The sequence below is a fragment of the Rhinoderma darwinii genome, chromosome 5 (genome assembly GCF_050947455.1).
Source record: "Rhinoderma darwinii isolate aRhiDar2 chromosome 5, aRhiDar2.hap1, whole genome shotgun sequence".
NCBI classification, from domain to species: Eukaryota; Metazoa; Chordata; class Amphibia; order Anura; family Rhinodermatidae; genus Rhinoderma; species Rhinoderma darwinii.
This window is the reverse complement of record NC_134691.1, coordinates 35,064,991-35,353,348: the sequence shown is the minus strand read 5'-3', so window position 1 is coordinate 35,353,348 and position 288,358 is coordinate 35,064,991. Positions and strand designations below refer to the sequence as shown.

The 288,358-nt window shown below is 42.9% G+C and overlaps 2 protein-coding genes across 2 annotated transcripts; both read left to right on the top strand.

The window, feature by feature from the left end:
* The first annotated feature begins 88,652 nt into the window (after nt 1–88,652).
* PKHD1L1 (PKHD1 like 1) lies at nt 88,653–223,156 on the top strand. Its single transcript, XM_075825819.1, has 68 exons — nt 88,653–88,835; nt 90,887–90,997; nt 100,298–100,387; nt 103,609–103,871; nt 106,724–106,812; nt 108,809–108,968; nt 109,094–109,226; nt 109,564–109,707; nt 110,197–110,354; nt 117,869–117,982; nt 118,561–118,710; nt 119,482–119,612; nt 120,720–120,874; nt 122,743–122,900; nt 123,491–123,635; nt 123,737–123,894; nt 126,223–126,345; nt 134,028–134,127; nt 134,548–134,667; nt 135,148–135,309; nt 136,680–136,801; nt 137,328–137,653; nt 138,737–138,879; nt 139,136–139,240; nt 140,669–140,854; nt 142,370–142,540; nt 143,577–143,791; nt 145,830–146,814; nt 148,895–149,140; nt 160,730–160,879; nt 162,715–162,895; nt 163,386–163,542; nt 164,000–164,156; nt 166,193–166,272; nt 166,405–166,534; nt 170,359–170,488; nt 172,598–172,839; nt 175,703–175,839; nt 176,897–177,926; nt 178,681–178,872; nt 182,101–182,252; nt 187,729–187,888; nt 190,695–190,854; nt 191,908–191,996; nt 194,506–194,651; nt 194,765–194,894; nt 194,984–195,102; nt 195,389–195,518; nt 197,160–197,333; nt 198,040–198,143; nt 198,542–198,668; nt 199,369–199,490; nt 200,051–200,141; nt 202,119–202,267; nt 202,476–202,598; nt 204,095–204,206; nt 204,448–204,564; nt 204,678–204,843; nt 206,000–206,232; nt 208,275–208,442; nt 208,526–208,683; nt 209,515–209,644; nt 210,906–211,256; nt 211,500–211,651; nt 212,992–213,141; nt 215,316–215,472; nt 216,858–217,095; nt 223,009–223,156. The coding sequence occupies exons 1-67, from the start codon at nt 88,817–88,819 to the stop codon at nt 217,079–217,081; spliced, it is 11,862 nt and encodes a 3,953-aa protein (XP_075681934.1). The 5' UTR covers nt 88,653–88,816; the 3' UTR covers nt 217,082–217,095; nt 223,009–223,156.
* Nucleotides 223,157–259,887: 36,731 nt separating this feature from the next.
* Nucleotides 259,888–276,435, top strand: EBAG9 (estrogen receptor binding site associated antigen 9). Its single transcript, XM_075825818.1, has 8 exons — nt 259,888–260,044; nt 262,352–262,420; nt 263,104–263,202; nt 263,780–263,855; nt 266,888–267,019; nt 267,374–267,478; nt 271,057–271,148; nt 276,005–276,435. The coding sequence occupies exons 3-8, from the start codon at nt 263,120–263,122 to the stop codon at nt 276,123–276,125; spliced, it is 609 nt and encodes a 202-aa protein (XP_075681933.1). The 5' UTR covers nt 259,888–260,044; nt 262,352–262,420; nt 263,104–263,119; the 3' UTR covers nt 276,126–276,435.
* Nucleotides 276,436–288,358: the final 11,923 nt, after the last annotated feature.

Here is a 288,358-nt window from a genome sequence, read left to right as displayed (position 1 = left end):
GGATGCAAGAATTATGAAGGTGATATCAAAGAAGGGGTCCTATGTTAACATGGAACTGGGTTGTTACGTTTTTTTTTATTGAAAGAGCTTTTGATTTCTGTAAATATGACCTCCTGATGCTGCAAATTCAACAAATGACCATTTTAGTTCTCTTTACAACCTTTAAAATGTTTTGATCTCTGTTGTGCATAATAATTTCAAACAGTGCATTTTGAGTTTTTTGCTTCTAAAAAAAAATCTGTTATCATTAGGAGATTTGTTCAATAAAATTTGCATTATACTCCAACGGTTGATGGCTTGAAGATTATACTGACTGTCATTTGCATCGACTATTTAGGAATATCAGCGAAAAATAACATTTGCATAATAATTTGGAACCCGGTGTAGAGTCTATGAAAAACTGCCCCAAAAACGGCTGAAGAAGTGACATGCACTCTTTTTTTGCGGCCGTATCAAAAAACAGCCGCGCAAAAAAACGCCCCGTTGGAACAGAATGCCGTTTTCCCAAGTAAGAATACTCAGTTAAAGGGGTTGTCCATGTGTTTTTTTTTATAGCGATGACCATAAGTGGCCATGTTATTTTAAATTAGTTCTGCTCCCTTTATCTTAGCTCCCCTCTGGCCGTGGCAAGTTGTGAAAAGTTTTACATACATACATGTATCTTCATTCCAATGGACTTTTACAAATTGAAGTGTAGTAGACCTGTGTTTGTCACCTGCTTTATAAGAATATCACAATGTGTAATCTGTGTTTTTTTTCATAGGACTGGAGGCAAATTATTGAGATGCATAAATGAAACAAATTGCCATATTTGGCTCCGCTACATATGTATTTCATCTTCCCTAAACTACAAACTACATACAACCATGCGTGCATTTGTCTACTTGCTAAAAATAAATGTTACTGTATACTGTACAACTCCAGCTTAAAAATGTATCTGCCTGCGGTGCAATGTATTGTAAGGACTGGTCTTAAAAGAAAGTCCACCTATGGGCAAATTATTTGTTACATTTATTTACAATAAAGTTCCTTTAATCCAGAATTTGATCAATCAGAAACTTTGATAGTCTAAAATATTACAAAACAAAGAGCAAAAGACTGAGAAGAGATGACGTCCATATACCCTAATAGGACATATGGACAGGGGTTGCTTCATGAGAGAAACCTTTAATTGATTGGAAATAACTGAGCTGATTGTGTCATAGGAAGCTGCGGCCAACCAGACATGTCCCCTGCAGTGGCCGCGGAAAGAGAAATGCAATATTGCATGGCGGCCATTCAGATGAATGTAAATTTCACTCTGGCTCGCGACTCTATGGCACCAATATGCCGTAACAACGTCTCCCCCACCACACCTTCCAAAAGACGTAACTTTTTTCATTGACATAGCCATAAGAGGGCTTGTTTATTTGCGGGACGAGTTCTAGTTTTTAATGCCACCATTTATTGTACAATATAATGTACTGGGAAACTGAAAAAAAAAAGGATCTCATTGTGGGGTGAAATGGGGAAAAAGCAATTCCTTCATTGTTTTTTGGATTTTGTTTTTACAAAGTTCACGGTGCGGTAAAAATAACATCTTAACTTTATTTTGATGGTCAATACGATTACGTTGATACCAAATTTGTATAGTTTTTTTTTACAATTTCTATATTATCCACACAGTTCCTTTATACGTTATGTATACGAATACAAGGGCAAGAGTAACAATGTGATGTACATAACATCTCGTGCTGGTACATGCTGGTAGTTGTTCAGGTAGTCCAAAATACAATTGAAACAGGATTGAAAAGTTTAGACATGTCAACACTAAACACAATGCGGCTGAAACATTGGTATAAACAACAGTGGCTCAGGGATATTGGTAACAATAGCTTCCAAGTCAAGGAATCCTGAAGATCCAGTTGCAAGATTTCAATACATATATGTAAAAGATGCGATGGGGCAGAAGGAAAGTTAATGGAGGCCAAGCAGAGTAGGGACAGAAGAATGGACAGAGAGGCAGTCGAGTGGCAGGCACATCCCTTAAAAAGACTCTACACAAATAATCCCTTTAATGCTGGTCCCTTGACTAGACAATCATTATGGGCATCCCATAGTGCGTATTAAATCTTATTGGGGTTTAAAAACAAAATCATAGAAAAAAGCCATACTCAAGGTTAGGTTAAAACACCAGTTCCCAGCAGGATGCAGACAAGCCTCAATGTTATATGGAGGGAGATTGCACAGGTGCAAAATACTGATGAACAGCCACTCTCACACCAACTATTCGTGGGAGGTGTGGTTACTTAGTATTATCATTGTACATAGATAAGGCTTATACAAGGGTGCCAGTCACACGGTTACGTATAGTGCACTATGCCGGCTTACAGCATATTTGTTACCCCCATAATATTAGATCAGGCGGCCTTCTAAGGCTGGGTTCACACAGAGTTTTTTTGCAGGCAGAAAATCTGACTCAAAATTCCGTTTGGAATTTTGAGGCAGATTTTTCTCCGCCTGCACGTCGTTTTTCGCTGTGTATTTCGCCTACGCTCATTGAGCGCCGATGGGCAAAAATGCAGCGAAATAAACTTTCTCTGCCTCCCATTGATGTCAATGGGAGGTCAGAGACGTAAACGCCCGAAGATAGGGCATGTCGCTTCTTTTTCCCGCGAGACGTTTTTTCCGCCTCCCATTGAGACCAATGGGAGGCATTTTCGGACGTTTTTTGGCACGTTTTCCGACATGGTTTCCGTGTCAAAAAACGTATAAAAAAACTCTGTGTGAACTGACCCTAAGTGTACCACACTAAGTATTGACACCCCATTCTCCCCCAACATCACAACACCTGGCTGCATCCTGTAATAATGCTAAGCATTAGTTGATATTTTGGCCAAAATACTCAAGTTCGCATTTCAGACAAATTAAGAGTCAAGGGATAGAGCTAGCTTGACTTGCTGCCACCCTCTATTATGGGCCCCATAGGACTGCCTATATGGTATGTAAGCCCTTGCCACCGCCTTGCACCACTGGGGGCCCACTACTTAAAGAAAAAGAGCTCATAATGTTAAAAGATTTTCCAGTGGGCTGACAAATGTCTATTTATGATATGATCCCTTCTGGTCATGAGTACACATTAATCGTAAGCAGTTTGCAGCACAAACGGCAGATAATATTTGACCCTTCGGCTACATTCACACGAGCCTCACAGATTTGCGCACATAAAAAACGCACGGAAATCTGGTCCATGTGCGTTATTGCATCTGTGCTTTGCGAGCGGCATGTGTTTTTCACGCACTCGCAAAGCACTATTTTTTTTAATGGAATTAATACGCAAATCACGCACAGCACACGGATGTGAATCTGTGTGCTGTGCGTGCTTTTCATGCACCCATTGACTTCAATGGGCACGTAGGTGCGTGAAAACACCCCAATATAAGACATGCAGTGAGTTTCACGCAGCAGACTCTCGTGAACGGCCCCATTGAAATCAATGGGTCCGTGTGCTGTGCGTGATTTCCATGCACAGCACATGGACGAGATTCAAGTTCATTTAAATGGGCCCTTATTGTGTTCGTAAACCAAGTGATGTCAAACCCAATGTAGTGACATCAATGAGAGCAACATATAGAAACCAGTTGTACACAGCAATTATATTCTAGACAAAGCCGCTAACCTACATAACTATTAATGTAAGTTATCATTGTGTGCACTCGAGCATTAATACATTGACAACAAATGCATCAAATAGACGGCATGTATTTAACCGCTTAAGAATCCAGCCTAGTTTTGGCCTTAAAGGTGTTATCCAAGGAAAAAAAAAATGTTAACCATTATTAATATTAGAGGAAAATATCTCACTCACTAATATAGTCTAATTTTAAATTCCATTCTGAATCACGGATTGGAAACCCAGTGATGTGGTGCTGGAATCCCTGTGGTTTTCTCTCCATTGATGACGCGCCGATATAGCCCCATGTGACAGAGTGTTTGCTCCCCCTTCCGTTTGGTGTTGGTGCGTCATCAATAATGTGACCCCTTCTGCTCCATTTCTAAAGCAGCCCTCTCTCTGGTCCCGTCGCTCTTGGTACTATTACGGTGTGGTGCAGGAACTACCCACTCCGTTCACCATACTAATATGTGCAGGAAAGGGTTAATACACAGCTAAGACGCACATTGTTCTAGACAGGAAGGAAAACGACAATCATAATTGTCAGATTACTGTATGCTTTGTCTCTTCAGATTAGCGATGTCAATCATGATGTTAAGATCAATGACTCTGCAGTTTAGGGTTTTGGAACACGTTTTTGTTTGTTGGGTTTTAGACAAAAAAACCAATGACAACCAATATTACAGCTTTCATAGTGGTTGTTGCCCAACTTTCCCAGACAGCCAAACAGCAAATCTGTCTTGTTATTATCTGATATGGGAGCTTGGTAATCAGAATATATCTGTAACGTAGGGTTAATGGAGTGGTTTCTCTTTAAGAAAAGACAATCGCAAACCTATTTAATTTTGAACAGTTCGACTTTACTGAAGACAACTGAGATTACAGTGGTACAGAAAGCGTAATGGTTATTTCTCTTCAAGAGGTACAATGTGTTTGATGGTTACAATACTCCAAAGAGGCAAACAACCTTAGGAGTTACAGTTCACATTAGGTGGCAAAATCTCTTAATGTTGCAGAATAACTAAACAATAGAAATAGTTAACAAACTAGGGATATCTCCTCTTTGGGTCTCTGTCTGCCTCACAGAGACCGCATCCAGACTTTTCACACAGTCTCACACCTCTACCACACTTTCCCGCCACTCTGTCCATCTCTCTCTCTCTAAGCCCCTGTACCTAGAGCGTTACACTCTCTCTGCATCTCAAGGGTTTCAGTCTACAAGTTACGGTTCCCTAAATTCTAAGGGTTCTGCCTTTTATTGTTGCTCAGTGTCCGTCTGCCACTGCTTCCTGACTTTCAAATGTTAAGTCCAACAAGGGCAGCGTTCTCCAACGTTCCTCTCCTAATCACGCCTTACAGGCACTTCCACCACAAGACATCTAGACCATGCTTCAGATCCACCTCCATGCACCCAGTCAACAATGGATCAAGGTAGTCTTCTTTCCAAGGCCCTGACTATAAGGGCTCCTACTTTGCTACTCCTCCTACTAACTATTCTACTCAGTCCAGTATAATCGACAGCTAAACTTCGTAGACCACATTTCAGGCCTACAGTACAAACAATATCTCAACAGCCCACCAGGACAGGGCTCCTCCAAAATCCCTAAAACGACCAAACTACAGCCTCCCCAGGCTTGAGGACAGTTCTGCTGACCCGCAGACTGGTTCCCATACTAGGCCGATTATTTCCACAACCCCAGTAGACTCCACAGAGCTAACTATGCAGATGATGATACAGTGCAGCCATCACCGCTTTAACAGTGGCTTGCACAGAACACCTGCAAACCATCCTCATCATGGCCTGACACTATCGGCTCCCAGAACACAATGGTCACTTTGTCAGTTCACGTCTGCTCTGTGACACACGATCCAGGGCCTGCTTGGCAAATCAGCCAGACTGCTTTCCTACTAAGGACTCGCTCACTCACTGCAGACGTCCTCCTTCTCAGCTCGGCATAGGACCATGTTACATCTCCCAACCTTCAGTTCACCACCCCTACAGCGTCAGCCTCCACTCCAGCCTCCTCTGCCTCACACAGAGGGACAAGCTTGCGGACGTTGGCAACTAGGTCTCGATCTCCTACAGAGACCAACTACACTCAGGTCCTTCAACCCACAGGGTTAACCCGCACTCTCCTTTTTGGCGACAAGTTTAATCCTTATATGGACCCTCCGATGCCCCCTCCTGTCAGTGGGGTGATGCAGCTCATCAGCTACACCTCGATCTGTTACTTGCCAGCATCGGACTCTTCCTGGGCCTAGCCATCCCTGGTACCTCCCCTGTAACTGTCACCCAGAATACTCTTATTCCATGTCCACTAACACCAACACCCACATGTAAAAGTGTAGGAAAGCACTGTGGCCTGTACTCATTACCCCATAATGACAAAGTGAAAACAGAATTTTAGCAATTTATGCAAATTTATTAAAAAAGAAAAACTCAAACTTCGCATGGACATAAGTATTCATACCCTTTGCTGTGACACTTGAAATTTAGCTCGGGGGCCTCCCATTTCTCTAGATCATCTTTGAAATTTTTCTACATCTTGATTGGAGTCCATCTGGGATAAATTAATTTGATTGGACATGATTTAGAAATACACACCCATGTCTTTATAAGGTCTCACAGCTGACAATGTATATCAGAGCACAAACCAAGCCATGAGGAGGAAAGAACTACCTGTAGAGCTAAGAGACAAGATTGTGTGGAGGCACAGATCTAGAGAAGGGTACAAAAAATATTCTGCTGCACTTAAAGTTCCCAAGAGCACAGTGGCCTCCATAATTCATAAATTTAAGAAGTTTGGAACAACCATGACTCTTCCTAGAGCCAGCCACCCCACCAAACTAAGTAATCAGGGGAGAAGGACCTTGGTAAGAGAGGTGACCAGGAACCCAATGGTCACTCTGGATGTGCTCCAGAGATCCTGTGTACAGACGGGAGAAACTTCCAGAAGGTCAACCATTACTGCTCATCACCTGCCCAATACCATCGTAGGGATGGTGTGAAGCATGGTAGTGGCAGCATCATGCTATGGGGGTGTTTTTCAGCGGCTGGGACAGGGAGACTGGTCATGGTTGAGGGAAAGATGAATGGAACAAAGTACAGAGATATTCTTAATGAAAAAATTATCCAAAGTGCTCTGGACCTCAGACTGGGCCGTAGGTTGACCTTCCAACAAGATAATGACCCTAAGTACACAGCCAACACAACACAGGAGTGGCTTAGGGACAACTCTCTAAATGTCCTTGAGTGGCCCAGCCAGAGCCCTGACTTGAACCCAATCGTACATCTCTGAAGAGACCTGAAGATGGCTGTCCACCGACATCACCATCCAACCTGACAGAGCATGAAAGATCTGCAGAGAAGAATGGCAGAAAATCCCAAATCCAGGTGTGCAAACCGTGTGACATCCTATCCAAGAAGACTGGAGGCTGTTATCAATGCCAACGGGGCTTCAACTAAGTCCTGAGTAAAGGGTCTGAATACTTATGTCAATGTAAGATTTTAGTTTTTCCTTTTTAATAAATTAGCAAAGAACTAACATTCTATTTTCACTTTGTCATTATGGGGTATTGAGTGGAGAATGATGGGGAAAAACTTGAATTTTTATTAATTTTAGCACAAGACCTCAGCATAACAAAATGTGAAAAAATTGAAAGGGACTGAAGACTTTCCGAATGCATTGTAACTTAGTAGTACAATATAGGAGTTGTCTTCAAATACCTTATTAGGGCATTCTGAATTAACGATGTGGGTCCCCATTCAGGGCCCTCATCTGTTGCCAGAGTGCAGAGCGTCTCTCTCTCTCTCTCATTCTGGAAGATCCAAAACTGATTGACAGTGCCTTAACGCCATTGGGCCTTAAAGGGACTTGGGCCTTAAGGACACAGTGTTTTTTTTTATCAATTTTATCAATTTCTGTTCTGCAGGATGTTTTTTTTAAATTTTTTTAATGGCAAGATTTTTGGGTCCATGTACTGTATTGAAATTTTTGTATTAATTTTTTGGGGGAATGGAAGAAAAAAAGATTCTGCCATTTTTTTTTTGGGGGGGGGGGTCTAGTTTTTACACATATTTAGACAGACAGCCTTAGGTCTTAGTGAGATCCAGGTAACTGACTGATAAAACACATTGATGTTAGATCTCTTGTTACTATACCTTAACTTTAGCTTAGATACATAGCAGCAGATTTATTATGGTGTTTGAGCATCGTTTCTTGGTGCATATATTGTTTGCCAAATTTATTAATGCTTGTGCCAGAAAGAACCTTGATTAGGACATGCTCACCAATATGGCCGTGGATTTGTCGAGTTGTGAAATGCGCCAGATTTAACACTTGCATGGGCCAGTTTTGTGGTGCAGAATACCGGTCTAAAGTATACCACGCCAAAGGTGGTGTAAAGAAGGGAAAGGCGTCTAACAAGTGCCAAGCTGTGGCAAATCTATCAAACAGCATCCACGTCTTTGAAAAATTTGGCGCATCCTTAGCCTAGCACTCTAGCTTTAGGATATGTATCTTTAAGCCATTATTAATAAATATTTCAAAATACCGTATTTTTCGGATTATAAGACGCAGTTTTTAGCAAGAATAAATCTTGTAAAAGTCCCTGCGTCTTATAGTTGGCAGTCAAGGGACTCAGCAGCGATGGTCCCACTGACCGCTTCCTACTTAACCCTTCCCGACCCGTGATGTGCCGGCACATCATGGAGCGGGGAGGGGATGATGTTTGGAGCGGAGCGGGCTCACACGCTGAGCCTGCTCCATATACTGCAGATGTCAGCTGTGTTTTACAGCTGACACGCTGCTCTAACGGCCAGGAACAGCGATGGCGCTGTTCCTGGCCCTTTAACTAGTTAAATGACGGGGTCAATAGCGAACGCGGCATTTATAGGAGTCTTCCCATGAAGGACATTTATGATCTATCCACAGGATAGGTAATAAATGTCAGATAGATGCGGGTCCCACCTCTGGGACCCGCACCTATCTCTAGAACGAGACCCCCTAATGAGTCCCCCTAAATCCCGTTCTATTTTACCCGGCTCCGCTGTCTCCCGGCCACTTCTCGGTTACATGGTCGAGTTACGAAAACAGCGTAACTCGCTGAGCTACATTGTTTTCGTAACTCCCACAGAACTGAATAGAAGTTACAGGAAACAGCGTAGCATGCTACGCTGCTTCTGTAACAGACATTCACTACTATTGGAGTTACAGAAACAGCGTTGCTCAGCGGGTTACGCTGTTTCCATAACTTATCCATGTATTGTAGTGTATTGTACCAGCGATCTAATGATCACTGGTTCAAGTCCCCTAGGGGAACTAATAAAATGTGTAAAAAATAAATAAAAGTTTGATACATTTTCAGGAGTGTAAATAATTTTGAAAAGTTAAAAAAAAAAACCCTTTACCCATTTCTCCCCAAGCACAATGCAAAAATAAAAAAATAATAAAAAAATTGGTATCGCTGCGTTTGTAAAAGTCCGAAACTATTACAATATAGCATTATTTGACTTACACAGTGAACGGCGTAAAAAAATAAATAAATAAGCCCCCACACCACTCAAACGATGAAAAAATATAAGTTATGGCTCTCAGAATGTGGTGAAACCAAACAAATTATTTTTTTTAAACAATAGTTTTTTCTTTATAAAAGAAGTACATTTTTTTTTCGTATTTTCTGTTGTCTAAAACCTGGGTGCATCTTATAGTCCGAAAAAGACGGTACCAATTACAAAAGTAGAAAACGATCAGCACCTCATTTTTTTTTGGGGGTTGGCCACTATATAATCACATACCGCCCCCTGCTCTGAAGAAGTTACTGCAAGATTTAAGCTGATGTGCAGTAGACTTCTTCTCCAGGCTGCAGAGGCTTATTTTCGTCTCTCCCGACTCAATATGTCCAAGAACAAAAAATATTTTCATCTCGATATCATATTTTACAGTTGATATTTTTGTTAGGCTCTAAACAAGCATACGCTGCACCACTTGACAATAGTAACAGCAGTTCAAAAGGCAAGAGCTTGAGTAGAAGATACAGAGGATTCTATTGTATCACTTTTCAAAGTCACTTTAAACAGTATTTAGCAAAAAACATTTCTCTGAAAGCATAATATGGAGTTAGCCAAACTCCCTCTCCACCATGACTCCCTCTCCACCATGACTCCCTCTCCACCATGACTCCCTCTCCACCTCTTCTCGACTGGGTAGGTTAACCTAAGTAGTGGAGGCCCCAAAAGTGGATGGGAGATGGTGGTTGCCATGCAAATCTTACAAACTGACTAGTGTATAATATGTCTAGCCAAATAAAGAAAAAATAAGCTATCAATACAAAATTAAAAATTCTCCTCTAACTCAGGTTTAAATGTGCTATTACTCAGCGCCAATTTAGAAAATATTAATATGGGTATGAACAACATTTAAATAAGACCAGACGTAGTATCAGTTGATATCATAAGTTGGAGGTGTTTTTTTTATAATGTACTGTCCAACTGGCTACTCTTGTCTAAAGATCTGTAGTCAGAAAGTCCAAGGTCCAAAATACCACCAGGAGGGTATTCCGTAGGTGCTTAGTGTCCTAGTCAGCTTTGCATTGGGAATGTTTCCCTTTGTAATACTTTGTAGTGGTACAGGTTAAAGGGGTTGTCTAGGATTAGAAAAACATACCTGTCCATATTGTGTGTGGTATTACAGCTCAACCTCTACTCACTTCAAAGGAGCCGAGCTGCAATACCAGATACAACCTGAGGACAGTTTTGAAGTAAGGCAGCATTGTTTGCCTAATCCTGGATAACCCCATTAAGCCCGTTTCGATGCCTCCCTCATAAATCTAGCTGAATTTTTTTTCCCCCTTAAGTTCCAGAAGAACCTGATCTTCTGAGACGCTCTCCTCTGAGGCAAAGCTGTGGTTGCTCTGGCAGAACATTTGTCATACCAACTTTAGAATAAAGGGATCTTTTCTAGCCTTGATGCAAAACGGGGCCAGAATAGACCATTATAGTTCTTGAGGCAGAGAAGTAAATGCTTCGTGAGAGCTTGAAAAATCCAACATCCTAAAGGCAGTTGAACCTAGAGGCATGGTCTATTTGGTGCTGGAGAAAGCATGACCTTTAACTTAACAATACAAAAAATACCGTACAAAAAAACACACGTCTCTGTTGATAAAATATTAGACAACAAAACATCTACTTAGACTGTCTTGTAAGAGGGTCAGTACCACAGGTTTGGAGGACAGCTGATGTTATACCAATATTTAAGAAGGGTAAAAAGGTGAAACCGGGTAACTGCTGCCTGGTAAGTCTGACATCTTTGGTATGTAAAATATTTGAGGGTATTCTAAGAGATGAACTGCAAAAGTATATAGCGGAGAATAATCTAATAACTAATAACTAGTGTAACGTCTGTGGTCGCTGACCACGAACGCCTTCCATCCGGTCGACGCCCTTCTTCCAGAGATGTCTGCACATGCGGCCGTAGACCGGATGGAAGGAGTTCATGGTCAGCGACCACAGACGTTACAACTAGCATGGATTCATGAAAAACAGGTTATGCCTAAATAATATGCTCGGTTTCTATGAGGAGGTAAGAGCAAATCTACATGTTGGTCACGTGGCTGATCTGATATTTCTAGATAAAATACTAAACCACACAACAGACTTGTACTGAAGCTACAGAGGCAGGGACTGGGGACAATGTATGCATGTGGAGAAAGAATTGGTTAGCGGAAAGAAAATAATGCGTAGTTGTAAAAAGTCAGTAGTGTGGTACCACAAGGATCAGTATGAGGCACAATTCTTTTAAATATTTTTATTACCTCTCGAAAGGGATTGAAAATAAAGTGTCAGTTTTTGCTGATGATACAAAAGTATGTCGTTTACTCAAAACTTAGCTTTATTGTAAAATTTTACAGAATGACCTTGATAAGCTGGCAGCACAGGCAAGAAGGTGGCAGATGAAATTTAATGTTGATAAATGTAAAGTAGAGCATCTAGGCCGCAGTAATAGTATTACTGTAACGTCTATGGCCACGGCCCGTTGTTCTGACTTAAACCTTGACGGCCGTGGCCACGGACATCCTACCTGTGTGCAGTGTCGTCCTCCTGTGAGGCGCCGGCACTCACTTCCGGACATCGAGACTGTCTCTGGAGGGCGCGCGCCCGCGCGTGCACGGCCTTAAAGGGCCAGTGCGCGCATATTGCAGGAAGTCTGCAATCTATCGCAGGATGCCTTGGGCTATAAAAAGGGCTCTGCCCTCTTGCTCTTTGCCAGAGCGTCGTTTGTTACCCACAGTTTGTCTTGCTAATGGTCTCCCAGTGTCTTCCAGTTTCCCAGTGTACCTTGTTCCTGTATCCGTATCCTGTTTCCGTGCTACCAATTTCTAGTGCCATGCTGTGCTGTTGCCGTGTTGTTGCTGCGGTCTACGCCTGTTCGCTATGCCTCACCTGACGTCTTCCCGCCGCCTGGTCCCAGACGTGCCTGCCTTGCTGCTGTCTACGTTGCCTCAGGTAGCCTCATTGAACTATTGAACTCTGTACTTTACCTGTTTGGCCAGCTGCCATCCCATTACGCAGTACGGCCCAGTGGGTCCACACCCCGCATCGTGACAGTACGCTCTGGCCATGGACTCCGCTGGTTAATTTAAAGGCATGTCACCCTCCCAAGCCATGCAGGCGGATCTGATGGATCTCCGAGCTAGACAGGATCAACTCCTTGTGGCAGTGGTCTCTATGGCGCAGCAGCTAGGGACGCTAGTTGCTTCTCTTCCCGCCTCTATGCAAGCTCCTCAAGTCGATCCTCCTGTTACACCTCCTGGCAGTTCCGTTCCGGATCCGCGGTTCTCGCTGCCATTGACCTCTCGGTTCGATGGAGACACCAGTGCATGTCGGGGGTTTCTGAACCAATGCCACATTCATTTTACTCTGCACTCCCGAGCATTTCCGTCGGACGGAGCCAAGATCGCATTCATCATATCCCTACTGGCCGGCAAGGCCCTGGCATGGGCTAATCCTATCTGGGAACGTCAGGGACCTGAGACACAAGATTTCCAGGGGTTCGTGCGATTATTCCGGACTGTTTTCGAGGAGCCAGGGCGAGTCTCGTCGGCAGCCACTACTATCTTCAACCTTCGCCAAGAGGACACCTCCGTGGGCGAATATACTATCCAGTTCCGGACTCTGGCAGGAGAGCTATCCTGGAACAATGAGGCCTTGGTGGCATCCTTTTGGCATGGTCTGTCGTCCAAGATCAAGGACGAACTGGCCGCTCGAGACCTGCCTCCTGCCTTGGACTATTTGATCCTGCTTGCCACTCGGGTTGACATAAGGCTGAGGGAGAGATCCCACGAGGTTTGTCAGGAGCGATGTCGTCCTAGACTGGCGCCCAACTTCCAGCAACCCCTCTTGCCTGCTTCTATTGCCTTGCCCGAGGTCCCGATGCAAGTAGACCGTCTAAAAATATCGGTCCATGAGAAACAGCGCAGGCGCACCTCTGGACTCTGTTTATATTGCGACCTCGCTGGCCATGTTGTGCGTCTGTGCCCTCAGAAGCCAAAAAACCACAGCGCCCAGGTTTGGTTGGAGACAACCCTGGGCGTCAATGCATTGAATCGAGAACTCTCTTCCAAACTATTCATTCACGTAACCATCATAGCTGGCGAGAGGTCAGAGGTCCCATCCGGTCTCTGCCTACCTGGACTCCGGCTCTGCAGCCAACTTCATCTGCCAGGACCTTGTGGATCTTCTTCAGTTGCCTACTATCCTGCTTGAAAGGCTGTTGATCATTGCCTCGGTGGATGGACTGCCATTGCCTCACCCAGTTGTGTCCATGACTAAACCGTTGAGACTCCAAGTGGGACCTCTTCATGCTGAGCTCATCTACCTGTTCGTCCTGTCCAAGGCCGTCAACCCTGTGCTGCTGGGTTTGCCTTGGCTCCGTCTGCACGCCCCCGTCCTAGAATGGAACTCTGGAGAGGTTCTCCAGTGTGCCCGGAGTGTCTTGACCGCTGTCTGGGTCATATCCAGTCGCTACAGCCTGCTCCTCTTCAGCCATTGGCAGGGTTGCCTTCTTGTTTCTCCATGTTCTCCAATGTCTTCAATAAAAAGGAGGCTGAGACCTTGCTGCCACACCAGGCATATGATTGTCTGATCGACCTGGTTCCTGAATCGTCTCCTCCTCGTGGTAGAGTGTACCCTCTCTCCTTGCCAGAGACCCAGTCCATGTCAGCCTACATTAAGGAGAACCTGGAGAGTGGTTTCATTCGTAAATCCTCATCCCGGCCAGAGCGGGGTTCGTCTTCGTTAAGAAAAAAGATGGATCACTACGACCTTTCATTGACTACCGATGTCTGAATCAGAACACGTTGAAGAACAGGTACCCTCTGCCTTTGATCTCTGAACTGTTTGATCGCATACGGGGGGGCTAAAAAAAATTCTAAACTGGACCTGCGGGGGGCCTACAATCTGATCCGGATTCGTCGAGGTGACGAGTGGAAGACTGCCTTTAATACTCGTGATAGGCACTACGAATACTTAGTTATGCCCTTCGGCCTGTGTAACGCCCCCGCAGTATTTCAAGAATTTGTCAATGACATTTTTCGTGATCTCCTTTATGTTTGAGTTGTGGTGTATCTTACATAGTTACATAGTTAGTACGGCTGAAAAAAGACACATGCCCATCAAGTTCAACCAAGGGAAGGGAAAAGGGAAGGAAAAATTTCTACACATAGGAGCTAATATTTTTTTGTTCTAGGAAATTATCTAACCCTTTTTTAAAGCCATCTACTGTCCCTGCTGTGACCAGCTCCTGCGGTAGGCTATTCCATAGATTCACAGTTCTCACTGTAAAGAAGGCTTGTCGTCTCTGCAGCTTGAACCTTTTTTTCTCCAGACGGAGGGAGTGCCCCCTTGTTTTTTGAGGGGGTTTTACAAGGAACAGGATTTCACCATATTTTTTGTATGTGCCATTAATATATTTATATAAGTTAATCATGTCCCCCCTTAGTCGTCTTTTTTCAAGGCTAAATAGGTTTAATTCTTTCAATCTCTCCTCATAACTTAAATTCTCCATGCCCCTAATTAGCTTCGTTGCTCTTCTTTGTATTTTTTCCAACTCCAGGGCATCCTTTCTATGAACTGGAGCCCAGAACTGAACTGCATATTCTAGATGAGGCCTCACTAATACTTTGTAAAGTGGTAATATTACATCCCTGTCCCGCGAGTCCATGCCTCTTTTAATACACGACAATATCCTGCTGGCCTTTGAAGCAGCTGATTGACACTGCATGCTGTTATTGAATTTATGATTTACAAGTACACCCAGATCCTTCTCAACAAGTGAATCCGCCAGTGTAGCTCCCCCTAGGACATATGATGCATGCAGGTTGTTGGTACCCAGATGCATAACTTTACATTTATCTACATTAAACTTCATCTGCCAAGTGGACGCCCAAACACTTAGTTTGTTTAAATCTGCCTGCAATTCATGAACATCTTCCATAGACTGAACTATATTACATAGCTTGGTGTCATCTGCAAAAATAGAAATAGTGCTATTAATCCCATCCTCTATATCATTAATAAATAAGTTGAATAATAGTGGTCCCAGCACTGAACCCTGGGGTACACCACTTATAACCGGTGACCATTCAGAGAAGGAATCATTGACCACAACTCTCTGGATATGGTCCTTGAGCCAATTCTCAATCCAATAACAAACTATATTTTCTAAACCTATAGTCCTTAATTTACCCATTAGGCGGCTATGGGGGACAGTGTCAAATGCCTTTGCAAAGTCCAAAAACACTAAATCCACAGCGGCCCCTCTGTCTAGACTTCTGCTCACCTCTTCATAAAAACAGATTAGGTTAGTTTGACAACTTCTGTCCTTAGTAAAACCGTGCTGGCTGTCACTTATAATGCTATTTAATGACATTTTGATTTTCTCCCCAGATCCAGTAACTCATCAAAATCATGTCCGCCAGGTGTTGCTCTGTCTAAGAGAGAATCGCCTTTATGCCAAGCTGCAGAAGTGTGTGTTTGAGAAGAAGTCTCTATCCTTCCTGGGCTATATCATATCCGATCAGGGCCTCAAGATGGACCCCCAGAAGGTTAAGGCTGTCCTGGAGTGGCCACGCCCCCAAGGCTTAAGGGCCATACAACGCTTCCTAGGATTCGCCAACTTCTACCGGCTGTTCATCCCCAACTTCTCATCTTTGACTGCTCCTATCTCCGCCCTCACTAAGAAGGGAATGAACGCCAAATTGTGGACTCCGGAGGCTGAAGCCGCATTTGAATCCTTAACCCCTTAGTGACCAGCCCATTTTAGGCCCTAATGACCAAGCTATTTTATTCGTTTTTCTATATTCGCATTCAAAGAGCTATAACTTTTTTATTTTTTCGTCTACATAGCTGTATGAGGACTTGTTTTTTGCGGGATTAGTTGTAATTTTTAATAGCACCATTTTAGGGTACATATAATTTTTTTTATTAACTTTTATTAACTTTTTTGGGGGGATTATAAAAAAAAACTGAAATTCCACCATTGTTCTATGCGTTTTTAAATTGACCCCGTTCACTGTGCGGCGTAAATAACATGTTACCTTTATTCTATGGGTCGGTTTGATTACGGCGATACCACATATGTAGAGGTTTTTTATGTTTTACGACTTTTGCACAATAAAAACACTTTTGAACTAAAATTATTTGTTTTTGCATCGTTGCTTTCCAAGAGCCGTAACTTTTTTATTTTTCATCAATGTAGTGATTTTTTTGGGCTTGTTTTCTGCGGGACGAGACGTAGTTTTGATTGGTACTGTTTTGGGGTGCATGGGACTTATTGATTCATTTTTATTATTACTTTTTTGGGGGGCAATGTAAAAAAATTGCAATTTTGCCATTGTTTTTTGCGTTTTTTTTTACAGTGTTCACCTTGCGGTTTAAATGACATATTAACTTTATTAATGGAGTCATTACGGTTGCGGCGATACCATATATGTGTACTTTTATTGATTTTTTTACACTTTTACTAAATAAAACCACTATTTATGGAAAAAAATGGTTTTATTTATTTTTTTACTGTAATTTGTATTAATAATCTTTATTTCACATTTATTATTTATTTCATTAGTCCCACTAGGGGACTTTACGGTGAGATCTTCAGATCGCTGATATAATGCTTTGGTATACTTCGTATACCAGAGCATTATGGCCTGTCAGTGTAAATCTGACAGGCAATCTATTAGGACGTGCCTCCGGCGCGTCTTAACAGGCATATGTCCAGGGCAGACCTGGGGGCTTTTATCAAGCCCCCGGCTGCCATGATAACCCATCGGAGACCCGCGATTGCATTTGCGAGCCACCGATGGGTGACAGAGGGAGCTCAGTCCCTCTGTAAACAAGTTAAATGCCGCCGTCGCTATTGACGGCGGCATTTAACGGGTTAAACGGCCGCGATCGAAGTAAACTTCGATCGCGGGTGTTGGAGCAGGAGCCCAGCTGTCATCAGGAGACCAGTGCAGGACTTAGACTAGGCTCACGTGAAAAGGCGTCAGCCTAGTCTAAGGCCCCTTAGTGACGAACGTGAAAAGGCGTATTGTTGGTCACTAAGGGGTTAAAGAAAGCCTTCACGTCTGCCTCCATTCTGCACCATCCTGATGTATCCCTACAGTTTTCGTTAGAGGTGGACGCTTCCTCTGTTGGTGCTGGTGCACTGTTGTTCCAGAGAGGACCAAAAAGCAAGGCTGTGGTATGTGGCTATTACTCCAAGCTGTTTTCTTCCGCAGAGCGCAACTACTCGATTGGGGACCGGTAGTTACTGGCCATCAAGCTGGCTCTGCAGGAGTGGAGAAATCTACTGGAGGGCGCAGTTCATCCTATCCTGGTCTTCACGGATCACAAGAATTTGACCTACCTACAGACGGCCCAGCGGTTGAATCCTCGTCAAGCCAGGTGGTCGTTGTTCTTTGCTCGGTTCCGGTTCGAACTCCATTACCGACCCGCTGACAAGAATGTGAGGGCCGACGCCTTGTCTAGGTCTTTTGAAACTGAGGACACTATGGAATCCCCACAGAATATTATTGATCCGTCCTGCATCTTCTCTGTGAATCCCCTGCAAGTTAGAGACATTCCTCCGGGAAGGACTTTTGTGCGTCTGGCAGACAAAAGGAAGAATTCTTCGCAGTTCTAAGCTGGCAGGTCACGCAGGTGCTTGTAAGACCCAAGATCTAATCACCCGTCAGTTCTGGTGGCCCACGCTACCCAAAGACGTTATGGACTTTATCTCCTCTTGCACGGTATGCGCAGCAAATAAAGTTGCTCACTCCAGACCTGCTGGCTTGCTCCAACCACTGCCTGTGCCCGTTGCCCCCCGGCAACATGTCGCTATGGACTTTGTCACGGACCTTCCTCCTTCTGTGGGTTGCAGTGTAATCTGGGTGGTGGTGGATCGATTTTCCAAGATGGCTCATTTCATCCCTTTGACCGGCCTGCCGTCTGCTACGCAATTGGCTGACCTCTTCATCCAACACATCTTCCATCTGCACGGCTTGCCTCTGCATATTGTCTCGGACCGTGGGGTCCATTTCACCTCGAAGTTTTGGAGAGCACTCTGCGGTCTCCTCGGTGTAAAATTGGACTTCTCTTCTGCCTATCATCCCCAGTGCAATGGGCAAGTCGAGAGAGTTAACCAGATTATTGAGAACTATCTACGTCACTTTGTTTCCTAGCGGCATGATGATTGGGTGCAGTTGCTCCCGTGGGCAGAGTTCTCTTATAATAACCACACCAATGAGTCGACCACTTCCAGTCCATTCTTCATCGTCTACGGCCAACACCCTCGTATACCTCTTCCTGTCTCTACTATGTCCCAGGTGCCTGCAGCCGACTCAACCTTCAGGGACTTTCTTCATATATGGCAACAGACCCAATCTTTTATCCTATTGGCGGTGGACCGCATGAAGAGAAAGGCAGATACAAGAAGACAGGCTCCTCCACAGTTCCTTCCAGGGACTAAAGTCTGGTTGTCTTCTAGGAATATCCGGTTGAGGGTGCCGTCATGCAAGTTTGCCCCTAGGTTCCTTGGACCCTTCGAAATCCTGCTACAGATCAACCCGGTATCCTTCAAGCTGCGGCTCCCCCCTACCCTCAAGATTTCTAACTCCTTCCATGTCTCCTTGCTGAAGCCCGTGGTCCTGAACCGCTACTCCAGGACTCCTAGTTCCGCAGCAGTCCCTGGCGGCTCATCTGGGACTTTCAAAGTAAAGGAGATTCTGGCCACCAAGAAGGTGGGAGGAAGGACATTTTATTTGGTGGATTGGAGGGGGTTCGGCCCAGAAGAGATGTCTTGGGAGCCAGAGGAGAACATCGATGCTCCTGTCCTCGTGAGGAAGTTTCTCTTCCGCTCTGGTCCCAAGAAGAAGGGGCGTAAGAGGGGGGATACTGTAAAGTCTATGGCCACGGCCCGTCGTTCTGACTTAAAACCTTGATGGCCGTGGCCACGGACATCCTACCTGTATGCAGCTTCGTCCTCCTGTGGATTGATAAGAAATAAAGCATCGAGACGTCAATAACCATCGTGAAAAATAAATATAGTCTACTGGAGGCGGGGACATATAGGGGGAGTGAGGATTTTGCATACATATCGTTGTATCATAATACCTTAGAGCAACTGGAGATACGTAGTGGCGATAGGAAGAAAGAAGGCAGCAACAGAGAATTACAAAAAGGGAAGGTAGGAAATTTGTTCATTAAGGCCCAGTGGTTTGATGGTTTGCATCCTGAAAATCTACTGGGCCTCCTTCTGCAAAATCCGCCTATCCCAATCACCCCCTCTTACTGGTGGTAGAACAAGTTCCATCCCTTGGAATTTAAGGACCATTGGGTCCCCTACATGGCAATCCCAAACATGCCTAGATACCGAAGTATCCCTCAAAATATTCATACACATGGTAATGTATTGGGTACGATCCATAATAACCACATTTCCCCCCCTTGTCGGAAGGTTTGATTATGATTCCAGAATCGTTCTCCAAAGTCATCCAGCCAGCATCTCTGCCCAGGATAAATTATAATCCACAAATTTGTCAACTTCCAATTTCCTAAATTGATCAGTGACCACTTTCAGAAATACATCCATCGATGTGTTGTCATTAAGGGGTGGATTCTTAGTTGAGGATGTCTTCAAATCAGTGATGTGTATGAATATTTTGAGGGATAAATTGTGTTACCAGGTTATGGCTGATAATCCTACACAGAAATATTTTAATGAGCTTAAGTGTATTCTGTCTGCGGCTAAACGTGACAGGATTATTGATTATTGACAGTCTCCCCAAATTCCACAAGGAACTCATTCCCCTGAAGAGCCGTCCAATTGTATCTGGAATTGATAGTGTCTCCCAGAATGCCAGCATTTATGTGGACAGGCTTCTTAGACCCTTTGTCACAGCACTTCCGTCGTATGTGAGGGATACGATGGAGGTGCTGAGAAAGCTGGAGGGTATTAGATGTGAACCTAACGTTCTCCTGGCTAGCCTTGATGTAGAGGCCCTCTACAGCTCCATTCCCCACTCCCTTGGGTGTGGAGCTGTGGAGAACTTCCTTCAGGACAGAGGGATCCATTTTCATGCACATAATCGATTTGTGCTAACACTCCTCCGATTTATATTGGAACACATCTTTTTTGTCTTTGATCACAAAATTTTCCACCAGCTCAGGGGGGTGGCGATGGGCAGTCCTTGTGCCCCCACGTATGCCAACCTTTTCCTGGGCTGGTGGGAGAAGGAATTTGTGTTCAGTGAGAAAATGGACAAATATACTTCGTCCATTGTAATGTGGCTCAGATTCATTGATGATGTGTTCATTCTGTGGTCAGGTACATCTTGTGAATTTAAGGAATTTGTAACGATCTTGAATATCAATGATCTGGGCCTTTATTTTACCTCAGAAATTACAGAAAGGGTCATGACCTTCCTCGATATCAAAATAGAGAAAACTGATTTGGGCTACATTCATACAGAAATGTTTAGAAAAAATACTGCAACAAACAGTTTGCTGAGGTGGGAGAGCTGGCATCCCAAACCCCTCAAAATGGGTATACCCAAGGGCCAGTACATCAGAGCAGGACAGAATTGCACTACAGTATCAGACTTCAAAAGGTCAGCAAGAGGTTTGACAGAGAGGTTTGAATGTAGGGGATATCCCAGAGGTGTGTTAAAAACAGCATACCAACATGCTCTGTTGGCAGATAGAGAATCCCTCCTGAATCCTAAGATACATCCTGAGAAGGAGGAAACCATCAGAGTGATAGGGACTTTCGATGCGGCAAACCAGGAAGTTAGGAAGATACTCACTTCCTACTGGGACATCCTCAAAGCAGACCCTGATGTAGGGAATCTTGTTGGTGACAGGCCTCAGATCACTTTCAAAAGAGGCAGAAATATTAAAGACAGACTTGTACATAGTCACCTGGAGGCTGGGGGCACTAAAACTTGGTTGTCATCCAACCTGAAGGGAACGCATCGATGTGGAGGATGTAAAGCATGTAGCTCCATCTGGAACAGTAAAACTTTTAAGAGCAAAACAACTGGAGAAGTTTACAATATGAGATCTTTCATAAACTGCCTCACCAAAGGGATAGTGTATCTCATTACGTGTGTATGTGAGTGACAATACGTTGGCAAAACCAAACGAGAGTTTAGGCGCAGAATCAGGGACCATGTATGTGATATCACCAGGAAGCGTGATACTTCGGTATCTAGGCATGTTTGGGATTGCCATGCAGGGGACCCAATGGTCCTTAAATTCCAAGGGATGGAACTTGTTCTACCACCAGTAAGAGGGGGTGATTGGGATAGGCGGATTTTGCAGAAGGAGGCCCAGTGGATTTTCAGGATGCAAACCATCAAACCACTGGGCCTTAATGAACAAATGTCCTACCTTCCCTTTTTGTAATTCTCTGTTGCTGCCTTCTTTCCTCCTATCGCCACTACGTATCTCCAGTTGCTCTAAGGTATTATGATACAACGATATGTATGTGAAATCCTCACTCCCCCTATATGTCCCCACCTCCTGTAGACTATATGTATTTTGCACAATGGAGAGAAAAACAAAGAGATGGATCCAGCGCTGTGTCCTTGAGGATTGTTTAAAAACGGAAACTATTTCCAAGTTTTAATGAAAATAGCCATGACTAAGGACGCTGCATGCGTCAGAAACGCGTAGGCACCGCTCACACTGCCATAAATCCTACTACTTATTTGAGAATATCCATTGTAACGCTACCTGTTTTTATACCAATTTTCATTAAAACTTGGAAATAGTTTCCGTTTTTAAACAATCCTCAAGGACACAGCGCTGGATCCATCTCTTTGTTTTTCTCTGTATTCCATACGTGTGCCGACACGAGGACCCGTGCGCAAGTCTACACATGCGATAAGGAGAGCTGGAGGAATCCTCCCAAACTTTTTTCCACGTATTCTGCACAATGGTTATTGACTTCTGGATGCTTTATTTCTTATCAATCAGCTGCCCGGGGGGGGGGGGGGGGAGTTACTCCTTCCAACTCTTATCCCGTTCTGTTGAGAATTGTTACATCCGGTTTTCCCATTATCATTATAACCTATTATCTGGGTTGTAATTATGTGAACTCTCCCATTTCAACTGTTGCTTCCTTACTCAACTCAGTTCCTTTAGAGTTGTCTAGCGATGTATACATGGCCGCCTGAAGCTCCCCTAGAGACCATTGATGCTGTATGCGTCTATTCTACTGGTCGCGCCGTTACCATGGGGCCGTCCCTTTCGGTGGGCGTCAGCCTTGACATCTCAGTCACCGATTGGTTCAGGGCCAGCTGACGCGATCAAGGTAGGTGGGGCTATAGCCGTATAAGGCTCTATGGTTTCCCCGGCGTGCGCTAGACCAGTCATCAGTGTCTAGTGCACGCCGGAAAACCAAAAAACTTCAGCATAATGTGTGCTGAGCGGCAGCTAGTTAGATTTTATGCCGGAAACCTAATTTCACAGCATAATATGTGCTGACCGGCAGTTAGATAGATCAAGGCAATTTATACCCCTGAGGACGCTCCTCTATGTGAATAGAGGCGCAGAAACCCGTTGGGAATCTTGCTTGTTTGTGGCAACCAGGCAAACTACTATTTATTCACTACGTTTATGGAGTGTTGTAGTGATAGGCTAATTATGACCATTCTGCTTCAGACACTTGCAACCTAGTGTTCCAGTATTTGGCTATCGTCACTCCATAAAGCATCTATGATCTGTGTTGCCAACGCCTGTATTCAGATCCTTGGCAATTAGTGCCCTATTTTTTATAATAATTCTTCAATAAAATTTAATTTTTAAACGTTTAGACAGGCAGTGTATTTTCATAATCTAATTCAAACGTGTACCTTTCACACTGACTATTTTGGAACATAAATTGTAGAATTGTTATCAAAATGACTGCATTATATACACTGAGTTATGTATGAGATATGTTTTAAGATTCTCTTAAAAGAAGACATTTCCCATCATTTGAATACATAGGATAAAGATAACGTCATCAGGCATTCCAAACTAATGAATACCAGATGTGTTTGAAGGGATTAAACTAGGAAGAATCTTGGTACCTTATATAGAAGTGGACGTACACATTGTATACTTGGCATCATCTGATTGGTTAACATGTGTCAAGTGAAGGCATGAACCTATAAATAAAGGCTCCGTTCACAGCCATTTTAGATTTCTGTACATCCAACCATTGTATGTGCAAACTCTCCCGATCAGTAATTTTTGTGAATTTGAATGAATCCTTGACAAATTCTGTTATAGAGAAAAGGAACTCAAGAGTGATGGAGATCCCCCTAACAATGACTTTCTGTCTCTTTTTAATCTTAGTAACTATGTAATTATAAAACCCAGCTCTTGTCCATGGGCTGTGTCTGGTATTGTAGGTTAGCCTTGTTCAAGTGAATGGGGCTGAGCTAACACAGTTTAAGGGCAGTGTAAATTATTGGAACTGAAGATATACAAGATAAGGCTATGATGGTATCATTGAGATATTTTGCAACATTCAACTGATTTTCTTTTCAGTAATCCTCTTGCAGCATATTGCAACCTCTTATTATCCTTACATTATGGCTATATAGAAAAAGCATCATAAGACTCCTGTGTGTCCTGTATTTTAAGCCCACTGGCCCTTTAATCATGGACTATGATTAACTTCTAAGCGACCAAACAAAAGATTTAGTTTCAACCAATTGAAATTTATCAGACAGGATAGAAAAAAAAATCTCTGCTAATGTTTATTAGCACCGACCTGTACATCGTTTGTATCTATGTGCATATGTAAAGTGTTCTATCATAGTTCATACCAGATATTATTATATAATACACATCAATAGAAATTTTCCATTACCATATCTGTAAATAATATTTATATAAACATCATATTCTTATGTCGGAAACTGGCCATCATGCAGAGATAGGCTACGGTACATAGACGATGCTTATCTCATCCTGCAGAAGCAGTCTTTGACAGATTACTTTTGTATGAAGTTCGTTCTCCTACATCAACCACTGATTGACTGACATGTAATGATTTCTGTCTTAAAAAAGAGGTTCTTCAGCAGCTGCAGTGTGTATCATACAGTTCTGTGTCCCAGCTGCTGCAGAACCTTATAATACACACCTCAGATACTGCAGATCTTTTTGATAGACTATGATAGAAAGGTGTCCGAACACACAGAGCTTGCTGGGTTTGGGGCTGCATCAGAGTGCGCCCTGTCCATTCTCAAACAACGGGGACATGAGCATGCAAAAATTGTTCAGGAATGGTTTGAGGAACATGACAAAGACAGCCTCCAAATTTCCCAGATCTCAATCCGATCGAACATTTGTAGGATGTGTTTGAAAAACAAGTCCAATCCATGGGGGCCGCACCTCGAAACTTACAGGATTTGAAAGGATCTGCTGCTAATGTCTTGGTGCCAGATAGCACAGGACATCTTCAGAGATCTTGTGGAGTCCATGTCTCGATGGGTCAAAGTTGTTTTGGCAGCATGAGGGGGACTTACACAATATTAGGGGGGTAGTTTATTGTTATGGCTGATAGGTATGTATATGTAGACTGTAAAATTGTATGCAAAGGTGAAAAGAGCCTTTAAGACCTTACCTGTTGTCAGTTCTGAAGTTTAGATTCCAGTAGGCAACTAGTTGTTCAGCTCCCGGCCATAAAGTGATTTGGGATTGACTGATAGACTTTGTTGCAGCAAGTAGTGAATCCTATCATGTCACACATTGACATTGATGGTATTTTTGGGAAAGATTACACTTATGTTGGACACATTTTGTTTTTTTCTTGGAGGTCCCATCTCTCAGTATAAGGCCTAGTTCACATGGTGTGTATTGGATGAATTTTTGATAAGTTTTAGACACAAAAAAACGCGTCAAAACACATGCTTTATGTTAGGGATCTGCCAGGTACTACATCTAGGTATACTCCTGGGATTAATCAATCCACACCTGAGGCCAGACCTGTTCGACTGACACCATCTCCCACTAATCAGGGTGGCAGGCTCAGGAGTGGGAGAGCCTATCGCGGCCTGGTCAGTCGGAGTTAGCTCCGCCCCCTGTCCTTAATTACCTGCTGTGTTCTCCTCCTCAGTGCTTGTAATTCTTTTGGATTCCTGGCCCCACTGCTGCTTGCTCCAGCCTGCTTCTGCCGTGCTTTTGCCTTGCTGCTGTTCTGCTTAACCCGCTTTGCTTTGCCTCCGGCTTGCTTCCTCCTCCGTGCTCTCTTGGGTATACTCCACTTCATCCTGGTCCTGACAACTCATTCACCGCTCCGTTTCCTCGCGGCGTTCCGTGGGCTACTGACCCTTCCCTTGCGTGTTCCCTGTTTGTTCTCCCGTGCACTTAGACAGCGTAGGGACCGCCGCCCAGTTGTACCCCGTCGCCTAGGGCGGGTCGTTGCAAGTAGGCAGGGACAGGGCAGTGGGTAGATTAGGGCTCACTTTTCCTTCACCTCCTTCCTGCCATTACATAATTACAAGCCCCTTACCTAGTCTACCATTTCCCCTACGCTGACGCTATCATGGACCCCCTTGAGACCCTGACCCAGCAGATGCAGGGCCTCTCCCTACAGGTCCAGGCCCTGGCCCAGAGGGTCAACCAGGGTGACGCTGCCGTAGTAGTTCCCCTCACCTCACCTCTAGAACCCGACCTCAAGTTACCTGACCGGTTCTCAGGGGACCGTAAGACGTTTCTCTCCTTCCGGGAGAGTTGCAGACTGTATTTCCGCCTTAAACCCCACTCCTCAGGTTCCGAGAACCAGCGGGTGGGTATCATCATATCCCGACTCCAGGAAGGGCCCCAAGAGTGGGCCTTCTCCTTGGCTCCTGACGCCCCTGAACTTTCCTCTGTTGATCGCTTTTTCTCTGCCCTCGGACTCATTTACGACGAGACTGACAGGACTGCTTTAGCCGAGAGTCAGCTGGTGACCTTACGTCAGGGTAGCAGACCGGTTGAGGAGTACTGCTCTGATTTTAGAAAGTGGTGCGTAGCTTCTCGGTGGAATGATCCGGCCCTAAGGTGCCAGTTTAGGTTAGGATTATCTGACGCCCTGAAGGATCTGCTGGTTAGTTACCCCTCTTCTGACTCCCTTGACCAGGTTATGGCCCTAGCAGTACGACTTGACCGACGTCTCAGGGAACGTCAGCTTGAACGCTTCAATGTGCTCCCCTCTGACTTTTCTGCGATTCCCCCCGAGGTCCCGTCTCCTCGCCCCTCCACGGAGGACTCGGAGGTACCTATGCAACTCGGGGCCTCCATGTCCCCTCGTCAACGTAGGGAGTTTCGCAGAATGAATGGTCTCTGCTTCTACTGTGGGGACGACAAGCATCTTCTGAACACCTGTCCCAGGCGCAAGAATAAAAAGCCGGAAAACTTCCGCGCCTAAGTGATCATCGGGGAGGTCACTTGGGCGCACAGGTATTTCCCATTAATGTGAAACGCAATAAAATTTTGCTTCCCTTTCAGGTCTCGTTTGCTGGCCGGTCTGCCACTGGCAGTGCCTTCGTGGATTCTGGCTCATCTGCTAATATCATGTCTGTGGAATTTGCTATGTCTCTAAAAATGCCTTTTATTGATTTACCTTATCCTATTCCTGTAGTAGGTATTGACTCAACTCCCCTTGCTAATGGTTATTTTACTCAGCATACTCCTGTTTTTGAACTCCTGGTTGGCTCCATGCATTTGGAGCAGTGCTCTGTACTGGTGATGCAGGGATTATCGTCTGATCTGGTATTAGGTCTTCCCTGGTTGCAGTTGCATAATCCCACGTTTGATTGGAATACTGGGGATCTCACCAAATGGGGTAGTGAATGTCTTATGTCATGTCTTTCTGTTAACTCTATTTCTCCCCGGGAGGAGGTAAACACGCTTCCTGAGTTTGTTCAGGACTTCGCCGATGTGTTTTCTAAGGAGGCCTACGAGGTGTTGCCCCCCCATAGAGATTACGATTGCGCCATCGATTTGGTGCCTGGTGCCAAGCTTCCTAAGGGTAGGATATTTAATCTTTCATGTCCTGAACGTGAAGCTATGAGGGTGTATATCCAAGAATGCCTGGCCAAGGGTTTCATTCGCCCCTCGACTTCTCCTGTAGGTGCTGGCTTCTTCTTTGTGGGGAAGAAGGATGGTGGTCTTAGGCCGTGCATTGATTATCGTAACCTGAATAAGGTCACCGTAAGGAACCAGTACCCACTTCCTTTGATTCCGGATCTTTTTAATCAGGTTCAGGGAGCCCAATGGTTTTCTAAGTTCGATCTACGGGGGGCATATAACCTTATCCGCATCAAAGAGGGGGATGAGTGGAAAACTGCGTTCAACACACCCGAGGGTCATTTCGAATACCTGGTCATGCCCTTTGGGTTGTGTAATGCCCCTGCTGTCTTCCAGAATTTTATTAATGAAATCCTGAGAGATTACCTGGGTAATTTTCTTGTTGTGTACCTTGATGACATACTGGTGTTTTCCAAGGACTGGTCCTCCCACGTGGAGCATGTCAGGAAGGTGCTCCAGGTCCTTCGGGAGAATAATCTGTTTGCTAAGACTGAAAAATGTGTCTTTGGGGTACAGGAGATACCATTTTTATGGCAAATCTTCACTCCTCATGAATTCCGCATGGACCCTGCCAAGGTTCAGGCTGTGGCGGAATGGGTCCAACCTGCCTCCCTTAAGGCGTTACAGTGTTTTTTAGGGTTCGCCAACTATTACAGGAGATTTATTGCCAACTTCTCGGTCGTCGCTAAGCCTCTTACGGACCTTACTCGCAAGGGTGCTGATGTCCTCCATTGGCCCCCTGAGGCCGTCCAGGCCTTTGAGACCCTCAAGAAGTGCTTTATCTCGGCCCCCGTGCTGATTCAGCCCAACCAAGAGGAGCCATTTATTGTGGAGGTTGACGCATCCGAGGTGGGAGTGGGGGCCGTCTTGTCCCAGGGTACCAGCTCCCTCACCCATCTCCGCCCCTGTGCTTACTTCTCTAGGAAGTTTTCGCCCACGGAGAGTAACTATGATATTGGCAACCGCGAACTTCTAGCCATTAAATGGGCTTTTGAAGAGTGGCGGCACTTCCTGGAGGGGGCTAGACACCAGGTAACGGTCCTTACGGATCACAAGAATCTGGTTTTCCTAGAATCGGCCCGGAGGCTTAATCCTAGACAAGCTCGGTGGGCACTATTCTTTACCAGATTTAATTTCTTGGTTACCTATAGGGCTGGGTCCATGAATATTAAGGCTGATGCCCTGTCACGTAGTTTCATGGCCAATCCTCCTTCCGAGAAGGATCCTGCTTGTATTTTACCCCCTGGTATAATCGTTTCTGCCACGGATTCTGATTTAGCTTCTGATATCGCGGCTGATCAGGGTGCAGCTCCCGGGAACGTCCCTGGGGACAAACTGTTTGTTCCCCTGCAATACCGGCTAAGGGTACTTAGGGAAAACCATGACTCCGCTCTATCTGGTCATCCTGGCATCTTGGGCACCAAACACCTCATTACCAGAAACTATTGGTGGCCTGGGTTGCCTAAAGACGTTAGGGCTTACGTCGCCGCTTGTGAGGTTTGCGCTAGGTCCAAAACCCCTAGGTCCCGACCTGCGGGCCTACTACGTTCCTTGCCCATTCCCCAGAGACCTTGGACCCATATCTCCATGGATTTTATCACCGATTTGCCTCCATCTCAGGGCAAGTCGGTGGTGTGGGTGGTAGTAGACCGCTTCAGCAAGATGTGCCACTTTGTGCCCCTTAAGAAGCTACCTAACGCCAAGACGTTAGCTTCTTTGTTTGTGAAACACATCCTGCGTCTCCATGGGGCCCCAGTCAATATCGTTTCTGACAGAGGGGTACAATTTGTTTCCTTATTTTGGAGAGCCTTTTGTAAAAAGTTGGAGATTGATCTCTCCTTCTCCTCCGCCTTCCATCCCGAAACTAATGGCCAAACGGAGAGGACTAACCAGTCCCTGGAACAATATTTAAGGTGTTTCATCTCTGACTGTCAATTCGATTGGGTCTCATTCCTTCCCCTTGCTGAATTTTCCCTGAATAACCGGGTCAGTAACTCGTCAGGGATCTCCCCGTTTTTCTGTAATTTCGGGTTTAACCCAAAGTTCTCCTCCGTTTCCCCTGGTTGTTCCAATAATCCTGAGGTAGAGGATGTTCATCGGGAACTGTGCACAGTCTGGGCCCAGGTTCAGAAGAACCTAGAGGCGTCCCAGAGCGCACAAAAGATTCAGGCGGATAGTAGACGTTCTGCTAACCCCCGGTTTGTCGTCGGGGATTTGGTCTGGTTGTCGTCCAGGAACTTACGCCTTAAGGTCCCGTCCAGGAAGTTTGCTCCCCGATTTATTGGGCCTTATAAGATCATTGAAGTCCTCAACCCTGTATCCTTCCGTCTGGAGCTGCCCCCATCCTTTCGCATACATGACGTCTTCCATGCCTCCCTCCTTAAACACTGCTCCCCGTCCTGGTCCCCCTCGAGGAAACCTCCTGTTCCCGTTCTCACCCCTGAGGGGGTGGAATTCGAGGTGGCCAAGATTATGGACAGTAGGATGGTCCAGGGCTCCCTCCAGTACCTGGTCCATTGGAGAGGGTACGGGCCGGAGGAGAGGACTTGGGTACCTGCCCGTGATGTTCACGCTGGGGTATTGATCAGGAGGTTCCACCTTCTCTTCCCTACTAAACCGGGTCCTCTTAGTAAGGGTCCGGTGGCCCCTCATAAAAGGGGGAGTACTGTTAGGGATCTGCCAGGTACTACATCTAGGTATACTCCTGGGATTAATCAATCCACACCTGAGGCCAGACCTGTTCGACTGACACCATCTCCCACCAACCAGGGTGGCAGGCTCAGGAGTGGGAGAGCCTATCGCGGCCTGGTCAGTCGGAGTTAGCTCCGCCCCCTGTCCTTAATTACCTGCTGTGTTCTCCTCCTCAGTGCTTGTAATTCTTTTGGATTCCTGGCCCCACTGCTGCTTGCTCCAGCCTGCTTCTGCCGTGCTTCTGCCTTGCTGCTGTTCTGCTTAACCCGCTTTGCTTTGCCTCCGGCTTGCTTCCTCCTCCGTGCTCTCTTGGGTATACTCCACTTCATCCTGGTCCTGACAACTCATTCACCGCTCTGTTTCCTCGCGGCGTTCCGTGGGCTACTGCCCCTTCCCTTGCGTGTTCCCTGTTTGTTCTCCCGTGCACTTAGACAGCGTAGGGACCGCCGCCCAGTTGTACCCCGTCGCCTAGGGCGGGTCGTTGCAAGTAGGCAGGGACAGGGCGGTGGGTAGATTAGGGCTCACTTTTCCTTCACCTCCTTCCTGCCATTACACTTTAAGCTTCCTATTAATATCAATGGGGAAGCGCATTGTAGTGCATAAGACGCGGTTTTTTAATCACGCGTCTTTAAAAATCGCGTTGTGTAAAAAAAGGAGTGTCAGCTCAATTCTTGGCGTGCAAAACGGACCGAAAATGCGCGTAATTCCCATAGTCAATGGAAATCTTAATTACGCACCAAAAACGCGCACAAAACGCATAAAAAAACCTGACAAAAACGCATAAAAAACGCCTGTATTTTAAAAAGCGCTATACACAAATGTTTTTTGCATTTTTTACACGTTTACATGTCGATTTTATGAACGCCGTGTGAACAAGGCGATCATCTTAAGTGATCATTGTCTACTGTTGCTTAAAAGTTAATTTTAAGTTTCTGATAAGAATTCCAGCAGGTAGACGTCAGTTGTACGATGACATATACAATGACAAATTCCTCGAGTGACATGAAGCGGTCATTGTGTCAGCCAGTTGCTACGGGGAGATGCAATATAAATACAGACAGGAGAGTGGCAAAGTAAAGCAGTCTGCCAGTAAGGCAAGACATACACATCTTCAATAACCTTAAAGTCTGGTTTCTGACATAGGCTCAAGACCAGGTAAGTGAATAAAAACATGGACAAAGAAATCTACATGTAATTTTATGTATTAAATAATATAAATGTTAAGTGTTAGAAATATACACTTAGATAGATAGATAGATAGATAGATAGATAGATAGATAGATAGATAGATACACTGGCGTAGCTATAGGGGTCGCAGCGGTCGCAATTGCGACCGGGCCCCGAAGCCAGGGGGGCCCACGGCCCCCCCGCACCACATCAATAAAAAGTTACTATAGTAACTCGGGCCGCGGGCCCCTGTTACTATAGTAACATACTTTACTTACCTTCCTGGTTCCGGATCGCAGCGGAGGTCCTGACGTCAAGCGCTGTGCGCAGCGCATGACGTCACAGCGCTATGCCGCCGCGCACAGCATCGAGACTACAGAACTCCCGCCGCGGCCGAAGAGGAAGGTAAGATAGCCCTGACTGGCGGGGTCCGTCTCCCGGGACCCGCCAATCAGCTGTTTTGAAGGGGCCGCAGCACTCGTACGAGAGCTGCTCCCCTTCATTCCTGTCACTTCATTCCGGTCACACTGTGAATCCGTGTCGGCGATTCACAGTGTGGGCGAGTAGTGAAATGAAGGGGAAGCAGCTCTCGTACGAGTGCTGCGGCCCCTTCAAAACAGCTGATTTGCGGGTCCCGAGAGACACATCAGCTATTGCTGGCCTATCCTGTGGATAGGCCATCAATGTTTAGGGACTGCACAACCCCTAAGCCTACGATGTAGCAGGCTTAGGGGGCCCATGAGACAGGATCACAGATTGTGTGATCCTGTCTGCTGGGCCCTGTATCTAAGCCAATCACATGGTAGGCTTAGATACATGGCCCATGCGTGATCCTGTCTGCTGGGCCCTGTATCTAAGCCTACCACACTGTAGGTTTAGATACAGGGCCCCAGCACACAGTAATCTTATACTGTATAAGATTACTGTCTGCTGGACCCTGTATCTAAGCCTACCTTGTGGTAGGCTTAGATACAGGGTCCCACAGACAGTATCACACATGGGCCCTGTATCTAAGCCTTCGGGTATGTGCACAGACACTAATTACGTCCGTAATTGACGGACGTATTTCGGCCGCAAGTACCGGACCGAACACAGTGCAGGGAGCCGGGCTCCTAGCATCATACTTATGTACGACGCTAGGAGTCCCTGCCTCGCTGCAGGACAACTGTCCCATACTGTAATCATGTTTTCAGTACGGGACAGTTGTCCTGCAGCGAGGCAGGGACTCCTAGCATCGTACATAAGTACGACGCTAGGAGCCCGGCTCCCTGCACTGTGTTCGGTCCGGTACTTGCGGCCGAAATACGTCCGTCAATTACGGACGTAATTAGTGTGTGTGCACATACCCTAACACGTGTTACTAATAATTTTTTGTGTGTTTTCGTACAGGTTCGGTCGTTGGACTACGGCGGATTCCAGGACTACTTCGATGACAGCTTTTTTTTAATTAATAAAATGGTTAATGAGGGTTGTGTGGGTTTTTTTTTTATTTCAATAAAATATTTTTTCTATGTCTTTGTGTTTTTTTTAAAACTATATTACTAACGCCTTAGTAATGGCCGCCGGCTGATTGACAGCATCCATTGCTAAGGCGGGGCTTAGTGTTAGTGGATGCAGAGGCTAACACTAACCCCCTTTATTACCCCGGTACCCACCGCCACCAGGGGTGCTGGGAAGAGCCGGGTACGATCCAGTACCTGACCATCTGTAGTGATGGTCGGCCACTGGGGTGGCCGCAGGCTGGTATTATCAGGAGGGGAAAGGCCAAAAACAGTGGCCCTTCCCATCCTGGTAATGCTGCCTGCTGCTGCTTTATTGTATCTGGCTGGTTATGAAAATGGGGGGGACCCCACGTCATTTAAAAAAAATAAAATAAAAAAATAATTGGAAAGAACGATGTCGGGTCCCCCCCAATTTTCATAACCAGCCAGATACAACACAGCAGCAGCAGGCAGCATTACAAGGGTGGGAAGGGCCACTGTTTTTGCCCTTCCCCAGCCTAATACTACCAGCCTGCGGCCACCCCGGTGCCTGCCCGTCACTACAGATGGTCGGGTACTGGTTCGTACTCGGCTCTTCCCAGTACTCCTGGTGGCGGTGGGTACCAGGGTAATAATGGGGGTTAGTGTAGCCTCTGCATCGGCTAACATTAAGCCTCACCTTAGTAATGGAGGTTGTCAATCAGCCAGCGGCCATTACTAAGGCGGTGATAATAAAGTTTAAAAAGATACAAGCACATAGAAAAAATATTTTATTGAAATAAAAAAACAACCCTCATTAACCATTTTATTGAGAATAAAAAAAACGCCGTCATTGAAGTCCTCGTATCCGAAGTCCAACAACCGAACCTGTAAAAAAAACACAAACACACAAAAATAATCAGTAACACATAACGAAGCAAAATTATTATTCTTACCTATCCTGGGTCCAGCGCTGGAGCCGCAATGTCAGCGAGCTGGGCCCTGTATCTAATCCTATCATGTGTGATACAGTCTGCTGAGCTGTGTATCTAATCCAATCATGTATGATACTGTCTGCTGGGCCCTATATCTAATCCGATCATGTGTGATACTGTCTGCTGAGCCACTGTATCTAATCCTATCATGTGTGATACTGTCTGCTGAGCCACTGTATCTAATCCTATCATGTGTGATACTGACTGCTGAGCCCTGTATCTAATCCTATCATGTGTGGTACTGTCTGCTGAGCCACTGTATCTAATCCTATCATGTGTGATACTGTCTGCTGAGCCACTGTATCTAATCCTATCATGTGTGGTACTGTCTGCTGGGCCACTGTATCTAATCCTATCATGTGTGATACTGTCTGCTGAGCTGTGTATCTAATCCTATCATGTGTGATACTGCCTTCTGAGCCACTGTATCTAATCCTATCATGTGTGATACTGTCTGCTCAGCCACTGTATCTAATCCTATCCATAGTTTATAGGGTCGTAGTGCTATAGATATGCTATGCTGTCTCATATACACACTTTTTTTTGGGGCGGACACATATGTATTGGGGCTATTTCCCTGACATTTTAAGCCCTGAGGGTATGTTCACACGGCAGCGTCTGTTACGGCTGAAATTACTGTGCTGTTTTCAGGAGAAAACAGCACCGTAATTTCAGCCGTAATGGCATGTGCAGGCGTCTTTTGCTGCGTCCATTACGGAAGTAATTGAAGCTGGTTTTCCATGGAGTCCATGGAAAACGGCTCCATTTACGTCTGAAGAAGTGACAGGCACTTTTTTACGCGCCGCCTTTTGACAGCGGCGCGTAAAAAAAAATGACCGTCGGCACAGAACATCGTAAGACCCATTCAAATGAATGGGCAGATGTTTGCCGACGCTTTTGAGCCGCATTTTCGGACGTAATTCAATGCTAAAACGCCCGATTTACGTCCGTAAATAGTGTGTGTGAACCCAGCCTTAGTGACGCCCCGGCTGCTAGTGCTGCATTGTTGGGTCACTTAGGAGACCCAGCGATGCAGCTGAAAGCGGACCGTCGGCCATGAGAAGTTTGCGGGGGGGGGGGGGGGGGCCCAGTAAGAATTTTTGCATCGGGGCCCATGAGCCTCTAGCTACGCCCCTGGATAGATAGATAGATAGATAGATAGATATGAGATAGATAGATAGATAGATAGATAGATAGATAGATAGATAGATAGATAGATAGATAGATAGATAGATAGATATGAGATAGATAGATAGATAGATAGATAGATAGATAGATAGATAGATAGATAGATAGATAGATTGCTATAAGAAGGAAAGATAGCTTGATAGATCAATAGAAAGATATATATATATATATATATATATATATATATATATAGTCCATAGTCCAGCAGCACCAGTATTAAGGAAACGCGGGTGCACGCGACTCGACCTTAGTCCCTTTTGGATACAGAATAGTCAAAAACAGGCAGCACTCCAATAGTAGATGAAAAGAAGAGTTGTTTTATTAGCCCTAGTGCGACGTTTCGGCTCCACACCAGGGTAAGATCACCGAAACTTCGCACCAGGGCTAATAAAACAACTCCTTTTTTCATCTACTATTGGAGTGCTGCCTGTTTTTGACTATTTTTTTAGATAGATAGAGAATTGGTTAATTTTTAGTGTAACTGTTACTTATTGAGTATTGATAATATACTAATACCAATTTCCTATCAGATCGAATAAAATATATATGAATAATAATGAATATTATCTTAGAATTACCAGTAGTATAATGTAATATCTGTTTCTATAGAATATAATAATGAGAGTTTGGAATTTTTTGAAATTTTAGATTCTTTTTGTTACAGTTCTGCATGAAATGACATCAATTGAAATGCGTTCATCAGAAATGTAAACCTTGTATTAGACCCGGATCACATTGAACATTTTTGGTCTCTCTAGTGTATTTCGAGTGTTTTTCCAGCTTTAGGCGGCCGGGCCGTATTTGTGCAGATTTGCTCCAGGTTATCTAGTGTCCTCCCCTAACATCATAAAACATATTGATAGGTTACTGATTGTCTTCCTATGAATTACAAATGAGTGATTACAATTTGTGTACTGTGCTGTGGAATATGTTGACGCTATATAATGAATAAGAAATAAATGTCATTGTTTTGCCCCAACTTTTCAGCATGGAATTTTTGGGTTTTGAGCATTCTCTAGGAGTGCAGTTTTCCCCATAGACTTCAATTGGTAAAAAAAACACATGCTGTCAATTTTACTTGTGGCACTGCATACATTAAAATCCCTTCAATCCAACACCTATGAGACCCGATAGGTGCCAGATTATCAGATATTCTGGATTTATAGGACAGTCATAAAAATGTAGTTAAAACTCATTTCTATGTGTAGAGAACATTCAGAAAAAATCAAAGAAGTCGTATTCTTTTTTCCTTGCTCAGTCTTCTGCTTCTGGTCTTGTGAGATTGATCATTATTCTACAGTTCAGGGCTAAAAATAAGTGCCAGATTTTCTGGATTATCAATTGCTGGATTAAAGGAATTTCCAGGAATTTGGTGCTTGTCCCTGGTCTATTATGTGGCTCCTTGTGTGGGATGGAGAATCTTAACAAGCTCCTTTGTTTATAGCGATGTGTGTTTGGTTACCAAGGATGAAAGTAATTACGTGACCTTTCCACTCAAGTGAATGTAACCTGTTATTAGTTTCTCTGAAACTTTGATTTGGTCTAAAAATGTTTGATAATTTTTTTTTATACATCCAGTTTATAAATTAAGAAAATTCACACAGTGAACTACAATTAGCATCTCTCAAAGGATGGGGCCCAAACCTTCGACCAGTACTTAAAGGGGTTGTCTGTTTTTAGCAAACTAATGTTATTTTTTGTAATAGGTGCACGGCTCTTTACATGGTCATGTGATGGACACACAGGTGTACGGCTCGTTACATGGTCATGTGATGGACAGATGCACGGCTCGTTACATGGTCATGTGATGGAAACACAGGTGTACGGCTCGTTACATGGTCATGTGATGGACACACAGGTGCACAGCTCGTTACATGGTTAAGTGATGGACACACAGGTGTACGGCTCATTACATGGTCATGTGATGGACACACAGGTTCACGGCTCGTTACATCGTCATGTGATGGACACACAGGTGCACAGCTCGTTACATGGTTAAAGAGGCTCTGTCACCAGATTTTGCAGCCCCTATCTGCTATTGCAACAGATAGGCGCTGCAATGTAGATTACAGTAACGTTTTTATTTTTAAAAAACGAGCATTTTTGGCCAAGTTATAACCATTTTTGTAGTTATGCAAATGAGGCTTGCAAAAGTCCAAGTGGGTGTGTTTAAAAGTAAAAGTCCAAGTGGGCGTGTATTATGTGCGTACATCGGGGCGTTTTTACTACTTTTATTAGCTGGGCGCTCTGAAGAGAAGTATCATCCACTTCTCTTCAGAACGCCCAGCTTCTGGCAGTGCAGACACAGCCGTGTTCTCCAGAGATCACGCTGTGTCGTCACTCACAGGTCCTGCATCGTGTCAGACGAGCGAGGACACCGGCACCAGAGGCTTCAGTTGATTCTGCAGCAGCATCGGCGTTTGCAGGTAAGTCGATGTAGCTACTTACCTGCAAACGCTGATGCTGCTGCAGAATCAACTGTAGCCTCTGGTGCCGGTGTCCTCGCTCGTCTGACACGATGCAGGACCTGTGAGTGACGTCACAGCGTGATCTCTCGAGAACACGCTGTGTGTCTGCACTGCCAGAAGCTGGGAGTTCTGAAGAGAAGTGGATGATACTTCTCTTCAGAGCGCCCAGCTAGTAAAAGTATTAAAAACGCCCCGATGTATGCACATAATACACGCCCAGTTGTACTTTTACTTTTAAACACGCCCACTTGGACTTTTGCAAGCCTTATTTGCATAACTACAAAAATGGTCATAACTTGGCCAAAAATGCTCGTTTTTTAAAAATAAAAACGTTACTGTAATCTACATTGCAGCGCCTATCTGCTGCAATAGCAGATAGGTGCTGCAAAATCTGGTGACAGAGCCTCTTTAAGTGATGGACACACAGGTGTACGGCTCATTACACGGTCATGTGATGGACACACAGGTTCACGGCTCGTTACATCGTCATGTGATGGACACACAGGTGTATGGCTCGTTACATGGTCATGTAATGGACACACAGGTGCACAGCTCGTTACATGGTCATGTGATGGACACACAGGTGCACAGCTCGTTACATGGTCATGTGATGGACACACAGGTACTGGGATCATTGGAAGACACAGCTCTGATACACATACTGTAACGAGCCGTGCACCTGTGTGTCCATCACATGATCATGAACAGAATTTTATCACACAGCTTATTTTCGGCAGTTTTTCGGGCCTTAAACAGCCGAAAAACGGCCGAAGAATCGGAAGCAGTACGCCTCCGAACATCTGCCCATTGATTTCAATAGGAAAAACGGCGTTCTGTTCCGACGGGGCGTTTTTTAAAATAAACGGCCACGTAAAAACACGCCCACGAAAAAAAGTGCATGTCACTTCTTGAGACTTTTTGGAGCCGTTTCTCATTGACTCTATAGAAAAACCAGCTCCAAAAACGGCCGTAAAAAACGCAGCGAAAAACACGGGTTGCTAAAAAAAAACTGCTGAAAAACAGCTCCGTATTTTCAGACTTTTTTTTAGTATGCGTGTGAACATACCCTTAATGTTCCTACTGAATAACAGCAAGCAGAGATCTTGAAAACGGTGAGGAATTAATACAGAAATTATATTGGAAAAATTGTATAACTTTTTATTATACAAAAAATAACACTAATTTTCTGAAAGTGGACAATCCCTTTAAAGAGAATGTGACGCTAGAAAAAAATGTATTTTTTTTTTAGTTAAACAACTAGTGTATAAATGATTAAACATTGTTCTAATTTTTTTTATTTTTTTCACGAGTCAGGAAATATTATAAATTAGATTCTAATTTATATTTCCCAGTGCTGGTCACTAGAGGGAGCAATTCCCAAAATTGCAGTATTGCATGTGGTAAAGCAACCACATTGTTTTATGTTGCAAAATTTGAGAAAACTCACTTGCTCTAGTGAGCTCTCAGAATCCCCCCCTCCTTTTTCCTGGCTAGTGCCGGGAGGAACGAGGGGATTGAACGGTCAAACCTCCTACACTGTGTGTCGCAGTTTTTTGCGCTAACACACAGTAAAACACTTACATACACAGAAATAACTTACCTGCTCCAGTCGCCGCCCCTCCCTCCGGTCCGTCCGCTACGTCTGCTACCGCCGCTCCAAGTGCACAAGTCCGGTAGCCGCGACCGGAAGTAGTAATCTTACTGTCCGGCCGCGACTTCCGGTCTACAGGAAAATGGCGCCGGGCGGCACACAGTTCAACTTGGACTGTGTGGGAGCGGCGCATGCGCCGTTCCCACACAGACGGCGTACACCATAGTGGATGGAACTGGCCCCGTTCGCATTCACTATGGGACTGTAGCTGCCGTATTCAATGTCTGTATGTGTCGTTAATCGACACATACAGAAATGGAAAAAAAAATGGCAGCCCCCATAGGGAAGAAAAAGTGAAAAAATCAAAAAAAGTTAAACACAAACACACAAATAAATATAAAAGTTTTTAATAAAACCCTAAAATCAAACTGATGTAAAAATTTTTTTTTTTCGTGACATTGTTCCTTTAACCCAACTTCTACATATAGGGCTATAAACTGAAATAATCACCACCCTGGAGACTCTTTGTTTTATGTTTCTAAGACCAATTCCCTATTGTTAGGGCAGATTCAGACGAACGTTGCGTTTTTGCGCGCGCAAACAACGCAGCGTTTTGCGCGCGCAAAAACCATTTGACAGCTGCGTGTGTCATCCGTGTATGATGCGCGGCTGCGTGATTTTCGCGCAGCCGCCATCATAGAGATGAGGCTAGTCGACGCCCGTCACCGTCCAAGGTGCTGAAAGAGCTAACTGATCGGCAGTAACTCTTTCAGCACCCTCGACAGTGAATGCCGAACACAATATCGAGAAACCTGTTAAAAAAAAAGAAAAAGTTCGTACTTACCGAGAACTTCCCTCCCGGCCGTTGCCTTGGTGACGCGTCCTTGGTGACGCGCCTCTCTTGACATCGGGACCCACCTCCCTGGATGACGCGGCAGTCCATGTGACCGCTGCAGCCTGTGCTTGGCCTGTGATTGGCTGGAGCTGTCACTTGGACTGAATTGTCATCCCGGGAGGTCAGACTGGAGGAAGAAACCGGGAGTTATCGGTAAGTCAGAACTTTTTTTTACAGGTTCATGTATATTGGGATCGGAAGTCACTGTCCAGGGTGCTGAAACCGTTTAACTCTTTCAGCACCCTGGACAGTGACTATCTCCTGACGTCGCGTACCGGAAATTTTTTTGCCGGGTTCGGCTAAAACGAGTTCGGCCGAACCCGGTGAAGTTCGGTTCGATTGTCCGGGTTCGCTCATCTCAAAGACACTCCATTTGGATGTTTGGAAACAGAAAAGCACGTGGTGCATTCATCCTTTTGACAGCTGGTGCGCTGTTTCAGTGCTTCCGTGCGACCTGCGTGGTTTTCACGCACCCATTGACTTCAATGGGTGCGTGATGCGCGAAATACACGGAGATATTGAACCTGTCGCGTTTTGTACGCAGCGAACAAATGCTGCGCACAAATCATGCACTGTTTGAACTGCCCCATTGACTTCTATAGGGCTGTGCGTGTCGCGCGAAAAATACGCGGCCTGCACGCACGAAAATCACGCTCGTGTGAATCCCCCTTATGCTATTATTGGATCACTGCGATGCTCACAGGACCGCCAGAACTTATCCCTCTGAAATAATGTGCCCCACTGTGTCTGTCACAAGCAGAACTCCCAGAGACTCAGGTCTGTCACTCTGCATATTCCTCCTTGAGACTGGATTCACACCCAGCATTTGGCTGCTTATTTTAATGCCGTTTTTTGTGGCATATTTTAATGCAATTTTTAGTGCGGTCAGATGTTACATTAAAATCTATAGTAAAATATAAAATGCACTACAAATAACTGTGTTTTGGTTTGTGGCGTTTTTGAGACAATTTTGTGGTCAGTAGCGTTTTTTTAGAAAGGCATTATGCTCTGGGTGTGGCGTTATTTCAGCCAGTTTTCCCATGGGCTTCTCTATAGAACTTCAAAAACACCCGGAAAAAACGCATGTACAAAATGACACTAAATGAAAAACGCCCCAAGAAATGCAAAAAAACAACGCATGCTAAATTAGAAAAACGCTTTTGATGCCGTTTATAACGCAAGGAATTTTCTATATGGACATATTTGGTATCGCCATAAAACGAACAACCCGTACCAGTACTGCGATAGTTAAGGTGATCCCTAAGCTGTGTAAAAAATGGTGGAATTGTTTTTTTAAAATTTCTCCAATGAAAAATGATGAATGAAAAATCACTAATCGACATAAAAATAAAAAAGTTTGGGTGTTGGAATGTGGGAAAAACATGAAAAAAATCCTCTTGCCATCTTAACAAATACAGCACCCAAATTTCCGTTAGTGAAATTGAGAAGTTACAACATTTACCTTTTTAGGGTATGTTCCCCCTCATTTTTGCTGCGTTTTTTGCCGATCTTTGATACAAATGATAAAAAAAATATTACAAAAAGACAAAATTTTAAAATGTGGGTGACAGAAGTTGACTGGTAAGGGTGCCCGCTGTGACTCTACACATAAACATGGAGCCGCCCCAAATCACATTACCTCCTTATCCCCTAAAATCTCCACCCGTCACCACTGTAGCTTTATATAATGTAAACTCAATCACTGGTTCACTTTACAAAGCCTCAGTGAGGTATTTATCCTAAGGCCGCCCTCATGCACACATCCTTGTCCTTTTTTTACGGTCGCAAAAAACGGATCCACAAAAAGCAGACCGAACATGGATGGCTTCTGTGTGCTGTCCGCTTTTTTAACGAACCATTGAATAGAATGGGCTGGACAAATCTGCAAAAACGGACAAAGATAGGATCTTCTCTGAGTTTCGCGGATAAGGCAAACTAATCCGCAACAAAAAAAAACGGATGTGTGCATGGCCCTATAGAAATAGATGGGTCAGTGTGCTATCTGTTAAAAAATGGATAGCACGCTGAGGATGTGTGCATGAGCCCTAAGACTCGTCCACCCCTCAGTACATATCCCAGGTATGACTCCATTTCACATTCTGTCTATACTCTGCAAAAGTAAACATCTGTCCGCAATAAGAGTATGTTCACAAGTAGCGTAAATACTGCGGATTTTACGCAATATATTTCATTGCAGAAAATCCACAGGGTATTACAGTAGCAGCAGAGTGGGTGAGATTTGAACAAATCTCATTCACAGGCTGTATGAAAAATCAGCCGTAAAATCGCTCATAAATTGACCTGCGGTGCGTATTTTTAATCTGCAGGATGTCAATTTATGCTGCGGAATCGCTGGTCTTCTGTTTGCGGGTTTTCCCCATTAAATTTAATGGGGAGGTAAAACCCGCAACAAATTGCAAATGTTGTGATTTTTGCGGCCGAAATGCTGCGATTCCGCTGAAAAATTCGCAACACGGAAAAAAAATAAAAAAATCTTATACTTACCGAGAATTCTGTGTTTCTTCGTCCAGGCCGGCCTCCTGAGATGACGTTTCATCCCATGTGAGACACAGGCTGCAGCGGTCACATGAGATGAAACGTCATCCCAGGGAGCTGGGCTGCAGGACGTCAGAGGGACGCGTCGCCATGGGTAAGTATAAGATTTTTTTTTTTTAACCTGCTGTTTTCCGCAGCGGACGTTCCGGCTGTGAAACTGCACCAATGCGGGGTCCAGGGCGAATACGCTGTGTAGCTTTTATGCAGCGCATCCGCCCCGTGTGAACACACGCTAACAGTGACTACATAACAGCACCATAAACACATAGTTATCTAATACCAGTGCTATAAAGTGTCTAAATATTACTCTCATACAAATAAAATTAAGATCCAGGATATATGAAGAGCCCCCTTCAGCAGGGGGAGTCGGTAAATACCAGCTCTGGGCGGCTAAATATCAACCCTGGGCCTCAGGTATCCAGACACTTCTGTGAGAAACCAAACCAGGATCCAACTTGTAAATCTGTAGTGATTATTTTCCACCACTAGGGGGTGTGCAGGGAATCTACACTTGACATCAGACAGAAGTACTAAAAAGATGTTCCATATAATTCTGGGAACAAACAGATAAACGTCTTACAGCGAAAGTTGTATAAAAGCAGCAGCACTTTCAGCTTTGTATCCGTCATGAGGTTGGGAATCTTTCATCTGCAAGAGAGAAGCAACAACTGGACCATGTGAATGGATTCTATACCCGCAGACTATATACTTTGGAGCTGGAGAAGGAATATTAATTGGATTTCAGACAACAAGTTTTTGCAAATATTTTTCTGTTGACTGTTCGACTGACTTTATAGTGTTTTTGGGAAAGACTTTTAATCACATTAAAATTCGGGAATTCTAATATAATTTATATTAGTGGAGAAGTATACAAGGAGTAAGTGAAGAATTGATTTCAACAAGGGTATAACTGGAAGGAGGTATGAAAAGGAAATGTACATTTATTATATGTGAATATATGACAGTTCAATGTCTGGGTATTAATAATATTATTCTTATTCTTATCATCATCATCATTATTATTATTATTATTATTATTAATAATAATAATAATAATAATAATAATAATAATAATAAATAGAGCATTTAATATGTCATTCTTGAGGTTAGTAAATGATAGCAGCGCACTATTACTGAAGATAACAGCTGGAAGTAATAGAGGTTTGTGAGGTGGAAATATTAAGATCTCTGCTCTCTGTCATTGAATAGGAACATTCATTGACTTCCATAGGCTGAAATACAGACCTACTGTAAGGGCACGTGTCGGAATTTTTCTGCTGCAAATGTTGCTGCAAATTCACGGCAATTACGCAAAGAATCTGCAGCAACATCTGCATATTTGACAGGTAACAAGACGTGGCAGATATCACAGCACACTTGCCGCAGATTTCAGCCTTTGCATTGGCTGAATTCTGCAGTGAAAATCCGCTGGTTCTCCGCAACAGACTGTGCATGCTGCAGTGTGAAAATTCTGCACCGCAGCCTAAGTTCTCACAGCTGAGGATTTGTTACAATTGTATCTAGTCTAGATAATCCTCTATGCATTAAATACATCAGCAGCACAAGTCTCTCTCCTGGATACAATAGAGCCATATGCAATGTGCGTCCTTCCTATCTGGCAGGACATTGGCCTTACGGTGAAACCTGAAGGGACAAACACCATTACTCCAGGCAGGACTGATGGCTTTTAAAAATGACAGATATTAATTCTGGACACTTTTTTGGTACAAAAAGGACACAATAAGCAATGGGGTTACTGATGCCATCAGTGGGAACTGTTAGTGGAGCCCTAAGCGTTCAGAGGGATCATCTTTGTGTTATTTTATGCATTGATTGTTTTCAATTGAAAAATGTATCAGCCGGGAGTAGAATGAGTTTTCGGTCAAATATTTTCATAATTGCAGGTTTAACAATTGGCTGAGCATCTCCCATGTGGATAAATGGCAAATACAATAATATAATTTTTGCTGCAATTTGGAGAATTGTTCATGCAGAATTCTGATTATAGTAAAGTATCTTTCCTTGTTCGCTGTGATGGACAAATGGTCTTATATTGAATAAATGTAGCAATTTTGTTTTATCTGTACTATTTTACTATATTACTATAATGTAAACCTTTTGCATAATTTCTGTCCTTGGAAATATTTTCTTGCTTCTTATGGTATGTACAGACGTCATGGATCTGTGGCGGATTTTCTGTGCGGATTCTGCACCGAAAATCTGCAATAATGCACAATATAATACATGTGGATGGGGCTTTTGAAAACCGCATGTACATGTAGCACAAAAAATTGAGGTGGAATTTGGGAAATGCTGAAGAATGACCATTCTGCAGCAGAAAAATAATATTGCATGTGATAAATGTGATTTTTCCTCTTTTTCCCTATTGAAAAATGGTATTGAAAGGACACACCTAAACCTTCCTGCAATAAAATAAAAATGTGCGCTTAGGCTCTGTTCACATCTTAGTTGGAGCCTCTATGGCAGATTCAATCAAATGTAATGGAAAAAAACAATGCTGCATGCAGCGCTATTATTCCCCTCAGAACGAAGGACACCTCGGCAGAATCTGGCAAAGCCCTTTGTAAGTCAATGGGGTCTATTGGGTGCTGCTGATATCTTTGGCGAGACGGATACATCTCTGTTTGATGCCCTCCGTTATAAACAAAAGAATTTCTGCTAATTTGCCCAAAAGCAAGGAACCTAAAATATTTGATTTAGAATTCAACACGTAGGGCGAATACACAGGGCAGCCCCCCCCCCCCCCGTGCATGGAGCCTGGAGGTGCACAGAGGGTGCCGTGCAATATGAGCTCTCGATGGAGCGTTCCACTATTTTTGTTATGATGTATTTGTACAGCATATGGCAGAAAAAAACGCTCTGCTTGGGTCAGTTCACACTGAGTTTTTTGGAAACCGTGTCGAAATCAGCGCCAAAATACGTCTGAAATCGCCCTTCATTGATTTCAACGGGAGGCTGACGCGTTTGGCTGCTGGTGGGAGAAAAAGGCAGCTTGTCCTTTCTTGCTGCGGTTTCCGCCTCTGACCTCCCATTAAATTAATGGGAGGCAGAAAAAGCCTGCGGCGCTCGTTTCCGAGCGTTTATTGCTGCATTTTTTGCTCGTGGTCCTTGCATTAGCTTTAATAGCCGCAAAAAAAGCAGCGAAAAACAAAGAAAAAAAGCACAGGCAGTTCAAAATGTGCCTCAAAATTCCTGCGGGACAACTGTCCTGTACTGTAATCATGTTTTCAGTACGGGACAGTAGTTCCACGGAGAGGCAGGGACTCCTAGCGTCGTACATAACTATGATGCTAGGAGCCCGGCTCCCTGCAGTGTGTTCGGTCTGGGATTTGCGGCCGAAATACGATCCGTCCATTACGGACCGAAAATGCTCGTGTGAATCCAGCCTTATCCTGGACGTAACACTTTAGCTCAGGTTTGGCTGCTCCCCTGTTCTGCTGACTGTACACAGATCTTGATTTTTTTCCATTATTCTGATGGTCGCTGTGTACACGCAGAGGCATAGCTAGGTTCTCCAGCACCTGGAGCAAAGATTCCCCAACATTTCCTTCCCCCTCGCCATGTTTCTTTTCTCTACCAATCAATGAGGTGTCATTTTTCCCCACATTGCTTTTTAGGTAACTCGTGAATAAAGCCATTTGTACATTTTACAAGCAATATAGTTCTATATACAACACCAGAACCAAGCTCAGTACATATATACAGCACCAGAACAAAGCTCGTTACATATATACAGCACCAGAACAAAGCTTGTTACATATATACAGCACCAGAACAAAGCTCATTACATATATACAGCACCAGAACAAAGCTCAGTACTTATATACAGCACCAGAACTATGTTCATTACATAAATACAGCACCAGAATCAAGCTCAGTACATATATACAGTATCAGAACCAAGCTCATTACATATATACATCACCAGAACAAATCTCAGTACATAAATACAGCACTAGAACAAAGACCAGGACATATATAAAGCATCAAAACCAAGATCAGTACATATATACAGCACAAGAACCAAGCTCAGTGCATATATACAGCATCAGAACTACGCTCAGTATATATATATATATATATATATATATATATATATATATATGTACAGTGCCAGAACCAAGCTCAGTACATATATACAGTGCCAGAACAAAGCAAAATACATATATACAGCACCAGAACAAAGCTCAATACTTAAATACAACACCAGCACAAATACAGCTCAATTTAGTGCAACCCCTGCCATGTAGGTTTGCACTAAATTGTATACAGCTCCCAGCATTGCCCAAACAATGGTAAGGATATGCTGGGAGATGCTGTTTCACCCCAAAAAATAATCATACCACCCATCAACTCTCTGCAGATCATACAGTGACTACAGTGCTGGATAGAGGCAGAATAAACATTTACATTAAGTGACTCACAGGTGATGTCAGATTCTAGTTGTTCTTTTTCTTCTTTTCTTCTCCATCTGGTCCAGACCTCTATGACGACTTCTCCTGGCCTCAGCCCATTTCTGCAGTTTGCAACTCAGATGTCTTCAGCGTCCCACTTTTCAAACATTTGTGCACCCATAAAGGAAGATAAAGTTCTCATGGTACCAGACACTGTGCTCCTAAATATAATAGCGCCACACACTGCACCTCTAACATAATAGCACCACACACTGTGTCCCACACACACACACACACACACACACACACACACCCACACCGTGCCGCATGTAGATAGTGCCACCCATAGAGCCCCCTGTAGATAGTGCCCTACATATAGCCTCCCTGTATATAGTGACCCACAGATAGCCCCCTCTGAAAATAGTGCCCCCCATGTAGCCGCATGTAGATAGTGCCCTACATATAGCCCACCTTTAAATAAGCTCCACATATAGCCCACCACTGTATATAGTGTCCAACATATAGCCCACCCCTGTAGATAGTGCCCTACATATATCTCCCCCTATAAATAGTGTTTCACATATAGCCCACCACTGTATATAGTGCCTCACATATAGCTCCCCCTATAGTGCTCCATATATAGCACACCTGTATATAACCCCCCTGTAGAAATAGCCCACCCCTGTATATATTGTTCATCATATAGCCCACCCCTGTAGATAGGGCCCAGCATATATATCCACCTATAAATAGTGCTCCACATATAGCCTACCCCTGTATATAGTGCCTCACATATAGCTCCCCATATGGTGCTCCATATATAGCCCATCCTTGTATATAGCCCCCTGTAGATATAGCCCACCCCTGTATATATTGTTCAACATATAGCCCACCCCTGTAGATAGGGCCCTGCATATATCTCCACCTATAAATAGTGTTCCACATATAGCCCACTCCTGTATATAGTGCCTCACATATAGCTCCCCCTATAGTGCACCATATATAGCCCACCCCTGTATATAGTGTACAACATATAGCCCACCCCTGTAGATAGGGCCCTGTATATATCGCCACCTATGAATAGTGCTCCACATTTAGCCCACTCCTGTATATAGTGCCTCACATATAGCTCCCCTATAGTGCTCCATATTTAGCTCATCCATGTATATTGCCCCCTGTAGATATAGCCCACTCCTGTATATAGTGTACAACATATAGCCCACCCCTGTATATAGTGCCCTGCATATATCTCCCCCTATAAATAGTGCTCCACATATAACCCATTATAGCGCCTCACATATAGCTCTCCCTTTAGTGCTCCACATATAGCCCACCCTGGTATATAGCCCCCCCTGTATATAGTGCCTCACATACAGCTCCCCTATAGTGCTCCACATATAGCACACCCCTGTATATAGCCACCCCTGTATATAGTGCCTCACATATAGCCCCCCTGTAGATAATGTCACTCACATTTTTATTACGATAAAAAAACCGTGAAGAACTTTACATACTCATCTTAAACCTGTTCCCGCGCTGTCCGGTGACAATGCAGACCTTCTCTCTTCTGTCTGCTGGGGTTGAATGACGCAAGCGGCGCGATTATGTCATCGTGCCGCTTGCGTCTATGAAAGGTGCTGATTGGTAGGGCACTATGACTTGCCCTGTCAATCATGCCTTTAAACGATGCAAAGAAGTAATCATACCGCTTGAGTCGTTGAAAGGCGCTGAATGGCCAGGCATGGAACGTACCATTCATCTCCTATAGTGCAGGAGGGTGTGGCGGTGGCTGCTTTCAGTGGCGCCACCGCCCCCTCAGAGAGGCAGAAGGCCGCCATCATAGACGGTGTGGCCCTGGTACCCCCCCACTTTCCCTTTTAGTTGCGCCCGGGTCAGATACTCTGCCTGGGACAGATGCTCCGCCTGCCCCCCCTAGCTTCGCCACTGGTACACGTATTGAGAGAGGTTTCATCTTTGAACATAAACGATACATAACTGCCCACTTCTTTCCATTCTTGACAGTGTTCCTAAGGGTAAGGCCACACAAAGCGACCCTGACACGGTCGCGATGCTGCCAACAACTGCGTCGGCACCATGTTCAACACGGCTGTCAAATACCCCGTTAATGGGCACGTGTTAATGCGAGTAAAACGTCCCTTTATCTGCAAAATATTGTGTCCATTAATAAATACACCCTTTATGGCCGCAAGATTTTGCAGGTAAAGGGACGTTTTACCCACAATAATGCAAGGCCATTAACAGGGTATTTGACAACCGCGCCGAACATGGTGTCGGTACGGTTGTTGAACACCTCACGACCATGTCAGGGCCGCTCCGTGTGGCCTTACCCTAATGGAGAGTATTGGCATTATGTTGAATATATATTTGGCCTTTTAATAGTGAATTGTAATTAACATTGTCATGTTTCCATTTGTTTTGTTTTTCTGCAGCCCCGGCTGGTGGCAGGCACCAACTGCTTGCACCATGTTTCTGGCGGTAATCCTCCTTCTCTATGTCTCTATTCATATCACATGTAAGTAACTATTATTTGCTTAGCATAAAATTATGCTACTCATATATTATAATATGATTTTTGGCACTATTTTTGCAAAGCTAAATACATTTCTCGGCTGAATCTTCACAGGATCCAATGAAAATTATATATGTATGGGAACAGTCTGTAGCTCACCGACGAGGGAAGGATAGGGCAGAATGGATTCGAATATTCCCTGAGGAGATAAGCATCGAAGTGATATGCCAGAGTGTCTTCCCCTTTATTTGAGAACTGGTTTTCCAACATGATGCTTTTAAATAATCTCTGGACATTTATAACAGAAAAAGGACAATGAGGCAGAACATTGTAAGGAAAACCCTATCTGTCTGTTATCTTCTCTCTAGCCAATCCGCTTTACGCCAAGTGATGTGCGTGATGCCGATTGGCCAAAAGCAGCCGACAGTCAGTAATAAATCTAGGCAGGGTTAGCCTTACATATGATGGTGCCCTGTGTTGTACTGTACCTTCTGTTGCTGCCTCCCTCCCCATGTGGTGTATGGTCATATAGTATACAAATAATCATGCCATACAGGGACTAATTATAAGCACCATATAGTATGGTGCTCAAATAACAGTGCCATATAGTATGGTGCTCAAATAATACCACCATCCAGTGTTCAAATAATACCACCATACAATACTCAAATAATACCAATATACAGTGCTCAAGTAATACCAACATACAGTGACCAAATAATAACAACATACAGTGCTCATATAATACCACCATACAGTGCTCAAATAATACCACTATACAGTGCTCAAATAATAGCAACATACAGTACTCACATAATAGCAATATACAGTGCTCAAATAATACCACCATACAGTGCTCAAAGAATACCACCATACAGTGTCCAATACGAACATACATTGCTCAAATAATACCAACTTACAGTGCTTAAATAATAGCAACATACAGTGCTCAAATAATACCAACATACTGTGCTCAATTAATACCAACATACAGTGACCAAATAGCAACATACAGTGCCCAAATAATACCACTATACAGTGCTCAAATAGCAACATACAGTGCTCAAATAATACCACCATACAGTGCTCAAATCATACCAACATACAGTGCTCAAATAATACCAACATACAGTGACCAAATAATACCACCATATAGTGCTCAAGTAATGCCAACATACAGTGACCAAATAATACCACCATACAGTTCTCAAATAATACCAACATACAATGACCAATAACAGCTCCATATATAAAGTAATTTAATAACAGTGCTCTACAATATAAATTAAGATTAAAACTATCTGTGGCGCCCCCTTTAGCATTGGCAGTTAATGTACCCCGTGTCAGCACGGGTTGTACACCCCTAAGACCGAACCTGAAACCAGGCAACATGCAGCCCACTGTAAAGTGGTTCCCCTTAGTGCCCACTAGTTTAACCCCATATTAGCTTGTTATAGATCCATGTTTGAAGGGTTTTTCCAGGAATATGTATCGAGGGCTTATGCTTTAAGAAGTAAAATGGGTACACATGAGCCGTCAATTCTCCACTAAAACTAAAGCTCTCACCCATAGGTTCTAGACATAAATGGGGGTCCACTCTTCCGGATCCCACCAAAGTTATCTTTATGACATGTCTGATTAAATTCTTCAAAGAGAAAGCTTTCTTAAAGGGGCTGTGTGGTTTTCAAAAACCATTTTGAAAGACTTATTAGGGTATTAAGAAATAATAGAGAGGTTCATTCAGGAAACTTATAAATTAGCCAAAATGGAAAATAGCCGCAAAGAGCATTTCTACATCTGGAGGACCCGGCATGTCAGTGCATTACATGGATAGACCATTGATTTCAACGGAAACTCTGTAATGCTTAATTTGTCCTGTTGTGGCGCTGTAGGAAAATTGACCACTCGCGGCAAGATTCCCCACAGCTTGAAGATAATTACCCATGGTCCAAACAGCAAGACTTATCATTGCTTGATTTATCTAACAAAAAAGATTATCCAAAGCGGAGAATCCCTTTTGAGAGTGGATAGTAAGACATTTTGTTTTAAATATACGTGCTGACTTTTGAGAAGGGACATTAGTGCAGCACAACATTTTGCTCCTTATACACGCCAATTTATAAAAGGCACACCCCCAAACAATAGCATTTAAATCACAAATAATGCATATGACCCCATTCATTACACCCCAAAATGAATATAGACCCTAGACATACTAAACTAATACAGACACCCTAAAAAAACATCAGACACCCTAAACTAATACAGACCCCACCGACCAGACCTCCTAAACAAATACAGACCCCGTAAATAAATACAGACACCAGATCTCTTAAACTAATACAGACCCCTAAATACAGACACCAGACCCCCTGAAAAAAATACAGAATCCAGACCACCGTAATCCAGACTCCAGACCAGACTCCCTAAATAAATACAGACCCAAGACCAGGCCCTATAAACTAATACAGCCCCCCAAAATACAGACTCCATGCCACCTAAATACAGACCCCAGAATAGACCCCCTAAATAAAGACCCCAGACCTGGCAGTATAAACTAGTACAGGCCCCCTAAATGCAGACACCAGACCGCCTTGATAAATACAGACCCTAGAGCAGACCACCTAAATACAGACCCTAGACAAAACCTTTTAACTTTTTGGGGTTCCAACCTTTTGGCATCTAAAGACCAATTATTTACCTTTAGAGTGTTTCTATATTATGCAGGTAGGTGTATATTTACCTGTGCAGCATTTATTCCAGGGAGAACATATTATTTACTATGGTTGTATGGAGAAATATGCCAAAAATGTAAAACCCCTATAATAGAAATACATTGTGCAAGCAGTAAATATATTAGCTACAAAATCCCATAAAACAAGTTTTGCAAAAGAGTAGACACAGTAGAAGACATGAATTATTAAGTAACGAGGATACTTGTCATGTTACGTTTTTTGGGTTCCCTAAAGGTCAAGTATATTAAACCACCTGTAAATGGATCGGAGGCAAACTGCAAATCGCCACAATGGGAGGAGGGCAGTCACTGCCTTTCCAACGCGTTTCTTCATAAAGATGCGAAAAATAGGACTACTTTAGGGTACCAAAAGTCCTAGGTTGTGACTGCCAGAGAGGGCTAGACAAGATGTCCTATTTACAAAAAACGTACACTTATTTCAGCCACCTGGGGACCATTAAATGGGTACAGAAGCAAAGAGATAAAAAATTTGCTCTTTTGGATTATCCTTTTTTGTTAGAAGGGTGCTCCACTAATAAGACAATAATAGGGTATCATGGGGATTGGCTACAGAGGCTTCTGAGTCCAAATGCAAAATCTGTGACAGGGCCCCCCACCTACCATGTGTCATTTATAATATTTGTATCTTGTTATGCGGCATGCAGGGCCCTAGTGCAACTGCTACCCCTGCACCCCCTATAGCTTCTCCTCTGATCAACAGCAAGATGGTGAGAACCCAGCAACAAGTGTTTAATTCTCCTACAGTGCCACCACAGGACAAATGAAGCATTACACTTTTCTCCTTGAAATTAATGGCCAGTCTTTGTAATGCATGACCATACTGGGTTCTTCAGAGCGAGAGATGCTCTTTAAAGCTACTCCTTCTTACAAGAAAAAATAACAATTTAAAATGTGTAAAACAAGTTAAGCCTGATTTTAACCCACTAAAACGCGTTTCCATGTCGTTGACTTCATTTACAGATGGACAAGTCATAGTCTCTCAGATTATGCCAGGTTATGGTAGTCTGAACGGAGCAACAAGAATTACAATCAAAGGAAACGGTAGGTGTTTCACGTTTTCTGTGTTACACGGTTGGGTTGGTGGATGCACCAATTATACTAAACCCATTGGGAAGTCTTAAGGCTCATTTTCACAGACCAGTGATTAGGGCAAATTATATAAATTGTATGGGGACTGAAAAATTGTATTAACAGGAGCGGACTGGCACTGTTGCCCATCGGGCACATTCCCCCTCTTTTAGATGACAGTGTGGGCCGCCCTTCTCAGTTCTTTAATGTTTTTTATCCTGATCCTGGGACTACTGGGCCGCTCGCCCGGCCGGGCACACTAGGTCCTGGCGCTAGTGGCGACCGCGGCACAAAAATTGTCCTGACCTAATGCTGTCTATCGGAGACTCGGCACTTACAGTATTGGCTCCCTCATTAGTCTGAGCATGCCTTCAGTGTGTGGATGTGTCTTGAAGTCTCACCTGAGAGGCAGAGGCAGGGTAAGAATGGAAGAAAGTCCTAAGAAGTCTTAATAAACAAATTAGCAGGCCGCTGTAATTTCAGACAATGAGGAGACAGAGTATGCCAATGACTGCAGGCAATGATCATGGCAGGGACTGTAGGTGCTGATTAAAGGAAGTCCCTTCTGTTGCTTCCCATCTTAGACATTTATGGCATATCCACAGAATATGCCATAAATGTCTGATAAATGCCGGTCTCAGCCCTGAGACCCACACCTATCTCAAGAACGTGTGTCCCCTAACCAGATCCCTGCCTGGTGAGGCAGCCGCTGCTCGCTTTGCTACACTGTTTACGTAACTCCTATTCACTTCTATGGGAGTTATGGAAACAGCATAGCACAGTGAGCTCAGCTGTTTCCATAATCCTGTCCACTGAGTCTTTGACGCTGTTAAACGGTGAGTCACCAGGTGAGGACGGGGACCCATTTTCTCGAAATAGGTGCAGATGCCAGACCTATGACCCGCATCTGCCAAACATTTGTCGCATTTTCACCCAGGCTTAATACATAAGCATCATCTCCACGGGCGGCTTGCCCTACTGTAAAGACTCTGCCTACCACTGTATTTTTGCATTTGCCCCACCTACCAACAATGTGGCTACGGCTCTGCGTACTTGTGTTGGCCCCATCCTCCAATTTGGACCCACCTTCAACATGAGGCCACGCATAGATTTCTTTCCAGGGCCACTTTAAGTTCCCAATCCGCCCGGCATATTAACGATCATTTGTCTCCATACAGTTTACATTGGACCGTGAAAAGGGCCATTAAATAAACACTGTTTGACCTGTAATTATTGGCGGTAGGAACTCTTTATGGGCACATATCTGCCTGTGTAAACCCACACTTAAAGGTATTTTCTCACTATCGTGTTTTAAAACAACAGGTATAGTCTGGCTGCTGAGACCCCACGATCCCCCCTGCTCTACATGGGCCTATTCTTAGGATTGATTTTTACTTTCTGTTCAAGTCACATCCATATTACATTATCTACCTAGTAACCAGGGGATCTACCTAGTAATGAGGTTCTTCCTAATTGCTCAGTGACAGTGGACTCTTAGCTCCCAAAGTACATGCATAAGCTGCTTACTCACAACGCCACTGCCCTGCAACCCTTAGGCATCATTCACATGACTGTTTCCATTTTGTGGACCACAAAACACGATCCTAGTGGCTTCCGCGTGCTGTCCGTCTTTTTTTGCGGACCAGTACTTTAAAATGGGTGAGACATACAAGAATAGGACCTGTTATATAATTTGCAGATCAGACACATGGATCCGCAAAAAAAACAAACAGATGTATGTATGGCTCCATATAAATGAATGGTTCAGTATGCTATTGTTACGCCGCTGCTGGTGCTCAAGACCGCAAAACAAGACAATCGTTATCACATAGTTCACCTATCATCAATACTGCCAGAAAGAAAAAGGCACTGGTAACTGACCAGTGGGTGGGTGGAACCGAATACTGAAGGTAGTAGAAGATGGAGACCATGCATAATAGGAGAGGATGGCAGATGAATAGCATGCTAGCAGTTAACAAATGAATCGACAGTGGACAAGAATTAACAGCACTCACTGACACTATCTAAATACTATCTCAGAGCAGGGTAAGACTACAGCTTGGCAGCAGAACAAACGCACAGGAAAGGCAAACAAACCAGTGAAACTACTTATCCCAGGATTCACATAAAACCACTATACAAAAACGAGATCTCTCAGAGGACCAACAGGTCACACAGTGAAAACAAACACATACACAAGAACAATGTCACCAACTAGAATCTGGAGAGAGTTTAAAGCTTGCCAAAACCCATATAACCAGCACTGGAGTAATCCAGGCCTGAAGAAAAGTACTCTGCCCTGATTAACCAGGCAAAGCTAAATGATGACCAAATCCAGACTCAGACCAAAGGCATTGCCTAGCAATGCCCAAACACATAGATAACAGAAATCATTGATTAGCAGCAGTCATGCTGCTAATCGTAACAGCTATCCGCAAAACGAAGGACAGGACATTGAAAAAAAAAACTATGGTCGTGTGCATGAGCCCTTACTGCATGAATTTCCTCAAATTATCCTGTACAAGCTGTAAAAGTGACCACCGTGCTACCCATACACTTTTAATGAAATCCAGAGACAAAAAGCAAAACGTAAAAAAAAAAGGACCAAACTTTCACTAATATAGTAATAGTTTTGACAGTTCTCCTGCGATAAGCCTTAGGATAGGAGAGGGTCCAAATTGGAAATGCACTTCTCTCAAGTTCTTGGATCATTAGAATTTTACTGACAGGCTCCTTCTTCGTTCTTTATAATCAACATACTCCATTTAGTGCTGGTGTATAGTAGCATGGCGATATTAATGGTCGGTGTTGACATCTTAGAGGGGAGGATGGTTGCAGGTGGACACCAAGAGAGGTTTGCTATGGTGCTCTTCATCAATGTATGCTCTTTCTCAAAATCTTACTTTTGTATTTATGCAAATTAGCATTTCATTAGCATATCTTTTAGCTAGTGCCAGAAATTCAAGTCTCCTCAACACAATTCTTTCCATGATATATATATATATATATATATATATATATACATATATATATATATATATATATATATATATATATATATATATATATATATATATATATATATATAAATATTCAGACATGCACATAGAGTAGGAAAGCTTTCCATTCACTTTCCAACAACCCATTCTTATCTCTCTTTCCATGTTGACCATGGAAAGAAGAGATTTATCAATCTACAGTGGAAAAGGATGCATATATTTCCCATGCTTCAAATAGAACATTCTACACGTGCGTTTGGATGTGTATTAATATAGACTACGGTTGTCACGATACCAAAATTTGGACTTCGGTACCGATACTTTGTGTAGTATTGCGATTCTCAATACCAAAATGATATTTTGCCCAACAATAATAATGAAAAAAAAAATAAGTTCTTACATTTTCTGATGTGAGGCACGTGGTGTGAAGAATTTTGAACCTCCACGTGCTGCACATTAATAGTAATTAACCCCATCATGTTTCTCAGTCATAATGGACAACATTGCGTTAATGCGTGGTGGGGTTAATTACTATTAATGTGAGGAACATGGAGGTTTAAAATTCATAACACCTCGTGTCTCACATTAATAAGTTAAACAGTTTATTTCTTTTAGTTTTTTTTACCGCGTACAGCTCATAAATGATGCTATAAATTTGTTGTGCAGGTTATTACGGTCGCGACAATACCGAATGTGTTTATATTTTATGTATTGAAACTTTTATTTTAATGTTTATTGTAAAAAATGTGTGTGTATGTTTTATTTTATTTTTATTTAACATTACTTTATTTTTTTTTACTTTTTTAATTTTAAACTTTATATATCTATATGCCAGTACATTAGCCTGTGTTCTGATACTACACTGGCAGTTATTAGGACATACCTAAGTATGCCCTAACAACAGGAAATATGGTCAGACAACCCTGTGGTCCTTCAATAGACCCATATATGGTATGTACCTCGATCGTGTCACAGGGATTCCCTGTGATGTGATCCAAGGGGCATCATCCTTTCTCATTTCCCCCTTAACCTCTTCCCGCTTTTGGGTACGCCCTGTAGGGGGACTATATCTACAGGGCTGGGCTATATACAGGGGGTGCTATATCTACAGGGGTGGGCTATACACAGGGGGGCTATATCTACAGAGGGGGGCTATATACAGGGGTGGGCTATACACAGGGGGCTATATCTACAGTGGTGGGCTATATACAGGGGTGGGCTATATACAGGGGGAATATATCTACAGGGCTGGGCTATATACAGGGCGACTATATCTACAGGGGGGGCTATATACTGGGGTGGGCTATCTATGGAGCACCATATACAGGGGTGGGCTATATCTACAGGGGGCTATATACTATATAGCCCACCCCTGTATATGGTGCTCTATAGACAGCCCACTCCAGTATATAGTCCCCCTGTATATATCCCCCCTGTAGATATAGTCCCCCTGTATATCGCCCCCCTGTAGATATAGTCCCCCTGTATATAGCCCAGCAGATATAGTCCCCCTGTATATAGCCCAGCCCTGTAGATATAGTCCCCCTGTATATAGCCCCCCTGTAGATATAGTCCCCCTGTATATCGCCCCCCTGTAGATATAGTCCCCCTGTATATAGCCCAGCAGATATAGTCCCCCTGTATATAGCCCAGCCCTGTAGATATAGTCCCCCTGTATATAGCCCCCTGTAGATATAGTCTCCCTGTATATAGCCCCCCTGTAGATATAGTCCCCTGTATATAGCCCAGCTGATATAGTCCCCCTGTATATAGCCCAGTCCTGTAGATATAGTCCCCCTGTATATAGCCCCCCTGTAGATATAGTCCCCCTGTATATAGCCCAGCAGATATAGTCCCCCTGTATATAGCCCAGCCCTGTAGATATAGTCCCCCTGTATATAGCCCCCTGTAGATATAGTCCCCCTGTATATAGCCCCCCTGTAGATATAGTCCCCCTGTAGATATAGTCCCCCTGTATATAGCCCAGCAGATATAGTCCCCCTGTATATAGCCCAGCCCCGTAGATAAAGTCCCCCGTGTAGATAAAGTCCCCCCCCCCCCGCAGATACAGCCACACTTCTATTACAATTTAAAAAAAAATAAAAAAAAATAAATACATTTCAAACTCACCTTTTTCCCGCTCCCACGCCGTCTGGCAGCCATGGAGACCTGCTCTCTTCTGCGCAGGTCTCCAGGGGGTTGAACACAGCGTCTATGAAAGGCGCTGATTGGCTGGGCAGGGTGACTTTCCCTGTCAGTCAGTCAGCGCCTTTCATCGACGGAAGCGTCACTGGTACAAAAGGTACCAGTTGCTTAATTCGTGGAAAGGCGCTGAATGGCCGGGCACGGAACGTGCCCGGTCATTCATTGCTTCTAATTGTACCTGTGTCCTTGCGACACAGGTACAATTATAGTGCAGGAGGAGGGGGCGCTGGCGCCCCCCTCTGAACTGCGCCCGGGGCACATGCCCCGCTTGCCCCCCCCCTAGCAACGCCCCTGGTTTCCCAACCACAGACACTCGTACACTGCCTGAGGAAGAGATCTATTCGATCTTGAAACTTTTTGTTGTATTTGTACCTAAAGTAAAGCCTATTTATACTCACCTTCTCTCTGATTGAGTAAACCAACTACCTAAGGTTGCTCCAGAGGGAAAATCCATTTTTTTACCCATCCTTTTCCTATTGTTACGTCGAGACTGACCCCAGTCTTCGAATTGGATCCCCGGCTGCACCTCATCTAAGCTGTCACCATTGCTGAAAGACCTTCGATTTATACATCAGTGGAAGTTATGCTCCGAGCATAACTCCGCAAGGTGAGCATAACCCTGTCATCCTTCACCTGACAAGTTCCTCCACTGATTCATGCACTATTCTACGCTTTGTGTTTTACTTTTGTTTTCCATATATGATTTATAAAAATATCACATTATTTTTACCACACGGTGAACAGCATAAAATTTTTTGATGAAAAACAATGACTGCATTTTATTTTTTGGTCATTTTGTCTAAAAAAATTTTTTAATAAAAAGTGATCAAAAAGTTGCAAGTAATGCAAAATTGTACCAATGGAAACTACTGTTCGTCACGCATAAAACAAGCCCTCCCGCAGCGATATCGAGTAAAAAAATAAAAAAGTTATGGCTGTCGGAAAATGGCGACGCTAAAAGATGATTTTTTTTAGAAAAGAGTATTTTTGTTGTGGGAACGTAGTGAAACGTAAAAAAACGATATAAATTTGGTGTCGCTGTAATCGTATCAACCCGCAGAATAAAGTTAACATGTTGTTTATACTGCACGGTGAACACTCTAAAAAATAAAATAAAAAAACGTGCTAGAATGGCTGTTTTTTTGGTTTCCTCATCTCCCAAAAAATGGAATAAATAGTGATAAAAAAAATCACATGTACCCCAAAATGGAACCAATAAAAATTACAGCTCGTTCCACAAAAAACGCGCCCTCACACAGCTCCGTCACCGGAAAAATAACACGTTATGACTCTCAAAACGCAATTATGCAAAATGATTCTAAATGACGGCCCAGACTCATTTTTTACGTCCAGTAGTTTTTCACTAAATCACCCACATCATCATTTGCTGGACCCCACAGGTGGACCCTGTAAATGCAGCGGAGATGAGGAAACTTTAGGGCCTTGTGTTGCTTATAGGGCTAGTGTAGAAGTCAAAGAATAGGCAATACTGGAGCGCAGATATTTTGTATAATACCCCAAAAACCCGGCCTGTGTATAAAGGATTGGTTCAAAGAATACCACACAAATCCATGGATTATTCATTCTCCCCATTATTATATCATCCTATTATGCCCTGATGGACTCCGCCCATCTTACATATACCCTGATGTACTCCGCCCAACTTACATGTACCCTGATGTACTCCGCCCAGCTTACATATACCCTGATGTACTCCGCCCAGTTTACATATGTCCTCACATTATAAGATAAAATACCACTAAAACACCAAGCAAAATCTGCGCTTCAAAAGCCAAATGGGGGTCCAACTGAGCCTGGCAGTGTGCCCAAACGGCAATTTATGACCACATATGGGGTATTACTGTATTCCGGAGAACCCGCTTAACAATTTATGGGATGTGTGTCTACGGTGATACAAGCTGGGCACAACACATTGGGCACTGAAATGGCATATCTGTGGAAAACGGCAATTTTCAATCTGCAACATCTATTGTTTACTCATTTTTGCAAAACACTTGTGCGGTCAAAATGCTCACTACACCCCTAGATAAATTCTTTGAGGGATCTAGTTTCCAAAATGGGGTAATTTTTCGGAGGTACCACTGTACTGGTACTATAGCTCAATGCAACATGGTGTCAAAAAACGAATCTTGTAAAATCTTCACTCCAAATACTAAATGGCGCTCCTTCCCTTTAGAGCCTTGCTGTGTGTCCAAATAGCAGTTTCTGACCACATGTGGGGTATTTCCTTACTCTGAAGAAGTTGCTTTAGAAATGTTATGGTGCTTTTTCTCCTTTATTTGTTGAGAAAATGAAAAATTTTGAACTAATGCTACGTCTTATTGGAAAATAATGTAATTTTTCATTTTCACTGCCCATTTCTAATAAAATCTATGAGACACCTGTGGGGTCAAATTGCTCACTACACCCCTAGATGAATTCCTCAATGGGTGTAGTTTGTCAAATGGAGTCACTTTTGGGGAGTTTCCACTGTGCTGGTACCTAAGAGGCTTTGCAAATGTGACATGGTGCAGAAAAACCAATCCAGCAAAATCTGCTCTCCAAAAGCCAAATGGCGCTCCTTCCCTTCTGAGCATTGATGTGTATTCATACAGTGGTTTATTACCACATATGGGGTATTTCCGTACTCTGGAGAAGTTGCTTTACAAATGTTCCAGTGCTTTTTCTCCTTTATTTGATGAGAAAATGAAACATTTTGACCTAAAGCTACGTTTTAGTGGGAATTTTTTTTTTCATGTTTACTGCCCAATTCTAATGAAATCTATGAAACACCTGGGGGGTCAAAATGCTCACTATACCCCTAGATGAATTCCCCTAGGGGTGTAGTCTCACAAATGGAGTCACTTTTTGGGGGTTTCTACTGTATTGATACCTTAGGAGCTTTAGAAATGCGATATGGTGCAGAGAAATCAAACCAGCAAAATCTGTACTCCAAAAGCTAAATGGTGTGCCTTCCCTTCTGAGCCCTTCTTGTGTGCCCAAACAGCAGTTTATGACCACATGTTGTGTATTTCTGTACCCTGGAGAATTTGCTTTACAAATGTTGGGGTGCTTTTCCTTATTTATTTGTTAAAAAAATTAAAAATTCTGAGGTAAAGCTACATCTTATTGGAAAATAATGTAATTTTTCATTTTCACTGCCCAATTTTAATGAAATCTATGAAATACCAGTGGGGTCAAAATGCCCACTACACCCCTAGATGAATTCCTCAAGCGGTGTAGTTTCCAAAATGGGGTCTTTTTTGGGGTGTTTCCTTTGTTTTTGCACCACAAGACCTTTTCTAACCTGACATGGTGCCTGAAATATAATTTAAGAAAAGGAAGGCCGAAAAATCCACTAGGTGCTCCTTTGCTACTGGGGCCTTTGTTTCAGGCCCGTAGCACACTAGGGCCACATGTGGGATATTTCTAAAAACTGCAGAATCAGGGCAATAAATATTCACTTGTGTTTCTCTGCTAAAAAAAAAAAACCTTCAGTATTACAGGAAAAATTGATTACAATTGAATTTCTGCAAAAAAAATTAAATTTGCAAATTTCCCTTCCAGTTTGCTTTAATTCCTGTGAAACGCATAAAGGGTTAAGAAACTTTCTAAATGCTGTTTTGAATACTTTAACCCCTTCCTTCTTTAGCCACTTTTGACCTTCCTGACCGAGCCTCATTTTTCAAATCTGACATGTGTCAGTTTATGTGGTAATAACTCCAGAATGCTTTCACCTATCCAAGCGATTCTGAGATTGTTTTCTCGTGACACATTAGACTTTAAGTTACTGGCAAAATTTGCTCGATATGTTCAGTATTTAATTGTGAAAAACACCAAAATTTAGCGAAAAATTGCATTTTTCTCAATTTAAATGTATCTGCTTGTAAGACAGGCAGTTATACCACACAAAATTGTTGCTAATTAACATCCCCCATATGTCTACTTTAGATTGGCATCGCTTTTTGAACATCCTTTTATTTTTCTATGACGTCACAAGGCTTAGAACTTTAGCAGCAATTTCTCACATTTTCAAGAAAATTTCAAAAGGCCATTTTTACAGGGGCCTGTTCAGTTGTGAAGTGGCTTTGAGGGCCTTATATATTAGAAACCCCCAAAAAGTCACCCCATTTTAAAAACGTCACCCCTCAAAGTATTCAAAACAGCATTTAGAAAATGTCTTAACCCTTTACACATGTCACAGGAATTAAAGCAAAGTAGAGGTGAAATGTACAAATTTCATATTTTTTTGCAGAAATAAATTTTTAGTACAATTTTTTTTATAACACAGAAGGTTTTACCAGAGAAATGCAACTCAATATTTATTGCCCAGATTCTGCAGTTTTAGGAAATATCCCACATGTGGCCGTAGCGTGCTACTGGACTGAAGCATCGGCCTCAGAAGCAAAGGAACATCTAGTGGATTTTGGGGCCATATTTTTGTTAGAATAAATTTTAGGCACCATGTCAGGTTTGAAGGGCTCTTGCGGTGCCAAAACAGTCAAAATCCCCCAAAAGTGACCCCATCTGGGAAACTACACACCTCAAGAAAATTATCTAGGGGTACAGTGAGCATTTTGACCGCACAGGTTTTTTACAGAAATTATTGGAATTAGGCCGTGAAAATTAAAATCAACATTTCTTCAAAGAAAATGTAGGTTTAGCGATTTTTTTTCTCATTTCCACAAGGACTAAAGGAGAAAAAGCACCGTAAAATTTGTAAAGCAATTTCTCCCGAGTAAAACAATACCCCACATGTGGTAATAAACGGTTGTTTGGAGACACGGCAGGGCTGAGAAGGGAAAGAGCGCTATTTGGCTTTTGGAGCTCAAGTTTAGCAGGAATGGTTTGCGGAGGCCATGTCACATTTACGAAGTCCCTGAGGAGACAATACAGTGGAAACCCCCCACAAGTGACCCCATTTTGGAGACTACACCCATTGAGGAAATTATCTAGGGGTATAGTGAGCGATTTGACCCCACAGGTTTTTTGCAGAAATTATTGGAAGTAGGCCCTGAAAATAAAAATCAACATTTTTTCAAAGAAAATGTAGGTTTAGCTTATTTTTACTCATTTCCACAAGGACTGAAGGAGAAAAAGCAGCACAAAATTAGTAAAGCAATTTCTCCCGAGTAAAACAATACCCCACATGTGGTAATAAACGGCTGTTTGGAGACACGGCTTGGCTTAGAAGGGAAAGAGCGCTATTTGGCTTTTGGAGATCACATTGAGCAGGAATGGTTTGCGGCGGCCATGTCACATTTGCAAAGCCCCTGAGGGGAAAAAACAATGAAAACGCCCAAAAAGTGACACCATTTAGGAAACTACACCTCTTGAGGAATTCATCTAGGGGCGTAGTGAGCATTTTGACCCCACAGATGTTTCATAGAATTTATTAGAATTGGGCAGTGAAAATAAAAACAATCCTTTTTCTTCAATAAGACGTAGCTTTAGCGCAAATTTTTTTCATTTTCGCAACAAATAAAGGAAAAAAAAGAACCCAACATTTGTAAAGCAATTTCTACCGAGTACGGCAATACCCCATATGTGGTCATAAACTGCTGTTTGGGCACACGGCAGGGCTCAGAAGGGAAGGACCGCCATTTGGAGTGCAGATGTTGCTGGATTGGTTTCTGGGCGCCTGTGGGCCCAAAACAGTGGAAACCCCCCAGAAGTGACCCAATTTTGGAAACTACACCCCTCAATGCATTTACCTAGGGGTGTAGTGAGCATGTTAACCCTGCAGGTGTTTTGTAGAAATTAGTGTGAACTCGATGTTGCAGAGTGAAAATGGGATTTTTTCCACAGATATGTGGACAATATGTGGTGCCCGGCTTGTGCCACCATAACAAGACAGCTCTCTAATTATTATGCTGGGTTTCCTGGTTTTAGAAACACCCTACATGTGGCCCTAATCTCTTGCCTGGACAGTCGACCAGGCTCAGGAGTGAAAGCGTACCATGTAAAATTGAGGCCTAATTTGGCGATTTACAAAGTATTGGTTCACAACTGCAGAGGCTCAGATGTGAAATAATAAAAATAAACCCCTGGGAAGTGACCCCATTATGGAAACTGCACCCCTCAAGGCATTTATTAAGGGGTGTAGTGAGCATTTTCACCCCACAGGTCTTTTCCATAAATGAATGCGCTGTGGATGGTGCAAATTAAAAATTTATATTTTTCCCTAGATATGCCATTCAGGGGCAAATATGTCGTGCCCAGCTTGTGCCACTGGAGACACACACCCCAAAAATTGCTAAATGGGTTCTCCCGGGTATGACGGTGCCATATATGTGGAAGGAAACTGCTGTTTGGGCACGCTGTAGGGTTCAGATGGGAGGAAATGCCATTTGGCTTTTGGAGTGTGGATTTTGCTTGGTAGTAGTTTTGTTTGGAGTCTTACTGGTGTTTCCGTTTATAATGTAGGGCATATGTAAGCCGGGCAGAGTATATAAGGGGCATAGTCAGGTGGTATAATAATGGGGTAAAAAAAACAATAAAATAATCCATAGATGTGTGTTACGCTGTGAAGCAATCCTTTCTGCACAGGCCGGTGTCGCACTGATATATGGCGTCCTTTATTATCCCCCTTTTGATCCACACTCCGCGCCTTTGTAGTTTGGGGAATTTTGCTAGGAAGTGTTGTCCTGGTATAATACGGGCACCGTCGCTTACAGCGGATATGTTTGGGCCCTCCCTTTCCTTGTTCCCTAATTTTAGGTCCTTGATAAACAGAAGAAATGTTCCCCTCGGGCACAACTGCATATTTTTTTATTTCCTGACTTATTGGAGCCATAACTAATTTTATTTTTCATAGACGTAGCGGTATGAGGGCTGGTTTGTTGCGGGACGAGCTGTAGTTATTATTGGTACCATTTTGGGGTACGTGCAACTTTTTGATCACCTTTTATCCTATTTTTTGGGATGCCAGGTAAACAAAAAAACGCAATTCTGGCACAGCTTTTTTCTTTTTTTTTTATACAGCGTTCACCATGCGTTATAAACTACATGTTAACTTTATTCTGCGGGTCAGTACGATTCCGGCGATACCTAATTTATAGCACTTTTTTATGTTTTACAACTTTTTGCACAATAAAACAACTTTTGTAAAAAGAATGTATTTTTTCTGTCGCCAAGTTGTGAGAACCATAACTTTTTAATTTTTTTGTCGACGGAGTTGTATGAGGGCTTGTTTTTTGCGTGACTTGCTATAGTTTTTATAGGTACCATTTTTGGATACGTGCGACTTTTTGATCACTTTTTATTCTAATATTTGTAGGGCAAAGTGACCAAAAAGCAGAAACTCTGGTAAAGTTTTTTACGATTTTTTTTTACGCTGTTCACCGCGTGCAATAAATAATATAATATTTTGATACCTCCGGTCGTTACGGTCGTGGCGATACCAACTACATATGGTTTATTATTATTTTTCAATAATAAAGGACTTGATAAGAGTAAAAGGGGGATTGTGTTTTATTTGATTACTTGAAACTTTTACTGTTTTCAAACTTTTATTTTTTGCACTTTTTTTTACACTTTTTTATACTTTTTTTACACTTTTTCTCAAGTCCCACTAGGGGACTTGAAGGTCCAACGGTCAGATTTTTTTTTTTTCTAATACATTGCACTACCTATGTAGTGCAATGTATTAGATCTGTCAGTCATTCACTGACAGCAAGCCGATTAGGCTTCGCCTCCCGACGGGGCCTAAATCGGCTTCCGTAATGGCAGAGCAGGAGACCATTGTGTCTCCTGTTGCCATAACAGCAGTCGCCAGTCCCGATTGCCTGTCAGGGCTGGCGATCTGCTAGTAACCGCTACGATGCAGCAATCGCTTTCGATTGCTGCATCGAAGGGGTTAATGGCAGGGATCGGAGCTAGCTCCGGTTCCTGCCGTTACAGGTGGATGTCAGCTGTACAGTACAGCTGACTTCCACCGCTGATGACGCCGGATCAGCTCCTGACCCGGCGCCATCTTGCCGGCAGCTACGGAAGCCGATCAGGCTCCGCCGCCGGGCGGATCTTGACCAGCTTCGGTGCTAGGCAGACCGGGAGGCCAGTATTAGGCCTCCGGTTGCCATTGCAGCCACCGGAACCCCGGCAATTTCATTACTGGGGTTCCGATGAGCTGCAAACACCTTAAGTGCAGCGATCGCGTTTGAGCGCTGCACTTAAGGGGTTAATGGCGGGGATCGAAGCTAATTTCGGTCCCCGCCGTTACAGCCGGATGTCAGCTGTAAGATACAGCTGAGATCCGGTGATGATGGCACCGGCTCAGCTTCTGAGCCGGTCCCAAACATTCGGCGTACATGTACGGCAAGATGCGGGAAGTCAATGCTTTCCATGACGTACATGTACGGCAAATGTCGGGAAGGGGTTAAGGGGTGCAGTTTTTAAAATGGGGTGATTTGTGTGGGTTCCTAATATATAAGGCCCTCAAAGCTACTTCAGATCTGAGCTGTTCCCTAAAAAAATAGGCTTTTAAAATTTTCTTGAAAATGTGAGAAATTGCTGCTAAACTTATAAGCCTTGTAACGTCCTAGAAAAATAAAAGGATGTTAAAAAAATGATGCAAACATAAAGTAGACATATGGGAAATGTTAACTAGTAAGTATTTTGTGTGGTATTACTGTCTGTCTTGCAAGCAGATACATTTGAATTTAGAAAAATGTTAATTTTTGCAAATTTTTGCTAAATTTTGGTGTTTTGCACAAAAAATATTGAATTTATTGACCACATTGTTTCACTAACATAAAGTACAATATGTCACGAGAAAACAATCTCAGAATCGCTTGGATAGGTAAAAGCATTCCCAAGTTATTACCACATATAGTAACACATGTCAGATTTAAAAAATGAGGCTGTGTCATTTGGTCCAAAAGTGGCTGCGTCCTTAAGGGGTTAAATGCTGCAGTCAGTTTTGATCGCAGCATTAAAGGGAATAGCGGTGGAGATGAGAGATTTCTCTGATCTCCGCCATTAGAGCGTGTAATACAGCCATTGCCCCGCATGAGGTGATGTGGCCGGCGCTGCACTTATGAGCGCTGGCACTGAAGACAGAACATGGGGGTGTTTTGCAGTGCGGCTGCCATGTTTTCTGTCTTCAGTGCCGTTGCTAGTTAGTGCAGCGCCGGTCGCATCACATCATGCTGACCGCGGGCGCACAATTGTCAGGAGCGGGTCAATGTCTGTATTACACAGCTGCAGCCTCGCTCTGACTAAATTCATGTGTTACAATACTAAGTCATGCGGCCGCACATCTTAGTATCATAATACATGAATCAATGGTATTAAATTGCTTGAGGGTGCACGGTATCGAATTAGTATCAATATTTCGATGCATCGTGCAACCATAATATAGACTGTCATACCTTCCCTAGATGCAAGCAAATACACTTATATGGGGCCTGGGATGGTGGGGTAGTGGATGGTGTGGGAAGACCACCACTCAGGCTGGCCATACCCATTAGATGTATGACAGCAAAATCTGCTGATTTTGGCAGGACCGGTAGAACATCTTATGTGTATGGTGGCGTTCCGACTATCCCCCGATGGCAGATGTAATGGGGTGAGAAGTGTCGGGCATGTTGAATTTCAAAATGCCTGATCCGTTTGTTTATTAGTAGATGAACTGGTGCCAGAAAAGCCTGGCAGCGGCTTTCTCCCTTCTTCCTATTGAAAACACATACACTCTCGGTCAAACTATCGTTCAGCCGACAGCTATCTAAAGTGTATAGCCAGCTTAACGCAAGTGGAGAAATCATCCCTTGGGCAATTACATTTTGACCCCAGACACATTCTCTAATATTGTGGTCTCAGTTTGAGGGCAGAGTAGGTATTTGCATGCAGGGGAGTGGGGAAGGGGTCACCAGTTAAGGCTGGGCCGGAGATGTACGTAACTTGGAGCTCCTAATCCCCAATGCAAAATCTGCCTACCTACCATGTGCCAATTTTTATGTAACAGAGGGTCTTTTGTGCCCCCTCAAGCACCTGGGCCCAGGTATGCCTGTCACCTTGGTCCAGGTATGACTGCCACCTCTTCATCTACGCCACTTGACTGGGGGGCTGGAGTGGGCATAAAGTTTGCTGAGTGTACGGATGAAGAGAAGAGAGAATTGAGTGGTGGTGGGCAACTCAAGCTGGAAGGATATGGCAGACTAAGTAGGGTGGGCATGTTCACTTTGCAGGGCAGCCCTCATTCTATATTGTACACCCCTGCAAGTATAGTTCTATTATAAATTGAATATCACAGAGCAGAGTGTCCTGTTCAGTTCATGGGAAAATATATGTACGTATGTATTTCTCTGTATATTGATAGATCTCTTCTTTCCAGGCTCAATATGGAAGCGGAGATAAGCCTTAGCTGGTAGATAGTGAAAGTACATAGCATTTTCGATAACACAGAAAGCCCTCCCATTGCAGCCCTTTAAAGAATCCTCACCGCTGATAAGAATGAATATTTACCATCAAACAAGCTATGATCAGAGAGATGCAGAGACGCCTCAGTTTTCCGTGGAATATTCCATCTTGTTCCTATCATTCTATTTGAACACATGTAACATTCTTGTTGCTGACATATCTACAAGGTCTAGTTGACTGGAGATTAGTATTTTTAATGTTGCCATATTCAGCTTTAGCTCTGCTATAGGAAATTACATGAGCCTTAAAATTCTGTGCTGATTAATTTCTCAATATGTCTTTATAGCGATAGAAACAAATTTTTTCTGAAACACAGCTCTAAATTCCCTACGTAGACAGATTTAAAAGATTAACATTCTGGCTACCTGCAGCCACCACTAGAGGGAGCATGGGCTGTTACTGTATACTGTTTATACACTGAACGAAGTAATAACTCAGTATGCAGGAAGCTCCCTCTGGTGGTGACTGCAGGTAGCAAACATGTTATTTTTAAACTCTGCTGGGAATTTGAAGCTCTGTATCAGGAAAAAAGATTACTGACCATTTTAACAATACTTTATATTGTCCCTTTAAAATAAAGACAGGTTCACCGTTTTAACTTCACTTTTTTATAGAAGTATCGTCAGATCCTTTTAATTTCTATGAGACTCATGCCTCAGTCTTCATCACTTCTGTCATGATCTGTTTTTTTCTATCATTGAGGTAAATGGGAGATGGAATAAAAAAATGGATGTAAAGTGATGCAATCTGAGCTGAGAGGTTACTAGACGTCTCTGTTCATACTGGCATTATTTGCTTTCCATCAGGGGTTCTGGTATTTTTGACAGCAAGAATAGTGTAGTCTGCTGCTCTATTCCTGCCGTTATAAATACTGGAACCCTGGTGGAAATCTGACAGAACCCCATTAAATATGTCATCATAAGACGAGACTCCACAATGTTCAGTGTAAGGTTGAGATTTCATAGAGGAGGTTTATAATTATAAATCACACACACGAAAAAACAAGACGACCTGACCTCTCATTTCATAGCCGTGATTTCAATGTCGAATGTCGTGCGACTGCTTTGCATGGTACATACACTTACTTACATTTATTGACTTCTTGACACAGGATACGTCATCAGTATATGATCGGTGGGGATCCAACACCCAGACCCCGCACCGATCAGCTGCACCGGCTGCCTCCAGGCGCCGAATGTTTTGAAGGGTATGCAGTAGTTTTGAACCAGAATCGGGTGCATCTGACCACTGCATAGCGGCCGTTCTGCAGAACTGCTGCTCTGCTCCTATTCACTTGAATAGGACCAGAGCTGCAGTACTGCAGCTCGGCCGCTATTCTGTGACCAGAGCCAACTGCTTCTGGCATGGACGTCCGATTCCCAGAGGCAGCCGAAGCAGCTGATCAGTGCAGGGTCCAGGTGTCGGGACCCCACCGATCATATACCGATGACCTATCCTGTGGATAGGTCATTAGTTGTCTGGTCATGGACAACCCCTTTAACCAAAATTATTTTTTAGCATTAGTACACCGCATCCTACTTTGAAAACCATCTCCAAATCCCAGAGGAGAAGGGTCCAATACTTATTCATCGCCTCCTGCTGTCTCCTAAAGGAAAAAAGGTTGACATGACCCTCAGACCACTTCTCCTTTCCCATGTTTGCTAGCATGCTTGTGGGGAAGGGGAGCTATGTACAGTTTGGAACTGCCTGTAAGGACCCAATCTCAGCAGGATCCCTTCTATCTTCATTAGGGTCTACCTTTAGGGTACCCATAACAGTATCTTCAGATGTGGTGAAAATTTCACTGCATATGCAATGCAAAGGGTTAAATCTTCGACACGGATGCGCAAAAGATCTGTGATACATAGGGCATGAAAAAAGAAGAGGCTGGACGCAGCCTGCAGGGATTAAGGGAAGCCGACATGACCGTCCTAGTAGGGAAAGGGTTAATTAGGTGAGGGAGAGTTGGAGGGAGTTGGAGGGGGGACGGGGAGGAGTTAAGGGGGACGGGGGGCAGTTACTGAGCTTCCCGCTGTTTCTCGGCATTGAGCCGGAAGCAGCGGGAGGAGTAACACAGAAATAGTAAGCTCCCCGTTGCCCGTGCTTCTCAGGATGGCAGAGGCTTTAATGTTAGAGCGGCTGCGTGCCGCTGATGTGCACCACGGTCCCGGATGGCGAGAGGAGACCGTGGCTGCAATAACTAAGATCCCGGACGTTTCGCCACGTCGGGCCCGGCGTTCGGGGTCTGTTGCACAGGACAGGCTCCCCTCCCCCGGCCCCCTTACAAGCATGGTTATGGCGGCGGGGGGGGAGTCGGCAACAACCGCTCCTGCGCAGAGCAGGCAGAGAGCGTTGCCGGGGGTGACGGCGACGCAGGCCGGGTCGACCCGTCCCTCTCGGCGGTCCCGACCTCCAGAGCGCCTCAGTCCGGAGGCAGTCCCGCGGACACGGCGTCGCAGAGGGAGCCCGATCCCGGACGCTGCAGGCCAGGCATCTGGGAGGACCGCCCCTTCTCAGGCCCTGCGTCCTGGCAGGAATCCCAGGCCGCGACGGGGTCCGGCGGTAAGCAGGGAGTCGCAGGCTGGGCTCCCTGTCACCCCTCCCCCATCAGATGGAAGATTTGGAGGACAAGGTACGGCCGCCCCGCCTGGTGATGTTCCGGCCAGGGGGCAGGCTTCGTCAGGATCGTCTAGACGGACGCCTAGATCTGCAGCGACGTCGAAGCAACAGGTCCGGTCGGAAGTCTGGGTCCCGGCGGTCGGGCGGCAGGTTGCCGGCCCATCGGTCAGCGCGTCCTCATCCCCGTTCCACAGATGTCGTTGGGATGGACAGTCGTCGGCGAGAGAAGAGCTGGAGGAAGGTGAACTGGACGTGTATCGTCGAGGTCAGGATGGTCCGGCTGACGGGAACACAGCGCCTGTGCAGCCCGGTGAGTGTATAACTCCATCTCTGTCTTATCCAGCGAATTTTATGTCGGGTGTCGGCGGGGGGGCTGCTAGTATTGCATCGGGGGCCGGTAGTGGCGCGGGCGGACGCGACGGAGCGGGTTTGGCGGACTTAGTGGGTTGCTTACGGGAGCTGGTGGGGCGCCTAGATAGGGCCGCGGCGCCGGTAGTAACGGAAGTGTCCCCTGCGGTAGTTTGGGAAGGCCCCAGGGACGTGGGATCGGTACAGGCGCGTCCCGTGATGGCGGTTAGAGAGGCGGTCGCGGTGTCGGTACAGACCGAGGCACAAAAGGATGGCGATCGAGTGCGTATTGATGATCGTGCTCGGGGGGAGGTGTACGTTTGTTTTGAAGGTTCGGTGGGGGCGCATTTAAAGCAGGAGGTGCGCGAGCGGATCTGGAAGGACGAGTAGGTTGAAATTTTTTCTCTCTTGCCGCTCGCTAAATTTAATTTGGATAAGAGCAAGCGGGATGAGAGTAAAAAGGACGAGGAGGAACGGCGGCGGTATAGGCTTATCCCGCAGACGTTCGTTAATTGGTCGCAGGCGTTCGCCATATTGGCTAGTGTGATAGGGGAAAAGGCGCCGGAAAATTGTTCGGCGTTGTTTTGTTATTTTGATGCCATTGGGGAGGCTCACAGGGCGTATGGGGGTCAAGCATGGCTGCGATACGATGAGCAATTCCGTCAGCGGAAGGCGGTTCGGCCGGCGATTCGGTGGGACCAGAAGGATATTGCTCTCTGGTTACGGGTTACGGCTCCGGTTAGGCAGTCCTTTCCCGGGAGCGCCGGCCAGGGAGGCCAGTCTAGTTAGGTTGGACAAAGCGGCGGGGGAAAGGCGGAGTTTTGCTGGCAATTTAATGAAGGTCAGTGCAAGTTCGGGGCCACGTGCAAGTTCAAGCACGTGTGTTCCGAGTGTAATGGTGCGCACACGGGGCGGCAAAATGTCTGCGAAAAAAGAGGTCAGGTAGCCAGCACGCGGCTGGTCAAGGGGGTGTCGCCGGTGAGGGTGGAAAAGATGGCCCCTTATCTAATTGAGTATCCGGATAGGGCGGCGGCTAAGTTGCTTCATGAAGGGTTTCGTGTTGGTTTTGTTATTCCTCCGCCTCCTTATGAGGTTCCGGTTACGCGGAGGAATTTAAAATCGGCTTACTTGCATGCAAAAGTCGTGTCGGAAAAGTTGTTAAAAAGAAGTTTCGTTGGGCCGCATGTCGGGGCCGTTTGTTGAGTCGCCGGTAAAAGATTTAGTTGTGTCCCCGTTGGGTATTGTCCCTAAACGCGAGCCCGGAAAATTTCGTTTGATTCAACATTTATCGTATCCCAAGGGTTCGTCGGTAAATGACGGGATTGATCACGAGTTGTGCTCCGTAGTTTATACCTCATTCGATAAGGCGGTGGGGTTAGTGCGGGCTGCGGGTCCTGGGGCGCTGCTAGCAAAAACTGACATCGAGGCGGCGTTCAGGTTGTTGCCGGTCCATCCAGAAAGCCAACGGCTGTTGGGTTGTTTTTGGAATGGGGCCTTTTAGGTGGATCAGTGCCTTCCGATGGGGTGTTCCCTTTCTTGTGCATACTTCGAGGCGTTTAGTAGCTTCGTGGAGTGGGTAACGAGGGGAGTATCCGGGGTCGACTCGTTGATCCATTACTTAGATGATTTGTTATGCGTTGGCCCGGGGGGTTCGCCGGTTTGCGGTAATTTGCTTCATGCTCTACAGAAGGTGGCGAGGGATTTTGGGATTCCTTTGGCGCCGGAAAAAACGGAGGGCCCGGTAGCGACGATTTGTTATTTGGGGAATCGAAATAGACTCGGTGGCAATGGAGTGTCGTCTCCCGGCGGATAAGTTGGGTGCTTTGAGGCTGGAGGTTCAACGGGCTTGTAGAATGAAGAAAATGACGCTGAGGGAGCTTCAGTCGCTGCTGGGGAAGTTGAATTTTGCCTGCCGGATTATGCCGATGGGGAGGGTGTTTGGTAGGAGGTTGGCGGCGGCAACGGCGGGAGTGCGTGCGCCGCATCATTTTGTGCGGCTCAAGGAGGAGCACCGTGCTGATCTTCAGGTTTGGAATGACTTCTTGGGCCAGTACAATGGTCGCTCGCTATGGATGGCCCCAGCGCAGGATACGAGTGTTTTGAATATTTTCACGGATGCGGCTGGGGCGGGTGGTTTTGGAGCTTACGGGGGAGGTCCGTGGTGCGCAGGTCAATGGCCGGCTAGCTGGGTGTCCAGTGGACTCACGCGGAATCTGGCCCTGCTCGAGCTGTTTCCCATCGTGGTGGCGGCTACCATTTGGGGGGACAGGCTCAGGGATAAGAAGGTCCGTTTTTACTGCGACAACATGGGGGTGGTGCTTGCCATTAATAATATCACGGCGTCCTTTCCTCCGGTAGTTCAATTGTTGCGACATTTAGTGTTGGTATGTTTGTCGTTGAACGCGTGGGTGGTGGCGGTGCATGTCCCGGGTGTACGGAATTGTATCGCTGATGCTCTTTCTCGCTCGCAGTGGGACCGGTTTCGGCAATTGGCACCGGGAGCGGAACGTCTCGGTTTGGCTTGTCCGGAGCATCTTTGGGATCTGGTCTCGGTCCCGTAGAACAATTGGTACAAAGGTCTTTGGCGCGCACGACGTGGAGTGCTTATGCTGCTTGTTGGAGGCAGTGGGAGGAGTGGGTAAGAGAGTTGGGTGACGTCAATACGGATAGAGACAGGTTGGTGGCACTTTTGTACTGGTTAGGGGACGCCTGGGAGGCGGGGTTTTCAGTGGCGAAGGTGAACCGGTTCATATCTGCGGTGGCGTTTGGGTTTAAGTTGCGGGGCTTTCAGGATGTATCGAAGGAATTTCTGGTATCGGAGGCTTTGAAGGGGTTGCGCCCCGGGGTCGGTTATGTGCCCAGTAGAGTGCATGCGGGGTTTTACGCCAAACAGGGGGTCTCCAGATTTGCCTTTGTTACGTCATGTGGACGGGTCGTTTTTGTCCAGGTTTCAGTTTGGAGCTGTATTTAAAAAAGGTTTGACGGCGGTTGGTGTCGCGGCAGGCTCATATTCATCTCATTCCTTCAGGATTGGCGCAGCAACAGAAGCGGGGCGCTGGGGGTTGGATGATGAGGGGGTGAGGCGTATTGGTCGTTGGGAGTCCAACAGGTTTAAGTCCTATGTCCGCCCCCATATGTTATGAATTTTGCTGTTAACGCTTTACAAATGTTATATGGTGGTGCCTAATTGTTTTTTCCGTTTCAGATTCGCCTCCGTGTTTGGTGTGGTTGATGGGTAATTCTTACGTGCACTGGGGGGCTTTGAGGGCGGACGTCCGCCCGAATGGTCGCCAGTTGCGCATTCCGCGACAGGATGCGGTTGTGCATTGGCTGGGTTTTAGAGGTATGTCGTGGAGCAGGGTGTTGGCGGAATTCCAGACATAGGCTCGGCTTGATAGGGTTCCGGAGGTCTTAGTGTTGCACGTGGGTGGGAATGACTTAGGAGTCCGCCCTTTTCGTGAGTTGGTGCGGGATATCAAACATGATATGTTGTGTTTGTGGGTATCTTATCCCAAGTTGGTGATAGTGTGGTCGGACATAGTCCCAAGAAAGCATTGGCGGTTAGCTAGATCTGTGGAGAGAGTCAATAAGGCTCGCATTAAAGTTAATCGGGCGGTGTCCCGTTTTGTGGCAAAAAACGGGGGCATTTGCGTGAGGCATAGGGATTTGGAGTCAGGAGTGGGGAATTTCTGGAGGAGTGACGGGGTTCATCTGACCGAGGTTGGCATTGATCTTTGGAGCTTGGCGATAGCAGAAGGAATAGAAAGGGCAGTGGTGGTGTGGAGGAACTCACAGGCTTAAGGTGGTCAAGGCCTGTTTCGCTGTGGCGGGGGGAGTCCTTGAGGCCAGTCAGTACAAAATGGTGGGGGGGTCGCATCGGGGGTATGCGTCCCCCAAAAAAGGTACATGGTTGAAGACTTCATCGGGTGGTATCCCTTTGAAGTGGTCTTCTGGTAGAAGGTATATCACTTGAAGGCTTCATCGGGTGTTATCCCTTTGAAGTGGACTTCTAGTGGTCGGTATATCACTTGAGGGCTTCATCGGGTGTTATCCCCTTGAAGTGGACTTCTAGTGGTCGGTATATCACTTGAGGGCTTCATCGGGTGTTATCCCCTTGAAGTGGACTTCTAGTGGTTGGAGCCATCTGCAGAGGTGAACGGTGCTTCCGAGCTGGTTTACGGCTGGAGGTAATTGGTGGTTTGCAGATGGCTAATTCGGTGTGTTCTTTAAAAAGGACTATCTGAGGGGGCTTCAAGGACTTCCTCTGCTCGGGTTAATGTTATGACCCATGTTGGGTCATGTGAATTATTAGGAGGAATTCTCTGGTGGATTCCTAACTAGTTATCCGAATGTTTCGGATTTAAATTGTTTTTATAAAACTGTGAAATTAATAAACGGCTGCTGTGGCCATTTCACATCCAACCTCGGTGTCATGTGTCTTTACTAAAGTGGGGGTGGGGGGATAGTATGGTATAAGGTTAACACACGACTCTACTTAGGCAGGTCAAGAAGAGGCTGGACGCAGCCTGCAGGGATTAAGGGAAGCCGACATGACCGTCCTAGTAGGGAAAGGGTTAATTAGGTGAGGGAGAGTTGGAGGGAGTTGGAGGGGGGACGGGGAGGAGTTAAGGGGGACGGGGGGCAGTTACTGAGCTTCCCGCTGTTTCTCGGCATTGAGCCGGAAGCAGCGGGAGGAGTAACACAGAAATAGTAAGCTCCCACCCTCCCGCCCTTGGTTTGTTACTCTTTAGGTCTTATGTACGTCCGTCTATGAGCGTTGGTTTTTTATTTGTGTGCTTATTTAACATGTTTTTCTTTTTCCGGAGTAGGTTCTGTTGTCATGGCAGCTGGCGGGGGGAGTCCTTGAGGCCAGTCAGTACAAAATGGTGGGGGGGTCGCATCGGGGGTATGCGTCCCCCAAAAAAGGTACATGGTTGAAGACTTCATCGGGTGGTATCCCTTTGAAGTGGTCTTCTGGTAGAAGGTATATCACTTGAAGGCTTCATCGGGTGTTATCCCTTTGAAGTGGACTTCTAGTGGTCGGTATATCACTTGAGGGCTTCATCGGGTGTTATCCCCTTGAAGTGGACTTCTAGTGGTCGGTATATCACTTGAGGGCTTCATCGGGTGTTATCCCCTTGAAGTGGACTTCTAGTGGTTGGAGCCATCTGCAGAGGTGAACGGTGCTTCCGAGCTGGTTTACGGCTGGAGGTAATTGGTGGTTTGCAGATGGCTAATTCGGTGTGTTCTTTAAAAAGGACTATCTGAGGGGGCTTCAAGGACTTCCTCTGCTCGGGTTAATGTTATGACCCATGTTGGGTCATGTGAATTATTAGGAGGAATTCTCTGGTGGATTCCTAACTAGTTATCCGAATGTTTCGGATTTAAATTGTTTTTATAAAACTGTGAAATTAATAAACGGCTGCTGTGGCCATTTCACATCCAACCTCGGTGTCATGTGTCTTTACTAAAGTGGGGGTGGGGGGATAGTATGGTATAAGGTTAACACACGACTCTACTTAGGCAGGTCATGTACGTGCACCGCAGGTTGGGGAGCACTGGATTAAGGGACAATTTCTCTTTACACAAGCCAGAGACATCTACTGACATTACATGTCTATGGACACAGCTGACCGTTCGCCTGGACTCTGCCAGTAGGGGTAAATGAGGATTGAACAGAGTTAGGCCTTATTCAGAAGAACGTGGGGAAACTCACGTGAAAAACTGCAGTCTTGAGTCTATGGAGGGATCCGTGAAAACGGAAGAAAATAGGACATGTTCTATTTTTGAACGGACGTTTCACACGGTCCATTGAAACAACGGCCGTGTGAACGGCCTCATTGAAATAAATGCGTCTGTGTGACGGCCGCTGTGTTGGGTGCTCTTTAAATCCCCGTGTCATGCCCTCTTAGCCCCTGCACTAGACATAACACAGTGTATCCACTTTACCCGGAGTGTTCCTTTAGCTTGATTTTATATTTTTGTGCTTAAAGTGCCATATATTTTTTTTTATGTCAAATTGCTATTTCTACAATTGCCTTTCTGGTTATCTTGTTATTTTTTCTCCATTCTTTAGGCTTTGCGGATGCCAATCAATTCAATTATGGAGATGGAAATGACAATCTGGGAAACAGCGTCCAGCTTGTTTCGTCGACCCTTTCAATCCCATGTGATGTAGAGAAAGACGCCAGTCACTCCACACAGATCACCTGCTACACCAGGTACTTACCCTCCGACCAGCTCCTAGAACCAGCGTTTGCAACCAGCACCCAATATTGTTTGGGCCAGTGCCTAGCAATAGGTACAGTTAGAAAGCGGGTTACACCTGGATCTCTTAAAGGGACCTGTCACTATGTCATATAAGTTGAACTGGTTAACTGACCGTATTAGCGCTGTCTCCCTGCTTCCAGTGCTATTTTCCTTTTTTTCCTGGACTCCCTCGTTCCAGAGATATGGGCCACTGTGGTGTTGGTTCCCTATATGCTAATTTGCTGTAGTTAGCCAATGGGGTGGAGCTAGCTTTTCTTCCTCTTGATGCTGACCAATCAGGGTGAGGCAACTTGAGGGTAGTAAACGCCCTGTTGGCTAACAAAAGCAAATTAGCACATACGCAGCTAACACAACAGTGGGACATATCTCTGGAATGGTGGGGTTCAGGAAAAAAAACCTGAAAAACAGCGTTGGAATCAGGGAGACAGCATTATTCAGGTCAGTAAACCCATTCAACTTATATGACCTAGTGACAGCAGGTCCTCTTTAAGTTGTATGTTAGCAGCATTGTCACCCATCAGTAATTCTGATATTGAATAATAATAAAGTACATTTCATCGTGGCATAACGTGGGGAAGGGGTTTTACTGGCAGAGCATATGCCCTCTATACTCAAAAGCTGGGGGTAGTGCGGTGTTAACAAGACATTTTGTATTGACCTGGTTATTTAGATACAAGGCTATGGCAAGGAACTTAATCTTTGCTACAGGCCCAGGTCTACGACTCTGCTTACTCGGTTTGAATAGATTTGTACCATAACTAAATATATTGTCCTATCACTGTAAAAGACATGTAGTCAGTTCCACTTTTCAATAAACATTTTCTGTGGGGTTCCCCTTCTAAAAGGTTTCCCTGCCAAAAAGATGTCCCAAGAAATGTTCCGTTCTGCACACGCAAAGTAGTGGGGCTTTACAAAAGGGATGACGTAATAGTAACTGCATCGATCAGGGCAGGATTTTAGTACATTAGGGATATAGGTATTATATTTTTTTTTTGCTAGTGTAGATTTTTATTTATATGGAGTTTGCATGATCCAGAACAGTTGTTTTTATTGCAGTTGCAAAAGAGTCCAAACGTATTTAGTGGCACTCAAATTAGCCAAAAAATTTCACTTACAACACATTGTGTCATGTTATGACATGTAATGAAGTGTGCTAACCTGTAGTTGTTTTTTTCTTGAAGGATAAAACCAGAAGAAAAAAAAGGAAAAAACTTGAATGCACATAAAAAAATATGAAAAGTCTTTTTTAATATAATATCTCTCTATGATATAATATCACTTGAAGTTACAGGCCCAAAGCCTGAGGCTGCACTACAACTAGGTTCTGATGATAACATGTCCTTCTAAATTTTGTCAGGTGAAGTGTTGTCATGCAGATATTAGGGCATTTTTGTAATTATTGTGTAGTGTGTTCAATATATTCCCTAAGACAGCATACATCGATTGTGGAATGTCGCAGTCACTGACCTATGCCAGGTTTAACCACTTCTTTTAGACAGCAGTCGAATGCAGTGAGACTTGAAAGCCATTCCCCTTTTTTTCCCGACAAAGGGGAGTGCACATGTTGTCCTTAGAACCTGGTAGTAGTGCAGCCTCAGGCTTTGGGCCTGTAATTTCCAGCAATTATATCTTAGTGTGATAGCAAGATACTAAAAAAAACGGCTTTCACATATTAAACGTATACTAATGGAACTTTAATATCATATTTTCTGGCAATATAAACTTCAAAAAATACAATATTTCTGTGTTGCAGACCTATGCCGGCAGATAGTTACATGGTAAAAGTGAGTGTTGATGGCATCCCTGTGGAAAGCAGCAACATCTGTTCTGGAAACTATCAGAACTGGTGTATGTTTCAGGTATGTATTCCTCCAAGATGGAATTAAGTTCAGCGTTAAACCCCTTAAAGGGGTCTTCCAATTTGGGCAACAAAGCACACAACAGGTCCCATGAAGAATAGCTGATCGTGGTGTGTTCTGTTGTCGGACTTATTCTGGTCAGCTGGCATTGCTGTGGGATGCCGCCAGTGATTCGTCTATTCTCCTGCAGGACCAGAGAACAGGGAGGGAACAAGGGGTACATGCCTCAGGCCTTCACCAACTTGGGGACATAGGAGGCCTTTATCATCCACCCTACATTCCCAGACTGGTTCTTCCCACCCGGATGGGGCATAGAGTCTTTGGCTCTATGCCCCACCATTCACCTTGTAGGCCGCAATTTAATTTTTAACCAGTTGCCAAACTGTGTATTGTGATGATGCTGAGATCAAGAACAAGTAAGAAGTTATGCCCCTGGCAGTCGCTGTTTATATGAGTACAGAGGTGTGACTTGAGGCTTCAGGGATCCGATGCAAAATCTACAACAGGGCCCCATACCTACCATATATCATTTATAATACTGGCATCTCCTTATGTAGCTGAGGGCTTTTGGGCCCCCTCAGGCTCCAGGGCCTGGGTGCGACTGCTCCCTCTGCACCCCATATAGCTACGCTACTGTATGAGTAGTATATGCACTGCTCCCCTCTGGGACCCCTAACCTATCAGAAAAACAGTGTGGCCATTTGATCGTATCCAAACCAGAAGAAGTGGAGAGAGTGTCTCACTCTCCCCATTAAAGTCTAAGGGTACGATCACACGGCTTATTTTCAGCAGTTTTTCGGGCCGTAAACGCCCTGAAAAATGGCTAAAAGTTTGGAGGCTGAATGCCTCCAAGCATCTGCCCATTGATTTCAATGGGAAAATCGTTGTTTCGTTCCCACAGGGCGTTTTTTTAACGCGGCTATTTGCAAAAACGGGGCATAAAAAAAGCCGCATAAAAAAGAAGTGCATCTCACATTTTGAGACGTAAAAAACGCATCAAAAAACGCTTAATGCATAAAAAACGCTTCGTAATTTCAGACGTATTTTGCGTTTGCGTGCTTTTCTGTTTACAAACATCCAAACAGTGTCATAATGATGGCGGCTGTGCGAAAATCACGCAGCCGCACATCCTATGTGATGACTCACGGAGCTGTTAACTGCCTTTTGCGCAAGCAAAAACACACACGCTCGTGTAAATCCGCCCTCAGTGATAGTATTTTGAGTGAACACAAATCCTTTGGTTATGCTATAATGATGTATTCCCAGAAAAATGTTTGACCTATACAGAGCGCCAAAACCCCTGCTCCACCTGTACAGTTTGCATGCGAGAATACTGCCGGCCTGTGGCTAACACTAGAGTGAGATCACTACATATGGATTCATAAAGTCACATTTAGTTTAAAACTTTTATTAAATAAAAAAACCTAGATGATAGGAACACCGTAAATGATAAAATATTGGTATATTCTGAATACAGTACTTAACCCTTTCAAGTCACAGATCTATAGATCTACATTGGGAAAGATGGCGCCCGCTCTGAGGTAGAAAAATGTAACCCCTCAGATGCTGGTGTCAGATGTGATCACCGGCATCTGAGGGGTTTTTCTGCCCCTTTTGCTTCAGGGCCTGTCACCGGCTCCTGCGCGGCAAGATCACGGGAGTCGGCGTAATCCTCTAGCATCCGGGAGCCTTGTGAACGCCCCCAGCTCTGCTATAGGACGATTGCTATTGAGACTTGCCTGTGGCAGGTCTCAATAGCAATGCACTTATTATGCCATATTGTGATATGGCAGTCTGTGGCATAAGCGATCTAATGATCGCAGGTTCAAGCCCCCTAGGGTGGCTAAATAAAAGTAAAAAAAAGTTTTTTTAAAAATATAAAAATTCAAATCACTCCCCTTTCCCTAGATCAGTTATAAGAATAAATAAACAATAATAAACATAAACACATTAGGTATCCTCGCGTCCGAAAATGCCCGAACTATAAAAATATTTATCCAATACGGTGAACATCGCAGTGGGAAAAAAGGTCAAAATCGCAGTTTTCCCAAAAAATTTTCAATAAAAAGTGATCTAAATACCCGACATTCCCCAAAATGGTATTAATAAAACTAGATCTTTCCATGTAGAAAACGACTTACACATCTCTGTACACAGAAATATAAAAAAGTTATGGGGGTCACAATATGGCGATACAATAAAATTTTCGTTTCTTTCAAACATTTACATTTTTTTTAAAGATACTAAAACATAACAAAAGGAAAATAAATTTGTTATCACCGTGATCGTACTGACCCGCAGAATAAAGATAATGTGTCATTTTCACCGTATCGTGAACACGGTAAAAAAGAAGCCCATAAGAATACGGCAGAACTGCTGTTTTTCTCCAATTGCGCCCCATTCTGAATTTTTTTCCAGCTTCCCAGTGCATCGCACATAATATTAAATAGTACCATCAGAAAGTACAACTTGTACCGTAAAAATTAAGCCCTCATATGGCTGTGTCAACGAAAAAAATAAAAGAGTTATGACTTCTTGAGCGCGGGGAGGAAAAAACAAAAGCATAAAAAAGAAAATTTCTCTGGCCCTGAAAGGGTTTGTAAGGCAAATCTGTATAGAGATATTTTTCATAACTGATTTATTTTGACATATCATCTCTTTTCAGACATATATATACTACACCCCAGTGATTAACTCTATAGCACCATTTTCTGGAACTCCAGGTATTTATGGCACATTATTCTGTGTGTTTTCATGTGTATATCTTTTAGGATCCACTTCTGGTTTTGGTGTGAACAAGGCCTAAATTTCAGAAATAGGGGACCTATTTGTCTCACTTTTGCAAATATCTAGCCGTGCCACTTTGAAAATATTGGTGGAGAAAATGGAGCCATGTGTTGGTGAATAGGCTGCACATCTTCATGCCAACGACATCGATACCTGACCCGCTCATTGTGCTACCCCTTCCAGACTTTAGAGCCACTTTTACTGCAATCCTGGTTCCAGTCTGTCCACACCACTTACATCTGTTTGTCTTCTTGAAAACAAAAAAAAAAAATCCATCCTCTTTAGATTTGCTATGACTTCTGCCTACCGGATACTACATCAATAATATTATCTTGGGGTCCGACTGTTGGAATTTTGTCGAGATTGTATAATGTAACTTGCAGTAACCTTGTCCTATTATGGTTGGTTTAGCGGATTTACTATGTCTACAAATGACATCTTCTCGGTCTCATTTTCCAGGTTCTATGATCACAATCACAGGCAAAATCTTCACTGATGTCTATGGCAGTAATACTGCTTTAAGTTCTAATGGAAGAGATGTCAGAGTCCTCAGGTAAGCCGTATACTCAATCTTCTGATTTCGCAAATTTCGCAGAAAAAATGTGCATTGAGCATTGTTCTATCTGAGGAACCTGGATTTTATAGAGTTAAAATGTAGTATAATCCTGCAAATTGTGAAAAAACACTCTATACCTATGGCTGTTATGAAACTACAACTTCCAGCATACCCTGAGAACGTCTGACTGTCACGACATGCTGGGAGTTGTAGTTTCAAAAAACAGCTGGAGAACTACCGATTGAGAATCACAAAAATTGTATAGTTTCAAAGTGAATAAATATCTCTTCAAGCTGCTATACATTCATTACACTTACAAAATAATGGAATGCCACAGTGGTGACAAAAACAACTCTTTGATAAGGTTATTAAAAAAGTACCAGTCAGGAGATGGATTTAAAGGGGTATTCCAGGACTTAAATATTGATGGCCTATACTTAGAATATCTGATCAATGGGGTTCCAACCCCCAGGACCCCTGCCAATCAGCACTTCAATGCCCCTGCGAGCGCGACTTTCCCTTTAGGGTATGTTCACACGACAGCGTCCGTAACGGCTGAAATTACGGGGATGTTTTCAGGAGGAAACATCCCCGTAATTTCAGCCGTAACGGCATGTGCAGGCGCTTGAACGCCGCGTCCATTACGGACATAATTGGCGCTGCTTTTCATTGGAGTCAATGAATAACGGCTCCAATTACGCCCCAAGAAGTGACAGGTCACTTCTTTGACGCGGGCGTCTATTTACACGCCGTCATTTGACAGCGGCGCGTAAATATACGCCTCGTGTGAACAGACAAACGTCAGCCCATTGCTTTCAATGGGCAGATGTTTGTCAACGCTTTCAAGCCGCAATTTTCGGACATAATTCGGGGCAAAAACGCCCGAATTACGTCCGTAATTAGTGTGTGTGAACATACCCCAATCATAAAAGTCCCACATATAGTTACATCGACGCAAAAATACAAAAGTTATGTCTCTACAATTGCGGGGATGTAAAACAAAATAATTTTTGTTTGAAAGTGTTTTTATTGTGCAAAAGTAGTAAAACATATAAAAACCGATGCATATTTAGCATTGTCATAATCGTAAATGTTACTTACGCCGCATAGTGAACGGCCTAAATTTAAAACTCTAAAAACGACGCTAGAAAAGCTGTTTTTTTCTATTCCCTCCCAAAAAATAATTAATAGTTCATCAATATATTACGTGTACCAAAAAATGCTGCCATTGAAAAATACAACTTGTCCCGCAAAAAAACCCTTATACGGCTATGTTGACAGAAAAATAAAAAAACTTAAGACTCTTGCAATGCAAAGATGAAAAAACAAAAAAGAATGCCTGGTCATTAATGCCAAAACAGACCTGGTCGTTAAAGGGTTAATACCACTTTAAGAAAATGTCAAAGTCATTTTTGGCTAAGCACTGTAGCTGACAGCGAGACTTTAAGGGCATGTTCAGACGTGGCAGAATTGCTGATGAATTCCGCTGCGGACAGTCCGCAGTGGAATTCTGCAGCAGCCGTTTTTTTACATTTGTTTCTATACATTTTTAGGAAACTTAGTTCAGACGTTGCGGAAAATGACTGCAGAATTTAGGCTGCAGTTCAGACTTTCCCCTCCACAGCATGCACTGTCTGTTGCGGAGAAGAAGCAGAATTTCACTGCGGATCTCAGCCTTTGCAATGCAAAAACTGAAATCTGCAGCAAGTCCGCTGTGATATCCGCAACGTCTGAATTACCTGTCAAATATGCAAATATTGCTGCAGATTCGTTGCTTAATTGCCGCGAACCTATGGTTTCCGTTTGTTTCAGTCAGGGATCCGTTCATGGGTTCCCCAGACGGAAAGTTCAGACGGAACCCATGAACGGAGTCCCAACGCAGATGTGAACGAAGCCTAATACTGATGTATTTTATATTTCACAGGGTTTATGCTGGAGGAATGCCATGTGAACTGCTTATACCCAACTCTGATACATTGTAAGTCACGGGTAACAAGTCTTGTAAGACACAATTGCTTTAAAAATTAGTTATTTCCAGGTTTTACACTTCTACTATTTTATTGCATTTTATCTTGTTAATTGCAATGTAGACACTAGGGGGCACTAGCTGCACATATAAAATCATTTTGCATTACTCTTGCACGGAGGCGTGACAGATTGGGTCATGCAATAATGTCATCTCCATTCATAGGCACGGCTTGCAGCTGGACAGTATATACAGTGAGACCGGCTCTATCATCTGCAGACCTTCCGGGACATACGTCGGTAAGCTGGCCATCCTCACCTGGATTCCTGTTCAGCCTGATTTATTTTATGACAGAATAACTTTATACATCACTACAATAATACATTTTTGTCAGCGCTGCCTGTTTTTATAGCGGATAGCACACTGACCTGTGTTTTTCACGGATCCGTGTGTAAGACCGGGCTGCAAATCTTAGAGTAGGTCCTACTCCTCTCCGTGTTTGCGGCTCAGACTCGCCCAGTCATGTCTTTGGCGAAATAAAACCACAGATGGTACACGGATCCCATCTGTATGCCGTCCGTGTTTTGCGCATCCGTTGTTCACGGGCCGCATGTAGCTTAAGGCAGTGTTCACACAGAGTCTTTAGTCAGGCAGAAAAATTCATTTTTTTTTAGGTGTTTCTTTTAAATAAATCAATGAAAAAAACGTGCCAAAAAACGAGCCTTTTTCTTTGCCTGCTATTGATTTCACTGGAGGTTCAGATGCAAAAACCGCTCCAAGGTAGGACGTGCCGAATTTTTTTTTCCACAAGCAAAAAAAAAAAACACACGTGGAAAAAAGCACAGAGAAAGAAATTGTGGAGATTGGGTATTTCTTTTGACACTTTTTTGGGGGTTTTTATTACACATTTTTTTCCAAGCGTTCTATTTAAAACTAATCAAATTCAAAAACTGCATCAAAAAACGCTCCAAACGGACGGAGCAGGTTTTTTTTTCTGCCTCCCATTGATTTGAATGGAGGTTTAGAGGAGGAAAGTGCTCCACGATAAATCATGACGCTTTTTTTTTTCCATAAACGGTCAAAGACCTCCCGGAAAAAAAAGGCCTCTACCTTCCATTGAAATCAGGGGAGGGAGATTTAAGACATTTTTTTGCGCTGATTTCGACATGGTTTCCGCGTCAAAATCAGCGCCACAAACATCATGTGAACTATGCCTGAGGGTGGCTGACAGCCAGAATATTATCATTTAAATCTATGTCTATGCAGGGAAATTACAGCTCAGTATCCGAAAAAGAAAGTTCCGTCTCTGATAAAGATATATTAAGAAACAAATCAGCACAGAATGCTGGACCTATTTAGATAAAAAAATAAAAAATGTTCATGGGTGAGCATTCATTTTAGGTTCTGAGAATACGTCTCTTTGACTAGGGATACACGTCGATTTTTGCTGCTACACAGCCAAAAATCATTGTGTCGCGCTGCCTTTATCGTAGGTAATAATAGTGAAAGTGATCGCTTTGCCGCGACCGCAACACTACAATTGCAAGAGATCCGCACCTGCTGGACTTCTTGGGACTGACATGTCGCGGTCGTGGCAACTCAGTTTTATTAGGCAGCATGACAAAGCGATCTTTGGCCGTGCGACCTGTGTTGCGGTCAAAGTCGCCACGTAGCCATAGCCTTTACTATGTACCTTGTTCATTTTATTGCTTATTTTCTCATAGGACATCACAACATCAGTTTTATCCTCGACAGTTATTATGGAAGGTAAGTACATGTGAAATAACATAGTAAGGAAGATAATAATAAGACCAACATGGCGTCTTCCATGTGAAAATGGAATGATACAGAATACATAGTGCTAAGACTTAAAGGGTAACTAAATGTAGTCACGTCAGAAGTTTTGATTAATGGGGGTCCGAGCACTGAGACCCCCACCGGATTTCAATGTAGCGGTGTACCGGCTCAATAGAAAGTCTATCAGCCCGTACTACGCTACATCGGCTCTATGGAAAAAGCTGTCAGAAACTAAGCGGCTCAGCGCTCACACGAGCGCTTCTGCCACTTCGTTTTAGCGATTGGTGGGGGTCTCAGTGCTCAGACCCTCATTAATCAAAACTTCTGACATGTGACTAGGACATGTCAGAAGTTTATTGAACGATTAGTTACCCTCTAATCAGGACATTTTGCATACATTACAAGAAAACCAGAAACAGACAGGGAGGGCACCATCCATGAAGGCAGGTGAGAACTTCGTCTTTTGGACGCACTCCTTCCCTGACTATAAGGCCTTATTCAGACAAACATATTTTACGTCCGTGTGATATCCGTTGAAATAACTAACAGAACACGGACCCATGCAAATCAATGGGGCTATTCAGACATGAGTGATTTGTAACGAAGCGTGTCCGTTGCATGAAACTCACTGCATGTCCTATTTTAGTCCGTTTTTGCGGACAACGTCGCACATTGAAGTCTACAGGTGCGTGAAAAACACGGACAGCACACGGAAGGCCCCTCTGCCACAATAAGAACATCTGAATAAGGGGCAGTTCATATCTTTCACTTTCCTTTCTCTAATTTATGAATTCGGGAGTGCTATTTCACGTTATGTCTCTGGTAGCCGTTATACACTGTGTTATGCAGGGCCCATGGGGACCACATGAAGCAGACTTTTTAGATTGCGGATTTCCCTGCAAATTAGGAGATAATACATGGCGAATCCGCGGCAAAATTTGTATGTATTACATGCATATTTTTCGGCGCATTTGTCGCTGATTTCACCCTTTGCATCACGGTGAGAATCCATGACAAATCTGTGACAGATTTCTAGGTATGGATGAGATTTTGAAAACCCCATTCATATGCATTGTACTCTAAATCGTTGCAGATTTTCGCTGCGGAATCCACGCGGAAAATCTGCATCACATTCACAGCATGTGAATTCAGCCTAAAAAAGACAACAACTGTGCAGAGGTGTATCTTAAAGCACTTGGGCCCTATTGCACAAATTCTAACAGGGCCCCCAACTACCATGTGCCATTTATAGTATTGGTGTTTTTTTTATGTGGCAAATAGGCCTTTGGGCCCCCTCTGGCACCAGGGCCCAGGTTCGACTGCTACCTCTACACCCCTATAGCTGCACCCCTGCGACGGTGTCATACTCTGCCCCTGCAAGCCCTTCATAACGCTGTGTATCAGTTTTACCCAGACTGTTCATTTAAGAGGAGTAGTAGTTAGACTTTTCTTCACCTTGAGCAGATTAATTTTGCTTTTTCAGCCACTAAATACACTTGTTGATGCCACCCGCCTGGCACGGAGGGCACATGCCCCATCAGTAGCACGTGCCCTTGAATGTCTTAAATTTGACCCGTTTTTGCAAGTGTGGTGCCCTCTGGAGAAAATTTCTTAAAACTTTTGCTAAAAAAATTAGAGCAGTTGCCCATAGCAACCTATCAGATTCCAGCTTTCAATTCTCTTTAGAAAGTGAAAGCTACAACCTGATTGGTTGCTCTGGGGAACTGCTCCACTCCCCCTTGCTGCAGTAGTGATAAATCCTCTGTTGTTTCTGATCTTCTCTATAATGAGCTTCTGCCTCTACTTATATTTTTTACAACCGGGTTCAGATGGAGTCGCCATTTTGTACATAACGCTAAATAACGTATGTGAAAAAACATAACTACGGGACCTTCTTCTGTTCCAGGAGTTTACCAAACTTGGCCACATATTTTGTATCGTCATTGAATAAAATTGCCATGTTCCAGACGTATGCAGGTAACATGCTGGCTTATATAATCATAATATTGTTTTTTTCGTTACATGCGGACAGGGCATACGCCGGAAAAATCTCCCATTGTATGCACCCAATGTATACATAGTCCAGACATATGCAGCTGTATACTACTTATTACTCGCACAATATTTGTGTAAAGTATGCCAGCTACGAGGTGGTGATAGGAAGAGAAAACTATCCGCATGCGATATTTTGATAATTTTGGCGCAGTGTGTGAAATTTTCGCTTACAGCAAAGATGTATTCAATTGTAATCCATACAATTGCATACAACCACTTTGTGTATGTGCACACGCGAACTCAAAAACATCTGGAAATACCGAGCTGTTTTCAAGGGAAAACAGCTCCTGATTTTCAGAAGTTTTTTAAGCCTCTTGCGTCTTTCGCTGCGTTTTTTACGGCCGATTTTGGAGCTGTTTCCTATAGAGTCAATGAAAAACGGCTCCAAAAACGGCTCAAGAAGTGACATGCCCTTCTTTTTCGCGGGCATCTTTTTACACTCCGTTTTTCGCCCCGAACAGAACGGCGTATTTCCCATTGAAATCAATGGGCAGATGTTTGTAGGCGTACTGCTTCCGTTTTTTTCAGGCGTTTTTCGAGGAGTAAACACCCCGAAATACGCCTGAAAACACTACGTGTGCACAAACCCTCTTACCGTGCAGTATATGTTTTTTTGCAGGACGAAAAGCGTTGTTTAATAGTCTTAAAAATAAAATTATGCCAAAAGGACACTCCTTTGGCATACGTCAGGTCAATGAAATTCTACGGTGGGATTTGCGAAGCATTCGCCAAACGCATTGCAAAAATGAGATGTGGGCTCAGGCTTTTTTCTCATGCACATGACCGTTGGCGCTGATCGGGCTTCAAATGACGGATCCTAGTGTCCATATTTGGATCCGTAATGCCTCCGAGTTGCTTCCGCGACCATTCTGTATGTCTGTATATTACGGCTGTGTTGTTTCCATGTCCCATCCGTATTTTGCGGTTTGCAATCAGATAGAAAGGTCACATGATCAAATTTCCCATGCGTTTCCTTGCAAAGTATTCGCAGAATGCGGACAGCTCATGGATGGCTACTGTGTGTTTTTTTTTTTTTGTCCAGGTGCTAATCGCAATTTTGTGGATAGCACACGACGCATTCATTTATATGGCCCCATTCACACGATCTTGTGGGGCCGCGAGTTCGAGCCGCAAAAACTTAGGAGATGTCATTTTACTATCCATATTTGCAGATCATGTGACCTACTCAGGGAGTTGGGACAAAATGGTGACATCAATTCCAGCCTTCCTTTTTTTTGCGGATCCGTGAATACTAATGACACACGGATGCTGTTCAGAAGGTTCAAATGGATCGCAAATACAGACAACGGATCCATGGTTTTGAAAAAACAGAGCGTAAAAAAACGCCCCATAAAAAGAAGTGCATGTCACTTCTTGAGCCATTTTTGGAGTCGTTTTTCATCGGGTCAATAGAAAAACAGTTCCAAAAACGGCCGCAAAAAACGCATCAAAAAAACGTTTGATGCTTAAAAAATGGCTGAAAATCAGAGGCTGTTTTCCCTTGAAAACAGCTCCATATTTTACAGCCGTTTTTTGTTTAGCTACATGCACACGTTGCAGAGTTTGGTACAGGAAAACCGCATCAAAACCGCAGGTAAACCCACGTAATTCCGCAGGTAAAATCCGCACCTTTACATTTTGATGCAGAAATAGGTGCGTTTTTATGCTGCGGATTTTGTTGCGTTTTTTTTTTTTAAAACTAGTCAGATACAAATCGCAGCGGAAACACAAGATAAATTGACATGCTGCAGATTTTAAAATACTAACCGCAGGTCAATTTACATGCAGAAAGAAAATCTGCACCGTGTAGATAAGATTTCTTGAGATCTCATTTGCTTTGCTGGTACTGTATTATGCTGCAGATTTACCGCACGAAAATCCACGCGTAATACGCATAGTGTGTATTTGGCCTATAAGTTCTGAATACGTTTTGACTTCTAATCATGCCTTACACGCTGCGGTTATTTTTCTAGAAATTACAGGGATTTCCCCCTCTGCTGGAAGCACAGAAGGAGGTGCAAGAATCACAATATCTGGACAGTACTTTGATGAAACAGATTCTCCAGCCAAAGTCCTTATAGGGGGTAAGTGAATTTATTTATTATATATGGACTGTCCCGCTGATTCCGGGTACTTCTATGAACAGCAGCAGACCTGCTTGTTGACAGTTTCCAGGTAGCAACGGAGGATCTTCCATATTGAAGAGTAAGTCAAAATAACAAAAAAGTTAAAGTCCACTGTCACAGCCCATATTTTATTGTCCCAATGCATCTGAAATAATAAATTGAAGCAACTTTGCAAATGAACTGGATTACAAATTTCCTACAACTTTGTGTCTACAGTTTCTATGCAGAACTATTAGTCGCCATGGTAACAGACTACAAAAAAACCTTGGGTAGTCTGATCCTGCAGTCATACACACTTCTATCTGTCCCCTACTTTTTGGTAGCATACTGAAACAGATGAAAAGGAGTATAACTGCAGGATCAGACTACACATGGTTTGTTTGTAGTCTGTTACCATGGAGATGTATAGGTCTGCATAGAAACTGTAGATACAAAACAATAGGATATTTTTATTAAGACTATTTGCAAAGTTGCATCATTTTTTTTATTTTTTATTAATTTTAGATGCTTTGGGACAATAAACAAAATTGTTTGTTAAGGTGGACACATACTTTAACCCGTTAGTGACCGCCAATATGCCTTTTAACGCCGGCCACTAAAGGGGTTTATTCTGATGCATATGCCTTTCTTTTTACGTCGCTGCATCAGGATAAAGTAAACAGAGCAGGGAGCCGTCAAATCTCCCTGCTTTCAGCTGCCGGAGGCAGCTGAGGGCTGGGAGCCTCCATGCTCTGCCGTGTGAGATCGATATTAGTATCGATCTCACCCGTTTAACCCCTCAGATGCGGTGCACAATAGCGTGCACCGCATCTGAGTGGTTTTGGAGAGAGGGACGGAGCTCCCTCTCTCTCCCACCGACACCCGGCGATACGATCACCGAGTGTCTGTGTCTCCAATGACAGCCGGGGGTCTAATAAAGGCCCCCAGGTCTGCCTGTAGCATGTATTGCAGTGTATTATAATAGCGATCGGAGAATCGCATATTAAAGTCCCCTAGTGGGACTAGTACAAAAGTTAAAAAAAAATGTAATAAAGTTAATTTAAAAAAAAATGTGAAAAAAAATGAAAAACCCACTTTTTGCCCTTACAAAATGCTTTACTATTAAAAACCCAACATAAAGTAAAAAAGTTACGCATATTTGGTATCGCCACGTCCGTAACGACCCCGACTATAAATCTATTACATTATTTAACCCGCCCGGTGAACGCCGTAAAAAATTTCATAAAAAACTATGGAAAAATTGCTGTTTTCTGTGAATCCTGACTTAAAAAAAATGTGATAAAAAGTGATCAAAAAGTCGCATCTACTCTAAAATGGTACCAATAAAAACGACAAGTCTTCCCGCAAAAAAAAAGTCCTCATACAACTGCATCGGCAGAACAATAAAAAAGTTATGGCTCTTCAAATATGGAGATGCAAAAACAAATAATTTTGAAAAAAAAGCAGTTTTACTGTGTAACAGTAGTAAAACATACAAAATCTATACAATTTATATACGAATAAAGTTATTGTGTTATTTATATCACACAGTAAACGGCATAGATTTAAGACGCAAAAAAGAGTGGCGAAATTTCAGGTTTTTTTCTATTCCCCACCAAAAAAAAAGTTAATAAAAGTTAATCAATAAATAATATGTACCTCAAAATGGTGCTATTAAAAAATACAACTTGTCCCGCAAAAAACAAGACCTTATACAGCTATGTCGACACAAAAATAAAAAAGTTATAGCTCTTGGAATGCGATGATGGAAAAACGTAAAAAATGGCTTGGTCATTAAGGTTTAAAATAGGCTGGTCAATAAGGGGTTAATGAAGATATATTACAATGATGGAGTTGAGGACTTTTTAAACAGGCCAATGATCGGGCACACAAGTATTCATATGAACGCTCGTTCCTGATCATTGCCTTGTATAAACAGGACAACGATCAGCCGGTGAACGAGCAAGCACTCGTTCATTGACATAATGCTTCACAAAATATTATTGTTTTTGGCAGCCAATCTCCATGTGTAAACAGGAAGACTTGCTGCTGACATGATGGAAATGCATGGGGACGAGCGATCAGAATACCAATCGCTCGTCCCCATACATAACTGATCATAGCTCCTTGTGAAAGGAGCAAACCGGTGCCAATTATCGAGCTCTCTCGTTGATCGATGCTCGTTTTTACAGCCCATATATGCAAGAGTAAATGGTCCCTTAGGCCAGGGTTTCACCTAGACTTTTTGTAGCGCTACTGATTGACTTTAACTCCTTCCCGACCGCCCACCGTCTTTTGACGGCAGGCGGTGCAGGTCCCCAGTCTACAACAACGTCTTTTGGCGTGTCTTTTCGTGTGAGCGCTCATCTTCGAAGCAGGAGCTGTAACTAACAGCTCCTGATCTTAGAGGAGCCTCCTGAACACAGCTGGGGTCGGAAAACATTCGGACCCCAGCTGTTTAAGACTTTGATCGCCATGACCGCGGCATGATCAAAGGGAATTCCCCTCTTTGATCGCATCACCGGGATTCTGGTGATGTGATCAAACACAAAGGACCCCAGGGCTGTCTGTTCCGTTTGCCTGCTGTTCGGGCACACCATGTGCTGTCATAGTGACACAGTGTAATGTATTAGCATACAGGAGTATGCTAATACATTATAAGTAAAAAATAAAGTTATAAATAAAGTTATCCCTTAACCCTTTAAGGACGCAGCCACTTTTGGACCAAATGACAGAGCCTCATTTTTTAAATCTGACGTGTGTTACTTTATGTGGTAATAACTCGGGAATGCTTTTACCTATCCAAGCGATTCTGAGATTGTTTTCTCGTGACATATTGTACTTTATGTTAGTGAAAAAATTTGGTCGATATATTCAATATTTATTTGTGAAAAACACCAAAATTTAGAGAACATTTGCAATTAGCATTTTCTAAATTCAAATGTATCTGATTGTAAGACAGATAGTTATACCACACAAAATAGTTACTAGCTAACTTTTCCAATATGTCTACTTTAGATTGGCATAATTTTTTGAACATGCTTTTATTTTTCTAGGACGTTACAAGGCTTACAAGTTTAGCAGCAATTTCTCACATTTTCAAGAAAATTTCAAAAGACCATTTTTTTAGGAAACCGTTCAGTTGTGAAGTGGCTTTGAGGGCCTTATATATTAGAAACCCCCACAAATCACCCCACTTTAAAAACGGCACCCCTCAAAGTATTCAAAACGGCATTCAGAACGTTTTTTTAACCCTTTAGGCGTTTCACAGGAATTAAAGCAAAGTAGCGGGGAAATTTACAAATTTCATTTTTTTTGCAGAAATTCCATTTTAATCCATTTTCCCTGTATTACTGAAGGTTTTTTACCAGAGAAGCACAACTGAATATTTATTTAACTGATTCTGCAGTTTTTAGAAATATCCCACATGTGGCCCTAGTGCGCTACTGGACTGAAACACAGGCCTCAGAAGCAAAGGAGCACCTAGTGGATTTTAGGGCCTTCCTTTTCTTAGATTATATTTCAGGCACCATGTCAGGTTAGAAGAGGTCTTGTGGTGCCGAAACAAAGGAAACACCCCAAAAAATACCCCATTTTGGAAACTACACCCCTTGAGGAATTCATCTAGGGGTGTAGTGAGCATTTTGACCCCACAGGTGTTTCATAGATTTCATTAGAATTGGGCAGTGAAAATGAAAAATTACATTATTTTCCAATAACATGTAGCGTTACCTCAAAATTTTTAATTTTTTCAACAAATAAATGAGGAAAAGCACCCCAACATTTGTAAAGCAACTTCTCCAGAGTACGGAAATACCAAACATGTTGTCATAAACTGCTGTTTGGGCAAGCGGCAGGACTCGGAAGGGAAGGCACGCCATTTAGCTTTTGGAGCGCTGATTTTGCTGGATTCATTTCTCTGCACCATGTCGCATTTGTAAAGCTCCTAAGGTACCAGTACAGTGGAAACCCCCCAAAAGTGACTCCATTTTGGAAACTACACCCCTTAAGGAATTAATCTAGGGGTGTAGTGAGCATTTTGACCCCACAGGTGTTTCATAGATTTCATTAGAATTGGGCAGTGAAAATGAAAAATTACATTATTTTCCAATAACATGTAGCATTACCTCAAAATTTTTAATTTTTTCAACAAACAAATGAGGAAAAGCACCCCAACATTTGTAAAGCAACTTCTCCAGAGTACAGAAATAGCAAACATGTGGTCATAAACTGCTGTTTGGGCAAGCGGCAGAACTTGAAAGGGAAAGCACGCCATTTAGCTTTTGGAGTGCTGGATTGATTTCTCTGCACCATGTCGCATTTGTAAAGGTACCAGTGCAGTGGAAACCCCCCAAAAGTGACTCCATTTGGGAAACTACACCCCTCAAGGAATTTTTCAAGTGGTATAGTGAGCATTTTGACCCCAAAGGTGTTTCATACACTGGGCAGTAAAAAAATAAAATGTAGATTTTTTTCAAAGAAAATGTTGCTTTAGCCCCAAATTCATCATTTTTCACAAAGGGTTAAAAGAGAAAAAGCACCCACAGTTTGTTACGCAATTTCTCCTGAATACGGCAATACCCCATTTGTGGAGATAAACTGCTGTTTGAGCACATGGCAGGGCTCAGAAGGTAAAGAGCACCATGCAACATCTGAGGCCTACTACCATGGCATTTACTGCCCTGTGTCATGAAAACAGAGGATCTGGGGTATCAAAACATTAGAAACCCAGAAAAGTGACCCCATTTAGGAAACTAAACCCTTCAAAGAATTCATCTAGTGGTATAGTGAGAAGATTTAGATTGTAATGTAACACCTTTCATGGTATTAATCTAGGGGTATAGTGAGAATTTTTAATTTGTGAAGTGACAACCCTCTAGGTATTCATCTAGGGGTATAGTAAGAATTTTTAAATTGTGAAGTGACAATCCTCTAGGTATTCATCTAGGGGTATAATAAGAAATACTTTAAATTTAGTAAATAAGGAGGACAACCTGGAAAACCCGCTATGGAGGGAGACGGAATGGCAGGTCCCACTACCAACCTACCCACCATTCCATAAAATCCAGCCCAAAAAATAAATCAAAGGCCTCAGCAAAAAAAGATTTGCTGAGACAACTAATCTCATCTGGATTTATTCCTCTCACCCAGATTGGCAACCTGGATGAGACAGACACTCCCTCGGGTCCTTGGTATAGTGAGAATTTTTAGTTTTGTTTTAGGTGTTTTTTGACAAATTTCAAATGATCAAATTTGAAATGGGGCTGGTCAGTAAAAAAAAAAAAAATTGGTCATGGCCAGTATGGGAGACAGAAAAGGTGAATGAAGAATAAATAAATTAAAAATCTATGGAGGTATGGTATATTTTGAAACATTGTTTCATGCACAGGCCGGGATTTGTGGGACACGTCTCGCATTGGTATGTGGTGTCCTTACGAATGCCTCGCTTGGCGCACACACTGCATTTTTTTGGGGGCTTCTGTTGTTTTTCAGTGGGGGGGATTTCTGTGGGGAAATGCTGGCCGGGAATTATCCTGCTGACGGAAGAGCCGGATGAACTGCCCTCCCCTTCCTGGTCACCAAACATCAGGGACTTTATGACCTTTTCCTGAAATTGCAGGAACGTATCTCCGCTGCCAGCATATCTGCAGAGGACAAAGGCGTTGTTAAAGCCATCTGTGTAAGATGCACAGACAGCTTCTTATACCATACCCTGGACTTGCGCATGGCGCTGTACGGTTTTATGACCTGGTCAGACAGGTCAACGCCACCCATATATTTGTTGTACTCCTGTACACAATATGGTTTTGGGACTTGGGTGGTGGATCTGCGTACAGGGACAAGGCTGCCTCTGCTGTCATGAATGCTGGTCAGTATAAGGACGTCCCTTTTACCCTTATACTTTAGGAGTAGCAGATCGTCGCTGCAGACAGCTCTGCTCACTCCTAATTTTAGGATCTGACCCAGCAAATTTTTGGGGAGGCCCTTCTGATTTCTGCGGATTGTTCCGCACGCCAAGGTGGATCTGGACAAGAGAACTTTTAACAATGGGACACTGTTGTAAAAGTTTTCCAGATAAAGATGATATCCTTTGCCGAGCAAAGGATGGATAAGATCCCATACGATCTTTCCACTAATTCCTAGGAAGGGGGGCATTCTGGGGGATCTATTTGGGAGTCTTTCCCCTCATAAACTCTAAAAGAGTAGGTGTGACCGGTGCCACTTTCGCAGAGTTTGTACAGTTTTATGCCGTACCGGGCTCTTTTATTGGGTAGATACTGCCTGAAGTGCAGTCTACCCTTGAAGCTCACTAATGATTCGTCTACCGAAATATTTTGTTGGGGGGGGGTATAAACTTGGGAAAAACTTTGGGCGTAGTGGGCAATCAATGGTCTTATTTTATACAGCCTATCAAAATTTGGGTCCTGTGGGGTTGGGCACTGGCTATTGTCATTGTAATTAAGGAATTTTACGATGGCTTCGAATCGCATCCTTGTCATTACTGTGCGGTAAAGGGGGGTGTTATATAAAATATCAGGGGACCAATAATCTCTAATACTGGCCTTTTTTATGAGCCCAAAACTTAAAAATAAGCCCCAAAACTTCCGCAATTCCACTGCGTATGTGGGGGTCCAATTTTGGCCTCTCCCATAAAATGAGTCGGGATTCTGGGCGATAAATTGTTCACCATAAATCTTGGTCTGCTGGACAATTAATTCTAAAAGGGTGTCTGAAAAAAAAACGTTAAAATAATCAATGGGGCTGAAATCCGTAGTGTCAATTTGAATGCCTGAGGGGGCTGTAAACTCAGGCACCTGGGGGGTATAATTGTCCGCAGCTACCCATGTCATATCAGGACCTACGGCTCTTCTGCGCCGACTGGGGGGTGCAGATTCAGAGTCACTGGATTCAGAGGAAGATGGAAGCACGAACTGTGCTTCACCTTCACTCGCGCTGTCCGTATCAGAACACATCATTTGACACACTTCCTCGGCTGTGAAGACTCTTTTGGCCATAATTTTGTTCAGCTACTAACTAACTAACTTTTTGTTGTAACTTTTTTTTAAATTTGTCTTAAAAAAATGTTGTAACTTTTTTTAAAAACTTTTTTTAACAAAAAATAAACAGCGCTACTCTCAACTGCGCAATGAGAACAGCAACCCTGCTGTATTCAAACAGTAAGCATACCCTACCTACCAGGGGGAAAACGAAATGAGAAGTGGCATTGCTACCTAACAGGGAACTCGGGCTGTGGGCAATCTAGCGACACAGCAGGGTGATGGCGACCAGGTACTGCGACAGGTGATCACTGGGCACAGATCACACGCCAGAAGGACACTGTGGGTGACTGAAATTATATAATTATATATCTTACAACCAGTGGGCACCAAAGGTGGGGATCACTGGTCAGTGGGCACAACAGGGGCAGATCGCTGTTTTTTTTTGTTTTTTTTTAACACTTGTACTTCACTTTAAGGCTATGTTCACACGGAGTATATTATCGCGCCGTTTTTCGCCCGCGGCCATTGAGCGCCGCGGGCATAAAACAGCGAGATATACGCTTTCTCCTGCCTCCCATTGAAGTCAATGGGAGGTCGGAGGCGGAAGCGCCTGAAGATAGGGCATGTCGCTTCTTTTTCCCGCGAGGCAGTTTTACTGCTCGCGGGAAAAAGACGCCGACGCCTCCCATTGAAATCAATGGGAGGCGTTCTCGGGCCGTTTCTGCCGAGTTATGCGACGCGGTTTCCGTGTCAAAAAACTCGGCAAAATACCCCGTGTGAACATAGCCTAACTGTTCTTTTCACTGGCGTCCGACTCTAACAAGCTCTCTGACAGGAATGAGCTTGTCAGAGCCTCAGATGCCGGCAAAACACTCCTCCTGGACTGTGATTTGCCTATCAGTAGTGACTGGCCAATCACAGCTCATGCCGGCACAGGACCACTTTGATTGGTCTTGTGCCGCGAGTCCTGCTCGGCAACTGTCTATGACAGTTGCGATCAGGACGCTGTCACCATGTCTGTTGACATGGTGACAGTTTGAAGCTTGGGCGTAACTGTATGCCTTATTGCGGGAAATCACTTTGATTTCGGACGTACAGTCACGGCCAATCGCAGGAAGGGGTTAATGGGATTTTTAAAAAAAGGAACAAAAAAATAAATAAATAAAAAAAGTCCCAAAAAAAAGTCATTATTTTGCATAAAATATATTTTATTGCCCCTACAATAAATAAAAACAAAAAACCTGCACATATTAAGCATCTACACAACCGTAATAACCTGATGAATTAATTTAACAGGTTATTTAGCGTGAAATGTGAACGGGATAAAAATAAACAATTCTGAGAATTGCTTTTTCCTATATTCACGCCATAAAAAATAAAAAAGTTATGGCTGCTGAAATTCAGAGGGGCAAAAATAGAAAAAATTTAGCTGGTCCGGTCATTAAGGGGTTAACTATTGAGCTACAGCTGCGGTCCAAATGAATACCCTAAGGGTATGTTCACACGCACTATTTACGGACGTAATTCAGGCGTTTTACGCCTGGAATTACGGCCGAAAATACTGCTTGAAAGCGTCGGCAAACATCTGCCCATTCATTTGAATGGGTTTTACGATGTACTGTGCAGACGGTCATTTTTTTTACGCCCCGATGTCAAAAGACTGCGTGTAAAAAAGACGCCCGCCCGCGACTGCATGTTACTTCTTGGGACGTAACTGGAGCCGTTTTCCATTGACTCCATAGAGAAACAGCTCCAATTACGTCCGTAATGGACGCTGCGAAAAACGCCTGCAACATGCCATTACGTCTGAAATTCAGGAGCTGTTTTGACCTGAAAACAGCTCCGTAATTTCAGGCGTATCGGACGTGTACGTGTGAACATACCCTTAGGCTTCATTTACATCTGTGCTAGGGCTCCGTTCCGTCTGAGCTTTCCGTCGCCCTGACAGACACAAACGGAAACCGTCGTTTTAACGGAATGAATACCGTAGACGGAACGTCGGAATGGAGCCCTAACGGATATGTGAACGGAGCATAAGTTGCATGTAATCTTGTGGACTTCCATTGTTACTCAAGAGTTAAAATCAATTAGTAGCGTGACAAGTAGCTCTAGATGTAGCCCTGACCTAACAAAAGGGAAATTAGAGGTAAATTGTAAGCTATACTTACTGTGTCTGGAACTCATTTGGTACAGTGGCTATGTCTATTATATATATATACACAACAATCATGGCTCAGTGGAAGTAACTTTTTTATACTCATGTCTAATTGTGTTACAGGTCAGGAATGCCTTATTCTTGGATTGACAGATACAACAATAACTTGTAAGACTCCGCCACAGCCGCCTCTTCTGCCTTCACTCTTCCCAGGTACACACAGTCTAAAATGTTATATACAGTAAAATTCCCTTAGTCCAGAATTAATCGGATCAGATGAAATTTTATATATCACAAATTATTGGACAGTCATAGAAATTACACATTCATTCACTTAGGCCGGATTCACACGAGCATGTGCGTTTTGCGCGCGCAAAAGGCACTTGACAGCTCCTTGTGTCAGCAGCGTATGATGCGTGGCTGCGTGCTTTTCGCGCAGCCGCCATCAGTATGACACTCTGTTTGTATGTTTGTAAACAGAAAAGCACGTGGTGCTTTTCTGTTTACATTCATACTTTGACTGCTGTTGCACGAATCACGCACGTCCGACGGAGGTGCCTCCGTGTGGCATGCGTGATTTTCACGCACCTATTGACTTCAATGGCTGCGTGATGCGCGAAATACGCACAAAGAACGGACATGTTGTGAGTTTTACGCAGCGTACACACTCTGCATGAAAATCACGGACTGTCTGAACTGACCCATAGACTAATATAGGTCCGTGCGAGGCGCATGAAAATCACGTGCGTTGCACGGACGTATATCACGTTCGTCTGAATAAGCCTTCAGTCTAAGAGGAGTCGTACAATGTGCCACATTTGATTAATGCCTGCACCATTTTTAGGTACAAATTATTGCTTTAAATGTACGCTGGTCATAAGGTAACATAAAGAAGAATAAAATGTCTAGAAAATTGCATCAAAATTATTATGCCACATGCACTATTTTTATAAATACAGTGCACTGTGCGCCATATTTGCCAATTCCTAAAGGAGCATACTGAGGATACTAAGGGTATGTTCACGTGGCAAACAAAAAACAGCTGTAAAATACGGAGCTGTTTTCAAGTGAAAACAGCCTGTGATTTTCAGCCGTTTTTTATGCATCAGGCATTTTTTACGGCCGTTTTTGGTGCTATTTTTCTATTGAAACAATGAAGAACGGTTCCAAAAACGGCTCAAGAAGTGACATGCACTTCTTTTTTACGTTTTTACAAACGGCGCGTAAAAAAATGCCCCGTGGGAACGAAATGCAGTTTTTCCCTTGAAATCAATGGGCAGATGTTTGGAGGCGTTCAGCCCCTGTATTTTCAGCCATTTTTCGGGGCGTTTACGGCCCGAAAAACGGCTGAAAATAAGCCGTGTGAACATACCCTCACAGTCATTGTCTGTCTGCGGCTAAGTAGCAAATTACACTCGGTGTGAAGTCACGCCCCACATTAGCGTGTAGATACACCCTGAACGAGATCTGTATTTTTGGGTGGATAGGTGGCAACCCTAGATCCCACCCTTGGAACTAAATATACAATTCCTGAACAGACCCTAAGGGCGGGTTCACACATAGCGGAATTTCACTTAAATTCCGCTGCGGACACTCCGCAGCGTTAATCCGCAGCGGAGCCGTTTCTCCATTGACTTTCACTTTAATTTAGCAGTGTTCGTTTACACGATGCGTACAATTCCGCTGCGGAGCATAGGCTGCGGAGCGGAATTTGGTGTCCGCAGCATGCTCTGTCTGTTGCGGAGCAGTGGCGGACTGGTTGCGGACTCATGGCGGAATTTCTCCATTGACTTCAATGGAGAGTCAAAATTCCGCAATGAAGTCCGCAGATCTTATGTGTGCTGCGGAGCGTATTGTTTTTACTACCATGACATTTCTTCATTCTGGCTGGACCTATGTATTTCTAGGTCTACAGCCAGACTGAGGAAGTCAATGGGGCTCCCGTAATGACGGGAGCGTTGCTAGGAGACGTCTGTAAATAGTCACTGTCCAGGGTGCTGAAAGAGTTACGCGATCGGCAGTAACTGTTTCTGCACCCGGGACAGTGACTACCGATCTCAATATACATGTATCTGTAAAAAAAAATATAAGTTCATACTTACCGAGAACTCCCTGCGTCTGTCTCCAGTCCGGCCTCCCAGGATGACGTTTCAGTGTAAGTGACGGCTGCAGCCAATCACAGGCCAAGCACAGGCTGCAGCGGTCACATGGACTGGAGCGTCATCCAGGGAGGTCGGGCCGGATGCCGAAAGAGGGACGCGTCACCAAGACAACGGGCGGTAAGTATGAATTTCTTTGACTTTCACTAGGGAAAGTGCTGTCCCTTCTCTCTATCCTGCACTGAATAGGGAGAAGAGAAGCACTTTTCCTGCAGTCCGCAGCGGCCAGTCCGCATCAATTTTCTGCACATTTTGTGCAGATCCGCTGCAGAATCTGCAAAGCAGATTCTGTGCGGCATTGATGCGGACAGTTGCGGAGGAATTCCGCCATGTGTGGTCATGCCCTAATTCTGTTATGTAGGAGTAGTCGAGTAAGGGATGCATCACTGCATAGTTGGACAGATTTGACAAACAGGTAAACAAGGTGACAAACCCTTAAGTTGCCATAATGGCAGCCATATTGGTTAGAAACAACAAAATTTGATCAGCACATTCCAACAAAATTAAACAAAACGTGTATACAGGTGCAAGGAAGCCTAAGGTCTAGTTCACACTGAGTATTTTGGTGCTGTTTTTGACGCAAAAAATGCCTGAAATCGCCTCCCATTGATTTAAATTAAAGGCGGAGGCGTTTTTCTCCCACGAGCAGTAAAAAACGCTCGCGTATAAGAGAAGCGACATGCCCTTTCTTCGGGCGTTTCCGTCTCAGACCTCCCATTGACATCAATGGGAGGCAGAGATTGCATTTGTCGTGGCGGATTTTGCCCGCAGCGCTTAATTCGGCTTAGTCCCAGTTCTGGGTGTACGAGCAGTGTAGGGACCCACCTTTAGAGGTTGCCTTGTCGTGGCAGGTGGGTTCCCACAGTTTGATCAAAATGTGTGCTAAGAACCTTCCTATTGTAAGTAGATTCAGCAGCAATGCATATTTATTTTATAGTGTTTAGGTGGTATTAGTGTTCGCAGAGTGCGGTCGCCATTTTTGGATATTGTATTAGTTAGAAGTCAGCTTCCCCAGAAAAAGATAAGAAATTTTTAACAGCTTGACTGAGGATGACTAATATTATGCCTCATGTAGAAAGCAAAGTCAAGTACACGGACCCTGTTTGGCAGCACATAGGGTCCCTATCCGATCATGTGAGTGTTATATATTTGAGACGCAGGGGTCGTTGCCAATTGTCTTCTTTGTTAATGTTCCTCTTGATTCCACAATGTCTGATCTTTATTTGTGAATTGTTTATTTTTCAATTGGCTTTTTTTTTATATATTTTTTTTTAGGAAGCCGAGGACTGAAGCTGGAGAGGTGGAACGTCAGTGTTTCACTGAATGATGCACTAAACTTGAATGAAAATTCCACAGGCTATGCTGGTTCTTCTTGGTTTGATGGTTCATTCAAATCTTGGACTTTGGCGACCAACGCCTTTGTCGCTCGTTTCAGTGGCTTCTTTGTACCTTCAGAAACAGATTATTACAATTTCTATATAAAGGGATATGATAATTATGCTCTGTACTTCAATGAATCGGGTGACCCTGCAGGAAAGGTACTAGAATCTATAAGTTTGACTGTATATGGCTTGCGTTTTTTTTATTTTTATTATTGATTTGCATCTATTGTGTGCTAAAAACACATTTATCTAATTGGGTTAGAGAAAAAAATGTTGCTTCATTTGGCTTCTGCAGCTGGCATGTACAGTGAAGGAAATAAGTATTTGATCTCTTGCTGATTTTGTAAGTTTGCCCACTGTCAAAGACATGAACAGTCTAGAATTTTTAGGCTAGGTTAATTTTACCAGTGAGAGATAGATTATATTAAAAAAAAAAAGAAAATCACATTGTCAAAATTATATATATTTATTTGCATTGTGCACAGAGAAATAAGTATTTGATCCCTTTGGCAAACAAGACTTAATACTTGGTGGCAAAACCCTTGTTGGCAAGCACAGCAGTCAGACGTTTTTTGTAGTTGATGATGAGGTTTGCACACATGTTAGATGGAATTTTGGCCCACTCCTCTTTGCAGATCATCTGTAAATCATAAAGATTTCGAGGCTGTCGCTTGGCAACTCGGATCTTCAGCTCCCTCCATAAGTTTTCGATGGGATTAAGGTCTGGAGACTGGTCAGGCCACTTCATGACCTTAATGTGCTTCTTTTTGAGCCACTCCTTTGTTGCCTTGGCTGTATGTTTCGGGTCATTGTCGTGCTGGAAGACACAGCCACGAGCCATTTTTAATGTCCTGGTGGAGGGAAGGAGGTTGTCACTCAGGATTTGACGGTACATGGCTCCATCCATTCTCCCATTGATGCGGTGAAGTAGTCCTGTGCCCTTAGCAGAGAAACACCCCCAAAACATAATGTTTCCACCTCCATGCTTGACAGTGGGGACGGTGTTCTTTGGGTCATAGGCAGCATTTCTCTTCCTCCAAACACGGCAAGTTGAGTTAATGCCAAAGAGCTAAATTTTAGTCTCATCTGACCACAGCACCTTCTCCCAATCACTCTCAGAATCATCCAGATGTTCATTTGCAAACTTCAGATGGGCCTGTACATGTGCCTTCTTGAGCAGGGGGACCTTGCGGGCACTGCAGGATTTTAATCCATTACGGCGTAATGTGTTACCAATGGTTTTCTTGGTGACTGTGGTCCCAGCTGCCTTGAGATCATTAACAAGTTCCCCCCGTGTAGTTTTCGGCTGAGCTCTCACCTTCCTCAGGATCAAGGATACCCCACGAGGTGAGATTTTGCATGGAGCCCCAGATCGATGTCGATTGACAGTCATTTTGTATGTCTTCCATTTTCTTACTATTGCACCAACAGTTGTCTAGACAAAACAGATAAAAACAAGGACATTTATGCAAAAAACACCGAAAAAAGGCCATACTTACAAATGGACACAGCCAGGTCAGAAACGCTGATGAAGGCGAGTGAGCAGGTGCTTTAAATAATAATAGCCACTCCCACTAGTCTTGAGGGGAGTGGTATGTGGTGCATGGGATGTGTAGTAAGAAATAATAAATGAATAGTGTATGTGCAAGTGTAATAATGTAAGTGAAATATAGGGGGCAGTAATGAGTAAAGTGCCTAAAAAATAAATGAATAATGGGATGCAAGTGTGTGAAACATGGAGGGATAGTGTGTAAGTCATGAGGCGCAACGTGACTAGCCAGTTGTCTCCTTCTCACCCAGCGTCTTACTTATGGTTTTGTAGCCCATTCCAGCCTTGTGCAGGTCTATGATCTTGTCCCTGACATCCTTAGAAAGCTCTTTGGTCTTGCCCATGTTGTAGAGGTTAGAGTCAGACTGATTAATTGAGTCTGTGGACAGGAGTCTTTTATACAGGTGACCATGTAAGACAGCTGTCTTTAATGCAGGCACCAAGTTGATTTGGAGCGTGTAACTGGTCTGGAGGAGGCTGAACTCTTAATGGTTGGTAGGGGATCAAATACTTATTTCTCTGTGCACAATGCAAATAAATATATATAATTTTGACAATGTGATTTTTTTTTTTTTATATATATAATTTATCTCTCACTGGTAAAATTAACCTAGCCTAAAAATTCTAGACTGTTAATGACTTTGACAGTGGGCAAACTTACAAAATCAGCAAGGGATCAAATACTTATTTCCTTCACTGTATATACGTACACTACATAGCAAGCTACAGAATGACGTTCACTAACAAACAGGGGCATAGCAACATAGAGTCGGCCCTGTACCGTGCCCATCCCCCCTAGATCGAACTCACCTTCACCAGATTGGATTTTAAAAAAAAAGTGCACTCACCGCTCTTGTCCTCAAGGGGCGTGCCCAGGATCGCCTCAGACAGCTAGATCGGGCCCTAGCAATGCTCTGTGCCGCTGCGGATACAAGGTCAGCATCAGGACTTTATAAACAACACAGCAGCAGTCCTCGTGTGCTGCGTTGCATACAAGGTCCTAACGCGGCCCGGTGACGGGACCTTGTTGGCGCCAATGCGCAGAACTTTGCCTGGGGCCTGATGTGGTAGTCCGAAAGGATCCATGGCAGTTCCCCATCGGGCCTCTTTTCCCTGCGGGCCCAGTCACGGTCGCACCCTTTGCAACTGCGATCGTTGTGTGTCAAACTCTTTGTTCACAGTAGTATCATGGCTTCTGTTCTTAACCAAACTATGACTGGTATGATGGATCCATTTTCAAACGGATCCTAATCATTCCTGACAAATCCCATTGACCTACATTATAATTAGGCCCATCAGGTTTCCACATGGGTTTTGGCTGTAGACCACACCCTTCTTGCTGTCAAAAACAACATAGCCCCCAATGGAATGGAAAACAAGGCAGATGTGAACAGAGCCTTACTTGTCACTTGTTTGGGTTCTAAGTTTTCTTTTATTTTCATCTATTTCCCTATAACAGGCCAGGATTGCCTACGGCTACTACTCAACTTCTTACTTTTCATATACATATCAGAAGTCAAAGACTTTTTACCTCCAGAAGGACAAACCGTAAGTCAGACTATAGGATTATATTAATTATATTTATATTGATGATGTGATTTTACTCAACTTCAGTTTTACTATGACATTTTATTCACATTCTTGCGGGCCTAGGTCAACATCTGCTCAGCTTACTTTGGTGATTTGAATTCTGGGAAATCTACTTTTTCCCACAAGCACTGTACAATAGAAAAAAACTAAGGCTGGGTTCACACGACCTATTTTCAGACGTAAACGAGGCGTATTATGCCTCGTTTTACGTCTGAAAATAGGGCTACAATACGTCGGCAAACATCTGCCCATTCATTTGAATGGGTTTGCCGACGTACTGTGCAGACGACCTGTAATTTACGCGTCGTCGTTTGACAGCTGTCAAACGACGACGCATAAATTGACTGCCTCGGCAAAGAAGTGCAGGGCACTTCTTTGCAACGTAATTTGAGCCGTTCTTCATTGAACTCAATGAAGAGCAGCTCAAGATATACGAGCGTCATAGACGCCTCATATATTACGAGGAGGAGCATTTACGGCTGAAACGACGCAGCTGTTTTCTTCTGAAAACAGGCTGTCAGTTCAACCGTAAAAGCCAGCTAGCGTGTGAACATACCCTAACTGTCCCACTGCAGTATAGCAGTTTAGCTAGGCTGTTAGTAATGTATCTGACAAGTATGTCGACTGTTTCCAATAGTGACTAGCAGAATTATGAATGCAGCTCTGGACTATAATACAGGCTGTCTGAGATAAGTAATTTTACGTATTTAGAATATGACTCAGCTTTTTATGTAGATTTATTCTATATGTAAACTATAAAATGGTACTCAAAGTCGGACATACCCATTGAAGGGGTTGTACAGAATAAGAAAAACATGACTGCTTTCTTCTTAAAACAGTGCCACATATGTCCATAGGTTGTTTCTGGTATTGCAGCTCAGCTCCATTGAAGTGAATAGGTCTGAGCTGCAATACCACACACAACCAGTGAACATATGTGGCACTGTATCTGGAAGAAAGCATCCATGTTTTTCTAATACTAGATAACCCATTAAAGCTATATCTTACCACTTGGTCCTTGCATTCTGAGTCCAATTCATTTACCATCTCCAAAATACTTCTGCCACCTACCAAATATTGGAGTGATGGTTAATTCAACACCTGGTACGTACTTGTACGAACTGACACACCATGCTCTCTAGCAGGGTGTGTCAGTTCTCCTATCTTCAACATGCATTGTATATCCACCTCTTGTATAGTCACCTTTCCATTCACTCTATGCCTGGATGCTGTAGAAAATAGACAGGCAGGCAGTATATATATATATATATATATATATATATATATATTCCCTCTTGGCCAACAGGGACGTCAATATTTGCCACCAGCCATTCGCTAATATATAGTGTGCCCTGACTGGGATACCCTGCTCTCTACAGTAGCAAAGAACTAAAGGGTTATTCTCATCTTAGACATTTAGCACCTTTAACATTGACACACATTTTGTTCTTCAGTCAGTTCAAATAAAGTTTATCATGGCAAAGCAACACTTATACTCTAAGGATATTTTCTTAGAACTCTGCATTGTGCCATTCCTCTGTTATTCCTCCTAGAAATGTATGAATAAATTGACAACTGGACATTACAATTCTACTCAAAATAAGGTGTTCCTACACAGTCTGATACTAACCAATCAGTGCTGAATGTCTCAGACGGTGTAGGGACATACCCTTTAGGCAAAGGGATAGTAACATCCAGCTGTCAATGTATTCATATATTTCCAGGAGAAATAACAGAGGAATGGTATTTGGCAGACTTATAAGAAAAGATGCTCCAGAATTGTTATTTCACGGACAATACGAGTATTTATAAAACAGTTGGGTCCGGAATGCCGACAGACCCTCAGGGGATTATAACAGATATCAATAGAGACGCTACAATGTAGACTACATAACTGAGAGGCCTGTTTAATGGAAGTGAAATGACCTTTTTGGCACTCTGGTTTTTCTTACAGGTGTTACTTTGAAGCGTATATCCAAAATGTCTATGGACAGTCGGCACTTGATGTTGGCGTTTACAAACGGCAGAGTTCCTACACAGAACAGCAAACACCTGACGCAGTGAATGAAATACAGGCCATACAGTCACAGAGTGCTGCCGTTCTAGAAGAGCAGGTGTGTGGTATATAACGCCTCCTGTATTGTAGAAGTCGTCTCCTCTTGTATTCGGCATCATATAATAAATACGTTTTTACTGAACTCGTGTTGGTCACACTGACATTTTTCTATTTTGGTATAAGGTTATAACTGTGCAGGACTGGAACACAACTCAACAAGCAATAGATGAAGTTCAGACAATTACTGTTACCAAATACTGTGATTCTCCATGTCCCACCATGTATTACAAACTGATCCTTAACAATGAAGAAACAGGTATAGTTTTATCAAATCTATCTATCTATCTATCTATCTATCTATCTATCTATCTATCTATCTATCTATCTATCTATCTATCTATCTATCTATCTATCTATCTATCTATCTATCTATCTATCTATCTATCTATCTTCTTCTCTCTTCTCTCTTCTCTCCTCTCTCCTCTCTCCTCTCCTCTCTCTTCTCTCTTCTCTCTTCTCTCATATCTCTCTCTCTTCTCTCTCTCTCATATCTCTCTCTCTCTCGCTCTCTCTCTCATGCATACAAACTGTGTCAATGTTGCTCAAAGCCTTTTCATACCTATAAATTATGTATTATCCATTTTATTTTCTAGATCTACTATCAGCTGATGCGACTGCTTCTGAAATTCAAGCAGCATTAAATAAACTATGGTCCATACAGCCAGATACAGTCAACGTTCAACAGGAATCCTCCAGTACAGTAAATGTCTATAATGTGACGTTCAATTCACAAAGAGGTGAATAAAATCGGCACAAATTCTAAAACAAGCTACTACATCATACTCTTTTACATGGTCTTTTTTTTAAGGGTTTAGTAAATTCTTATAGTGGTCGGAGCTCTGTTTTTCTGATACAGAACTCCAAATCTCCTGCTTCCCTTCAGACAACAATCTGGTTGAAAGCTAATTTTATGCCTGCCTGCAGCCACCACTAGAGGGTGCTCACTGCACAGGGATTTATACTGCTAAAAAAATCAATCAGTATGCAGTGAGCTCCCTCTACTGGCCACAGGTGTTCTTTTTTTAACAAATTTTTTTCCACTGAACTTCCCAGAAGAGGGTTTCCCTAGTAGGAAGATCCGCCGATGCTATCCAATTTGCTTTGTCCAATGAACAAGAAAGCCATGTTTCTTCTGAATTTTCATACATAAGGGACAGTAGGTATAACTTTATGATGTCATTATTGCATTATATACTATGTAATAATGGTATTAATGATCATTTTAGGTGATTTTCAACTTCTTTCCTACGAAATTCTGGGTGAAAGCAACATCACAGTGAATATTGAAGAGACATCTAAAGGCGTTCCTAACATGGAGACCTTCACTTTAGTGTGGGATAATATTTACTCTCCCGCTGTGGCAGCAAACGCGTCTTCTGCAGAGGTCAGTAGTAGTTATCGGACACAGTCCACGGTCTTTACCACTGATCACTCTACAGCATATTCACTTGTATGCCTCTGTAATGTGCTGCAGTTCTCATAGTAGATGCATAATGTTACTATAGTTTATACTGCGAGGTCCATGCATAGGCACAGAACACAGGTCCATGCCTGTGGGCAGCCGTATAAGGACTCAGGCACACATCCATGACCTTTTATATAGTTACATATAGTTACATAGTTACATAGTTACATAGTTACATAGTATTACATAGTTACATAGTTAGTACGGCTGAAAAAAGACACATGTCCATCAAGTTCAACCAAGGGAAGGGAAAAGGGAAGGAAAAATTTCTACACATAGGAGCTAATATTTTTTTGTTCTAGGAAATTATCTAACCCTTTTTTAAAGCCATCTACTGTCCCTGCTGTGACCAGCTCCTGCGGTGGCTATTCCATAAATTCACCGTTCTTACTGTAAAGAAGCCTTGTCGCCTCTGCAGCTTGAACCTTTTTTTCTCCAGACGGAGGGAGTGCCCCCTTGTTTTTTGAGGGGGTTTTACAAGGAACAGGATTTCACCATATTTTTTGTATGTGCCATTAATATATTTATATAAGTTAATCATGTCCCCCCTTAGTCTTCTTTTTTCAAGGCTAAATAGGTTTAATTATTTCAATCTTTCCTCATAACTTAAATTCTCCATGCCCCTTATTAGCTTCGTTGCTCTTCTTTGTATTTTTTCCAACTCCAGGGCATCCTTTCTATGAACTGGAGCCCAGAACTGAACTGCATATTCTAGATGAGGCCTCACTAATGCTTTGTAAAGTGGTAATATTACATCCCTGTCCCGCGAGTCCATGCCTCTTTTAATACACAACAATATCCTGCTGGCCTTTGAAGCAGCTGATTGACACTGCATGCTGTTATTGAGTTTATGATTTACAAGTACACCCAGATCCTTCTCAACAAGTGAATCCGCCAGTGTAGCGCCCCCTAGGACATATGATGCATGCAGGTTGTTGGTACCCAGATGCATAACTTTACATTTATCTACATTAAACTTCATCTGCCAAGTGGACGCCCAAACACTTAGTTTGTTTAAATCTGCCTGCAATTCATGAACATCTTCCATAGACTGAACTATATTACATAGCTTGGTGTCATCTGCAAAAATAGAAATAGTGCTATTAATCCCATCCTCTATATCATTAATAAATAAGTTGAATAATAGTGGTCCCAGCACTGAACCCTGGGGTACACCACTTATAACCGGTGACCATTCAGAGAAGGAATCATTGACCACAACTCTCTGGATACGGTCCTTGAGCCAATTCTCAATCCAATTACAAACTATATTTTCTAAACCTATAGTCCTTAATTTACCCATTAGGCGTCTATGGGGGACAGTGTCAAATGCCTTTGCAAAGTCCAAAAACACTAAATCCACAGCGGCCCCTCTGTCTAGACTTCTGCTCACCTCTTCATAAAAACAGATTAGGTTAGTTTGACAACTTCTGTCCTTAGTAAAACCGTGCTGGCTGTCACTTATAATGCTATTTATTGTCACATAATCCTGTATATAGTCCCTCAATAGCCCCTCAAACATTTTCCCCACGATGGATGTTAAGCTTACTGGTCTATAATTACCCGGGGAAGACCTAGAGCCCTTTTTGAAAATAGGCACCACATTTGCCCTGCGCCAGTCCCTTGGCACTATACCAGTCACTAGAGATTCTCTGAAAATTATGAAAAGGGGGACAGAAATAACTGAACTAAGCTCTTTAAGAATTCTAGGGTGTAAACCATCTGGTCCCGGGGCCTTGTGCACATTTATTTTATTTAATTTAGCTTGGACCATCTCTACATTCATCCAATTCAGTATATCAACTGATATATTAACAGCACTGGCACCGGCTACATCAGCTGCTCTTTCTTCAGTTGTATATACAGAGCTAAAGAACCCATTTAGTAACTCTGCCTTCTCTTGATCCCCTGTGATCAACTCCCCATTACCATTATCTAGGGGTCCTACATGTTCAGACCTTGGCTTTTTTGCATTTATATGCTTGAAGAATTTTTTGGGATTTGTTTTACTATCCTTGGCCACCTGCCTTTCATTTTGTATTTTTGCTAATTTTATTACATTTTTACAGATTTTATTAAGCTCTTTATATTTTACAAAGGCTACAGCTGTACCCTCAGATTTGTATTTTTTAAATGCCCTTTTTTTGTCATGTATTGCCCCTTTCACAGAAGGTGTAAGCCATGTGGGGTTTAATTTGAGTCGTTTATACTTGTTACCTATAGGAATACATTTTGCACTATAATAACTCAAAGTAGATTTGAAAATCTCCCATTTATCATTTGTTCCATTATTTGACATTAGTTCTTCCCAGTCTATATCCTGAATTGCAGCCCTCATCCTGGGGAAATTGGCTTTCTTAAAATTAAATGTTTTTGCCCTCCCAGCCTGCGTTTGTTTTTTACAGTATAGGTAAAATGTAACTATATTGTGATCACTGTTACCGAGGTTTTCACGAACATTGACATTCCCAACAAGCTCTGCATTATTAGAAATGACCAGATCCAACAGAGCTTCACCTCTAGTCGGGTCTTCCACAAACTGGCCCATAAAATTTTCCTGCAACAGGTTGAGGAAATGTCTCCCCTTTGCAGTTGAAGCCGAACCATGACACCAATTAATATCCCGGAAATTAAAATCTCCCATTATCACTACAGTACCCGCCTGTGCAGCCCGCTCCATCTGTTTATATATCTGACCCTCCATCTCCTCAGTTATATTGGGGGGTCTATAGATTACACCAAAAGTAATTTTTTCAGTGTTTACCTCCCTTTCTAGTTCCACCCACAAGGTTTCAACCTCCTCACAGTCTTCACCCACTATTGTCTCTTTCACACTCGCCTTCATATCACTTCTCACATACAGACATACACCACCACCTTTCCTATTTGTCCTGTCTTTCCGAAAAAGTGTAAAACCCTGTAGATTTACAGCCCAGTCATGTGAAGAGTCCAGCCATGTTTCAGCAACACCAACTATATCTATATTTTCTTCCAGTAACAAGGCCTCCAGCTCCCCCATTTTGCTTGCTAGACTTCTGGCATTTGTGAACATACACTTTAACTTGCCTGTCAGTTTTTCACTTTTATTATCAGAAATGTGATTTGACATTAATCGGTCCTTTTTATTTACACTGATGTTTTGTAACGAAAGGATCTCCTTATCTTGTTGTCTAGTCCTCTCCCCACATTCTGTTTCTCCCCCCACCAATATAGTCTGACCCCTCTCTAACCTGGCTACCCCTTTTTTTTCTACATTGACCTCCCTCCTCAGCCCTAGTTTAAATACTCCGCCACCCCAGCTAGAATTCTCTCCCCCAGCACAGCGGACCCCCTTCCATTTAGGTGCAAATCATCTGCAGAATACAGTTTGTACCCCAATGAAAAGTCAGCCCAGTGCTCTAGGAACCCAAATCCTTCTCCTCTACACCAAGACTTCAGCCATGCATTTAACTCCCTAAGCTCCCGCTGTCTTTCCTGTGATGCGCATGGCACAGGCAGTATTCCTGAGAATACAACCTTGGAGGTCCTTCCCTTCAGCTTGTAGCCTAGTTCTTTAAAATTATTCTTGAGGCTCCTCCACCTACCATTTATTCTGTCGTTGGTACCGACATGGACCACGACAGCTGGATCATCACCAGCCCCTCCCAGCAATTTGTCCACCCGTTCCACCACATGCCGAACCCTGGCACCAGGGAGACAGCAAACCATTCGGTTGAGGTGGTCTTGGTGACAAATAATTCTATCCGTCTTCCTGATTATAGAATCCCCTACGACTATCAATTGTCTTGGCTTACCTGCATTACCATCCCGCCGACTACTAGCTGGGCTGTTCTCCTGGCTGTTAGGGAGATCAGTATCCACTAGGGCTGCCATTTCTGAGACTGACACCCTCGCATCATCACCCAACTTGGCAATTTTGCCTGGAATGTCAGAAACCGGATCGGCCTTCATTGTCTTTGACCCCTTTATACGGCCACAAAACACTGATCCGCAAAACATGGACCGCACGCTGATGGCTTCCGTGTACAGTCCTTTTTTTTTTACATACCTTTGAATAGAATGGGAGACACTGGTCCGCAAAAAAGGACAGAGGAATAGTACCTGTTCTATAATTTGCGGAACTGACACATGGATGTGAAAAAAAACGGAAGTGTACATAGCCCCATAAAAATGAATGGGTCAGTGTGAATGAGCCCTAAGAGAGGGATACTGGTCTTCAGGTTCAGCGCTAGATTATAGTTTGACATTAGAAGTTGATGCAGTAGTCTTTATTCAATACTTATATAGGTGTAATGCTATGTTGTAAGTGCTGATAGTAGTAGACTTAGTTGGGATCTTCAGGAATCTGCAGGATAGTGGACGGGACACTGGAACAGAGGCCAAAATATGGGACTGTCCTTTTGGAACCAGGACACATGGGAGGCATGCCTTCTCGTTCTCGGATGCCCTTTTTTATGCATGTTTGTAATTTTGATCTGTCCTGCAGATTATTTCACTATAAAGGGGTTCTCCGGGCATTTTATATTGATGTCCTTCGTTTAGTATAGGCCATCAATATAAGATCGATAAGTGCCTTTTATAATACTGGTGGCAAAAGGTGCCTTTGGGCTCCCTCAGACACTAGGGCCCGGATTCAGCTGCTATGTCTGCACCACCTATAGCTACACCCCAGATGATTGTCTTTCATGCAGTATAAACCCTTTTATGTAATTCACACTAATACAAAAATCTATTCCATTCTCGGTGGCTCGTCGCAACTTGGTAATGACATCTGATAAACTCTTGGATAGGTTTACTGATAATAAGGACCCTGGTATTAGGTCCCATTGTACCCTCCCTGATAATTGAGGATATTGGGTTAACAGATGTATTGAGAAACTACAATGCTGATGGAGCTATAAACTTCCGTTATCAACCTGGGTCATAATGATCACAAACCGGTCTCTTCCTAAAAGATAGGATGAATGTCCCTCTTATCCAGACCTGCTATTGCTTGTACATAGAGTACAGCGGGGCCAGTCACATGACAAAGAGTCGTATCGTGATCAAAGAAAAATGTGCAACCAGAATTCCAGTCCCCCAGCAGCGCTATTAAAATCTATGAATATCTCAGAATCAGCGTGACGGGGGACCAGAATGTATATTAGCGAGTGTACTCACATACTGCAAGGAGTACATTGCTAATCATTTTTGGTCTCCACATAACCCCTTTAATTCTTTCAAGAAGGTTTTGACTTTGGTGATGTTCTCAGAATAGTCATCAATCGGTAACAGCTGCTAGTAGGCGGCACAAGGATTATGTGACCCCTGTTATGGAGAAAGGTGCGGGTCCCAGAGCTGGAACCCACATCTATCCGGTGGATATGCCATATATGTCTAAGAAGGATATTGCCCTTTGGTTGCATGATGAGGAGCATATACATTCTGATCGCACAGGAATTACCAATGTGACCGCGTGATCAAGAGCTGGGCTACAACTGTAATACACAGCCGCAGCCCCACTCTAACGGCGGAGATCAAAAACCAATGATCACATCATACAATGCAGAGACTGCCAGGGTCCCTTAAAGGACCCTAGGGCTATCTGTTCATATTAGCAGTTGTTAGGGAATACACAAACTCTGTGTGTGTGTGTGTGTGTGTGTGTGTGTATATATATATATATAAATATATATATATATACAGTGAAGGAAATAAGTATTTGATCCCTTGCTGATTTTGTAAGTTTGCCCCCTGTCAAAGACATGAACAGTCTACAATTTTTAGGCTAGGTTAATTTTACCAGTGAGAGATAGATTATATATATATAAATAAAAAACAGAAAATCACATTGTCAAAATTATATATATTTATTTGCATTGTGCACAGAGAAATAAGTATTTGATCCCCTACCAACCATTAAGAGTTCAGCCTCCTCCAGATCAGTTACACGCTCCAAATCAACTTGGTGCCTGCATTAAAGACAGCTGTCTTACATTGTCACCTGTATAAAAGACTCCTGTCCACAGACTCAATTAATCAGTCTGACTCTAACCTCTACAACATGGGCAAGACCAAAGAGCTTTCTAAGGATGTCAGGGACAAGATCATAGACCTGCACAAGGCTGGAATGGGCTACAAAACCATAAGTAAGACGCTGGGTGAGAAGGAGACAACTGTTGGTGCAATAGTAAGAAAATGGAAGACATACAAAATGACTGTCAATCGACATCGATCTGGGGCTCCATGCAAAATCTCACCTCGTGGGGTATCCTTGATCCTGAGGAAGGTGAGAGCTCAGCCGAAAACTACACGGGGGGAACTTGTTAACGATCTCAAGGCAGCTGGGACCACAGTCACCAAGAAAACCATTGGTAACACATTACGCCGTAATGGATTAAAATCCTGCAGTGCCCGCAAGGTCCCCCTGCTCAAGAAGGCCCATGTACAGGCCCATCTGAAGTTTGCAAATGAACATCTGGATGATTCTGAGAGTGATTGGGAGAAGGTGCTGTGGTCAGATGAGACTAAAATTGAGCTCTTTGGCATTAACTCAACTCGCTGTGTTTGGAGGAAGAGAAATTTTGCCTATGACCCAAAGAACACCGTCCCCACTGTCAAGTATGGAGGTGGAAACATTATGTTTTGGGGGTGTTTCTCTGCTAAGGGCACAGGACTACTTCACCGCATCAATGGGAGAATGGATGGAGCCATGTACCGTCAAATCTTGAGTGACAACCTCCTTCCCTCCACCAGGACATTAAAAATGGCTCGTGGCTGGGTCTTCCAGCACGACAATGACCCGAAACATACAGCCAAGGCAACAAAGGAGTGGCTCAAAAAGAAGCACATTAAGGTCATGGAGTGGCCTGGCCAGTCTCCAGACCTTAATCCCATCAAAAACTTATGGAGGGAGCTGAAGATCCGAGTTGCCAAGCGACAGCCTCGAAATCTTAATGATTTACAGATGATCTGCAAAGAGGAGTGGGCCAAAATTCCATCTAACATGTGTGCAAACCTCATCATCAACTACAAAAAACGTCTGACTGCTGTGCTTGCCAACAAGGGTTTTGCCACCAAGTATTAAGTCCTGTTTGCCAAAGGGATCAAATACTTATTTCTCTGTGCACAATGCAAATAAATATATATAATTTTGACTATGTGATTTTCTGTTTTTTTTTTAATATAATCTATCTCTCACTGGTAAAATTAACCTAGCCTAAAAATTCTAGACTGTTCATGTCTTTGACAGTGGGCAAACTTACAAAATCAGCAAGGGATCAAATACTTATTTCCATCACTGTGTATATATATATATATATATATATATATATATACATGGAGGAGAGCGGAAAAAGAGAAAAAATCGATTTCAGGTTAATAACAGCAATAAAAGCATATTCCGTCATTAAAATTCTTATTAAAATAATAATATTAAAATCTGTTTCTTCTAGGTGCAAAATGCTGTAATGGAAATCCTAAGTGCACAGTGTCCGGATGTGATCAACAAACAGAAGGAAAGTTCATCGGTCAAGTATTTCAGGAACTATGAAACAGATTTCAACCTGGTATGAAATGATCCATTTTAGAAATAGAATTTCTCTTTCCCATTAACAAGTACGATTCAGATGTAGCAGAGATGAGCTTGACCTCTAACTCTTTGGGGATGCATTGTTTGTTGCAGTATGTCCCCGGAGACCCTGAAAATCCAACGATCGGCATAACAAAGGAGCACAAGTGCTTCAGTGAGTACTACAACCTTTGACTCACGTCTCAGCAGCACTCGGCTGCACGCAACGAGATGAAAATGGACCATAGACAGTAAATGGCTCGTCTTCCGTTCTCCTCCTTCAGCTTAATGCTGCTGACGAGAGCCTAAAGGTATGGCCCTCAGTGAAGCACCTGTGCCCCTTTGTTATAGAGATCGTAAATGTTCTCAGGATCTCTTTGTCATGAAGTTTCCTGAAATTATAGGTACATTTTAACATATTGTGATATCGTGATCATGGCAAACAAACTCAACTCTGCTACATCATTGCATACGTAAACACACATTCTGCTCGTTGTTCATGCAAACAATTGACTTTCTTTACTTGTACTCCAGTTCTTATACATCTCCCCCATTAACTATTCATTCTCCCTATAGCCGTACTACAGGGGCACTGTAACACTTGAGACTGAACCATTTTGTGGACGATATTCATTGAAGAATCCACAAGTGCTGTATGAATATAATGAACAGAAAACATCAACTTCGTCAGCGTATGGTTATATCTCACTAACTTTACATAGCAAGGTATGTGTATTTTGGATTTATTTAGCATTTAGTTTGGTTGGTGTTGGGAGCATTGCCTTTAAGTCTCCCTACCAACTACATCTTGGCATGGAGAATCAGTTCCTTCCAAGTTTCAGCTGGTACAGTTTGTATACATCTTATTAGGGGGCGATATGTAGAAAATGGACCCTAATAGTAATTTTTATGGTCCTGAAATTGGTGACCTTGATGCATCGCGGCACAATGATACTTGCATTGGAACTTAGTATCAGCCAGGTTGGATTTCAGATATTAGTAGTAGTCTAGCTGCCTCCATACTTATTAGATTATCCACAGATCCTGCTAAAATTGGCGCGATCTACCAAATTTACCTAATATGTATGGCCAACTCTATTTTTCTGATACAGAGCTCCGAATCATCTGCAAAGCTATGAAGCTAAATTATAGATTCTGTTTGCCTGCAGCCACCACTAGGGGGAGCTTAGGAGCTTACTGCAGACTGTTAATACATTGAACTAAATAATAAATTAATATGCAGTAAGCTCCTGAGCTCCCTCTAGTAGTGGCTTCAGACAGCAAACATTTACGCAGAGGATTTGGAGCTCTTTGAGAAAAAAACTGAATTCCGACCGCTATAAAAATTTATTTAGGTTTTAATCAGCACAGAATGTCGTATTTAAAAATTAATATTTTGTGAAAGCTGGACATTCTTATAACAGCAATGGTGAACATCCGGTTATATTTGTGCGCTTTTCTTTTGTATATGTGATTGTGTTTCTGTGTTGTTTTCAGCTTTGTTTTGCCTATAAAGGATATATTTCAAGTGCAATTACTCTCACTTTTCAATACGAAGACAGTAAGAGCCTTGGAAACATCCAAAGCATATACGATCAGTTCAGCTATGACTTTGCTCAGGGCAACAGGTATGATCTCTTCTTCTTTGGTTCATTGTTGGAAAAAATAAAACCAAGATTGTTATACTGCATCATTATTTCCGTTTTTATGTTTCACCATAGAAAAAGAAAAACAAAAAAAACGGAAGTGGCGGAACCGTCACATGACGGACACCAACGCTGTCAATTTACTGTAATTTACCGGAACAAAATAGCGCTGCATGCTGCGGTATTTTGTTCACAGAGTTCATCGTGCAGGTTTAATAAGCTCCTATTAAATCCTGCATCTACAAAGATAGCAGACCTGGGGGCCTTCATTACGCACCCAGGCTGCCATGGGGTAATGGGCTGTGGGAGTGGGCTGCCCCTATTTCTAACGCCTAGGATGCCGCGGTCGCTGTTGACTGAGGCATCTAAGGGGTTAAACGAGCAGAATAAAAGTGATCATAGATTCCACCAGTTGCAGTGAGGCATCGGCTGTATTACAATGCCAACACCCGCTGAGTAGCCAGTGAGCCCGCTCAAAACTTCCCCTTGTTGACTGCCACTTAAATGTACGTGGCATGTCGTTAGAGAGTCAAAGATATTTTATGAAATTAATCAGCACAGAATTTTGGACCTATCTAAATAAATAAAACAAAGTGTCAATGACACTTCACTTACCCTAGTCCACCAGGGATGTACCCTATAACCCATTTACTACCCTAGACCACCACGTATTATACTGCTACACTCTGCTATCCCTGTTGTGTATGGTGACTCTGAACTGGCAATCTTTATAGGCAGGGACGGATTGGTACCCTACTTGGCAGATTACACGCCTGCCCTAGCTGACAGGCATTCATCCAATCAGCAGTTCCTCTTGTAGCTATGGGAGAATGGAGTAACAGTGGGCGGAGTCAATACATGAAGGCGGCCCTATAGGGGGCACTGTGCTGGCACTATTACTTATGGGGGCAGAATAATGGCTATGATAGCGGTATATATTAGGGAAGAGTGATGATAATGGATTTCCCTAATAGAAAGTTTGAAGTGGCTCCAAATAATTCTTTACAGTTGTCTTGGGAAAGTCATCATAGAAAGTGAATACGTTTATGTATCCTTAGTTCTGGTCCTAATTGGACTTATATTTTTCAGTTGGACATATACCTGTATAGATTTGTTGCAACTTGTTAAAACCAAGTACACGGGCAGAAATTTCAATGTCTTAAATATCTACTTATCATCAAGCCGAGAATATTATGTGGACGTCTTGTACATTGGGCAGGTCGTAACAACAAATGACGTAAACGGTAAGTCACTGACGACATCAAATTATTACTGTACTAAGAGCGAAAAAAGAGTGTCAGTCTTCAGATACACAAATCATTATCATTTATTTAACCTTTCCATGTTTTGGGCCTTGATGAGCAGAGCAACATTTTGTCTTATGGAATGCTACATTCTATAGGTGATTTTTTGTTTATTTTTATTTTATTTCTAAACGAAAAAATAATTGCGAGACACATATGGCTTTCTTATTATTTAAAATTGGAGCTAATATCTGTTAGTTTTGTAGGTCTTACTGAGGGAAAAATTGTCTAAAAAAGGAATAAAATAAATGTTTTCCTATTTATGTTTTAAAGGTAGTTTGTTAAATAAATAATATTTACCCCAAAATGTTCACATCTGCCTCGGGCTTTCTTTCATGGGTTCTGTCAGACCTTTCCATCAGGGGAACCCATGAACGGAAAAGCAAACAGAAACCATAGCAAACGTTTGCATTACCATTGATTTCAATGGTAATGCTTCCATTGCAAATGGTTTCCGTTTGTCTCCGTTCTGTAAGGTTTCTGTTTTTTGACGGAATCAATAGCGTAGTCGACTATACTATTGATTCTGCCAAAGAAACGGAAACCTTACGGAACGGAAACAAACAGAAAGCATTTGCAACGGAAGTATTACCATTGAAATCAATGGTAATGAAAACGGAAATCTATGGTTTCCGTTCATGGGTTCCCCTGATGGGAAGGTCTGACAGAACCCATGAACGGAAGCCCGACGCAGATGTGAACGAAGCCTAAGGCCTCATGCACACGACCGTGTTTTTGCGTCCGCAATTCCCCCGAAAATCCACGGGAGAATTGCGGCCCCATTCTTTTCTATGGGGCCGTGCACACGACCGTAGTTTTTGCGGTCCGTGCACGGCCCGGGAGCCCGGACCGCAGAAAGTACGGCCATGTCTTATTACGGTCCGGAGCTGCGGTCCGGGCTCATTGAAAACAATGGCCGCGGCCATGTGCATGTGCGGGCGGCCTGCGGCTGACAGTCCGCTGACAGTCCGCAGCCGGCCGACCCGAAAATCACGGCCGTGCACACGGCTACGGTCGTGTGCATGAGGCCTTATTCTCCCATCTATACTGACACCAAATATGTGTTTATTGTGTAACGTATGACGTTGCCATAGGGCATATGAAAGTTATAGAGGGGGCATTTATTTAACATACGTAACTTACGTGGTTGTCTTAACATGAGACTCTTTTCATTTTTAAACAAAGCCGCCATCAGCACATCACAGCAGGTCTGGCTTCTGAATATCCCGTCGATCAGCTGAAATTACAGCTGGAAATTGCAGCGGCCTCTGCTGGGGAAATATAGTATTACATGGTGCCCATTCAAATGAATAGGTGACCATGTAGTATATGAAGAGGCTGAGTCATCGAGAGTTGACTAATAGAGAGGTATTCTGGCCTCCCCTATTATCACCATAGATCTAATGATTTTCTAAGTGATCCAGCCATTAAAGGGTTTGTCCACTTCAAACAACTCCAATCCATATAAATGGCTGTAATATCCCACCTCTATTAACCAGGTCAAAGAACCACTACAAAGAGCTGCTTTCCCTCTATAGGATCCAACTTGTCTTTGCATTGCACAGATTGATTTCAGTTAGCACCATATAGTGTATTATTTTGCCTGCAACAAAATTAAGACTTGCCGGCCGCTTCCCCGATTCACTTTGCTGCCCAAACCCTAAAGTGACAAGCTCGGGGACCTCAATTGTAGGATGACGTTGTCCAATCTGCACTACCCTTGTAAAGTTACCAATAAACATGTCAATTATGGGACAATTTTCTACTCTCCAGTTATGACAATTTCCATCTCATTTCATATATTGCAGTTAATAGGCGGAGAGCGGTTTTATCACAAAATGGAGTCCAAATACATGATGTCGCTGTGACTAAATCAGTATCAGTATCTAAATACCAGTATACCATTACTATCACCCCATATAATTGTGGAAACAATCTTCCACTTTTTGCTGCTGGATTTGCAGAGGTAGGTAAATGTGATGTGTAGATTTGCTGTATAGTCAGTGAGTAGCGCAAGGGATATTATATAAAAACCTACAGAAAAGTGCATAGTCAGCCAATATTTGAGGGAGGCTGAAATTAATGGGAGGCAGTTTCGGCCATTTTTTGGCGCTGATTTCTACACGCGTCAAAATTAGCGCCAAAAAAGTCTGTGTGAACTGGGCCTAAATCAAGTGCTTTTTGACGCGTGAAACTCGCTGAAATACGCATCAAATAGACGCTCTGTGAACAGGGCCTAACAGAATAACAGAACTCCAAACCTTATATAAATATATTTAATAAAGTTAATCGGCACAGAATTTGTGCCATGCAGTGATGTGCGGGGGAACACGGAGTAGTAGTATAGAGCTGCAGAGACTCTGCATGCCACTGTACAGCCCACATGTACACAGCTCTACCGTGTGCATGAGACCGTACGGTGACAGAAAGCAAAGATGCATATGGATTATATATATATACCATCAATGTCTCTGACTGGCTACTGATGCCTTATCATTACTTACTGTGGCAAAACCCCTTTGACCTAATATTACTATTTTTCTATTTTTTTTATAGAATATTTTCTACAGCTCAAACTCAGCAATCTATAATATATCATCGGGGACACAAAATGCATTAATCCAGATAAATCAAACCCAGGCAGCATCCCCTCCCATTGGAGGAATATTCAGCATTCAAGCTTATGGAAAAGAACTAAGTGGTATGATCACATCTCAATCTAGTTGGACCTTTCTTCACTACGTTAAAGTGAAAAATATTGCATTTGGGGTAAATAATCCCCTTCCTTTGTGTATTCTACAGATCTCAATGTAGACATCTCAGAAGTTGATCTGAAATATGCATTAGAGACCATTCCAGAGATAGGTCAGGTTTCCATAATGTCAAGAAATGGAAACTGCAGAGGATACACATGGCAAATAAAGTTCCTAACAGCTACAGGATACCAGCCGCTGTTACAGGTAGACGTTTTATATTTATTCATATTATTTGAAACAACGGAGCTCATGTTTCTATTTCATGGGCCTTAGATCTGCTTTTATTTTGTTTTATCTGCTTTGGATAATCCCTTCTGATTAGAAGGTTCCTCAATGATAAACTGTAATATTAAGGTGAATATGTCAGAAAGTATGCCATACATTTGCAGCGCCACTGCAGGTGAAACAAAGCATTACGCAGTTCTTATTAAAATCAATGGACTGTTCATGGATGTGCTGGGTCATCCAGAGCGAGAAACCCTCTTTGTAGCCACTCTCTACTATTGATAATGAAGAGGGGACCCCCCTCTATTAACTTAGAATTACCTAACAGGCTATTTGAAAAATGTTTTATCTAAACCAGACAAGCCCTTTAAATTATCAGTAACTTTTTAACAGACGTTGCACAAGCAAATATAAGAAACTTTGTAGTATATTTTATTAGAGAAAAATGCCTCTTTCTACACTCATCAGGCTCCTCTTCCCCAATTTACTGCTTTTTCCATTTCCTCAAGACAAGACAGGATCTCAGCTCATCGAAAGATCAAGTTACAGTTACTCATAGAAGTTTATTGAGTTGGGAGGGGGAGGAGGGAGCAGAGTGAGAGATACACAGACGCTGCAGCAGCTTCTTGTAAGATTTATATCTCACCCCAGGCTGGATTCACAGTTAGGGTATGTGCACACGATATCGACCATTACGTCTGAAATTACGGAGCTGTTTTCAGCTCCGTTACGTAATAGCTCATACTCGCATTTTGCGAGGCGTCATTGACAGCCGTAATTTAGAGCTGTTCTTCATTGAATTCAATGAAAAACAGCTCAAATTACGTCCAAAGAAGTGTCCTGCATATAATGTATATAAGTGTCCTGCACTTCTTTGACGAGGCAGTCATTTTACGCGGCGTCGTTTGACAGCTGTCAAACGACGACGCGTAAATTACAGGTCGTCGGCACAGTACGTCGGCAAACCCATTCAAATGAATGGGCAGATGTTTGCCGACGTATTGGAGCCGTATTTTCAGGTGTAAATCGAGGCATAATACGCCTCGTTTACGCCTGAAAATAGGTCGTGTGAACCCAGCCTTACACTGCTCATTACTGCTGTATAATCTCCTCTATGTTGCTGCAGCTTCTATATATGTGATAGATAGAGATAGGAGAGCAGGATCCTCCTCTTCTATGTTTGCAATGTATAGAAGACATGATAGCCATTAGGCTCCGCCCACTAGCTCAGAGAAAACTGATAATTAGAGATAGCGCCTGCAGAGGTGAAAACTGCGAAACAAAATGCCATAAACAAGTCATATAATGTTATTTCTCATGTACGCACATAACTAGCAGATTAAGCAGAGCTGGGATTGTCAGATGTAAAAGAACTGAGGTTATCATGTGGCATAACACTTCATGTTGTGATACCTGCTTTTATACCTTCTGCACTGTCATATGATTTTGAGAGTAAGGATGGCTTTACATTAGTGATCTAATTTTTGATTCAGTAGAACCTCTGGGTTCAGGGTAATGCAGCTATATATATATATATATATATATATATATATATATATATATATAGCAAAGGAAGATCACAGCCATATACAGATAAATGACAAATACAGCTCTGCTACATCTGTATTTGTGAGGGTCCCCATCTTTAGTGCTGCGGATGCTAAGATAAACCAGACCGTAATAATAATACTAAAAAAAAATGCTATGGTGTTCCCTATCAATATTTAACTATATCAAATATGTAGATACTTATTGCATTAATACCTTTGTCATTAGCGACTCAAATATGTAGAAGACAGAGGTGAACTAGGACTGATCTGCAGCCAATACTTTGGTTTCTACAGACTGGCGTGAGCGCTATGAGCATCTTATTCAGTAGTTAATCCAAGTATCTAAATAGTAGAAAGTGGAGATGTGAAACTACAGTCGGCAGTTTAGTAACATTGGTGGTCTGTCCAAAGGGTCTCATTGTAATTCATTGAAACACTAAAATTTAAATGTTTTTATTATATTATTTAATAATACATAATTATATGGTCAGTTTTTTATTGCTAGAAAAAATTGATTTTGTAATATATGTCTGAAGGGTAGGACTTAGTCAAGGAGGCAGTACTTAGTGTTCCTGATCTCCTATTGCAGACAGAGAAATACGGGAGGGCTCCTACTGCAGCCAGTTGCCTTACAGCCATAGAGGGTTTGAGAGTAGGAGATTTTCTGCATTTACTGCTCCTATAATAAACATTACATTACATAGGTCACATTATTTAATAAAATCTATATCCTAAATGAGCCCTATTTCTTATTCAGGTAAATGATTCCAAGGTAACAGGTATAAAAGCTGCAATGTCTGCAGTAAAATTAACAAGCGGAGGCATGTTCCGTCAGCACCTGCTGGGAGATTTTGTGAGAACGGCAAACAAAAAACCACAGGTATGTAAATTTATTTAATAGATCACTGATACTTAGATGTGATACTAGTCAATGGACATCCATGTCATATCTTTCATGTCATATTTCCCACCATTTTCAAAACCTATGCTTGTTTGCGAGTGATTAAAAAATATTCTTGATTATATTTCCTATTATAGTATTTCCTAATAAGATCATAGCATTACCAGTAAAATATAATCCTTAAATTATTCTCGACCTGTTTTTGGGGACAACCAATATGGCTTTTATTACCTCTCCCACTGCGTTGTTAAAGAGCTTTCCTAGAGACCGGTACAACAAATCTGGCTATTCTGCAGATTAGGAGAGGGGGCATATCAGCGCATAAATTGGCAAATAGGCCATACAGGAGACTAAGGAAGCTTGGTGACAATAGGGTCCGGATTTACTGATGATCTCAAAAAGCATTGGCTGTAGGTGGCCCTGGGGTAAAAAGAAGCCAACTTGGTGTATTCATATGTATATTCTCCTTTAACATTGCACATTTATATGTAAATTATATATAACGTGTGTGTGTGTGTGTGTGTGTGTGTGTGTGTGTGTGTGTGTGTGTATATATATCTATATATATATATATATATATATATATATATATATCTATATATATATATATATATATATGTGTGTGTGTGTGTGTGTTAATTATGTGATCACAATGCTGTGTGAGTGAGAGGAGGACACACAGGGAGGAGCTAGCTCTACTTGATGGGTGGAGTCTACGGCACAAGACCAGCTGTGCCTACAGGCTCCTGAGATGTAAATCTGCAGGGACGACCTTATTTTAGATTACACAATTGCAGGATTATTTTAACATCCCCCACTCCCTTCCATCATAGGATTTAGTTTTATCCAAAACAGCAAAGTATTTCCCCCTTACCCTCTACCGCATCATCTTCCCACTCCTTTCCTGAGGAAATACAGCAAGTGTAGAGGAAGGCATGTGCTGCCGCCGCCAAGTAAGAGAGTTGGTAAAGATGCGTGAAGGTGCCGGCAGCTTCTGTATTGGCATCAACAGGGCCCCCATTACTGTGGGCGGTTTTATGCAACCTTTGCAGTTACACAGGTTGCACACCTCTAATTTCTTCTTTCTGGATTTGCGGCTAGAAAATCTGCAGCGGATGATTGTTGCAGGCAAGTGGATAAGATTTTTAAAAAAAATGCTGAATGTCTTCTGCGCGGAAATCAGGGCATACTGCCAATTTTAAAATCTGCAGGATGTGCACTCTTTCTGGATGTTCACTGTGGATTTCACCCTTTTCATTGTAGAAGGGGTGAAATCCGCAGCAAAATCCACATGTAAGACGTGCAAGTTTTGCTGCGAAAGCGCTGCAGATATTTTGCGGATCCGAATATCCGTAACAAATCCGCTATGTGTTAAGGGGTAGTAAACCTATATGAAGAACACCACAAAGGTTATCCCCCGGATACATTTATTCAAGTCACAAATATGACCCAATATATATTAGTTTATGGGGAATAAGGCATGGTAATAACGGTGAACCCGCTGAATAAATGACAAACCTAAACTTCGGAGTCTGACACACCAAAATATTTGAAACAAAATATCTTTATTAAATACATATTAAAATATATTACATGAATTAAAAACAGAGATGAATTTCCACAGTGCAGAAAAGACAACCAGATCACACGTATATATCATATAAAATCCGAAAATATGGGTAATGGGCGACACTGTTAAGCTACAAAAATGCAAAGGTACATCAGTGGTGTATTACATTTATATGATGTGCATATTCTATTACATAGCCAGCATGAAAGAACAAAAATTGTTATTTTAACAGCAGAAAAGAGAGGTGCTATTCAACAGCAGAATAGCTCAGTATAACTCTCTACACAACAGGTAGAATCAGAATAGATGTGAATTACAGCGTGTATACCAATGTCAGGGCCCCTAATAAGAGCCAGACTAAGGAAACAATGTCCATACTATGCATACAAGATACGCACATAACCACATAGGTAAAGGGCACAATAACAAAATCAAAGCTGTGGCTGTGTTAGCAGCCATGGATGCAAACAAACTCTACCCATGGTGATAGTCTGATTACAAGACTCATATTGCTGAAGGTGAACACATGCTGGGAACGGAGCTCATACCCATTAGGAACAGGTCACCCTCACTGGCGTCACCCCGACGCGCGTTTCGGCCCGGAAGCCTTCGTCTGGGGGTGGTGTTGGAAGTACAGATGCCGTCCCCTTATGGTCTCCCTCAACCAATCAACTCCTACAGCGGAAGAATGCAGCAGCTGTGCCTCGGTGTAGCAGATTAACAGGACGTCGCTGCAGGTAAACATACCCATAGTGCTGGAACCGGAAACACTGGAGAGTGGGGTCACGTGACCAGTGATCCGGACACAGCTGGGATAGAACCATGACAACAGACGCCGTACATCTGATCACAGCACCGAGGCAAGTGCAGACTGTGTTAGAATCAGATGCAGGACATGAACGGACACAGTGAGGACAAAATAAATGAAAAAATAAATGAAAAACTGCTCGAAGGATGCAGCAGTCAGATATACACATACCAAGAGCTATTTCATATATAATGTTAGTCAACCATAATTAACACAGTATGACTGAATAACAATTCATAAACATAATTGTGCAAACATGAATGGAGGCTTGCAACCAAATAAATAAATATATAGAAAACAGAAAAAATTATGAAAAAAATATATATAACAAGATACAAAGATTGCGAATACAAAAACACTTAAAGTGCATACGTAGATATTTAAATAAATGTATATACACATGTGTGTGGGTTTGAATAAATTGTTAAACTTGTTAATTGAACACTTTCCCTAACCTTTCCCTGTCGGTGTATAGCGGTGATAAATTATATGTGTGTGAAATCACATATAAACATAAATTGTGATAAAGACATACAACAAGAGATGAAGAACATCAAGCATAAATATTGATAATAAATATATACATAATAAAAGAGTGACAAAAATGAAGAAAAGGTGAAAAAATGTTATATATATGCATAAACACCAACAAAAAATCATACATAATTACAGAACCAATTAATATAATTTTATAGTGAATAAAATTAAGTGAATGAATATACACATATAATTAATTACATTCTGTGAAAAATTGCTTAAATGGATATTGATAACAACAGTGTATATAAATAAATAAATAAAGAGAAAACGACAAATATATATATATATATATGTATATACAAATGTAAATATATAGCATCCATAGTAAATTAAGGTGTTGAATTATAACAAAATACAGATGTTTACAGATGTTACTCAATTTGAATGTATATAAAAAAAACAATTAAATCATAAATATCCACATATTCACAAAGATTAATTACCATATGTTAAAGCCATATGTAATGTACACCCACACCAAAAGGTGTATAAACCTGTGTGGATCACATACAATAAGGCGCAATCAATACAAATACATCAAGATCAAAAAATACATAACTGTCTATATCCATCTGTTCTATTTTCACAATTTATGTACATGATGAAAACAAATTGACGTAAGAAACAGTCAATACAGTCAATACAACTGTGCATCTACACATGTACATATTGTCGCTACACTAGTTTGAATAAATCCGTCCAAAGACATTCCTTTAATAAAAACCACATCTGAATGTATATAAGTACATAAATCACAACAAATTAAAACAAATTGTCTTCTTCAAAAGACCTATTTGGGGAGATTGGTTGGAAGGATAAGGAGGTGGAAGATCACATTCAACCTAATAGGGAAGCAGCAGGATTGTAGATAATATCAGGTTCTCAGACTTTATGGGAAAATTCGATCCATGTAACTAAAAGCAGAAGCACAAAGCACATCTATTAGAACTTATATATAAATCAAGAACATATTAAAAACAACACCATGGATGATCCTGACACTATAGAAAAGCTGCAAAGCCCAGGCTTTCATTCAAGCCATTGGGTTGTAGTGTTTTTAATTTCCAGATCCATCTAGATTCGACTCTCAACAATTTCTTCATCAAAGATCCTCCCCTCATGTCAAGTTGTACGTGGTCAATACCCATAATTTTTAGCATTTTTGATGCACAGTTGTGATGCTGAGCAAAATGTCGGGGTAGGGTTTTTAGGAGGTCAATTTTGTCTAAAGGTGTTCCCCTAGCTGCCTCAATACTATTGACATGCTCTCTTGTTCGTATTTTTAATTCTCTGGTTGTAAGCCCAATATAAATTTTCGGGCAGGGACAGTATGCATAGTAGATCACTCCCTTTGTATTACAATTGATGGGCCACGTGATCTTATATTTAGACTGCCCTGACGAATCAACAAAATCCTCACTACAAACAATATTTGGGCATGCGATACATCTACCGCATGGTTTGCACCCCCATTTGGGTTTAGATGCTCCAAAGATGGGTTCGTTAACTGGGGTTGATGGTAGCTATTGACCAAGGAGTCTCGGAGGTTTCTGGCCCTTCTTGATGCAAATGCTGGTTTTGCAGGCAATAAATCAGCCAAAACACCATCAGTTTGTAAAACTGACCAATGTTTAGATACACACTTCTGCATCTCACCCCATCTTTCATGATATGTAGTAACATACCTGATTTTGGTGTCACCATTATCCTTTTTAGTAGTGGGATGAAGCAATTCGGTCCGTGTGGCTCTGCATGCCCTGTTGTACGCTCGGTTGATACATCTCCTGGTGTAGCCCCTATCAGAAAAACGCTGTTTAAGAATGGTTGCTTGTCTTTCAAAATCATCATCAGATGAACACAATCTACGTATTCTCAAAAATTGTCCGATCGGGATAGATCGGATCATATGTTGAGGATGCGAGGAGGAGGCATGCAAGTAGGAGTAGACCGCCGTTTCTTTTCTGTGTATATCTGTTTGAATACACCCAGTATTATCACATTTGATCAACACATCCAAGAAGTCAATAGATGTTGAGCTGGTTTTGCAAGTCAATCGTATGTTGACCTCGTTTACATTTAATTCACCCATAAAGGAATCAAATTCCCCCTGGGTGCCCTGCCAGATGATAAAAATGTCATCAATGAATCTGGTCCACAGGACCACCTTGCTCATTGATGACAACCGGTCCGACAGAAAGAGATCCCTCTCCCACAGCCCCAGGAACAAGTTGGCGTAAGAGGGAGCACAAGCTGACCCCATCGCCGTTCCCTGGAGCTGAAGATAAAATGAACCGTTGAAGGTGAAAAAATTGTGTGTGAGTACAAATTCTAATAAAATAAGAACCAACTGTGATTTGGCTGGATCAATGTCTGTCATCCTTAGAAAATATGCCACTGCCTGAAGGCCATCTTGGTGACGGATGTTAGTGTATAAAGACTCAACGTCACATGTTGCCAATAGCATGTTAGGTTCAAGTTGAACACCTTCCAATTTTTTAAGGAGATCAGCCGAATCACGGAGATAAGAAGGTAAAGTCTCAACTATTGGCTTCAAAATCGCATCGATGTATTTACTCACATTGTCACAAACATTCTCTCTCCCGGAAATAATGGGTCGCCCTGGTGGCAGGTTGAGATTTTTGTGTATTTTCGGTAATAAATATAGACTGGACACCTTGGGATCTTGAACCACCAGACAGTCCATCAATGCTGTGGAGATAGTACCCGCATCAAGGGCCTCTCTCAGTATGTGATGGAGTGATGTACTGAAAGCAGATAAGGGATTAAAAGTTAATTTTTTGTAATATATGGGGTTTCTCAATTGACGATATGCTTCCTTCTCGTATAGATCCCTGGGCCAGACCACTATATTGCCCCCCTTGTCAGCTGGTTTGAAAACCGTATCGTTAAGGGACTTCAGTTTCTTCAAGCTAGTTCGTTCATCACTCGTCAAATTATCATATTTGATACTACTAGACATTTTCTCCATATCCTGTGCAACTAATTTAACGAATAAATCAATTGCAGGACATATGGTGAAAGGAGGGAATTTTGTCGATCGCTTCCTTATTGATTGGGGGATCATACCTGTCTCAGGGGATTCCTGTTCTTTCAAAAGTTGTTCTAAGGAATGCAAAGCCTCTACTTCCTCCGGTGTGGTAAAGTTATTATCGGTCCTCCTGTGAAACCACCTTTTAAATATCAGGCCTCTGGCGAAAAGATGTAAATCTTTTATAGCTGTAAAAGCATCAAATTGATTTGAGGGTGCAAATGTTAACCCCTTTGATAATACCCCAATATCAACGGAAGACAATTGGTGAGTCGATAAATTAATTACCTTCAAACGTTGGTTGTCAGGTGTTGGAAAGCGCCTACTTTCCTCTCTCTGTCTACCGGGGGGATCAAAACTGTACGGTTGTGTACGTCGTTCATCCGTACGGAATCTCTGTCTGCCCCTTTGGTTGGGTATATTATGTCTCCTGTAATCCAAACCACTACGTGTTCTTCCTTTCTGCCCATTATCATCAGATTCTGAGACTGAACTACCTGAGGATACTGAAGGGGATCTACTGGTGATCCTATTATGTACTTTAGAGTATTGCCATTTGTACATCCTATTCGTCAGTTTATCATTTAGATCCCGCTGAAATTTGCGGCTCTTGATATCCTGTATGCCTTTCTCCCATTTATCCATTTCTATATTGCATTGTTGAGAAATAGCAATCCATTCATCTTCACTAACTTTAGCTTTCAATAAAATCTGTGCCTTATCTATTTCAACATCCAGTACTTCAAGAGACTGTTTGTCAAGGCCTATCAATAGCTCCATAAACGTCTGTGAAGCGGATCTGCAATTATCCTCCCATCGACTGACAAAGCTTTCATCTAAACTGTTGAGAGTGGGGAATACCTGAATACGGAGACCTCTGGGTATGAGGCCCCTTTGTAAGTACTTTTCTAGAAAAGCCTTATTCCACCACGTTTTTGTACGTTTGTGGAGTAATGCTTTTAGATTATTCCTGATAGCAGCTGAATTTCCTAGAGTGTCAGAATCACCTGCCATGGGTTCATCTCTGAAAACTGTATCTAACTTGGTCAGCCAGGCCCTGACATTGGTATACACGCTGTAATTCACATCTATTCTGATTCTACCTGTTGTGTAGAGAGTTATACTGAGCTATTCTGCTGTTGAATAGCACCTCTCTTTTCTGCTGTTAAAATAAAAATTTTTGTTCTTTCATGCTGGCTATGTAATAGAATATGCACATCATATAAATGTAATACACCACTGATGTACCTTTGCATTTTTGTAGCTTAACAGTGTCGCCCATTACCCATATTTTCGGATTTTATATGATATATACGTGTGATCTGGTTGTCTTTTCTGCACTGTGGAAATTCATCTCTGTTTTTAATTCATGTAATATATTTTAATATGTATTTAATAAAGATATTTTGTTTCAAATATTTTGGTGTGTCAGACTCCGAAGTTTAGGTTTGTTATGTGTTAAGGGGGCCTAGAGCCAGACCTATAAATCTGGTACTGGTGATAAACCATGTAGGAGTTGTAATGACAACCTCATGGCTATGACCCAAGTTTCCCATAAACACATATGGCTAAATAGAACTAAGACCACTCAAGTTGTATTTACATTTTTTCTTCGGGGTTGGGGGGGGGGCAGTTTATTGCCATTCTAAGTATTCATTTCTTATACAAATAAGTCCGAACTTGTTACATTATAGGTTGAAGTCTACATTAATGGAATTCCTTCAAAGTGTTCTGGAAACTGTGACTACACCTGGGATGAAAAACAAACACCAATTATCTATTCTATTAATACAGGTAAAGCTATGCAAAGTCACAAAGATTGTTCCCAATTTTTGGAATAATAATCTAAAAAAAATTGGATAAAAATGTACAATTGTCTTTGGGGCTGTTCCCATATACATTACATCATTGTTTGTTCTGCTAATATCAGCGGGTTTGGATGAGATTGATATAATCTGTATGACCAACTAAACAGTTTTGCTCTAATTTTGCACTTTTCACAAGGGCTCCCACAATGCATTGCTCTTGGATAATGTAAAACATTATGCAACTCGAAATCAGTACAAGACAACTAGGGCAAAGTATTTGCAAAAATAATCAATGTACATTATATCTGTGGCCTGCTGTAATTTGTTGTTTAAAAGTGGAGTTCCCCTTTAAGAGCAGTTCATGACAACTGCAAAGAGAATTATCTTAATAACACATTTTTTTCAGGTGTCAGTGGAGAAGATCAATTATTGATAATAAATGGAACTGGATTTTCTAACAGTACCGCCATTGACACAACTTATGTGAACATTGGAAACCTTACTTGCACCATTCTTGCCCTCACTGGTAAGTTAAACTAAACAAAATAAAAGTGAATGAGTAAATTAAATATATTAAAGGGGTTGTTTGGGAAGCCGTTTCCATAATTAGCTGATTGCTGTGGGTTCAGCATCGAAAAACCTCGGTCATTAACAGTTATCGCCAAGAAAAACTCTAGCCAGCCATACATTTCCCCTACAGTGGCTACTACAGGGGAAATGTATTATTACATGCCCACCATTCAAATAAATGGGCGACCGAGTAATACATTGCCGGGCCAGAGCAGGAGCTGTTCTTATTTATTAACTCTTCACACTCACTAATAGAGAGGGGTCCTGAGTGGGGGATCGCCCTCTATTACAGCTGTATAGCCTGACAGGGAATATGGACAGGAGTTGTCCCTTTAGTAAGCCTTTTAATGACACCTGTATGTAGATTATTACACATCATATTCATTAGGTCTTGAGCCTGACAAATCTTTGCACTTATTTCTTATTTTACTTATAGGTAATGAGATCCAATGCCTGGTTCACAAATCAAGCGCTGGTACATTCCCGATCAGCGTGTACATTGCAGAACTTGGATTTGCAGTATCGTACGGGGGAAACTTGACGTTTACTCACCAGATCACTGTTTCTTCAATCACACCATCATCAGGAAGCCTTACAGGTATTTAAGCACTTCATGTAACCCCTTTTTATATACCCTATTAGGATACAGTGGCACACTTGAGAGGGGGGTTCGAATTTGTGGAAACCCCCCTTTAAGCTGTTCATTGGAAGCTAAGTTAAATAATAAAATTATTTCTGCCGCCACTAGGGGGAGCTAACTACCTAATGTTTTATTAATAAGTTCAATGCAAGCTGTATACTTCCCTATGCAGTGCGCTCCCCCTAGTGGCGGCTGCAGGCAAACAGAAATTTAGCATGTAACCCTTTGGCTGTGTGAAGGGAAGCAGGGGATTTGGAGCTCTGTATCAGAAAACTCTGAAAGTTCTGATCCCTTAAAGAATTTTGGACAAATTGAAATTAAATAGAATTAAATTAGAAGTACACTTTCCTGCCCTTAAACCTCGTATGAGCGCTGCATCCTCTTCAAACCAGCTGATCGGTGGGGGTCCCGGGAGTTAAACCCTGGCCCATCAGCTATTGATGGCCTGAGGATAGGCCATACATTTTTAAGGAACCGAACAACCCCTTTAATCTTGGTCAACACCTTAGAGGAGTTTTCCAGGATTAGAATAACATGGTTGCTTTCTTCCAGAAACAGCGCCACACCTGAGGTTATGTGTGGTATTGCAGCTCAGCACCATTCACTTGAATGGAGCTAAGCTACAATACCAGACACAACTCACAGACAGGTGGGGCGCTGTTTTTAGACAAAAACAGACATGTTTTATCTAAACCAAGCCAACTTCTTTAAGTTTATTATGGACAATAATGCCCTTTTGTCTTTACTGATATAATTTTTACCATTGAACTCAATGAAAATTTACAAAGTCTGACCTTAAAATCCTTTCATGACTGAAATGTAATGTTAATTATTGCTCATGCATATGGGCGTATTACAGCCCCATATGACCTCCAAGTAGTACAGAACCGTACTACAGCGCCCATAGCACTCAATAGGGCAATGCTGTACCATTATATGGAAAGTACAGGTACATATAGGTGTATGTAGGAGGCCGCATTGTGAAGGTATTCTCCCCTAAAAGCATTTCTTCTAGGGGAAATTATATCTGTAAGTGCCTGTTCACATCAGCGTTGGGCTACCGTTCATCGACTACGATATTTTTTTCACGAAAAAAGCAGAAACTTTACGGAACGGAAACCAACTGCAACAGAAGCATTACCATTGAAATCAATGGTAATGCAAACGGAAGCTGTGGTTTCCGTTTGGCTTTCCGTTCACCGGTCTCTCTGACGGAAAGGTCGAACAGAACTGATGATCGGAAGCCCGACTCTGATGTGAACAGGACCTAATATGGTATCCGACCGAGGTATCATACTGCATTCACTGAGACTATCCTTTCTTTCTAGGAGGCACATTAGTAACAATTCTTGGCTCTGGATTTAGTATGGACTCAATAGTAGAACTGGTTGGCAGTGGATGTGCTGTGGTCTTTGCCAATCTGAGTGTGATTAAATGCCGCACGTCCGCAGTAAGTATAGCTGTTAGGGAATCAATATTATTTTTGCTTTTATTTACTATTTACAGGTGATTTTTTTTTTTATTCTTGATTGAGGGGGTGCCCTTTAAGTTGTTTTCTAATTACAAACAGTATTATGCAAAAGTTTGAACGTCACTTGTCGAATCGCATTTTCCAAATATCAGTTTGTTCCCTGCAAAGGTTGCATTAACTTCTTTTCACTTCTATAGTCGCCTGATCATTTTCTGAAATGTAGTTTTACATGGTGGCTTTTCAGATGAATGGCTGTCCGTGGACAGCCCGAGTCTGCAAGAATAAGAGCCACTGCTTGTTAGCAGCTCTCCGCTCTGGCTCTTAGTGGGGTTTCCCTCTTTGACATCTATAAGGGCAAACCCTATCAGTCATCATAGAACCCTATGGTAATCTAAGTACTGTTCAGTACAACCATGGGGGTGGTAGGCATAATACGAATGTTAATATACAACCATATTACGAACATCTGAAACCGGCTTTACATGGATACTGTTCTTTTTTTCAGGGGTTAGAAGGCTTTTCTGATGTCATTGTTATCACTAATGGACTCAATGGGACCTTACAAGATGCCTTCAATTTTACCTCTTTGTTAGCACCAACCATAAATCAAATCAACCCGAGCACCAGTGGTGTTTTGGGTAATACAACTCTCACCATTTCAGGCTTTAACTTCGAAAATCGGTCAGTAGACAATGCTGTTTTTATTGAGAATGAACCGTGTCAGCTTCTGGACTGGACTCCAACCAATATAACTTGTCTTCTGCCCGCACTTCCTCCCGGAAAGTACAAGATCCTGGTTCAAGTTGGGAACTGGGGATTTGCAATATCCAGGTACTATATAGTATTTTTGTTATTTGATGTCAATTTTGCAAGACAGTAGTCTATGTCTTTCCTTTATATTAGAAAACGGTATCAAGATTAACTTGTTATGAACTGGACAGAAATAGCCCGTTATGAACATATGTGACAGCTAGTTGGGACAACACCTTTAAAAACAGCAGCATGACTTGAAATCTTATTCAGAATAGCGTATCAGTCATTTACTGTAACAGAAAAAAGACAGTCGCTGCATGCGATTGTACACATATGTATTAAGACTCTGAGGTCCATACAATTTCAAAGAGCCATAATACGACACCCATAGACTACTATAGGTTCATACTTTACTTCTGGTTTCTATCGGAGATTAGTGGCATGCTCCATTGGCTGTTGTATTTTAAAGATATTCTCCTTTACGGAGCACCATATGGCGGCACACCGTGTATCTCCAGCTCCTTAGTATGTGTGCTGCCATATAGCCTGCGGGCACATGGCTCTACCATGTGCATTAGGCCATAGGTAGAGAAGAGCAATGCGCCGCCTTCCTCTCATTACTATAAATGCAATCCATGCAGATCTCTGTGCTTCTAGTAATAGGATTAAGGTTACATACAACCACCTCACCAGCCTTCTTCATGGAAAAACATTGTCAGACCTAAGACCGCATCAACAAAATGCGATCAGCCCCAAGAGTCTCATAAATACCTGTTCAAAATGTATAATAGTTCTAAAACTAAATCTGTAAGAATCTAACATGGAGCGTAGTGGTTAGCACTGATGCCCTTCAACACTGACCTTTGGATCTGACTGCCGAGCAAGGCAAAATCTACATGGAGTTAATACATTTTACATGGATTAAATTTGGGTTCGCTGCTTTCATCATAAATGCTGGTAGGTTAGTTGTTATCCTATTCCAACGCTTCCAAAGCAGCAGAAACAGCGCCACTCTTGTCCATTGGCTGTATCCGGTATTGCAGCATATCCTCATTCAATATACAAGTGTGAATGGAGCATATAAAGTGTTGTACAAATTCATATAAATATATATTGAGAGGTCAGTGGACATCTAACAGCTTGTCTTGGGTTTTGCTGCAGCATGGACAATGAAGCCTCTATTGAATATGTTCTGGAAGTAAACAGCATCTTCCCACAATACGGATCCGTGTATGGAGGTTCTCGGGTCATACTGGCAGGATCTGGGTTCAGTCTTGTCCCAAATGAAAACCAAGTACAAATAGGTACAGGATCATTTGAAGAGTTGTCTTGTACTGTTAGAAATTCCGTTCCTAATCTTATCTGTTCCTAGGAACGTTATGTGACACACAATGTGCCCCATTACAGCTCCCACCGGAGCTCTCACCCAGCTTTTCCAGACTTGCAAACTTCCAATCTGCCCAGTTTAGCAGCATTGCTTCCGATATGATGTTGCTGATAAATGATTGTTACATATTTTATAGATGTGATACATTTGTTTATATATGTGTTATGTTCTAGGCTCCCTCCCATGCAATGTCTCCGTCAGTTTAGCCAATGAGTTGATCTGTGTGATTCAAGCACCTGGTACAGAATATACAGTTACAAATGAAGGAAAACATGCATGTGAGTACAATGTCTTCTTAGTCCCATACAAAACATCTACCATAAATACAAAGTATGATCCAATGTTTATACATGGACATTATGTTTCGAGGAATAGATAAATATTATCTATGGCTGCAGTGTCATTAAATGGAGTCTGTCACCATAAATGTACCTATCAAACTAGCAACAGAGTAATATAGTGTAGGCTCACCTCAATCTAAAGTTTATTTTTCATATGAATCCCTCCTTTGCAGAGAAAATCACTTTATTCACTACATGCAAATTAACTTTTTGGAACAACGAGGGCGTCACCGTTGCTCCAGACCGCTCCGGCTTCTATCTCCAGTCCATCCATCCCTCCCTCCCTTCTTTCTTTCTTTGATTGACAGGGGGCCAGGCAGTGTAAAAGGCGAGTTGACGCCTGACCCCATATTCTTCTGATGCGCAGTTCATCCTTGACGTTTCACCGATCTAATCGGCTGTACTGCGCATGTGCCGATTACATCACACTACACCCGGAAGTGACGGAGTAGTCTGACGTAATCGGCACATGCACAGTACAGCCAATTAGACCGGTGAAAGTCAAGGATGTACCGCGCATGCGCCGATTATGAAGCATTCATAAGAATACGGGGTCAGGCGTGAGCTTGGCTTTTACACTGCATCGCCCCTGTCAATCAGAGAAAGAAAGAAGCGAGCGATGGACTGGAGATAGAAGCCTGAGCAGTTTGGAGCAACGGTGATACCCCCGTTGCTCCAAAAAGATAATTTACGTATATTGAATAAAGTGATTTTCTCTGTAAAGGAGGGACTCAGGTGAAAAAGGAAAAAATGTTAGATTGAGATGAGCCCACACTATACTACTCTGTTGCTAGTTTCATAGGTACATTTCAGGTGACAGACTCCTTTTAACATTTGCACATTACTAACCAGCCTTATTCTAGGGATACGCGCCGTCCCCTCAAGTCACGGTAACATTAGGAGATTACCAGGACACAACCTTAATTTTACCCTATGGAAAAAAAGATGCAAGTGACCCTGCAATCATTAGTAGGATAGTAGGATTTTTTGCAATGGGCACATGCAACTTTTTCTCTTATAAGGAGACACCGATGTTCCAGCACAGCCGCTGTAATCTCACAGTTTTACCTTGACTCTAGGGCGAAGCTGCTACTACTTGCGCAAAATTCATTTATGCAACTGGCGTGCAATTTTCTGTGTAAAATCCATATGTCCTTTGTTCACACAGATTCAGAGATTTTTTTAATACAAGTGCATAAAAGTAGAGCAGATGCCCATAGCAACCAATAAGGTAGCCTTTTTTTTAAAAAAACGGCTTGTTGTACTTCCTACACAAATGATACATTGATTGATTGATTGATATGATGTTATTATACATTACATTATACATGTTGCATTTATTACTGTTGTATTTTGTTTATTTAGCATATGGTTTTGGTTATGCCTGGAATCCATCAAGCCTGGTGATATCTACCGGAGACACTGTAGTCTGGAAATGGCAAGCTCAATCTTTAATACTGGGTATTGGATACAGAGTATTTTCAGTGTCGGATCCTGCCAACCTTACCTATGATGGAATTTCCTTCAACAGTGGGGCTCGTGTGCCCTCAGGTCTGCACCCACTTTATCTGTATTTTTATAATGTCTCAGGACGGGGGCTATTTTTGTGCCAGATTTGGCTACTGTAGGTTATTATTTATTGCCTTGGCATAGGATTAAACAGACCAATGATAATGGGCATACAGATGAGGGACCGCTGATTTGTACCCCCACTTTAATAGATAAGACCAAGACCTGAATGTGCTGTAGGAAGAGTAAACACTGACTCAATGGCTTCTTTACAACTTTGTCACCTTCTTGTGGGGGCAGGGGATCACATAGACATCATATTGGACCCCGTGCAAGAACAGTATATGCGTCACATGCTCTCCGATAGCGCATCATAGATCACACCACTCCCTACATCCAGCAGTATTTGTGACGTATGAAAATCATTAGCTCAGTCCCTTACTGATAAAAGACAGTAAGAAGCTGAAGTGCGCCTTCTTAGCTACTGTTCGGAGAATAGGAGAAAAATGCATGCAGTGTTTTGGTCATGGCGCCAGGCTCTTCTAGCAATGAGAGTTGTCATGACCAGGAGACTGTATGCATTTTTCTCCTATGCTCCGAACCATATCTTCACCCCTGAACCAAGGACTTATCCTCCAAGGGATCGCAATGGGTGGCAGCCGGCCAGCATCGATACTACATATACTCACCGATGCAATGCTGCAGTGTTGTGCCTGGTACAGCACAACTGCACTAGGTGAGTAAAAAATATTGAGGATGTTTTTCACAGTGTATGTGCCATCCACAAAACAATATCACCTTAGAGGAGCGCCACTTCCTCTACTTTTTTCTTCCCCTCTACATCTATAAATTCATAGATACTGGACCCCTGTGTAGCTGCAGACTAAAGTCCCTTTTACGCCGGCAGATTATCTAAAAGAGCGCTGATGGACAATACCCATGTCAATTGGCACTCGTTTGCTCAATTTAAATGGAGCAATGATTGAAATGTATGGGGATGAACAATCGTTCTTACAATCGCTCGTCCCCATACATTTGCTTCTTGTCAGCAGCACATCCCCTGGTTACACGGGGAGATGTGCTGCTGACAAGTGACCATTTTTCGGGTCGCATAAAAGATCAAATCAGCCTGACGAATGATCATATGCTCATTTGTCGGCTGACTGCTGCCCTGTCTACATGGGGCAGTGATCAGGAACGAGCATTCGCGGGAACACTCATTTTCCCGATCATTGGCCCATTTAAAAGGCCTTTATGTACTCCCCGGTTGTGGGGGCTCCAAGCAGGGTAACGTCTAGCAATAAGCTGGTCTCAGAAAGACCCACACAAAATGAAAAACGTTGTCCAAAAAGGGCAACTCTTTTATTAGCTTTGGTAGTTGTTGAAGTACTGGTAGTCATATATTGTGGTAATTCTGGGGGCATGTCTTTGAAGCTGAATGTTTTGGGTGGTGGTTGAGTGTGGGATGAGGGTTAATTGATCTTCAATGCTTTACGTGGCATTTGAATGCTTTGTAATAGAATGATATTGATAACATTAATGCTTTCTTTCTTAAAGGTGTCTTTTCATATCAGTTCACATCTCCAGGGACTTATTACTTTAGCAGTGGCTATGTTAATGATGGACAGACAATCGTTATGCAAGGGGTGATCAATGTAGTCCCGATCAGTGACCAGAGCAGCCCAGTGCGGGTGTCTGTTGGAGGAAAAGAGGCCACCTATGCTTCTGGTAATTTAATATTCATGTCTTTATATACAATTACTAGCATTAGACTTTGCAGTAGAATAGAATGTGGTCTAGATTGAAAATCTGACAATTCTGGCATTAGTCTGTGCAGGGTTTTTTAAGAGGGGGTTTCTAAATGCATTGGTCCCGAAACAGAGGCAGGAAAATTCCCTCGATTATATGACTTTGCCAACTACATATATAACATCATACACCTTTAAGGGGTGGTTTCGGGGTCAGTGATAGTATTTCTGTCATACACCTGGTGGTCTAACTGGTTTAACCGTTAATACATAATACCTCTGGTGGTCTAAGGTCATGATGGGGTATCCATATATATTATACATGGTGGTAATGGGTTATTATCTAACATATCTGGAGGTCTATGGTGCCTTAAAGGTTAACATTTAACCATTTATTATAATTATGTGATTACATATTATTATATCGCACAGGGGTTAGGGGTCTCCGGTAGGAAAGTGTACATATGACTTAATTTTATTTAAAAAATAGGTTAAAAATTTTGACTGAGCCCCCCCCCCTCTCCAGTAGTGACAGACAGAATTTCAGTCTTTAACTGGATTTTTTCCCCTAAACTGCTCAGAGGGAGGGGTGGGGGGGGGGGGGTTTCCAGACATTAGGAGCCCCCCCCCCCCCCGGCACTGGTCCGGGTTTTGTCAAAATTATTTGGTCTTAGATAGAGTTGGTAAAAATGGTTATAGAAAATTATGAGGGTGATTTATAAAAACTGGTATAAAGAAAATGTGTAGCCGTTGCCTAGAACAGCCAATCAGAATGTATGTTTGTTTTAAAAAAAATATATATATATTCTAAAATATGAGAGTTGATATCTGATTGGTTGTTATGGGAGAACCAAGATCTCCTGGTGGTGAGGAGTGCCTAATGTTTAGTTTTGCTCTAAACCCGCTCGGTCTTCTGTGTACACCATTGGTTATTAATTTCACAAAACAAACTACTAAAGCTGCTATTCGATAAGAGCATTCATTGTCATTAATTTGTGGTCATGATATTTCTACAGCTCCACTTCCAACCACGCCACCAACTGACTGCGTCACACCAGATCCGGAGTGCCCACGGTTCACCTTCTCACCCGCCAGTAACACGTCTATGTGGTTTGGGTTCTCAGAATGTTATTCTCCTATTATCACCAGCATTACACCAAACTCTGGAACAATCCATGATTCAATAACCATCAGGGGAACTGGGTTCAGTACCCACACTTGTGCCAACCAGGTATGCAGCCTTATTATTCCACTTATTACAACATTATAATTGGTACAGATTAAAGCGACCCACAATGGTAATGTATAGTTATCATAGCTGTTGCCCTCCTTTTCAATGTTGCTGCCACAGTTTGTCCCATTCCTAGTACACTTCTTGTATGTAAAATGGCCGCCAGCTTCCCACACTGCCCTGTGCACAGTGTGTTTTGGTAGTCTGAGACACGTCCCTGCTTGCCCGTGAGAGCAGGGGAAGGTCTGTCACAGACTACCAAAGTACACTGTGGCATGGGAAAGGCACAGAATCACTGAGGAGAGTATATTGCAATCTATTTTTGCTTTTTTTCCGTTTTAGGCATGTTAAAAAACGTATTTCTAAATCCCAGAAAACCTCTTTAAAGAGGTTGTCCCACCATTACATATCATATTCATTGTATAGATTATAAGAAATGAGCAGTGTTTTCCATTTACATGCTGTTAGAAAAGTATCCAGTGAAGAGATATGACATTTACTTACATAGTATGGCGCCATATGGTGTTCAAAGTGTATAACAATGTGTGCGTCCACCGTCTGAGCTGAGTGCTGGTGGACACACATACTCAGTCACTCTCCCCACAGCCAGGTTTGTTCACTGCAGAGGAGACAAGAGAAAAAGATGTCTGCCCTGCTTGTCAGGGAAGGAGCAGAGCCTCTGCAGCGTGGTAGTATAGCTGAGGAAACTCCTTCTTCTCAGCATATTAGGACTGCAAAGCTCTGCATCCTGGCAACAGATGGGAACCCTGCAGATTCCCACACAGTCTTTATTGTTTAATCTAATTATATTTCCATTGGTTTTTAAGGGAGTGCATACTGTGGATGTCACACAGTATATATCTTATCTCCGGATCCCATGTTACCTATCTTCACGGAAAGTAAAAAGGGACTATATTGTAAGTTGCCAGAGTGTGAAGGAGACTTATTTTGCTCAGCATATAGGAAATTTGAAGAAAATATGGGGAGACGGCGTTCCTCCGTAATCTTTTTCGCTCCGTGTCTAAGCCGTCTGCCACCCACAGTGTTCCCTGGGAAGACGAATCGTCCTTGCAGGAATCAAGTTACTGTAGGAAGATAAAATAATATTTACAATTATTTACGGTATCAGCGCCAGGCAGGTAGGAAAGGATAGTATTGAGAGATGATTTCTTTAGAAGTATTTTTCTTTATTCGAATGACGACGCGTTTCTGGACCGTACCGGTCCTTTCATCAAGTCTGTTATACATGTGTACAGATTTCCATTATATAATGAAAAAAGACCGAGAAAGACAGGTATAAAGCTGTTACATTTCACATTTTGAAAATTATTCTGCTCAGAGCCCCTAACCCAGCAGCACAGATTAGAAGCAGCACCATAGGGGATACCGAGAAGCAGCAAAATATGCTTATGCTAGAAGCACGGCAAATTACTTTAAAACAGCTATTAACAGCATTTCTGGACTTTTGATATAAAAATTATTAATGGGATAATTCTGTTAAAGGGGTTTCCCATCTCAGACATTTGGGATATATTCACCTCTGGGACCCCCACCTATAGGGAGAATGTGGATTTCCTGACCCACAGTCCACAGGTGAGGGAGCCGCATACTGAATGTGCATCTGTGCGGCCCTCTCCATTCAAGTTTATACGAGTTATAGAAAATGCCTATTAAGACCCCCATTCCTGTGGATATAACATAAATGCCTTAGATAGGAATACCCCTTTACTGTCAATTTGTATAATACTGTGCAAAACTATAGTAAAATAATTGGATACTCAGCTTTCGGGATTTAAATGGCGTACACATGTGTCGCCACCTCTTCATTCAGACTGCGGTATAATGTATTCATTGCCGGCCACCTCACCTGGCAGAACAGTGTTTAGAGGACCCTGCTTGTCTAGATAGGTGGGGTATCTCAGAGGCGTGATATGCCATAAGGATATGCTATAAATGTCTAAAATGGAGAAACTGCTTTATAGTTTTTGGTTCTATCTCCATTTCCTAACACTTGTTTTCTTATGTCTTATTGTATCAGGTTTCAGTCGGCAAGTATCCTTGTGCCGTGTCTTCTGCTGACAACAGTTCCATTACATGTAATGTGGATCCTCAGGACACAATGAATGTTGGGGTTGCAGAATTGGTATCACTTACAGTGAACAACCTGGGCAATGCCATCAACAGTTTAAAGAATGAGATGGACAGGCGATTTGCCTTGCTACCCCATATTGACTATGTCTCGCCAATCAATGGGTCAATTACAGGATCCACCAGAATCACCATACATGGGTCCGGGTTCTTGAATATAAATGACAGCATCACGGTGACAGGGTTAGGTTGTAACATTGTATCTGTAAATTACACAGATATTGTATGTGATACTCTACCTAGTTATTCCCACAGTGTAGATGTTGCGGTAACAGTTAGAGGAATCACTGCCCAGTGCAAAGGATCCTGTAGCTTTACATACTCAAGTGCACTTACACCAGAAGTATCCAGTGTTTATCCCACTGAAGTTCGAAACACTACGACCCCAATATACATCAATGGACTTGGCTTTGGGATGGATGCAAATGATGTAATAGTTTATGCCGGAGATACGGAGATAGATGTTGCAAATGTCAATGACACAGATATAACATCCAACATAGACCCTATTCCTGCCGGTAGCTATCCTGTCAAAGTTATTGTGCAAAGTAAAGGCTTGGCTCTGGGGTTCTTCACCATGAATAGTCCTGCTGAAGCTACTCTCTTGACACCTTCTGGAAGTGTTTTAGGTGGAACTCTTCTACTCATACAAGGGAATGGATTTCACCCTACCAACACCAGTGTACAAGTTGGTGGTGCACCATGTCCAGTTACATCAGTTACTCCTGATAGTCTCCAGTGCATTACTCCTCAAAGCACAACTGCTAAAACTACTGACGTAAACATCCGAGTGCCATCCGCTTCTTACACATCACTCAGCTTCTCTTACTCAGAGGCCGATACCCCAACTGTAACCTCAGTTCTTCCAAACACAGGTATGACTTTTCACAAAAATGGCTTCATTTTATTTTTACATATTGTATGGATGAGAATGGCACTACCCTTAATCAGTATTGGTCTAAATCTGACCATGGGCATCAGATAAATGTTGGCCAAAACAACTGCTTTAAACTGTTTTTCTCAATTATCAGCCAATAATGAATAGCAATGGCCACCTTTTTAATGCAAGTGCCCAATAAGTGACAATCCATTGACATTTCGATCTATAGCATTTTTTGGTCACTAGTCGGCCATAATTGGAAGTTTATGGTATGATTGGCTGATTGGTGTTCAATTCACCTGCAGCACCACCACAGGAGAAATTAGGCATTACGCAGTACCCTTTCATATCGATGGGGTGTCTGTTAATGCAGGACATGACAGGTCCTCCAGTGAGACATGCTCTTAGTAACCCTCTCAACTCTGGCCAAGATATGAGGATCCTGAACACAGAATTGCCTCTTTTAACTCAATAGATAATAGACCACTTTAAAGGGAACCTCTTTAAAGGGAACCTGTCACCAGCATTTCACCTATTGAACTCTACTCACCCCTGGCTGGCGGCTGCTGTAAAAAGTTCATTGGCGTTATCCCCTCTCCTAAACTCCTCCGACGGTAAATAACGGCCTCCAAACATTTTGCGCCTTTTAATCCGGCAGTCTCATTCGTTCTTCTTCTTATGTCTGCCCACTGCCGAAAACTTGCCCACCCTGAATGCTGTCAATCAAAAGTAAGCTGCCAATCAAAATTTAGGAGGCGGTGTTAACTCGGAAATGCTTGAGGAATGAAGATCTGACTCTTTTCAAATACAGATGTCACTCTTTTATGCTCATTAACATATGGTGCAGGAACACTAAAAAGCTGAATACTAAACGTACAGAGCCACTACGAAGATAATTATAGGTTACATATACGTTATTTTTCACCCACTACCACCAGGTATTGCTGGTTTAATAGGTGAAATGCTGGTGACAGGTTCCCTTTAAAGAGAAATAAGCAGAAATTGTGCAAAAGTATATAAAACTACTTCAACTGTGCATATACAGGTACTGCAGAGTGTTACATCTAAAAGGGATTTCCGGATTAATCTATTCTGTTTCTAACTGCTGGTTAAACTTTCATGTTTAGGCCAAGCTAAAAGGGAGTGGACACCTTTGAACAACATTTTGTTTTTAGGTCCAATATTCAGTACTGATGACTAAATATATATATTCTTTATGGTTAAAACTTCATTTTTCTAATACAGAACTTCAAATTCCCTGCGTAGAAATAGAGTTAAATGCTACAATTTTGTCTGCCTGTGGTCACCACTAGGGGGAGCTTACTGTTTATACATTGCACTCAATAATAAAACATGATGCTCTAAGCTCATATGCTCCCCTAGTGGCCGCTGCAAGCAGCCAGGAACAATGTTCAAGGGTGGATATTCTCCTTAAAGAGAACCTTTCTCCTGTCCATACATGTGCAGCTGAGATTCACAAACACTGTCTCACGTAAAATAATTTTTCTAACTTCCTCCATTATTTACATATCGGTGCCATTATATTTGGCGTCCGATATGTAAATAAGACCCTGAACTGTCAATCTAAATTGCAAGGGGGAGTGATGTCTTCGCTCTGACACTGCTAATCAGCTACACGCCCTCTGCAGAACCACCAGTCTGTGTGTGTTCTCGCGGGAGGGAACACAGCGCAAGCTGCCCTGACACTGTCCGTAGCTGATTGAACAGTGTCAGATTGAAGAGTATAATACCCCCTTGCCATTTAGTTAGATCGAAACGCCCCATTGACAGTTCAGGGGCTTATTTACATATCAAGCGTCAAATATAACGGCACCGATATGTAAATAACGGAGGAAAATAATTTTACGTGAGACAGTGTTTGCGAAGCCCGGCCTATTACACACTGCACTCAGCTGCACATGTATGGGCAGGTGAAAGGTTCTTTTTAAGGCTAATTGTGCGCGTGTTTTATAGTAAAAGTCTAATAATCCGGCACTCAGGATTAATTGAGCCCCAGAGTAATAAGTATGCTGTATTTATCCATCATTAAACTTGTTCTTTATGTTGTTTCTCAGGAACATCAGGAACCACCATCACAGTGTCCGGTACTAGTTTTGGTTCGAACGCCTCAAAAATGACAGTGACCATTGGCAATGCCACATGCTCTATAACAGCAGCGTCTGATAGCCAGCTGAACTGCACTGTCCGAGATCACTGGGGAGGCACATTCTCTGTTTCTTTGCAAAATGAGAAAGGGTTTGCGAGATCCAGTGCAAGATTTACCTACGAACTAAGTATGACTAGTGTCTCTCCAAATGAAGGTAAGTCCAATATAAAATTAGACACAAAACCAATCTTGTTCAATGATCCCAATCAATAGTCAATAACCCAAACATGATTAAATAATAAACTTTATTAGTCTCCCTCCAGAGGTCAAAATTCCCCCCCTACAATTATTAGACAAACAGTACAAAACAGTTAAAAAACATAAGTACAAATGGTCTCAGGTGAATACAAGCCACATTAGTCCAAAAGTCAATGCCAAAATCACTACTGTAAAATCTTCTTGATTGTTCATCAGAGGGCAAAAAATACCTAGGATAGTCCCACTGATAGTACCATAGTTCCAAACAGTCGAAAGTGACAAAGTGCAAAAGTAACAATATTGTTAAAACCGGTTAAATACCTGTGGTGGACATGATGGCGGTCTAGACACTTGGGACCCCACTGAAGAACCTCTCCGGAGTTCCAATCCAGGACTGGGGCATGAAGACGGAGCCAAGGCAAACCCAGCAGCACGGGGTTGACGGCCTTGGACAGGAGATACAGGGAGATGAGATCGGAATGAAGAGCTCCCACTTGGAGCCTCAAAGGCTTGGTCACAGACAATACTGGGTCAGGCAAAGGCAGTCCATCTACCGAGGCAACGATCAATGGTCTGTCTAGCAAAACAGTAGGCAATTGAAGAAGATCCACAAGGTCTTGACAGATGAAATTGGCTGCGGAGCCAGAGTCCAGGTAGGCAGAGACTGGATGAGGTCTCTCGCCAACGACGATGGTCACAGGAATAAACAGCTTGGAAGAGAGTTCTCTATTAAGGGCAGTAGCGCCCAGGGTTGTCTCTCCAACCAATCCCAGGCATTGGGGTTTCTTTGGCCTCTGGGGACACAGACGCACGACATGGCCAGCGAGGCCGCAATACAGACAGTCCAGAGGTGCGCCTGCGCTGTTTTTCTTGATCGGACAGTTTAAGCTGATCTATCTGCAACGGAACCTCGGGCGCAGCAGAAGAACAGGGCAAGAGGGGTTGCTGGAAGTTGAGCGCCAGTCTAGGAAGCCGTTTCTCCTGAAGAATCTCTTGGGATCTCTCTCTGAGCCTTATGTCCACACGGGTAGCCAGTAGAATCAGGTCGTCCAGGACAGCTGGGAGATCTCGAGCAGCCAGTTCGTCTTTGATCTCAGGCGATAGGCCATGCCAGAAGGATGCTACCAAGGCCTCATTGTTCCAGGACAAATCTCCTGCCAGAGTCCGGAACTGCATGGTGTATTCGCCCACGGAGGCATCCTCTTGACGCAGGTTAAAGATAGCAGTGGCTGCCGATGAGACTCGTCCAGGCTCCTCAAATACGGGACGGAACAACCGCACAAACCCCTGGAAGTCTCTGGTCCCTGTCGTTCCCAGATTGGACTCGCCTACGCCACGGCTTTGCCGGCGAGTAGGGATATGATGAAGGCGATCCTGGCTCCGTCCAAAGTAAATGCTCGGGCATGCAGAGTGAAGTGGATTTGGCATTGATTCAGAAACCCCCTGCACGAACTTGCATCTCCATGAAACCGAGGTGGCAATGGCAGCGAGAACCGAGAGTCCGAACTGGGGCTGCCAGGAGGTATAGCAGGAGGGTTGATCGGAGGAGCTTGAATTGGAGTGGTGACGGAAGTAACTAGCGCACCAAGATGCTGTGCCATGGAGTCTACTGCCACAATGAGTTGATCCTGTCGTGCTTGCAGATCCTGCAGGTCCGCCTGCATGGCTTGGGAGGATGACAGGCTCTTGACTTGGCCAGCGGGGTCCATGGCCTGAGCGTACTGTCACGGCGCGGGGTGTAGACCCACTGGGTCGTACCGCGTAGCGGAGTAGCAGCTGGCCAACAAGGTACAAAACAATGTCTATAGTTCAGAACGGGTACCTGAGGCAATGTAGACAGTGGCGGAAGCAGGACTTGACTTTCACAGCAGGTGACACCGCGGATGCAGCGGGAAGGCACTACTTGACTTTCACTTGTAGATACAATATCACGAGATACAGGGTACAGGCAGCAGGAACGGGTAACACTGGGAACTGGAAAACACTGGAAGACCTTTTGCAAGACAAACTAGGGTATACAACAATGCTCAGGCAAGGAACCAGTGGGCAGGGCCCCTTATTATAGTCCAGCAGCCATTTGGGCTGATAATTGATGTTAGACAGCTGGACGCGTACTGGCCCTTCAAGGCCGTGCACGCGCGGGTGCGCGCGCCCTGCTTGAAACAATCCGAGGACCCGGAAGAGAGTGCCGGCGTCTCCCTGGAGGGCGCGCACGCCGCGAAGAGAGATGTCCATGGCCGGGATTGTCAAGGGGTAAGTCTGAACGACGACCCCCGGCCATAGACGTAACAATATGCATACCACAAAAGTAGGGAGCACACAAAACTGGGACCATGAGAGGCTGAATGCTGTCCGTGCTCAACACGAGCGGTGTAAATCTCCCGCAAAGACCCAGCAGTTGCCCCCACTCAAGATCAGCTAGAAAAGTTTATATATACTACACATGTGAACCGCAAAGAAAAATTCTCAGTGAAACAACTAAATATGGAGAATGTATAACAATCAAATTATTATAAGGTTACTCAGTTGTTCACTGTAATGCAGTTCACATATGTAGTTACATAGGGAAAAGGAAGAACATGAAGTGGCGTGGGACACGAGAGGAAGAACACCGCCGGCGTGCAACACGGGCAGTGCGGGTTCCCCACGAGAACTCCGTCACAAGGATAAATAATTAAAGTGAAAAACCCCCAAATAAACAAGTGTTGGTATGGGGGGCGTGGCCAGGCACGGATGTGAGCGGTCGCACTGAACCTTAGCTCCGTGTGCTGAACCCTGTATTTCATCCTGTGGAGAAAGTATTTCAGCCAAAATTCCTTACCTGTTGAGAAAGAAGGGTAGGAAACCCACTCGGCACAATATGGGACCCTCCAAGACATCGGGAGCGGTGGAAAAACTGAAAGAGTTCGCCAGGAACTCGGGACAAGATAGCGCCCGGGGGGAGCAGTCCTCGTCAGCACATGTTCAGGAGAGACGGCCTGCTGCACTCGCCGAGGCAGGGGAAGCGGTGCCCCCCGAGTTAACGCTGAAGCAGGTGACGGAGACGCTCCTGGCGGCGATTCTGGAGACACGTACCTCGGTAACAACGAAAGTGGAGGAGGTGAAGGTGGATGTCGGTCTGATGCGGCAGGACCTCCATAATCTGAGAGACCGGGTAACTCAGGTTGAGACAAGGGTTTCGGACCTGGAAGATGTAACGGCAGCAGTACCGCGCACGCTGAGAGACCTGTCGGGGAAAGTGGAGTTGTGGCGCCAAAAAGCAGATGATCTCGAGAATCGACTGAGAAGAAATAATCTGAGGATAATAGGCCTCCCTGAAAGGTCGGAGGGACCCAGACCAGATGAATTTGTGGAGAAGTGGCTGAAAGACCTATTTCCGGATACAGTATTCTCAATGGCCTTTGCAGTTGAAAGGGCGCACAGAGTGCCAGCGAAACCACCACCACCCGGGGCGAATCCCAGACCATTGCTGGCAAGATTGCTAAATTGCAAGGACCGAGATTTGGTGCTGCAGGCGGCAAGGCGCAAAGGAGAGATCAGAGTGGAGAACACGACGGTGTCCATTTTCCCGGATTTTTCCCCGGACCTACAACGACAGAGGGCCTCGTACATGCACGTCAAGAGACGACTTCGGGAGCGTCAGATCCCATATTCTATGGCGTACCCTGCGCGACTGAGAGTTGTGGATGGTGAGAGATCCGTGTTTTTCACTACCCCTGAGGCGGCAGATGAGTGGCTCACCAGACATGGACGATCTCCTCGACGCTGACTTGAGGACCATGTTTTATATGAAGGGGACAGTGAGTTTACATGATTGCAATATGTATTTTATGAGGGGTCCCTATGCAGTGGATGTTTGATCTCGCACACACATGGGTTATATACATGGAAGTGTTCTTGATGTACTGAGTATATGTATGTACTAAACCTTGAAGAAGATAAGGGGAGAGGGGCAGATATATTGAGGCGGCATAGGAGTAAAATGTTATAGTTTAAATAACTGGATTAATGACCCTCACGTTTATCTAAGTTATAAGGAAGGAAACATGGAATCTTATATGGCTGAAATACAGCTTAACAAAGGGTGAAGCCATTGAAAAGGTACTATTGCTTATCTTGATTCCTCTGTGTTACCAACCTAAGCAGTGGAAACTTCCCCCGTTTTTATGCACTTTGCATTTTTTATGCCTTGTAGGCTTAAAGGAACAGTGTCATCACAAATAATTTTTTTATATGTTAAAGATGTTAGTGCTTTAATAAAAACGTTTATATTCATTTGTGTGTTTGTGTTTTACTGTTTCTTATTTTTACACTTTTTCTTCCCTATGGGGGCTGCCATTTTTTGTTCCATTTCTGTGTGTGTCGATTAACGACACACACAGACATGGAATACGGCAGCCACAGTCCCATAGGGACTGCGAACGGCTCCCGTCCCATTGACTGCCGTGTACGGCGTCTGTGTGGGAACTGCGCATGCGCCGCTCCCACACAGTCCTATTCGAAATTGGCGCCGTCCGGCGCCATTTTCCTGTGGACCGGAAGTCGCGGCCGGACAGTAATATTACTACTTCCGGTCGCGGCTTCCGGACTTGTGCACATGGAACAGCGGCAGCAAACGGAGCGGACGGGCCGGAGGGAGCCGCGGCGGCAGGAGCAGGTAAGAGATTTCAATGTATGTTAGTGTTTGTGTGTGTTTACTACTGTATGTAAACCTACTACACTGTGGGTTACCTCAAAAAATGGCGACACACAGTGTAGGAGGTTAAACCTTTCAAACCCCTTTCAAAGTTATTGGTTTAAGGTTCAAAACGGTTTTGCATGCCTGCTACATGATGACATGGGAACAGGGTCCCATTATCACTGCTCGCTGATTGTGGGGAGATGGTGCCTTCACATAGAGATATGGTATAGAGTGGAATATGGCGACACTTAAATTTATGTCCTGGAATGTGAGGGGGATGGGAACGCCGGGTATGAGAAATGTGATCTTTTCTATACTACGGAGGCACATGCCTCATATTATATGCCTTCAGGAAACGCATCTTACGGCAGATAAGGTGCATATGCTGAGTAAATCTTGGATTCAATGGGGGCGGCATGCTACTAGATCCTCAGCATCGCGGGGAGTATCACTGCTAGTACATAGGAATTTACGCTGGGAGGCGTTACATACAAGAATAGATACTGATGGTAGATATGTGCTGGTTCATGCTAATGTAAACTCTGTTCCTTATGTCATAATTGGTATCTACAACCCGCCACAGGGCTCAATGAGTATACTCAGAGAGGCCATCACATTCGCATCCACTTATCAGGAGGCGCGAGTTATACTAATGGGGGACCTGAACCTCACCATAGACCCTCTGTTGGATCGCTTTACTGTTAGGTCGGGCCCCCGGGACCCCATGAGCCCCACTCCGCTAGCATCTATGATAGAGGAGATAGGATGGTTGGATCTATGGAGAGTGAGCCACCCGGGAATAAGGGAATACACGTGCCATACTCCGCAGTTTAACGCTCTGTCTCGCATTGACTACGTGTTGGGATCTCCCGCCATTTTCTCAAGCATGGCTTCTATAGAGCACTTGCCCAGAGGTGTGTCGGATCATAGCCCGATTCTTTTACAGTTACATCAACGGGCGGAGGGAAGGAGGGGAGCTCTTAAGATACACCCATTTTGGTTGCAATTGTTTACGGGAAGTGACAGAATACCTGACCAACTAGATGTCTTTTTAGGAGCGCATTCACAAGAACAAAATAGTGCACTGGTGTGGGATACATTAAAAGCGTATTTGAGAGGGTGCTTGAGATCCTCTATTTCCTATGTTAAACGCTCCTCAGCCAGACAAGAAATGGATTTAGCACAACAATGCAGGGGTTTAGAGGATACTTTCGTACGGGACCCATCCCAGGTTAACAGAGAAGCGTGGCTGGCAGCGGGCAGACAATACTTGCTTCTAGTCAAGGAAAAGGCAGCAAGAAGGATATTTTTCTCTAAACAATCCTTTTTTGAGCACGGTAATCAGTCGAGTAAGCTGCTTGCACAAATAGCGAAACAGAATACCATGTCCCCTCCAGTGCTACGTATATCCCAACCAAACCAGGGTACGGCTACTACGCCATTAGACATACTGAATAGATTTGCAGATTTTTATGGGGAACTCTACACTTCGCAGGCACAGTATTCGATGGAGGAATTGAACTCCTATTTAGATGGGGCAAACTTCCCAGGGTTGTCAGAGGAGAATAGAATCAAGTTAGAGGCCCCTTTCTCGGTACAGGAGATAGAAGAATGCTTATCCTCCATGACAAAAGGGAAGGCGTCAGGTCCGGATGGTCTCCCTCTAGAGGTGTATATTAAATATGCAGATACTCTAAATCCCCAGTTATTAACTGTATTTGAGGACGCCTTTCAGAAGGGTGAATTACCAGTCTCGATGAAAGATGCCACTATAGTTGTCATTTTGAAACCAGGAAAAAATTCAGAGGAATGTGAGTCGTACCGCCCGATATCCCTACTCAATGTGGATTATAAAATCCTAACCAAACTTTTAGCTAATAGACTTAGTGGCGCTATCACAGATATTATTCATCCGGACCAATCCGGTTTTATCCCAGGCAAATCAACATCGGATAATATCCGCAGAGCTCAGGTGGTGACCCAGATAGGGTGGTGGGAGCAGCAGGACCGGGCATTGGCCTCGTTGGACGCGGCTAAGGCCTTTGATTCAGTAGAGTGGCCTTATTTGTTTGAGGTCCTTCGTAGATTTGGTTTTGGCGAGAGATTCCTTAAATGGATTAACATCCTATACAAAGATCCGAAAGCATCGGTGTTGGTCAATGGGATTTTGTCTCCCTCCTTTTGTCTCCATAGAGGCACGAGGCAGGGATGCCCCCTGTCCCCTCTTCTGTTTGCAGTGGCCATTGAGCCCCTGGCTATCCGCATCCGTCTAGATGCGGCTTTTCAGGGTATCCGCATAGGACCACGGGAGGATCGGATTGGTCTTTATGCCGATGACATGATTTTGTATATGGCTAATCCAAACGCCTCCTTACCAAGAGCAATGACAATACTGGAAGAGTTTGGACGGTTCTCAGGCCTATATATCAATTGGAGTAAGTCATTTCTTATGCCCCTTAGACCCGATAACTGTGGGTGGGATACGGAATTCCAGGGCCTGCAGGTGGTTTCCTGTTTTAAATACTTAGGGGTCTATATAGTTAGGGATAGTGGCGCTTCATATGATCTAAATATATATCCCCTGTTGACATATCTGAGAGATAAATTCGTGGGGAAAATGTTTGAGGGGCTATTGAGGGACTATATACAGGATTATGTGACAATAAATAGCATTATAAGTGACAGCCAGCACGGTTTTACTAAGGACAGAAGTTGTCAAACTAACCTAATCTGTTTTTATGAAGAGGTGAGCAGAAGTCTAGACAGAGGGGCCGCTGTGGATTTAGTGTTTTTGGACTTTGCAAAGGCATTTGACACTGTCCCCCATAGACGCCTAATGGGTAAATTAAGGACTATAGGTTTAGAAAATATAGTTTGTAATTGGATTGAGAATTGGCTCAAGGACCGTATCCAGAGGGTTGTGGTCAATGATTCCTTCTCTGAATGGTCCCCGGTTATAAGTGGTGTACCCCAGGGTTCAGTGCTGGGACCACTATTATTCAACTTATTTATTAATGATATAGAGGAAGGGATTAATAGCACTATTTCTATTTTTGCAGATGACACCAAGCTATGTAATATAGTTCAGACTATGGAAGATGTTCATGAATTACAGGCAGATTTAAACAAACTAAGTGTTTGGGCGTCCACTTGGCAAATGAAGTTTAATGTAGATAAATGTAAAGTTATGCATCTTGGTACCAACAACCTGCATGCATCATATGTCCTAGGGGGCGCTACACTGGCGGATTCACTTGTTGAGAAGGATCTGGGTGTACTTGTAAATCATAAACTCAATAACAGCATGCAGTGTCAATCAGCTGCTTCAAAGGCCAGCAGGATATTGTCGTGTATTAAAAGAGGCATGGACTCGCGGGACAGGGATGTAATAATGCCACTTTACAAAGCATTAGTGAGGCCTCATCTAGAATATGCAGTTCAGTTCTGGGCTCCAGTTCATAGAAAGGATGCCCTGGAGTTGGAAAAAATACAAAGAAGAGCAACGAAGCTAATAAGGGGCATGGAGAATTTAAGTTATGAGGAAAGATTGAAAGAATTAAACCTATTTAGCCTTGAAAAAAGACGACTAAGGGGGGACATGATTAACTTATATAAATATATTAATGGCACATACAAAAAATATGGTGAAATCCTGTTCCTTGTAAAACCCCCTCAAAAAACAAGGGGGCACTCCCTCCGTCTGGAGAAAAAAAGGTTCAAGCTGCAGAGGCGACAAGGCTTCTTTACAGTGAGAACTGTGAATTTATGGAATAGCCTACCGCAGGAGCTGGTCACAGCAGGGACAGTAGATGGCTTTAAAAAAGGGTTAGATAATTTCCTAGAACAAAAAAATATTAGCTCCTATGTGTAGAAATTTTTCCTTCCCTTATCCCTTCCCTTGGTTGAACTTGATGGACATGTGTCTTTTTTCAGCCGTACTAACTATGTAACTATGTATGTAACTATGTCTGGAAGGCGCTCCCTATATCGACAGCAGGAAGAATAAATTTAATTAAGATGATAGTGCTGCCCAAAATGTTATATCTCCTAGAACATGCGGACACCCTGGTCCCTAAACGATTTTTCAACCTGGTAAGCTCCTTATTTTCCTCATTTGTATGGGGGGAGAGTCGCCCCAAGCTTAAACTTAGCACGCTCCAACGCCCCAGGGAACAGGCGGGGGCTGCTCTACCTGACGTGTTCTTGTATTACTTGGCAGGCCAATTACGATATATTAAGACATGGGTGGCTGAGGAACCAATGCCTAATGCAGAACTCCACTTGGCACATTTTCTTAGGATCCCCTCTTTGTGGCCCATACTTGAGCCGCATGGATATAGCCCTAGGCATTCCTTGCCAATAATTAAACTAGCCAGACAGGTCTGGTCACATGTTAAGAAAGTTCTGGAATGGGAGGACATAGTTGCAGAGCTGCCACTTTGGTCTCATCAGGGTCTCATTTTAGGGGGATGCAGGATTCTGATTTTTGGATTGAAGTAGGTATAACGCAGGTGCAAAACCTGATAGATGATGAGGGACATATGATATCAGCCAGAGAGATATATTCCGGGTTCCTGAGAGAGATGCATTCCGTTGTGTACAGATTAGGCATGCTTTACAATCCCAGTTCAGGGAAGATCAGAGATCCATTTCTTCACTTCCACTCATTGGTATTCTGAGAACACAGGGACCAAGGGGGATGGTATCTGCCCTTTATACTTACCTCCTGTCGCAGAGGGTCGCTCACGCTGAGATGTCGGTTGAGGTTGGATGGAGGGGTCTTATTCCCACACTATCCAGTGAGGACTGGGGGGAGGCCATGGGATCACATCTCTTGGTCTCGCCTGCAGCGAACAATAAATTGACGCAATTGTACATCATACACAGATGTTATATTACCCCTATCAGATTATATCGGATGGGAAGGGCACCTAGCACACGATGTCCTAGATGCTCTCAAGATCAGGCTGGCTTTGATCACATGATGTGGTTATGCCCAGTCATAGCCAATTTCTGGAAAGAAGTGACGCAAATACTGTCCTCAATTATGACTAACCCGATTCCATGTGAACCAGGTCTCTGCTTATTGGGGCTGTTGGGAGAGAGGACCCGGACACACTATGAGGGTATCTTCCTGCGAGAAGCCCTGTTCTTAGCCAGAAAAGCGATAGCCATCCGATGGATGGGGGACACTTTTCCGGATACATCACAATGGAAAAGCTTGGTCAATGCTATTCTCCCATATGAAAATATAGTATATAAACATAGAGGATGTCAATATAAATTCTTGAAAATCTGGGGAGAGTGGTGCCCCTCACCTCTTGCCTCCTTCAGCGTGGGCGACCTTAGAGAATCCTTACCACTTCAAGTAGGAGGGATCTGAGATCTACTTGACCAGGTATTTAATGCCCTAGGTGTGAGAATGGAGCTTGGATCTGGTAAATAACTGCGACCTGTATGTCTACAGAATCACAAATAAGTGAGACACTGACCTGCCTGCGTGCAGTGAATATTTGGAGTCTCATGTGACTCGCCATCATGTATAAATGTAAATTGCAAACTCTTGTTTCTAATGTGTATTCATGGTATGCAGGAACGTTAATGTTAATGTCATTATTTTGTTTCCATTTGCTGATGATTTTTGTTTGTACTTTTACAATAAACCGAGTTAAAAAAAAAAAAAAACAAGTGTTGGTATAATAATATGTGTATAAATAAGAGCGTACGGACAAAAAAGGAGAGGGTAAGCCGACAGTGAATCACCGTTAAATATCACGGCGATGCAAGTCGGTTCAGTCCGCCCACTTCAAAAAAACGGACACACACATATAAGGTGATGTAGATGATAATTATAAAAATTATAAACGTGAGTAAATACAAACATAAAATAAAAACAAATGTCTGCATTGATGTGCGGAAGTGACGCGGAAGGTATGGAACCGGGTGGGCTCGGGAGGCACTATGCGCCGATCAAGCCGCTTTATTGGGTTCAGTATTTAAACCTCTGTTTGGGGCTAGCATTTACCACCTCCTGACGAAGGTTGCGAAACGCGCGTCGAGGTGTCTCCTCAGGTGCATACCTTAAATCTGCCATCAGGTCCACCGCAGGTATTTAACTGGTTTAAACAACATTGTTACTTTTGCACTTTGTCACTTTCGACTGTTTGGAACTATGGTACTATCAGTGGGACTATCCTAAGTATTTTTTGCCCTCTGATGTACAATTAAGAAGATTTTACAGTAGTGATTTTGGCATTGACTTTTGGACTAATGTGGCTTGTATTCACCTGAGACCATTTGTACTTAAGTTTTTTTAACTGTTTTGTACTATGTTTGTCTAATAATTGTAGTGGGGTATTTTTGTCCTCTGGATAAAGTTTATTATTTAATCATTTCTGGGTTATTGACTATTGATTGGGATCATTGGACAAGATTGGTTTTGTGAATATAATTAATTTGTCTTATGCTATTAATACATGCTCGGGATATATATATATATATATATATATATATATATATATATATATATATATATATATATATATATATATATACAGTATATATATATATATATATATATATATATATACATAATCCCCAAAAATATATATATAGGTTATGATTATCCTATATAAAGCTAGATCTAATTCTGGTAAAGCTAGTGATAAACAATCAGACTCCTGAATATGCCTAGTTATATAGTGATGTGGACGGCTGCAGACGTATTTAAGAGTCTGGGAATGTTTTGTTGTGGCACCTGTAATAGCAGCCATATTGGTTGCCACCGAGCTGTCTTTGAATATTTCCAGAGCTTTACTTCAAGTTCCTTTTAAGTGATCACGATTTCCATCTGATCCTATATAGGCAGTTTTGGCGGCGGATTGATTCTCACAATCGCTGGCGCTGGATTTTATAATCAACTGTCTAAGGTGCTTGTGTGCAACTCTGAATGCAAAGTGGACCGAGAGAGATCGAATGCCAGTTTTCTGTATTGTGAAGTGCCCATGAGGAACGGTAAGTGATTGCTATAATAGTCACCCATATAGGAAGTCAAGAAGCTTCTATTCAGCCTGAACACCACAACTTACGGAATACCCAGGGGGGGGGGGGGTTGAAAAAATGTTGCGTACATTTTTTCAGAAGCATTATCATGCTAACTTTGAGTATCCCGTTACTGCAGAGAAGTTGTGCTTTCATTTTAAGGGGAACTCTTGTTATATATAAATATGGCTAAAAAAAAAAGAGGACTAAATATGCAGCTACCTTCTTATATTATATAGAAAATGTATGTAAGTTACAGGGGTATTCAAATTTGAGCATTTATGAGATATCCACAGGATATTCCATAAATTCCTCATAGGCGGGGGTTGGCGGTATTCATAACTCCCATAGACGTCAATGCGCAATGCCGGACTTCTCTCAATTCATTTTAATCAATTCCCGCCATTTGACGTACATGTACCTCATAGTCGGGAGGTGGAAGTACGGAGCAGGCTCAGGGCCCATATACCAGCTGACTACCTGCTCTAAGGGCCAGGATCCGAGATGATTCCTGCCGTTTAACCACTTGAACACTAAGGTCAATAGCAAAATAAAAAATGCCAATATTGCTAATTTTTGGTTACCTCGCCTCCACAAAAAAATTCAATGAAAAGTGATCAAAATGCCCAGAATGGTACCAATAAAAATGACAGCTCGCCCTGCAAACTACAAGCCCTGACATAGCTCCATCAACAGAAAAATAAAAAAATTATGGGTCTCAGAATATGGGGAAACTATTTTTTTTTTTTTTTAACAAACTCTTTTTATATTGTGAAAGTAGTAATAGTTAAAAAACTATATAAATCTGGTATTGTCATAATCATTCTGACCGGTAGAATAAAGTTAACTTTTCCTTTTTTACCGCGTGGTGAGTGCTATAAAATTAAAACCCAAAAACCAATGAAGAAAGTGCTGTTTTTTTTCCATTCCAGTCAATCAAATTATTTTTAAAAGTTTTTCAGTACATTATATTGTACACTAAATGGTGCCATTTAAAAATACAACTCGTCCAGCAAAAAACAAGCACTCATACGACTATGTTGAAGGAGAAATGTCAAATGGCTCTTGGAAGGGGGGAAGAAAAAACAAAAAGAAAACAAAGAAAAACTGGCTGCGGCGGGAAGGGGTAATGGTAAAAGCGGTAAATAGCCGATTTAAATTGGCAAACGGGGGTCACAGGATCTTCGTTCTCCCTATGGGTCAGGGGCCACAGAAGTTGGATATCCACGGATTAGACATATGTGGGTATGTTATATACAGTATATGTATAAGATGGGACTAACGCTTTAAACTGCCTTGAAGGGATTTCCTGCCTTGTTATGGAGTGATACTCCACGGGTTAAAAGAAAATTGTGTCTCATTTATTTAGATTGTAATCTCTTTTGATCTGGTTTTTTTATCTATTGTGTATTTCTGCTGATGTGTAGTTGTGTTACCATTTGTAAGATTTGCACTAGATGATCTAGATTGTGCAGTGATGCCCATATAACTAAATGATGTGACTTTTGTACAGTTTAAGCAGTTTAAATTTCTTTCCCCATTATTGATTCTTATTGTCTACTATGGTGCCAAGTCACCACATCTGTCACACCCTATTGAAATCACAATGGCTGCTGTTTTGCATCCACTGTGCCAATGGACAAAAAGTTGCCAGGCTCTAGCTTCATTCTTTGTACCATATGGTTGATGCTAATATGTGACAGATCTCTGATTTAAGTAGACAAGATGTAGTCTTTAAACATAGTATCTTAATGTGATAAATCCTTGAACAGGTTTACCCTAAACTTTTACTTCATTTCTTTCATCAGATACTAATACCTCAACCCAAAACTGTGATGTCAGTGTGGTGAATGGAAATGGCTCAAATGTTCAAATCAATAACTCCTTTACATACTCTTCCGCATTAACTCCTTCCATATATGATGTCACCCCCAAGAGAGGAGGCACAGCTGGGGGAACCAGACTCACAATCACCGGATCCCAATTCAGGTATGCACCATATCAGTAGCCTGGCTTCAATGGTAGCGCCGGTTTTGTTGTGTCAATGGGCACTAATGTTTAGGTTTGGAATTACCATTAGGGTCTGGTGTTAGGGTAGGAAGGCGGTTCTTGATTTTTAAATCAGATGTATTTAAAACCGAATTAAAGAAGTTTGTCTGCTTCAGCTAACCCATTATTTTGTACCCTATTAGGACATTTATAGCTTATAGGGAAGTCCCCGCTATAAACTAAAGCTGGGATACCATTGATCTCATATGGTAATCAGTTGGATTGGTAGACGGATACCGATTTCAATAGGATCTCTGTAATTTGGTAACATTAAGACTCCTTAGCAGTCAACAGCCGTGAGACACCCCCTATGATAAACTGTTGACGTGTACCCGCAATCTGGAATGGTGTTGCTCATGTTCTTGCCTAAGAGCCATATTGTTCGTATGACAGCAATTTATTCATGTTCATCTTTTCTTTTCCTTTGTAGCACTAACAAGTCAACCATCACCGTCACAATAGCTCAGGCCGTATGTGATGTCCAGTCAGCTAATAGCACACACATTGTGTGTATAACCAGCGCTCAGTCTCCTTCACAAAGAGCCAAAGTCAAAGTCTACATTGAAGGTCAAGGCATTGCTAATATGGTAAGAAACAAGAAGTTTCCAAAATAATGTAAAAAGCTTTACTACAACATCTGCCAACAGTAGCTTAGACAGAAGAGAGGGAGTCCCATAGCAAATGCCAAACTGGGCCCCCATTATGGTGCCAGGTTTTGCCACCCAGGACAGATAGACCTGGTGTTTGTTCCTCCTTCTATCTTCCATGACCTTTGGGCCAATTCCCCACCCTGTTGTTTGCTAACAATGCAGTTCATCAGGAAAGAGGATGGGACCAACTAGGACGGGGCTCCTCCTCTGCAAGAGCCCCATAGCAGTGGCATGATTTGTTTTTTTCCAACTGAATAACAAAGGGCTCTTCACTAAACACTCCATAAAAGTTATATCCTGATATATAATGATAATTCCCTGTCCCGATCCGGTGGAAAAGTGGTTTCTCATGTACAGTCACTCTAATTGTTTTTACTCTTCCTATTCTCTTTAGGACAATGCAGACTTTTTCTACATTGATCTCTGGTCTTCTAAATACACCTGGGGAGGAGAATCTCCACCAGAGGAGGGGTCATTGGCGGTCATCACAAAAGGGCAAACAATATTGCTGGATGAGAGTACCCCAGTACTGAAGATGTTGCTGATTCAAGGTATTGGGATTATATTCCTTATTCGGCAATAAAATTAGAGAATACTCATTGGTCCACGTTTCTAATAGCGTTTGCATCTGATTTTAACGGAAATTGCGCAGGTTGCAAAGGTGCTTCAAAAATTGTGCAAATTTGCAGAGAAATGCGCTTAATTTTTTTCTCTTACTCCAAAAAAGAAAACACAAGAGAAAAGTGTGTGTGGACAAGCTATAGACTCATTCATCATAGGCAAAAGTTAAAAAGGCGCAAATTAGTTGTGCAAATATACGGCTGCTCATAGCAGGCATAAAAAGAAATTCAGTCAGACAATTGCAAATGCACCTGATTTATAAAGAGACGTGCGCCTTTTACTAAACTAGGCACAATTCTCGCCAACTACACTCTCCAATTTCATTGGTGAAAAAGATTATTAATAAATGTGGGCCATTAAGTAGTATATAATGTAGGTGCTGCAGTGAATTTGAAATGGCTTTGTAAGTTTATTCTTCCCATTGTCCATCCTATCTCTATTAATTTCCGGATGTACGGCTATGTGAACATTATCTTATAGGACACTATATAGAAAACCCATACCCACGTATCCTATTAGGAAATCTTCCGTTAAATGAGAGGAGTCCGGCTATCAGCCAGAGTGGAGAGTGGTTACAAAGAGTAGCTCTTGCTCAGGAGGACCCATCACGACCATGCGTTACATGAACAGCCCATTGATTTCTATGGATATCATGTATTGCTTAATTTCCCCTGTGGTGGCGCTGCAGGGTAATTGGACACTTACTCCCAGGTTCCCTCACAGATTACAGTATATCACTGGGGGTCCTAGCAGCAGAACACCCTGTAATTAGCTTATCGTTGGGGTATTTCTTAATTTCCCCTAAAGTGGCGCTGCAGGGTAATTGAACCCTTGCTGCCAGGTACCGCCACAGATCACAGCTAATCATTTGGGGTCCCTGTGGTGGCGCCTCAGGATAATTAGACACTTGCTTCCAGGTTCCCTCACAGATTACAACTGATCACTGGTGGTCCCAGCAGCAGAATACCCTATGATCAGTTTATCAATGGGGGATCCTCCTAACAGTAAGGAATTGTCCACAGCAGAGATCCCCTTTCAGCTATTACTTTACTTAAGTTCTAAGAACTTTTTGTGTCTGTATTAATGGCTAATAATGATTTTTTAAAGTTCATGTTTGCTATATTGCCAAAGATTTTACATTCACTTTCTTTTCTTTTTCTAAAAAAAGTTACAAACAATAAATCGTCAGAGAAAAAAAGTTGCATATTGTGTGGGGGATCATGACATGAGCACCACTCAAGACCTAAGCTTTTTTAATTTGTTATCATCTATTATATCTGAAAGGGTTTTCCGGGGCTCAAAATGGAAAAATAATATCTGAAAAACAATATTGTTGCCAGTCTTGTTCTTCTGTTGCTTCTTCATGCACAATGATGTGTATCCTTTATGATGACACCTCAGGTGACTGTTGTGGCCAATCGCTGGCCACGGAGGTGACATCACTGTGGAGAGAACGTCACCAATGTGGCTGGCAATTGGCGGCAGCAGTCATGTAACCTATCGTTACTATGGACATAACGTCACCGCACATGGGGAAGATAGAGGAGTTTTGGCGGATGCACAAGAACAGAGCAGAATCCGTAACATAGGTATATTACATAGATTGATTAATTTAACATTTTTAGCCCATATGCACAGATTTTTCATTTCCAAAAATAACCCCTTAAGGCTAGCCTGGAGATGTTTTTCACAGGATCCAAAAAATGCAGATTAATTAGTTTATACAACTGTGTCTGGTACATACAACTGTGTCTAGTATATACAACCGCGTCTTATATATACAACTGGGTCTAATGTATGCAATTGAGTCCAGTGTATACCTGGAGGTGAATCATTTGTACAAAAAGGTCAAAAAGAAAAATATGCAGCAGAAAAAAGCTCTAAAGAGAACCCCACCTTATTATTTTCCGTGTCACGATATTGTGTAGCACAGTAATATACACAGTCCTTTCTTCTTTAAACACAGGAGGAACTCTGATCTTTGATGAAGCAGACATAGAGCTGCAGTCTGAGAATATCCTCATTACAGATGGAGGCACTCTTCAGGTACTCAAACCTTAATATTTGCTGGGCTATGGAAGCAAATAGCCAAGTTGACAAAAAGATATTGGATAGAATTATTAGACTGAATTCGTCAGCTTTATATACAGTTGTAATAATTTTTTTATCTATGTTTAGATTGGAACCGAAGAAGCTCCATTCCAGCACAAAGCAATAATTACCCTGCATGGACATTTACGTTCTCCAGAGTTACCATTATATGGGGCTAAGACATTAGCTGTGCGGCAGGGGATCCTGGATCTTCATGGTAAATATAAGTAGAATAACATATATATGATAACAGGCTATACAAAATTACTGTAAAAATACTACAATTGTAGCCCATTCTCATCCCCATATGTGTTCATCGTTCTGCTGGCTCTGCTCTGAGCTCACATCTTTCATGAGCTCTCTTCTGATTCAGTGTTGGTGCAAAGTATTTGCACTGTGGGTCTCAAACGGCCCTTTTACACTGGCCAATTGTCAGGCAAACGAGCGTTCAAAGAACGCTCATTCCCGATAATTGCCCTGTGTAAACAGATCAGCGATCAGTAGATAAACGAGCAAACACTCGTTCATCTGCTGATCGTATTGTTTTAAGTGCAAAATATTATCGTTGTCGGTAGCACCTCTCCCTGTGTAAACAGGGAGATGCGCTGCCGACATGATAATAATGTATGGGCACGAGCGATTGGAAAAACGAGCGCTCGTCCCCTATACTAGCTCCTTGTGGAAAGAGCAAACGAGCACCGATCAAGGAGCTGTCTCGTTGATCGGCGCTCGTTGCAACGGCTAAAATGTGCCGATGTAAAAGTGCCTTAAGAGATAACGTTCATAATCTGAGAAACTATCCCACAATAGGGGATACATTGTAAGAGATCAGATATGCTATTAGAGGTGTTCCTGTCATCAAACTGATGAATTATTACTTTAATAACCAGCTGGAACCTGCGTGACCGCAATTACGGACCGTGATTACAGGCACGGTCGTATTTGAGAGCACATCTAAACTGTTTTTTTTGACAATAAGCTTGTCAACTACTGTATTTCTAATAGAATTGTGAATGCAATTCAGACTGTAACTTAGAATCAATGTAGCAGTGTATTCACAAGGTTACTTATCTTATATAGGGTAATGCAGTCAAGGCTGGTTTTAGACAAAGTTATGACCTGCTTTCTGCCCTACACAATAAAAATGCACAACTTTGTGCCCCATAATATTTAGTAGTCCCCCCAAATAGGTAACAGTGGCCCATTATTGGTAATCATTCCCGCTTATAGGTAACATTGCCCCCTTATAGTATGGGTAATAGTGCCCCCTTATAGCTAATATAGCCCCCTTATAGATAATAGTGGCCCTTTTAGCTAACTGTGCCACCTAATAGGTTATAAAATAATAAAACCTATATTCAACCCTGATCCTACGTCGAGCTGAGCGGCTGAGGCCTCTTCTGGCCTGTGAAGTCAGCAGCCCAGCACAATGCAGGGATGCTAACGCCCTACCAAAAGCAGCCTGAGACCTAGGGAATGGCCGGGCAGGCTGCATCCTTGCTTTGCAGAAGATTTCAATTGCAACTGCATACTAAAAGACGTGAATACCTTTTGAAGTCTGGATTCTTGGGCAGCCCCTCAGTTTGCTCCCTAATGTTGGCCATGGCAATGCTATATGTAAACACCTTTGATGATCAAAGGAGGACATACCCTTTAACCCGTTAGTGACCGCCAATACGCCTTTTCACGGCAGCCACTAATGGGCTTTATTCTGATGCATAAGCCTTTTTACCGCACTGCATCAGAATAAATAATCAGAGCAGGGAGCTGTTAAATCTCCCTTCTCTCAGCTGCCAGATGTAGCTGAGGGCTGGGGGCGTCCCTGCTCGAATGTGTGAGATCGATATTAGTATCGATCTCACCCGTTTAACCCCTCAGATGCGGCACTCAATAGCGAGCGCTGCATCTGAGTGTTTTTGGAAAGAGGCAGGGAGCTCCCTCTCATCCCACTAACACCCGTGATGAGATCGCAGAGTGTCTGTGTCTCCGATGGCAGCCGGTGGCCTAATAAAGGCCCCCAGGTCTGCCTGTAGTGAATGCCTGCTAGATCATGCCGGAGGCCTGGCCTAGCAGATGCCTGTCTGTTTTAAACGGACAGGCAGTAATACACTGCAATACAAAATCGGAGGATCGCATATTAAAGTCCCCTAGTGGGACTAGTAAAAAAAGTTTTAAAAAAAATGAATAAAGTTAATAAAAAAAAAATGCAAAAAAAATTAAAAACTTTTTCCCCTTACAAACTGCTTTATTATAAAAAAAACAAAATAATGCAAAAAAGTTACACATATTTGGTATCATTATTTAACCAGCATGGTAAACGCCATAAAAAAATAAAATAAAAAACAATGGAAAAAATTGCTGTTTTCTGTGAATCCTGACTTGAAAAAAATGTGATAAAAAGTGATCAAAAAGTTACATCTAGTCCACAAGGCCTGATATCCGCCCTCTATACCCACTTGTTATCCATCACGGTAAATTCCACACCACTTGATGTAGAAAGTAGATGGGAACAATGGATTCCGACAATTCAAACAGATGATTGGAATGATATTTTGGAGCCCCATCTTCATGTTTCCCCATCCGCAAATAATAAAATGATCTAGTTATGTATAATACACCAGGCATATTTAACCCCGGTTAGGATATTCAAAATGGGACAATTGTGTTCTTCAGACTGTTTGAGATGCCACGTTCCAGAGGCAGAATTTTGGCATATGATATGGTCATGGAATGACTTTTGGAATGACATACTATCCCTGTTATCGTCCTTATTACATGTAGGCATCCCTTTATGTTCTAAGATATGTTTGTTTGATATACTGGATGGGGAGACATGGAATCACCATACTAGAATTTTTTTGAGAGAATCTCTGTTTCTAGCACGAAAAACTATAGCACAGCATTGGATGAATGATCGACTTCCATCCATTGGTCATTGGAAGGGATTGTTAAATTCTGCAATACCTTTCGAGAAGGTTGTATTTCTCAATCGTGGTTGTAGTACTAAGTTTTCTAAAGTTTGGGATATTTGGAACAACTCCCCCTTGACAGTCAACCCCTCTGCTGTTTCACCATATACTGTGATGTAGTAACATAGGTGACTCGCATTTTTATTGTGTATCTCCTTGAACTTGCGGTGCCTGATTTATTAGATGCTCATGGGTGGCTTAGGTCCTAGGCTGTTTTGTTTTCTTTTATTTCTGTTCTTGTTTTTTGTCCTTTTATTATAATGGTCATACATACTTCATTGTAAACTTATCTAAGCGCCATTGTTTATGGCATATTGTATTCCTGGAATATACTGTGTGTTCTCATTACTTGGCTTTCTGTATGTACATTTCCTTGTTCCAATGTGATGTATTTTACAGTCAGAGCTGTGTGACTGATTTTATACTTCTTACTGCAACAGTTCTTAATAAAACGAGTTTAAAAAAAATAAAATTACATCTACTCCAAAATGGTAGCAATAAAAACTACAAATCGTCCCGCAAAAAAAGAGCCCTCATACTGCTGCATCGGCAGAACAATAAAAAAGTTATTGCTCTTCAAATATGGAGATACAAAAACAAATAATTTTTGAAAAAAAGTTTTTTTCCTGTGTAAAAGTAGTAAAACATACAAAATCTATACAAATTTGGTATCGTTGCAATTGTAACAACCCGCTGAATAAAGATATCGTGTTATTTATACCACATGTTAAACGGCGTAGATTTAGGACGCAAAAAAGAGTGGCGAAATTTCAGGGTATTTTCTATTCCCCCCCCAAAAAAAGTAAATAAAAGTTAATCAATAAATAATATGTACTTCAAAATGGTGCTATTAAAAATACAACTTGTCCCGTAAAAAACAAGACCTTATACAGCTATGTCGACGCAAAAATAGAAAAGTTATAGCTCTTGGAATGCGACGATGGAAAAACTTAAAAAATACCTTGGTCATTAAGGTTTCAAATAAGCTGGTCAATAAGGGGTTACATTTAATACTGTGCCATATATGTAGGTTAATGATTCTGAGAAATGTTTGTGTTGTTCCCTTATCTAGGCATCCCTGTACCTGTGACATGGACCAGACTTGCCCAGACAGCGGAGTCAGGAAGCTCAACAATAGTTCTTCAGAAAAGTGTGACTTGGAAATCTGGAGATGAAATAGTCATTGCATCAACAGGTCACAGGTACATATGTCAGAATCTCACCACAATATATAACTAGCTCTTATACCCGGCGCTGCTCAGGAGGTTGACCTACGGTATAGATGGCGTCCGTCAGAGCGCCACGCGCATGCGTCAGACACCGGCGCCATGTTGCAAGACGCGGGACTCCGCGCACGCCCAGTTCAGCATGAGAACACCCCGGCACCCGTGCACAATGCGCATGCGCTAGGACCGCCCCATGTCGCGGCCCTCCCCGCATGACCAATGCGGCGGCCAGGGGCAGGACCAATCACCACACCTCCCGTACCCAGTGCGCATGCGCCGGAGCCGACACCAGGAGAAACACGGCGCGGCTCCCTGCGCATGCTCAGTACGACGGGCGCCGGACGCCTCAAGTCCAATAACAGAGGAACGATGCAGCTCCAGGGAAATTGAATGTGTGTAGTGGTGTATGCGATAACCGCAATGTGTGTCCCGCTTATAATAATAATAAATGGTACATAAGAAGTGTGTGTTATTAGAGGTTGGAGATGATAGAAAGAATCCAAAACTATCAATATTATGTAGGAATAAAGACAACTTCCCCCTTGGCACATCCTGTTAGTATGATCCATTTTAAACCAATGAAAAATCGGGCTTCAAACAAACTTTCGAAAATATATATAAGATAAAAATGACTTTGGGGTTGCATTTTTCTCACTGGCGTCAATGTAAAAAAAAGCTGCAAAACGCCAAGTGCACAACACCTGCTGCTTCTTATTTAGAACTGTTTCTGGGAAAGCTACGTGACCGTCATTTGACGTTCAGTTTATAAGGCAAGCTTGGTTGTCACCAGCCTTCCCAGGAACAGATGTAACTAAGAAATGGCTTAATAGAAATTTTAACAGAGGAAGATAATTTAAAGGCTATATAAACCTTTAAAATGCATTTTTTTTAAATAAAAAGGTCAATCAGTGAGATTGATGCAAATTTATTAATACATCTTTTTTAAAAAAACAAAAAACTTTTTGAGATACAGCTGCTTCGTATTCTCTATACAGAGCAGCTGTTTCGTTTGCTAAATCCTGCTCCCGTCAGGTCCGCGGGACTGACTAGTTCAGTGACAGCGGGTCCAGTGTGTCTCTGACATGCAGGATCCACCTGTCATCTATCACATCTAAATTCATAACTTAGATATGATAGATTACAGATGGATCCTCCGTGTCAGAGACACGCAGGACCCGCTAACACTAAACACATCAGGTCCGCGGAACTGCGGATTCAGGTCATAGCGAACTATACAGCTGCTCTTTATAGAGAATACAGAGCAGCTGTATCTCAAAAAGTAAAAATAATTTTTATAAAAACTATAAAGTTGCACCAATCACACTGATTGACCTTTTTATTAAATAAAATGCCTTTCAAATGTTTACATAGCCTTTACTTACTGTATATTTACTGGTAATTATTTGCTTTTAGGGAAAAATGTTCCTTATAATACATACAAACACAAAGTAAAAGTATCACCATATTTTAATTAGAAATATATATTAAAACAGATTCTATTTTTCTAATTGTTTTTTATAGAGGGGCATTATTACATTGAGATCACAGTTTTTTTTTTTTTAAATCTCTTTCTATACACCCTAACATTTTATCAGCTTTTGCAGCTGCAGCTTGACATTAAGTACGGCTGCTGAGCTTCTTTGTAGCCAGAATACCCAAGTCCTTCTCTTGCTCTGATATCCTTAGTTTTATTCTATTTCATGTATCTTATATGCGGTAATACTATTACTGTGGCCTAGGTGAATTACTTTACATTTTAACATTAAATATCATCTACCACCTTCTTGCCCAGGCTGCCAGCTTATCAAGATCTTTCTGTAATATTTTACAATCAAGCTAAGTTTTAATTATCCTACAAAGTTTTGTATCATCAACAAAAACTTACACTTCACTTTCAATCCCATCCATAAGGTCATTAATAAAATTATTAAAAAGATTTGGGCCTTACACATGAAAAATGTAAAAAAAAAAAAAAAACACCACAAATTCTAGTCCAAATATGCTTAACATATAAAGTAAATTTAAACAATAGGCTATGTTCTGCAAAAAGTTTTAACCTCAATTATTTTTACTGTCCTCTGACAGACACAGTCAAAGTCAGAATGAGAAGCGAACTATACAGTCTGTATCTGCTGATGGCAAAAACGTGACTCTAACACAGCCATTACTGTACAAACACTTGGGGATTTCGGTCACTCTACCGGATAGCACTGTTTTTGAAGCCAGAGCAGAAGTAGGTCTCCTTACAAGAAACATCGTTGTCAGAGGGTCAAACAACGTGGAATGGAGCGATAAAATAACAGCCTGTCCAGATGGATTTGACACAGGTAATGTTATGGTTTGTTCTAGTATATGATACAAGTGCTGCCCCCACAGCATACAGATTATGTGGTCTACGCTATTCTTGGAGCCTTTTTGCTAATCATCTCATTGTATACTTACTCCTCTGAATTACAATGTTTTTGAGGCTACCGTTTTCCTTAATCACTAAGATAGGATTATTGTGAGACTTTACCAATTTTTTTTTGCCAGTAAAGTCCGGTAGGGGCACGTATCACTAAGGATAATAGAATTAACTAATTGCCCGAAGGCAAAATAATACACTATTTCCCACTCTACTGAAAAACAATAACTATAATCACATATAAAATCTAATCTTCATTTACAATTTAAAAAACCCACACAGTTAAGAATGTATGCCAGGGGGCTCAATGCTAAACTATATGAGTCCCTGTATTTGATTAACCAGAGAAAGGAGACATAGTGGCTATTGCCTATCAAAAAGTAAAGGTATTTGGATTATTTAGTGGATGCATCTGCAGATCGCACCAATTCTACTAACTGAGCCAATACGGCAATTGAAAACATTCAATGCCCATCCGATATGTTTCGCCAGGGCCAGTGAGTCGGCACCCGGCGAACCTGGGCAAGAGCCGGGTGCTGACGCTGTCGTTATGGCTCCTCCAGGTGTGGAATCCCCGGCCAGAGCGTTGCCGACCCTTTTACCGGGGATTCTGCTTCTAGAGGGAGCCCCTGTCTAGGAGGCGGCGTAACTACCGCTGTAGCAGCCATAGCGGCTGCTACGGGGCCCGCGGCATGAGGGGGCCCGTGCCACCTGCCGTCACGGGCCTGGTGACACTGCTAGCAGCCGCTAGCCACATTTTGCCTGCATCCTATCATGCGCAGGAACGGGATCCCTGCGCAGGCCTGCTGATGACGTCACTGGATCACGTCGGCCTAATCAAGGAACCCATCGGCGTTGATTCGCTCCATTCATCGGAGGTAAGTATGCTGCTTTTTTGTTTTATTTGTTTGGTGGTCGCTATATGGTGCCATCTACAGGAGGGGTGGTTGCTAAATAGCGCTATCTACAGGAGGGGGTCTCTATATGGCGATATCTACAGGAGGCGGTCGCTATTAGGCGATATCTACAGGAGGGGGGTCGCTATATGGTGCAATCTACAGGAGCGAGGGGTCACTATATGGTGCTATCTACAGGAGGATGGTCGCTATATTGTAATATCTACAGGAGGGGGGTCGCTCTATAGCGCTATCAACAGGGGGGAGGGTCGCTTTATGGCGCTATCTACAGGAGGGGGGGGTCGCTATATGGCACTATCTACAGGAGGGGTATTGCTATATGGTGCTATCTACAGAAGAGGGGGCAATATATGGTGCTATCTACAGGGGGCCGTATGGCACTATCTACAGGGTACCTATATGGCGCTATCTACAGAGGGGCTGTATGGCACTCGACAGGGGGGCTGAATGGCACTATCTAAGGGGGGGCTGTATGGGGCTATCTATAGGGGGGCTATATGGCGCTATCTACAGGAGGCTGTATGGCGCTCTCTACAGGGGGGCTGTGTGGTGCTATCCACAGGAGGGGCTATATAACACTATCTACAGTGGGAGCTGTATGGCGCTATCTACAGGGGTCTGTTTGGTGATATCTACTGGGGGCTGTATACTATTATCTACATGGGGACTGTTTGGACATACCTGGAAGGGAGGCTATGTGGCACTACCTGGGAGAGGGGCTGAGTGGCACTACCTGGAAGGGAGGCTATGTGGCACTACCTGGGAGAGGGGCTGAGTGGCACTACCTGGGAGGGGGCTGTGTGGCACTACCTGGAATGGGGGCTGTGTGGCACTACCTGGGAGGGGGCTGTGTGGCCCAAGTCTGTGTCGCCCAAGGGCCCACATAAACCTGGGGCTGGCCCTGTGTTTTGCGGTACAAACGGCGTCTTCAGGGATATGCGGGACAATAAAATCAAGTAAAGGGGCACGTAGTAGGCTCCTCATGGTGGACACACGTGAAGACAACAGCTCTAAACTCCTGCTGAAAGATCACATGAGTGAAAGATGTTTTTTTTCTCTATCATTTAATGAAAACCTTTGAAGAAATGGGGGAAAAAGTAGAATTTTTCAAAAAATCAAGCTCAAAAAGCAAATGCTGTTAAATATGTTGTTGTATACTGTTAATGACTCCCAAACTCTTTGATGCTGATATTCCCACCTGGTATCAATAATCTGAAAGCCATCAGTGTTACATCTTCACGAATAAAGTCTGCAAATGTGTGGGTATAGTATTTACTGAATAAAGCAATACAGTTCCATCCATGTCGTAAAGTACATGGCTGGTAGCCCTTGGATTGGGAGCCCAGTGCAGGCAATGATGAAACTCCCTAAGACCATGTTAGTACGATGTTGGTGAATGATGTTGTCAGGGATCATTACTATGTATATTGTTTGAAAAATATTATCCTCACACATATGTATATACATTTCAGTTCTTTGTGTAATATACTGATATATATAATAAGTTCTTTGTTCATGTCGGACACACCTATGGAAGACACCGCCCCCTGGAATGCAAGAAGAGTGAGTCTGAGAACTTACAGCTGTGGGGAGGAGGTATGTGTCTCTTTCTGTGTTTCTTTGTTCTGAATAAAAAGTTTCAGTCTTCCTCCTGGCTGACAGAGGAAAAGATGTCTACCGACATTTGTCTGTGTGGTGTACTTCTTTCCAGGCATGCCTTCAGCTTTCAATTTACAGAGGTGGTTATTCGGTGTGAAATACGGACTTGACAATGTTGGAAAATCTATGAATTTGACCACTTATGAATCAAGTGATAATATTATAAGGTAACTCTTTTTTGTTTAAATGTTCATCTTGTTCTTACTTTAGGTGAATTTGCCACACAGACATGTTTCCAGGGAAGGTTTGGTGAGGAAATAGGAAGTGATCAATTTGGTGGATGTATAATGTTCCATGCTCCAAAACCTGGGCAACTTCTGTCCATTGGAAGAATAGAATATGTGGAGGTATGTGTGTAAAGATAAAAATAATGGCCAAATAATTCTACACTACAAGGTGACGCTTAATTTTCAAATCACCATCTCCATTAACATCTTCATCCAACTTTGCTCAAATAGTGTGTGTGTGTGTGTGTGTGTGTGTGTGTGCGTGTGTGTGCGCGTGTGTTGCGTGTAGAGAGCAGCAGCACTCTATAGCAAATCCCACTACGGTAGCGGGTGCACGGCAGGTAATCCCAATCCAAGGACTGCAGAATATATTAAAAGAAATCCTGCAGCACTCCAGGATAGCAAAAAAACATTGATGAGGATGGTGAATTAATGCAGCCCAAGGTCTCCATAACAACACCACTCCTGATTTCAGAATCTCTCAATAGTACCGCAGTTGACATTCGGCCTGTAGCTTCAAGTAATTCCCACAAAACATTGAAGTCAGATATTAATTAAAACATGTAAAACATTAATGGACCTTTATAACTTTTTTAAAGACTCCCTTAAAGGGATTCTCCAGGCTTTTTTCTTTTCTATTTAGTCCTTATATTTATGAAGAATATGAGGGCTTTTCAATTACTTGTTTTTTTGTTTAAACTCCCTCTCTGCCTCCCCCAAGTGCCCGATTACCTATGCACCGCTGCAAGTATACATTGCAGCGGCATTAAGGTCCATACTTGGGCTCCCCTCTCTATATGTACGGGAAAGATGGACAGAAAGTGTGTTCCCGCTGCGACTGTGTCAGAAACTGCCAATATGTGATATCTGAAAGGCCGCAGTATGATAATACACTTCCCATGCAGTGGCCGCTGCAGACAACATGTATGGCTGTCCAAGCCTTCCCCTGGCAATATCAGCAATTTGCCAGGTGTGTCGGGAGTTGGTTCGGCGCCAGCTCTCATATATTAAATGGATTGCCTGTAATAAGACCACCCCTTTAACATACATTTTTTTTTAGATGCAGAAATTTATAACACTTCTTTATACTGTTGTCATGGGGCATCCTAACTGATCATTTTTGTATGAATTAAATGCAATGAACCGTGATAAAGTACTGCACATATTTGTTTTGCAGGTTTTCCATGCAGGGCAAGCTTTCAGGTTAGGCCGGTATCCAATACATTGGCATTTAATGGGTGATGTCCAGTATAAGTCCTACGTACGAGGTTGTGGAATTCATCAGACCTACAACAGAGCAGTGACCATCCATAACACTCACCAACTGCTTGTGGAAAACAATGTTATTTATGATATCATGGGTGGAGCATTCTTCCTTGAAGATGGCATTGAGCATGGAAATATTCTTCAGTATAACCTGGCTGTATTTGTTCGGCAAAGCACTAGTTTGCTCAATGATGATGTTACACCAGCAGCGTTTTGGGTTACCAATCCAAATAACACAGTAAGGCATAATGCCGCTGCTGGTGGCACACACTTTGGCTTTTGGTACAGGATGCACAATAACCCAGATGGAGCTTCTTATGACCCTAACATTTGCCAGTACAGAGTGCCACTTGGAGAATTCTACAATAACACTGTTCACTCTCAGGGATGGTTTGGCATTTGGATTTTTGAAAACTACTTCCCGATGGTAAAAGGATCTTGCAGTTCTTCTACACCATTCCCTGCTATTTTCAAATCTTTGACCACTTGGAATTGTCAGAAAGGAGCAGAATGGGTCAATGGTGGTGCTCTCCAGTTCCATAACTTCACCATGATCAATAACGAGGACTCGGGTATAGAAACTAAAAGGGTCATTTCAAGTAATGTTGGTGGATGGGGAGAGACCAGCGGAGCTGTCCTCAAAAATGCTATAATTGTGGGACATCTGGATGAACTAGGACTTGGTCCTAATTACTGTACAGCTAGAGGCATCACCCTCCCATTTGATGAAGGACTCACTGTTTCGTCTGTCAAGTTCATGAACTTCGACCGACCAAACTGTGCAGCAATTGCTGTTACAACCGTTGTTGGGCTCTGTTCAGACAGATGTGGAGGCTGGAGTGCAAAGTTTAATGGAATACAATACTTCAATTCACCCAACAAGGCGGGATTTAGATGGGAGCATGAAGTTGTTTTGATTGATACAGATGGGACACTAACAGGTAAATACATAAAGGACTCGCTTTTACTTGGAAATGTTGCCATTATAAAAGATTATCACAGAAATGAATAAACCAGTGGCCGTGCATGCGCAGTACCGCTCCATTCATATGGGGCTCACATGGACCGCAAGGTAAGCCCATTCTCGTGATCGTGGGGGTAGCAGCGGCCGGACCCCCAATCAGATATTTATCAACCAATCCTGTTGATAGTTGATAAATATTGATTATGGTAAAACCCCTTTAAGGTGACCATAGATATTAGATATTTGTGGAGAGAGCCGGTCGATGTCAGTGGTATCTGAACTCAAGTATGCATAGTCCATGGCCAACTATAAACTTGCCATAGAAATATAATCACCCCCAATCTCTCAATTAATATGAAGGAGTGAGGGGAAGGAGTGCATGCCTGAGAGGGTCTGGCAACCACTATACATAACGGAGAGTTGGTGGACCCTACCAATCAGAGTGGGATCTTCCAACTTTATTTCAACTGCTTCAGTGTAGTATTTATTTCAATCGAATCACCTGTAATATTTCAGAACCACAAAGTATGTAATTTAGGCTGGGATTCGTACCTACTACTTTTGACCTACGGGAGAGCTGTGGTGTGAACGTAGTGGGGAAAAAGTCTATATTAATTTTCTATATTTCCCGTCAAATATATGGATTTTCCAAGTGTCCCTTTTTATCTTAAGTTTTATTTTAACTTAGTAATAATTAACAACTAACAAAAAAAATTTTTTTTTTATAATAGGAAACATAGGAGCAAAGGTAGTACCAGGAAGTGGGCTCCTTGATCCTTCCCAGTGCAGCCAAAGCAGTGAATGGAGTGCCGGCTTCCCTGGATACATCTGTAATTCCTCCATCAGCTTCCATAGATTGGCCTTCAATAACCCAACACCCTCTTCTCTTCTTGGAAAAGATGCCATTTTCTCAAATTCTTATGGTAAGTTCATTATATTATTTGTTTACCATTCCAAAAACTTAAAGTGACTCTCTGGCCCTGGGACAACATTTTAAATATGATAGTGTATATGGAGTAGCATCACCTGGTGCCCTTTCGATGTTCCCCTCTGCCGTGGATCAGCCGATTTAGGGTCTCCTCTGTGCAGTCCCAAAATGGCCACAGCACTTCTTAGACTACGAGTCTGAGACACTGCCACTGTTCTCAGATTGGCCAGATCTGCTCACGTGACCATTTCTGTCCAATCTATGAACAGAGGGAGTGTCTTAGACTCCATCTGAGAATCGCTGTGGCCATATTGAGACCACACAGATGGGAACCTAAAACAGGGGATACACGGCATAGGGGGTAACGGGAGGGCACCATGTAATATTACTCCATATTCCTCATTACATTTATAATTTTGTCCTCAGATCGGAGAGTCGCTTTAAAAAAATACTCTCAAAAATGTTTTGGGCTACCCGTTTGTAATTGAGGTGGCATAAACGATACTGTAATTAGAAAACTCACCGATTGCTTTATTCTGTAGTCTTAGCCCAAAAAGTTTTTGCTGGGAGCACTTATATAATCTCTTGAACACTCTAACATGATGATTCATTTCTTAATAAATCAGATTTTTTGATACAAAGATCCAAATTTCCTGCATAGACATAGAGTTAAAGGCTTCGGACACGTTTGCATTACACAGTATATTATCTATATTATGTAGAATAAAACATTTCTGCAATTGGTTTCAATGAAAATATTTTAACAGTTTTCCTTCTGTAGCTTGCATGTATTTCAATACTCATCATGATTCTCGATTCTTTTCTTAATCCTGACATCTAGGCATAAATTTGATTTTACAGTGGTCCCTCAAGATACAATGGCCTCAGGTTACAATATTTTCAGCATACAATGGTAATTTCTGGGCCATTGTAACTTGAAACCACATTCAACATGGTTACTAAATGGGTTCTTCAGCTCTGTATATACAACAGAAGAAAGAACAGCTGATGTAGCCGGTGCCAGTGCTGTTAATATATCAGTTGATATACTGAATTGGCTGAATGTAGATATGGTCCAAGCCAAGTTAAATAAAATAAACGTACACAATGCCCCGGGACCAGATGGGTTACACCCTAGAGTTCTTAAAGAGCTTAGTTCAGTTATTTCTGCCGCCCTCTTCATAATATTCAGAGATTCTCTAGTGACTGGTATAGTGCCAAGGGACTGGCGCAGGGCAAATGTGGTGCCTATTTTCAAAAAGGGCTCTTGGTCTTCCCCAGGTAATTATAGACAAGTAAGCTTAACATCCATTGTGGGGAAAATGTTTGAGGGGCTATTGAGAGACTATATACAGGATTATGTGACAAAAAAAATGTATCATAAGTGACAGCCAGCAAGGATTTACTAAGGACAGAAGTTGTCAAACCAACCTGATTTGTTTTTATGAAGAGGTGGGCAGAAGCCTAAACAGAGGGGCCGCTGTGGATATAGTGTTTTTGGACTTTGCAAAGGCATTTGACACTGTCCCCCATAGACGCCTAATGGGTAAATTAAGGACTATAGGTTTAGAAAGTATAGTTTGTAATTGGATTGAGAATTGGCTCAAGGACCGTATCCAGAGAGTTGTGGTCAATGATTCCTACTCTGAATGGTCCCCGGTTATAAGTGGTGTACCCCAGGGTTCAGTGCTGGGACCACTATCATTCAACTTAATTATTAATGATATAGAGGATGGGATTAATAGCACTATATCTATTTTTGCAGATGACACCAAGCTATGTAGTATTGTTCAGCCTATGGAAGATGTTCACAAATTACAAGCTGATTTAAACAAACTAAGTGTTTGGGCGTGCAGTTGGCAAATGAGGTTTAATGTAGAAAAATTTAAAGTTATGCACCTGGGTACCGACAATCTACATGCATCATATGTCCTAGGGGGCGCTACACTGGGGGAGTCACTTGTTGAGAAGGATCTGGGTGTACTTGTAGATCATAAACTAAATAACAGCATGCAATGTCAATCAGCCGCTTCAAAGGCCAGCAAAAAATTGTCGTGTATTAAAAGAGGCATGGACTCGCGGGACAGGGATGTAATATTACCACTGTACAAAGCATTAGTGAGGCCTCATCTAGAATATGCAGTTCAGTTCTGGGGTCCAGTTCATAAAAAGGATGCCCTGGAGTTGGAAAAAAATACAAAGAAGAGCAACGAAGCTAATAAGGGGCACGGAGAATCTAAGTTATGAGGAAAGATTAAAAGAACTAAACCTATTTAGCCTTGAAAAAAGACGACTAAGGGGGACATGATTAATTTATATAACTATATGAATGGCACATACAAGAAATATAGTAAAAACCTGTTCCATGTAAAACCCCTCCAAAAAACAAGGAAACACTCTCTCCGTCTGGAAAAGAAAGGTTCAACCTGCAGAGACGACAAGCCTTCTTTACTGTGAGAACTGTGAATCTATGGAATAGTCACCGCAGGAGCCGTCACAACAGGCACAGTAGATGACTTTAAAAAAAGCTTAGAAATTTCCTAGAACAAAAAAATATCAGCTCCTATGTGTAGAAATGTTTCCCTTCCCTTTTCCCATTCCTTGCATGAACTTGATGGACATGTGTCTTTTTTCAACCGTAAAATGCCACAAAATGCCTGGATCTCGGGCGTGTGTGATTGGCTGGAAGATCGAGCCAATCAGCAAGTGCATTATACTGGTTAAACACCTGCTGTAATGCAGTGCATGCCCTGATTGGCTGTCAAGTAGCGCCTCTCTACAGTACATTACTACATGTCCTATACTGCTCTTTACCTGCACCAGGAACAATCACCTAAATCATCTTTTTTCTTATCTGTTGTTGACATTTTGGGGGCTTTGGAACCAATTCCTAGTTTTCCATAGAATTATGGTCTCAAGTTACAATATTCTCAACTTATAATCGTCGCCCCGGAACCAATTAATATTGTAACTTGGGGGATCACTGTTTATGATTTGATCATAGCTTAGATACCGTACATGTTAATCGGAGGAGAAGAGGGGCAGGAAGCTGAGCCAACAGGGAGCCCACTGTCGGGATTTAAACTGAACATAATCGAGCATCATTTTCCACACAATACATACAATGCACTATTATTTTTTTTGTAGTGAGTTGCATACTATGCAAACCACATAAAGTCTTTCTATTTATTCTCTCTAAAGAAAAAATTACTTTTAATCTTAGGCTCCAGCGTTGTACCTTTCCTGCCGAAACGCTTGACACACAAACCTGGATGGATGGCCTTGTTGCCTAATACAGAGTCCTTCAACTGGTACTTCAGCAACGTTGATTTCATCACAAACATCTCATACACATCAACCTTCTATGGATTTAAGGTAAATTTAAGACCTACTGTAATGATAGGGGTAGGGAAACGGACAAGTGAGCCCTAATCTACCCGCCACTCTGTCCCTGCCTACTTGCAACGACCCGCCCTAGGCGACGGGGTACAACTGGGCGGCGGTCCCTACGCTCAGTAAGTGCACGAGACAAACATACAAGGGAATATAAAGCAAAGGGAAAGGGGCAGTTGCCCACGGCAACACAGTGAGCAACAGAGTGGTGAACGAGCCAAGTCAAACCAGGAGAGCACGAGGTACCAAACGCAGAGCAGAAGAGTAGTCAGAAAGCCAGGGTCAGTATGGAGCAGGATCAAATAGTAGGAGCTGTAGCTGGGCCAGGAAACCACACGGAAAGAATCACAAGCAAGGAGGAACAGGAAAGGCAGGTATAAATAGACAGAGGGCGGGAGCTAGCTGAGTCTGACCAGGCTGCGATAGGCTCTCCCACTCCTAAGCCTGCCAGCCTGAGTGGTGGAAGCTGGAGTCAGTCTCAGAGAGATAGACTCAGGTGAAGCCTGATTACCTCTGGAAGTTAACCCAGAAGCTGTGCCTGGCAGATCCTTTACAGTACCCCCCCTTTTATGAGGGGCCACCGGACCCTTTCTAAGTGGACCTGGTTTACTGGGGAAACGAAGGTGGAACTTCCTGACCAATACCCCAGCGTGAACATCCCGGGCGGGTACCCAAGTCCTCTCCTCAGGCCCGTATCCTCTCCAATGGACCAGGTACTGGAGGGAGCCTTGGACCATCTTGCTGTCCACAATCTTGGCCACCTCGAATTCCACCCCCTCAGGGGTGAGAACGGGAACAGGAGGTTTCCTCGAGGGAGCCAAGGACGGGGAGCAGCGTTTAAGGAGGGAGGCATGAAACACGTCGTGTATTCGAAAAGATGGGGGTAACTCCAGCCGGAAGGAGACAGGATTGAGGACTTCAATGACCTTATACGGCCCAATAAACCGGGGAGCAAACTTCTTGGACGGGACCTTAAGACGCAAGTTCCTAGACGATAACCACACCAGATCCCCGACCATAAACAAGGGGTTAGCAGAACGTTTTCTATCAGCCTGAGTTTTTTGTACGCTCTGGGACGCCTCTAGGTTCTTCTGAACCTGGGCCCAGACTGTGCACAGTTCCCGATGAACGACCTCTACCTCGGGATTGTTGGAACTACCAGGTGAAACGGAGGAGAACCGTGGATTAAACCCAAAATTACAGAAAAAGGGGGAGACCCCTGACGAGTTACTGACCCGGTTATTAAGGGAAAATTCAGCGAGGGGAATGAATGAGACCCAATCATATTGACAGTCAGAGATAAAACACCTTAAATATTGTTCTAGAGATTGATTAGTCCTCTCAGTTTGGCCATTGGTTTCAGGATGGAAAGCAGAGGAGAAGGACAGATCAATCTCCAACTTCTTACAGAAGGCTCTCCAAAACAAAGAAACAAATTGTACCCCTCTGTCCGAAAAAATATTGACAGGGACCCCATGGAGACGGAGGATGTGTTTGACAAACAAGGTAGCTAAAGTCTTGGCGTTGGGTAGTTTCTTGAGGGGCACAAAGTGGCACATCTTACTGAAGCGGTCTACTACCACCCACACCACCGACTTGCCTTGGGATGGAGGCAAATCGGTGATAAAATCCATGGAGATATGTGTCCAAGGTCTCTGGGGAATGGGCAACGAACGTAGTAAGCCCGCTGGTCGGGACCTGGGAGTCTTGCACCTAGCATAAACCTCACAAGCGGCGACGTAGGCCTTAACGTCTTTAGGCAACCCAGGCCACCAATAGTTTCTGGCAATGAGGTGTTTGGTACCCAGGATGCCTGGATGACCAGATAGTGCGGAGTCATGATTTTCCCTAAGTACCCTTAGCCGGTATTGCAGGGGAACAAACAGTTTGTCCTCAGGAAGGTTCCCAGGAGCTGAACCTTGATCAGCTGCAATTTCAGAGACTAAATCAGAATCAATAGAAGAAATGATTATACCGGGAGGCAAAATACAAGCAGGATCTTCCTCCGAAGGAGGGCTGGCCATGAAGCTACGCGACAGTGCATCGGCCTTAATATTTTTAGACCCAGCCCTATAGGTAACCAAAAAGTTGAATCTGGTAAAAAATAGCGCCCATCGAGCTTGTCTCGGGTTTAGCCTCCGGGCAGATTATAGGAAAACCAGATTCTTGTGGTCGGTAAGGACCGTTACCTGGTGCCTAGCCCCCTCCAGGAAGTGGCGCCACTCTTCAAATGCCCATTTAATGGCTAAGAGTTCGCGGTTGCCAATATCATAGTTACTCTCAGTGGGCGAAAACTTCCTGGAGAAGTAGGCACAGGGGCGGAGATGGGTGAGGGACCTGGTACCCTGGGACAAGACAGCCCCCACTCCCACCTCGGATGCGTCAACTTCCACGATAAATGGCTCCATTTGGTTGGGCTGAACCAGCACCGGGGCCGAGATAAAGCACTTCTTAAGGACCTCAAAAGCCTGGACAGCCTCTGGAGACCAGTGGAGGAGATCAGCACCTTTGCGAGTGAGGTCCGTAAGAGGCTTAGCGATGACAGAGAAGTTAGCAATGAATCTCCTGTAATAATTAGCGAACCCCAAAAAACACTGTAACGCCTTCAGGGAGGCAGGTTGGACCCATTCCGCCACAGCCTGAACCTTGGCGGGGTCCATGCGGAATTCATGAGGAGTGAGGATTTGACCCAAAAATGGTATCTCCTGTACCCCAAACACACATTTTTCACTTTTTGCAAACAGTTTGTTTTCCCGAAGGACCTGGAGCACCTTCCTGACATGCTCAATGTGGGAGGGCCAGTCCTTGGAAAACACCAGTATGTCATCAAGGTACACTACAAGAAATATCCCCAGGTAATCTCTCAAAATCTCATTTATGAAATTCTGGAAGACCGCCGGCGCATTACACAACCCAAAGGGTATGACGAGGTATTCGAAATGACCTTCGGGCGTGTTAAACACAGTCTTCCACTCATCCCCCTCTTTGATGCGGATAAGGTTATACGCCCCCCGTAGATCAAACTTAGGGAACCATTGGGCCCCCTGAACCTGATTAAAGAGATCAGGAATCAAAGGAAGGGGATACTGGTTCCTTACAGTGACCTTATTCAGGTTACGGTAGTCAATGCATGGCCTAAGACCACCATCCTTCTTCCCTACGAAGAAGAAGCCAGCACCTACCGGAGAAGTAGAGGGGCGAATGTAACCCTTGTCCAGGCATTCCTGGATATACTCTCTCATTGCTTCACGTTCGGGACAAGAAAGATTAAATATCCTACCCTTAGGAAGCTTAGCTCCTGGTACCAATTCGATAGCGCAATCGTATTCTCTATGAGGAGGTAACACTTCGGAGTCCTCCTTAGAGAAAACATCAGCGAAGTCCCGAACAAACTCAGATGGCGTGTTCACCTCCTCAGGGGGAGAAATAGAATTAACAGAAAAACATGACGTCAAGCATTCATTACCCCATTTGGTAAGATCCCCAGTATTCCAGTCAAACGTGGGATTATGCAACTGCAACCAGGGAAGGCCTAAAACCAAATCGGACGATAATCCCTGCATCAACAGTACAGAGCACTGCTCCAAATGCATGGAGCCAACAAGGAGTTCAAAAACAGGGGTATGCTGTGTAAAATAACCATTAGCAAGAGGAGTGGAGTCGATACCCACTACCGGGACAGGTTTAGGCAAATCAATCAAAGGCATAGCAAGAGACATAGCAAATTCCACAGACATGATATTAGCAGAAGACCCTGAATCCACGAAGGCACTGCCGGTAGCAGACCTACCACCAAAAGAGACCTGAAAGGGAAGCAAGATCTTATTACGTTTCATATTTACGGGAAATACCTGTGCGCCCAAGTGACCTCCCCGATGATCACTTAGGCGCGGAAGTTCTCCGGCTGCATTCTTACGCTTAGGACAGTTGTTCACTTGATGCTTGTCATCCCCACAGTAGAAGCAGAGACCATTCTTGCTGCGGAAATCTCTGCGTTGTTGGGGGGACACGAAGGCCCCGAGTTGCATAGGTATCTCTGAGTCTTCCGGGGAAGAACGAAGCAACGGAACCTCGGGAGGCATCATGGGGGAGTCGGAGGAGAGAACACATAAACGTTCGCGTTGTCGTTCCCTGAGACGTCGGTCAAGTCGTACCGCTAAAGCCATAACCTGGTCTAGGGAGTCAGAAGAGGGATAGCCAACTAGCAGGTCTTTCAGGGCATTCGACAGACCCAACCTAAACTGGCACTTTAAGGCAGGGTCATTCCACCGAGAAGCTACGCACCACTTCCTAAAGTCAGAACAATACTCCTCAACAGGTCTCTTACCCTGATGTAAGGTCACCAGCTGACTCTCGGCAGAGGCAGTCTTGTCAGTCTCGTCATAAATGAGTCAGAGAGCAAAAAAGAAAAGATCAACGGAGGAAAGTTCAGGGGCGTCAGAAGCCAAGGAGAAGGCCCATTCTTGGGGCCCGTCCTGGAGCCGGGACATAATTATACCCACTCGCTGGCTCTCAGAACCTGAGGAGTGGGGCTTTAAGCGAAAGTAAAGCCTGCAACTCTCCCGAAAGGAGAGAAAAGCCCTCCGGTCCCCTGAGAACCGGTCGGGCAACTTGAGGTGGGGTTCAGGAGTTGAGGTGAGGGGAACTACCAAGGTAGCATCAGGCTGGTTGACCTTCTGAGCCAGGGCCTGGACCTGTAGGGAGAGACCCTGCATTTGCTGAGCCAGGGTCTCAAGGGGGTCCATAGTAGTGTCAGGGACCAGGGTAGACTAGGTATATGGGCTTGTGATTATGTAATGATAGGGGTAGGGAAACGGACAAGTGAGCCCTAATCTACCCGCCACTCTGTCCCTGCCTACTTGCAACGACCCGCCCTAGGCGACGGGGTACAACTGGGCGGCGGTCCCTACGCTCAGTAAGTGCACGAGACAAACATACAAGGGAATATAAAGCAAAGGGAAAGGGGCAGTTGCCCACGGCAACACCGTGAGCAACAGAGTGGTGAACGAGCCAAGTCAAACCAGGAGAGCACGAGGTACCAAACGCAGAGCAGAAGAGTAGTCAGAAAGCCAGGGTCAGTATGGAGCAGGATCAAATAGTAGGAGCTGTAGCTGGGCCAGGAAACCACACGGAAAGAATCACAAGCAAGGAGGAACAGGAAAGGCAGGTATAAATAGACAGAGGGCGGGAGCTAGCTGAGTCTGGACAGGCTGCGAAAGGCTCTCCCACTCCTAAGCCTGCCAGCCTGAGTGGTGGAAGCTGGAGTCAGTCTCAGAGAGATAGACTCAGGTGAAGCCTGATTACCTCTGGAAGTTAACCCCGAAGCTGTGCCTGGCAGATCCTTTACACCTACCCAAAACAAAGCAGGAAATGAAAACGAGATAACTTGTGTTTTCAGTCACATTCCTTTGTATCTGTCATTTTCAATAACTTTTCCATATGATTGCATTATATTTAGAGTGAGGACTACGTGATGATATCCCACAACTTTACTCAAAAGCCCGACATGTTCAATATACTTGATGTGCGCAATAGATCTGAAGAGGCCTTGAGCTGGACCAATAATAGCAACGGAGACTGGTACTTTAATGATAACACAACTACACTAACATATCTAGGTATGTACATTTGTGTGATACTATTAATCAATATTACTAATTTACTATTCACTATAGAGCTTAATGACTTGGAGATCTGATGAAGATCTACATTAGGATTCTCTTTTTGCTATTAATTAGCATTAGTCCCATTTGATAACTAAGCTTTACTTAAAGGCTATGGAAACCTTTGAAGAAACTTTTTTTATAGTGTTTAGTGCAACTTTGAAATTGTTTTTTATTAAAAAAAATGTTTTACTTTTTGAGATACAGCTTCTATATATCCTGGATACATAGAAGCTGTATCTTGCGCTGAAACCCGAATCAGTAAAGTCACCAAGACTGGCGGCTTCGGTGACAGTGGGTCCTGCGTGTCTATGACACGCAGGATTCCTCTGTGATTGATCACATCTAAGTTCATAACTTAGATGTGATCGATAACAGCTATATCCTGCATGTCAGAGACACGCAGGACCCGCTGTCACTGAAACAGTCAGTCCCACTGACCTGACGGAATCAAGTTTCAGCACAAGATACAGCTTCTATGTATACATTGTTTTAGTAAAAGCAAAAAAAAAGTCTTCAAAGGTTTCCATAGCCTCAAAGTAATGCTCCAGTCAAGGGAGTACATATTATAGAGGCAAAATATTTAACTACTATAGGGTCCACACAACCTAACCATGGCTTCCCCTCTCAATAGTCACTACAAAACTAGAGGGGAGAACTGGCCAGAGGGTCATGCTGTCCTTCTCCACAAAAGATGAGGGATTTGGTGGCTTATACTGGACCCTAGATCCCTGTCTGGAGGTAATGTGTGGTGGCATGAACCAGCAACACTAGGGAACACCATTTTTATTTTTCAATGGGAATTTTTTTTATGCCTTTGGCTCCAAGTCTAACTTCTTGTAGTTTGAGTGGAAGATGAGACTCGGCTGTAGATGGAGCAGGTAGACAAAATGACTAGACATGCTACCCCTAATGATTGGTAAAAAAAAATGGCATGAAAAATGTTAGATATTTTATTAAGGACTTGCATTATAAGATGTGGGCTGACTGTCTTGATGTGTCTTCTTACACCTGCTTCTCCCTAGCATGCAAACGCTAGGTTAGCAGGAAGTAGGGGACAAATGAAAGCGAGTATGACTGCAGTACCAGACTACACAGGATTATTTGTAGTCTGTAACCATGGAGATACATAGTACTGCATAGGACCTATAGGCAGAAAAGGATATTTTTGATCAAGACTGTTTGCTGACTTTGGGAAATATTTAAAGGCTATGTACACCCTTGCATGGCATTTTTTATTTTTTTTAAAAAGGTCAGTCAGTGTGATTAGTCCAACTTTATAAATAGTTTTTATTAAAAATTATTTTTACTGTTTGAGATACTGTACAGCTGCTCTATATTGTCTATACAGAGCAGCTGTATCGTTCGCTAAATCCTGCTCCCGTCAGGTGCGTTCATAACTTAGATTTGATAAATTATAGGTGGATCCTGCTTGTCAGAGACACCCAGGACCCGCTAATACTGAACCCCTCAGGTATGCGCGACTGATGAATTCAGGTCATAGCGAAAGATACAGCTCCTCGGTATAAAGAATACAGAGCAGCTGTATCTCAAAAATAAATCAAATTTTTAATAAAAACTATTTATAAAGTTACACCAATCACACTGATTGACCTTTTTATAAAAAATAAAAAAGAGCCATTCAAAGGTGTACATAGCATTTAACTTTTCCTTTCTTTAGACAAGACAGACTTTTTCCCAATGAAACATCAAGACTACAAATATAACTGTATACATGTATACATGCCTACCCCTTACCCCAGCACTTGCAGAATGTTATGTGCAGCCTTTTAATTTGAGTCAAGGAACGCATTTGAGGCACCTTTAATGTTTAGGCTGGGTTCACACGACCTATTTTCAGGCGTATTATGCCTCGATTTACGCCTGAAAATAGGGCTACAATACGTCGGCAAACATCTGCCCATTCATTTGAATGGGTTTGCCGACGTACTGTGCAGACGACCTGTAATTTACGCGTCGTCGTTTGACAGCTGTCAAACGACGACGCGTAAATTGACTGCCTCGGCAAAGAAGTGCAGGGCACTTCTTTGCAACGTAATTTGAGCCGTTCTTCATTGAAGTCAATGAAGAGCAGCTCAAGATTTACGAGCATCACAGACGCCTCGCAAAATGCGAGGAGGAGCTTTTACGTCTGAAACGAGGCAGCTGTTTTCTCCTGAAAACAGTCTGTCTTTTCAGACGTAAAAGCCTCTCATCGTGTGCACATACCCTTAGGGTGGTCTACCAATACTGTAAGGGTATGTTCACACGGCCAAATTTCAGACGTATACGAGGCGTATTATGCCTCGTTTTACGTCTGAAAATACGGCTCCAATACGTCGGCAAACATCTGCCCATTCATTTGAATGGGTTTGCCGACGTACTGTGCAGACGACCTGTTATTTACGCGTCGTCGTTTGACAGCTGTCAAACGACGACTCGTAAAAATACAGCCTCGTCAAAAGAAATGCAGGACACTTCTTTCAGACGTTTTTGGAGCTGTTTTCTCATAGACTCCAATGAAAACAGCTCCAAAAACGAGTTGGTAAAAAAATGAGTTGGTAAAAATGCGAGTTGGTAAAAAAACGTCTGAAAAGCAGGGTCTGTTTTCCCTTGAAAACAGCTCTGGATTTTCAGACGTTTTGGTTGACTACGTGTGAACATACCCTAAACCAAAATACAGAAAACCAGGGTGAAACTAGTCATTTTAAGCCTAGATGTAATTATAGAATTATAGTTGTTCTGCTTTATGCTCAAATAGTGTCTGGAAAACACAAACTTCGGAGACGTTCCGTGGCTGGGACCCTGGACACAACCATGTCAAACACCAATGTGAACCTGGTGGTCTATCAATGCTTTTATAAGGACTGCATTCCACCCCCTCCCCCAACCCAAGCCACACTCAGCCCTTCACTCCATGAGTAAGTGTCACTGAAAGGAAACTTGTAGATCACCATTTCTAATTCTCATGTTGTATCAGCAAATATCTGCAGACAAGTTATTTGTATTCAAACTATTAAGTGACATGTAAATAAACTTTGATAGGATATATGACCAGGTACCGGGCTGTATTTCATTTTTCTGTTCTCTACTTTTCCTTTCTCCTTCTATTCATTGTAAAATTATTCTTAAAGGGGTTATGCAGTTTAGAAAACCCTAGTTCCATAAACCCTATTAGGGAATTCTGAGTTAATAGATGAGTGTAAACAGTCCAGGATCCTCTGTTCAGACCAGAGCAGAAAGTATAAACTAAGAGTCTCTAGCTCTGGAGGACCTTTCCTGTCCTGAATTATACAAATGACCCATCAATGTGACTGGGCACGGTGTAGTGCTTAATTTCCCCTATGGTGGTGCTGCAGGGAAATTGTACACTTACTAACAGGTTTCTTATAGATAACAGTTGATTGCTGGGGGTCCCAGGAGGGGACACTTCAGCTTATTGTCAAGGAACCCTTCTAACAATTAGGCCATTGTCCAAAGAGGACAACTAAATAAAAAAAACAACTGTAATTATATTTAGAAACAGGTATGTTGTCAATTAAGAGCATACGTACATAGATAAAGCCAAGATGCCATGCTATAAAGCAAGGGGACACAAGTTGGGTTTCTCTGTCTTTTTTCTTCATCGGTAGTGTGATCCCAAGATTCTCTTTCCACAGGGACTCCCACATTAGCAAATAAGGGGAAAGAGGCCTACAGACCTTTTGTTCTACATGGAATGGGTAGGATGGTTAACAAGCACCAGACTGTCCTGTTATAAAGATGGTATGGTGAGATGAACCATCACCAGGATGGGGGCCCCCACTTTGCTCTTGCTGTGGGGCCCACACGCCTGAGTCCCATCTAGGTTTTCTCCTACAGCCAAGTACAATATTTTCAATGAGAGAGTGAGATATGAAATCTATAATTATAACTATGGTCATTAAACTAGCTAATATTTTTACTTGTTGTAAATATTAATCTTGTCTTTCCAGTTCATGGTCCAATCATTCCTTCTGGGAATCATCAACAGAAAACAATAATACTGTCCCGAAAGAAGGATTCAATGTTGTGATTCCAGCAGGTAACAACTTTCATTAGTTATAATTTTTCTTTATTGGGTGAATTTAGCTTGTATTTATGTTTGAGTGGTGACCTACCTTATATTATGTTTGGCCCCATGCCATAATGCCATTGTCCTTGACTAGCAATCTTTTGTCCTTCAATTATTTTTAGACCCATAAAATTGCAAAGATAAAGCTGATTAGACACTCTATCCCCAATCTTTGAAAACCAAGCTCCAGTTTGACACTTTAGTTATTCACATGTTAAGATTTGGCCTTCTATTAAGAAAGACTTGTCTATGTACTAATGAGTTTTGGAGTCAGCCGATTACAGAATACAGGTCCATTTCCATTGAGGTTTTTTATTGTTATTATTATTTATTTATTTTGGTTTTTAAAGGGAATGTGACGCTTTTTTTTTTTTTAGTTAAACAATTAGTGTATATGTGATTAAACATTGTTCTAATTTTTTTTTATTTTTTTCACGAGTCAGGAAATATTATAAATTAGATTCTAATTTATAATATTTCCCAGTGCTGGTCACTAGATGGAGCAATTCCCAAAATTGCAGCATTGCATGTGGTAAAGCAACCACATTGCTTTATGCTGCAAAATTTGAGAAAAATCCCTCGCTCTAGTGAGCTCTCAGAATCCCCCCCTCCTTTATCCTGGTTAGTGCCGGGAGAAACGAAGGGATTGAACGGTCAAACCTCCTACACTGTGTGTTGCCATTTTTTGAGCTAACACACAGTGTAGTAGGTTTACATACACTAGTAAACACACAGTAAAACACTTACATACACAGAAATAACTTACCTGCTCCAGCCGCCGCCGCTCCCTCCGGTCCGTCCGCTCCGTCTGCTACCTCCCGCTCCAAGTGCACAAGTCCGGAAGCCGCGACCGGAAGTAGTAATCTTACTAGTAGAAAACAAAGGGAGGAATCCTCCAGCTCACCTGACACAATATGAGTGTCGCTGTCTGCGCCTGGATCCTTTTCGTGTCGGCACACGTAGCAGAAGCAGAGGTAGAAAGGAAGTTGGATCCAGCGCTTTGGTAGAGGTAAAACGGAAGGAATTTCCAAGTTTAATGAGATTCTATTAAAAAGTCCATTGGAGTATGGTCCTGGTGTGTGGGTAATGGGAGGAATGATCCTGTAAAGCCTACGCGTTTCGGACGATAGCGACGTCCTTAGACTTGGCTGTAGTGTAGTCTAAGGACGTCGCTATCGTCCGAAACGCGTAGGCTTTACAGGATCATTCCTCCCATTACCCACACACCAGGACCATACTCCAATGGACTTTTTAATAGAATCTCATTAAACTTGGAAATTCCTTCCGTTTTACCTCTACCAAAGCGCTGGATCCAACTTCCTTTCTACCTCTAGTAATCTTACTGTCCGGCCGCGACTTCCGGTCCACAGGAAAATGGCGCCGGACGTCGCACAGTTCAACTTGGACTGTGTGGGAGCGGCGCATGCGCCGTTCCCACACAGACGGCGTACAGCATAGTGGATGGAACGGGCCCCGTTCGCATTCACTATGGGACTGTATGTGCCATATTCCATGTCTGTATGTGTCGTTAATCGACACATACAGAAATGGAAAAAAAAATGGCAGCCCCCATAGGGAAGAAAAAGTTCAAAAATAAAAAAAAGTAAAACACAAACACACAAATAAATATAAAAGTTTTTAATAAAACACTAAAATCAAACTGATGTAAAAAATTTTTTTTTCGTGACACTGTTCCTTTAAGATCATTTATTCCCTTTTTCGTATTTTATTCGATTTGAAGAACATACAAAAAGACCTAAACATTTAGGTGAAAATTAAATCATTAATATATGTATATATGGGTATTCCAAACATGGTGGGCATAGGATTTTGGAAAATATTTAGGATCTGCACATGTAATCAGAGTAGCGTTCACCACACAATACTAGAATGTGAGATTTATATTATGGGCTTGTCAATTCATGAAAGTGTCTACGCTGTAGATCAGTGATTCCCAACCTTATTACCGTGGGGGAACCCCTGAAAATTTTTGTCACCCAGGAAACCCCTGCTTCCATTTTTAACTCAGAGAAGCTTGGTGTAGAGCCACTTTTAATGTAGTGCTATATTCTAGTCCAAGTTTGCTGACTGCTTTGCCAAGCATCTTTGAGCACGATGAAATTTAGTCCATCCTTAGGCCCCATGCAAACAACTCTTCTATGGACGCTCCCTCAATTGTGGACGGCTACGGATGTCTTTCCGTAGCCGTCAGATCCGTATTTGAGGACAGTAAAAACTGTTACAGTCACGTGCATGAGGTCTTACTGTGTAAGGACATGTCTTCCTACTCCAATCTTTTGGGAACCCCAGTTTACAATGGACCTTAAGGCTCCAGGGGACCCTGGTTGGACAACACTGCTTTACATACTTGTGTTTTATGGTGATTGTAGCTTATAATATCTAGTCATAAACATATGAAGAGTAATACAGATGTCTTCTAGCAAGGTTTATGACTACGGTTCCTGTTGTTCTATTCTAGGCAAGTGGGTTGTAGCTGACATAGAAATCCCTTCCCTGAATAAACTCATCATTTATGGCGTCTTGGAGCTGAGAAATCTCACCGACAACTCAACTGCATCCACCTTCAAAACAACTGTGCTCAATGCTACATACATTTCCATCCAGGTGAGAAACACAATACAAATGATATCCGGTTGAAATGTTAATAAGGAAAATTGCTACACACCTAATTGCTACACACCTTGCTTCGACTTTCCTTGTTTGTTGGTTATGAGTAGGGTGGAAGATTGATAGGAGGAAAAGAGGATGACCCATTCCTAGGAGAATTACATATTATACTTAGAGGAAATCATTTAAGCCCAGAGTTACCATTGCCAGATGGACCAAACCAAGGCTCAAAAGTTTTAGGTAAACTCCAATATATAATATTATGGACATTTGAAGGCAACATGGATTTTCTAAATATAAACACCCATTCCCTCCTCTTTTCCCTGTAGGAGTTTTCGGTCAGTTGGATCTACATGGCATTCCTCGCTATGTGTATAAAGCAAAGCTCGAAAATACAGTATTAGCAGGATCCCAATCTATCACCATCACAGAGCCTGTAGACTGGAAGGTGAGTTTGATCATTCTTAGCCAAAACTTGAAAGACAAAAAGGAACACCCGGGGTGTTACTCAAGTTACAAATAAAATAGATGTAATAGTAAAGGTTGCTGTGGACATCTTACCCTTCCCGATGTTGTATACCAAGGAAAATGTAGTGTTTTATAGGGTTAAATCTTACAAAAAACAGAAAAAGAAAATATATTAATACAGTTGACATGATAAGCCTGTGAAGTATGGGGTTCCATCTGAAGGAAAATAAACTGTATCTTATCGTCACCACATCTTTCCTTACAAGGTGGGAGAGGACATTCTGATCACCACTACCAGTTATAGCGCCTGGCAGACAGAAACCAGAAACATCATCGCTGTTTCACCAGACCAGAAGACCCTCACTTTAAATGAGTCCCTCAGCTTCAACCACACTGGTAAGTGACACACTAAACATTAGTTAATATTTCAAGATGTTTAGGGGTTTGGAGCTTCCCTTTATAGTTTTTGGGTAACCTACAGACAAGCAGTGTGATCCACCAATGCCAGCTGTTACCGTGTTTCCCCGATAGTAAGACACCCCCGATTGTAAGACGTATCGGGGGTTTCAGGGGGGTCGGCTAATATAAGCCGTACCCCGAAAGTAAGACATATGTCTTACTTTCGGGGAAACACGGGGGTATTGCCGCCTCCTGCCCACTTCCGCGCCGCCCCCCTCTCCATACGTCACTGCGCCGTCCCCTGCACTTGTCAATGCCGCCTCCTGCTTAAAATACGGTAATGCACACAGTATTAACTCCTTAACGCCGAAGGACGGATATATCCGTCCTCAGCAGCTGCTAGTTCGCGCAGGAGGACGGATATATCCGTCCTGTGATGGCGCGGGTACTGAGACTGTACCCACGCGATCAGCGGCAGGAGCACGGCTGTTATACACAGCCTGGCTCCTGCTGCAACTGCCGGAATCGAAGCGCGCGCCGATTCTGGCAGTTTAACCCATTAAATGCCGCTGTCAATAGTGACAGCGGCATTTAATGTGTTTGACAGAGGGGGGAGCTCCCTCTGTCACCCGATCGGCGCCCCCGCAAACAAATCGCGGGTCGCCGTCGGGTTTCCATGACAGCCGGGGGTCTAACAAAGACCCCCAGGTCTGCCTTCAGCATCTGCCTGTTAGGCGATGCCGGAGGCATGACCTAATAGGTTGCCTGTCAGTTTTACACTGACAGGCAATAATGCTTCGGTATACTAAGTATACCAAAGCATTATATATGCGATCGGCACATCGCATAGTGAAGTCCCCTGGTGGGACTAAAAAAAAAATGTAAAACAGTTAAATAAAGTTTGTGAAAAAAAAATATATAATAATTCGACAATTTTTTTCCAATATAAGACATACCCCGAAAGTAAGACATAGTGGGGCTTTTGGGGATAAAAAGAAAGTAAGACACTGTCTTACTTTCGGGGAAACACGGTATCATCGAGGGAACTATGTTGTTAGTTTCCATTGGAAGTCAATAGACATCCATTGTTTTCAATGAATACTACAACTCCTCTACAGCCAACGGCCATGCCTGATGTGGCTCTTGCCTTTAGCTAATATAGGCACCACCCCACTGAAAATAGGATGGTGCTGACTCAAATAAAAAAGTGTGATCAACCCAATAATTTCTAATGCCAAGAATGGAATTGTATATTGTCGAAATAGTCCCTTCCAAACAAGGGACTTTTAGACCCAATTTTAAGACCCAAAATTTAGAGCCAAAATACCATGAGCCAATCAAAATGTATAAAGTTTAAATTTAGAATAGAAAAATACAAATATAATACAAAAAAATATATATATGAAGAAAATAAATTAAATATGTTGGGCTTATAATAGCAGTTATCTATAGCAGACTATAGAGGACCTGCTATATTTACAGGTAAGATATATATGTGCTATCACAGAATACAAGTACAATTAATAAACCTACCATCATTTTAACAACCATAACTATTATGTATAAGTACAAAAAACTAAGATATTATGTGTTATTCATTTATATTTTGGGGATTTTGAATTCTGTTTTTTTTTCTAGCTAATACCTATCAAGTACCAAACACAACCCTGAATTACACTCTGGCAGCTGACGTTGCTTTACTTAGTAGGAATATTAAGATCATTGGTCAGGACTACCCTGGTTGGTACAGTGAATCATTTGGAGCCCGGGTTCTTGTCAGCACATTTTCAGCCAACAATATGGATTATCGAGGTATTGTAAATTTTCCCAACGCAAATTATTAGTGTAATGATGATGCGGTGTCATAAATATCATCAAAATGAATTTTACAGCTCACATATGCATTGAGATGTATGGTATCTTGCATTGGCTAACACTAAGGGCTCGTTCACTTCCCTTGGAGAAGTTAAATGTGCAAGATCTTACCTCTGTAGTGATTAGCAGGCTCTGCAAATTTAGGCCAGGACTACACCTAGACTTTTTGTAGCTCGACAGATTGGTTTTACAAATGGAGCTACAACTTCAGTCCAAATGAATACATTGAGTTGCATGCAATCTTGTGGACTGCAGCTGTCACTCAAGAGTTAGAATTAGTGCTACAATAAGTCTAGGCGTTGCCCTGGCCTTTGACAGCACACAACCCTGAGCTCTGAAGGATGGGATGGGGAGGGTGAGGTGAAGCCTCACTGTCAGAATTGGCTTGAATTTTAATCTCATGAGAGCTAATATGGCTGACCTGACTAATAAAGCCTCTGACTGAGCCGAACACAACTAGTGAAAAATTTGTGCACTTATCCAGCGTCCATAACCAGGATCCATGCAACTTTTCTCTCTGGGAGTCACCTAGCGTCACAACTGGTGCCACCGGACACAAAGCTGACCCCATAGTAATGGGGCTGGGGAGCCGGATATATGTAAATGAGCTCTTACTAATTATTGAATGATTGTGTTTTTGAAGGTAGTGCAAGAATTAAAAACGTGGAATTTTACCACACTGGGCAGGAAGGTTACAGAGATCCCACAGACCCACGTTACTCATTGGCTTTTCTAAACCTTGGAGAGGTATGTTTTCTTGAATTTGTATTTTACTTGATTTTTGGAAAATGCAACCAATCAGAGCTCAGCTTACATTTTTTTTAAACTGCTCTGGAAAAATAAAAACTGCACTGTGATTGGTGGTTATGGCCAACAAGGACAGTTTTACTCTTAGATAGTTTTGATAAATCTGCCCCATTATCTCTTATTCTGGATCTTATCGTGGCTCAGGGACAGAGCACAGATTTTATATTCTTTTTACCCCATGGAAAGACTTCCTGCTTTGTTAATTGTCGCTCCCTGGTTAGTAATGTTTTTTATATGATCTGCCGGGTGGAATAGGGAAGGGAAATTACATCTTATGTGAAATATATGTGATTCCAAAAAATATTGTTCTTAACAAATATATATTTTGTCACTTAAAGATATCGCCAGATGAATCCTATGTTAAGGGATGTGCCTTCCACAATGGATTCTCCCCTGCAATTGGTGTGTTTTACACAAACGGACTCGACATTGATGACAACATTATTCACTTCACTGTGGGAGAAGGTAAACCATATGCGCAGGGGCATACATAGAGAACAGGGGGACCCATAGCAGAGATCAAAATGGGGACCCTTATACAGATGTGTCCTTTCTTACCTTTCCTCTTATCGCAACATATCCCGAGTTGTGTGGCATGAGATGACCAGCTTTAATAAAAACAACATGATTTTGCATTACTATGTCACGAGATGTTTATGCTACATGTGTCTGTGTGTGGCCACCCAGTGGTCGTGATGTATATTGCAGCCTGTCAAGGGTTTTGCTAGCATGTCGCGATATTGTATTGAAATGGTTCCAAGCAAAGGTAATGACACATCTGTAGTTCCCGGTTAATACTAACTAGGACAGAAGGGCCTTGTGCTTTCTAGCCCTCCCGATTCCCTTTCCATGACTCATGTGCCGATTCCTCCTCTCTTATTTGATAACAATGTAGTTCCTATGGAGAAAAGAGTCCTTCACAGGTTCTTACCACCCAATAGTAAAGGGAGTAGGACCCAACTTGACTGGGCTCTGTGGCTCCAGGGGCCCATAGCAGCCACATGTGCCACCTCTATGGTAGATATTGGCTCCAATTTGCCCCCCATTACATTTTTTTACACAATTTTCTAATGTAATGTTATTATGCCTGTGATAACTCAAAGTCTGCTGTCTTTTTTCTATGCTGAATCAATAAATGTTTAAAGTAATTTACCTTGTTTTGTAGGAATCAGGGTATGGGGAGAACGTGTAAATATAAGAAGAAATCTTGTTGCCCTTGCTATTTGGCCCGGTACATACCAAGACCGCGAGGAGATAAATAATATCCTATGGCATGCTGGAATCGAGGTTGGCTTTTTAAAAAAAATTATATTAACCTATTCAATTTAGCAGTAAAGCACTTACCAAGAATCAAGATAATACAAATAACAACTATACCTCTAATCAAGACTCAAAAAGTACTAGCGTATACAATATTAATAATTTTATAAACTCAGCTAAAATATTTTCATACCAATAATATAAAATAAATGATCCCCTGATTTAGGACTGCTCACTGTATAAATATAGCATGGGTTTCAGCTTGCTGCCCGGGAGATTGGGCAGCGGAATGGCAGGTGCCTTCCTGTCAGAGACTGCCAGGGCTCCTAGACAGAAGACAGAAGCGGTTTTCATGTCTTCTATGTACTCATTTACAGAGCGCTCAATGAGAATAGAGGCAGCGGCAGCGCCTCTATATGCAGTGCCTCTCTGTGTCCCGATGGCTGGGATTCCAAACAGTGACAATAGTGACTATAACTCGTCTGATTTCCCCTCTAATTGGGGCTGTAACATTCTACAATAAAATACATTTAATAAATTAGCTAAAAGCAAAAATCTTTAATAAGGCTGTGCTGTTTTATTGCTAGATCAGTGAAGGAGCGGACATTGTACTGCAGGACAACGTGGTTGCTGGCTTTGAAAGAGCTGGATATCGCATTGATGGGGAATCTTGCCAAAGTGAGTAATACGTCAATGAAATAATACAATAACAGAAACAAAACAATTAACATAAAACCTATAATTGTGGATTTCCTATTTTTCCAAATTCTGTTTTCCTATTATTTTTTTTGTTAGTACTATTATTATGTTGTTATTATTATTATTATTGTTGTTGATATAGTTGTTATTATTGTTGTTGTTGTTGTTGTTGTTGATGTTGTTATTATTAATAACAATTATGTTTTAAGGTGTTACAGTAACAGGAAGGGGTGGAGTTTACAATTCAAAAAATTAATATAGGAAATGAAAGTTCAAAATATATATTGTGGAATAAGATGTTAAAAAATATTTTTCCTGCAACAGACTTTTATGGCAAATTGATTCAATTACCTATAAAAGTCTTATCTGACCATTGAAATCCCCTGTGGTCCCAAGAACGAGGGTGCTTAGTCCAGGTTCCTAGAGGAGAATTGGCCATGCAAACATAATGTCACTTGCCATTGATGTAAGTTGGTGATTTGGAAACAGCCAACTGAGGCTATCTCCCTTAGACTTTAAATAAGGTCCCCGGGCTTACGTTCTTTTTTTTTTTTTTTAATTATTGGTTAGAAGTGGCCAAGTGACAGGAGATACAACAACTTTATAACTGTATTTTATTAGATATTTTGTACATTTTATAACATCGTAGATCCCTCTCTTGGTGTCACATGCAACCTTGGCTCAGTCCATAGATCTCTTTTCCCTCGTGTATATATCGTCACATGGCCAGTCCGGAAGGGATGTCAATAGTAATAAAAAGCCCATAATTAGTAATACAAATTGACAGCGATGAGCTCCTCACGTTTCGGCCACAACAGTATACATACTCAGCATTATATCTCCTGTCATGTGACCCCTCATGGCCAATAAAAAAAAAAATTAAGCTTGGAAAAAACCTTGATGAGTGAAGACGATGTGCGGCTACTTCACACCAAAAAACGGGGATCGGTCTCCTCTGAACTCAGGATTGTGATTTCCAGTGGCTGAACAAACCTGATCAGACTTTGATGTCCTATCCAGTTAATCTACCATAAAGTTCTGTCATTGAAAACCATATTTGAGGTCTTAATTATGTCTACTGGTTTGTATTATTCACAGCTCAATAATAAAACTGGATTTAGCATAAGATACATCTGGGAGAAAGGAGGTAGTCCACAGGAGCATGGGAACATATGTAGTGGGAACACCTAATATATGGATATTGCAGATTAGCTTAGAGTTCAGTACTTGGATCTATGATATTGAATGGTTTATGGTGTTCGTAAATACTAATATGTTAAAGGCTATGTACACCTTTGAAAAACTTTTTTGCTTTTTTTTTTTAAATAAAAATGTGTATCAGAGTGATTGGTGCAACTTTGTAATTAGATTTTATTAAAAATTATTTTTACTTTTTGAGATACAGCTGCTTTGTATCCTGTATATAGTGCAGCTGTATCTAGCACTGAAACCTTCATTCGTCAGGTCAGTGTGACTGACGGGTTCAATGTCAGCGGGCCTCTGACACGCAGGATACACCTGTTATCGATCAAATCTAAGTTATGAACTTAGATGTGACGGATAACAGCTGGACCCGCTGACACTGAACCCGTCAGTCCTGCTGACCTGACAGATACAGGTTTCAGCGCTAGATACAGCTGCTCTGTAATACAGGATATAAAGCAGCTGTATCTCAAAAAGTTACAATTATTTTTAATAAAATCTAATTTCAAAGTTGCACCAATTACACTGATACACATTTTTTATATAAAAAACCAACAAACTATTCAAAGGTGAACATAGCCTATATAGTGCTTCCAAAGCTGAAGCTTCTCTAAGGAATAGTGGTAAATAGATTTTACAGTGTCTTCTGGAATGGCTTATTTTCCATAAGTTACTTTATCCCACTGCCTGTCATTACAGCACATATAAAAACCCTAATACTAACTAAACTAACATAATACTAATATCCTACAGATGTCACCAATCCCAGTCAGCAGTGGTTTAACAATGAAGCCTATGGAGGGTTATATGGCATCTATATGAATGAAGATGGACTCCAGGATTGTTCACTTATAAGAGGATTTAAATTGTGGAGATGCTGGGATTATGGTATCTACATCCAGGTAATGTATAAAGACATAACTACTTAGATGTTTGTTTAGGAGAAATCCGCCTTACAGCATCTAATGTCACAGAGAGAAGATGCCATCAGTGCAGCCCAATTGCTTCAAGTCCGTAATTGATGGATGTCTGTGACATGTCAGAAGATGCTTTATTTCCCCTTTTAATGTCTTGCTAGAGATTCTTAAGCGTCTCGTGTCTTTGTTGCAGATCATATCCTCAGTGCAGATCTCTGATGTATTTCTAGCAGAAAATGGAATGGGTGTACTTACTATAATATACACACCAGCATCAGTCACTCACCAGATATCTAACAAAACTGTCCAGATTTCGGTGAGTAAGCAAACATACAATCAAATATTCGAGTTGGTTTGCCATTGACTTCTGTAGTGAATCAAAAACGCATCCATTGGCATCCATTTTTGTCAAGCTATGGTTTTCTGTTTATTGAAAAAAAAAACAAAAGAAAAAAAAAACATGTCAAACATATGTCAAAAGGATATTCTTTTTCTATTTGTTTGCCCCATAGAAATGTATTGGTATCGTATAGTATGTTTTTGTATAATTTGTCTTAAGTATTCAAATGTTTATGTCTGACAGATGACCAAATAGTTATATCAACCTTCAAAAACCATTTTTTTTAATTTTTTATTACGTAGTCACATAGGTTGAAAAAAGACACAGGTCCATCAAGTTCAACCTTTCTCAAATCATTACACGACTTTCATTGCTAGATTAATTATAACCCAATGCCATTTGTCAGTAAATAATCATCTAGACTTTTTTTAAATGCTGACATAGTATCTACCATCACTACCTCTTGGGGAAGGGCTTTCCATAGTTGGACCGCTCTAACTGTAAAGAACCCTTTTCTATATTGATGTCTGAAACGTCTTTCTTCCACACGCAATGAATGTCCACTGGTCCTTTGTAGAGTCCTTGGAATGAACAGATCATGTGCTAGTCCCCTGTATTAACCACACATTTATTTATACATGTTCATAAGATCACCTCTAAAGTGTATTTTTTCCAAGCTGAACAAGCTCAAATTCTCTAGCCTTTCATTATAAGCGACATCTCCCATCCCATTCAATAATTTAGTCCCCCGCCTTTGAACCCTCTCCAGTTCTCCTATATCCTTTCTGCAATGTGGAGCCCAAATCTGAATCCCATATTCAAAATGTGGCCGTACAAGGGATTTATACAGGGGTTAGATTAAAATAGGTCCACAATTCAGTACTGATTAACCTTTAACTATATCCATATAGCGGTCAGAGACCGATTTTTCTGATAAAGAGCTTTAAATCCGCTGCATAGAGACAGAGTTAAATGATAGTATTCTGACTGACTGCAGCCATCACTAGGGGGGGCTAGGGGGCGTATTGCATACTGTTCATACATTGAACGCAATGATAAAACAGTATGCATTACACTTTAAAGCTCACCTTAGTGGTAGCTAGAATTCTCTGTAAAAAAAAAAAGGTCCGGCCTATATAGAGTCATATAAAGAAATGAATCAGCGCAGAATTTTGGACTTAAAAACAACATGGTGTTAAAAGGGTGAAATTCACTTTAAGGTTCTTTAATCCAATATCAGTCACCAACAACTTACGCAGTATTCTTTCTTTTGACCTTGTTTAATACATCACAAAGCATTTTTCAGTTAAACCCTTTGGGGCTGTATTGTTTGTGCCCTTTTGAAAATCCAAGACAAAGGGTATCTGGTAGGTATCTGGTAGGTAACTGGTTTTATTTTAGGTTTTTACACTAGAAACAATGTATAAAAGAATGTATTTAATATATACAACTGTCATGTTCATTATTTTCAGAAATCCTTGCTGGTGGGAACCAGTTCAGATTTTGATTGCAAAGATGTCTTGACAAATAGTGATGCCAATGTCAAGCTTTCTGCCCAACACCGCAGTGCCAGACCTCTGACAGGTATTTCCTGACTTTACTTTAATATAACAAAATAGAAAATCAAAGAACTTTAGTTTTTTTTTTGAGAGTCCTCAATGAAAAGAATCTAAAACTTCCATACAACACCCAGAATAAATGAGTACACAACGGCGTACTGAGGTGTTGAGATCTCTTATTATCATGTCTGGATGGTCATGATTTTACTGGACGCTTCCAGTCGCATAGATTTATACGTTACCTCCCCCCTCCCATTCTTATATAGGTGGTAGAAGTGGTATTTGCTGGCCAACCTTTGCCTCTGCCCATAACTTGGCACCTGGACACCCAAATGCTGGAATAATGAGCTATAATGCAATCAGTGGCCTCATGACCGTGGCAGGTAAACTATTCCTTATTTACTTTATAGTTCACTTCTATTTATCATCTCATAGAAGATTTCTATTTTATTTTCATCTCTGCAATAACATTTTGTAATCATTGTTTCATTTAAAGATACAACATTTGTTGGATACAAAGCTGTGTGTTCTGGAGAATCCAATGTGATGTTTATGACAAACCCAGAAAATGAAGATTTGCAGCATCCAGTGGCAGTCTCCAGAATAACAACCTTGGACAGTTCAGAAGATCAGAAAGTTTTTATCCATCGACCAGACGTAGTGTATGTAGCTGTACGAAAATAAAATACGTCTTAGTATTGAGGATAAATATGCCTAAAAGCCTTTAGGAATTCTCCCTCCCAGTACACAGATAATATACAACTGATATGCTTCTTGCTGCCTCGGTTAGGGTCCTTTTACAGCGGCTCATTTTGGCCGTAACAACGAGCGGCAATCAACGCGACAGCTCGCTGATCGACACTTGTTTGCTCCTTCCACAAGGAGCAATAAATGGGGACGAGCGATCGTTAATACGATTGTTCGTCCCCATGCATTTCTATCATGTCGGCAGCACATCCTCCTGTTTACATTAAGAGATGTGCTGCCGAAAACGATCATATTTTCTGCTGCAGAAACCATATAATCAGCTGATTAATGAGCATTTGCTCGTTCATCGGCTGATCGTTGTCATGTTTACACAGGGGGATGTGCTGCCGACAACGATAATATTTTCAGATGGTGAAACTATACGATCAGCCGATGAATGAGCATTTGCTCATACTTCGGTTGATTGTTGCCCTATTTAGACAGGACAATGAGCTGTGAACGCTCGTTATCGATAATTGACCCGTGCAAAAGGGCCTTAAGAGACACCTAAACAAGCCTGTGTATCATGGATAGACAGTCTATTGTATAGTATATAGACCTTTCTGTATTCGCTTGCGTCTATCTAGCTACATATTCACAAATAGTCAGTAGCATATGTAAAAGAGAGGAGGCCCTATAGCAAAGCTTAAAATGGTGCCAGATTGTTTCACCCTAGACAGAAGGGCCTGATGTTTATTTCCTTCTCCATGCCGCTTGGGTCAGTTTCCCGTTTACTTTGCTGGCTAACAATGCAGTTGCTCTGTAGAGGGGAGTTCTGCGCGGCTTCGGTACCCGATAAGGAAAAGAGGAACCAGGGCTGTGTCCCTCTTTCCAAGGGCCCAATAGCAATAACTTGGTCTGCCTCTATAGTATATATACCACGAGAGTATATATATATATATATATATATATATATATATATATATATAGGAAGTCAAGTGAATGTTAGGTGCCCTTGGTTAACGCACCCTGCAGAATTCCCTGTAAGGTGTGTAGTACTAATAAAAGCCTGTGTATGTAGTTTAGAATCTAAATGTGACATTACTAATAATTTTCGTCTTGTTGCTACAGCAAAGCCAACCCCTCCGACTGCGTAGATATGGACTGCGATGCTAAAAAGAAGACATTGCTGAAGGATCTTGATGGTTCTTTCCTGGGGAAGGTTGGGGCTGTAGTTCCACAGTCAGAATACCAGTGGGATGGAGATACAAGGCACGGTATTGGAGACTACAGGATTCCAAAAGTCATGCTGACTGCCCTGAATGGAAGTCGCATCCCTGTGTCACAAGTGGCACCATACAAAGGTAAATACCCCCAGACTCAAGCAACTGTACAGAACACTTACAGTCTTTCAGAATATGAGACTGAATATTTTAAGTAGAAATATATGCACCACTTATTGGTTTATTTTAAAAGAAAAACACATTATAAAAAAGAAAAGTTGTAATATTCACGTTATGTATTAATCCATTATTTATTTTATTTATTTTCATTTTTTCCCCCCAAATAAAATAGTTTGCTACTGGGCTGCTGTTGAGAATAGAGGTATACGTGAAAGAATATTTCTAAACTATATTCACCACTTAAATTTGTTACTATCATGGAACATATAATACACATATAATGCCCCACGTGTGTTTTTCGAGCATATTTCCATTGGTGGAAAATTATTATTTTAGCATCATAAACAACAATTATCAAAAACTAGCATCAAATTGTGTGCAACTTAAACTAAGTACATGCCGCCTTCACAATTTATACACGGTCCTGGTAAGATTATTGGATGGTCATAACAAAGTCTGTAAAACTTACTTGCAGGGCCGGCGTCAGCACCCGGCGAATCCGGGCAAGTGCCGGGGCCCACTACCGTTGGGAGCATCACTGTCCATATGTGGACAGTGATGTCAGAGGGAGAGAAGGAGTTCCAGGCAGAGAGCTAGCAGCTCTGCTCCGGGACTCCGTCTCTGGGAAAGCCCTTTACCTTTCTGTCCATATATGTAGCTAGTAGCACTCTGCTCTGGACTTTGGCTCTGCGGTTACCCCTGACATCACTAGCCGTTTATGGACCGTGATGTCAGGCACTACCCCAGAGCAGAAGTACTGGAGCAGAGTCTTTACTAGCACTCTGCCCGGGACTTCAGCTCTGCTCCGGACATCACTATCCATATATGGGCAGTGATGTCAGGAGCAGAGCAGGAGTCCCAGGCAGAGTTACTAGTAGTGCTATGGCTCTGGGGTTGCCCCTGACAACACTGTCTATATATGGACAGTGATGTCAGGAGTTTCCCCTAAAGCGGAATCCCCAGCCAGAGTATAGGCAATGCTCTTTCTGGAGAATCCACTCCTAGAGGGAACCCCAAATCGCTACCTACAGGGAGGATGCTATTGTGGTAATACCAGGGAGGGGGGCTGTGTAGTACTACCAGGGAGGGGGCTGTGTGGCACTACCTGGGAGGAGGGAGCTGTGTGGCACTACCTGGGAGGTGGTGGCTGTGTGGCACTACCTGGGAGGTGGTGGCCGTGTGGCACTACCTGGGAGGTGGTGTCTACTAAGTCTGTGTGGCCAAAGGGCCCACATAAACCTGAAGCTGGCCCTGCTCACTTGTAAGGGTAGAGTACCCTTAATAAAGCCCAAAATAAAATGTTCACACAAAATATGTTTTAATAATTTTAAGGGGCAATTACCAGCTTTTTACACCATGTTATTTTAGGTTCAACATTCTGTGCTTATTCAGTGATTAAAGTAGCACTCTGACAAGCACTTCGGCCTCTTCGTTTTAGTGACCGATCAAAATTCTGACATGTCACTGATACATCAGAAGTTTTCTGAAAGTTTAGTTGCCCTTTAATAATAGCCTATGTTGCACTATATAGGAAAAAAAAATTGCTGGAGTGCCTCTTTAATATATCTTTATAGCAGTCAGAGCACTGTTTTTCTCATAGCAAGCTCCAAATCCCCTGCATAGACATGGTAGTTTATCATTTATTGCTGACTACCTGCAGCCGCCACAAGAAGAACTAAGGAGCTTTCTGCAATCTACATATATATTGAAATCAATAAAAACAGTATGCTGTTAACCCCAATGGCACTGTAAGTAACCAGGAGAAATCTGGAGCTCTGCATAAAAAAATCTGAGCTCTGCCAGCTATGAAGATATATTAAGAAGTTTAACTTTCTGGTCCCTAAGAAAATGGATTAAAGAATTTTATTATATTCTGCTAAAAATAACCCCAAGAGCAGATGCCAGGGTGTACAACTACACTGACTGTCCTGCTCATGGACGTGGGATCCTTCTTATTTATAAGTCCGTTCTTCTCCTCAGTAAGCTGTGTTTTCTTCCCTCAGGGATCATCAGGGATAACACGTGTGTATACATGTCAGCCTGGGAGAGCTATAAATGCAGTGGTCTGAATTATGAGATGCTTGTCATTGAGAGTCTTGATATTGACACTGAGACAAGACGCCTCTCACCGGTGGCTGTGCTGGGGGATGGCTACGTAGACCTGATCAATGGTATGTATGATCTATTATTTCCATTCATATATTTCTTCCATGTTTGTTTTCTGATGGTTTCATAATATTGTTTTATATTTTAGGGCCCCAAGACCATGGCTGGTGTTCTGGGTACACCTGTCAGAAGAGGGTCTCCTTGTTTCACGCAATAGTGGCTACTAACAAGTCATTTGACGTTTATTTTACCAGCACGAGCCCCCAGAAAATGCGACTGAACCTGCTCAACACAGACAACACAAAAGTAAGATATTGAAATAGATGCTCAAGGCTATTATTTATGGAGTATTAACATTGCATCACATATTAATATCATTTCTGGGTAGTCCATTTATCCCACAATAAACAATTATCACCTGTCCACAGCATAGGTTATAAATATATATTCACTGGCGGGCCGACGGAGGCAGAAGAGTACAGCTCTCGGCTGTTTCCGTCAGCCCCATAGGCACTAAATGGATCGGCGGTGCGCATGTGTGACTGCCACTCCATTTAAAATCCACCTCACTGCGGGGCGTACATTGAGGAGGAACGATGGGCTTGGGATGCCTGTTCTAATAATCGTGGGGGTCTCAGCACTGTGGCCCCCATACATTTTTTTTTACCTAACCTATGGTGTTACATTTTTTTCTGGGGATAATTGCTATAGCACATTAAAGGGCTTGTCTCATGAAGCCAAACCCTTTTTTTTAATGAAGCTGGCCCGACGATTAGCTGATCCAGCTTCTGAAACCCCTGGCAATAACAACTGAAGCTGACATTGACGCAAGCCATACATTTCCCCAGCAGCAGCCCCGCTGGAGAAATGTAGTATTGCATGGCGAGCATTCAAACGATTGGCCGTCCATGTAACACATGTACAGGCTGGGTTTGCCAGAGTGAGAGCCACTAATACTTAGCAGCTGGAAACCCCCCACCATGACGCCCATATGTCCTAGAAGGACTTATGGAAGGAGCTTGTCTTAGTGAGACAACATCTTTAAGAGCTTGTGGGTCTGTAATAGAGACTGGAATATGCCACAATACAGGGTCTTAGCATCCCACCACTGACTTCATTACATTTCTCTTATTGTAGTCTGTCCTTGTGGGAATCTATTTCTCAAATCCTCAACGATTGGATGTCTATGTTAATAATATCTACATATATCCTACAAATATACAATGGAAGGGATCAGATTATATCTTGAAGGAACCCACTTATAAGGGTAAGTTAAAGCAATCTCCTTCAACACATCTACAGGATTCATGTTAGTATTTGACTAATATTGGTCTAATAATAAATAGTCTCTAGAACGTTTATTACAGTGACACAATACAAGATGGTTAAGACCATTGTTACTTCATTTATTGACTTAAAGGATCTTCTTGGCAAAATTTTCCACGTGATCAAAGCTGTCAATAGACAGATAGATAGATAGATAGATAGATAGATAGATAGATAGATAGATAGATAGATAGATAGATAGATAGATAGATAGATAGATAGATAGATAGATAGATAGATAGATAGATAGATAGATAGATAGATATGAAATAGATAGATAGATATGAAATAGATAGATAGATAGATATGAAATAGATAGATAGATAGATAGATAGATAGATAGATAGATAGATAGATAGATAGATAGATAGATAGATAGATAGATAGATAGATAGATAGATATGAAATAGATAGATAGATAGATAGATAGATAGATAGATAGATAGATAGATAGATAGATAGATAGATAGATAGATAGATAGATAGATAGAGAGATAGATAGATAGATAGAGAGATAGATATGAGATAGATAGATATTAGATATATAGATATTAGATAGATAGATATTAGATAGATAGATAGATAGATAGATAGATAGATAGATAGATAGATAGATAGATAGATAGATAGATAGATAGATAGATAGATAGATAGATAGATAGATAGATAGATATGAGATAGATAGATATGAGATAGATAGATATGAGATAGATAGATATTAGATATATAGATATTAGATAGATAGATATTAGATAGATAGATAGATAGATAGATAGATAGATAGATAGATAGATAGATAGATAGATAGATAGATAGATATGAGATAGATAGATATGAGATAGATAGATATGAGATAGATAGATATGAGATAGATAGATAGATAGATAGATAGATAGATAGATAGATAGATAGATAGATAGATAGATAGATAGATAGATAGATAGATAGAGATACCATATGTGCATCCTGTGGAGTTGCACAGGGCCTCAGACCAAGGGGCCCATATCATGTTTTTTGCTTAGGGGCCCTATACTGCATGTGTCCACTCCTGCACACAGACAAGAACCTCTACATATCTACCCCACAGATGACCTAATTCTTGCCTATTGATTGGCTCTGGCCATTTAATTGAACAGTATTATGGCTTGCCAAATATAAGAGAAGTTGGTTGACTATGTAAATGTTGTCACTTCTTCTGATAGGACAGTATATGCCTCAGCTCAACGCAACGGTTTTGGGAGAAAACTTCTTTGACAACGACTATGACATGCTGTATGTTCTGGTCAGAGGCTCCACTCCAGTTGAAATACATACATCTCCTCTGATTGTTCTTGCATTTAATCTACCGGCAATGACTGTAGATCAGTTTTATGGTGACAATCTTGTCAGAAACCTTGCGCTTTTCCTGAAGATCCCATCAAGCAAAATTCGCATTACAAAGATAGTTCAGGAGGGGTCCAGACGCAGAAAGAGAGCCACAGGTGGACTTACTGTTTCAGTAGAAATTTCTGACCCACCTACGCAACAAATTAACTCCACTACTAACTCAACAGGTAAGGAGGAGACCCATTATCCTGGTAGTGGAATGTAGAGTATTAGCCTACGGCCGTTTTATGTATGGTCACTCTTTGTCAAGGCCGTTTCATGTGACGTCGCGCTTCATCAAGGCTAATCTGTAATCGATTAGCCTTGATGTTTTATGAGGAGAGCTACACAAAATTTCTAGTGTATTGCTAGCTTTAGTGTATTGCAGTTTTCCCACTAATGATCTTCTGCTGACTGGTCTTCATATTTAGGTGCACTGACATTCACCGATTTCCAGACTATGAGTAAAAACCTGGCACTTGCCGCAATTAATGGAAGTCTCAGCTCGCAATTGAACATCACTGTGTCGTCATTGTCTATTTCTCAACCAATTCCATCTCCTAGTGATCCTGCCTGGAGTCAGGTAATTACCCGCACGGTCCTACTCTATTATGAGACCATTCATGCTCATAAAGGTGGCAAGTATATAACATTACATGCATATAAGCGAATTGCTGTAAACGCAACTACCTGATGTACATACAACCAGACCAGCTTTACTATAAACTATGCACCAGTCAACCGAAAGGACAGTTGTAGTGATATCCTGTAGGCCTATGAGGCTATATATAGTATATACTATCTTAACCGACAGCATTTTAAAACTGAGAATCGGTACAACCATCCCTTCTCTTTTCTCCTCCCCAGGAAAAGAAAGGAGCCACATAATTTTTTGCTGTTTATATTAACCTGAACTTTACTTACTTTATAAAAGGTCAAAGAGGTTCCCATAACGCTGTGTGCTTCAGATTACCCCATCGGTACCTCAGATGCCCCCAACAAGACTTTAAATGCCCCTTTCTATGCCAACTACAGATGCACCCCAGAGTGCTTCCCCTAGATACCCCCTGAGTGCCTGCCCCTGGTGCCCCTCAGAGTGTACAGAAGTCCCTGAGAAGCACTTAATACAAGCTGCAAGCTAACCCTGGGCTTCTAACCGACGTTGCCACATCCGATGAGGTAACTTATGTCAGCCCCAACATCAAGTATTGGGAAGGGATTCAGAAGCAGGCCAGAACCGGCAAGTAATGACTGCTTCCCTGAATCAACCACCAGAATGAAAGAAAAGCATACAAATTGGTACCAGGATTGTTTGCAGTATACACTTAAATTAGGTACCACTCTGCCAAAGATGGGCATACTTCATAGCCATCAGAAAGTAGGCTATGGTGTTATACTCATCTCATTACACTGTATTATAAAGCTGGGTTCACACAACCTATTTTCAGATGTAAACGAGGCGTATTATGCCTCGTTTTACGTCTGAAATTATGGCTACAATACGTCGGCAAACATCTGCCCATTCATTTGAATGGGTTTGCCGACGTACTGTGCTGACGACCTGTCATTTGCGCGTCGTCGTTTGACAGCTGTCAAACGACGACGCGTAAATTGACTGCCTCGGCAAAGATGTGCAGGACACTTCTTTGCAACGTAATTTGAGCCGTTCTTCATTGAAGTCAATGAAGAGCATCTCAAGATTTACGAGCGTCAAAGACGCCTTGCATAATGCGAGGAGGAGCTTTTACGTCTGAAACGACGCAGCTGTTTTCTCCTGAAAACAGTCTGTCTTTTCAGACGTAAAAGACAGTTCTCGTGTGCACATACCCTTTGACGGAGACAATCAGCAGGCAGTTGTTTATTATAAAATTTCATTGTACCATTTACAAGCTCGACACAGTGACATGATGTGATGTATTCTAGGTGGCAGCTCAGTCCATTAACAGAACTCAGCCATCTTCTGGAAATTATTTGGCTACTGTATCTAAGCTCATGGTCATCCTAGAACCTGTGGCCGGACTCCCAGGAGAGAGACTTTCACAGCAGCCATCAATAATGGCTGTAGATTCCAACGTAAGTACTGCGCACGCATCACAACTGGTCATGATCGGTCACACATATCGGCATTGATCTGAGTGGCTGCTATGGTCAACACTGTCACAGTTTCGTTAGAACGGTTTTTATGCATGAAGTTCCAGTTTTTCGGCTACTATATCAGGGAATTGTATTATGGTAAGTGGCTTGTAACGTGAGCTTTACTTCGCAACATTATTTTATTTGTTTTAATTAACCTAAAATTAATAATGAAGCAACTTTGCAAATAGTCTTCATTAAAAATCTCCTACCGTTTTGTGTATACAGTTCCTATGCAGACCTATGTGCCTCAAAGATTACAGATTACAAGTAAACCCTGTGTAGTCTCATCCTGCTGTCAGACACCCTTCCATCAGTCCCTATTTGTTTATTTAGGGGATAGATGAAAGGATCAGACTAACCAGGGTGCATTTGTATTCTGTAACCTTCGAGACACAAGTCTGAGTAGAGCACTAGACACAAAACAGTAGGAGATTTATAATAAAAACTATTTGCAAAGGTGGACATATCTCTTTAGGCATAACAATTTTAAAGGGGTTGTTGGAAAATCTGACATTTCCTCAAAGTGGCATAAAACTAGAAGAAGAAAAAAGAAAAGAAAAAAACCTTTTGGATAAACTTACTATCTAAAGGGGTTTTCTAGTTAGAAGTTGATGGCCAATCCTCAGGATAAGCCATCAATATCTGATCTTGGGCGTCTGACTCCCATCACCCCTGCCCTTCAACTATTTTGAAGGGGCAGCCGCCATTGATTTGTAGTGGCAATTCACAGTATTACACTTGAATGGGAGAAGACTGTAATGCTGGGAATCGCCGCTACAAGTGTGTCGGCGATTTACAGGACAAGCAAGTAAGAAATAAGGGGACACACTTGTAGTGTCGATATACAGTGTTTAAAACAGTTGATCGGCGGAGGTGACGGGAGTCAGACCGCCACCAATCAGATATTGATGGCCTATCCTGTGGATAGGCTATCAATTTCTTATGACTGGAAAACCCCTATTGTAATTGCTGCAGGCAGTAGTGACGTCCACAGTAGTGATTGAATGATCCAGCCATGTCCAATATTTAGTGAACGTATCTTTTCAAAGTAGAATTGCTCTACAGATTGAAGAACAATTAAACCATCTAAGACATTTATGGTATACCCATGGGATGTGAAATAAATGTCTGATAGATGAGGGTCACAGCTCTGGAACCCAAACCTATTACCTGAACAAGGATCCCCTGACCCCTTCCCGACTGGCAGGGCGCTTGCCGGCCGCTGAATCCAGGTGGAAAATCAATGTGGAGGTGGCCTCACATGTGCATTGACTTCTCCATTGGTTTCTAGGGAAGTTACGGAAACAGCCGAGCTACCTTTCCATTTATTCTCTTCCTCGATGCGGCTGGGGGACCGCACCAGGCGGGACGGAGGTCGGGTGATCCCCGTTAAGGTGATAGATGCGGGTCCTAGAGCTGGGACCTGCATCTATCAGACATTTATGGCATATCCCTTGGATATGCCATAAATATCTTAGATGGAAATACCCCTCTTACACGGGCAACAATTATTAATGACTCTGAAGAGCAGATCCTTCATACTGGTTCCATCATAGACTTTTAGAGTTGATAAATCAGGGCCTTTAACAAGTTCATCATCTGTATCCTGTTCCCTAGAAAAGGCTTTTCTGACAACTTTTACAACATGTCAGCCGTATGTCATGTGTCACTTCTGTGGGTCCAGCAGCAGGGACACTGGGGACATCACTGGTCTCTGTTGGTCCCATTGATTAATCTATTGGGAATTCATTGCAATATAAGATTAGAAAAACATGACTGCTTTTTCCCAGAAACTGTGCAACTCATGTCCACGTGCTGGTATTCCATTCACTTCGATGAGGCTAACCTGTAATACCAGGTACAGCCCATGAACTAGAGTGGCGCTGCTTCTTGAAGAATTCCTTAAAAGGGTTGGAAGCAACTAGTAATAATAGGTTGGGTATAGCTAGTTATGAAAAAAAAAAAACCATGCTCAGATGGCACTAACCCACTACAGGCATGGTGGCAGTCATGATTCTGAATATTAATTACACAAGTGTGGATTGCGTGATTTAGTTAAGTGTATTTTCTTGCTTGCTAATTTCGAAGCATTCTATCTCTTTCATTTCTAGGGGAACTGTGTGTCTGTAAGCACAAGTTCATTGTCACTGACCGCAACCCTGAAAAACTCAGACAACACCATCGTCAGCAATGGATTGGATGGAAATGTGACCATCTTATTCGATAGCTGTTGGGCTAACTACACCGACCTTGTTCTCAAGCTGCCAGGTAGAGTCTGAATTCCATTATAGTATATATGAGGCCGATTTCACACAGACGTATTCAGTTCGTAAAATACAGGCCATATTTCTGCAGTATTTGCCAGACCAAACACAGTTCAGGGTGGCGAGGTCCTAGCATCATAGTTATCTATGATGCTAGGAGTCCCTGCCTCCCCACGGGAATACTGTCCCGTACTGAAAACATGGCCTAAGGCATGTCAGAAGATGTGATCAGTGGGCAGCTATGAGCCAAGACCCTCGCTAGAAGAGAGGGGCTGTGATGCTTTAAAGTCTAGACAGTGATGTGCCCCTTTAGGTTTTGTCAGCTGACATGTCTACGAGTCAGTTCACACGTTGCGTAAACACTGAGGATTTTCCGCAACGGAATTTGTTTGCGGAAAATCCGCAGCAAATACAGTTTCAGCATAGCGGATGATATAAAACAAATCTCATCCGCACGCTGCGTAAATACTGATCGGAAAAACCGCTCAGAAATTGACCTGCGGTACAGAATTTTATTCCGCAGCATGTCAACTGTATTTGTGTAAACGCTGCTTATTTGATGCGGGTTTTCCCCATTGAATTCAATTTGGAGGTAAAACCCGCAACAAATAGCAGTTGTTGCATTTTTCGCGGTGGGATCGCAGCGATCTGCCAGAAAAAAACGCAACTCAGTAAAAAAAAAAAAACGTAATACTTACAGAGTCTCTGTTTATTTGTCCAGCGCAGCCTCCTGGGATGACATTTCATCCCATCTTACCGCTGCAGCCAATCACAGGCTGTAGTGGCGGTCACATGGGATGAAACATCATTCCAGAAGGCTGGACTGGATGACGTCAGAGGGCCGGCCTCCTGGGATGACGCTTTATCCCAATCACAGGCTGCAGCGGTCCCCTGGGATGAAACGTAAGTGCTGCTGTTTTTCACAGCAGACATTCAAGGCGAAAATCTGTACCACAGTTTGGTGCGGTTTTCAACCGAAATACCCTGCGGCTTACAGGGTGCGTATGCTGCGTGCTTTTACGCAGCGTATGCGCCCCGTGTAAACTCAGCCTTAGGCCAGATTCACACGAGCTTTGCGCATCTCTGCCGTTTTTCATCTGTGCTCTGCGCTGCGGGACGCGATATCATACATCCCCCATAGACTAGAGTCTATGGAGGGATGCGTGAAGCGTGAAAAAATAGGACATGTCGGAACGGCCACATTGAATTATATAGGTCCATCTGACGGCCGTTGTTTCACTGCCGTTTAACATGTTCGTGTGAATAAGGCCTAAATGTATATGGGTGGTAACTTGCTTTTGACTCTCTGTATATCACTTTTGGAGGCAATAATATAATTTTGCCTGTCTCAAATAAAAAGAAAGAAAAACGTTGTCACCTTTATTGCAGGAAAAGGATACAAGCTTGAATTTGTGCTAAATAATGCTTATGCACAGACAAGGTCATTTGATGCCAAAACTGTAACAGCCTCCACCGCCTCTTCCGCCACTACTTCTACTTCAGCTAGTTCCCAAGTTGGAAGCGCCGCTATCGCCATGTACAGTCCTTTCCAGGCTTTGTTAACTTTGACCATCATCTTGATTACTGTGAATCTATTAATGAAGACGCTGTAAAGACTAATTCACAGGTGAGTCATCCATAGTCTTCACTTCTATTTTTGTAAGCAGCAATGTAAACTTTACATTTCTTTCTCTGTTTAACTCCTTCCCGACATATGTCGTAGGATTACGCCGTAGTCGGGAAGGGGGAGTATGGAGCGGGCTCACGGGCTGACCCCGCTCCATACTTAGCGAGTGTCAGCTGTATGTTCCAGCCGACACCCCACTGCAACAGCCGGGATCTGAGATAACTCTGTTTAACCACTTAGATGCCGCAGTCAATATCAACCGTGGCATCTTAGCCATTATTAAGCTTCCGATAGCCCGTCACCCCCACGCAGCGCAATCACGGGATCCCGATGATTGCCATGGCAGCCAAGGGGCCCTCAGGTCTGCCATCTTTCTGCTCCTACTAAAGAGGACCTGTCACTAGGTCATATAAGTTTAACTGGTTTACTGACGTGAATAGCGCTGTCTCCCTAAATCCAGCGCGGTTTTTCTTAATTTCCTAGACACACAATTCCAGAGATATTGTTGTGTTGGCTCCCTCTGTGCTATTTTGCTATAGGTAGCCAACAGGGTGTGAACTATCCTCATGCTGCCTCACACTGATTGGTCAGCATCAGAGACAGGGAACCTAGCTTCACCCCGTTGGCTAACTACAGCAAATTAGCATATAGGGTGACAGCACAACAGTGGGCCATATCTCTGGAATCCTGGGGGTCCAGGAAAAGAAAACGAAAAACCGTGCTGGAATCAGGAAGACAGCGCTATTCAAACGAGCCAACGATTGATAGTTGAGGTACCCTAAGGTACCCTTTCTTTTAAAAAAAAAAAAAGGTAAAAGTACCGTATTTTTCGGACTATAGGTCGCAGTTTTTAGCAGGAATAAATCCTTCCTAAAAAGTCCCTGCATCTTATTATCCGCAGTCAAAGGAACCGGCATCGCCTCATTACTTAACCCCTTCCCGACCCATGACGTGCCAGCATGGAGCGGAGGGGATGATGTATGGAGCGGGCTCACGCGCTGCGCTGAGCCCGCTCCATACACTGCAGGTGTCAGCTGTGTTTTACAGCGGACACGCTGCTCTAACGGCCAGGAACAGTAATTTCGCTGTTCCTGGCCGTTTAAAGGGGTTGTGCCATAAAACACATGTATCCCCCTATCCACGGGATAGGGGAAACATGTGTGATCGCTAGATGTGTGATCGTTAAGGAGAACGGGGACCGAAAGTCACCAAGAGCGGTACATGAGAAGATTTGACTTCCACGTTCTGTGTCCGGCATCTTCATAGAAATGAATAGGATTCTTCTGCGCATGCGTGAGTGGCTCTCCATTGGTTTCTATGGAGCTGCCGAACAAATAAGCCGGACACAGAACCCGGAAGAAGTCCAAGCTTCTCATGTAGCGCTCTGGGTGGCTTTCAGTCCCAGCGGTCGGACCCCCAGCGATCACACATGTATCCCCTATCCTGTGGATAGGGGATACATGTGTTTTATGGCAAACCCCTTTAACTAGTTAAATGCCTCGGTCAATAGCGACCGTGGCATTTATAGGGGTTTTTCTATGAAGGACATTTGTGACATATCCACAGGATGTCATAAATGTCTGGTAGATGCGGGTCCCACCTCCCGGACCTGCACTTATATCTAGAATGGGGCCCCCTAAACCCCGTTCTAGCTTTCTGTGTTCTCCTGGCCACTTGACTACATGTGGAGTTACTGAAACAGCGTAACTCGCTGAGCTACTCTGTTTCCGTAACTCCCACAGAACTAAATAATAGTTACAGAAACCGCGTAGCACAGTGAGTTACGCTGTTTTAGTAACTGCACATGAACCAGCGACCACTTGGTTACAAGTCCCCTAGGGGTACTAGTAAATTGTAAAAGAAAAACCAAAAAAAGTTAGATCAATTTTCAGGAGTGGAAATTTAAACAAAAAAAAATATATTAAAAGTTCAAAGAAAACCAACCTTTTCCCATATTTCCCCAAGCACAATGTAAAAAATAAAATAATTTGGTATCGCTGCATCCGTAAAAGTCCGATCTATTACAATATACTGTTATTTAACTCGCATGGTGAACGGCGTAATTTTTTAAAACATTACAGTAGTTTTTTGGTCAACTTAGCGCTTCAAAAAATAAAATTGGATGTACCAAAAAATGAGCTCTCACACCGCTCAATCGATGAAACATATAAAAAAAAGTTATTGCTCTCAGAATGTGGTGAAACAGAATAAATTATCTTTTAACAAATAATTTTTTTCCTATTTTCTGTTGTCTAAAACCTGGGTGTGTCTTATGGTCAGGTGCGTCTTATAGTCCGAAAAATAAGGTAGTTAAAATTATATACATTCAAATAAACTTTTCCCATTTTTCATCAAAAGTAATGTAAAAAAACATAAAATAAAAATAATTAATATCGCTACATTTGTAAAAGTCCAAACTATTAGAATATAACATTATTTACCCCAATAGTGAACGCCATAAAAAAATAAAATGTAAAAACTGAATTGCTGTTTTTTGGTCAATTCGTGTCACACAAAAAAAAGGAAAAAAAACTGATCAAACATGGCATAGTCCCCAAAATGGTACCAATAAAAATGACAGCTTCCCCCGCAAAAATCAAGTCCTTACATCGCTCAATTGACGGAAAAATAAAACAGTTATGGGTCTCAGAATATGACACAAAACAAATTGTAACAATTCGTATTTTCTTTGTAAAGCATAAAAAAATATACATTTGGAATCGCTGTAACCGTATTGACCCGCAGAATAAATTTAACATGTCATTTTTACCGCACGGTAAACTCTGTAAAACCGAAACTCAAAAAACAATGGAGGAATCCAGGATTTTTTTTTCTACTTTCCCAGTACATTATATTGTACAATAAATGGTGCCATGATAAAACTACACCTTGACCCTGCAAAAAACAACGGCTATAGCGACGTAAAAAAAAAAAAGTTAGGGCTTTTGGAAGATGGGGAGGAAAAGACAAAAACTAAAAATGGCTGCAATGGCAAGGGGTTAAAGAGAATTTTGCATTAAAATAAAATAAAAAAACCACCAATAAACATCCCGATGTCCTAAAATTTTCTTATGTCAATGTGCTTAAAAAAAAAAGGATTTTTTTTTTTACAGCTGCCCCTGGGGGGTGAAAACGAATGTCTCCATTAAAGGGTTTGTTCATACTGATGACCCATCTACAGGATTGGTCATCAGTATATGATCGGTGGGGGTCCAACACCCCGACCCCACACTGATCATCTGTTCCGGCTGCCTCCAGGTATCGGATGTTATGCAGTGTTCGGTACGTGAGCAGATGGCTCCAGTCACTGTATAGTGGCCATGCTGCAGTACTGCAACTCTGCTCCTATTCACTTCAGTATTAAAAACTCCTCTCTGCCCAGACAACCACTTTAAAGATACAACAGGGGCTATAACCCAGCTTTACCAGACTCTCTAATGGCAAGTCTGTTTAGTTTTGCGATAATATATTGCATTATTAAGACGTACCATTCAGAAGTCTAAAAGAGTTAAATGGCAGCCCTCGCAGAACTGTAATGTTGACCACAATAATTATCATCCATCTAATGAATGGCTGAATCTACTGTAATTAAAAACAACTTGAAAGCAGAAAATTGAGCAATATACATATAAGATACAGGGCGGGCGTCACCACCAAGAAAACCTGGGCAGATGTCAGGACCCACAGGACTTGGGGGCCCATGACATTCTGGGAAAACATAGTTACATAATTGATAAAGTTGAAAAAAACAGAGATCCATCCAGAGGAAGGGGAAAAAAAAGCATGAGGTGGATGCCAATTGCCACATATTAGGGAAAAAAATTATTTCCCGACTTAAAGGGGATGTCTGAGATTTGATGACTTTGTGTTAATGCTTGTAATTTATAAATGTAAATACATTTGTAATATACTTACATTTTCCAAAGTGGCCCCGTTTCCAGATCCTGCCGTGGGGTACATGACCGGTGACGTCACTCTCTGCACTGGCTCTGGCCGCTTTGTTAATCTTGAATTCTTTGGCGGGTATACGACACGTCACTAATCACGTGGTGTATATCGGCTTGTTCTGCTTCACAGCCCGTAACGCGCATGCGCTGTCACTGCTGTTCTCGCAGTCCCTGCTGTTCTCGAGATAACAGCAGGGGCCGCGCATGCGCATTACAACAGAACAAGCCGATATACACCACGTCAAGAGTGACGTGTCGTATACCCGGAAAAGAATTCAAGATCAACAAAGCGGCCAGAGCCAGTGCAGAGAGTGACGTCACCCGTCAAATACCCCACGGCAGGATCTGGAAATGGGGCCACTTTGGAATATTTAAGTATATTACAAATGTACAGTATTTACATTTATAAATTACAAGCATTAACACAAAGTCATTAAGTCTCAGACAACCCCTTTAAATTATGGCAATCAGAATAAGTCCCTGGATCACCGTCCCATCTCCAGAATCTAGTCCTCATAACCTGTAATATTATTATATTTTTCAAGAAAGGCATCTTGATGGTTGATTCAATGAATCAACCATCACATCCTGTGGCAGCGACTTCCATGCTCTCTACCTTTTACTAAGGGTGGAGTAGACAGGGGACCCATGGGGACTCTGTGGCCCGGGGAGCCCACATTGATAAGGTCCAGTAGCATTGCTATGTTCGAAGGTCCTTAGGGATGTTGATGGGACCCCTACTGATTATCAGAATAAAAGTATATAACATCAATTGAAAAGCCCTGCTAACCCCTTCAAGGCATACGTTTGCCTTTTCCAAGCCAAAGCTAAATATACGATTTTCATATTAGGCCTATACAGAAATTACCTAAGAAATGTATATTATTCAATTCATTGGAGCAGTAGAGACCTGGTAACAGAACAAAGCAGCAGCATAGAAATAAAATTCTCACCATTACACTGTAAATCTTTTAGCAGAATAGAGGCAACTGCTTATGACAGCCTGCATTCTGCATATGCTACTGCTGATGAAAAATAGACATATATGAGGGAAGTGGATACCAATGGAGAACTTCTCCTTCCAGAAGCTCCTACAAGTACAAATGCTTAGCATTGCTGTCTCAGCACAGGGCCCAGGTTTGCCAACCATCCGTAGCATCTTTGACAGTCCGTAAAGATACGGCACTTCCTTCCAGCATCAGTAATAAAAATATGGTGGGTCTGTGATTCTTTTCAAAGTTGGAGGGATTTCTACAGATTGGTAGGATTGTAATTTTCATCATTTTAGAGGTCACAGTAAATGCTACTAATGTCTCAATATCAATATTCTAAGCTACAGACATCTATTACTTATAATCTTTATGAGTCATTATGGTTTTCAAATTGGTTCGTAAACAAATGTTGGCTGTCCGTGATTTTTGGATAAATTTTTTTACAAAAAGAAAAACTCAGGTTGTCAACCCTGACTGGACCCCATTTACTTGAACAGGGCTGAGCTGTAATACCAGATATAGCCAATAGATAAGAGTGGCGCTGTTTCTAAAAGGAAGCAGTCATGTTTTCCTAATCTCATATAACCCCAGTATAGAATATCTACACGTTTGCTATGTGCCAGTGCCAAATGGAACAAAAAATATGCAGTAGCTTGTTTCATATATACCCGTAGTAATGCATCAGACCGCAATTGCTTATGAGTCCGCTGTATTGATCAGGAGAATGCTACCCCCCTTACCCCTAAATAATGGCTGGCTATAGACCGTTATACAGAGGCAGCTGTCACTTCGCTCTGGAGCGCGGGCAGGCGACATAGCCACACAGAGGACTCATACTCATAAGGGGGGATTTTTAAACATCTTCCCCATTTCCATCCCAGGTCACTGACATCATCGCTTCTTCTGTTATACATGGTAGAGAGCAGTATATATATATATATATAACATTGATATACATCTTTCTGTTTCTACAGATAAGAACATTCCCAGAAGACTGGATTTTATGGTCAATGATGGCGTTTGACATTTTTGCTCTAGAATTGTAATATTTTCCGTGTGCTGTAAATTTTCTCTGTATTTAAAAACCTAAATAAAAAGAAGCGCAAAAGTAGTAGATTATAATCCTCCTGTAAGGAATGTTTATAGGATTCTGTAAGATTTGGCCTTGGAATCATTCTCTACAATTTTTGTAAAACTGCAGCAATAAGGGTATGTGCACACACACTAATTACGTCCGTAATTGACGGACGTATTTCGGCCGCAAGTACCGGACCGAACACAGTGCAGGGAGCCGGGCTCCTAGCATCATAGTTATGTACGATGCTAGGAGTCCCTGCCTCGCTGCAGGACAACTGTCCCGTACTGAAAACATGATTACAGTACGGGACAGTTGTCCTGCAGCGAGGCAGGGACTCCTAGCATCGTACATAAGTATCATGCTAGGAGCCCGGCTCCCTGCACTGTGTTCGGTCCGGTACTTGCGGCCGAAATACGTCCGTCAATTACGGACGTAAATAGTGTGTGTGCACATACCCTAAATGTATAAAAAGTGGGACTGGTTATAATTGTCTTTCTGCTTCCAGCAATGACCTTGTTGGTTGCAGGGTACTCACTGAATAAGGTATTTATAGGGTAAAACAGAGTGCCTACATAGGAAGACTGAAACAAGTAATACAAATGTAGTAGAGGTGAGTTTGTAAAATGAAGTAGTTATGCATTTGGTAGGACCAGGGTCGCAGCTACGCAGAGATATCAGTCACACCTGGGACCTGGTGTCTGTGGGGGCCCAAAATACACCAATATAATAAATGGCACTTGGTAGGTGGAGGCTATGTTACAGATCTTGTATTGGGGCCCAGGAGCTTCAAGTTACGCCTCTGGGTACAACTCACATGATGTCAATGATCACAATACGACTGCAGGCGAACCTACTGCCTTATTTTAACTCCCAGAACTATCAAGACTTATGCACACAATGCATATTACGTGCAGTTTTGCGTGCATATTACGTGCAAAACCGCAGCGTAATACGGTACCAGAATAGGCAATAAGATTCCAGGGAATCTCATGTACACGCTACAGTATTTTCCCGTAAATTGACCTGCGGTGCGGATTTTCAAATCCACAGAATGTCAATTTATCTTACGTTTCCACTTGCAAATTCTATCTGCCTAGCGGAGAGGAAAATCGCACCAAAACATGTAGCATGAAGACTACGCGATTTACACATCAAAATTAAAAAAACCGCAACGAAAAACACATAAAAAAAACGCGTGGTCTGGTGCGGTTTTACCTGTGAATTTCCTGCGTATTGCTGCGGTTTTGGTGCATATTATCTGCTGCAAAATATGCAACGTGTGCATGTAGCCTCACTGTGCACCAGCAATACAGCCCACCCATTGTTTTATAACAAATTAAGCTCTGCTACATCTGTATTTTGTAGTAATACAGCACAGATCCATTTTCAACTACTCTAAAGTAATACTATGCAAATATGAAGCTCTAAGAGGATTTACTTATGGGATTTGCTTGTTGGACCCCTGTGCTATTAATTTATCTTTTTTTATGGGGTCATCTCCACTAAATGATAAAAGTTTGCTCTTAAGGCCAGCATCACACACATGGTTTTTATGCCGTTATTGTGACTGTTTTTGGCTCAGGTTTTTGAGCCAAACACAGGAGTGGATACAAAAAAAATGTATCAGTCTTGTCTTTATTCACATTCTTCCTTTTGGCTGGGTTCACACGACCATGTTACGTCCGTAATGTACGGAACGTATTTCGGCCGGAAGACCCGGACCGAACACAGTGCAGGGAGCCGGGCTCCTAGCATCATAGTGATGTACGATGCTAGGAGTCCCTGCCTCTGCGTGGAACTACTGTCCCGTACTGTAATCATGTTTTCAGTAAGGGACAGTAGTTCCACGCAGAGGCAGGGACTCCTAGCATCGTACATCACTATGATGCTAGGAGCCCGGCTCCCTGCACTGAGTTCGGTCCGGGTCTTCCGGCCGAAATACGTTCCGTACATTACGGACGTAACATGGTCGTGTGAACCCAGCCTCAGGATCCACTTCTGACTTTGGCTGAAAAAAACGGAGCAAAAAACTGCCTCAAAAACTAGGTGTGTGATCCTGGCCTAAAGAGCAACTAAACCATACCACCCAACTGGCCCGGTGTCAGCGGGACTGTCCTAGATTCCGGGCGGTGTCCCGCGGTCCCAGGCTACCGGTGTTATGTCACTGTGTCAACTGTATCTGCGTCCTAAGGGTATGTTCACACGGCCAAATTTCAGACGTATACGAGGCGTATTATGCCTCGTTTTACGTCTGAAAATACGGCTCCAATACGTCGGCAAACATCTGCCCATTCATTTGAATGGGTTTGCCGACGTACTGTGCAGACGACCTGTTATTTACGCGTCGTCGTTTGACAGCTGTCAAACGACGACGCGTAAAAATACAGCCTCGTCAAAAGAAGTGCAGGACACTTCTTTGGACGTTTTTGGAGCTGTTTTCTCATAGACTCCAATGAAAACAGCTCCAAAAACGGACGTAAAAAACGCTGCGAAAACGGCGTGAAAACGCAGCGAAAAATGCGAGTTGGTAAAAAAACGACTGAAAAGCAGGGTCTTTTTTCCCTTAAAAACAGCTCTGGATTTTCAGACGTTTTTGTTGACTACGTGTGAACATACCCTGAGGATGCAGATAAAGTTAAACCCAATGTTGAAGTATTGAACCATCAGTTCCCTGCTTCAGCATTAATACAGAGCGGAGGAGTACATGGAGCTCCTCCACTGGTCGAGGACTCCCCTGGTACAGCGCTACTTTAAGCACTGAGCCTGGGAAAGCCCTTGATGTCACTGTCCATATATGGACATTTTTCTGAATTTAAATGTATCTGTTTGTAAGGCAGACGGTTATACCACACAAAATAGTTACTAGTTCACATTTCCCATATGTCTACTTTATGCTGGCATCGTTTTTTTGAACATTCTTTTATTTTTTTTAGGATGTTACAAGGCTTAGAACATAAACAGCAATTTCTCACATTTTCAAGAAAATTTCAAAAGCCTTTTTTTTTAAGGTACCAGGTTAGTTCTGAAGTGTCTTTAAAGAGGCTCTGTCACCAGATTTTGCAACCCCTATCTGCTATTGCAGCAGATAGGCGCTGCAATGTAGATTACAATAACGTTTTTATTTTTAAAAAACGAGCATTTTTGGCCAAGTTATGACCATTTTTATATTTATGCAAATGAGGCTTGCAAAAGTACAACTGGGCGTGTTGAAAAGTAAAAGTACAGCTGGGCGTGTATTATGTGCGTACATCGGGGCGTGTTTACTACTTTTACTAGCTGGGCGTTGTGTATAGAAGTATCATCCACTTCTCTTCACAACGCGCAGCTTCTGGCAGTGCAGATCTGTGACGTCACTCACAGGTCCTGCATCGTGTCGGCCACATCGTCTACAGTTGATTCTGCAGCAGCATCAGCGTTTGCAGGTAAGTCGATGTAGCTACTTACCTGCAAACGCTGATGCTGCTGCAGAATCAACTGTAGCCTCTGGTGCCGATGTGGCCGACACGATGCAGGACCTGTGAGTGACGTCACAGATCTGCACTGCCAGAAGCTGGGCGTTGTGAAGAGAAGTGGATGATACTTCTATACACAACACCCAGCTAGTAAAAGTAGTAAACACGCCCCGATGTACGCACATAATACACGCCCAGTTGTACTTTTACTGTAAACACGCCCAGTTGTACTTTTGCAAGCCTCATTTGCATAAATACAAAAATGGTCATAACTTGGCCAAAAATGCTCGTTTTTTAAAAATAAAAACGTTACTGTAATCTACATTGCAGCGCCTATCTGCTGCAATAGCAGATAGGGGTTGCAAAATCTGGTGACAGAGCCTCTTTAAGGGCCTTCTATATTAGAGACCCCCATAAAACACCCCATTTTAAAAACTAGACCCCTCAAAGTATTCAAAACAGCATTTAGAAAGCTTCTTAACCCTTTAGGCGTTTCACGGGAATGAAAGGCAAAGTGGAGGTGAAATTTCATTTTTTTTGTCAGAAAATCCCTTTTATTCCATTTTTTTCTGTAACACAGAAGGTTTTACCAGAGAAACGCAACTCAATTTTTATTGGCCAGATTCTGCAGTTTTTTAGAAATATCCCACATGTGGCCCTAGTTTCCTAATGGACTGAAACACCGGCCTCAGAAGCAAAGGAGCACCTAGTGGATTTTGGGGCCTCCTTTTTATTAGAATATATTTTAGGCACCTTGTCAGGTTTGAAGAGGTCTTGTGGTGCCAAAACAGTGGAAAGCCCCCAAAACTGATCCCATTTGGCAAACTACACCCCTCAAGGAATCTATCGAGGGGTATAGTGAGCGTTTAGACCCCACAGGTTTTTTTACTGCATTTAGTGGAATAAGGCTGGGAAATTGAAAATCACCTATTTTTCCAATAAACATGCAAATTTTTAATTTTTACAAGGAATAAAGCAGAAAAAAGCACTCCCACATTTGAAAAGCAATTTCTCCCGATTACGGCAATAGCCCATATGTGGTCATAAACTGCTGTTTGGACATACGGCAGAGCTCAATAGGGAAGGAGCACCACTTGGCTTTTGGAGCTCAAATTTAGCTGGAATGGTATTCGGTGCCATGTCACATTTGCAAAGCCCCTGAGGGACCAAAACAGTGGAAACCTCCCAAAAGTGACCTCACTTGGGAAACTACACCCCTTTAGGAATCTATCTAGGGTTATAGTGAGCATTTAGACCCCACAGGTATTTTTCAGAATTTAATGGAATTAGGCCGTGAAGTTGAATATCAACATTATTTCCACTAAAATGTTTTATTTTTCATTTTTACAAGAGTTAAAGGAGAAAAAGTACACCATAATTTGTAATTCAATTTCTGCCGAGAACGGAAATACCCCACATTTGGTCATAAACTGCTGGTTGGACAAACGGCAGGGCTCAGAAAGGCAGGAGCACTATTTGGCATGTAGATTTTGCCGGATTTTTTTCTGGCGCCATGACGCATTTGCAGAGCTTCTGTGGCACAGACGGGTGGGATTCAAATTTTTAACAGGTTCCCTGTTTTGCGGACAAAGACATACACGCCGTGGGGGAGGGCACAGTATTTTTCCGTGGGGGAGGGCGTAGTATTTTGCGGTGAATCGTGCCATGGAAAATTATTCTAATAATAAAATAAAACAATTACAATATTCCAAATACACCCTATATTAAAGTGGACTCTAAATAAAGAAATTCCCTGTCCAGAATGTTTGTGTGGATTTTAACACTATGTATATAATTACATAAGAATACATACCGACCTACCCACACATTATATTAAACTCACCCATTACGTATAGACCTATGTGAGCACATTCAATATCCTAAGCGTGCTCAGCCTATTTAGTGAGGCAGTGCACTGTCAGAAGGGTGGAAGACAGTGCGGTGTGCACAATAAATCTCCTGGCTAATGCATAGATACAGTGCCAGGACCAAACTCAGTACATAAATACTGCACCAGAACTAAGCTCATACATAAATACAGCACCAGAACAAAGCTCAGTACATAAATACAACACCAGAACAAAGCTCATAACATATATACAACACCAGAACCAAGCTCAGTACATATTTACAACTCCAGAACCAAACAAAGTACATAAAAGTACCAAGCTCAGTATATAACTACAACACCAGAACCAAGCTCAGTACATAAATGTAGCGTCCATGGCCGCGGGCCGTCTGGTTCACTCACCTCCCGACGCTCGCAGCCATGGATCTGTGAGCGCTGGTCCCCGTCTCCCTCCTAGGAGACGCCAGCACTCACTTCCGCTCCGTTCGGCTGTGTCCCGTAGGGTGCGCGCGCACGCTTGCGCCCGGCCTTAAAGGGCCAGTGCGCGCAATATGGAAATCGTCATCATCATCAACTGCCACGATTTCCTGGTCTATAAGAAGGCCCCTGGCCTTCTAATCCTTGCCTGAGCGTTGTTAGTTTTCCCAGTCTGTCTTGCAAATGGTCCCTTAGTGTTCCCCGTTCCTGTTTCCCGTGCTTTGCCTTAGTATCAAGTCGTGCCACGTCCTGTGTCATCTGCCAGGTCCAGAGGAATCTGCCACGTCCTGTGTCATCTGCCAGGTCCAGAGGAATCTGCCACGTCCTGTGTCATCTGCCACGTCCAGAGGAATCTGCCACGTCCTGTGTCATCTGCCACGTCCAGAGGAATCTGCCACGTCCTGTGTCATCGGCCACGTCCGAAGGAATCCGCCACGTCCTGTGTCATCTGCCACATCCGGAGGAATCCGCCACGTCTGGCGCAACTTGCGGCTCCTGTGTCACCTGCCACGTTTGGTGCCATCCGCTGCACCAATCTCATCTGTGCCAGAGCTGCGGCCACCATCTGGACTATTCAGGTACCCTTGTGCGGGACATTGTATTTCTGTGGTTTCCTGTGGTTTGGCCAGCTGCCTTCTCCCTACGGCGGTACGGCCTAGTGGGTCCACTAACCCGCTTTGTGACAATAAATACAACACCAGAACAAAGCTCAGTACATAAATACAACACCAGAACCAAGCTCAGTACATATATACAGCTCCAGAACAAAGCTCACTACATATATACTCACCAGAACAAAGCTCAGTACATAAATACAACATCAGAACCAAGCTCAGTACATATATACAGCTCCAGAACAAAGCTCAGTGCATATACATAGTAGCAGAACCAGGCTCAGTACATATATACAACACCAGAACCAAGCTCAGTACATATATACAGCATCAGAACAAAGCTCGGTACATATATACAGCACCAGAACCAAACTCTGTATATATATATACAGCACCAGAACAAAGCTCAGTACATATATACAGCACAAGCACAAATACAGCTCAGTACAGAGATCATTTGCAAATTCAGTTTAATCCCTGCCATATAAGTTTGTACAACATAAAACTACAGCTCCCAGTATAGCCAGAACAATGGTAAGGATATGCTGGGAGTTGCTGTTTCACAAGAAAAAAAATATACACCCATCATCTCGCTGCAGATCATACAGAGACTATAGATCTGATCAGTCACATGGAGAATAAGGCCTCATGCACACGGCCGTGCCCGTAATCATGGCCCCTGGCCCACGGGTAGCGGCGCACATTTTTGACCTGTGCTCCCATACAAAGTATCATATCCTACATGTCCTATCTTTTGCAATACACTTCTATGGCCCAGACACCTTCCCGTAAATAAACGGGAATTTACAGACATTTTTTACGGTCGTATGCATGGGGCCTAAACATTTACATTTAGTGACTCACCGGTGACGATTTCTCAGACTGGTGTCGTTCTTTTTCTCTTTATGTAACAATGGGGGTAGGGAAACGAACAAGTGAGCCCTAATCTACCCGCCACTCTGTCCCTGCCTACTTGCAACGACCCGCCCTAGGCGACGGGGTACAACTGGGCGGCGGTCCCTATGCTCAGTAAGTGCACGAGACAAACATACAAGGGAATACAAAGCAAAGGGAAAGGGGCAGTTGCCCACGGCAACACCATGAGCAACAGAGTGGTGAACGAGCCAAGTCAAACCAGGAGAGCACGAGGTACCAAACGCAGAGCAGAAGAGTAGTCAGTAAGCCAGGGTCAGTATGGAGCAGGATCAAATAGTAGGAGCTGTAGCTGGGCCAGGAAACCACACGGAAAGAATCACAAGCAAGGAGGAACAGGAAAGGCAGGTATAAATAGACAGAGGGCGGGAGCTAGCTCCGTCTGGCCAGGCTGCGATAGGCTCTCCCACTCCTAAGCCTGCCATCCTGAGTGGTGGAAGATGGAGTCAGTCTCAGAGATGTAGATTCAGGTGTAGACTGATTACCTATGGGAGTTAACCCCGAAGCTGTGCCTGGCAGATCCTTTACAGTACCCCCCCTTTTATGAGGGGCCACCGGACCCTTTCTAAGTGGACCTGGTTTACTGGGGAAACAAAGGTGGAACTTCCTGACCAATACCCCAGCGTGAACATCCCGGGCGGGCACACAAGTCCTCTCCTCAGGCCCGTATCCTCTCCAATGGACCAGGTACTGGAGGGAGCCTTGTACCATCTTGCTGTCCACAATCTTGGCCACCTCGAATTCTACCCCCACAGGGGTGAGAACGGGAACAGGAGGTTTCCTCAAGGGAGCCAAGGACGGGGAGCAGCGTTTAAGGAGGGAGGCATGAAACACTTCGTATACACGACAAGATGGGGGTAACTCCAGCCGGAAGGAGACAGGATTGAGGACTTCAATGACCTTATACGGCCCAATAAACCGGGGAGCAAACTTCTTGGACGGGACCTTAAGACGCAAGTTCCTAGACGATAACCACACCAGATCCCCGACCATAAACAAGGGGTTAGCAGAACGTTTTCTATCAGCCTGAGTTTTTTGTACGCTCTGGGACGCCTCTAGGTTCTTCTGAACCTGGGCCCAGATTGTGCACAGTTCCCGATGAACGACCTCTACGTCGGGATTGTTGGAACTACCAGGTGAAACGGAGGAGAACCGTGGATTAAACCCAAAATTACAGAAAAAGGGGGAGACCCCTGACGAGTTACTGACCCGGTTATTAAGGGAAAATTCAGCGAGGGGAATGAATGAGACCCAATCATATTGACAGTCAGAGATAAAACACCTTAAATATTGTTCTAGAGATTGATTAGTCCTCTCAGTTTGGCCATTGGTTTCAGGATGGAAGACAGAGGAGAAGGACAGATCAATCTCCAACTTCTTACAGAAGGCTCTCCAAAACAAAGAAACAAATTGTACCCCTCTGTCCGAAACAATATTGACAGGGACCCCATGGAGACGCAGGTTGTGTTTGACAAACAAGGTAGCTAACGTCTTGGCGTTGGGTAGTTTCTTGAGGGGCACAAAGTGGCACATCTTACTGAAGCGGTCTACTACCACCCACACCACCGACTTGCCTTGGGATGGAGGCAAATCGGTGATAAAATCCATGGAGATATGTGTCCAAGGTCTCTGGGGAATGGGCAACGAACGTAGTAAGCCCGCTGGTCGGGACCTGGGAGTCTTGGACCTAGCACAAACCTCACAAGCGGCGACGTAGGCCTTAACGTCTTTAGGCAACCCAGGCCACCAATAGTTTCTGGCAATGAGGTGTTTGGTACCCAGGATGCCTGGATGACCAGATAGTGCGGAGTCATGATTCTCCCTAAGTACCCTTAGCCGGTATTGCAGGGGAACAAACAGCTTGTCCTCAGGAAGGTTCCCAGGAGTTGAACCTTGATCAGCCGCAATTTCAGAGACTAAATCAGAATCAATAGAAGAAATGATTATACCGGGAGGCAAAATACAAGCAGGATCTTCCTCCGAAGTAGGGCTGGCCATGAAGCTACGCGACAGTGCATCGGCCTTAATATTTTTAAACCCAGCCCTATAAGTAACCAAAAAGTTGAATCTGGTAAAAAATAGCGCCCATCGAGCTTGTCTCGGGTTTAGCCTCCGGGCAGATTCCAGGAAAACCAGATTCTTGTGGTCGGTAAGGACAGTTACCTGGTGCCTAGCCCCCTCCAGGAAGTGGCGCCACTCTTCAAATGCCCATTTAATGGCTAAGAGTTCGCGGTTGCCAATATCATAGTTACTCTCAGTGGGCAAAAACTTCCTGGAGAAGTAGGCACAGGGGCGGAGATGGGTGAGGGACCTGGTACCCTGGGACAAGACAGCCCCCACTCCCACCTCGGATGCGTCAACTTCCACGATAAATGGCTCCATTTGGTTGGGCTGAACCAGCACCAGGGCTGAGATAAAGCACTTCTTAAGGACCTCAAAAGCCTGGACAGCCTCAGGAGGCCAGTGGAGGAGATCAGCACCTTTGCGAGTGAGGTCCGTAAGAGGCTTAGCGATGACCGAGAAGTTAGCAATAAATCTCCTGTAATAATTAGCGAACCCCAAAAAACACTGTAACGCCTTCAGGGAGGCAGGTTGGACCCATTCCGCCACAGCCTGAACCTTGGCGGGGTCCATGCGGAATTAATGAGGAGTGAGGATTTGACCCAAAAATTGTATCTCCTGTACCCCAAACACACATTTTTCGGTTTTTGCAAACAGTTTGTTTTCCCGAAGGACCTGGAGCACCTTCCTGACATGCTCAATGTGGTTGGACCAGTCCTTGGAAAACACCAGTATGTCATCAAGGTACACTACAAGAAATATCCCCAGGTAATCTCTCAAAATCTCATTTATGAAATTCTGGAAGACCGCCGGAGCATTACACAACCCAAAGGGCATGACGAGGTATTCGAAATGACCTTCGGGCGTGTTAAACGCAGTCTTCCACTCATCCCCCTCTTTGATGCGGATAAGGTTATACGCCCCCCGTAGATCAAACTTAGAGAACCATTGGGCCCCCTGAACCTGATTAAAGAGATCAGGAATCAAAGGAAGGGGATACTGGTTCCTTACAGTGACCTTATTCAGGTTACGGTAGTCAATGCATGGCCTAACACCACCATCCTTCTTCCCTACGAAGAAGAAGCCAGCACCTACCGGAGAAGTAGAGGGGCGAATGTAACCCTTGGCCAGGCATTCCTGGATATACTCTCTCATGGCTTCACGTTCGGGACAAGAAAGATTAAATATCCTACCTTTAGGAAGCTTAGCTCCTGGTACCAATTCGATAGCGCAATCGTATTCTCTATGAGGAGGTAACACTTCGGAGGCCTCCTTAGAGAAAACATCAGTGAAGTCCTGAACAAACTCAGGTAGCATGTTCACCTCCTCAGGGGGAGAAATAGAATTAACAGAAAAACATGACGTCAAACATTCATTACCCCATTTGGTAAGCTCCCTAGTATTCCAGTCAAAAGTGGGATTATGCAACCGCAACCAGGGAAGGCCTAAAACCAAATCGGACGATAATCCCTGCATCAACAGTACAGAGCACTGCTCCAAATGCATGGAGCCAACAAGGAGTTCAAAAACAGGGGTATGCTGAGTAAAATAACCATTAGCAAGAGGAGTGGAGTCGATACCCACTACCGGGACAGGTTTAGGCAAATCAATCAAAGGCATAGCAAGAGACATAGCAAATTCCACAGACATGATATTAGCAGAGGACCCTGAATCCACGAAGGCACTGCCGGTAGCAGACCTACCACCAAAAGAGACCTGAAAGGGAAGCAAGATCTTATTACGTTTCATATTTACAGGAATTACCTGTGCGCCCAAGTGACCTCCCCGATGATCACTTAGGCGCGGAAGTTCTCCGGCTGCATTCTTACGCTTAGGACAGTTGTTCACTTGATGCTTGTCATCCCCACAGTAGAAGCAGAGACCATTCTTCCTGCGGAAATCTCTACGTTGTTGGGGGGACACGAAGGCCCCGAGTTGCATAGGTACCTCTGAGTCTTCCGGGGAGGAACGAAGCAACGGAACCTCGGGAGGCATCATGGGGGAGTCGGAGGAGAAAACACATAAACGTTCACGTTGTCATTCCCTGAGACGTCGGTCAAGTCGTACCGCTAAAGCCATAACCTGGTCTAGGGAGTCAGAAGAGGGATAGCTAACTAGCAGGTCTTTCAGGGCATTCGACAGACCCAACCTAAACTGGCACCTTAAGGCAGGGTCATTCCACCGAGAAGCTACGCACCACTTCCTAAAGTCAGAACAATACTCCTCAACAGGTCTCTTACCCTGACGTAAGGTCACCAGCTGACTCTCGGCAAAGGCAGTCCTGTCAGTTTCGTCATAAATGAGTCAGAGAGCAGAAAAGAAACGATCAACGGAGGAAAGTTCAGGGGCGTCAGGAGCCAAGGAGAAGGCCCACTCTTGGGGCCCTTCCTGGAGCCGGGACATAATTATACCCACCCGCTGGTTCTCAGAACCTGAGGAATGAGGCTTTAAGCGAAAGTAAAGCCTACAACTCTCCCGAAAGGAGAGAAAAGCCCTCCAGTCCCCTGAGAACCGGTCGGGCAACTTGAGGTGGGGTTCAGGAGGTGAGGTGAGGGGAACTACCAAGGTAGCATCAGGTTGGTTGACCCTCTGAGCCAGGGCCTGGACCTGTAGGGAGAGACCCTGCATTTGATGAGCCAGGGTCTCAAGGGGGTCCATAGTGGTGTCAGGGACCAGGGTAGACTAGGTATGGGCTTGTGATTATGTAACGACGGGGGTAGGGAAATGAAAAAGTGAGCCCTAATCTACCCGCCACTCTGTCCCTGCCTACTTGCAACGACCCGCCCTAGGCGACGGGGTACAACTGGGCGGCGGTCCCTACGCTCAGTAAGTGCACGAGACAAACATACAAGGGAATACAAAGCAAAGGGAAAGGGGCAGTTGCCCACGGCAACACCGTGAGCAACAGAGTGGTGAACGAGCCAAGTCAAACCAGGAGAGCACGAGGTACCAAACGCAGAGCAGAAGAGTAGTCAGTAAGCCAGGGTCAGTATGGAGCAGGATCAAATAGTAGGAGCTGTAGCTGGGCCAGGAAACCACACGGAAAGAATCACAAGCAAGGAGGAACAGGAAAGGCAGGTATAAATAGACAGAGGGCGGGAGCTAGCTCCGTCTGGCCAGGCTGCGATAGGCTCTCCCACTCCTAAGCCTGCCATCCTGAGTGGTGGAAGATGGAGTAAGTCTCAGAGATGTAGATTCAGGTGTAGACTGATTACCTATGGGAGTTAACCCCGAAGCTGTGCCTGGCAGATCCTTTACACTTTACTTTTCCATCTGGTCCTGACCTCTATGATGACTTCTCCTGACCACGACCCATTTCTGCAGAGTTTGCCGCACAGATGTCTTCAGCTCCTCACTTTTCCAACATTTCCAACATATCAAGTATATTTTGAATATAATAGTGCGAATATAATAGTACCATACACTGTGACCATGAATAAAATTGTGTCAAACGCTGTAAAGTAATGCAGAATGCACACACAGTGTCCCCTGTAGATAGTGCCCCTCATAGAGCCCCCTGTAAATAGTGCACCTCATAGAGCCCCCTGTAGATAGTGCCCCTTATAGAGCCCTCTGTAGATAGTGCTCCCCGCAGAGCCCTCTGTAGATAGTAGCGTTCCCTGTAGATAAGGCCCCCCTGTAGTGTTCCCTGTACATAGGGCCCTCTGTAGCATTCCCTGTAGATAGGGCCCCCTGTAGCTTTCCCTTTAGACAGGGCCCCCTGTAGCATTACTTGCAGACAGGGTCCCCTGTAACGTTCCCTGTAGAAAGTGCCCCCTGTGTTGTTCCCTGTAGAGAGTGCCTCCTGTGTTGTTCCCTGTAGATAGCGCCCCCTGTGGCGTTCCCTGTAAATAGGGCCCCCTGTAGCATTCTCTGTAGATTGTGCCCCCTGAGGCATTCCCTGTAGTTAGGGCCCCTATATAGTTCCCTGTAGTTAGGGCCCCTATATAGTTCCCTGTAGTTAGTGCCCCCTATATAGTCCCCTGTACTTAGTGCCCCCTATATAGTCCCCTGTACTTAGTGCCCCCTATATAGTCCCCTGTAGTTAGTGCCCCATATATAGTCCCCTGTAGTTAGTCTTCCCTATATAGTCCCCTGTAATTAGTGTTAGTGCCCCCTATGTAGTCCCCTGTAGTTAGTGTTCCCTATATAGTCCTCCATGTAGTTAGTGTTCCCTATATAGTCCCCTTTAGTTCATGTACCCTATATAGTCCTCCCCTGTAGTTAGTGCCCCCTATAGATAAGGCCCCCAACGATGCCCACAGTAGAAGGAAAAAAACAAACATTATATTCTTACCTGTCCCGTTCCCGCTCTGGCGACGCAGCGGCGTGATGACGTCATCGCGCCAACTGCATCATCACTAAAGCGCTGAATGCCAAGGCATCCTGTGCCTCGCCAGGGCAGCGCTAGTCAACTCAATTGTATCCGTGTCCTAAGGACGTGGATAGAATTGGGGGGAGGGGACCGGTTCCGGTTTCCCGCTTCACTCCATTTCTGCGAACCAATTGTAATTTTAACAGCCGGTTCGGGAGAACCGGGGTGAACCAGCAGGATCCCACCCCTGAGTACAGGGGAAACAACTTAAGAGTGTCTCCATTTTGGAAACTACGCCCCTTAAGGAATTAATTTAGCGGTGTAGTGAGCATTTTCACCCCACAGGTGTTTCATACATACTATTAGAATTAGGCAGTGAAAATGAAAAATTGTATTTTTTCAAAAATATGTAGTTTAGTTCACAATTTTTCATTTTCACAAAGAGTAATAGGAGAAAAACACCACACAATTTGTTACTCCATTTCTTCAGGGTACAGCTATATCCCATATGTGGCCCTAAACGGCTGTTTGGGCATTTGGCAGGGCTCATAAAGGAAAGAGAACCATTTGGCTTTTGGAGCGCATATTTTGCTGGATTGGTGTTCCAACACCATGTTGCATTTGCAAAGCCCCTGAGGTACCAGAGTCCAGTGGAAACACCACAAAAGTGACCCAATTTTGTAAACGACATCTCCAAAGGCATTTATCATTTTCCTGGACATACACCAGAGCTCAGGAGTAAAAGAGCACCCTGTGCATTTGAGGCCTATTTCGGTGATTTTTACAGCATTGTCCCACAATTAGGACTGATTTACACGAGCGTGTGCGTTTAGCGCACGCAAAAAACGTGGCGTTTTGCGTGCGCAAAAGGCACTTAACAGCTGCGTGTGTCATCAGTGTATGATGCGCGGCTGCGTGATTTTCGTGCAGCCGCCATCATTATGACACTCTGTTTGGATGTTTGTAAACCGAAAAGCACGCGGTGCTTTTCTGTTTACATTCAGAGTTTGACAGCTGTTGCGCGAATCACGCACGTCCCACGGAAGTGCTTCCGTGCGGCATGCGTGGTTTTCACGCACCCATTGACTTCAATGGGTGCGTGATACGCGAGCAGCGCACAAAGATAGGACATGTCGTGAGTTTTACGCAACGCACTCGCGCTGCGCAAAATTCACGCACTGTCTGCACTGCCCCATAGCCTAATATAGGTGCGTATGACACGCGTGAAAAGCACGCGCGTCTCACGCGCGTACATTACGCTCGTGTTAATGATGCCTTAGAGAGGCTCTGAAGTCAAATAGTAAAACTAACCCGCAACCTTAAGGCATTTTTAAGGGGTGCAGTCAGTATTTTGTCCCAAAAGGTGTTTTTTACTAGAAAATAATGCGCGGTGGATTTTCCACTGATATTCTATTTTAGTGCACAATATGTTGCGCCCAGTTTATGCCACTGAAGACAAATATCTCATAAATAGTTAAGCGGGTTCTCCCGGGTATGGTGATGCCATATATGTGGAAGTAAACTGCAGTTTGGGCACTCTGTAGGGTTCAGAAGGGAGGGAGCGCCATTTGGCTTTTGGAGCGCAGATTTTGCTTGGTAGTTGTTCTGTTTCGGGTTTCCCTGGTATTTCAGTTTATAATGTGGGGCATATGTAATCTGTGCAGAATACAGCAGGGCATAATAAAAGGGTATAATAATGGGGTAAATAAAGTATAATCCGCAGATATGTGGCCGGTGTCGCACTGATAAATGGTGCCCAATCTTATCCGCTTTTGGAACATTCTGCGCCTTTTGTGTCGCCATATTCTGAGAGCAAGAACTTTTTTTATTTTTCCCACTGAGCTGTGTGAGGCCTTATTTTTTGCGGGACAATCTGTCGTTTTCATTGGTACCAGTTTGGGATACATGTGGCATTTTGATCAGTTCTTATTTTATTTTTTAAGAGGCGCGGTTACTAAAAAACAGCAATTCTACTACTGTTCTCTATTCATTTTTTTTACAGCATTCACCGTGTGTTATAAATTACATATTCACTTTATTGTGCGGCTCGATATGATTACGGCGACACCATATGTTTATAGTTTTTTATGTTTGCACAATAAAATACTTTTTAATAAAATTCATTTTCTTTTTGTGTTGTCATATACTAAGAGACATAACTTTTTTATTTTTCCATCAAGAACGCTGTGTGAGGACTTTTGCGTAACAAACTGTAGTTTTGGGTACATGCGACTTTTTAATCTCTTTTTATTCCATTTTTTAGGAGGTGAAGTGACCAAATAATAGAGATTCTGGTATGGTTTATTATTTTTTACGTTTAACCCCTTCCCGACATTTGTCGTAAGTATAAGACATGGAAAGCCAGTGCTTCCCGCAAAATGTCGTATACTTACGCCAAATGCTTGGCACCGGCTCAGAAGCTGACTCGATGCCATCTGACAGCTGACATCCTGCTGTAACGGCGGGGAACTAAGTTAGCTCTGATCCCCACCATTAACCCCTTAAATGCAGCCGTCAAAAGTGATTGCTACATTTAGGGCAAAGCCACACGTGGCGGAATTGCTCTTGAATTCCGCTGCGGACACTCCGCAGCGTTAATCCGCAGCGGAGCCGTTTCTCCATTGCCTTCCACTTCTTTTTAGTATGCTTCGTTTAGACGAGGCTGAAAATTCCGCTGCGGAGCATAGGCTGCGGTGCGGAATTTGGTGTCCGCAGCATACAATGGATGTTGCGGACCAGTGGCGGACTGGTTGCGGATTCATTGCGGAAGTTCTCCATTGACTTCAATGGAGATTCTAAATTCCGCAATGAAGTCTGCAGCTGTCATGCACATGTTATGTGTGCTGCGGATGCGTCTTGCTTTTTTGACATGACATTTCTTCATTCTAGCTGGATATATGTATTTCTAGGTCTACAGACAGACTGAGGAAGTCAATGGGGCTCCCGTAATTACGGCAGCGTTGCTAGGAGACGTCAGTAAATAGTCACTGTCCAGGGTGCTGAAAGAGTTAAGCGATCGGCAGTAACTGTTTCTGCACCCTGGACAGTGACTACCGATCCCAATATACAGCAACCTGTAAAAAAAATAGAAGTTCATACTTACCGAGAACTCCCTGCTTCTGTCTCCAGTCCGGCTTCCCAGGATGACGTTTCAGTCTAAGTGATGGCTGCAGCCAATCACAGGCTGCAGCGGTCACATGGACTGCCGCGTCATCCAGGCAGGTCGGGCTGGATGCCGAAAGAGGGACACGTCACCAAGACAACGGCCGGTAAGTATGAAATTCGTTTACTTTCACTAGGGAAAGTGCTGTCCCTTCTCTCTATCCTGCACTGATAGAGAGAAGGGAAGCACTTTTACCGCAGTCCGCAGCAGCTAATCCGCATCAATTTACTGCACATTTTGGGCAGATCCGCCACAGAATCTGCAACGCAGATTCTGTGCGGCATTGATGCGGACAGTTGCGGAGGAAAACCGCCACGTGTAGGCATGCCCTTAAGGTGTTTGCAGCTCATCGACACCCCAGCAATGAAATTGCCGGGGTGTCGGTGGCTGCAATGGCAACCGGAGGCCTAATACTGGCCTCCCGGTGTGCCTAGCACGGAAAACTTCCAGCCCCCGCCCGGAGGTGGAGCATGAAAGTCTTCCGTAGCTGCCGGCAAGATGGCGCTGGCGTCATCAGCGGTGGATATCAGCTGTATGTTACAGCTGACATCCACTTGTAACGGCAGGAACCGGAGCTAGCTCCAATCCCTGCCATTAACCCCTTAGATGCAGCGATTGGATACGATCACTGCATCTTTGTGGTTGCTAGCAGATCGCCAGCTGTGCCCTGCAATCACACGACTGCCGACTGCTATTATGACACCAGGAGACCTAACAATGGCCTTCTGTTTGCCATTACGGAGGCCGATTAGGCCCCGATCGGAGGCGAAGCCTAATCAGCTTGCTGTCAGTGAATGACTGACAGATCTAATACATTGCACTACGTAGGTAGTGCAATGTATTAGAAAAAAAATCTGACAGTTGGACCTTCAAGTCCCCTAGTGGGATTAAAGTAAAGTGTAAAAAAAAGTTTAAAAAAATGTGAAAAAAAAGTTGTAAAAAATATAATAAAAGTTTTAAATAATAAAATAAAACACAATCGCCTTTTTTCCATTATCAAGTCCTTTATTATTGAAAAAAAAAATAAACCATACATATTTGGTATCGCCGCGACCGAAAACGGCCTAAACGATAAAAATATTATGTTATTTATTCCATGCGGTGAACGGCATAAAAAAAACCTTAAAAAATAATGGCATAATTTTTGTTTTTTGGTCACTTTGCCCTACAAAAATGTAAATAAAAAGTGATCAAAAAGTCGCTTGTATCCAAAAATGGTCCCTATAAAAAGTATAGCTTGTCTCGCAAAAAACAAGCCCTCATACAGCTCCATCGACGAAAAAATTAAAAAGTTATGGTTCTCACAACATGGCGACAGAATAAATACATTCTTTTTACAAAAGTAATTTTATTGTGCAAAAAGTTGTATCGCCGGAATCGTACTGACCCGCAGAATAAAGTTAACATGTAATTTATAACGCATGGTGAATGCCGAATAAAAAAGCTCTAAAAAACTATGGCAGAATTGGACTTTTTTGGTCACCTTGCCTCTCAAAAAATAGGATAAAAAGTGATCAAAAAGTTGCATGTACTCCAAACTAGTACCAATAATAACTACAGCTCGTCCCACAAAAAAACAGCCCTCATACCACTACGTCTATGAAAAAATAAAATTAGTTAAGGCTTCCATAAGTCAGGAAATAAAAAATATGTGGTTGTGCAGATCAGAGGGGAACATTTCGTCTGTTTCAAGAGGCGATTTATCGGGGCCCTAAAATTAGGGAAACAGGAAGGGGGGCCCAAACATATCTGTTAGAAGCGACGGTGCCCGTATTATACCAGGACAACACTATCTAGCAAAATTCCCCAAACTGCAAAGGTGCGGAGTGTGGACCAAAAGGGGGATAAGTAAAGACACCGTTTATCAGTGTGACACCGGCCTGTGCAGAAAGGATTGCTTCACAGCGTAATACACATCTATGGATTATTTTATTATTTACCCCATTATTAAACCCCCTGACTATGCCCCTGATCTACACTGCCCAGCTTACATATGCCCCCACATTATAAAAGGAAACAACAGTAGTACTCAAACAAAACTACTACCAAGCAAAATCTACGCTTCAAAAGCCAAATGGCGCTCCCACCCATCTGAGCCCTACAGTGTGCCAAAACAGCAGTTTACTTCCACATATATGGCACCGCCATACCCGGGAGAACCCTTTTACAAATTTTTGGGATGTGTGTCTCTAGTGGCATAAGCTGGGCACGACATACTTGCCACTGAATTGGCAATTCTGGGGAAACATTTTAATTTTTACTTTGCACTATACACAGCGCATTTATTTATGGAAAAGACCTGTGGAGTGAAAATGCTCACTACACCCCTTAATAAATGCATTGAGGGGTATAGTTTCTAAAATAGGGTCACATCTGGGGGGTTTCTTTTATTGTTTCCCATCAGAGCCTCTGCAATTGTGAACTAATTCTGTTTAAATCGCCAAATTAGGCCTCAATTTCGCATGGTACTCTTTCACTCCTGAGCCCTGTCAAATGTCTAGACAAAAGATTAGTGCCCCATGTAGGGTGATTCTAAAACCAGGAAACACAGCATAATAATTAGAGAGGTGTCTTGTTATGGTGGCACAAGCTGGGCACCACATAATTGGCATATCTATTGAAAAATCCCATTTTCACTCTGCAATATCGAGTGCACACTAATTTATACAAAACACCTGCGGGGTTAACATGCTCACTACACCCCTAGGTGAATACCTTGAGGGGTGTAGTTTCGAAAATGGGAGTCACTTTTGGGGGGTTTCCACTGTTTTGGTCCCACAGGGGTTTTGTAAATGCTACATCATAGCGACCAAAAACCAATCCAGCAAAATCTGTACTCCGAAAGCCAAATGGTGCTCCTTCCATTCTGAGCCCTGCCGTGTGCCCAAAAATGAATTTATAACCACATATGCGGTATTGCCATACTCGGGTGAAATTGCTTAACAAATGTTGGGGTTCTTTTTCTGCTTTATTTTTTGAGAAAATGAAAAATTTTGCGCTAAATCTACGTCTTATTGGAAAAAAATTTTTTATTTTCACTGCCGAATTCAAATGAAATCTATGAAACAGCTGTGGGGTGAAAATGCTCACTACACCCCTAGATTAATTCCTCAAGGGGTGTAGGATCATAAATGGAGTCCCTTTTGGGTAGTTTCCATTGTACTGGTACCTTAGGGGCTTTGTAAAAGCGACATGGTGTCAAGAAACCAATCCAGCAAAATCTGTGCTCCAAAAGCCAAATGCCGCTCCCTCTCTTCTGTTCCTTGCCATGTGCCCAAACAGCAGTTTATGACCACATATGGGGTATTTCCGTACTCCAGAGAAGGCGCTTTACAAATGTTGGGGTTCTTTTTTTCCTTTATTTGTTGAGAAAATGAAAAATTTTGAGCTAAAGCTTCATCTTATTGAAGAAAAAGGATTGTTTTTATTTTCACTACCCAATTCTAATAAATTCTATGAAACACCTGTGGGGTCAAAATGATCACTACACCCATAGATGAATTCTTCAAGGGGTGTAGTTACCTAAATGGAGTCACTTTTTGGGAGTTTTCATTGTTTTGTCCACTCAGGGGCTTTGCAAATGTGACATGGCCTACGCAAACCATTCCTGCTAAATGTGATCTCCAAAAGCCAAATAGCGCTCTTTCCCTTCTCAGCCCTGCCGTGTGTCCAAACAGCCGCTTATTACCACATATGGAGTACTGTTTTACTCGGGAGAAATTGCTTTACAAATTTTGCAGTGCTTCTTATCCTTTAGTCCTTGTGGAAATGAGAAAACATTTGCTAAACCTACATTTTCCTTGAAAGAATGTAGATTTTCATTTTCACGCCCTAATTCCAATAATTTCTACAAAAAATCTGCGGAGTCAAAATGCTAACTATACCCCTAGATCATTTCCTCAAGGGGTGCAGTTTCCAAAATGGGGTCATTTGTGGGGGGTTTCCACTGTTTTGGTCCCTCAGGGGCTTTGGAAATGCGACATGGCCTCCGAAAACCATTCCTGCAAAATTTGAGCTCTAAAAGCGAAATGGCACTCTTTCTATTCTAAGCCCTGCCGTGTGTCCAAACAGCCATTTATGAACACATGTGGGGTACTGTTTTACTGGGGAGAAATTGCTCTACAAATGTTGTGGTGCTTTTTCTTTATTAGTCCTTTTGGAAATTAAAAAAATTAGCTAAAACTACATTTTATTTGAAAGAATGTAGATTTTCATTTTCATGGCGTACTTCCAAAAATGTCTGCAAAAAAACTGTCCGGTCAAAATGCTTACTATACCACTAAATAAATTCCTCGAGGGGTGTAGTTTCCCAAATGGGGTCACTTTTGGGGGGTTTCCACTGTTTTGGTACCACAAGAGCTCTTCAAATCTGACATAGTGCCTAAAATATATTCTAATAGAAAGGAGTGTCCAAAATCCACTAGGTGCTCCTTTGCTTCTGAGGCCGGTGCTTCAGTCCAGTACCACACTAGAGCCACATGTGGGATATTTACTAAAACTGCAGAACCTGGGCAATAAATATTGAGTTGCGTTTCTCTAGTGAAAAAAATGGATTAAAAATGAATTTCTGCAACAACTAAAAATTTAGTTTGTAAATTTCACCTCTACATTGGTTTAATTCCTGTGAAACGTCTAAAGGTTTAAGAAACTTTCTAAATGCTGTTTTGAATACTCTGAGGGGTGAGGTTTTTAAAATGGGGTGACTTTTTGGAGGTTTTTAATATATAAGGCCCTCAAAGCCACTTCACAACTGAACTGGCCCCTGTAAAAATAGCCTTTTGAAATTTTCTTGAAAATGTGAGAAATTGCTGCTAAAGTTCTAGGACTTGTAACGTCCTAGAAAAATAAAAGGATGTTCAAAAACCGATGTCAATCTAATGTAGACATATGGGGGATGTTAATTAGCGACTGCCTGTCTTACAAGCAGATACATTTAAATTTAGAAAAATGCTAATTTTTGCAATTTTTCGCTAAATTTTGGTGGTTTTCACATTTAAATACTGAACGTATTGAGCAAATTTTGCCAGTAACATAAAGTTCAATGTGTCACGAGAAAACAATCTCAGAATCGCTTGGATAGATTAAAGCATTCCGAAGTTATTACCACATAAAGTGAAACATGTCAGATTTGAAAAATGAGGCTCTGTCAGGAAGGTCAAAAGTGGCTAAAGAGGGAAGGGGTTAATAATAAAGGACTGATAAGGGAAAAAGGCGGATTTTTACTTTAAAATGTTTATTTTTATTTTTATACAACATTTATTACTTTTTTTTTTGTCCCACTACGGGACATGAGGGCAGGAGGCCCTGATCGCTATTTTAATACACTGCACTACATGCGTAGTACAGTGTATTAGACCTGTCAGTTACTCACTGACAGCAAGCATAGTGGGTCCTGCCTTTGGCAGGATCGACTAGGCTTCCATAGATGACAGATCCGGAGGCAATTGTTCTGCCTACGTTTGCCATAGCAACCATCGGCAGCCGATGGTGTTGTAATCCGATAAATGTGGCGATCGCTATTGACCACCGCATTTAAAGTGTTCGGCGGGGGCCACCGCGATTGGTCCCCTTGGTCTGAGCTGTGATAACTGCTGTACAAGACAGCAGTTATCACAGCTCATAAAAATGTGTTGGGAGGGAATGGCGCCGAGTTTTATCCGCAACACACTATTACTGAGCGGAGCACGAACGATGCGCTCAGCCCGACGTAATAGTACTGCGCAGAGAGGGAAGGGGTTAAGGGACAGCGCTGGGCCTAACCTGAAGTTTGCCCTAATTGCTACCTGTGCATTTTACATGTTCAGGCAGTAATGCATTGGAATAGATACAGTAGGTGTTCCAAAGCACTAGAAGAATAAAAAATACAAATTTAAAGTAAAAGTTCCCTAGTGGGACCATAAAAAATAAAAAGTATATAAAGTTATAAGTTAAAAAAACAGAGAGGGCTTAAAACCATGCAGAAAAGTCACAATCTTTGTCTTCTCTGCATGTCTTGTATAGAGATCACTGGCTGCTACCATTAGATCACTGTTATCAGTGATCTGTACTGTATATGGGAACAGCAGGGAACCACACAGATAATGTGTTCCCTACTAACCAGTGCCCCATAGTAAAAAATTATTTCTCAATTAATAAATACAGTAAAAAAAAAGTATAAAAATAAAAAAGCTCCCTCACCCAAAAAGTGCACACCTCTCCAAACCCAAAATGATACATTTTAGACATTCTGCATGACACATACACATTTTGCATGGGCGTCAGGTGCTCAGACAGTAATATGGTCCTGCCCGGCAGAATGTATGTTACCCAAAATATAAAGTAATATCCCCGGCGACCAAGTTAAAGGGGTTTTCCATGAGGGACATTTATGACATATCCTGTGGATGAGGGTCAAACATCTGGGACCCGCACCTATCTCTAGAACGGGGGCCCCCTAAACCTCGTTCTAGCTTTTTGTGTTCACGCTGCCTCTCGGCCACTTACTGATTACATTGTCTGGAGTTACGGAAACAGCGTCGCTGTTTTCGTAACTCCCATAGAACTGAATAGTAGTTACGGAAACAGCATAGCTTGCATGCTACGCTGCTTCCATAACTGCTATTCACTATTATGGGAGTTACGGAAACAGCGTAGCTCAGTGAGTTACGCTGTTTCCGTAACTCCCGATCATGTAATCAATAAGTGGTCGGAGTCAGCGTGAGCACAAAAAGCTAGAACAGGGTTTAGGGGGCCCCGCTCTAGAGATAGGTGCGGGTCCCAGAGGTGGGACCCTCATCTATCTGACATTTATGACATATCCGTGAATATGTCATGATAGTCCCTCATGGGAAAAACCCTTTAAGTCTGTTCTACCCCGGCCTTATATACTTTTGTGCCTTTACTAAAAAATTTCTGTACTTGAATGATTACATGTACAGATGCTGCGTCTAAAGCTAAGGGAGGAGATGCATTTAAGGCCTCATTTACACGAGCGTGTGCGTTTTGCGCACGCAAAAAACGCCGTGTTTTGCGTGCGCAAAAGGCACTTAACAGCTCCGTGTGTCATCAGTGTATGATGCACGGCTGCAAGATTTTCGCGCAGCTGCCATGACACTCCGTTTGGATGTTTGTAAACAGAAAAGCACGTGGTGCTTTTCTCTTTACATTCAGAGTTTGACAGCTGTTGCGCGAATCACGCAGTCCGCACGGAAGTGCTTCCGTGTGGCATGCGTGGTTTTCACGCACCCATTGACTTCAATGGGTGCGTGATGCGCGAGCAGCGCACAAAGAAAGGACATGTCGTGAGTTTTACGCAACGCACTCGCGCTGCGCAAAATTCACGCACTGTCTGCACTGCCCCATAGACTAATATAGGTGCGTATGACACGCGTGAAAAGCACGCGCGTATATTACGCTCGTGTTAATGATGCCTTAGAGAGGCTCTGAAGTCAAATAGTAAAACAAACCCGCAACCTTAAGGCATTTTTAAGGGGTGCAGTCAGTATTTTGTCCCAAAAGGTGTTTTTTACTAGAAAATAATGTGCGGTGGATTTCCCACTGATATTCTATTTTAGTGCACAATATGTTGCGCCCAGTTTATGCCACTGAAGACAAATATCTCATAAACTGTTAAGCGGGTTCTCCCGGGTATGGTGATGCCATATATGTGGAAGTAAACTGCAGTTTGGGCACTCTGTAGGGTTCAGAAGGGAGGGAGCGCCATTTTGCTTTTGGAGCGCAGATTTTGCTTGGTAGTTGTTCTGTTTGGGGTTTCCCTGGTATTTCAGTTCATAATGTGGGGCATATGTAATCTGTGCAGAATACAGCAGGGCATAATAAAAGGGTATAATAATGGGGTAAATAAAGTATAATCCGCAGATATGTGGCCGGTGTCGCACTGATAAATGGTGCCCAATCTTATCCGCTTTTGGAACATTCTGCGCCTTTTGTGTCGCCATATTCTGAGAGCAAGAACTTTTTTTATTTTTCCCACTGAGCTGTGTGAGGCCTTATTTTTTGCGGGACAATCTGTAGTTTTCATTGGTACCAGTTTGGGGTACATGTGGCATTTTGATCAGTTCTTATTTTATTTTTTAAGAGGCGCGGTGACTAAAAAACAGCAATTCTACTACTGTTCTCTATTCATTTTTTTTTACAGCATTCACCGTGTGTTATAAATTACATATTCACTTTATTGTACGGCTCGATATGATTACGGCGACACCATATGTGTAATGACAGGGATAGGGAAACAGACAAGTGAGCCCTAATCTACCCGCCACTCAGTCCCTGCCTACTTGCAACGACTCGCCCTAGGCGACGGGGTACAACTGGGCGACGGTCCCTACACTCAGTAAGTGCACGACAGACAACCAGACATGGAAACACAGAACAAAGGGAAACGGGGCAGTTGCCCACGGCAACACCGTGAGCAACAAGAGTGGTGAACGAGCCGAGTCAAACCAGGAGTGCACGAGGTACCAAACGCAGAGCAGGAGAGTAGTCAGTAAGCCAGGGTCATATGAAGCAGGGTCAAATAGTACAGAAGCTGCAGCAGGGCCAGGAAACCAAACGAGAAGAATCACAAGCAAAGGAGGAACAGGAAAGGCAGGTATAAATAGACAGAGGGCGGGAGCTAGCTCCGTCTGGCCAGGCTGTGATAGGCTCTCCCACTCCTAAGCCTGCCATCCTGAGTGGTGGAAGATGGAGTCAGTCTCACAGACATAGAAGCAGGTGCAGACTGATTACCTATGGGCGTGGATACAGAAGCTGTGCCTGGCGGATCCTTAACAATATGTTTATAGTTTTTTATGTTTGCACAATAAAATACTTTTTAATAAAATTCATTTACTTTTCGTGTTGCCATATACTAAGACAAATAACTTTTTTATTTTTCCATCAAGAACGCTGTGTGAGGACTTTTGCGTAACAAACTGTAGTTTTGGGTACATGCGACTTTTTAATCTCTTTTTATTCAATTTTTTAGGAGGTGAAGTGACCAAATAATAGAGATTCTGGTATGGTTTATTATTTTTTACGTTTAACCCCTTCCCGACATTTGTCGTAAGTATACGACATGGAAAGCCAGTGCTTCCCGCAAAATGTCGTATACTTACGCCAAATGCTTGGCACCGGCTCAGAAGCTGACTCGAGGCCATCTGACATCCTGCTATAACGGCGGGGAACGAAGTTAGCTCTGATCCCCACCATTAAACGCGGCGTTTTGCGTGCGCAAAAGGCACTTAACAGCTCCGTGTGTCATCAGCGGCTGCGAGATTTTCGCGCAGCTGCCATGACACTCCATTTGGATGTTTGTAAACAGAAAAGCACGTGGTGCTTTTCTGTTTACATTCAGAGTTTGATAGCTGTTGCGCGAATCACGCAGTTCGCACGGAAGTGCTTCCGTGCGGCATGCGTGGTTTTCACGCACCCATTGACTTCAATGGGTGCGTGATGCGCGAACAGCGCACAAAGATAGGACATGTCGTGAGTTTTTTTTCAGCGGACTCGCGCTGCGCAAAACTCACGGACTGTCTGCACTGCCCCATAATCTAGGTGCGTACGACACTCGTGAAAAGCACGCACGTCGCACGCACGTATATCACGCTCGTGTAAACGAGGCCTAAAGCTAAGATAGGGTCTAGGATGTTCTCGGCGCTAAAGCGACTTCATGTTACACGTCATATGTTTTGTTGGGTAAATATTATTCATTGAACAAACTTGCTTAACCCCTTCCCGCACCTTGACGTTAATGAACGTCAATGTGTGCAGTAACTTCGCGCACCTTGACGTTCACTAACGTCAGTGCTTTGACAGTTAACCGCCGCGCGGCGCTACACCGCAGAGGCGGTTAACTGTGCAGGGTGTCAGCCCTGCTCTCCCCGTTGCCGATCAGCGGCCTGTCGCCGCTGAAATCGGCAATTAACCCCTTCGATGCGGTGGTCGATTGCGATCCCCACATTGAAGAGGTTTACAGCGGATCGGCAGCCCCCCACATGTATTTGCGGGGGCTGGCGATCCTTCTCACGGCAACCAGAGGCCAGACAATGACCTCCGGGTTGCCATGTACGGAAGCCTCGGAGGATCAGCCTCCGGCCGTTCCTCCTCTGCTTCCTGTCAGTGTGACAGTTACGTCACAATGACAGTTAGAACACATTACACTACGTGTGTAGTGTAATGTGTTCCAGCAGCGATCAGAGCTGCAAGTCTAAGTGTCCCCTAGTGGGACAAGTAAAAAAAGTAAAAAAAAGATAATAAAAATGTTTTGAAAAAGTGTAAAAATAAAAGTTAGAAGTGACATAAACAAAGAATGCTTTTTTTCCTATAATAAGTCTTTTATTATAGGAAAAAAATTAACACGATAAAAAAAGTACACATATTTGGTATCACCGCGTTCGTAACGACCCCGACTATAAAACTGTAATATTATTTTTCCCGCACGGTGAACACCGGAAAAAAAATAAACGAAAAACAGTGCCCGAATCACAATTTTTTGGTTACCACCCCTCCCAAAATCTACAATAAAAAGTGATCAAAAAGTCGCATGTACGCCAAAATGGTACCAATACAAACTACAACCCGTCCCGCAAGAAACAAGCCCTTACACAGCTTTTTTGACTGAAAAATAAAAACGTTATGGCTCTCAGAATATGGTGACACAAAAAATAATTTATTTTATAAATAAGTGATTTTATTGCACAAACGCTGCAAAACATCAAAAAGTTATATACGTATGGTATCGCCGTAATCGTATCAACCCGCAGTATAAAATATAATGGTAATTTATAGCCCAGGGTGAACGCCATAAAAAACAGTTTCAGAATTGATGGTTTTTGGTCACCTTGCTTGCCAAAAAATTGAATAAAACGTGATCAAAAAAATTTCTAGTACCCCAAAATGGTACCAATGAAAACTACAGATTGTCCCGCAAAGAATAAACCCTCACACAGCTCCGGTGGAAAAAAAATAAAACCGTTCTGGCTCTCAGAATATGGCGATGCAAAATGTGCGGAGTGTTCCAAAAGCAGATAAGATCGGGCGCCTTTTATCAGTGCGACACCGGCCCCATATCTGCCGATTATTATTTATTTACTGCATTATTATACCCTCTTATTATACCCTGATGTACCCCGCACAGATTACATATGCCCCCACATTATTTATTGAGACACCAGTAAAACCCCAAACAGAACTATTACCAAGCTACATCTGCGCCCCAAAAGCCAAATGCTGTTCCCTCCCTTCTGAGCCCTGCAGCGTGCCTAAACACCAGTTTACGCCCATAGATATGGCATCGCCATACCGAGGAGAACCCGCTTAATATTTTATGAGGTATTCGTCTTCAGTGGCACAAACTGGGCATAACATGTAGTGTACTAAAATGGCATATGAGTGGAAAATTTTAATTTTTACTCTGCACCATCCGCTGCACATTAACCCCTGCGCGAACCACGTGAAAAATAAAGCATTTAAAACGGCAAAATCACTGTTTTTTGGTCACCTTGGCTCTACCTAAAAATGTAATAAAAAGTGCTCAAAAAGTTGTATGTACCAAAAAATGGTACCAATAAAAACGACCGCTCGTCCCTCAATAAATAAGCCCTCACACCGCTCTATTGACTGAAAAATAAAAAAGTTGTGGCTCTTGGAACGCGGGGAGGAAAAAACTAAAAAGGAAAAGAAAAAAATGGATCAGTCCAGAAAGGGTTAATTACTTTCTAATGAAAAACCATTTATGACCACATGTGGGGTATTGCCATACTCGGGAGAAATTGCTTTACAAATGTTGGGCAGCATTTTCTCCTTTATCCTTTGTCAAATTGAAAAAATACAACATTTTAGTGGAAGAAATGTTGATATTCATTTTCACGGCCTAATTCTAATAAATCCTGCAAAAGACTTGTGGGGTCTAAATGCCCACTATATCCCTAGATAGATTCTTTAAGTGGTGTAATTTCCACTTTTGGGGGGTTCCACTGTTTGGCCTCTCAGGGGCTTTGCAAATGCAACATGGCACCCAAAAACCATTTCAGCTAAATTTGATCTCCAAAAGACAAATAGCGCTCCTTCCCTTCTGAGCCTTGCTGTGGGTCCAAACAGCAGTTTATTACCACATATGGCATATTTCCGTAATCGGGAGAAATTGTTTTACAAATGTTGGGGTGCTTTTTCTCCTTTATTCCTTGTAAAAATTAAAAATGGCTACCTTTTTTCAGAAAAAAAGTAGATTTTTACCTTTACAGAATAATTCCAATGAATTCAGCAAAACAACTGTGGCATCAAAATGCTAACTTTACCCCTAGAAAAATTCCTTGATGAGTGTAGTTTCCAAAATGGGGTCACTTTCCGGGGGTTTCCACTACTTTGTTCCCTCCAGTGCATTTCAAACGCGACACGGCACTGAAAACTATTCCAGCAAAATCAGAATTTCAAAATCCAAATGGTGCTCCTTTCCTTCTGAGTCCTGCTGTGGGTCCAAACTGCAGTTTATTACCACATATGGGGTATTGCTGTAATCGGGAGAAATTGCTTTACATATGTTGGGGTGTTTTTTCTCTTTTATTCCTTGAAAAAATAAAAAATTCTACGTTTTTTTCAGAAAAAAAGTAGATTTTCATCTTCACATACTAATTCAAATACATTTTGCAAAAAAACTGTGGGTTCAAAATGCTAACTATACCCATAGATAAATTCCTTGAGGGGTGTAGTTTCCAAAATGAGGTCACTTTTGTTTTTTTTTATTGTTTTGGCCCCACAAGACCTCTTCAAACCTGACATGGTGCCTACAATATATTCTAAAAAAAAGGAGGCCCCAAAATCCACTAGGTGCTTCTTTGCTTCTGAGGCCTGTATTTCAGTAAATTAGCGCACTAGGGCTACATGTGGGATATTTCTAAAAACTGCAGAATCTGGGCAATAAATAATAAGTTCCATTTCTCGGGTAAAAACTTCTGTGGTATAGAATTTTTTTTATTACAAATGAATTTTGTAAAAAAAAAATGACATTTGTAACTTTCACCTCTACTTTGCTTTAATTCCTGTGAAACGCCTAAAGGGTTAAAACACTTTCTGAATGCTGTTTTGAATACTTTGAGGGGTGCAGTTTTCAAAATGGGGTGATTTATGGGGACTTTCTAATAAATAAGACCCTCAAAGCCACTTCAGAACTGAACTGGCCCCTGTAAAAATCGGCTTTTGAAATTTTCTTGAAAATATGAGAAATCGCTGCTAAAGTTCTAAGTCTTGTAACGTCCTAGAAAAATAAAAGAATGTTCAAAAAACGATGCCAAACTAAAGTAGACATATGGGGGATGTTAACTAGTGACTATTTTGTGTGGTATTACTATCTGTTTTACAAGCAGATACATTTAAATTTAGAAAAATGCTAATTTTTGCAAATTTTCTTCAAATTTTGGTGTTTTTTACAAATAAATATTGAATTTATCGACCAAATTTTTTCCGTAACATAAAGTACAATATGTCACGAGAAAACAATCTCAGAATCACTTGGATAGGCAAAAGCATTCCGGAGTTATCACCACATAAAGGGACACATGTCAGATTTGAAAAATCGGCTTCGTCCTGAAAGCCAAAACAGGCTCAGTCCTGAAGGGGTTAAAACGTAGAATGAAAAAATAATGAAAAAATGTATTTTTGTCCTGTTTCTGACTATATTTCCTATAAAATTAATTGATATCCACTCCAATTTTAAATATTTAGAAAGTCCTATATATCCCGCAAATAAAAGAAGCAAAACTTTTCGGTTAAACTAAAAAATCCCCGCAAAAAATTCCCCTTATTCCCGCTTATTCACCCTCTAAAATGTCTTTTTTCCAAGCTGAACAAGCCCAATTTTTCTAGCCTTTCATTGTAAGCGGCACCTCACATCCCATTTAATAATCTCGTTGCCCGCCTTTGAACCCTCTCCAGTTCTCCTATATCCTTTTTACAATGTGGAGCCCAAAACGAAATTCCATATTCTAGATGTGGCCTTACAAGGGATTTATACAGGGGTAAGATTACATTTGAATCACAGGTTTTTATCTCTCTTTTTATACGCCCTAAAATCCTATTACTTTTGCAGCTGCTGCCTGACATTGAGTGCTGCTTAGCTTATTTGTTACCAGAATACCCAGGTCCTTCTCTTGTTATGTTATCCCCAGTTTTATTCCATTTAATGTATATGAATTCATGCTGTTATTGCGTCCTAAGTGCATTACTTTACATTTATCAACATTACATTTCATCTGCCATGTCTTTGGCCATGCTGCCAGCTTATCTAGGTCTATCTGTAATAGTTTGATGCAACGGACCCTTCACATTGAAAAATAGAACATGTCCTATTTTCTTCTGCTTTCACGGATCCCTCCATAGACTCAAGCGCGTCCCACAAGTTTCCCCACGTTCATGTGAATAAGCCCTTAGATTGCAGCGTTCCAAAAGGTGGAGTTTTGCTTTGGGCATTAAGGCACAAAACACGAAAGGGTTAAAGAGAATCAGTCACAGAAGTAGAAGCTGATATAACAATGTGTCCCCGTAACTCCGGAGCTCACACCCCCGTTGAAAATACACTGTATGCCTGTGCCTGAAGCAGCAAACTATATGTAAATGACAATACCATTGAAAGAGCCATCCTTAGGGTAAGTTCACACATAGCGCAAATACTGCGGCTTTGCGTTACAGAAAATCTGCAGCATATTACTGTAGCAACAGAGTGGATGAGATTTGAACAAACCTCATCCACACGCTGCGTAAATGATAAGCTTAAAAAAAAACAGAAATTGACCTGCGGTGCGTTTTCTTTTGTTTTTTTAATCCGCAGCATGTCAATTGTATTTGCAATATCGCTGTTTATTGGTTGCGGGTTTTCCCCATTGAATTCAATGAGGAGGAAAAACCTGCAACAAATAGCAGATGTTGCGATTTTTGCTGCAAAAATCGCAACGTATGAAACAAATCTTATACTTACCCAGAATTCTGTGTTCTTGGTCTAGGCCAGCCTCCTCGAATGAGGAGGGACGCGTCGCCATGGTAAGTATATAAAAAAAAATTTCATTGGAATTTTTGCAGCGAACAGTTATGTGCGTTTTTTGGTCCGAAATTCCCTGCGGCGAACAGGGCCAATACGCTGTGTACTTTTATGCAGCGTATCCGCCCTGTGTGAACGTACCCTAAGGGTATGTGAACACGGAGCGGATTCGCCACAACAGACTTCATTGCGGTAAATTTGCAGCGTTTCACAGTAGCAGCAAAGTGGATCAGATAACTGCTAAGTGACTGAAGAGTAATCCTGTCCCTGCAAATGGGAAACTTCTCAAGTAGCATCAACTCTGTAACATCCAGGTGGAGGTTCCCAACATACCGGGACGCTGTAGGATATTGAGGAGAAAAATAATTTAATTGATGGCCTGAGGATAGGCCATCAGTTTAGTAATTGCATTGGCATCACAAGAACGTGGCAACAAAGGTCAATGGTATACACAGTTAAATAAAGGGTTTTTTTTAACATAAAAAAAAATCTTAAAAGTTCAAAAATACCCTTTTCCTATTTTCCCCTAAAGTAATGTAAAAAAAAAAATAATATAATTGGTATCACCATGTCCGTAAAATTCCAAACTTTTCTAACATAATGTTATTTAATCCGCATAGTGGACGCTGGAGAAAAAACGTAAAAACTACAGCCCGCCTCGCAAATAAGCCCTCACACCGCTCAATCGATGGAAAAATAAAAAAGTTATGGCTCTCAGAATGTGGCGACACAAAACAAATTCATTTTTTCTTTGTAAAAATAGTAAAACATAAAAAAATATATACATTTGGTAGCGTGTAGGGTGTGCTCCGAACCCACTTATGTATATATGTTAAAGGGAATGTGTCACCAAATAATTTTTTTTTTTAAAGTAAGTTACTTATTTTTTATTATATTTTTTACGTTTTTTTGCGGTATTTTATTTTTTTCCCACAAGGTGGAAAGTATTAAAAATTAAATAATAATTTGACGTTTTCCTATGTTGACCACCAGAGGGAGCACTTCCCAGAATTACAGCAAGGTGAATCAGGCAAAGCAGACTGACTTATAGCTGCTGTAAATGTGGGAGGGAGACTGACCCCCTTCTCTATTTTTGGCTACAAACCAGGAAAAGGCGTCTTCAAATTGATAAGCAGTGTCCAGCTCCCATTTTAGGAGTGTTTTTGGCGGAAGCAACAGGAGACACCAAAAGGCTAAGAATGAAAGTCAAGAAGGAAGACCCTGTTTCAGTTGACAGCCAGATACAATAAAACAGCAGCAGCCTTAGGGTATGTGCACACACACTAATTACGTCCGTAATGGACGGACGTATTTCGGCCGCAAGTACCGGACCGAACACAGTGCAGGGAGCCGGGCTCCTAGCATCATACTTATGTACGATGCTAGGAGTCCTTGTGCCTCTCTGCAGGACAACTGTCCCGTACTGTAATCATGTTTTCAGTACGGGACAGCAGTTCCACGGAGAGGCAGGGACTCCTAGCATCGTACATAAGTATGATGCTAGGAGCCCGGCTCCCTGCACTATGTTCGGTCCAGGACTTGCGGCCGAAATACGTCCGTGAATTACGGACGTAATTAGTGTGTGTGCACATACCCTTACATTAGAAGGGTAAGAAGGGTCACTGTTTTTGGCCCTTCCCAGCATAATAATAAAAACCTGCGGCCGCCCCAGTGCCAGACCTTCACTACAGATGGTCAGGTACTGGATCGTACCCGACTCTTCCTGATAGCCCTGGTGGCGGTGGGTACCGGGGTAATAATGGGGGGGTTAGTGCTAGCTTTATTACTGGCTAACACTAAGGGCAGATTTACACGAGCGTGTGCGTTTTGCGCGCGCAAAAACTGCGTTTTGCGTGCGCAAAAGGCACTTAAAAGCTCCATGTGCCCTGTTCATATGGATGCGCGGCTGCGTGCTTTTCGCGCAGCCGCCATCTTTATGACACTCCGTTTGGATGTTTGTAAACAGAAAAGCACGTGGAGCTTTTGTTTACATTCATTATTTTACTGCTGTTGCGCGAATAACGCGCGTCCCACGGAAGTGCTTCCGTGTGGTGAGCGTGATTTTCACGCACCTATTGACTTCAATGGGTGCGTGATGCGCGAAAAACGCGGAAATATAGAACATGTCGTGAGTTTTACGCAGCAGACACACGCTGCGCAAAACTCACGGACAGTCTGCACTGCCCCATAGACTTCCATAGGTCCGTGCAACCCGCGTGAAAACCACGCGGGTTGCACGTACGTATAACACGTTCGTGTAAATAAGCCCTAAGCCCCGCCTTAGTAATGGACGTCGTCAGACAAACAACTGACATTACTAAGGTGGTAATAAAGTATTAAAAAAAACACAGACATAAGAAAATAGTTTTTTATTGAAATAAACACTCCCCCACACAATCCTCGCTAACCACTTTATTTAAAAAAAAAAAAAAGTAGATCATCGAAGTAGTCCAACGAATCTACGACGTAGTCCAAGCGGTCCAGTGGAAGCTGCAAAACAAAAAAATAAAAGTTCGTAATATGCCGCTGCTTCTTCATTCCTTGCGTCTACTGTGAATCGCCATGTAGTTACACGGCGGTTCACAAAAGGAGCAAGGCACGACGGAGCAGTGGTGCACGCCGCTGATCCTTCAAAACAGCCGCCAATCAGCTGTTTTGAAGGAACAGCAGCGAGGAGCAGCGGCGAGCACCGCTGCTCCGTCAACCCCCCCAAACCGCGCCACACACAAAACCACGCACGCACACACCTTACCTGCATGTTTGGGGGATTTGTGGGGGGAGGCTCTGGTCGGAGCAGCGGTGCTCGCCGCTGATCCTTCAAAACAGCTGATAAGCGGATCGTGTGCCGCTGATCCTTCATAGCCGCCAATCAGCTGTTTTGAAGGAGCAGTGGCGAGCACTGCTGCTTCGTTGAGCTCCCCCCACCACACACACAAACCCCCCCAAACATGCAACCGCGCCACACACACACAAACCCCCCCCACGCGCACACACACCTTACCTGCAGCCGGTCTTCTCCAAAATGGCATCGACTTTCCCCATACAAACCAGCTTCTATGCTGAATCGCTGTGAACTGCGCATGCACAGTACAGAGGGAGACGGCAGAAGCACCGGATGTAACGAATGGCTCCCTTATCTTGTGTTTCCGCTTGTGAATTGTATCTGACTAGTTTTACAGAAAAATGCAACAAAATCTGCAGCATAAAACCGCACCTATTTCCGCATCAAAATGTAAAAAATACACCTAAAAACGCATCAAAAGATGGGTTTGGTTTTAGCAGTGGAAAATTACGTGCGTATACCTGTGGTTTCGATGCAGATTTTCCGCATCAAATTACGCAATTTGTGCATTTAGCCTAACGCCTCATGTACACGACCGTGTGTGCTGTCCGGACCATTTTTCACGGACCCGATTCAGCCGCTAAAGTGAATGGGTCCGTGAAGACTATCGGGTGCCACTCGGATGCCGTCAAAAACGGCCCGAGTGGCACAATGGTCGTGTGCATGAGGCATTAGAGCGATGTGTGTGGGACATGCAGGAGAGGGAGGAAGAAGTCACTACAGAGTGGGTGGACTTGCCGAGCGTAGCGTGGGACGCTGTTGGATAGCCGGGCAGGGCGAGAGCTGCCAGACTGTATTGCCGGGCAGGGCGAGAGCTGCCAGTTGAGATTGCCAGGTAGGGCGCGAGCTACCAAGTGACTGATCCACCAAACAGACTGTATTGCTAGGCTGAATGGTGTATCACTAGCTCAGCACTTCATGAGAACAAAGATCCCCAGCGCCACATGTTTAACTTGAGACTGAACCATTAGCAAACGCGATCTTCCGTTCTCACCAGTTATATCAGAAACTGCCAAGTATAGCGCCTATTTATTAGTGAAACCGTCAAGCTTATGTACCAAATATTGTAACCATGAAGACTGTGCCTCTGTTGGAGTGAAGTTCAGTTCAGCATCTTATACCTGTGTCGTCTGAAGTTCTTGCTGTGCAATTTCCTCTGCGGGGCAGTAACCATCCTAAGGCCTAGTTCACAATGAATTTTTTTTGCAGGCAGAAAATTCTGCCTGAAAAGATCAGCTCCGTTTTTTTTGCCGTGATTGTTGCCGCATTTTCTTGTCAAGTATTTTTTTACCTCTTTTTTTTCAACAGGCAAAGGAAAAACCATAAGCGACAGTTTTTTTCTTACTCCCGTTGATTTCAATGGGGTTTTTGATGGGTCATGCAGCTTTTTTTCCCCCACGAGCGGTAAAAAACGCCTCCAGATACCTTTGTAATTAATGGGAAGCATTTTTGGACATTTTTTGGCGCGGTTTTCTATGCGGTTTTGCCAAAAAAATCTCTGCGTGAACAGGGCCTAAACCCCCTCCCACACCTACAAGCGCCGTAATCTTTTTGAACAGTAGAATAAAGGTAACATGTTTTTTGTACTGCACGGTGAACGCAGTAAAAATAAACCCAGAAAACAATGTCGGAATCGCTGTATTTTGTCCATTTCACCGACAAATAATTTTCTTTGACGTTTCCCAGTACAATAAACTGCCGTTAAAAACAACATCTTGTCCCGTAAAAAATAAGCCGTTATACCGTCGGCAAAATAAAAAAGTTATGGCTTTTGGAAGGCAGAGAAGGTTAAAACATGAAAAACCGAAAATTGCCTGCGTCTCCAAAGAGTTCATCAAACATCAGGAAGACGACATGACACCGCACGTAATAATCTATTGTATGGGAGCCCTACAGCTATTCCTCACCGGGCTAAAGAGACTGACGGGAGATGTAGTTTTTTTTTTTGTTTTTTTAATCTTCTCGAGTTACTACAATTCCCAGGGAGCACCGCTTCCTGTCACATGCCAGCATTCATCTACCTGTGATTCGTCAGCACGTAGCCACGCAATGACGTTTAGAACGTGCGCTGCTACGTCGACGTCATCCTGGGCAGAGTGTAGAAAGAGAAGTGCTCGTCTTTCCTGTGTATGCCGGGACCTTGCCTCGCATGCTGCCGCCTGATGGGCGCTCCACACCCGGTGCCGGGCACACGCTGACCTGGAGTTTGTCCCATGCAGGTGCATTGTGGGTGTTCTTGTTATAACGGGGAGAGCTGGTTGTGCTTGGATCAGACACCTGGGGCAGGTCACCTGTGCAGGACATAGTCACGTGATAGGAGAGCACTCCGGATCTAGTTTAGTTTTTGTTTATCTGTTCCCGGGAAAGCTGAGTGACCGCCATCATGACCGCTCCACGTTACCTGCACGGTAGATTATAGTGATATATCCTCCTGCTTTTCTTGCAGGCAGGTTACCATGCAGGGTTGTGGGTGAGCTGGGTGGTGGCTGTATTACTGCCCATATTGGTGGTCACCCAGCCCTCCTGGGAACAGACAGGGATGATGACATCACAAGGCTCCGGTCACTCTACTACTACCTGTCAGTGTGCTGGGATCTGTGGTGCCACCATGACTTATGGTGGCCCCTCCACTACCAACAACCAGGTGCTAACTGACTCCTTCCCAGCTGGGCCGTGGTGGTGCCGGGACCTGTACAAGTGGTGATCTGGTTAAATTTTATGTTTTGTTTAAAGGGGCCTGTCACCAGTTTTTTTTGTGCCACGATTCTGCTTCCACGTCTGGTATTGAGAAAAGCATTGCCTGCGTTTTTATTAGACCTCTTAGTTCTTTCAAAGCAGCGAAAATCAACTTTAATTTTCCCACGTGCTGTATGCGAATTGTTTCTCCACAGCCGGAAGTGTCCTATTTAATGGCTCCCCGTTCTCTACCAAGCTGCTGTGCGGTCAGGATGTGGTGCGTGCGCAGTGACTTTCCGCGCTAAGGGCATCGGCTTCACTGGCGTCCTTTGCGTGCGCCAATCTCAGTCCAGCGATCTCTTTCCAGTCCTGACTCGTGACATGGGACTTGTGTGATGCAGCAGCTTGGCTGAGGGAGGGGAAGCGTTAACGTGCAGGACTCCGTTTCTAATTCGCGTGCGGCGCGTGCAGACGTTAAAGTTGATTTTTGCAGTTCTGAAAGAAAACGGGACGTGTAATAAAAGCGAGGACGAGGCTTTTCACGATGCCGGGCCGGCTGTGTAAGTTTGGGGGTGAAAAATAGTGCGAGCATGCTTATATTGTTTCTGGTAAAACCACTTGCACCCCGACGGAAAGCCAGCAGGACCCATTAAAATCAATCACTTCTGTTGGCCGCCGGTGGTATCTGCGGTGCAATGGAACTGGCGCTTCCAGTTTTCCCTTGTTCTTCTCCTCTGACGGGGCAGAACGGAAAGAGCTGACGCAGGTGTGAACAGAGCCTTATGAGGACGACTGTTCACAATGAATCTAAAATACAGGGTTTAATATTACATAAAATAAATGAAACTTTTTGTCTCGGGTTGTATACGTAGAGGTTATGGACACTATGTGCTCGGGCGTTGTATGGCCACGTTCACACATGGTGGATATTGGTGCTGATTACTCACCATAAAATCCTTCGCGTTCAGTATAATGTATGGCGCGGTCGCACTAAATTTTATTTCAATAGAGCAAAAAATACTGCAACGTTTTCTTGGAGAATTTTTAGCTAAGGAGGAAGATAATTTCTTAACTCTTAATCTGGTCATACACTTTCCGTTCACCCGTCCGCTGTTCCTCCCGGACCCCCCATACGTTCCCGGCTTGGTTGTGCGTTCGTGTGATTTCAGTAGGGAGAGGGGAGAGAGCCGATGTAGACTCATCAGGCAGTGGCTCCTCTACTAACAGACGGATTAGGCATGTTGAGGTTTAACATGCTGGACCCTTCTCTCCCCCAACATCTGCCATCAGTGTAGAGTCGGGACACCCCCATAAGTGTTAGACTATCAGCCGGTCCCGCAGAGATTGGTGGGTTTGTCCTACATACATCTAATGTGTATGACCAGCTTTACTGAGCTGTCACGAGGGACCACAGGGCATCTTCAGGACACGGGCACACATGTAGAGCCTCCGCGTACCAGCGCGTGACCTGATGCCACTTGGAGCCGCCCAGCAGTCCCTCGCTGGCGGATCAGTATGAGAGATAAAAAACAAACAGGAGAGGTTCTGGGATTCTGGTACTGAGCCGCCAGCGTCACCCACCTAAAGAGTTATCCGTCAGTGGGCAGATGGCGCTACGAGCGTTAATAATGGCTGCAGAGATGTTATTCCGACCTCTGAATGCATGTAAATAACACTCTACACAACCCTGTTCACATACGCTGCAGAGTTCAGGACATGCTGCAGATTTTACATCCCCATTCTTTTGAGGACCCCTCTTCCCCCCCCCCCCCCCTCGGAAAAAGAAAAAAAAGAACTATATATATATATTCAATTTTTATTTTTATTTTTATATTCTTCTCTATTTCCAGTGACTGAGAGCCGGTATCTACGATCTGCACAGACCTTTGAATGAAGCTTAAAGGAGCCGCAGCTCATCGGTAGGCGTTACTTGTCACATGACCCGGGGGCATGGTTGGGAGAACGCTTCTTGACCACAGGATAAAGGAACAGGACACGGATTGTCAGTCTTCCCGCGCTCTGTGTGTGATCTGGACCTGACGTTCATTACTCACCGCACTGACCACAATGCTTCATTCTGCGGTGTGGGGGGGGGGTGCATGGACAATGCTGCAAATTACTACTTGACCCTTTGATGAGCAGATATTACATTACATTGACGGTGTAACTGAGATCTGGTGTCCTGGGAAAAGCAAAAAATGTTCTGTTCTTTGTAAGTAATAGAAGTATAAATACGAATGTGTAGGGGTCCTGAGACCGGAGCTCTTCACTCCTCCTCAACGCACGTCACTGGTGACCACCCGAGAGCCTGAGATGGTACGATGTCCACTGACGTATTGCTGCCTGCATGCCAAATTCAGTCAATAGGAGGAGTCTGTGCCCCTCGATCTGCGGTTGCCGACCACTGATCTATACATTATAAAGGACTTGTGAAGATAAGTCAGGGTCTTCTCTGCTGACCCCCCTCTCCAGTGCAGCCTCATAGTCTCCCATTGTGAATAGTGGAGGGCTGGGAGGTCGGACACTACTATGGCGGCTTTATTTGCTTTGTTTTGTCCTCACTATGTGTCACAGAGACTCTAACGCTGTGTTCTTCTTGTAGGTGAAGAGCGGTCAGGATGGCGGTCACACAGTTCCGCCTCTTTAAGATTTGCACTTGTCTCGCTTCCATTCTCACCTTTTTCAAGAGATTAATTTGCAGGTATAAAAAAAATACATCCTCGTCTGAACACTTTTATTTTAGGTTTTAGAACATTAATGTTTATTATCATTAAAATGTTTCACCTTTCCCCTAAGGCCAGTTTCCCACGTAGCGTAAAAGCTGCAGAATTATCCGCAACGGAAAACTGTGCGCATACTCCGCAGCATTTACAGTAGCAGCAAAGTGGATGAGGTTTAGAAAGTCTAATGTCCGCGCTGCGGAAGGAACACCGCAGCGTAAACGTTAGTAAATTGACCCGCGGTGCGGCATTTAAATCTGCAACATGTCACTTTATGCTGCGTTGGGTTGCAACTTTTGCGCCGTATTCGCATCAATTCCGCCGCAAAAATTTCAACTCGGTGGGGCGGGGGGCGTACTTAGAGAGCGCTCTTTTTCTTCCTGCAGTACGGCCTCCTGGGAGGACGTTGCATCCCATGTGACCGCTGCAGTCAATATATTTATCCTGGCATATCCTCTTGAATTTTACTTTCTAATGTTAGATTTTAGCTTGATGTCTTTTACTTGTGTGTTATTTTGGTTGATCTATTGTCTATTTTTTTTATTTTGTTTTTTAAAGGTCTGGACGTGGCAGAAAGTTAAGTGGTGATCAGATCACTTTGCCGACAAGTGTAGACTATTCTGTTCCTAAGCAGGTCAGTTACCGCTTCCCACATATGTATCTTTACGTTAGTCTTTACCTCCCTTCCATGTATATGATCGCTGTGCACTGTTTAATAGGCGTGAGTTACACTGGTGACTACTTTGTGCCCGCACTGATCTATCTTTAGCATCTCTCATTTGAACTGTTCTCTTGAATAACTTTTAACAAGTATATAAGGAGGAGAAGAACATGGCCGCTTTCTTCCAAAAACAGCGCCACGCCTGTCCGTGGGCTGTGTGTGCTATTCTAGCTCAGGCCGAGTTAACTTCAATAGAGCTGACCTGCGTTACCAGACACAACCCATGTACAGGTGTGGCGCTGTTTTTGGAAGAAAGCGGCCATGGTTTTTCCAACCCCTGGACAACCTCTTTAACCCTTTCCCGACATCTGACGTACCCATATGTCCTAGTCGGGTAGGGGAAGTATGGAACGGGCACACTGAGTGAACACGCTCCATACGATGCGGGTGTCTGCTGTATGTTACAGCCGACACTTCAGAGTAAAGAGCGGCATCGCGCTCGAGCGTGATTCTGCTCTTTAAACTTGTTAAATGCCACGGTCAATAGCGGCCGCGGCTTTTAAATCGTTAGAAAGAGGGGGGCGACCCCCTCGAACAGCTCATTACGCGCCCCCCGCAATGCAATCGCGGGGTGGTGATGGTTGCTATGGCTGCCTGGGGGCCAGGTCCGCCATCTTTGTGCTCCTATTAATAGATACCGGTCAGAATCACGGTATACTGCAAAACATTAGTATTGCAGTATATCGTGCAAGCAATCTAATGATCGCTGGTTAAAGTCCCCTAGGGGGACTAATAATTTAAAAAAAAAGTTAAAATTCGTAAAATAAAGTGTTTTTTTTTTTTTATGTAAAAAAAATAATAAATATTGAAAGTTAAAAAAAAACACATTTTGCCCCTAGAGCATAGTAAAAAAATAAATAAACTTAATTGGTATCGCCGCATCTGTAAAAGTCTGAACTGTTACAATATATCATTATTGAACCCGCACGGTGAACGCCGTAAAAAAAAAAAAAAATGTAAACGCCAGAATCTTTTTCTTTTTTTTTTTTACCTCATATACAACAACAAAATTAAATAAGTGATCAAAACGTCGCATGTACCCCAAAATGGTATCATTAAAAACGACCGCTTAAGTTATGGCTCTCAGAATTTGATGACACAAAATAAATGTAATTTTTTACACCTAGTTTTTTTACTTATAAAAGTAGTAAAATATAGTAAAAACTATATATATTTGGCATCGCCGTAATCGTATTGACCCGCAGGATAAAGTTAACATGTTGTTTGAATTGCACAGCGAATTCCGTAAAAACGTAGCCCAAAAACAATCGAGGAATCGCTGTTTTTTTACCCCCCAAAAAAATGTTTATGTCCACCCCCCCCCCCCCGTTTCCTAGTACATTATATGATCCAATAAATGGCACTACGAGAAACTATAACACATCCCACAAAAATCAAGCCCTCCTAGGACTTTATCGACGGAAAAATAAAAAAGTTATGGCTTTTCGAAAGTGGGGAGGAAAAAAATGAAAAATAAATCTAAAAAATGGCTGTGGCGGCGAAGGGGTTAAGATCAATGTTTTTCTATTTCCTAAAAATATACCTATGAAAAATAAAATAAAAAAATGACATGCATGTTACCACCACTAGGTGGCAGATCTGTATGTGGCTAATGTTGACCTTACCACATATGGATCAGCAAGACGTGCTCGTCTGTTTCCAATAAAAGACGCCTCGTATCTCCGTGGCAGAAGGTAGGACTGGGCTCCCTCTGACCTACCTGTTCTAGAGGGAGTTACGGGTCCCACCTCTGGAACTCGCACCAATCAGACGTTTATTGGATATGCCAGAGATGGGAATACCCCATTAGCCCCCTTCCCGCATTTAGACATACTATTACATCCTAATTGCCAAGTTCTGACTGATCTAGTATGTGACCGTATTCGGAGTGGGGCACTGCTCCATTATCAATGGGCGGCAGCTGTTCCATACAGGCAGCTTCCCGCTGCAGGGATTGGGGAGGACGCCGATCCAGGATGTTTAACCCCGTCGCAATCAATAGCAGCTGCGGCAGCTAAGTGGTTAGACCCCGAGGGGAGGGGACATCCACTGCCACCAAATTGCCCCCTATGATGAGATTGCTTTTCCGTAAATTACTCACCTGTCTAAAAAAGTTGAGAAAAGTGTTTTTAAAGAATAAAAAAAAAATAGGTTTGTTGTGCAAAACAGTTAAGCTTGTGGCAATACTAAATATGTATTTTTATTTAGGGTTTTTAACGACCCGTATGACATGCAGTATAGTAAAGTGTAAAAATAAGTCACAAAAATACGCATATATATATATATATATATATATAGAATTTTTATTTTTTTTCTCCCAATTTCCATATCTTACCCCAAAAAATATTAAAAAACCTACCTCAAAATAGTGCCATTAAAAAATACAACTTCTCCCACAAAAAACAAGCGCTCGTACATCTCTGACGGGGAAACATTTTTAGAAAGTTATAGCTTTTGGAATGTGCTAATGAGAAGTTTTTTGGTTCCCCCCCCCCCGCCCCCCCATGAAATGTGCTATTGTGCAAAAGTAGTAAAATATTTGGCATCACTGTAATCGTACCACCCCCCCCCCTTAAAATAGAGAGATTATACCCCCCCTCACATTTATTCCCTACATTGCTGTAAGCCAAATTTGTCAGTGAGCTGGACTGACTGCTCGACTGATAGGCTACTGACTTAGATTTGATCAGTATTGGGGTTCGATTAGGGGTCAGTTATACAGGAGCTGCCGCCAGTCCAGCTCACTGCGTTCTGCAGCTTCTATGGACAGTGGATACATAGAAGCTGCAGCGCTAAAACTTAAGCATGTTTTTTTAAATCTATGTATATTAGAAAAGTTCTTAGCAAGTGTTTCCATAGCAGTTAAGGGGTTAAATACTATAAAATGTCGGCTATATAAAGGTTCTTGTTTTTAGCACTCGCTAACTCTTGTAAATATCACTTAGGTGGAGGAGTGGAGCTCTTGGGATGACGAGGTCCCCACAAGTGTAAAAATTGAAGGTGGAAATGGGACTTTGGCGCAAGAAGAACCCGATTACTTCAGAGACATGACGCCAACCATCAGGAAAACCCAGAAAGTCAGTGCATGAACTAGATGCGGTCAAATACTAGACACACCTCTTGTACATGGTTACGTTTTTCAACTGTATAGCTGTCCGTAATCACCATGCACAAATCAATGCAGCTCTGCTACATCTGTGCTTGTCAAATGGTTGGTTTACTGCCGCCAAGAACCTGGTAGATTGATTTCAGTTTCTCTTTCCTGCCAGCAGGTGGCGATATATGCACAGTATTCAGTAATGCAGATCATTGTAGAAGTGATTGTGTATTGTGAGTGCAGGAATAATATTTTCCAGGTTCTTGTCTGTCATTGCTGTCCATGGGCTGCAGTTCTTGATCTCTTCTTCTTTCCGCCGTGCTTTTGTTTGCAGATTATTGTTAAGAAAAGAGAACCAATCAATTATATCATCCCAGATGGGAGCCTAGGATTTTCAAGCAGACTGGCAGCTACACAGGATATTAATTTTGTTCAATCTGTGAGTATTTGATGTCTGACATGACGTAGTTATTCATCGGACCGGCGTTGTCTCCGATTGTGTCTGTATCAGGCCAGGTTCACATTGAGGTGTCGAGCAAAGCTGCACCACAAACGTAGCAAGAAAGTGTCTTACCGATTCTCACCCGTATCTGCTCCTCTGGTCTCTTCAGTCCTCCGCTGGTCATCCCTGGTGATGTGGTGTTTGTGGCGATGTCGCAGGAGGTTGTTGGCCTCCGCAGTCACTTGATGTGATTTATATCTGGCAGGGAGCTGAGACCTCACATCGCACCAAACAAAAACTGCCCAAAGTGGGATCCTCGGAGACTGATATTGCAGGGATGGGTGAGAATCGGGTAGAAAAAAAGGAATTTTTGTTTTCTTCAGTGCAAAAAAAACTAAATTTGCTAATGTCTTTACTTAATTTTTGATTAGATAAGTGAAGTAAAAAAGACTTGGGAAAAGTCCCATTCACTTTATGCCACGCTCTGTTTGTTTTGGATACATGGTATTATTGGTGTGTATGACCCAAGCAGATCTTCTACTTAACCCCTTAAGGACCAGCCTATTTTAGACCTTAATGACCAAGCTATTTTTTATGTTTTTTCCATCGTCTCATTCAAAGAGCTATAACCTTTTTTATTTTTGCGTCGACATCGCTGTATAAGGTCTCATGCACACGACCGTAGTGTTTTTCTGGTCCGCAAATTCCAGGACCGTGTTCCGTGAAATGTCCTCCGCAGTTCATCCGTATGTAATCCGCAAAATGCGGATAAAAAAAAAAGCCTAGGTAAAACAGGATGACGACAGAACTCATTCCCGGTCGTCGCCTAGCAACACTTCCGCAAACTGCGGTTGACACACGGAGGTGCACCCGCATTTGACTTCTATGGGCATGTCCGCATCGAATTTGTGGGCCGTAATAAGACATGTCCTGAGTTTCTGCGGCACGGATTTGCGGAGACCCGTGAAAACACGGATAGTGTGTATGGGCCCATAGAAATGAATGGGTCCGCAATTCTCCCGTGGATTTGTGGGGGAATTGCGGACGCAAAAACACGTTCGTGTGCATGGGGCCTAAGGTCTTGTTTTTTGCGGGACAAATTATTTTATTTTTTTCTTAATAGCACCATTTTGGGGCACATAGAATTTATTTAACTTTTTTTGGGGGAGAAATGGAAAAAAAAACAGCAATTTCGTCACGCTTTTTTGCATCCTAAATTTATGCCGTTTACCGTGTGGTATAAATAACATTAACCAGAGGCATGATCTAGCAGGCATTTACCACAGGCAGACCTGGGAGCCTTTATGAGGCCCCCGGCTGCCATCGGAGACAGACACTCAGCGATCTTATCGCCGGGTGTCGGTGGGATGAGAGGGAGCTCCCTCCCTCTCTACAAAGCCACTCGGATGCGGCGCACGCTGTTGAGCACCGCATCTGAAGGGTTAAACGGGTGAGATCGATACTTATATCGATCTCACCCGTTCGAGCAGGGACGGCCCTCAGCTATCTCTGGCAGCCGAGAGCAGGGAGATTTGTCAGCTCCCTGCTCTGTTTACTTATTCCGATGCAGTAACGTAAAAAGTATTGCATTGGAATAAAGCCCGTTAGTGACCGCCGTGAAAACACTATGGGCCGGTCACTAACTGGTCAAAGGGCTTTTCCAGGTACACAATATTTTTTTTTTTTAAGTAATACTCTATGTAAATATTGAATAAAGTTCCTAATATATACTTTTTTTTTTTTTTTTTTTTTTTCTGAACACCTCTTCAAATTCACTCTGCCCAGTCGAAGTTCTGCTTTTCATCTGTCGCCTTCGGCCCCCTAAACCCCTTCCAGCTTACTCTGCTCCACTTCCTCCCAGGCACTTACTGGCTGGGTGGTCAGTTGCTACGGAAACCGCATAGCTCGCTGTGCCATGTTTTTGGAGCTTCACCTTTTTTTGGAAGTTACAGAAACCGCGTAGCTCACGAGCACTTGGCTGTTACCAGAACTCCTGACCACCCGACTAGGATGTGGCCAGGAAGCCGAGAGCCAAGTAAGTTAGAACAGGGTTTAGGGGGCCCCGTTCTAGAGATAGGTGGGACCCACATCTATCAGACTTTTATGGCATATCCTGTGGATATGCCATAATTGTCAAAGATAGGATAACCCCTTTAAAAGGCTCTGTCACCAGATTTTGCAACCCCTATCTGCTATTGCAGCAGATCGGCGCTGCAATGTAGATTACAGTAACGTTTTTATTTTTAAAAAACGAGCATTTTTGGCCAAGTTATGACCATTTTTGTAGTTATGCAAATGAGGCTTGCAAAAGTCCAAGTGGGCGTGTATTATGTGCGTACATCGGGGCGTTTTTAATACTTTTACTAGCTGGGCGTTCTGATGAGAAGTATCATCCACTTCTCTTCAAAACGCCCAGCTTCTGGCAGTGCAGATCTGTGACGTCACTCACAGGTCCTGCATCGTGTCGCTTCAGTTGATTCTGCAGCAGCATCGGCGTTAGCAGGTAAGTCGATGTAGCTACTTACCTGCAAACGCTGATGCTGCTGCAGAATCAACTGTAGCCTCTGGTGCCGATGTGTCCTCGCTCGTCTGACACGATGCAGGACCTGTGAGTGACGTCACAGCGTGATCAGGCAGAAGCTGGGCGTTCTGAAGAGAAGTGGATGATACTTCTCATGAGAACGCCCAGCTAGTAAAAGTATTAAAAACGCCCCGATGTGATGTACGCACATAATACACGCCCCGATGTACGCACATAATACACGCCCACTTGGACTTTTGCAAGCCTCATTTGCATAACTACAAAAATGGTCATAACTTGGCCAAAAATGCTCGTTTTTAAAAAATAAAAACGTTACTGTAATCTACATTGCAGCGCCGATCTGCTGCAATAGCAGATAGGGGTTGCAAAATCTGGTGACAGAGCCTCTTTAAGTGAAGCCAAGTTACCAGCAAGAACTCACTGCAAAAAAACATGTCCTGAATAGGTTAAGAAATGTTGCAAAGTTTTGTGGACTGATGAAGGCAAAATTGTTCTCTTTAGGTCTAGTGGCCACACTGTCAGATGACCCACGAGCACTGAATTCAAGCCATATTTTGCGCTTTATTTTATTTTAACTCCCTGCTAATTTTTTTTTTTTATCACTACTGTGTCTGGATAGATAGATAGATAGATAGATGCAGCAGCATGGAGGAGGTTATACAGCAGTAATGAGCGGTGTAGCTGAGAATCCAGCACTGGGGTGAAACAAATCTTACCAGCAGGTTCAGCGTTTGTCTATCTTTTTCACTCTGCTCCCCCTCCCCTCCCCTCCCCTCTCCATAGACTTGTATGTGCAGGTTGTCAGTCTCTCACACTCTCTCTTATGCTGATTTGTAGCTCTATAAGACTTCTGACCACTCCGAAGATATATTATGAAATTTATCAGCACAAGTTTTGGACCTTTTTAGGAAGGTGGGAGGTGTTTAAGGTTGGACGTTCACTATTGCTCAGAAATGATCATGGTGCTGTGACCTATATCTGGATCACACTCAGATTGCATATATTTAACCTTTTGTACAATACACATTTCTAGGCAGAATTGGGCGATTTGGAAACATGGCAAGAAAATTCAAATGCTTGGGAGGAAGAGGAAGATGCTGGCTGGCAGGCTGATGAAGTTTTAAGGTAAATAATATCAGTCCTATATGTAACTGGCATATCCCCCTACAATAATGGAACGTACTTCAGCATGGATTCTCACCTATAGAACCAATGCAGTCCATATAGCGGGTGCCTGTGCCAGGTTCTGCCTTTGTTCATCACGTGCACATATTATATTATGTTAGACGTTTAACTTGTTTTACAAGCATTAGTTTGTCTATTTGGGCCACTGGGTGTTTCTTAATGTAAATAAAGGTGGAGATTTTTTGGACGGCTCCCATTTGTTTTGGGTAAACGGAGCCTGTTTTCCAGTGCTGTCCACATGCGGCTGGGAGAAGCGTGGCCACGTAACCGGCTGTAGTCTGCGATGCTGGAAATGTACCCCTGCTCTGCCCATCATGTTCTAGTTTAGCAATGTGCCCGAGAGCGTGCTTACATTCAAGTGCAAAAATATCACGTAAATCAGTAAAGAGTGCAAGTTCTTTTGTTTTACTGATCTTTAAATGAAATCCTAATTCTACTCCAGTCACATCCAGACCAGCGTTGTGTTTTAAGCAAAAGCCAAAATTGATTTAACCCTTTCACGCCACAGCTATTTTTCAGATTTTTGCTTTAGTATTTTTTTCCCTCTCCACCTTCCAAAATCCCTGACTTTTAGGCTTTTTTTTTTTTTTTTTTGGCGGGATGAGTTGTAGATTTTCACGGCCCCATTTATTGTACAGTATAATGTAGTGGGAAACTGGAAAAATCTTTGTGTGGAATAGGAAAAAAACGGATTCCTCAATCTTCTGGAGGGTTTCATCTCAAAAGTTCACTGTGCAGTAAAAACATAATGTGGTGACAGCCTCTTTAACATGCTAAGTAGCCTATCTTGTACATGATGTGATCGGCGGTGTAATGTAGATTACAGCAGTGGTTTTTTTTTATTTAGAAAAACGATAATTTTTGACTGAGTTATGACCTATATTAGCTTTATGCTAATGAGTTTCTCAATGGACAACTGGGCGTGTTTTACTATATGACCAAGTGGGTGTTGTACAGAGGAGTGTATGACGCTGACCAATCAGAAGTGGTCAAGATTCTGAATACACATCACGTCCTGGCTGGAGGTAATGTATATTCATTGTCCGGACACTGCAGTAACGTTATAGTGTGTATGTGGCTGCACATAGCGATATAGCTATATCCCTATGTGCTGTGTAAATGAATGGAGAAGCGTATGACGCTGATTGGTCAGCGTCATACACTCCTCTGTACAACGCCCACTTGGTCATATAGTAAAACACGCCCAGTTGTCCATTGAGAAACTCATTAGCATAAAGCTAAAATAGGTCATAACTCCGTCAAAAATCGTTTTTCTAAATAAAAAACTGCTGTAATCTACATTACAGCGCCGATCACATCATGTACAAGATAGGCCACTTATAATGTGGTGACAGAGCCGCTTTAACTTTATTCTGCATGTCAATATTCTGCCAAACTTTTATGGTGGCGGTTTTTTTTCTTTTTGTTTTTCCTCGTCTCTTTGGTATGAGGGCTTGCTTTTTTGCAGGACAAGCTGTAGATTCTATTGGTACTATTTTGGGGTATGTGCGAGTTGTGTTGTGTTTTTTTTTTTTTAAACGTATTCACCGTAGGCACTAAATGTTATATTGTAATAGTTCAGTTATGTTACCAGTATGCATGTTTATTTTTACACCGTGCTTCGGAAAAAATGTGGAAACTCATAGGGGACTTGAACCAGCATTGGTTGGATCATTTGCATGATATACTGAAATACTAATGTATTACAGTATATCGTTCTACTGACCTTCTGCTATGAAGCCCTGCCGGAAGCAGGGCTTCGTAGGTGTAGAAAGATGGCCGACCTGGGGGACTTATGTCTCTCAGAATATGGTAAAACAAAACAATACCTTTAAAAAAAATTTTACAAAAAAATACATTTAAGTAGAAAATATAAAAAAAAAAAAACTATATAAATTTGATATCACAGTGATCGTATCCGAGCCACAAAATAAAGTAAGCCGTAAAAACTCTGTAGCTGTCCGCCTTTGCGGAAGCGCCCATAGGCTATGGGTGAGTCAATGCCGCAATTGCGGACAAGAATAGGACGTGTTCTATATTTTGCGGATCATTTCTACGGCCGGACACACATCCGTAAATATACGGAAAGGTGTCTGGCCAATAGAAATTAATGGGTCCGCAATTTCACCTGCGATTACGGGTGAAAACGATAGTGGTGTGCCAGAGGTCTGATTCTAAGCCAACCGCTTTAAAGAGAAGCCCTCCGTATAGAAGGATAATAGTTACACTTGCATTCAAGTATATAAAACACATTCTCTTCTACAAGGCCGTATTAAAACTGGCGAAAATAGTCCTTGATGGCTGCAACTACAAGGCCTGACTATCTCTCAGAATCTTGACTACAATGTGGTTTTCAGAAAGCTTGATGACCGGAACCATTACTATAACAAGGGCTTGTATTTAAGGGGTTGTCTCATGGAGTCAATTATTTTTTTCTCCAAAAATGGCTAATAATTACGCCCTAAAATAGTCAGACCCAGTTTAACTGAAAGCCCACAAGGTGGTCGTCTACAAACGAATAGTTTATTTAATCCTAAAAAATACTCTTTAAAAGGGACCGGTCACCTCCTGACGTGTCTGTTTTTAGTAAATAATTGTATTCCTCATTACATAACCATTCTGGAGCATATTTTTCTCTTAACTCTGCATTGTGCCGTTCCTCTGTTATTACTCCTAGAAATAAATGAATAAATTGACAATTGGGTGTTACCAGTTGGGGTGTGTCCCTACACAGACTGACACTGTCCATTCGGTGACTGAGTGAGGAATGGTAACACCCAGTTGTCAATTTATTTATTTATACATTTCTAGGAGGAACAACAAATTAACGGCATAACGCAGAGTTCTAAGGAAAGATGCATTCCCCTGGCAATAACCATTGTGGAGCAAGTATTTACCAAAATAGAGAGGATCAGTCACCACTCCTGACCTGTCTAAGGCTCAATGCACACTATGCGTATTACGTGCGGATTTGCGCACCGCATAATACAGTACCAGCATAGTCCATGGGACTCCAGGAAATCTCATGTACACGCTGTAGTATTTTCTCATGGCGGAAATTGTCCTGCGGTGCGTCTTTCGGAATCCGCAGCATGTCAGTTTATCTTGCGTTTCCGCTTGTGAATTGTATCTGCCTAGTGCTGTGGAAAATCGCACCATAATCCGCAACGTGAAAACGTGAGAAATTTAACGTCTAAATTATAATCTACATCAATGTCCCTACTTATACACAAACAAATGGTACTGCAGGGGCAGCGCAGATATTTGGTGATTTGAACAGATCAGAATCTCTAGTGCGCCTCAGACTTTGGGTCTGTATTATCATATGTTGGCACAGAATAAAAAAAAAACTGCCAGCACGGGTGGGACTACCTGGCGCCTCATCAGCGCACCTCTTTCCATCTAACCCACTGGTCAGCAACATTTTTGGGTGTTTTAGAATCATACAGACATATTGAGATCTTGCAGATAACACAAGTTAGTTTCCTTCTGATCTCTTCCATTTTTGATTGACCGACAGCTAAGGGGCTTGGCCAAGGGCTGAGACTTAAAGGGGTTGTAGACGATTAAGAAAACATGGCTGCTTTCTTAAAAAAAAAAAAAATAGTTCCTCACCGGTCCACCAGTTTTGTGGTACTGCAGCTCTGCCCCCATTCACTTAAGTAAGGCCTTATTCACATGGCTGTGTTCAGTCCATGATATAAGGACCGTTTGTCGGCCATATTTCCCGGCCCGCACACAGCTGAGTGAACCGGGCTCCTAGAATTGTAGGTATCTATGATGCTAGGAGTCCCTGCCTCTCGTGGGATTACTGAAAACATGATTACAGGACAGTATTCCCGTGGCGAGGCAGGGATTCCTAGCATCATAGATGGTAGGAGCCCAGCTTCCTGAACGGTGGTTGGTCCAGTAATACAGTTGACAGACTATCCGTATATCAAGATCACACACAACCCATGGACAGGTGTCTGGTGGAAAGCAGCCATGGTTTTCTAATCCTGCACAACCCGTCTAACATTCTCTCATTACAGACCGGGCCCAGTGGGAGGCTCCTGCTGCAGACAGTTTTCTTACAGCCAAATACAGGATTGTGAGAAGGAAGAATGGGAAATTACTGATCCTCTGGGACACATACAGAAAAATTATTTATATGTCTCCGCTTTCAGAAAGGAGGAGGTTAAAAACGCTGCGAAATACGCTTTCTCTGCCTCCCATTGATGTCAATGGGAGGTCAGAGGTGTAAACGCCTGAAAATAGGCCATGTCCCTTTTTCCCACGAGACTGTTTTCTGTTCGTGGGCAAAAAAAAAAAAAAGCCTCCGCCTCTCATTGAAATCAATGGGAGGCATTTTCGGCCGGTTTCCACGTCAAACTCGTCAAAAAACTCTGTAGAATTAGGGTATGTGCACACACTAATTACGTCCGTAATTGACGGACGTATTTCGGCCGCAAGTACCGGACCGAACACAGTGCAGGGAGCCGGGCTCCTAGCATCATACTTATGTACGATGCTAGGAGTCCCTGCCTCGCTGCAGGACAACTGTCCCGTACTGAAAACATGATTACAGTCCGGGACAGTTGTCCTGCAGCGAGGCAGGGACTCCTAGCATCGTACATAAGTATGATGCTAGGAGCCCGGCTCCCTGCACTGAGTTCGGTCCGGTACTTGCGGCCGAAATACGTCCGTCAATTACGGACGTAATTAGTGTGTGTGCACATACCCTAACTGAGGTTTTTTTGTTTTTGTATGCCAAGTGTTCCCGTAAGTTTCACTAATTGTTTGGTTTCATTCACCAGGCAGCAGAAGATGGCCGAAAGGGAAAAACGAACGGCAGAGCAACAAAGGAAGAAGATGGAGAAAGAGGTGCAGAGGCAAATGAAGAAAGAGCAGAACAAAATCGGAGTGAAATTATCCTAACAACCGCTCACCGATCCGGAGACAGAGGGCGCCGCTCGTCATACAAACGGTTCTCTGCTTTTTACAAGATTTTCATTTGTATAATGGGAACGCTCGCAGCACACGGTCACTGGGATTTACGGGAACGCAGAACCTTTTTAAGACTGGATGACAATACCAGATGATTTAATTGCCTCCTCAGACAAGCTCATGGAACTTGTAGAATTAAAGAGAGGGGGAAAAAAAGGTGTAAATAATTTTCGGTGAAAATCAACTGCTCCATTTTGCTGTGACAAATGTAATTATTAATTAAAGGATTTTAAAGAACTTGTGATGGTGTCAGCAGTGATTGGAGAGAGTCAGTGTGTAGGGATACTCCACATTGACCAGCGGAATGGTAACACCCAGTTGTCAATGTATTCATACGTTTCCAGGAGGAATTCTAGTTCCGTCATATATACGGCTGCTGTCAGACATAAGGCCTGCTGTGTATGTGATGAGCCAAACTGCAGCCTCTCTGTTCTCCTACATCTAATCTGCGGATCCCTCTGTGCTGTCGCATTGTTGGGTATTGGACGAGGCTGCGCTCTGCGAGTGACGGGAGCACGGGGGTTAATAGAAGCTGATCACAGAGAACTTTGCCCTGTCAGTCCCTTGGAGAACAAGCTGATTACAGGGTGGCGGAGGCTCTGACCGACTTGGCCTGTGCATTACAATGGCTGTCTGGTGTACAATCCAGCTTGGGGCCCCATGCACACGACTGTAGATTTCATCCGCAATTACGGACCCATTCATTTTCTATTGACCACGGAACCTTCCCGTATATTTGTGGGATGGTGTCTGGGCTGTAGAAAGCCTCTGCAAAAGAGACATGTGCTGTCTTTTGCTTTTTACCGGCAGTGTTCTCATATTTTGTATGGGAGCGTGGGCTGAAAATGCAGGTGGCCGGCTGTGCCCGTAGTCGTGGACTGTGATTACGGGCACAGCCATGTGCATGAGTCCTAAGGCTGAATTCACACGAGCATTTTCGGTCCGTAAATGACAGAACGTATTTCGGCCGCAAGTCCCGGAACGGAGACACTGCAGGGAGCCGGGCTCCTAGCATCATGGTTATGTTCGACGCTAGGAGTCCCTGCCTCGCTGCGGGACAACTGTCCCGTACTGTAATCATGTTTTCAGTATGGGACAGTAGTTCCACGGAGAGGCAGGGACTCCTAGCGTTGTACATAACTGATGCTAGGAGCCCGGCTCCCTGCAGTGTGTTCGGTCCGGGACTTGCGGACGAAATACGTTCCGTCCTTTACGTTCCGAACACACGTGTGAATCCAGCCTTAAAGGGCATATATTGACGCTGCTTTCAGTGACCTCTAGTAATGAGAAATATGCTCAGTAGTTTTATTTATTTTGACCACTAGGGGGCTCCCACAGTTACCTGATATTTTATTCTTGTGTGTGTTTATTTTTAGTCTTTCTAGAATGTTCTTTGGTCTTTTATTCTGATTCGGTGTCATGAGTTAAAACAAGCCGCTGTTGTCTATGGAATTGTTATTGGTAAAATGACTCTGGCTGTACTGAAGATCTCAAAAAGAAACCAGTAACATGGTCTTATATAGCACAATGTTTGAAGCTTTAACCCCTTAAAAGATGCAGTTTTTTTTTGTTTTTTTTTAAATGTCACACGAGAAAAGGCCACCTGAGGACTTTTTTTTTTTTTTGTGGGATGAGTTGTGTTTTCGTTGACAATTTTAGGTTACGCATGTATTGTATAACTTAAAAAAAAATTAAAATATATTCTTGGTGGAATAAAATGGCAATTCTCAGCACTCTCTCTTTTTTTTGGGTTTTGTTTTTACCCTGCAGTATAAGGGCTTATTCACATCACGTTTTATCCCTTCCATGAGAGGTATGTCGGGAGCAGTCCTGACGTATACCTCCGATGGAAGGTAGTGACTTATCCCACTGTACAGGCATACATTGCCGAAACTCCCCAGGGATACTTTAGGCGCTGTATGCTGCGAATCCGCTGATGTCACTGTCCATATAAGGACTTCAACTACGGAGTCCTCGGGCCAGAACATCGCAAGCGCTCTGGCCCAGGACGGCAATGTCAATATATTTTCGAGCCTGGTATTCCCACCTGGAGAATCGGCAATGATCTGGCTGGGGATTCTGCTCCTGGAGCAGCCACTGATGTCATGGTCTGGGACTGGAGACACCCCTGTCCATATACAGAGTCCCTGGCCAGAGTGGTACTGGTGCTCTGTCAAGGGGCTCCATATATGGACAGTGATTTCAAAAGATTTCCATTCCAAAGAAGCTCCCTGAGATGTCCAATGTATACCTCTGACAAATGCCATATAGTGACATCTGTCACTTATAGGCTTCCATGTTAAAAAAGAAAAAAAAAAAAAAGTTATGGATCTCGGAGTATGGCGAACGAACAAATGATTTCTATTTTAGTGTCTCTGTGCAAAAAAACAAATGCTACAAGAATAAATGTAACTTGTAAAACAGGCCTACATGACATCTCGTTTCTGCCCTACGTTTATCATGTACGTCGGGAAAGTGCCGTAAACAAACGTGTCCATAGGGCTCCATTTGCTTCACGGAAACCAAATACGTGTCCTTTTGGCCTCCGTTACATAGTTACATAGTTAGTACGGCTGAAAAAAGACACATGTCCATCAAGTTCAACCAAGGGAAGGGAAAAGGAAGGAAAAATTTCTACACATAGGAGCTAATATTTTTTTGTTCTAGGAAATATCTAACCCTTTTTTAAAGCCATCTACTGTCCCTGCTGTGACCAGCTCCTGCGGTAGGCTATTCCATAAATTCACAGTTCTCACTGTAAAGAAGCCTTGTCGCCTCTGCAGCTTGAACCTTTTTTTCTCCAGACGGAGGGAGTGCCCCCTTGTTTTTTGAGGGGGTTTTACAAGGAACAGGATTTCACCATATTTTTTGTATGTGCCATTAATATATTTATATAAGTTAATCATGTCCCCCCTTAGTCTTCTTTTTTCAAGGCTAAATAGGTTTAATTCTTTCAATCTTTCCTCATAACTTAAATTCTCCATGCCCCTTATTAGCTTCGTTGCTCTTCTTTGTATTTTTTCCAACTCCAGGGCATCCTTTCTATGAACTGGAGCCCAGAACTGAACTGCATATTCTAGATGAGGCCTCACTAATGCTTCGTAAAGTGGCATTATTACATCCCTGTCCCGCGAGTCCATGCCTCTTTTAATACACGACAATATCCTGCTGGCCTTTGAAGCAGCTGATTGACACTGCATGCTGTTATTGAGTTTATGATTTACAAGTACACCCAGATCCTTCTCAACAAGTGAATCCGCCAGTGTAGCGCCCCCTAGGACATATGATGCATGCAGGTTGTTGGTACCAAGATGCATAACTTTACATTTATCTACATTAAACTTCATTTGCCAAGTGGACGCCCAAACACTTAGTTTGTTTAAATCTGCCTGTAATTCATGAACATCTTCCATAGTCTGAACTATATTACATAGCTTGGTGTCATCTGCAAAAATAGAAATAGTGCTATTAATCCCATCCTCTATATCATTAATAAATAAGTTGAATAATAGTGGTCCCAGCACTGAACCCTGGGGTACACCACTTATAACCGGGGACCATTCAGAGAAGGAATCATTGACCACAACCCTCTGGATACGGTCCTTGAGCCAATTCTCAATCCAATTACAAACTATATTTTCTAAACCTATAGTCCTTAATTTACCCATTAGGCGTCTATGGGGGACAGTGTCAAATGCCTTTGCAAAGTCCAAAAACACTAAATCCACAGCGCCCCCTCTGTCTAGGCTTCTGCTCACCTCTTCATAAAAACAGATTAGGTTAGTTTGACAACTTCTGTCCTTAGTAAAACCGTGCTGGCTGTCACTTATAATGCTATTTATTGTCACATAATCCTGTATATAGTCCCTCAATAGCCCCTCAAACATTTTCCCCACGATGGATGTTAAGCTTACTGGTCTATAATTACCCGGGGAAGACCTAGAGCCCTTTTTGAAAATAGGCACCACATTTGCCCTGCGCCAGTCCCTTGGCACTATACCAGTCACTAGAGATTCTCTGAATATTATGAAAAGGGGGACAGAAATAACTGAACTAAGCTCTTTAAGAATTCTAGGGTGTAACCCATCTGGTCCCGGAGCCTTGTGCACATTTATTTTATTTAATTTAGCTTGGACCATCTCTACATTCATTCATCGTTGGGCTGGTATATATCGCTATGCCGCTTTTATGGAGGATGGAATAATGTAGAGTCCGCAAATCCATCTGGATGGGTCGCACTAAAAAAAGAAAAAAAAAAAAACCATGCTATACCACTTTTTTATTTTTTTTAAACTTTCCATCCATGAAGCTGTGTGAGGGCTTGTTTTTTTTTTTTTTGCGGGGTTAGTTGATGGTTTCATTTGTGGTACATACAACTTTTTGAGGCAGGATGAACAATAAACAGCATTTCTGTTTTTTTTTTACGGTGCTGGGTAACGTGACAATTTATTGTTAATACGATTTTCTGTATAATTTAATCATTTTAGGGCCTGTTCACGTTATTGTTTGGTTTCAGTTGATTGGTTCCGTCAGGCCTTTCCGTCGGCAGAACCGATGAATGAAAAGTCAAATGGAAACCACCGCTTCTGTTTATATTACCATTGATTTCAATTCTAATGCTTCTGTTGCAAATGGTTTTTGCTTTTCCATTGATGAGTTCCTCTGACAGAAAGGTCTGATGGACCCATCAACTGAAACCGAATGCTGATGTGAACAGGCCCTTATTTAGATTTTTGGTTTACCCACTAGGGAACTATACGATCTCTTGAAAGCTCATATAATACACTATTTTACTTCTGTATCACAGTTTATTATGCCTCATGGGCAGGGCCTAATAACTGTACTAAGATATCAGACCTGGGAGCCATTGTTAGTCCCCAGCTGCCATAGCAACCCACTGGTACCCAGCTAATCGTGTTGAGGGGGGGCAATGGACTCAGAGCACCCCCCCCTCTGTTTAACCACTTGGATGCCTTGGTCCGCTAACTGTATTGTACCTATGATGTAAATGTACGTCATGGGGTGGGAAGGCGTTGTACAGGATTAGGACAAGATGGCTGCTTTCTTCCAGAAACATCACCACCTCTGTCCTTGAGTTGTGGCCGGTATTACAGCCCGGCGTCAATTAAGTGAGTGAGGGTGAGCTGCAATACCATACAACTTGTGTACAGGTTTTTGGAAGAAAGAAGCCATATTTTTCTAAGGCGGGGCAACAACTTTAGACCGGGTCCACGCAGGGTGGAAATGCTGCGGATTACAGTATCTGCCATGTGGATGAAATTTGATCAAATCCCATCTACTTGCTGTGGAAATTTCCACACAGACATAGGAGAATTCTGTGGATTTAAAAATCTGCAGCGTGCTCATTCTGTTTCCATGTAGTTGGGGGAGAAATATGCAGTGAATCCACATGTAATTTGCTACATATATGGCTGCTCTTACAGTCAACGGCTGGTTTCACACATTCGTTTATTAGCACTTTCATTGGTGTTTTTACTCGGGTTTGGAGGGAAGGAGGAATAAAAGTCTGCAGCCAGCGACTAGTTTAAAGTCTATAGGAAAATCGAAAAAAATGTCTACATACACAACGTTTTAGTTTGTGGCGGTTTTATCAAAGCGCGGTGTGCTCTAGGTATGCGGTTATACTTGTGCTTTTCTTCATAAGCTACTCTATAAAACTTCAAAAGCAGCTGGCGGGTTTTGTTTTTTTTAACATGCGGTTTAAAACAATGAAAAAAACAATGTGAAGGCCTTTAACCCCTCGGGGACTCAGCCTGTTTTGGCCTTAGGGACCAGGCCAATTTCTTCAAATATGGCGTTTTACCTTACGGGGTAATCAATTTCGAATGCTTTTGTTTACCCAAGTGATTCTAAGATCGTTTTCTTGTGACACATTGTACTTTATATTAGTGGTAAAATTTGGTTGATACGTTCAGTGTTTATTTGTGGAAAACACCAACATTTTGAGAAAATTTGCAAAAATTAGCATTTTTATTAATTTGAGTGTTTCTTCCTGTAAGACGAATACTAATACCAAACAAAAATATTTACTAATGAACGTTTCAGCTATGTCTACTTTATGTTGGCATCGTTTTTTGAACATCCTTTTATTTTTCTAGGATATTACAAGTCTTAAAAATATGAGAAATTGCTGCTAAAGTTCTAAGAATTTCAAACGCTTTTTTTTGGGACCAGTTCAGTTTTGAAGCAGCTTTGGGGCTTTTGAGGGGGCCCATATATTAGAAAACCCCATAAATCACCCTATTTTATAAACTGCACCCCACAAAGTATTCAAAAAAGCGTTTCTTAACCCTTTAGGCATTTCACACGAATTAAAGCAAAGTGGAGGTGAAATGTACAAATTTAATTGCAGTTATTGTGACTGTTTTTAGCTCAGGTTTTTGAGCCAAACCCATGCCATAAAGGTCCGGGGATCACAACCATGATAAAGTTTAAAATGTTTAGGGATTATTTTTAACAGGGTTAGATCTAGTACCTCTTTTGGTGCAATAATATCCCACACATGTTCTCTAATTCTGATCCGTCATTGTCGAGATGTCAAACCTACATATACTTTAGGGCAGCCACAGGTCGCGTAGTAAATCACAAATGTGGTACTGCAGGATATATACTGCAATATTTTTAATTCCCGTCGGTTACTCAATGATTCAAAGGTGTTTGCTTGTTTGATATTAGCACATGCCACACACTCACCACAAGGGTAACACCCCTCGATAGGGCCCCTTGATTAAAAAGTGTGTTTCTCTTTGGATACATAGTGACTTTTAACCAAAAAATCTCCGAGATTTTTACAGTCGATGCAAGAGTGGGTTTAGTCTGTGATATCGGCCAATGCCTGTTTAAGATGGTCCGCATTAATTGCCACTGGTTTTTAAACGTCGATATAAATCTAGTCGTATATTTATCAGAGGGTTTCCTATCTGATGGATGTAATAGGGATTTATGTTCAGTGGCCTTAGCACGTCTATAGCCACGTTTTATACATTTGTGGCTATAACCTCGGTCCAGAAATCTATCCTTTAAATCCCTCGACTGATTTTCAAATTTGGTCTCTGATGTGCAGATTCACCTCATTCTGAAGAATTGACCAACTGGGACAGCCCTAATCGTGGACCCGATATGGCATGTAGAAGGGAGTTAACAGACGTCTGTTTCCTAAAGACATCGGTCTGTATAGTTCCCCCGTCATCCACCTCAATAGCAACATCCAAAAAGTCCACTTTACCTTTATCGAAAGTGTAGATCAGTTTGATATTGAGATAATTGATGTTGAGTTGTTCCATAAAGGATGCTAGCTGGGTTTCAGTGCCCTGCCAGATTAAAAATACATCATCAATGTATCTCAACCAGCACTGCACATGGTTAGCGGTGCAGACGCCATCACCATGAAAACCTGCCTCTCCCAAAAGCCAAGAAACAGGTTTGCATATGATGGCGCGCTCGCCGCCCCCATCGCAGTGCCTTGCTTTTGTAAGTAGAACACATCCTTGAATACAAAAAGGTTGTGAGTCATTATGTATTGTAACAATTCAAGTATAAGATCACAAACATGACTGTCCCAGTTGTTCATCCCCAGAAAGAGGCGAACCGCATCACCTCCATCCTTGTTTAATGTTAGTGTAGAGGGATTCTACATCGGCCGTGACCAAAAACACATCTGGATCTAAAAAGATGCCATCCAGTCTCGTTAATACATCTGTTGTGTCTTTAACATAGGAGGGGAGACACTCGACTAGGGGCTTCAAATAATAGTCAATAAACTTACAGACTGGATCACATAAACTTCCAAGACCAGATATGATGGGGCGTCCCGTAGGGTCTATCATGTTTTTGTGAACCGTAGGGAGAAGGTATAGTGTCGGGATCTTGGGGTATTTCACTATCAAACCATCTAAGATTTTTTTTTAGGAATGATACCCTTTTCATGGGCCACATTTAAAATACGATGTAATTCCGTTGCAAAGGCCCCCACTGGATTATACTGTAATTTGGTATATGTTTATTAATCTTTAAATTGCCGAAACGCTTCCTGCTCATATTTGTTGGTTGGCCAGATAACAATGTTCCCCCCTTGTCAGTGGCTTTATAGACGACATCGTCGTATGATTGTAATTCTCTTAGAGCTCCATGTTGACTTGCTGTTAGGTTGTCATTATATTTATTTTTAGGAATCTGTTTGAACTCATTGATCACTATTTTGGTGAATATCTCCACCTGTGGGCATATAGATAAGGGAGGAAACTTTGTATAACTCGGTAGTACTGACCCTGGGAACCTACCTTGCTCAGTAACAGTTTGCTCCTGCAGGAGATCTTCAAGAGCCTTCAAGGCTTCATTTTCCATCTCACTGTTTAATCCCAAATCTGTTTCTCCCCTGCTGTGTAGCTTTTTTAGAATCAGTTTGCGGGAAAATAAATACAAATCTTTCAATGTTGTAAAGAAATTGAAAGGGTTACAGGGAGAAAAGGTAAGACCCTTACTCAAAATGTCACACTGGATGTTAGAGAGGGTAGTTGAGGATAAATTAATTACCTCTAGGTTGCCTTTTGGCTTTTTCCCTTGCTGGTAAGGAGGAGTCATTTTTCATTTGGCCGCTTGTCTCTTTCTGTTTCTAAGTGGGTAGCAGGGGTCCAGAGTTTTTTGGACTGTATCACCAATCCGTCTAGCTCTTGTATGTTCGTCGTTTGAGGTCATAGACTAAATTGAGCCTGATCGTGACCGGGAGAGGGACCGTGACCGTATATTGCGCCATCTGTATATCCAGTCTTGTTGTAAATCTTGAGTATCTCTTTGGAATTTTTTTGTTTTGATCGAACATATCTCTTGTTCCCATTTCTGGAACTCAATGTCCAAATCAGCATTTAGTTTCACAAGTGCATCACTAGAGCGGTCTTTTTTAATTTTTGTCTGTATCTCCTTGATCTCAATCTCCAGGTCTGTCAGCGCAGTCTAAATAGATTGAATCAGAAGCTCCATGAAGCCTTTGGAGCAACCTGATGCTAATTCCTCCCATTTGGTTTTGAACCCCTCATTCCCAATCGAGGAAAAACCTGAATTCTCAACCCCCTGGGTATTAAGGACCTGCTTAGATATTTGTCCAAGAAGGCTTTGTTCCACCAAATTGTTTGAATCCTCTTTAAAAACCTAATTTAAATGAGATAGCCAGGACTGATCTCGCGTCCTGAAATCCATAGTGGGCTTGGAGCCAGAAGCTGTGAACAACACAGAAAGCAATATGATAAACATTAGTCTCACAAGACAATAGGTCAAAGGTTAGGTGGTTCCCGCATATGGCATGTCACCCCCAAAATATCAAAAGGATAAAAACTCCAAAATATCATGGGCACAACAAAAGAACACAAGGAGTCATGGACTATCAACGATATGAAGGTAGAAAATCAGAAATCTTTATTTGTACATGAAAATACAACAAACTAGATTCAAAGGGTACTCGGGTTGAAATATACTTTATTCAGAATGTGCGCCCATTTTGTGGGCCCATCGGCCATGACAAGGCAACCTAATGCAGATGGGTCCCTACACTAAGGCCTCATGCACACATCAGTATTCTGCTCAGTATTTGGAGGCCAACACCAGGAGTGGGTACAAAACACGTAAAAGGTACAAATCTTTCCATTACAGGTTTTCTCTGTTTATGTTCCACTACTGCTTTTGGCTTCCAAATACTGAAACAAAATACTGACCAGAATACTGACGTGTGCATGAGGTCTAGATGTTCTACCTATACAAACAGGAGACTCACCTTAGGCCTACGACTACATAGTAAACTCAGGATAGGTAGGAACCAGCTGTACTCTATACTTAGTCACTCCTTTTTTTTTTCCATCTGTCCATGGCCGATTTTAATAAGTTGGAAAAACCTCCAAAAGTACTATGCAAAATACAAAATTTCGGTCTGAGCGATACCTAATTTTGTATCAGTGTTTGGAAGCCAAATCCAGCAGTGCTACACAGAGAAATAGTACAATGGAAAGATTTGCCCCTTTTGAATGTTATGGAGCCACTCCTGGTCTTGGCTTACAATTACTTATGCAAAATACTGCGGTTTGAATGAGGCCTTAGTAAACATTGTCTAGCTTCTGAGCTGAATGTCCTCATAGAAATCACAACTTGCAAAAACACATCAGTTTGAGACCGGATGGAGGGGCTAGAGCCTTAGGTGGCAAACCATTGATTGATCACTGACGGAACGGATGAAGTAGTTGGCTGGGGGTCTGCCTCATTGCAAATAAGAGAACTCGAGAAGAAAAAAAAAACCAAAAGGACAGAGCGCTTCCTTCGATAGTGTTTCTAAACAGGGGTTTTCTACTTGTCACTGATTTGATCAACGGCACTCACCTTGTTCTGTTGTGTACGGACCACACAGCTGGAAACAACGAGTGGACTACCTTATAGAGAAAGATCCAGGCTCTTGCACTACCTCAAGTGACGGCACGAATCTCGCCAGGAGATGAAGATGAGGAGTATAGCCCGACTAATTTATTTTAAAATTAATGTGTCTACAAATCACGTGTTTCACCAATAATTCCCCATTTTATGATCCTATAGACAAATGGATCATTTGTAGACATTTATTTTTAAAAACATTCTTCAAGCTATACATCATCATCTTCATATCTTGATGTGGTTCATGGCATCACTTGCGGTAGTGCAAAAGCCTGGACCTTTCTCTGATGTAGTCCATTCACCACATTCAAAAGCCCCCTGCAAGTAGGATGAAACATTGTGATGTACATACATGGCTGAATAAATATCACTTAAATTGAAAAATTTAAAATTTGGCATAAAACGAACCATACACGTCAATCCTTGGTGGCTGAGTGACTCAAGGGGTTTGCATAGGGCGCTCCCCAAGATGGCGCTGAATGTCCCGCGCCCTCTTAAGCTTATTCGTCTGAAGGAGAGGTGATGGATCCTCCACCTGATACGGGACTTGAACTTACTTTAGCGCAAGTGTCTTCCAGGCTTTTAGATGTGATCCAGCACTCCACTTCCTCCTTGACAGGAAAGATAGCGCTATTGATTCCGCCAAGAACAATGGAACCCTGTCACAACGGTGACAAACGGAAACCATTAGCAAAGTTTCCTTCACCATTGAGATCAATGGTGATGCAAGCGGAAGCTAAGGTTTCCGTTTGCCTTTCCGTTGAGAGGTTCCGCCGATGGAAACCTCAGACGGAACCCCTCAATGGAAAGACAACGCTGACATGAACACAGCCTAACTCATACATACTTACCTGCTTTTCTGAATTCTACAGAGATCTATAATGAATCAAAAAATGTTTCATCTACAGATATCCAAAAATACCTAATGGAGATAGATATACCTACTTTAACATCTGTGCAAACAGATCATCTGGACGCTCCTATTTCAATCAAAGAATTGACGACAGCCTTATCTTTAATGGCTAAGGGCAAGTCGCCGGGTCCAGACGGTATTCCATTAGAAGTATATGTCACATACCAGCTCTGCTTGAAACCCTAAATACATCTCTGGCAAAGGGAATTTTACCAACCTCTTTTTATGATGTCACCATTGTTGCGATTTTGAAACCGGACATTTCCCTGCTTAATGTGGACTATAAACTGCGAACCAAAGTACTTGCAATTAGACTACAGTAACCCCTTGTCTTATCCATCTGAAGGGTTCAAGCTGTGGCGCAAATGGGAGAGAGCAGAAAACATGACTGTTTTTGAATTAATTTTGCCTCATTGGGCGCCGCTGAGGCATTAGACTCCATCGAATGGCCTTTTATCACTCAAGTGCTGGTTTCGGCTCTACATTCATAAATTGGATATGAATCATATACACACACAACCAAGAGCTGCCATAGCTCTTAACGGCATGTCATTAGCCTCCTTTACACTTGGCAGAAGAATGAGACAGGGGTGCCCCCTGTCACACTTTCTTTTCGCTATTGCGATAGAGCCATTGGCTATCACAATAAGTACAGATGCAGAATTCTGCAGTATCTCCCATAGATATGGTGTAGAGGGCATAGCCCTATATGCAGACGATATCATGCACTTTATTTTCCATATACACGTCTCATTACCACAAGCCTAATTAATATATTTGGAGACTACTCCACACTACGAATTAACTGGACGATATCGGCTTT

Excerpts from the sequence above, each read along its gene's own strand:
- PKHD1L1 (XM_075825819.1), top strand. Across the intron at positions 160,880-162,714 it reads TGAAGTGCCCATGAGGAACG|ATACTAATACCTCAACCCAA; the intron begins GTAAGTGATTGC and ends TTCTTTCATCAG. Across the intron at positions 208,684-209,514 it reads TCAACACAGACAACACAAAA|TCTGTCCTTGTGGGAATCTA; the intron begins GTAAGATATTGA and ends CTCTTATTGTAG.
- EBAG9 (XM_075825818.1), top strand. The coding sequence starts at position 263,120 with ATGGCGGTCACACAGTTCCGCCTCTTTAAGATTTGCACTTGTCTCGCT. Across the intron at positions 263,203-263,779 it reads TTCAAGAGATTAATTTGCAG|GTCTGGACGTGGCAGAAAGT; the intron begins GTATAAAAAAAA and ends TGTTTTTTAAAG. Across the intron at positions 267,479-271,056 it reads ATATTAATTTTGTTCAATCT|GCAGAATTGGGCGATTTGGA; the intron begins GTGAGTATTTGA and ends ACACATTTCTAG.